The sequence below is a fragment of the Strix uralensis genome, chromosome 24 (assembly GCF_047716275.1).
Source record: "Strix uralensis isolate ZFMK-TIS-50842 chromosome 24, bStrUra1, whole genome shotgun sequence".
In the NCBI taxonomy this organism is placed as follows: Eukaryota; Metazoa; Chordata; class Aves; order Strigiformes; family Strigidae; genus Strix; species Strix uralensis.
Genome location: NC_133995.1, coordinates 9667690 through 9948711, shown reverse-complemented (window position 1 = coordinate 9948711; position 281022 = coordinate 9667690). Strand labels below are relative to the sequence as shown.

The 281022-nt window shown below is 43.9% G+C and overlaps 6 protein-coding genes and 2 long non-coding RNA genes across 21 annotated transcripts; 4 read left to right on the top strand and 4 right to left on the bottom strand.

Annotated features, from left to right (window-relative positions):
- Positions 1–72704: 72704 nt before the first annotated feature.
- On the bottom strand, positions 72705–196429 carry LOC141954386 (uncharacterized). Of its 7 annotated transcripts, XR_012632158.1 has the most exons (8): positions 194574–196429; positions 193121–193195; positions 188455–188596; positions 187829–187927; positions 185454–185672; positions 183941–184047; positions 170832–170941; positions 169520–169721 (listed from the first exon to the last, which is right to left on the bottom strand). XR_012632158.1 is itself a non-coding variant. In XM_074893836.1 (4 exons), the coding sequence occupies exons 1-3, from the start codon at positions 81466–81468 to the stop codon at positions 72992–72994; spliced, it is 516 nt and encodes a 171-aa protein (XP_074749937.1). In that variant the 5' UTR covers positions 81469–82782; the 3' UTR covers positions 72705–72878; positions 72976–72991. The 7 variants fall into 7 exon arrangements, 3 of the variants coding, with proteins under 3 accessions (XP_074749937.1, XP_074749935.1, XP_074749936.1); XR_012632159.1 differs by lacking the exons at positions 169520–169721; positions 170832–170941 and adding an exon at positions 100735–101193; XR_012632160.1 differs by lacking the exons at positions 169520–169721; positions 170832–170941 and adding an exon at positions 115183–118677.
- Positions 81845–100956, top strand: LOC141954388 (uncharacterized). 2 transcript variants are annotated; one of them, XR_012632162.1, is made up of 3 exons: positions 81845–81955; positions 96140–96226; positions 100171–100956. It is a non-coding gene; the product is annotated as an uncharacterized LOC141954388 (long non-coding RNA). The 2 variants fall into 2 exon arrangements; XR_012632161.1 differs by lacking the exon at positions 81845–81955 and adding an exon at positions 83578–83670.
- NGF (nerve growth factor) lies at positions 123899–157856 on the top strand. Of its 4 annotated transcripts, none has more exons than XM_074893830.1 (4): positions 123899–124101; positions 128994–129117; positions 153542–153682; positions 156978–157856. In XM_074893830.1, the coding sequence occupies exon 4, from the start codon at positions 156990–156992 to the stop codon at positions 157707–157709; it is 720 nt and encodes a 239-aa protein (XP_074749931.1). In that variant the 5' UTR covers positions 123899–124101; positions 128994–129117; positions 153542–153682; positions 156978–156989; the 3' UTR covers positions 157710–157856. The 4 variants fall into 4 exon arrangements, with proteins under 4 accessions (XP_074749931.1, XP_074749932.1, XP_074749930.1 ...); XM_074893832.1 differs by lacking the exon at positions 123899–124101 and adding an exon at positions 137092–137133 and having other exon boundaries at positions 129097–129117; XM_074893831.1 differs by lacking the exon at positions 128994–129117.
- TSPAN2 (tetraspanin 2) lies at positions 193709–219325 on the top strand. The gene is made up of 8 exons (XM_074893833.1): positions 193709–193846; positions 196436–196538; positions 209395–209492; positions 209960–210034; positions 210584–210685; positions 211907–211981; positions 212721–212804; positions 214775–219325. Exons 1-8 carry the CDS (start codon positions 193778–193780, stop codon positions 214838–214840), a joined length of 672 nt encoding a protein of 223 aa, XP_074749934.1. The 5' UTR covers positions 193709–193777; the 3' UTR covers positions 214841–219325.
- A 562-nt stretch (positions 219326–219887) lies between these two features.
- On the top strand, positions 219888–237750 carry LOC141954416 (uncharacterized). Of its 3 annotated transcripts, XR_012632180.1 has the most exons (5): positions 219888–220428; positions 226106–231443; positions 231754–232102; positions 233120–234350; positions 234885–237750. It is a non-coding gene; the product is annotated as an uncharacterized LOC141954416 (long non-coding RNA). The 3 variants fall into 3 exon arrangements; XR_012632181.1 differs by lacking the exon at positions 233120–234350; XR_012632179.1 differs by lacking the exon at positions 234885–237750 and having other exon boundaries at positions 233120–234492.
- Positions 224470–225624, bottom strand: TSHB (thyroid stimulating hormone subunit beta). Its single transcript, XM_074893898.1, has 2 exons — positions 225463–225624; positions 224470–224718 (listed from the first exon to the last, which is right to left on the bottom strand). The coding sequence occupies exons 1-2, from the start codon at positions 225622–225624 to the stop codon at positions 224476–224478; spliced, it is 405 nt and encodes a 134-aa protein (XP_074749999.1). The 3' UTR covers positions 224470–224475.
- SYCP1 (synaptonemal complex protein 1) lies at positions 237162–261049 on the bottom strand. Its single transcript, XM_074893897.1, has 29 exons — positions 260942–261049; positions 259814–259898; positions 259602–259648; positions 258141–258305; positions 257236–257303; positions 256977–257050; positions 255975–256033; positions 254767–254836; positions 254058–254131; positions 252962–253070; positions 251660–251754; positions 251339–251523; positions 250360–250427; positions 249169–249230; positions 246855–246958; positions 246252–246369; positions 245946–246016; positions 245189–245270; positions 244653–244715; positions 244262–244324; positions 243531–243593; positions 242164–242280; positions 241430–241540; positions 240663–240755; positions 239486–239560; positions 238920–239099; positions 237846–237989; positions 237395–237481; positions 237162–237305 (listed from the first exon to the last, which is right to left on the bottom strand). Exons 1-29 carry the CDS (start codon positions 261047–261049, stop codon positions 237162–237164), a joined length of 2784 nt encoding a protein of 927 aa, XP_074749998.1.
- Positions 260240–272179, bottom strand: LOC141954412 (bile acid receptor-like). Of its 2 annotated transcripts, XR_012632178.1 has the most exons (12): positions 272072–272179; positions 267399–267525; positions 265835–266200; positions 265109–265249; positions 264385–264524; positions 264191–264295; positions 263994–264093; positions 262762–262890; positions 262130–262246; positions 261602–261715; positions 260907–261444; positions 260240–260829 (listed from the first exon to the last, which is right to left on the bottom strand). XR_012632178.1 is itself a non-coding variant. In XM_074893895.1 (11 exons), the coding sequence occupies exons 2-11, from the start codon at positions 267487–267489 to the stop codon at positions 261206–261208; spliced, it is 1542 nt and encodes a 513-aa protein (XP_074749996.1). In that variant the 5' UTR covers positions 267490–267525; positions 272072–272179; the 3' UTR covers positions 260240–261205. The 2 variants fall into 2 exon arrangements, 1 of the variants encoding a protein (XP_074749996.1); XM_074893895.1 differs by having other exon boundaries at positions 260240–261444.
- Between the last annotated feature and the right edge of the window lie 8843 nt (positions 272180–281022).

Genomic DNA, 281022 nt, shown 5'->3' with positions numbered 1-281022 from the left:
GACACCCTAACCCTAACCCGACACCCTAACCCTAACCCGACACCCTAACCCTAACCCGACACCCTAACCCTAACCCGACACCCTAACCCTAACCCTAACCCGACACCCTAACCCTAACCCGACACCCTAACCCTAACCCTAACCCTAACCCTAACCCTAACCCTAACCCTAACCCGACACCCTAACCCTAACCCGACACCCTAACCCTAACCCTAACCCGACACCCTAACCCGACACCCTAACCCGACACCCTAACCCGACACCCTAACCCGACACCCTAACCCTAACCCTAACCCTAACCCTAACCCTAACCCTAACCCTAACCCTAACCCTAACCCTAACCCTAACCCTAACCCGACACCCTAACCCGACACCCTAACCCGACACCCTAACCCTAACCCGACACCCTAACCCGACACCCTAACCCGACACCCTAACCCTAACCCGACACCCTAACCCTAACCCGACACCCTAACCCTAACCCGACACCCTAACCCTAACCCGACACCCTAACCCTAACCCGACACCCTAACCCTAACCCGACACCCTAACCCGACACCCTAACCCTAACCCGACACCCTAACCCTAACCCGACACCCTAACCCTAACCCGACACCCTAACCCTAACCCTAACCCGACACCCTAACCCTAACCCGACACCCTAACCCGACACCCTAACCCGACACCCTAACCCTAACCCTAACCCGACACCCTAACCCTAACCCGACACCCTAACCCTAACCCTAACCCTAACCCTAACCCTAACCCTAACCCTAACCCTAACCCTAACCCTAACCCTAACCCTAACCCTAACCCTAACCCTAACCCTAACCCTAACCCTAACCCTAACCCTAACCCTAACCCTAACCCTAACCCTAACCCTAACCCTAACCCTAACCCTAACCCTAACCCTAACCCTAACCCTAACCCTAACCCTAACCCTAACCCTAACCCTAACCCTAACCCTAACCCTAACCCTAACCCTAACCCTAACCCTAACCCTAACCCTAACCCTAACCCTAACCCTAACCCTAACCCTAACCCTAACCCTAACCCTAACCCTAACCCTAACCCGACACCCTAACCCTAACCCGACACCCTAACCCTAACCCTAACCCTAACCCTAACCCTAACCCGACACCCTAACCCTAACCCGACACCCTAACCCGACACCCTAACCCGACACCCTAACCCTAACCCTAACCCGACACCCTAACCCTAACCCGACACCCTAACCCGACACCCTAACCCGACACCCTAACCCTAACCCGACACCCTAACCCTAACCCGACACCCTAACCCTAACCCTAACCCTAACCCTAACCCTAACCCGACACCCTAACCCTAACCCGACACCCTAACCCTAACCCGACACCCTAACCCTAACCCGACACCCTAACCCTAACCCGACACCCTAACCCTAACCCGACACCCTAACCCTAACCCTAACCCGACACCCTAACCCTAACCCGACACCCTAACCCTAACCCTAACCCTAACCCTAACCCTAACCCTAACCCTAACCCGACACCCTAACCCTAACCCGACACCCTAACCCTAACCCTAACCCGACACCCTAACCCGACACCCTAACCCGACACCCTAACCCGACACCCTAACCCGACACCCTAACCCTAACCCTAACCCTAACCCTAACCCTAACCCTAACCCTAACCCTAACCCTAACCCTAACCCTAACCCTAACCCGACACCCTAACCCGACACCCTAACCCGACACCCTAACCCTAACCCGACACCCTAACCCGACACCCTAACCCGACACCCTAACCCTAACCCGACACCCTAACCCTAACCCGACACCCTAACCCTAACCCGACACCCTAACCCTAACCCGACACCCTAACCCTAACCCGACACCCTAACCCTAACCCGACACCCTAACCCGACACCCTAACCCTAACCCGACACCCTAACCCTAACCCGACACCCTAACCCTAACCCGACACCCTAACCCTAACCCTAACCCGACACCCTAACCCTAACCCGACACCCTAACCCGACACCCTAACCCGACACCCTAACCCTAACCCTAACCCGACACCCTAACCCTAACCCGACACCCTAACCCGACACCCTAACCCGACACCCTAACCCTAACCCGACACCCTAACCCTAACCCGACACCCTAACCCTAACCCTAACCCGACACCCTAACCCTAACCCGACACCCTAACCCTAACCCGACACCCTAACCCGACACCCTAACCCGACACCCACACCGTAACCCGACACCCTAACCCGACACCCTAACCCTAGGCCCCGCCCATGGCCCCTCCCCTAACCCTAAAGCCCGCCCTGTAACCCTAGGCCCCGCCCATGGCCCCTCCCCTAACCCTAAAGCCCGCCCTGTAACCCTAGGCCCCGCCCATGGCCCCTCCCCTAACCCTAAAGCCCGCCCTGTAACCCTAGGCCCCGCCCATGGCCCCTCCCCTAACCCTAAAGCCCGCCCTGTAACCCTAGGCTCCGCCCATGGCCCCTCCCCCAACCGTAAAGCCCGCCCTGTAACCCTAGGCCCTGCCCATGGACCCTCCCCCAACCCTAAAGCCCGCCCCCTAACCCTAGGCCCCGCCCATGGACCCTCCCCTAACCCTAAAGCCTGCCCCCTAACCCTAGGCCCTGCCCCCAGCCCCTCCCCTAACCCTAAGGCCTGCCCAGTAATCCTAGGACCTGCCCATGGCCCCTCCCCTAGGCCTGTGTTGTTGTGTTTAATTGTGGGCAGGTGGGAGTGGGTAGTGATTTATTGATGGGGATCAGCTGTGATGTGGCAGTAGTAGTAGTAGTATATATGAAAAGACTAAAAATAATAAGTGTGGTGCAGCACTGGAGCATTGCCTCGTTGCCTGGGAGGAATTTTTTTTAATTTGTATTTTAATTTTTTATTTTTTATTACTCCCAGGCAACAGGTGTGTTCTAGTGCTGCTAATTACCTTTCTACCAAAGACACAAAGAGAGGAAGACAAAGTCAGACAGACACACAACACAACAAAGAGACAAAGTCAAAGCCCAACACAGACAGAAAGCCACAAAGTGACAGACACACTCCAACATTCAAAGTCTAAGTCCAAGACACTCATTCAAAGTCCAACACAGTCACTCAGAGTCCAACACAGTCCAAGACAGACACTCAAAGTCCAAGACAGTCACAGTAAGTCCAAGACAGTCACAGTAAGTCCAAGACAGTCACAGTAAGTCCAAGACAGTCACTCAGAGTCCAACACAGTCCAAGACAGACACTCAAAGTCCAAGACAGTCACTCAAAGTCCAACACAGTCACACTAAGTCCAAGACAGTCCAAGACAGACACTCAGAGTCCAACACAGTCACTCAGAGTCCAACACAGTCCAAGACAGACACTCAAAGTCCAAGACAGTCACTCAGAGTCCAACACAGTCCAAGACAGACACTCAAAGTCCAAGACAGTCACACTAAGTCCAAGACAGTCACTCAAAGTCCAAGACAGTCACTCAAAGTCCAAGACAGTCACTCAAAGTCCAAGACAGTCACTCAGAGTCCAACACAGTCACTCAGAGTCCAACACAGTCCAAGACAGACACTCAAAGTCCAACACAGTCAGAGTCCAACACAGTCCAAGACAGTCACTCAAAGTCCAAGACAGTCACTCAAAGTCCAAGACAGTCACTCAAAGTCCAAGACAGTCCAAGACAGACACTCAGAGTCCAACACAGTCACTCAGAGTCCAACACAGTCCAACACAGACACTCAAAGTCCAACACAGCCACTCAGAGTCCAACACAGTCCAAGACAGACACTCAAAGTCCAAGACAGTCACAGTAAGTCCAAGACAGTCACAGTAAGTCCAAGACAGTCACTCAGAGTCCAACACAGTCCAAGACAGTCACTCAAAGTCCAAGACAGTCACTCAAAGTCCAAGACAGTCACACTAAGTCCAAGACAGTCACACTAAGTCCAACACAGTCCAAGACAGACACTCAAAGTCCAAGACAGTCACTCAGAGTCCAACACAGTCCAAGACAGACACTCAAAGTCCAAGACAGTCACTCAAAGTCCAAGACAGTCACTCAAAGTCCAAGACAGTCACACTAAGTCCAAGACAGTCACTCAGAGTCCAACACAGTCCAAGACAGACACTCAAAGTCCAAGACAGTCACAGTAAGTCCAAGACAGTCACAGTAAGTCCAAGACAGTCACAGTAAGTCCAAGACAGTCACAGTAAGTCCAAGACAGTCACTCAAAGTCCAAGACAGTCACTCAAAGTCCAAGACAGTCACTCAAAGTCCAACACAGTCACTCAAAGTCCAACACAGTCACTCAAAGTCCAACACAGTCCAACACAGTCACTCAAAGTCCAAGACAGTCCAAGACAGTCACACTAAGTCCAAGACAGACACTCAGAGTCCAACACAGTCCAACACAGTCACACTAAGTCCAACACAGTCCAAGACAGTCACTCAGAGTCCAACACAGTCACTCAAAGTCCAACACAGTCCAAGACAGTCACTCAGAGTCCAACACAGTCACTCAAAGTCCAACACAGTCCAAGACAGTCACTCAAAGTCCAAGACAGACACTCAAAGTCCAACACAGTCCAAGACAGACACTCAAAGTCCAACACAGTCCAAGACAGACACTCAAAGTCCAACACAGTCCAAGACAGACACTCAAAGTCCAACACAGTCCAAGACAGACACTCAAAGTCCAACACAGTCCAAGACAGACACTCAAAGTCCAACACAGTCCAAGACAGACACTCAAAGTCCAACACAGTCCAAGACAGACACTCAGAGTCCAACACAGTCCAAGACAGTCACTCAGAGTCCAACACAGTCCAAGACAGTCACTCAGAGTCCAAGACAGTCACTCAGAGTCCAAGACAGTCACTCAGAGTCCAAGACAGTCACTCAGAGTCCAAGACAGTCACTCAGAGTCCAACGCACACTCTAAGTCAAAGCCTAAGTCCAGCACACAAACTACAACACAATCAAAGTCCAATGCACACAGTCAAACTCCAACACAAAGTCCAAGTCAAATGCACACAATCAAAGGCAACATCCAACCGCAACTCTCACGGTCAAAGTCCGACACGCACAGGCAAAGGCAAAGAGACAAAGACGGACGCAAAGCCGGAGACGGAGGGGCAAAGTCAGGCAGGGAGAGAGACAAATTCAGACATCCAAAAAAACCACATGGGAGCCAGCCCCGACATACACACCTTTATTACCCCCCCCAAAAAAACCACACAGAGCCAACCCCAACATAAACACCTTTATTAATGCTACATTACAGAATAGCTTTTACTTACTTAATAACACAACAACCAACAGCTAATACCCCTTCGAGGAGCCTACACCACACAAAACCTTTCTTTCCTTAGTAAACCTTACAAGCATGGCAAATATGCCTTTGCTACAGCCACATTACAAACCAGCTTTTACTTACTAATTAAACCTTAAAAAAAAAAAAACAAATACACCTTCATTGAACCTACATTACACAAACACACTTATGGACTTCATAAACCCTAAGGGGTGCTTCACCTGCTGACATTTAGGGTCATTCCACACATCTATATTACCATCAGATCTTTACTAAATATATTCATAACTGTTCAGAGACTACTATGATATACATGATGCCAAGAACACCACTCCCATCAGCCTCCCAAATCACCCCGCCTGTGAAAACCCCATCCCTGGACCACTCCATGCCTGAACCTTGGCAACAAGCATCACTGCAAGGAGCAACGGGGGGGGGGGGGGGAAACCCAGCTGGGATTTTTTTATTCCATATTGTTTTCTTGCCTTACTACTCCAAAAACTCTACCCCACCTGCAACAAAAAACCCCACATTACATTACACAGCCATTCTCACACAGACACATTCTAAGCATCCCACTCATTCAGCTACCATGATGACCACCCCCTACTCTCAGAAAACCCATCCCACTATCGCACCACCACATCCAGCCCTCTCACCATGGCTCCCCAGGAACGCCGTTCCCAGAGGCCTCCTGGATGGCCCTGCCTGCAAAAACCCCATCCCTTCGCCACTCCGCGCCCAAACTTTGGCGACGATCGTCGCCTCGCGGACCGGCCGGGACCGGGGAAAAAAAAACCCAGCCAGGGGAAAAAAAAAAAAATCCCCCGGCTGGGGTTTTTTTATTCTATATTGCTTTTGGCCTAACTATACTCGGCCTGAAAGAAAAAAAAAAATTACATTAAACAGCCATGCACACACACACACACACATTCCAAACACACCGCTCACTCGGCTACTCTGCTAACCACCCCCTGCTCTCAGCAAACCCATCCCGCTACCCCACCGCCACGACTGGCCCTCGCCCCGTGGCTCCTCGGGAACGCCGTTCCCGGGAGCCTCCCGGATGGCCCTGCCTGCGAAAACCCCGTCCCTGCGCCGCTCCGCGCCCAAACTTTGGCGACGATCGTCACCTCGTGGACCAGCCGGGACCGGGGGAAAAAAAACCCAGCCGGGGGGGAAAAAAAAAAAAAAAAAATCCCCCGGCTGGGGTTTTTTTATTCTATATTGGTTTTTTGCCTAACTATACACCACCTGAAAGAAAAAAAAATTACATTAAACAGCCATGCACACACACACACATTCCAAACACACCGCTCATTCAGCTACTCTGCTAACCACCCCCCCGCTCTCAACAAACCCATCCCCCTACCCAACCGCTACTACCGGCCCTCGCCCCGTGGCTCCTCGGGAACGCCGTTCCCGGGAGCCTCCCGGATGGCCCTGCCTGCGAAAACCCCGTCCCTGCGCCGCTCCGCGCCCAAACTTTGGCGACGATCGTCGCCTCGTGGACCGGCCGGGACCGGGGGAAAAAAAACCCAGCCGGGGGAAAAAAAAAAAATCCCCCGGCTGGGGTTTTTTTATTCTACATTGGTTTTTTGCCTAACTATACACCACCTGCAAGAAGAAAAAAATTTCCATTAAACAGCCATGCACACACACACATTCCAAACACACCTCCCATTCAGCTACTCTGCTAACCACCCCCTGCTCTCAGCAAACCCATCCTGCTACCCCACCACCACGACCAGCCCTCACCCCGTGACTCCTTGGGAACGTCGTTCCCAGGAGCCTCCCAGATGGCCCTGCCTGCGAAAACCCCGTCCCTGCGCCGCTCCGCGCCCAAACTTTGGCGACGATCGTCGCCTCGCGGACCGGCCGGGACCGGGGAAAAAAAAACCCAGCCGGGGGAAAAAAAAAAATCCCCCGGCTGGGGTTTTTTTATTCTACATTGTTTTTTTGCCTAACTATACTCCACCTGCAAGAAGAAAAAAAATTACATTAAACAGCCATGCACACACACACACACACATTCCAAACACACCGCTCATTCAGCTACCCCGTTAACTGCCGCCCCGCTCTCAGCAAACCCATCCCCCTACCCAACTGCTACTACCGGGCCTTGCCCCGTGGCTATTTTATTGTTTTTGCCTAACTACTCAAAAAACTCAACTCCACCTGCAACAAAAACAACATTAATTTAAACAGTCACGCACAGGCAGACACATTCTAAGCACCCCGCTCGCTAGGCTACCGTGCTAACCGCCCCCTGCTCCCGGCAAACCCATCCCGCTACCTGATCGCTGCCGCCGGCCCTCACCCCGTGGCTCCTCGGAACGTGGTTCCCGAAGGCCTCGAAATTCACCCCGCCCGCTAACGCCATGGCCCGAGCCCAACCTCCCCCTGAACACCGGCTGTGAACGTCACCAGATGGAGCGGGTGGGACTAAGTGACTTAAACCTGGTCAAAGAGATTAAGAAATCCCCCTGCTCAACAGCTTCTTTACTATTTTTAAAAGACGCTTTAACTCTTTCTACATCAATATACCCTGAAGTGAAAAACATCCTCACATACAATGATAAACACTTTCCAAAACTAACGCTCGTTCCACATCTACTCTATCCAACCGTCACCCGCCAGAGTGGTGGATGGCCCCGATTCTGTAACCGTGCCCAGAATCGGAGATCGTGCGCTTCGAGCCGTCGCCGCCGCTCCGCTCGATCCGTGCCATGGGCCCTCGTCCTCAGAAGAAGAGGAATACATTTCCCTCTGTGCGTCGCTCCCAGTCCTTCTTTTCTTCCTGTCGTACGCTCTGGCAAACTTCACGGAAGGATTCGCTTCTGGAATGCCGGTAGCCCCGTGGTACCTGCAAAAGACAAAAGAAGGAACTCTAGAGCCCGCTCGCCGCACTCACCGGCACTTAGCATCCCCTCCTGGGACCGTTCTGCCCCATACGGAATGGCTACAAACGGGCAAAGCAGCTCCGCCGCTAACGCGGGCATCTACGTGCTCCGCGAACATGACCCGAGGACGCGAGAGCGCCGCACGGGGTAGAGTTAACGCCGCACCGAAAGACACGGCCCGACAGCGCACGCAAAGACACCAAGACGATGTGACGCGTATGCCCCGGCGTGGCCTGCCGTGTGAGACGGCCGGAACTCCAGATGAAAGATGAGCGATAACATCCCGGGGACCGACAGAGACAAAATGCTAGGAAAGACTAAAGACTGTCATGACGCAGGGAAGAATCCCTCAGAAGACCTCACGAGACAGAGCATCACAGAGACTACGCATACCGGTTAAGCCTGAGCGAGAGCTGCGTGAAAGACCTACCGATTCCACCTACAATACTAAACTAGATGGGGAACGTTGACCTTCTACGTCACGCTTCTTAGCGGTACAGAATGAGACGGACGGCTGCTGCACGCGGAGCGGGATACGAGTATGCCCGAGACTCCTCAACGGTGAAGGCCGAGACCAACATCGACACTAAGGAACACCCGCTAGGCGTACCGCACGGCTCTGCCCGCTCGGCCCGGAGCTGCTTTGCCGGGGCACATATCTCACGAGAAGTATCACTCACCATTTCTACAGTCTTGTTGCAAATTGCCTGCAAGAACAATGCAAAAGCTGACTTACAGGCTTCCCTTGTGTTACCTCTCAATTCGCTTGAGATCTGCTCGACTCCCGCTCACGTGAACGCTGGCTTCGCAAGCTCACGAAATACAGATATAGAGCTATGCGCCGCTCTTGCTGCTTTAATGCCAGACAGCGTAACACTCAGATCAGACACAACCAAACACAACGCCCAGAGACGCATTGCCGCCCGATGACGCCCAGAGACGCGCTGCTGCCCGACGCCGCCCAGAGACGCCGAGAGACGCGCTGCTGCCCGACGCCGCCCAGAGACGCCGAGAGACGCGCTGCCGCCCGACGCCGCCCAGAGACGCCGAGAGACGCGCCGCTGCCCGCCGCCGCCCAGAGACGCGCCACCGCCCCGCACAGGCCCGAGGCCCGCTATCTGCCTCCAGAATTCACAAAACCTAAAGAGCCCTCCTGCCGACCCCGATGTCCTACCCCCTCTTCTAGCCCCGCCCCACCTGCTGCTTTGGCCCCTTGACTTATCTTTCAGAGAGCACGGTCCAGAACTCATCCTCATCGGGAGCACGTCATCTAACCAGGGTTTCCCTGCGGTCACCGCATTGCTCTTCATCACCTGTAACGCAGAACATCTCCGGTCACCAACACGCCGACATGTATCGACCTCTACTGCGGCGATGCCCTCCTCGGAATGGCCGCGCAGCTCCCGATAACCGTACGTTGTGCCCCCCCATCTCCCGTGGAAGCCTAAAAACTGGAGAAACGCAGCTGCCGTCCTACTCGTAAGCGATCGCCCGCTCGGCGGCACCTGGCCTCCCGGTCCTCTCTTCCGACGACTCGCCTCGAAGCCTCCGCTGTTCGAGCGGAGACCTCGCGACGCCCGCAAAAGCGAAGGCGAACCGTCGTTCGTATGGCCGCACGATCCTCAGCGATTCGGGTCCCGGCGGACCGCTTAACGACTCTCTCGCCTTTTCTCAAACCGCTCGTGACTCTGCAGCGTCGACGCTCCAGGAAGGAGCGTGGCACCTGCAAAAGAAAGAGGTAAAAGCGCGCGGCGAGATGCTGCCCCGATCCTCGGCTCGCTCGCGGAGCTTCCTCTCCCCTGCTCGTTTACCTTGGCTGCTCGGAGACGGATTCTTCCGTCCGCCGTGCCGAGGCCCGGTCGCCGCCTGTGCGATTCAAACGGGGTATGATTTTAGCTACGATACTATTATGACACCTGAAGAACTGCCGCTCGGGCACGCCGGTCATCGCTCGCCTCGCCGAAGTCCGAGGGCGTGGGTATCCCGCTTCACGCATCGATTCGCGCCTAGAAAATAAAACCGGAATGGCGTGAGCCCCTCGGAGCCGCCGGTCCCGCGGATCCTCTGACCTCTTCCGTCGCCCGTCGTGAAGCGGCTTCTCGCTTTGCGCTTAAACGACCCGAACCCTGTAAGGAAAGGCATCTCGGTGTTAACCTAGACTTTTACGGACCAAAAGTTTGTCTTTCCTTTCCATCTCCCTTCTGACTACTGCTAAAATACCCGAAATCCTAAGTACCGAGCCTCACGTGCAAGCTAAGGCTCGTTTGACCCGCTCGATCGCCCGCTCCCTGCAAGCCAGAGTCCGCCCTCTGATGCCTGCCGAATGCGAGGAAAATAACCGTGAAGGCTCTCTACGGCTACTCGCCCGGAGATGGACCGCATGGTCTTCGCCAAAAGCATCCGGGCGGATGGATGCGTTACTACACGCTCCCCTCATCTTTACTATGGCTAAACCCCTAGGCGGGACGGGTCCGACCCGGACGCAGACAGACGCCAAACGCAGACGCCACGAGTGACGCGAGAAGACGGCGAGCGATGAGAACGACGGCCGTAGGGAAGATGCCGCCGGCGGAGAAGGCCTACGGCGCCGCGATGGCGGCCCCGAAATGAGAGGTGACCGCTGCGGCCCGTGAGACGAAGTTACCGTCAAAACCGGAACAACGGATGCGTGAGAAGCCGGGTTTTAAGTCATAAGATGTGGGGACGAAACCCCAGAAGACTACCGGGTGCCAAAATGACGCTCGAAAGCAGGGCCTGGGGCGCCGCCTAGCTCGCCCCTGCGAGAGACGACCGCTCGAGAACGTCCTCGACGCGACACGCGCGGGACGGATCCGCACTTCCGGTTATAACTGGGAGACGAGAAGGGCTCGATGGGTGCCGTGCCGACGAGGGGACGTACTCGAGACTCTCGGGAGGGCTATCGAGATGCCTGACAATCGCAAAGACCTACAGAGACGTCTAGACCTGAGGACGGCACGGTATAAGATACGGAACGCAGAACACGCAAAGTACACGACGACACGGACGCGGGCTGGAACTGCCCTGACCACGGTACTCTGGTGCTGAAAAGTGACTCGCTCCCTTTACGGGCGCATGGGGCGCCGCTCCCGGACGGTCCTCTCCCCTACGCTACCTCGAAAAGCCCTCCCTGCGATTCCCGACCCTGTCCCTTCCTCCCGGACCCTTCCCACCCTGGACCCTCGACTTAGCTTCGAGAGGGCCGGAGGCCAGACCGTCTTCCGCGACGACCGCATCGGCCGACCGGGACGCTCCCGAGTCGCCGGGTTCCTCCGTGTCGTCCGCCGAACGTCCGCGAAGCGAGCGACCGGTCGGCGTCGTGTCGGCCGACGCGGCCCTCTTCCGCGACGCCCTCCTCCTCGAAAGTGTGGCCCTTTCGGCTCGCCCGCTCCGTGCCGGTTTCGGTGTCAGATGCCGTGGCCGTCGTCGCTCGCGGCGCCTGTGATTTCAAAAGATGGAATATTATATTTGTGCTCGGGGGAAAACGCCGGGCCCGTGCCCCTCCTCTCCGCTGCCCCGGTTCGCCTCAGATGCTCATCCTATTCCAAAGGCTGCCTACGCTGCGCCCGCGAGACGATACGGCGCTCTGCGGGCGATCGGGAAACGCGATGAGCCGTCCCGGATCCCGAAAGACTCCGTGCCTTACGTCCCTGACTCTTTCCTGACGAATGCTAAAACGTCCCCGCCGTTTTTCTGAGAAAGGCTAAAACTCCGTATACGGATGCTTACGAGATGCTCGCTCTGACCCTCGCTCCGTCCTCTCCCCTTTGGTCCCGTTTATGTGGATGATATCGACGCCTTACGATGTATACGCCAACGCTAGGGAAAAAACCGAGGTCCCGTCTTCGATGAAGTCAGGAAAATGCAATGTATCTAGAATGAAAAGAAAAAATGTAAGTGTACGCTATTAAACTGTTTTACCCGCCCCGCCCCACGGATACAAAATTACTTACCTGAAAAAAACCCACTTTGTACCTGTTTACTTCCTACTATACACACTGCTGAACCTTGACTGATGCTGAAACTCTTGTCTCAGGTACCTCTATTTCTGTGATTATTAAAACACACCTGCCCAAAGAGCTTCCTCGGCTCAAAATCTGCCACCAACTCTGAAGAACACCAGAGCTCTGACCTCAGAGAGGCCCAAGAGCACAATGAAGATCTTCCTCGGCTCAAAATCTGCCGCTGACTCTGAAAAACACCAGAGCGCTGACCTCAGATAGGCCCGAGAGCAGAATGAAGAGCTTCCTCGGCTCAAAATCTGCCGCTGACTCTGAAGAACACCAGAGCACTGACCTCAGAGAGGCCTGAGAGCAGAATGAAGAGCTTCCTTGGCTCAAAATCTGCCACTGACTCTGAAGAACACCAGAGCACTGACCTCAGAGAGGCCCGAGAGCAGAATGAGCTCCCTGATGAGAGGCTGTGGCTCATATACCCCAGGCCCCACCCACCACCCTGACCACGATCACCTGGGAAAGGGGAGGGCTGAACCACCGGAAGGCATAAAGGCACCTGTGGGAGCAGCTGGGAGTTTTCTCCTCTGCCTTAAGTTTGTGACCTGCAAAATGCCGTAGGAAGAAAACGACCCTTACCGGATACGACGATATCCGCTCTTTCGCTAAGTCTATTGTGTCGGCGATGTGACCGGGACGGGAATGAAACCTAGTTTTTCTGGGGTATAGATAGAAAAGGACGGATATCGTGCTAAGCTACGTGGGGAAGTAGTCGGCTAAATGCGATAATAATATCGTTATCCGAAACGAGGCGCTGTAGTTTCCTACGTGAAAACCGAAATGCTGCGGGGTGACTCGTCTTTTCCGGCAAGACCGCGCGTGCTGCCTAAGCCCCCCCGGTGGCGCTACGGGCTTGGGGAGGAGTGGCTGGAGAGCTGCCGGCCAGAGAGGGACCTGGGGGTGTCGATTGACAGCCGGCTGAACGTGAACCAGCAGTGTGCCCGGGTGGCCGACAAGGCCCGTGGCGTCCTGGCCCGTATCAGAAATAGCGTGGCCGGCGGGGACAGGGAAGTGATCTTGCCCCTGTACTCGGCACTGCTAAGGCCGTACCTCGATGACTGTGTTCGGTTTTGGGCCCCTCGCTACAAAAAGGACATTGAATTACTCGAGCGTGCCCAGAGAAGGGCGACGAAGCCGGTGAAGGGTCCGGAGCGTGTGTCGTACGGGGAGCGGCTGAGGGAACTGGGGTTGTTTAGTCTGGAGAAGAGGAGGCTGAGGGGAGACCTCATGGCCCTCTATAGCTACCTGAAAGGAGGTTGCAGAGAGCTGGGGATGAGTCTCTTTAATGAAATAACAAGCGATAGGACGAGAGGGAATGGCCTCCAGCTGTGCCACGGAAGGTTTAGACTAGACGTCGGGAAGTATTTCTTTACAGAACGGGTTATTAGGCAGCGGAATGGATTGCCCGGGGAGGCGGTAGAGTCCCCATCCCTGGAGGTGTTTAAGAGTAGGGTCGACATAGCGCCGAGAGATATGGTGTACATGGGAACTGGCAGTGTTAGGTGAATGGTTGGACTGGATGATCTTCAAGGTCCTTTCCAACCTAGTTGATTCTGTGATTCTGTGATTCTGTGATAATGGAACCGTGTCCCGGAGAGCGCTAAAGAACGAAGCGGAACTAGATCCTATAAGAATTCCTTCTCGGAAATATCACCGGTTCCGATATAAATTATTTACTGTGCGTCGCCGACGATTCGGAGTGACCTTGACCGTCTCTCCGACTGACTCCCTTAAGAGTCCCAAAGGATGGAAAACACCAAAAAAACGTGGAATTCCCTGAAATGTATCAGAAAGCGTATGAAGCGGCCTGACGCCTAAATTGCTAGAACGAAAAAAAAAAAAATGCAAACTTAACAGAAAAAAACATAGGAGATGCCTAGACGATAGATGAAGGCGATCCTCTTCTCTGAAAAACTCGAGAAGAGATCTAAGCTGACGACGCACGTCTTTGGGATACCGGATACCGAAAAGAGACGTACGATAAGATGCCAGACGAATAGACGCCGCGGGCGAAAAGACGCCGATGCCGAACGGGACGAAGAACCGGAAAAGGAAAAAACCGGTGCTGGGGTACGGGAGAGAGACGGAGGATGAAAAAACGGAAGGAGAGGAAGCGGGACAAAGGCGTCTAGAGAAAAAGAAAAAGGGAGAGGTAGCAGAAGACAGAATAAGAGGGAGCGGGAGAGAAGAAGGAGAGCGGAGGTAAAGGGAAGCAAAAAAATCACGGCGGTGTGGGAGAGAGAGGGGGCCGGGGGAGAGCCCGAAACGCGTGAGAGCGGCGACGGGGCCCCGAAGGGAAGACGCGGCTTCCCGTACGTGTAGCCGCGCTCCCTCGTGTGCCGCGTGGCCGTGCCGCGCTCTGGGTGACGCGCGCGGACCCTGCGGCGCTCGCTGGCGCTCTGGCCCGCTGCGGACCGTGAAGAGGGCTCCTTCCTCGTCCGCAGAGCGGGGTCTCTCTTCCTGTGGTGGGAGGCGGGTGCTGCCGAGATGGCCGTGATTTTCTTCTTCTTTCCCTTTCTGGGGCCTCTCTGGATTCGGCGTTGGCGGGGCCTCTCCGGATGTTTGAGCCCGGTTACCGTTGAACCCTTGGCCTTTGATGCCAGGAGTCCCGGGGGGACTCGGAGGGCAGAAAAGAGTGGAGACCGAAAATAGGTGACAGGCTGAAGGGCAAGTACAGGGCAGAAAACTGTGAAGTGCCAAAAGGGGTGAGAGAAACAAAAAGGGCTCGGTGGGCGACAAAGTGTCGGAAGTGCAAAGAGCACATAAAAGCCTGAATAAAGGAGGGGGTGGAAAAGCTGCGGGAGGCCAAAATGGAAGGCTGGAAGGGAAATAGAGGCCAGAAAAATGTGGAAGCCAAAATGGAGTGAGAGACCGAAACGGGGTGGGAGGATGGAGGGAAGTAGACGCCGGGAAAGGTGGAGGCCGAAACGGGGTGGGAGGCCGAAATGGGGTGGGTGGCCAGACAGAAGTAGAGGGCAGAAAAAATTAGAGGCAGAACCATGGTGGGAGGCCCAAACAGGGTGGGAGCTAGAACAAAGTGGAGGCCATAAAATAGTGGATGCTGAAACAGGGCGGAAGGCCAAAATATAGTGGGAGGCCAGAAGGAAGTAGAGGCCATGAAAGGTGGATGCAAAATCATGCTGTGAGGCCAAAATGGGGTAGAGGCCAGAGGGAAGTAGAGGCCAGAAAAAGTGGAGGTGGAAATGGGGTGGGAGGGCGAAAAGGGGTGGGAAGCTGGAGAGCAGTAGAGTACAGAAGAAATTTCAAACTGAATCATGGTGGGAGACCGATACGGGGTGGGAGGCCTCTACATCCCTCCATCCTCCCACCCTGTTTTGGCCTCCCACCCCTTTTCAACCTCCACTTTTAATGTTTCGGCCTCCAATTCTTTCTGGCCTCTCCTTCCCTTGGGTCTCCCACACGTTTTTGGCCTCCCACCCCATTTCGGCCTCCAATTTTTTCTGGTCTCCCACCCCTTTTGGGCCTCCCACCCCATTTTGGCCTCCAATTTTATTTTTTTAAACCCTAACCCCTCACCTTCACCCTCACCCTAACCCCTAACCCCTCACCATCACCCTAAACCCTCACCCCCAACCCCTAATCCTAACCCCTGACCCTGACCCTAATCCCTAACCCCAACCCCTAACCCCTAACCCTAGAGTCCACCCCCAATTCTGCCCCTTAATCCTAGATCCCACCCCTGACTCCACCCCCTAACCCTAGAGCCCGCCCCCAACTCCACCCCCTAACTCTGAGTCCACCCCCTAACTCTAGGCCCACCCCTGAGTCCACCCCCTACCTCTAACTCCACCCCCTAACCCTAAGACCACCCCCGAGTCCACCCCCTACCTCTAAACCCACCCCCGAGTCCACCTCCTAACACTAAGCCCATCCCCGAGTCCACCCCCTAACTCTAAGCCCACCCCCGAGTCCACCCCCTAACCCTAAGCCCACCCCCGAGTCCACCTCCTAACCCTAAACCCACCCCTGAGCCCAACCCCTAAGTCTAAGCCCACCCCTGAGTTCACCCCCTAACCATAAGCCTACCCCTGAGTCCACCCCGTACTTCTAAGACCACCCCTAACTCCACCCCCTAACACTAAGCCCACCCCCGAGTCCACCCCCTAACCCTAAACCCACCCCTGAGTCCACCTCTTAACCCTAAACCCACCCCTGAGTCCACCTCTTAACCCTAAGCCCATCCCCGACTCCACCCCCTAACTCTAAGCCCACCCCTGAGTCAACCGCCTAACACTAAGCCCATCCCCGATTCCACCCCCTAACCCTAAGCAAACCCCCAAGTCCACCCCCTAACACTAAGCCCACCCCCGAGTCCACCCCCTAACTCTAAGCCCACCCCTGAGTCCACCCCCTAAATCTAAGCCCACCCCTGAGTCCACCCCCTAACTCTAAGCCCACCCCCAAGTCCACCTCCTAACACTAAGCCCATCCCCGAGTCCACCCCCTAACCCTAGAGCCCACCCCCGAGTCCACTCCCTAACTCTAAGCCCACCCCTGTCTACCCCCTAACACTACACCCACCCCCGAGTCCACCCCCTAACTCTACCCTGTAACCCTAAGGTATAGATTGTAACTGTAAACCCTAATCTGTGAGTGTAAACTGTAACCTACAGTTGTAATTGGAAGGTGTTACTAAGCTGTAACGTGTAATGTGGGTTTTAAACTGCAATAGAATAGCTATGGAAAAAGTGTGCAGGAGCAGGTGCAACCTGGAGTGCGGTCTGTGTGGAAACAGTGACCCGCGGCAGGTGCAACCGCGAATAGGGTCCGGGTGGAAAGAGTGACCCGCGGCAGGTGCAACCGCGAATAGGGTGCGGGTGGGAACAGTGACCAGCGGCAGGTGCAACCGCGAATAGTGTCCGGGTGGAAACTGTGACCCCCGGCAGATGCAACCGCGAATAGGGTCCGGGTGGAAACAGTGAGCCGCGGCAGGTGCAACCGCGAATAGGGTCCGGGTGGAAACAGTGACCCGCGGCAGGTGCAACCGCGAATAGGGTCCGGGTGGAAACAGTAACCCGCGGCACGTGCAACCGCGAATAGGGTCCGGGTGGGAACAGTGACCCGCGCCAGGTGCAACCGCGAATAGTGTCCGGGTGGAAAGAGTGACCCGCGGCAGGTGCAACAGCAACTAGGGTCCGGGTGGAAACAGTGACCCACGGCAGGTGCAACCACGAATATGGTCCGGGTGGAAACAGTGACCCGCGGCAGGTGCAACCGCGAATAGGGTCCGGGTGAAAACAGTCTCTAGTTCTCTCCAGCCTCCCACGTTTTTTCGACCTCCCACTCCCTTTCACCTTCTAATTGTTTCTAGCCTCTAGTGTTCACCGGTCTCTCACTCCTTTTCGGCCTCCCACCCGTTTTTGGCCTCCCACCCCTTTTCGGCCTCCAATTTTTTCTGGCCTCTACTTCTCTCCAGTCTCTCACCCGTTTTTGGCCTCCCACCCCTATTTGGCCTCCCACCCCTTTTCGGGCTCCAATTTTTTCTGGCCGCTATGTCTCTCCAGCCTCTCACCCCTTTTTGGCCTCCCACCCCTTTTCGGCTTCCAATTTTTTCTCGCCTCTGCTATTCACCGCTCTCCCACTCCTTTTTGACCCCCCAATCCTTTTCAGCCTCCAATTTTTTCTGGACTGTATTTCTAAACAGCCTCGCACCCTTTTTGGGCCTACCACCCCTTTTCGGCTTCTAATTTTTTCTGGCCTCTACTTCCCTCCAGCCTCCCACCATTTTTCGGCCTCCCACCCCTTTTCGGCGTCCAATTTTTTCTAGCCTCTACTTCTCCCCAGCCTCCCACCATTTTTCGGCCTCCCACACCTTTTCGACCTCCAATTTTTTCTGGCCTCTACTTCTCTCCAGCCTCCCACCATTTTTTGGCCTCCCACCCCTTTATTGCCTCCCACCCCTTTTTGGCCTCCCACTCATTTTGGCCGCCAATTTTTTCTGGCCTCTACTTCTCTCCAGCCTCCCACCCTTTTATGGCCCCCCACAGCTTTTTGACCTCCCACCCCTTTTCGGCTTCTGATTTTCTCTGGCCTCTACTATTCACCGCTCTCACACTCCCTTTTGGCCTCCCACCCCTTTTCGGCCTCCAATATTTTCTAGCCTCTACTTCTCTCCAGCCTCCCACCATTTTTTGGCCTCCCACCCCTTTTTGGCGTCCCAACCCTTTTTGGCCTCCCACTCATTTTGGCTGCCAATTTTTTCTGGCCTCTACTCCTCTCCAACCTCCCACCCATTTTATCGGCTTCCCACCCCTTTTCGGCTTCTGATTTTCTCTGGCCTCTACTATTCACCGCTCTCACACTCCCTTTTGGCCTCCCACCCCTTTTCGGCCTCCAATATTTTCTAGCCTCTACTTCTCTCCAGCCTCCCACCATTTTTTGGCCTCCCACCCCTTTTTGGCGTCCCAACCCTTTTTGGCCTCCCACTCATTTTGGCTGCCAATTTTTTCTGGCCTCTACTCCTCTCCAACCTCCCACCCATTTTATCGGCTTCCCACCCGTTTTCGGCTTCTAATTTTTTCTGGCCTCTACTATCACCGCTCTCCCACTCCTTGTTGGCCTCCCACTCCTTTTCGGCCTCCAATTTTTTCTGGCCTCTACTTCTCTCCAGCCTCCCACCCTTTTCTGGCCTCCCACCACTTTTCGGCCTCCAATTTTTTCTGGCCTCTACTTCTCTCCAGCCTCCCACCATGTTTCGGCCTCCCACCCCTTTTCGGCTTCTGATTTTTTCTGGCCTCTACTATTCACCGCTCTCACACTCCTTTTTGGCCTCCCACACCTTTTCGACCTCTAATATTTTCTAGCCTCTACTTCTCTCCAGCCTCCCAACCTTTTTTGGCCCCCCACACGTTTTTGACCTCCCACCCCTTTTCGGCTTCTGATTTTTTCTGCCCTCTACTATTCACCGCTCTCCCACCCCTTTTTGGCCTCCCACTCCTTTTCGGACTCCAATTTTTTCAAGCCTCTACTTCTCTCCAGCCTCCCACCCTTTTTTGGCCTCCCACCCCTTTTCGGCCTCCAATATTTTCTGGCCTCTACTTCTCTCCAGCCTCCCACCATTTTTCGGCCTCCCACCCCTTTTTGGCCTCCCACCCCTTTTCGGCCTCCAACTCATTTTGGCCACCAATTTTTTCTGGCCTCTACTTCTCTCCAGCCTCCCACCCTTTTATGGCCCCCCACAGCTTTTTGACCTCCCACCCCTTTTCGGCTTCTGATTTTCTCTGGCCTCTACTATTCACCGCTCTCACACTCCCTTTTGGCCTCCCACCCCTTTTCGGCCTCCAATATTTTCTAGCCTCTACTTCTCTCCAGCCTCCCACCATTTTTTGGCCTCCCACCCCTTTTTGGCGTCCCAACCCTTTTTGGCCTCCCACTCATTTTGGCTGCCAATTTTTTCTGGCCTCTACTCCTCTCCAACCTCCCACCCATTTTATCGGCTTCCCACCCGTTTTCGGCTTCTAATTTTTTCTGGCCTCTACTATCACCGCTCTCCCACTCCTTGTTGGCCTCCCACTCCTTTTCGGCCTCCAATTTTTTCTGGCCTCTACTTCTCTCCACCCTCCCACCCTTTTCTGACCTCCCACCACTTTTCGGCCTCCAATTTTTTATGGCCTCTACTTCTCTCCAGCCTCCCACCATGTTTCGGCCTCCCACCCCTTTTCGGCTTCTGATTTTTTCTGGCCTCTACTATTCACCGCTCTCACACTCCTTTTTGGCCTCCCACACCTTTTCGACCTCTAATATTTTCTAGCCTCTACTTCTCTCCAGCCTCCCAACCTTTTTTGGCCCCCCACACGTTTTTGACCTCCCACCCCTTTTCGGCTTCTGATTTTTTCTGCCCTCTACTATTCACCGCTCTCCCACCCCTTTTTGGCCTCCCACTCCTTTTCGGCCTCCAATTTTTTCTAGCCTCTACTTCTCTCCAGCCTCCCACCCTTTTTTGGCCTCCCACCCCTTTTCGGCCTCCAATATTTTCTGGCCTCTACTTCTCTCCAGCCTCCCACCATTTTTCGGCCTCCCACCCCTTTTTGGCCTCCCACCCCTTTTTGGCCTCCAACTCATTTTGGCCACCAATTTTTTCTGGCCTCTACTTCTCTCCAGCCTCCCACCCTTTTTTGGCCTCCCACCCCTTTTCGGCTGCTAATTTTTTCGGACCTCTACTATTCACAGGTTTCCCACTCCTTTTTGGCCTCCCACCCCTTTTCGGCATCCAATTTTTTCTAGCCTCTACTTCTCTCCAGCCTCCCACCCTTTTATGGCCTCCCACCCCTTTTCGGCCTCCAATTTTTTCTAGCCTCTACTTCCCTCCAGCCTCCCACACCTTTTTGGCCTCCCACCCCTTTTCAGCTTCTGATTTTTTCTGCCCTCTACTATTCACCGGTCTCCCACAACTTTTTAGCCTCCCACTCCTTTTCGGCCACCAATTTTTTCTAGCCTCTACTTCTCTCCAGCCTCCCACCCTTTTATGGCCTCCCACACATTTTTGGTCTCCCACCCCTTTTCGGCTTCTGATGTTTTCTGGCCTCTACTATTCACCGCTCTCCCACCCCTTTTTGGCCTCCCACCCCTTTTCGGCCTCCAATTTTTTCTAGCCTCTACTTCTCTCCAGCCTCCCACCCTTTTATGGCCTCCCACACATTTTTGGTCTCCCACCCCTTTTCGGCTTCTGATTTTTTCTGGCCCCTACTATTCATCGCTCTCCCACCCCTTTTTGGCTTCCCACCCCTTTTCGGCCTCTAATTTTTTCTAGCCTCTACTTCTCTCCAGCCTCCCACCCTTTTTTGGCCTCCCACCCCTTTTTGGCCTCCCACCCCTTTTCAGCTTCTGATTTTTTTCTAGCCTCTACTATTCACCGGTCTCCCACAACTTTTTGGCCTCCCACTCCTTTTCGGCCACCAATTTTTTCTAGCCCCCACTTCTCTCCAGCCTCCCACCATTTTTTGGCCTCCCACCCCTTTTTGTCCTCCCACCCGTGTTTGGCCTCCCACTCATTTTGGCTGCCAATTTTTTCTGGCCTCTACTCCTCTCCAACCTCCCACCCATTTTATCGGCTTCCCACCCGTTTTCGGCTTCTAATTTTTTCTGGCCTCTACTATCACCGCTCTCCCACTCCTTGTTGGCCTCCCACTCCTTTTCGGCCTCCAATTTTTTCTGGCCTCTACTTCTCTCCAGCCTCCCACCCATTTTATCGGCTTCCCACCCGTTTTCGGCTTCTAATTTTTTCTGGCCTCTACTATCACCGCTCTCCCACTCCTTGTTGGCCTCCCACTCCTTTTCGGCCTCCAATTTTTTCTGGCCTCTACTTCTCTCCAGCCTCCCACCCTTTTCTGGCCTCCCACCACTTTTCGGCCTCCAATTTTTTCTAGCCTCTACTTCTCTCCAGCCTCCCACCATGTTTCGGCCTCCCACCCCTTTTCGGCTTCTGATTTTTTCTGGCCTCTACTATTCACTGCTCTCACACTCCTTTTTGGCCTCCCACCCCTTTTCGACCTCTAATATTTTCTGGCCTCTACTTCTCTCCAGCCTCCCAACCTTTTTTGGCCTCCCACCCCTTTTTGGCCTCCCACCCCTTTTCGGGCTCCAATTTTTTCTGGCCACTATGTCTCTCCAGCCTCTCACCCCTTTTTGGCCTCCCACCCCTTTTCGGCTTCCAATTTCCTCTGGCCTCTACTATTCAGCGGTCTCCCACTCCTTTTTGGCCTCCCAATCCTTTTCAGCCTCCAATTTTTTCTGGACTGTATTTCTCAACAGCCTCGCACCCTTTTTGGGCCTCCCACCCCTTTTCAACCTCTAATTTTTTCTGGCCTCTACTTCTCTCCAGCCTCCCACCCTTTTTTGGCCTCCCACCCCTTTTTTGGCCTCCCACCCCTTTTTGGCCTCCCACCCCTTTTCGGGCTCCAATTTTTTCTGGCCACTATGTCTCTCCAGCCTCTCACCCCTTTTTGGCCTCCCACCCCTTTTCGGCTTCTAATTTTTTCTGGCCTCTACTATTCACCGCTCTCCCACCCCTTTTTGGCCTCCCACCCCTTTTCGGCCTCCAATTTTTTCTAGCCTCTACTTCTCTCCAGCCTCCCACCCTTTTTCGGCCTCCCACACCTTTTCGACCTCCAATTTTTTCTGGCCTCTACTTCTCTCCAGCCTCCCACCATTTTTTGGCCTCCCACCCCTTTATTGCCTCCCACCCCTTTTTGGCCTCCCACTCATTTTGGCCGCCAATTTTTTCTGGCCTCTACTTCTCTCCAGCATCCCACCCTTTTATGGCCCCCCACAGCTTTTTGACCTGCCACCCCTTTTCGGCTTCTGATTTTCTCTGGCCTCTACTATTCACCGCTTTCACACTCCTTTTTGGCCTCCCAGTTTTTCTGGCCTCTACTTCTCTCCAGCCTCCCACCCTTTTTTGGCCTCCCACCCCTTTTCGGCCTCCAATATTTTCTAGCCTCTACTTCTCTCCAGCCTCCCACCATTTTTCGGCCTCCCACCCCCCTTTCGGCTACTAATTTGTTCTGACCTTACTATTCACCGGTTTCCCACTCCTTTTTGGCCTCCCACCCCTTTTCGGCATCCAATTTTTTCTAGCCTCTACTTCTCTCCAGCCTCCCACCCTTTTTTGGCCTCCCACCCCTTTTTGGCCTCCCACCACTTTTTGGCCTCCCACCCCTTTTCGGGCTCCAATTTTTTCTGGCCACTATGTCTCTCCAGCCTCTCACCCCTTTTTGGCCTCCCACCCCTTTTCGGCTTCCAATTTCTTCTGGCCTCTACTATTCAGCGGTCTCCCACTCCTTTTTGGCCTCCCAATCCTTTTCAGCCTCCAATTTTTTCTGGACTGTATTTCTCAACAGCCTCGCACCCTTTTTGGGCCTCCCACCCCTTTTCGACCTCCAATTTTTTCTGGCCTCTACTCCTCTCCAGCCTCCCACCCTTTTTTGACCTCCCACCCCTTTTCGGCCTCCAATTTTTTCTAGCCTCTACTTCCCTCCAGCCTCCCACCATTTTTCGGCCTCCCACCCCTTTTCGGCTTCCCACCCGTGTTTGGCCTCCCACTCATTTTGGCCACCAATTTTTTCTGGCATCTACTACTCTCAGCCTCCCACCCCTTTTCGCCTCCCACCCCTTTTCGGCTGCTAATTTTTTCTGGCCTCTACTATTCACCGGTCTCCCACTCCTTTTTGGCCTCCCACTTCTTTTCGGACACCAATTTTTTCTGGCCTCTACTTCTCTCCAGCCTCCCACCCTTTTCTGGCCTCCCACCCCTTTTCTGCCTCCAATATTTTCTAGCCTCTACCTCTCTCCAGCCTCCCACACCTTTTTGGCCTCCCACTTCTTTTCGGACTCCCACCCCTTTTTGACCGCCAATTTTTTCTGGCCTCTACTTCTCTCCAGCCTCCCACCCGTTTTTGGCCTCCCACCCATTTTCGGCTTCTAATTTTTTCTGGCCTCTACTATTCACCGCTCTCCCACCCCTTTTTGGCCTCCCACCCCTTTTCGGCCTCCAATTTTTTCTAGCCTCTACTTCTCTCCAGCCTCCCACCCTTTTTCGGCCTCCCACACCTTTTCGACCTCCAATTTTTTCTGGCCTCTACTTCTCTCCAGCCTCCCACCATTTTTTGGCCTCCCACCCCTTTATTGCCTCCCACCCCTTTTTGGCCTCCCACTCATTTTGGCCGCCAATTTTTTCTGGCCTCTACTTCTCTCCAGCATCCCACCCTTTTATGGCCCCCCACAGCTTTTTGACCTGCCACCCCTTTTCGGCTTCTGATTTTCTCTGGCCTCTACTATTCACCGCTTTCACACTCCTTTTTGGCCTCCCACTTCTTTTTGGCCTCCAAGTTTTTCTGGCCTCTACTTCTCTCCAGCCTCCCACCCTTTTTTGGCCTCCCACCCCTTTTCGGCCTCCAATATTTTCTAGCCTCTACTTCTCTCCAGCCTCCCACCATTTTTCGGCCTCCCACCCCCCTTTCGGCTACTAATTTGTTCTGACCTTACTATTCACCGGTTTCCCACTCCTTTTTGGCCTCCCACCCCTTTTCGGCATCCAATTTTTTCTAGCCTCTACTTCTCTCCAGCCTCCCACCCTTTTTTGGCCTCCCACCCCTTTTTGGCCTCCCACCCCTTTTTGGCCTCCCACCCCTTTTCGGGCTCCAATTTTTTCTGGCCACTATGTCTCTCCAGCCTCTCACCCCTTTTTGGCCTCCCACCCCTTTTCGGCTTCCAATTTCTTCTGGCCTCTACTATTCAGCGGTCTCCCACTCCTTTTTGGCCTCCCAATCCTTTTCAGCCTCCAATTTTTTCTGGACTGTATTTCTCAACAGCCTCGCACCCTTTTTGGGCCTCCCACCCCTTTTCGACCTCTAATTTTTTCTGGCCTCTACTTCTCTCCAGCCTCCCACCCTTTTTTGGCCTCCCACCCCTTTTTGGCCTCCCACCCCTTTTCGGCCTCCAATTTTTTCTGGCCTCTACTCCTCTCCAGCCTCCCACCCTTTTTTGACCTCCCACCCCTTTTCGGCCTCCAATTTTTTCTAGCCTCTACTTCCCTCCAGCCTCCCACCATTTTTCGGCCTCCCACCCCTTTTCGGCTTCCCACCCGTGTTTGGCCTCCCACTCATTTTGGCCACCAATTTTTTCTGGCATCTACTCCTCTCAGCCTCCCACCCCTTTTTCGCCTCCCACCCCTTTTCGGCTGCTAATTTTTTCTGGCCTCTACTATTCACCGGTCTCCCACTCCTTTTTGGCCTCCAATATTTTCTAGCCTCTACCTCTCTCCAGCCTCCCACACCTTTTTGGCCTCCCACTTCTTTTCGGCCTCCCACCCCTTTTTGACCGCCAATTGTTTCTGGCCTCTACTCCTCTCCAGCCTCCCACCCGTTTTTGGCCTCCCACCCCTTTTCGGCTTCTAATTTTTTCTGGCCTCTACTATTCACCGCTCTCCCACCCCTTTTTGGCCTCCCACCCCTTTTCGGCCTCCAATTTTTTCTAGCCTCTACTTCTCTCCAGCCTCCCACCCTTTTTCGGCCTCCCACACCTTTTCGACCTCCAATTTTTTCTGGCCTCTACTTCTCTCCAGCCTCCCACCATTTTTTGGCCTCCCACCCCTTTATTGCCTCCCACCCCTTTTTGGCCTCCCACTCATTTTGGCCGCCAATTTTTTCTGGCCTCTACTCCTCTCCAGCCTCCCACCCGTTTTTGGCCTCCCACCCCTTTTCGGCTGCTAATTTTTTCTGGCCTCTACTATTCACCGGTCTCCCACTCCTTTTTGGCCTCCCCCTTCTTTTCGGCCTCCAATTTTTTCTAGCCTCTACTTCTCTCCAGCCTCCCACCCTTTTTCGGCCTCCCACACCTTTTCGACCTCCAATTTTTTCTGGCCTCTACTTCTCTCCAGCCTCCCACCATTTTTTGGCCTCCCACCCCTTTATTGCCTCCCACCCCTTTTTGGCCTCCCACTCATTTTGGCCGCCAATTTTTTCTGGCCTCTACTTCTCTCCAGCATCCCACCCTTTTATGGCCCCCCACAGCTTTTTGACCTGCCACCCCTTTTCGGCTTCTGATTTTCTCTGGCCTCTACTATTCACCGCTTTCACACTCCTTTTTGGCCTCCCACTTCTTTTCGGCCTCCCACCCCTTTTTGACAGCCAATTTTTTCTGGCCTCTACTCCTCTCCAGCCTCCCACCCGTTTTTGGCCTCCCACCCCTTTTCGGCTTCTAATTTTTTCTGGTCTCTACTATTCACCGCTCTCCCACCCCTTTTTGGCCTCCCACCCCTTTTCAGCCTCCAATTTTTTCTGGCCTCTACTCCTCTCCAGCCTCCCACCCTTTTTTGGCCTCCCACCCTTTTTTGACCTCCCACCCCTTTTCGGCCTCCAATTTTTTCTAGCCTCTACTTCCCTCCAGCCTCCCACCATTTTTCGGCCTCCCACCCCTTTTCGGCTTCCCACCCGTGTTTGGCCTCCCACTCATTTTGGCCGCCAATTTTTTCTGGCCTCTACTTCTCTCCAGCATCCCACCCTTTTATGGCCCCCCACAGCTTTTTGACCTGCCACCCCTTTTCGGCTTCTGATTTTCTCTGGCCTCTACTATTCACCGCTTTCACACTCCTTTTTGGCCTCCCACTTCTTTTCGGCCTCCCACCCCTTTTTGACAGCCAATTTTTTCTGGCCTCTACTCCTCTCCAGCCTCCCACCCGTTTTTGGCCTCCCACCCCTTTTCGGCTTCTAATTTTTTCTGGTCTCTACTATTCACCGCTCTCCCACCCCTTTTTGGCCTCCCACCCCTTTTCAGCCTCCAATTTTTTCTGGCCTCTACTTCTCTCCAGCCTCCCACCCTTTTCTGGCCTCCCACCCCTTTTCTGCCTCCAATATTTTCTAGCCTCTACCTCTCTCCAGCCTCCCACACCTTTTTGGCCTCCCACTTCTTTTCGGACTCCCACCCCTTTTTGACCACCAATTTTTTCTGGCCTCTACTCCTCTCCAGCCTCCCACCCGTTTTTGGCCTCCCACCCCTTTTCGGCTTCTAATTTTTTCTGGCCTCTACTATTCACCGCTCTCCCACCCCTTTTTGGCCTCCCACCCCTTTTCGGCCTCCAATTTTTTCTAGCCTCTACTTCTCTCCAGCCTCCCACCCTTTTTCGGCCTCCCACACCTTTTCGACCTCCAATTTTTTCTGGCCTCTACTTCTCTCCAGCCTCCCACCATTTTTTGGCCTCCCACCCCTTTATTGCCTCCCACCCCTTTTTGGCCTCCCACTCATTTTGGCCGCCAATTTTTTCTGGCCTCTACTTCTCTCCAGCATCCCACCCTTTTATGGCCCCCCACAGCTTTTTGACCTGCCACCCCTTTTCGGCTTCTGATTTTCTCTGGCCTCTACTATTCACCGCTTTCACACTCCTTTTTGGCCTCCCACTTCTTTTTGGCCTCCAAGTTTTTCTGGCCTCTACTTCTCTCCAGCCTCCCACCCTTTTTTGGCCTCCCACCCCTTTCCGGCCTCCAATATTTTCTAGCCTCTACTTCTCTCCAGCCTCCCACCATTTTTCGGCCTCCCACCCCCCTTTCGGCTACTAATTTGTTCTGACCTTACTATTCACCGGTTTCCCACTCCTTTTTGGCCTCCCACCCCTTTTCGGCATCCAATTTTTTCTAGCCTCTACTTCTCTCCAGCCTCCCACCCTTTTTTGGCCTCCCACCCCTTTTTGGCCTCCCACCCCTTTTTGGCCTCCCACCCCTTTTCGGGCTCCAATTTTTTCTGGCCACTATGTCTCTCCAGCCTCTCACCCCTTTTTGGCCTCCCACCCCTTTTTGGCTTCCAATTTCTTCTGGCCTCTACTATTCAGCGGTCTCCCACTCCTTTTTGGCCTCCCAATCCTTTTCAGCCTCCAATTTTTTCTGGACTGTATTTCTCAACAGCCTCGCACCCTTTTTGGGCCTCCCACCCCTTTTCGACCTCTAATTTTTTCTGGCCTCTACTTCTCTCCAGCCTCCCACCCTTTTCTGGCCTCCCACCCCTTTTCTGCCTCCAATATTTTCTAGCCTCTACCTCTCTCCAGCCTCCCACACCTTTTTGGCCTCCCACTTCTTTTCGGCCTCCCACCCCTTTTTGACCGCCAATTGTTTCTGGCCTCTACTCCTCTCCAGCCTCCCACCCGTTTTTGGCCTCCCACCCCTTTTCGGCTTCTAATTTTTTCTGGCCTCTACTATTCACCGCTCTCCCACCCCTTTTTGGCCTCCCACCCCTTTTCGGCCTCCAATTTTTTCTAGCCTCTACTTCTCTCCAGCCTCCCACCCTTTTTCGGCCTCCCACACCTTTTCGACCTCCAATTTTTTCTGGCCTCTACTTCTCTCCAGCCTCCCACCATTTTTTGGCCTCCCACCCCTTTATTGCCTCCCACCCCTTTTTGGCCTCCCACTCATTTTGGCCGCCAATTTTTTCTGGCCTCTACTCCTCTCCAGCCTCCCACCTGTTTTTGGCCTCCCACCCCTTTTCGGCTTCTAATTTTTTCTGGCCTCTACTATTCACCGCTCTCCCACCCCTTTTTGGCCTCCCACCCCTTTTCGGCCTCCAATTTTTTCTAGCCTCTACTTCTCTCCAGCCTCCCACCCTTTTTCGGCCTCCCACACCTTTTCGACCTCCAATTTTTTCTGGCCTCTACTTCTCTCCAGCCTCCCACCATTTTTTGGCCTCCCACCCCTTTATTGCCTCCCACCCCTTTTTGGCCTCCCACTCATTTTGGCCGCCAATTTTTTCTGGCCTCTACTCCTCTCCAGCCTCCCACCCGTTTTTGGCCTCCCACCCCTTTTCGGCTTCTAATTTTTTCTGGCCTCTACTATTCACCGCTCTCCCACCCCTTTTTGGCCTCCCACCCCTTTTCGGCCTCCAATTTTTTCTAGCCTCTACTTCTCTCCAGCCTCCCACCCTTTTTCGGCCTCCCACACCTTTTCGACCTCCAATTTTTTCTGGCCTCTACTTCTCTCCAGCCTCCCACCATTTTTTGGCCTCCCACCCCTTTATTGCCTCCCACCCCTTTTTGGCCTCCCACTCATTTTGGCCGCCAATTTTTTCTGGCCTCTACTTCTCTCCAGCATCCCACCCTTTTATGGCCCCCCACAGCTTTTTGACCTGCCACCCCTTTTCGGCTTCTGATTTTCTCTGGCCTCTACTATTCACCGCTTTCACACTCCTTTTTGGCCTCCCACTTCTTTTTGGCCTCCAAGTTTTTCTGGCCTCTACTTCTCTCCAGCCTCCCACCCTTTTTTGGCCTCCCACCCCTTTTCGGCCTCCAATATTTTCTAGCCTCTACTTCTCTCCAGCCTCCCACCATTTTTCGGCCTCCCACCCCCCTTTCGGCTACTAATTTGTTCTGACCTTACTATTCACCGGTTTCCCACTCCTTTTTGGCCTCCCACCCCTTTTCGGCATCCAATTTTTTCTAGCCTCTACTTCTCTCCAGCCTCCCACCCTTTTTTGGCCTCCCACCCCTTTTTGGCCTCCCACCCCTTTTTGGCCTCCCACCCCTTTTCGGGCTCCAATTTTTTCTGGCCACTATGTCTCTCCAGCCTCTCACCCCTTTTTGGCCTCCCACCCCTTTTCGGCTTCCAATTTCTTCTGGCCTCTACTATTCAGCGGTCTCCCACTCCTTTTTGGCCTCCCAATCCTTTTCAGCCTCCAATTTTTTCTGGACTGTATTTCTCAACAGCCTCGCACCGTTTTTGGGCCTCCCACCCCTTTTCGACCTCTAATTTTTTCTGGCCTCTACTTCTCTCCAGCCTCCCACCCTTTTCTGGCCTCCCACCCCTTTTCTGCCTCCAATATTTTCTAGCCTCTACCTCTCTCCAGCCTCCCACACCTTTTTGGCCTCCCACTTCTTTTCGGCCTCCCACCCCTTTTTGACCGCCAATTGTTTCTGGCCTCTACTCCTCTCCAGCCTCCCACCCGTTTTTGGCCTCCCACCCCTTTTCGGCATCCAATTTTTTCTAGCCTCTACTTCTCTCCAGCCTCCCACCCTTTTTTGGCCTCCCACCCCTTTTTGGCCTCCCACCCCTTTTTGGCCTCCCACCCCTTTTCGGGCTCCAATTTTTTCTGGCCACTATGTCTCTCCAGCCTCTCACCCCTTTTTGGCCTCCCACCCCTTTTCGGCTTCCAATTTCTTCTGGCCTCTACTATTCAGCGGTCTCCCACTCCTTTTTGGCCTCCCAATCCTTTTCAGCCTCCAATTTTTTCTGGACTGTATTTCTCAACAGCCTCGCACCCTTTTTGGGCCTCCCACCCCTTTTCGACCTCTAATTTTTTCTGGCCTCTACTTCTCTCCAGCCTCCCACCCTTTTTTGGCCTCCCACCCCTTTTTGGCCTCCCACCCCTTTTCGGCCTCCAATTTTTTCTGGCCTCTACTCCTCTCCAGCCTCCCACCCTTTTTTGACCTCCCACCCCTTTTCGGCCTCCAATTTTTTCTAGCCTCTACTTCTCTCCAGCCTCCCACCCTTTTCTGGCCTCCCACCCCTTTTCTGCCTCCAATATTTTCTAGCCTCTACCTCTCTCCAGCCTCCCACACCTTTTTGGCCTCCCACTTCTTTTCGGCCTCCCACCCCTTTTTGACCGCCAATTGTTTCTGGCCTCTACTCCTCTCCAGCCTCCCACCCGTTTTTGGCCTCCCACCCCTTTTCGGCTTCTAATTTTTTCTGGCCTCTACTATTCACCGCTCTCCCACCCCTTTTTGGCCTCCCACCCCTTTTCGGCCTCCAATTTTTTCTAGCCTCTACTTCTCTCCAGCCTCCCACCCTTTTTCGGCCTCCCACACCTTTTCGACCTCCAATTTTTTCTGGCCTCTACTTCTCTCCAGCCTCCCACCATTTTTTGGCCTCCCACCCCTTTATTGCCTCCCACCCCTTTTTGGCCTCCCACTCATTTTGGCCGCCAATTTTTTCTGGCCTCTACTCCTCTCCAGCCTCCCACCCGTTTTTGGCCTCCCACCCCTTTTCGGCTTCTAATTTTTTCTGGCCTCTACTATTCACCGCTCTCCCACCCCTTTTTGGCCTCCCACCCCTTTTCGGCCTCCAATTTTTTCTAGCCTCTACTTCTCTCCAGCCTCCCACCCTTTTTCGGCCTCCCACACCTTTTCGACCTCCAATTTTTTCTGGCCTCTACTTCTCTCCAGCCTCCCACCATTTTTTGGCCTCCCACCCCTTTATTGCCTCCCACCCCTTTTTGGCCTCCCACTCATTTTGGCCGCCAATTTTTTCTGGCCTCTACTTCTCTCCAGCATCCCACCCTTTTATGGCCCCCCACAGCTTTTTGACCTCCCACCCCTTTTCGGCTTCTGATTTTCTCTGGCCTCTACTATTCACCGCTTTCACACTCCTTTTTGGCCTCCCACTTCTTTTTGGCCTCCAAGTTTTTCTGGCCTCTACTTCTCTCCAGCCTCCCACCCTTTTTTGGCCTCCCACCCCTTTCCGGCCTCCAATATTTTCTAGCCTCTACTTCTCTCCAGCCTCCCACCATTTTTCGGCCTCCCACCCCCCTTTCGGCTACTAATTTGTTCTGACCTTACTATTCACCGGTTTCCCACTCCTTTTTGGCCTCCCACCCCTTTTCGGCATCCAATTTTTTCTAGCCTCTACTTCTCTCCAGCCTCCCACCCTTTTTTGGCCTCCCACCCCTTTTTGGCCTCCCACCCCTTTTTGGCCTCCCACCCCTTTTCGGGCTCCAATTTTTTCTGGCCACTATGTCTCTCCAGCCTCTCACCCCTTTTTGGCCTCCCACCCCTTTTCGGCTTCCAATTTCTTCTGGCCTCTACTATTCAGCGGTCTCCCACTCCTTTTTGGCCTCCCAATCCTTTTCAGCCTCCAATTTTTTCTGGACTGTATTTCTCAACAGCCTCGCACCCTTTTTGGGCCTCCCACCCCTTTTCGACCTCTAATTTTTTCTGGCCTCTACTTCTCTCCAGCCTCCCACCCTTTTCTGGCCTCCCACCCCTTTTCTGCCTCCAATATTTTCTAGCCTCTACCTCTCTCCAGCCTCCCACACCTTTTTGGCCTCCCACTTCTTTTCGGCCTCCCACCCCTTTTTGACCGCCAATTGTTTCTGGCCTCTACTCCTCTCCAGCCTCCCACCCGTTTTTGGCCTCCCACCCCTTTTCGGCTTCTAATTTTTTCTGGCCTCTACTATTCACCGCTCTCCCACCCCTTTTTGGCCTCCCACCCCTTTTCGGCCTCCAATTTTTTCTAGCCTCTACTTCTCTCCAGCCTCCCACCCTTTTTCGGCCTCCCACACCTTTTCGACCTCCAATTTTTTCTGGCCTCTACTTCTCTCCAGCCTCCCACCATTTTTTGGCCTCCCACCCCTTTATTGCCTCCCACCCCTTTTTGGCCTCCCACTCATTTTGGCCGCCAATTTTTTCTGGCCTCTACTCCTCTCCAGCCTCCCACCCGTTTTTGGCCTCCCACCCCTTTTCGGCTTCTAATTTTTTCTGGCCTCTACTATTCACCGCTCTCCCACCCCTTTTTGGCCTCCCACCCCTTTTCGGCCTCCAATTTTTTCTAGCCTCTACTTCTCTCCAGCCTCCCACCCTTTTTCGGCCTCCCACACCTTTTCGACCTCCAATTTTTTCTGGCCTCTACTTCTCTCCAGCCTCCCACCATTTTTTGGCCTCCCACCCCTTTATTGCCTCCCACCCCTTTTTGGCCTCCCACTCATTTTGGCCGCCAATTTTTTCTGGCCTCTACTCCTCTCCAGCCTCCCACCCGTTTTTGGCCTCCCACCCCTTTTCGGCTTCTAATTTTTTCTGGCCTCTACTATTCACCGCTCTCCCACCCCTTTTTGGCCTCCCACCCCTTTTCGGCCTCCAATTTTTTCTAGCCTCTACTTCTCTCCAGCCTCCCACCCTTTTTCGGCCTCCCACACCTTTTCGACCTCCAATTTTTTCTGGCCTCTACTTCTCTCCAGCCTCCCACCATTTTTTGGCCTCCCACCCCTTTATTGCCTCCCACCCCTTTTTGGCCTCCCACTCATTTTGGCCGCCAATTTTTTCTGGCCTCTACTTCTCTCCAGCATCCCACCCTTTTATGGCCCCCCACAGCTTTTTGACCTGCCACCCCTTTTCGGCTTCTGATTTTCTCTGGCCTCTACTATTCACCGCTTTCACACTCCTTTTTGGCCTCCCACTTCTTTTTGGCCTCCAAGTTTTTCTGGCCTCTACTTCTCTCCAGCCTCCCACCCTTTTTTGGCCTCCCACCCCTTTCCGGCCTCCAATATTTTCTAGCCTCTACTTCTCTCCAGCCTCCCACCATTTTTCGGCCTCCCACCCCCCTTTCGGCTACTAATTTGTTCTGACCTTACTATTCACCGGTTTCCCACTCCTTTTTGGCCTCCCACCCCTTTTCGGCATCCAATTTTTTCTAGCCTCTACTTCTCTCCAGCCTCCCACCCTTTTTTGGCCTCCCACCCCTTTTTGGCCTCCCACCCCTTTTTGGCCTCCCACCCCTTTTCGGGCTCCAATTTTTTCTGGCCACTATGTCTCTCCAGCCTCTCACCCCTTTTTGGCCTCCCACCCCTTTTCGGCTTCCAATTTCTTCTGGCCTCTACTATTCAGCGGTCTCCCACTCCTTTTTGGCCTCCCAATCCTTTTCAGCCTCCAATTTTTTCTGGACTGTATTTCTCAACAGCCTCGCACCCTTTTTGGGCCTCCCACCCCTTTTCGACCTCTAATTTTTTCTGGCCTCTACTTCTCTCCAGCCTCCCACCCTTTTTTGGCCTCCCACCCCTTTTTGGCCTCCCACCCCTTTTCGGCCTCCAATTTTTTCTGGCCTCTACTCCTCTCCAGCCTCCCACCCTTTTTTGACCTCCCACCCCTTTTCGGCCTCCAATTTTTTCTAGCCTCTACTTCCCTCCAGCCTCCCACCATTTTTCGGCCTCCCACCCCTTTTCGGCTTCCCACCCGTGTTTGGCCTCCCACTCATTTTGGCCACCAATTTTTTCTGGCATCTACTCCTCTCAGCCTCCCACCCCTTTTTCGCCTCCCACCCCTTTTCGGCTGCTAATTTTTTCTGGCCTCTACTATTCACCGGTCTCCCACTCCTTTTTGGCCTCCCCCTTCTTTTCGGACACCAATTTTTTCTGGCCTCTACTTCTCTCCAGCCTCCCACCCTTTTCTGGCCTCCCACCCCTTTTCTGCCTCCAATATTTTCTAGCCTCTACCTCTCTCCAGCCTCCCACACCTTTTTGGCCTCCCACTTCTTTTCGGACTCCCACCCCTTTTTGACCGCCAATTTTTTCTGGCCTCTACTTCTCTCCAGCCTCCCACCCGTTTTTGGCCTCCCACCCATTTTCGGCTTCTAATTTTTTCTGGCCTCTACTATTCACCGCTTTCACACTCCTTTTTGGCCTCCCACTTCTTTTTGGCCTCCAAGTTTTTCTGGCCTCTACTTCTCTCCAGCCTCCCACCCTTTTTTGGCCTCCCACCCCTTTTCGGCCTCCAATATTTTCTAGCCTCTACTTCTCTCCAGCCTCCCACCATTTTTCGGCCTCCCACCCCCTTTCGGCTACTAATTTGTTCTGACCTTACTATTCACCGGTTTCCCACTCCTTTTTGGCCTCCCACCCCTTTTCGGCATCCAATTTTTTCTAGCCTCTACTTCTCTCCAGCCTCCCACCCTTTTCTGGCCTCCCACCCCTTTTCGGCATCCAATTTTTTCTAGCCTCTACTTCTCTCCAGCCTCCCACCATTTTTTGTCCTCCCACCCCTTTTTGGCGTCCCAACCCTTTTTGGCCTCCCACTCATTTTGGCCGCCAATTTTTTCTGGCCTCTACTACTCTCCAGTCTCCCACCATTTTTCATCCTCCCACCCTTTTTTGGCCTCCCACTCATTTTTGGTCTCCATTTTTTTCTGGCCTCTACTTCTCACCAGCCTCCCACCCCTTTCTGGCCTCCCACTTTTTTTCAGCCTCCAATTTTTTCTAGCCTCTACTTCCCTCCAGCCTCCCACACCTTTTTGGCCTCCCACCCCTTTTCAGCTTCTGATATTTTCTGCCCTCTACTATTCACCGGTCTCCCACAACTTTTTAGCCTCCCACTGCTTTTCGGCCACCAATTTTTTCTAGCCTCTACTTCTCTCCAGCCTCCCACCCTTTTATGGCCTCCCACACATTTTTGGTCTCCCACCCCTTTTCAGCTTCTGATTTTTTCTGGCCTCTACTATTCACCGCTCTCCCACCCCTTTTTGGCCTCCCACCCCTTTTCGGCCTCTAATTATTTCTAGCCTCTACTTCTCTCCAGCCTCCCACCCTTTTTCGGCCTCCCACACCTTTTCGACCTCCAATTTTTTCTAGCCTCTACTTCTCTCCAGCCTCCCACCATTTTTTGGCCTCCCACCCATTTTTGGCCTCCCACTCATTTTGGCCGCCAGATTTTTCTGGCCTCTACTTCTCTCCAGCATCCCACCCTTTTATCACCCCCCCACACCTTTTTGACCTCCCACCCCTTTTCGGCTTCTGATTTTTTCTGGCCTCTACTATTCTCCGCTCTCACACTCCTTTTTGGCCTCCCACCCCTTTTCGACCTCTAATATTTTCTGGCCTCTACTTCTCTCCAGCCTCCCACCCTTTTTTGGCCTCCCACCCCTTTTTGGCCTCCCACCCCTTTTCAGCTTCTGATTTTTTCTGGCCTCTACTATTCACCGCTCTCCCACAACTTTTTGGCCTCCCACTCATTTTTGGCCTCCAATTTTTTCTGGCCTCTACTTCTCCCCAGGCTCCCACACCTTTTCGGCCTCCCACCCCTTTTCGGCCTCCAATATTTTCTGACCTCTACTTCTCTCCAGCCTCCCACCCTTTTTTGGCCTCCCACCCCTTTTTGGCCTCCCACCCCTTTTCGGGCTCCAATTTTTTCTGGCCACTATGTCTCTCCAGCCTCTCACCCCTTTTTGGCCTCCCACCCCTTTTCGGCTTCCAATTTCTTCTGGCCTCTACTATTCACCGCTCTCCCACTCCTTTTTGGCCTCCCAATCCTTTTCAGCCTCCAATTTTTTCTGGACTGTATTTCTCAACAGCCTCGCACCCTTTTTGGGCCTCCCACCCCTTTTCGATCTCTAATTTTTTCTGGCCTCTACTTCTCTCCAGCCTCCCACCCTTTTTTGGCCTCCCACCCCTTTTTGGCCTCCCACCCCTTTTCGGCCTCCAATTTTTTCTGGCCTCTACTCCTCTCCAGCCTCCCACCCTTTTTTGACCTCCCACCCCTTTTCGGCCTCCAATTTTTTCTAGCCTCTACTTCCCTCCAGCCTCCCACCATTTTTCGACCTCCCACCCCTTTTCGGCTTCCCACCCGTGTTTGGCCTCCCACTCATTTTGGCCACCAATTTTTTCTGGCATCTACTCCTCTCAGCCTCCCACCCCTTTTTCGCCTCCCACCCCTTTTCGGCTGCTAATTTTTTCTGGCCTCTACTATTCACCGGTCTCCCACTCCTTTTTGGCCTCCCCCTTCTTTTCGGACACCAATTTTTTCTGGCCTCTACTTCTCTCCAGCCTCCCACCCTTTTCTGGCCTCCCACCCCTTTTCTGCCTCCAATATTTTCTAGCCTCTACCTCTCTCCAGCCTCCCACACCTTTTTGGCCTCCCACTTCTTTTCGGACTCCCACCCCTTTTTGACCGCCAATTTTTTCTGGCCTCTACTTCTCTCCAGCCTCCCACCCGTTTTTGGCCTCCCACCCATTTTCGGCTTCTAATTTTTTCTGGCCTCTACTATTCACCGCTTTCACACTCCTTTTTGGCCTCCCACTTCTTTTTGGCCTCCAAGTTTTTCTGGCCTCTACTTCTCTCCAGCCTCCCACCCTTTTTTGGCCTCCCACCCCTTTTCGGCCTCCAATATTTTCTAGCCTCTACTTCTCTCCAGCCTCCCACCATTTTGCGGCCTCCCACCCCCTTTCGGCTACTAATTTGTTCTGACCTTACTATTCACCGGTTTCCCACTCCTTTTTGGCCTCCCACCCCTTTTCGGCATCCAATTTTTTCTAGCCTCTACTTCTCTCCAGCCTCCCACCCTTTTCTGGCCTCCCACCCCTTTTCGGCATCCAATTTTTTCTAGCCTCTACTTCTCTCCAGCCTCCCACCATTTTTTGTCCTCCCACCCCTTTTTGGCGTCCCACCCCTTTTTGGCCTCCCACTCATTTTGGCCGCCAATTTTTTCTGGCCTCTACTACTCTCCAGTCTCCCACCATTTTTCATCCTCCCACCCTTTTTTGGCCTCCCACTCATTTTTGGTCTCCATTTTTTTCTGGCCTCTACTTCTCACCAGCCTCCCACCCCTTTCTGGCCTCCCACTTTTTTTCGGCCTCCAATTTTTTCTAGCCTCTACTTCCCTCCAGCCTCCCACACCTTTTTGGCCTCCCACCCCTTTTCAGCTTCTGATTTTTTCTGCCCTCTACTATTCACCGGTCTCCCACAACTTTTTAGCCTCCCACTGCTTTTCGGCCACCAATTTTTTCTAGCCTCTACTTCTCTCCAGCCTCCCACCCTTTTATGGCCTCCCACACATTTTTCGTCTCCCACCCCTTTTCAGCTTCTGATTTTTTCTGGCCTCTACTATTCACCGCTCTCCCACCCCTTTTTGGCCTCCCACCCCTTTTCGGCCTCTAATTATTTCTAGCCTCTACTTCTCTCCAGCCTCCCACCCTTTTTCGGCCTCCCACACCTTTTCGACCTCCAATTTTTTCTGGCCTCTACTTCTCTCCAGCCTCCCACCATTTTTTGGCCTCCCACCCATTTTTGGCCTCCCACTCATTTTGGCCGCCAGATTTTTCTGGCCTCTACTTCTCTCCAGCATCCCACCCTTTTATCACCCCCCCACACCTTTTTGACCTCCCACCCCTTTTCGGCTTCTGATTTTTTCTGGCCTCTACTATTCTCCGCTCTCACACTCCTTTTTGGCCTCCCACCCCTTTTCGACCTCTAATATTTTCTGGCCTCTACTTCTCTCCAGCCTCCCACCCTTTTTTGGCCTCCCACCCCTTTTTGGCCTCCCACCCCTTTTCAGCTTCTGATTTTTTCTGGCCTCTACTATTCACCGCTCTCCCACAACTTTTTGGCCTCCCACTCATTTTTGGCCTCCAATTTTTTCTGGCCTCTACTTCTCCCCAGGCTCCCACACCTTTTCGGCCTCCCACTTCTTTTCGGCCTCCAATTTTTTCTGACCTCTACTTCTCTCCAGCCTCCCACCCTTTTTTGGCCTCCCACCCCTTTTTGGCCTCCCACCCCTTTTCGGGCTCCAATTTTTTCTGGCCACTATGTCTCTCCAGCCTCTCACCCCTTTTTGGCCTCCCACCCCTTTTCGGCTTCCAATTTCTTCTGGCCTCTACTATTCAGCGGTCTCCCACTCCTTTTTGGCCTCCCAATCCTTTTCAGCCTCCAATTTTTTCTGGACTGTATTTCTCAACAGCCTCGCACCCTTTTTGGGCCTCCCACCCCTTTTCGACCTCTAATTTTTTCTGGCCTCTACTTCTCTCCAGCCTCCCACCCTTTTTTGGCCTCCTAGCCCTTTTTGGCCTCCCACTCCTTTTTGGCCTCTCACCCCTTTTCGGGCTCCAATTTTTTCTGGCCACTATGTCTCTCCAGCCTCTCACCCGTTTTTGGCCTCCCACCCCTTTTCGGCTTCTAATTTTTTCTGGCCTCTACTATTCACCGCTCTCCCACCCCTTTTTGGCCTCCCACCCCTTTTCGGCCTCCAATTTTTTCTAGCCTCTACTTCTCTCCAGCCTCCCACCCTTTTTCGGCCTCCCACACCTTTTCGACCTCCAATTTTTTCTGGCCTCTACTTCTCTCCAGCCTCCCACCATTTTTTGGCCTCCCACCCCTTTATTGCCTCCCACCCCTTTTTGGCCTCCCACTCATTTTGGCCGCCAATTTTTTCTGGCCTCTACTTCTCTCCAGCATCCCACCCTTTTATGGCCCCCCACAGCTTTTTGACCTGCCACCCCTTTTCGGCTTCTGATTTTCTCTGGCCTCTACTATTCACCGCTTTCACACTCCTTTTTGGCCTCCCACTTCTTTTTGGCCTCCAAGTTTTTCTGGCCTCTACTTCTCTCCAGCCTCCCACCCTTTTTTGGCCTCCCACCCCTTTTCGGCCTCCAATATTTTCTAGCCTCTACTTCTCTCCAGCCTCCCACCATTTTTCGGCCTCCCACCCCCCTTTCGGCTACTAATTTGTTCTGACCTTACTATTCACCGGTTTCCCACTCCTTTTTGGCCTCCCACCCCTTTTCGGCATCCAATTTTTTCTAGCCTCTACTTCTCTCCAGCCTCCCACCCTTTTTTGGCCTCCCACCCCTTTTTGGCCTCCCACCCCTTTTCGGGCTCCAATTTTTTCTGGCCACTATGTCTCTCCAGCCTCTCACCCCTTTTTGGCCTCCCACCCCTTTTCGGCTTCCAATTTCTTCTGGCCTCTACTATTCAGCGGTCTCCCACTCCTTTTTGGCCTCCCAATCCTTTTCAGCCTCCAATTTTTTCTGGACTGTATTTCTCAACAGCCTCGCACCCTTTTTGGGCCTCCCACCCCTTTTCGACCTCTAATTTTTTCTGGCCTCTACTTCTCTCCAGCCTCCCACCCTTTTTTGGCCTCCCACCCCTTTTTGGCCTCCCACCCCTTTTCGGCCTCCAATTTTTTCTGGCCTCTACTCCTCTCCAGCCTCCCACCCTTTTTTGACCTCCCACCCCTTTTCGGCCTCCAATTTTTTCTAGCCTCTACTTCCCTCCAGCCTCCCACCATTTTTCGGCCTCCCACCCCTTTTCGGCTTCCCACCCGTGTTTGGCCTCCCACTCATTTTGGCCACCAATTTTTTCTGGCATCTACTCCTCTCAGCCTCCCACCCCTTTTTCGCCTCCCACCCCTTTTCGGCTGCTAATTTTTTCTGGCCTCTACTATTCACCGGTCTCCCACTCCTTTTTGGCCTCCCCCTTCTTTTCGGACACCAATTTTTTCTGGCCTCTACTTCTCTCCAGCCTCCCACCCTTTTCTGGCCTCCCACCCCTTTTCTGCCTCCAATATTTTCTAGCCGCTACCTCTCTCCAGCCTCCCACACCTTTTTGGCCTCCCACTTCTTTTCGGCCTCCCACCCCTTTTTGACCGCCAATTGTTTCTGGCCTCTACTCCTCTCCAGCCTCCCACCCGTTTTTGGCCTCCCACCCCTTTTCGGCCTCCAATTTTTTCTAGCCTCTACTTCTCTCCAGCCTCCCACCCTTTTTCGGCCTCCCACACCTTTTCGACCTCCAATTTTTTCTGGCCTCTACTTCTCTCCAGCCTCCCACCATTTTTTGGCCTCCCACCCCTTTATTGCCTCCCACCCCTTTTTGGCCTCCCACTCATTTTGGCCGCCAATTTTTTCTGGCCTCTACTCCTCTCCAGCCTCCCACCCGTTTTTGGCCTCCCACCCCTTTTCGGCTTCTAATTTTTTCTGGCCTCTACTATTCACCGCTCTCCCACCCCTTTTTGGCCTCCCACCCCTTTTCGGCCTCCAATTTTTTCTAGCCTCTACTTCTCTCCAGCCTCCCACCCTTTTTCGGCCTCCCACACCTTTTCGACCTCCAATTTTTTCTGGCCTCTACTTCTCTCCAGCCTCCCACCATTTTTTGGCCTCCCACCCCTTTATTGCCTCCCACCCCTTTTTGGCCTCCCACTCATTTTGGCCGCCAATTTTTTCTGGCCTCTACTTCTCTCCAGCATCCCACCCTTTTATGGCCCCCCACAGCTTTTTGACCTGCCACCCCTTTTCGGCTTCTGATTTTCTCTGGCCTCTACTATTCACTGCTTTCACACTCCTTTTTGGCCTCCCACTTCTTTTCGGCCTCCCACCCCTTTTTGACCGCCAATTTTTTCTGGCCTCTACTCCTCTCCAGCCTCCCACCCGTTTTTGGCCTCCCACCCCTTTTCGGCTTCTAATTTTTTCTGGCCTCTACTATTCACCGCTCTCCCACCCCTTTTTGGCCTCCCACCCCTTTTCGGCCTCCAATTTTTTCTAGCCTCTACTTCTCTCCAGCCTCCCACCCTTTTTCGGCCTCCCACACCTTTTCGACCTCCAATTTTTTCTGGCCTCTACTTCTCTCCAGCCTCCCACCATTTTTTGGCCTCCCACCCCTTTATTGCCTCCCACCCCTTTTTGGCCTCCCACTCATTTTGGCCGCCAATTTTTTCTGGCCTCTACTTCTCTCCAGCATCCCACCCTTTTATGGCCCCCCACAGCTTTTTGACCTGCCACCCCTTTTCGGCTTCTGATTTTCTCTGGCCTCTACTATTCACCGCTTTCACACTCCTTTTTGGCCTCCCACTTCTTTTCGGCCTCCCACCCCTTTTTGACCGCCAATTTTTTCTGGCCTCTACTCCTCTCCAGCCTCCCACCCGTTTTTGGCCTCCCACCCCTTTTCGGCTTCTAATTTTTTCTGGCCTCCACTATTCACCGCTCTCCCACCCCTTTTTGGCCTCCCACCCCTTTTCGGCCTCCAATTTTTTCTAGCCTCTACTTCTCTCCAGCCTCCCACCCTTTTTCGGCCTCCCACACCTTTTCGACCTCCAATTTTTTCTGGCCTCTACTTCTCTCCAGCCTCCCACCATTTTTTGGCCTCCCACCCCTTTATTGCCTCCCACCCCTTTTTGGCCTCCCACTCATTTTGGCCGCCAATTTTTTCTGGCCTCTACTCCTCTCCAGCCTCCCACCCGTTTTTGGCCTCCCACCCCTTTTCGGCTTCTAATTTTTTCTGGCCTCTACTATTCACCGCTCTCCCACCCCTTTTTGGCCTCCCACCCCTTTTCGGCCTCCAATTTTTTCTAGCCTCTACTTCTCTCCAGCCTCCCACCCTTTTTCGGCCTCCCACACCTTTTCGACCTCCAATTTTTTCTGGCCTCTACTTCTCTCCAGCCTCCCACCATTTTTTGGCCTCCCACCCCTTTATTGCCTCCCACCCCTTTTTGGCCTCCCACTCATTTTGGCCGCCAATTTTTTCTGGCCTCTACTTCTCTCCAGCATCCCACCCTTTTATGGCCCCCCACAGCTTTTTGACCTGCCACCCCTTTTCGGCTTCTGATTTTCTCTGGCCTCTACTATTCACCGCTTTCACACTCCTTTTTGGCCTCCCACTTCTTTTTGGCCTCCAAGTTTTTCTGGCCTCTACTTCTCTCCAGCCTCCCACCCTTTTTTGGCCTCCCACCCCTTTCCGGCCTCCAATATTTTCTAGCCTCTACTTCTCTCCAGCCTCCCACCATTTTTCGGCCTCCCACCCCCCTTTCGGCTACTAATTTGTTCTGACCTTACTATTCACCGGTTTCCCACTCCTTTTTGGCCTCCCACCCCTTTTCGGCATCCAATTTTTTCTAGCCTCTACTTCTCTCCAGCCTCCCACCCTTTTTTGGCCTCCCACCCCTTTTTGGCCTCCCACCCCTTTTTGGCCTCCCACCCCTTTTCGGGCTCCAATTTTTTCTGGCCACTATGTCTCTCCAGCCTCTCACCCCTTTTTGGCCTCCCACCCCTTTTCGGCTTCCAATTTCTTCTGGCCTCTACTATTCAGCGGTCTCCCACTCCTTTTTGGCCTCCCAATCCTTTTCAGCCTCCAATTTTTTCTGGACTGTATTTCTCAACAGCCTCGCACCCTTTTTGGGCCTCCCACCCCTTTTCGACCTCTAATTTTTTCTGGCCTCTACTTCTCTCCAGCCTCCCACCCTTTTTTGGCCTCCCACCCCTTTTTGGCCTCCCACCCCTTTTCGGCCTCCAATTTTTTCTGGCCTCTACTCCTCTCCAGCCTCCCACCCTTTTTTGACCTCCCACCCCTTTTCGGCCTCCAATTTTTTCTAGCCTCTACTTCCCTCCAGCCTCCCACCATTTTTCGACCTCCCACCCCTTTTCGGCTTCCCACCCGTGTTTGGCCTCCCACTCATTTTGGCCACCAATTTTTTCTGGCATCTACTCCTCTCAGCCTCCCACCCCTTTTTCGCCTCCCACCCCTTTTCGGCTGCTAATTTTTTCTGGCCTCTACTATTCACCGGTCTCCCACTCCTTTTTGGCCTCCCCCTTCTTTTCGGACACCAATTTTTTCTGGCCTCTACTTCTCTCCAGCCTCCCACCCTTTTCTGGCCTCCCACCCCTTTTCTGCCTCCAATATTTTCTAGCCTCTACCTCTCTCCAGCCTCCCACACCTTTTTGGCCTCCCACTTCTTTTCGGACTCCCACCCCTTTTTGACCGCCAATTTTTTCTGGCCTCTACTTCTCTCCAGCCTCCCACCCGTTTTTGGCCTCCCACCCATTTTCGGCTTCTAATTTTTTCTGGCCTCTACTATTCACCGCTTTCACACTCCTTTTTGGCCTCCCACTTCTTTTTGGCCTCCAAGTTTTTCTGGCCTCTACTTCTCTCCAGCCTCCCACCCTTTTTTGGCCTCCCACCCCTTTTCGGCCTCCAATATTTTCTAGCCTCTACTTCTCTCCAGCCTCCCACCATTTTGCGGCCTCCCACCCCCTTTCGGCTACTAATTTGTTCTGACCTTACTATTCACCGGTTTCCCACTCCTTTTTGGCCTCCCACCCCTTTTCGGCATCCAATTTTTTCTAGCCTCTACTTCTCTCCAGCCTCCCACCCTTTTCTGGCCTCCCACCCCTTTTCGGCATCCAATTTTTTCTAGCCTCTACTTCTCTCCAGCCTCCCACCATTTTTTGTCCTCCCACCCCTTTTTGGCGTCCCACCCCTTTTTGGCCTCCCACTCATTTTGGCCGCCAATTTTTTCTGGCCTCTACTACTCTCCAGTCTCCCACCATTTTTCATCCTCCCACCCTTTTTTGGCCTCCCACTCATTTTTGGTCTCCATTTTTTTCTGGCCTCTACTTCTCACCAGCCTCCCACCCCTTTCTGGCCTCCCACTTTTTTTCAGCCTCCAATTTTTTCTAGCCTCTACTTCCCTCCAGCCTCCCACACCTTTTTGGCCTCCCACCCCTTTTCAGCTTCTGATATTTTCTGCCCTCTACTATTCACCGGTCTCCCACAACTTTTTAGCCTCCCACTGCTTTTCGGCCACCAATTTTTTCTAGCCTCTACTTCTCTCCAGCCTCCCACCCTTTTATGGCCTCCCACACATTTTTGGTCTCCCACCCCTTTTCAGCTTCTGATTTTTTCTGGCCTCTACTATTCACCGCTCTCCCACCCCTTTTTGGCCTCCCACCCCTTTTCGGCCTCTAATTATTTCTAGCCTCTACTTCTCTCCAGCCTCCCACCCTTTTTCGGCCTCCCACACCTTTTCGACCTCCAATTTTTTCTAGCCTCTACTTCTCTCCAGCCTCCCACCATTTTTTGGCCTCCCACCCATTTTTGGCCTCCCACTCATTTTGGCCGCCAGATTTTTCTGGCCTCTACTTCTCTCCAGCATCCCACCCTTTTATCACCCCCCCACACCTTTTTGACCTCCCACCCCTTTTCGGCTTCTGATTTTTTCTGGCCTCTACTATTCTCCGCTCTCACACTCCTTTTTGGCCTCCCACCCCTTTTCGACCTCTAATATTTTCTGGCCTCTACTTCTCTCCAGCCTCCCACCCTTTTATGGCCTCCCACCCCTTTTTGGCCTCCCACCCCTTTTCAGCTTCTGATTTTTTCTGGCCTCTACTATTCACCGCTCTCCCACAACTTTTTGGCCTCCCACTCATTTTTGGCCTCCAATTTTTTCTGGCCTCTACTTCTCCCCAGGCTCCCACACCTTTTCGGCCTCCCACTTCTTTTCGGCCTCCAATTTTTTCTGACCTCTACTTCTCTCCAGCCTCCCACCCTTTTTTGGCCTCCCACCCCTTTTTGGCCTCCCACCCCTTTTCGGGCTCCAATTTTTTCTGGCCACTATGTCTCTCCAGCCTCTCACCCCTTTTTGGCCTCCCACCCCTTTTCGGCTTCCAATTTCTTCTGGCCTCTACTATTCACCGCTCTCCCACTCCTTTTTGGCCTCCCAATCCTTTTCAGCCTCCAATTTTTTCTGGACTGTATTTCTCAACAGCCTCGCACCCTTTTTGGGCCTCCCACCCCTTTTCGATCTCTAATTTTTTCTGGCCTCTACTTCTCTCCAGCCTCCCACCCTTTTTTGGCCTCCCACCCCTTTTTGGCCTCCCACCCCTTTTCGGCCTCCAATTTTTTCTGGCCTCTACTCCTCTCCAGCCTCCCACCCTTTTTTGACCTCCCACCCCTTTTCGGCCTCCAATTTTTTCTAGCCTCTACTTCCCTCCAGCCTCCCACCATTTTTCGACCTCCCACCCCTTTTCGGCTTCCCACCCGTGTTTGGCCTCCCACTCATTTTGGCCACCAATTTTTTCTGGCATCTACTCCTCTCAGCCTCCCACCCCTTTTTCGCCTCCCACCCCTTTTCGGCTGCTAATTTTTTCTGGCCTCTACTATTCACCGGTCTCCCACTCCTTTTTGGCCTCCCCCTTCTTTTCGGACACCAATTTTTTCTGGCCTCTACTTCTCTCCAGCCTCCCACCCTTTTCTGGCCTCCCACCCCTTTTCTGCCTCCAATATTTTCTAGCCTCTACCTCTCTCCAGCCTCCCACACCTTTTTGGCCTCCCACTTCTTTTCGGACTCCCACCCCTTTTTGACCGCCAATTTTTTCTGGCCTCTACTTCTCTCCAGCCTCCCACCCGTTTTTGGCCTCCCACCCATTTTCGGCTTCTAATTTTTTCTGGCCTCTACTATTCACCGCTTTCACACTCCTTTTTGGCCTCCCACTTCTTTTTGGCCTCCAAGTTTTTCTGGCCTCTACTTCTCTCCAGCCTCCCACCCTTTTTTGGCCTCCCACCCCTTTTCGGCCTCCAATATTTTCTAGCCTCTACTTCTCTCCAGCCTCCCACCATTTTGCGGCCTCCCACCCCCTTTCGGCTACTAATTTGTTCTGACCTTACTATTCACCGGTTTCCCACTCCTTTTTGGCCTCCCACCCCTTTTCGGCATCCAATTTTTTCTAGCCTCTACTTCTCTCCAGCCTCCCACCCTTTTCTGGCCTCCCACCCCTTTTCGGCATCCAATTTTTTCTAGCCTCTACTTCTCTCCAGCCTCCCACCATTTTTTGTCCTCCCACCCCTTTTTGGCGTCCCACCCCTTTTTGGCCTCCCACTCATTTTGGCCGCCAATTTTTTCTGGCCTCTACTACTCTCCAGTCTCCCACCATTTTTCATCCTCCCACCCTTTTTTGGCCTCCCACTCATTTTTGGTCTCCATTTTTTTCTGGCCTCTACTTCTCACCAGCCTCCCACCCCTTTCTGGCCTCCCACTTTTTTTCGGCCTCCAATTTTTTCTAGCCTCTACTTCCCTCCAGCCTCCCACACCTTTTTGGCCTCCCACCCCTTTTCAGCTTCTGATTTTTTCTGCCCTCTACTATTCACCGGTCTCCCACAACTTTTTAGCCTCCCACTGCTTTTCGGCCACCAATTTTTTCTAGCCTCTACTTCTCTCCAGCCTCCCACCCTTTTATGGCCTCCCACACATTTTTCGTCTCCCACCCCTTTTCAGCTTCTGATTTTTTCTGGCCTCTACTATTCACCGCTCTCCCACCCCTTTTTGGCCTCCCACCCCTTTTCGGCCTCTAATTATTTCTAGCCTCTACTTCTCTCCAGCCTCCCACCCTTTTTCGGCCTCCCACACCTTTTCGACCTCCAATTTTTTCTGGCCTCTACTTCTCTCCAGCCTCCCACCATTTTTTGGCCTCCCACCCATTTTTGGCCTCCCACTCATTTTGGCCGCCAGATTTTTCTGGCCTCTACTTCTCTCCAGCATCCCACCCTTTTATCACCCCCCCACACCTTTTTGACCTCCCACCCCTTTTCGGCTTCTGATTTTTTCTGGCCTCTACTATTCTCCGCTCTCACACTCCTTTTTGGCCTCCCACCCCTTTTCGACCTCTAATATTTTCTGGCCTCTACTTCTCTCCAGCCTCCCACCCTTTTTTGGCCTCCCACCCCTTTTTGGCCTCCCACCCCTTTTCAGCTTCTGATTTTTTCTGGCCTCTACTATTCACCGCTCTCCCACAACTTTTTGGCCTCCCACTCATTTTTGGCCTCCAATTTTTTCTGGCCTCTACTTCTCCCCAGGCTCCCACACCTTTTCGGCCTCCCACTTCTTTTCGGCATCCAATTTTTTCTGACCTCTACTTCTCTCCAGCCTCCCACCCTTTTTTGGCCTCCCACCCCTTTTTGGCCTCCCACCCCTTTTCGGGCTCCAATTTTTTCTGGCCACTATGTCTCTCCAGCCTCTCACCCCTTTTTGGCCTCCCACCCCTTTTCGGCTTCCAATTTCTTCTGGCCTCTACTATTCAGCGGTCTCCCACTCCTTTTTGGCCTCCCAATCCTTTTCAGCCTCCAATTTTTTCTGGACTGTATTTCTCAACAGCCTCGCACCCTTTTTGGGCCTCCCACCCCTTTTCGACCTCTAATTTTTTCTGGCCTCTACTTCTCTCCAGCCTCCCACCCTTTTTTGGCCTCCTACCCCTTTTTGGCCTCCCACTCCTTTTTGGCCTCTCACCCCTTTTCGGGCTCCAATTTTTTCTGGCCACTATGTCTCTCCAGCCTCTCACCCCTTTTTGGCCTCCCACCCCTTTTCGGCTTCTAATTTTTTCTGGCCTCTACTATTCACCGCTCTCCCACCCCTTTTTGGCCTCCCACCCCTTTTCGGCCTCCAATTTTTTCTAGCCTCTACTTCTCTCCAGCCTCCCACCCTTTTTCGGCCTCCCACACCTTTTCGACCTCCAATTTTTTCTGGCCTCTACTTCTCTCCAGCCTCCCACCATTTTTTGGCCTCCCACCCCTTTATTGCCTCCCACCCCTTTTTGGCCTCCCACTCATTTTGGCCGCCAATTTTTTCTGGCCTCTACTTCTCTCCAGCATCCCACCCTTTTATGGCCCCCCACAGCTTTTTGACCTGCCACCCCTTTTCGGCTTCTGATTTTCTCTGGCCTCTACTATTCACCGCTTTCACACTCCTTTTTGGCCTCCCACTTCTTTTTGGCCTCCAATATTTTCTGGCCTCTACTTCTCTCCAGCCTCCCACCCTTTTTTGGCCTCCCACCCCTTTTCGGCCTCCAATATTTTCTAGCCTCTACTTCTCTCCAGCCTCCCACCATTTTTCGGCCTCCCACCCCCCTTTCGGCTACTAATTTGTTCTGACCTTACTATTCACCGGTTTCCCACTCCTTTTTGGCCTCCCACCCCTTTTCGGCATCCAATTTTTTCTAGCCTCTACTTCTCTCCAGCCTCCCACCCTTTTTTGGCCTCCCACCCCTTTTTGGCCTCCCACCCCTTTTTGGGCTCCAATTTTTTCTGGCCACTATGTCTCTCCAGCCTCTCACCCCTTTTTGGCCTCCCACCCCTTTTCGGCTTCCAATTTCTTCTGGCCTCTACTATTCAGCGGTCTCCCACTCCTTTTTGGCCTCCCAATCCTTTTCAGCCTCCAATTTTTTCTGGACTGTATTTCTCAACAGCCTCGCACCCTTTTTGGGCCTCCCACCCCTTTTCGACCTCTAATTTTTTCTGGCCTCTACTTCTCTCCAGCCTCCCACCCTTTTTTGGCCTCCCACCCCTTTTTGGCCTCCCACCCCTTTTCGGCCTCCAATTTTTTCTGGCCTCTACTCCTCTCCAGCCTCCCACCCTTTTTTGACCTCCCACCCCTTTTCGGCCTCCAATTTTTTCTAGCCTCTACTTCCCTCCAGCCTCCCACCATTTTTCGGCCTCCCACCCCTTTTCGGCTTCCCACCCGTGTTTGGCCTCCCACTCATTTTGGCCACCAATTTTTTCTGGCATCTACTCCTCTCAGCCTCCCACCCCTTTTTCGCCTCCCACCCCTTTTCGGCTGCTAATTTTTTCTGGCCTCTACTATTCACCGGTCTCCCACTCCTTTTTGGCCTCCCCCTTCTTTTCGGACACCAATTTTTTCTGGCCTCTACTTCTCTCCAGCCTCCCACCCTTTTCTGGCCTCCCACCCCTTTTCTGCCTCCAATATTTTCTAGCCGCTACCTCTCTCCAGCCTCCCACACCTTTTTGGCCTCCCACTTCTTTTCGGCCTCCCACCCCTTTTTGACCGCCAATTGTTTCTGGCCTCTACTCCTCTCCAGCCTCCCACCCGTTTTTGGCCTCCCACCCCTTTTCGGCTTCTAATTTTTTCTGGCCTCTACTATTCACCGCTCTCCCACCCCTTTTTGGCCTCCCACCCCTTTTCGGACTCCAATTTTTTCTAGCCTCTACTTCTCTCCAGCCTCCCACCCTTTTTCGGCCTCCCACACCTTTTCGACCTCCAATTTTTTCTGGCCTCTACTTCTCTCCAGCCTCCCACCATTTTTTGGCCTCCCACCCCTTTATTGCCTCCCACCCCTTTTTGGCCTCCCACTCATTTTGGCCGCCAATTTTTTCTGGCCTCTACTCCTCTCCAGCCTCCCACCCGTTTTTGGCCTCCCACCCCTTTTCGGCTTCTAATTTTTTCTGGCCTCTACTATTCACCGCTCTCCCACCCCTTTTTGGCCTCCCACCCCTTTTCGGCCTCCAATTTTTTCTAGCCTCTACTTCTCTCCAGCCTCCCACCCTTTTTCGGCCTCCCACACCTTTTCGACCTCCAATTTTTTCTGGCCTCTACTTCTCTCCAGCCTCCCACCATTTTTTGGCCTCCCACCCCTTTATTGCCTCCCACCCCTTTTTGGCCTCCCACTCATTTTGGCCGCCAATTTTTTCTGGCCTCTACTTCTCTCCAGCATCCCACCCTTTTATGGCCTCCCACAGCTTTTTGACCTGCCACCCCTTTTCGGCTTCTGATTTTCTCTGGCCTCTACTATTCACCGCTTTCACACTCCTTTTTGGCCTCCCACTTCTTTTCGGCCTCCCACCCCTTTTTGACCGCCAATTTTTTCTGGCCTCTACTCCTCTCCAGCCTCCCACCCGTTTTTGGCCTCCCACCCCTTTTCGGCTTCTAATTTTTTCTGGCCTCTACTATTCACCGCTCTCCCACCCCTTTTTGGCCTCCCACCCCTTTTCGGCCTCCAATTTTTTCTAGCCTCTACTTCTCTCCAGCCTCCCACCCTTTTTCGGCCTCCCACACCTTTTCGACCTCCAATTTTTTCTGGCCTCTACTTCTCTCCAGCCTCCCACCATTTTTTGGCCTCCCACCCCTTTATTGCCTCCCACCCCTTTTTGGCCTCCCACTCATTTTGGCCGCCAATTTTTTCTGGCCTCTACTTCTCTCCAGCATCCCACCCTTTTATGGCCCCCCACAGCTTTTTGACCTGCCACCCCTTTTCGGCTTCTGATTTTCTCTGGCCTCTACTATTCACCGCTTTCACACTCCTTTTTGGCCTCCCACTTCTTTTTGGCCTCCAATTTTTTCTGGCCTCTACTTCTCTCCAGCATCCCACCCTTTTATGGCCTCCCACAGCTTTTTGACCTGCCACCCCTTTTCGGCTTCTGATTTTCTCTGGCCTCTACTATTCACCGCTTTCACACTCCTTTTTGGCCTCCCACTTCTTTTCGGCCTCCCACCCCTTTTTGACCGCCAATTTTTTCTGGCCTCTACTCCTCTCCAGCCTCCCACCCGTTTTTGGCCTCCCACCCCTTTTCGGCTTCTAATTTTTTCTGGCCTCTACTATTCACCGCTCTCCCACCCCTTTTTGGCCTCCCACCCCTTTTCGGCCTCCAATTTTTTCTAGCCTCTACTTCTCTCCAGCCTCCCACCCTTTTTCGGCCTCCCACACCTTTTCGACCTCCAATTTTTTCTGGCCTCTACTTCTCTCCAGCCTCCCACCATTTTTTGGCCTCCCACCCCTTTATTGCCTCCCACCCCTTTTTGGCCTCCCACTCATTTTGGCCGCCAATTTTTTCTGGCCTCTACTTCTCTCCAGCATCCCACCCTTTTATGGCCCCCCACAGCTTTTTGACCTGCCACCCCTTTTCGGCTTCTGATTTTCTCTGGCCTCTACTATTCACCGCTTTCACACTCCTTTTTGGCCTCCCACTTCTTTTTGGCCTCCAATATTTTCTGGCCTCTACTTCTCTCCAGCCTCCCACCCTTTTTTGGCCTCCCACCCCTTTTCGGCCTCCAATATTTTCTAGCCTCTACTTCTCTCCAGCCTCCCACCATTTTTCGGCCTCCCACCCCCCTTTCGGCTACTAATTTGTTCTGACCTTACTATTCACCGGTTTCCCACTCCTTTTTGGCCTCCCACCCCTTTTCGGCATCCAATTTTTTCTAGCCTCTACTTCTCTCCAGCCTCCCACCCTTTTTTGGCCTCCCACCCCTTTTTGGCCTCCCACCCCTTTTTGGGCTCCAATTTTTTCTGGCCACTATGTCTCTCCAGCCTCTCACCCCTTTTTGGCCTCCCACCCCTTTTCGGCTTCCAATTTCTTCTGGCCTCTACTATTCAGCGGTCTCCCACTCCTTTTTGGCCTCCCAATCCTTTTCAGCCTCCAATTTTTTCTGGACTGTATTTCTCAACAGCCTCGCACCCTTTTTGGGCCTCCCACCCCTTTTCGACCTCTAATTTTTTCTGGCCTCTACTTCTCTCCAGCCTCCCACCCTTTTTTGGCCTCCCACCCCTTTTTGGCCTCCCACCCCTTTTCGGCCTCCAATTTTTTCTGGCCTCTACTCCTCTCCAGCCTCCCACCCTTTTTTGACCTCCCACCCCTTTTCGGCCTCCAATTTTTTCTAGCCTCTACTTCCCTCCAGCCTCCCACCATTTTTCGGCCTCCCACCCCTTTTCGGCTTCCCACCCGTGTTTGGCCTCCCACTCATTTTGGCCACCAATTTTTTCTGGCATCTACTCCTCTCAGCCTCCCACCCCTTTTTCGCCTCCCACCCCTTTTCGGCTGCTAATTTTTTCTGGCCTCTACTATTCACCGGTCTCCCACTCCTTTTTGGCCTCCCCCTTCTTTTCGGACACCAATTTTTTCTGGCCTCTACTTCTCTCCAGCCTCCCACCCTTTTCTGGCCTCCCACCCCTTTTCTGCCTCCAATATTTTCTAGCCGCTACCTCTCTCCAGCCTCCCACACCTTTTTGGCCTCCCACTTCTTTTCGGCCTCCCACCCCTTTTTGACCGCCAATTGTTTCTGGCCTCTACTCCTCTCCAGCCTCCCACCCGTTTTTGGCCTCCCACCCCTTTTCGGCTTCTAATTTTTTCTGGCCTCTACTATTCACCGCTCTCCCACCCCTTTTTGGCCTCCCACCCCTTTTCGGACTCCAATTTTTTCTAGCCTCTACTTCTCTCCAGCCTCCCACCCTTTTTCGGCCTCCCACACCTTTTCGACCTCCAATTTTTTCTGGCCTCTACTTCTCTCCAGCCTCCCACCATTTTTTGGCCTCCCACCCCTTTATTGCCTCCCACCCCTTTTTGGCCTCCCACTCATTTTGGCCGCCAATTTTTTCTGGCCTCTACTCCTCTCCAGCCTCCCACCCGTTTTTGGCCTCCCACCCCTTTTCGGCTTCTAATTTTTTCTGGCCTCTACTATTCACCGCTCTCCCACCCCTTTTTGGCCTCCCACCCCTTTTCGGCCTCCAATTTTTTCTAGCCTCTACTTCTCTCCAGCCTCCCACCCTTTTTCGGCCTCCCACACCTTTTCGACCTCCAATTTTTTCTGGCCTCTACTTCTCTCCAGCCTCCCACCATTTTTTGGCCTCCCACCCCTTTATTGCCTCCCACCCCTTTTTGGCCTCCCACTCATTTTGGCCGCCAATTTTTTCTGGCCTCTACTTCTCTCCAGCATCCCACCCTTTTATGGCCTCCCACAGCTTTTTGACCTGCCACCCCTTTTCGGCTTCTGATTTTCTCTGGCCTCTACTATTCACCGCTTTCACACTCCTTTTTGGCCTCCCACTTCTTTTCGGCCTCCCACCCCTTTTTGACCGCCAATTTTTTCTGGCCTCTACTCCTCTCCAGCCTCCCACCCGTTTTTGGCCTCCCACCCCTTTTCGGCTTCTAATTTTTTCTGGCCTCTACTATTCACCGCTCTCCCACCCCTTTTTGGCCTCCCACCCCTTTTCGGCCTCCAATTTTTTCTAGCCTCTACTTCTCTCCAGCCTCCCACCCTTTTTCGGCCTCCCACACCTTTTCGACCTCCAATTTTTTCTGGCCTCTACTTCTCTCCAGCCTCCCACCATTTTTTGGCCTCCCACCCCTTTATTGCCTCCCACCCCTTTTTGGCCTCCCACTCATTTTGGCCGCCAATTTTTTCTGGCCTCTACTTCTCTCCAGCATCCCACCCTTTTATGGCCCCCCACAGCTTTTTGACCTGCCACCCCTTTTCGGCTTCTGATTTTCTCTGGCCTCTACTATTCACCGCTTTCACACTCCTTTTTGGCCTCCCACTTCTTTTTGGCCTCCAATATTTTCTGGCCTCTACTTCTCTCCAGCCTCCCACCCTTTTTTGGCCTCCCACCCCTTTTCGGCCTCCAATATTTTCTAGCCTCTACTTCTCTCCAGCCTCCCACCATTTTTCGGCCTCCCACCCCCCTTTCGGCTACTAATTTGTTCTGACCTTACTATTCACCGGTTTCCCACTCCTTTTTGGCCTCCCACCCCTTTTCGGCATCCAATTTTTTCTAGCCTCTACTTCTCTCCAGCCTCCCACCCTTTTTTGGCCTCCCACCCCTTTTTGGCCTCCCACCCCTTTTTGGGCTCCAATTTTTTCTGGCCACTATGTCTCTCCAGCCTCTCACCCCTTTTTGGCCTCCCACCCCTTTTCGGCTTCCAATTTCTTCTGGCCTCTACTATTCAGCGGTCTCCCACTCCTTTTTGGCCTCCCAATCCTTTTCAGCCTCCAATTTTTTCTGGACTGTATTTCTCAACAGCCTCGCACCCTTTTTGGGCCTCCCACCCCTTTTCGACCTCTAATTTTTTCTGGCCTCTACTTCTCTCCAGCCTCCCACCCTTTTTTGGCCTCCCACCCCTTTTTGGCCTCCCACCCCTTTTCGGCCTCCAATTTTTTCTGGCCTCTACTCCTCTCCAGCCTCCCACCCTTTTTTGACCTCCCACCCCTTTTCGGCCTCCAATTTTTTCTAGCCTCTACTTCCCTCCAGCCTCCCACCATTTTTCGGCCTCCCACCCCTTTTCGGCTTCCCACCCGTGTTTGGCCTCCCACTCATTTTGGCCACCAATTTTTTCTGGCATCTACTCCTCTCAGCCTCCCACCCCTTTTTCGCCTCCCACCCCTTTTCGGCTGCTAATTTTTTCTGGCCTCTACTATTCACCGGTCTCCCACTCCTTTTTGGCCTCCCCCTTCTTTTCGGACACCAATTTTTTCTGGCCTCTACTTCTCTCCAGCCTCCCACCCTTTTCTGGCCTCCCACCCCTTTTCTGCCTCCAATATTTTCTAGCCGCTACCTCTCTCCAGCCTCCCACACCTTTTTGGCCTCCCACTTCTTTTCGGCCTCCCACCCCTTTTTGACCGCCAATTGTTTCTGGCCTCTACTCCTCTCCAGCCTCCCACCCGTTTTTGGCCTCCCACCCCTTTTCGGCTTCTAATTTTTTCTGGCCTCTACTATTCACCGCTCTCCCACCCCTTTTTGGCCTCCCACCCCTTTTCGGACTCCAATTTTTTCTAGCCTCTACTTCTCTCCAGCCTCCCACCCTTTTTCGGCCTCCCACACCTTTTCGACCTCCAATTTTTTCTGGCCTCTACTTCTCTCCAGCCTCCCACCATTTTTTGGCCTCCCACCCCTTTATTGCCTCCCACCCCTTTTTGGCCTCCCACTCATTTTGGCCGCCAATTTTTTCTGGCCTCTACTCCTCTCCAGCCTCCCACCCGTTTTTGGCCTCCCACCCCTTTTCGGCTTCTAATTTTTTCTGGCCTCTACTATTCACCGCTCTCCCACCCCTTTTTGGCCTCCCACCCCTTTTCGGCCTCCAATTTTTTCTAGCCTCTACTTCTCTCCAGCCTCCCACCCTTTTTCGGCCTCCCACACCTTTTCGACCTCCAATTTTTTCTGGCCTCTACTTCTCTCCAGCCTCCCACCATTTTTTGGCCTCCCACCCCTTTATTGCCTCCCACCCCTTTTTGGCCTCCCACTCATTTTGGCCGCCAATTTTTTCTGGCCTCTACTTCTCTCCAGCATCCCACCCTTTTATGGCCTCCCACAGCTTTTTGACCTGCCACCCCTTTTCGGCTTCTGATTTTCTCTGGCCTCTACTATTCACCGCTTTCACACTCCTTTTTGGCCTCCCACTTCTTTTCGGCCTCCCACCCCTTTTTGACCGCCAATTTTTTCTGGCCTCTACTCCTCTCCAGCCTCCCACCCGTTTTTGGCCTCCCACCCCTTTTCGGCTTCTAATTTTTTCTGGCCTCTACTATTCACCGCTCTCCCACCCCTTTTTGGCCTCCCACCCCTTTTCGGCCTCCAATTTTTTCTAGCCTCTACTTCTCTCCAGCCTCCCACCCTTTTTCGGCCTCCCACACCTTTTCGACCTCCAATTTTTTCTGGCCTCTACTTCTCTCCAGCCTCCCACCATTTTTTGGCCTCCCACCCCTTTATTGCCTCCCACCCCTTTTTGGCCTCCCACTCATTTTGGCCGCCAATTTTTTCTGGCCTCTACTTCTCTCCAGCATCCCACCCTTTTATGGCCCCCCACAGCTTTTTGACCTGCCACCCCTTTTCGGCTTCTGATTTTCTCTGGCCTCTACTATTCATCGCTTTCACACTCCTTTTTGGCCTCCCACTTCTTTTCGGCCTCCCACCCCTTTTTGACCGCCAATTTTTTCTGGACTCTACTCCTCTCCAGCCTCCCACCCGTTTTTGGCCTCCCACCCCTTTTCGGCTTCTAATTTTTTCTGGCCTCCACTATTCACCGCTCTCCCACCCCTTTTTGGCCTCCCACCCCTTTTCGGCCTCCAATTTTTTCTAGCCTCTACTTCTCTCCAGCCTCCCACCCTTTTTCGGCCTCCCACACCTTTTCGACCTCCAATTTTTTCTGGCCTCTACTTCTCTCCAGCCTCCCACCATTTTTTGGCCTCCCACCCCTTTATTGCCTCCCACCCCTTTTTGGCCTCCCACTCATTTTGGCCGCCAATTTTTTCTGGCCTCTACTCCTCTCCAGCCTCCCACCCGTTTTTGGCCTCCCACCCCTTTTCGGCTTCTAATTTTTTCTGGCCTCTACTATTCACCGCTCTCCCACCCCTTTTTGGCCTCCCACCCCTTTTCGGCCTCCAATTTTTTCTAGCCTCTACTTCTCTCCAGCCTCCCACCCTTTTTCGGCCTCCCACACCTTTTCGACCTCCAATTTTTTCTGGCCTCTACTTCTCTCCAGCCTCCCACCATTTTTTGGCCTCCCACCCCTTTATTGCCTCCCACCCCTTTTTGGCCTCCCACTCATTTTGGCCGCCAATTTTTTCTGGCCTCTACTTCTCTCCAGCATCCCACCCTTTTATGGCCCCCCACAGCTTTTTGACCTGCCACCCCTTTTCGGCTTCTGATTTTCTCTGGCCTCTACTATTCACCGCTTTCACACTCCTTTTTGGCCTCCCACTTCTTTTTGGCCTCCAAGTTTTTCTGGCCTCTACTTCTCTCCAGCCTCCCACCCTTTTTTGGCCTCCCACCCCTTTTCAGCCTCCAATATTTTCTAGCCTCTACTTCTCTCCAGCCTCCCACCATTTTTCGGCCTCCCACCCCCCTTTCGGCTACTAATTTGTTCTGACCTTACTATTCACCGGTTTCCCACTCCTTTTTGGCCTCCCACCCCTTTTCGGCATCCAATTTTTTCTAGCCTCTACTTCTCTCCAGCCTCCCACCCTTTTTTGGCCTCCCACCCCTTTTTGGCCTCCCACCCCTTTTTGGCCTCCCACCCCTTTTCGGGCTCCAATTTTTTCTGGCCACTATGTCTCTCCAGCCTCTCACCCCTTTTTGGCCTCCCACCCCTTTTCGGCTTCCAATTTCTTCTGGCCTCTACTATTCAGCGGTCTCCCACTCCTTTTTGGCCTCCCAATCCTTTTCAGCCTCCAATTTTTTCTGGACTGTATTTCTCAACAGCCTCGCACCCTTTTTGGGCCTCCCACCCCTTTTCGACCTCTAATTTTTTCTGGCCTCTACTTCTCTCCAGCCTCCCACCCTTTTTTGGCCTCCCACCCCTTTTTGGCCTCCCACCCCTTTTCGGCCTCCAATTTTTTCTGGCCTCTACTCCTCTCCAGCCTCCCACCCTTTTTTGACCTCCCACCCCTTTTCGGCCTCCAATTTTTTCTAGCCTCTACTTCCCTCCAGCCTCCCACCATTTTTCGGCCTCCCACCCCTTTTCGGCTTCCCACCCGTGTTTGGCCTCCCACTCATTTTGGCCACCAATTTTTTCTGGCATCTACTCCTCTCAGCCTCCCACCCCTTTTTCGCCTCCCACCCCTTTTCGGCTGCTAATTTTTTCTGGCCTCTACTATTCACCGGTCTCCCACTCCTTTTTGGCCTCCCACTTCTTTTCGGACACCAATTTTTTCTGGCCTCTACTCCTCTCCAGCCTCCCACCATTTTCTGGCCTCCCACCCCTTTTCTGCCTCCAATATTTTCTAGCCTCTACCTCTCTCCAGCCTCCCACACCTTTTTGGCCTCCCACTTCTTTTCGGCCTCCCACCCCTTTTTGACCGCCAATTTTTTCTGGCCTCTACTCCTCTCCAGCCTCCCACCCATTTTTGGCCTCCCACCCCTTTTCGGCCTCCAATTTTTTCTAGCCTCTACTTCTCTCCAGCCTCCCACCATTTTTCGGCCTCCCACACCTTTTCGACCTCCAATTTTTTCTGGCCTCTACTTCTCTCCAGCCTCCCACCCTTTTATGGCCCCCCACAGCTTTTTGACCTGCCACCCCTTTTCGGCTTCTGATTTTCTCTGGCCTCTACTATTCACCGCTTTCACACTCCTTTTTGGCCTCCCACTTCTTTTTGGCCTCCAAGTTTTTCTGGCCTCTACTTCTCTCCAGCCTCCCACCCTTTTTTGGCCTCCCACCCCTTTTCAGCCTCCAATATTTTCTAGCCTCTACTTCTCTCCAGCCTCCCACCATTTTTCGGCCTCCCACCCCCCTTTCGGCTACTAATTTGTTCTGACCTTACTATTCACCGGTTTCTCACTCCTTTTTGGCCTCCCACCCCTTTTCGGCATCCAATTTTTTCTAGCCTCTACTTCTCTCCAGCCTCCCACCCTTTTTTGGCCTCCCACCCCTTTTTGGCCTCCCACCCCTTTTTGGCCTCCCACCCCTTTTCGGGCTCCAATTTTTTCTGGCCACTATGTCTCTCCAGCCTCTCACCCCTTTTTGGCCTCCCACCCCTTTTCGGCTTCCAATTTCTTCTGGCCTCTACTATTCAGCGGTCTCCCACTCCTTTTTGGCCTCCCAATCCTTTTCAGCCTCCAATTTTTTCTGGACTGTATTTCTCAACAGCCTCGCACCCTTTTTGGGCCTCCCACCCCTTTTCGACCTCTAATTTTTTCTGGCCTCTACTTCTCTCCAGCCTCCCACCCTTTTTTGGCCTCCCACCCCTTTTTGGCCTCCCACCCCTTTTCGGCCTCCAATTTTTTCTGGCCTCTACTCCTCTCCAGCCTCCCACCCTTTTTTGACCTCCCACCCCTTTTCGGCCTCCAATTTTTTCTAGCCTCTACTTCCCTCCAGCCTCCCACCATTTTTCGGCCTCCCACCCCTTTTCGGCTTCCCACCCGTGTTTGGCCTCCCACTCATTTTGGCCACCAATTTTTTCTGGCATCTACTCCTCTCAGCCTCCCACCCCTTTTTCGCCTCCCACCCCTTTTCGGCTGCTAATTTTTTCTGGCCTCTACTATTCACCGGTCTCCCACTCCTTTTTGGCCTCCCACTTCTTTTCGGACACCAATTTTTTCTGGCCTCTACTCCTCTCCAGCCTCCCACCATTTTCTGGCCTCCCACCCCTTTTCTGCCTCCAATATTTTCTAGCCTCTACCTCTCTCCAGCCTCCCACACCTTTTTGGCCTCCCACTTCTTTTCGGCCTCCCACCCCTTTTTGACCGCCAATTTTTTCTGGCCTCTACTCCTCTCCAGCCTCCCACCCATTTTTGGCCTCCCACCCCTTTTCGGCCTCCAATTTTTTCTAGCCTCTACTTCTCTCCAGCCTCCCACCATTTTTCGGCCTCCCACACCTTTTCGACCTCCAATTTTTTCTGGCCTCTACTTCTCTCCAGCCTCCCACCATTTTTTGGCCTCCCACCCCTTTATTGCCTCCCACCCCTTTTTGGCCTCCCACTCATTTTGGCCGCCAATTTTTTCTGGCCTCTACTTCTCTCCAGCATCCCACCCTTTTATGGCCCCCCACAGCTTTTTGACCTCCCACCCCTTTTCGGCTTCTGATTTTCTCTGGCCTCTACTATTCACCGCTTTCACACTCCTTTTTGGCCTCCCACTTCTTTTTGGCCTCCAAGTTTTTCTGGCCTCTACTTCTCTCCAGCCTCCCACCCTTTTTTGGCCTCCCACCCCTTTTCGGCCTCCAATATTTTCTAGCCTCTACTTCTCTCCAGCCTCCCACCATTTTTCGGCCTCCCACCCCCTTTCGGCTACTAATTTGTTCTGACCTTACTATTCACCGGTTTCCCACTCCTTTTTGGCCTCCCACCCCTTTTCGGCATCCAATTTTTTCTAGCCTCTACTTCTCTCCAGCCTCCCACCATTTTTTGGCCTCCCACCCCTTTTTGGCGTCCCAACCCTTTTTGGCCTCCCACTCATTTTGGCCGCCAATTTTTTCTGGCCTCTACTACTCTCCAGTCTCCCACCATTTTTCATCCTCCCACCCTTTTTTGGCCTCCCACTCATTTTTGGTCTCCAATTTTTTCTGGCCTCTACTTCTCACCAGCCTCCCACCCCTTTCTGGCCTCCCACTTTTTTTCGGCCTCCAATTTTTTCTAGCCTCTACTTCCCTCCAGCCTCCCACACCTTTTTGGCCTCCCACCCCTTTTCAGCTTCTGATTTTTTCTGCCCTGTACTATTCACCGGTCTCCCACAACTTTTTAGCCTCCCACTGCTTTTCGGCCACCAATTTTTTCTAGCCTCTACTTCTCTCCAGCCTCCCACCCTTTTATGGCCTCCCACACATTTTTCGTCTCCCACCCCTTTTCAGCTTCTGATTTTTTCTGGCCTCTACTATTCACCGCTCTCCCACCCCTTTTTGGCCTCCCACCCCTTTTCGGCCTCTAATTATTTCTAGCCTCTACTTCTCTCCAGCCTCCCACCCTTTTTCGGCCTCCCACACCTTTTCGACCTCCAATTTTTTCTGGCCTCTACTTCTCTCCAGCCTCCCACCATTTTTTGGCCTCCCACCCATTTTTGGCCTCCCACTCATTTTGGCCGCCAGATTTTTCTGGCCTCTACTTCTCTCCAGCATCCCACCCTTTTATCACCCCCCCACACCTTTTTGACCTCCCACCCCTTTTCGGCTTCTGATTTTTTCTGGCCTCTACTATTCTCCGCTCTCACACTCCTTTTTGGCCTCCCACCCCTTTTCGACCTCTAATATTTTCTGGCCTCTACTTCTCTCCAGCCTCCCACCCTTTTTTGGCCTCCCACCCCTTTTTGGCCTCCCACCCCTTTTCAGCTTCTGATTTTTTCTGGCCTCTACTATTCACCGCTCTCCCACAACTTTTTGGCCTCCCACTCATTTTTGGCCTCCAATTTTTTCTGGCCTCTACTTCTCCCCAGGCTCCCACACCTTTTCGGCCTCCCACTTCTTTTCGGCCTCCAATTTTTTCTGACCTCTACTTCTCTCCAGCCTCCCACCCTTTTTTGGCCTCCCACCCCTTTTTGGCCTCCCACCCCTTTTCGGGCTCCAATTTTTTCTGGCCACTATGTCTCTCCAGCCTCTCACCCCTTTTTGGCCTCCCACCCCTTTTCGGCTTCCAATTTCTTCTGGCCTCTACTATTCAGCGGTCTCCCACTCCTTTTTGGCCTCCCAATCCTTTTCAGCCTCCAATTTTTTCTGGACTGTATTTCTCAACAGCCTCGCACCCTTTTTGGGCCTCCCACCCCTTTTCGACCTCTAATTTTTTCTGGCCTCTACTTCTCTCCAGCCTCCCACCCTTTTTTGGCCTCCCACCCCTTTTTGGCCTCCCACTCCTTTTTGGCCTCTCACCCCTTTTCGGGCTCCAATTTTTTCTGGCCACTATGTCTCTCCAGCCTCTCACCCCTTTTTGGCCTCCCACCCCTTTTCGGCTTCTAATTTTTTCTGGCCTCTACTATTCACCGCTCTCCCACCCCTTTTTGGCCTCCCACCCCTTTTCGGCCTCCAATTTTTTCTAGCCTCTACTTCTCTCCAGCCTCCCACCCTTTTTCGGCCTCCCACACCTTTTCGACCTCCAATTTTTTCTGGCCTCTACTTCTCTCCAGCCTCCCACCATTTTTTGGCCTCCCACCCCTTTATTGCCTCCCACCCCTTTTTGGCCTCCCACTCATTTTGGCCGCCAATTTTTTCTGGCCTCTACTTCTCTCCAGCATCCCACCCTTTTATGGCCCCCCACAGCTTTTTGACCTCCCACCCCTTTTCGGCTTCTGATTTTCTCTGGCCTCTACTATTCACCGCTTTCACACTCCTTTTTGGCCTCCCACTTCTTTTTGGCCTCCAAGTTTTTCTGGCCTCTACTTCTCTCCAGCCTCCCACCCTTTTTTGGCCTCCCACCCCTTTTCGGCCTCCAATATTTTCTAGCCTCTACTTCTCTCCAGCCTCCCACCATTTTTCGGCCTCCCACCCCCCTTTCGGCTACTAATTTGTTCTGACCTTACTATTCACCGGTTTCCCACTCCTTTTTGGCCTCCCACCCCTTTTCGGCATCCAATTTTTTCTAGCCTCTACTTCTCTCCAGCCTCCCACCCTTTTTTGGCCTCCCACCCCTTTTTGGCCTCCCACCCCTTTTCGGGCTCCAATTTTTTCTGGCCACTATGTCTCTCCAGCCTCTCACCCCTTTTTGGCCTCCCACCCCTTTTCGGCTTCCAATTTCTTCTGGCCTCTACTATTCAGCGGTCTCCCACTCCTTTTTGGCCTCCCAATCCTTTTCAGCCTCCAATTTTTTCTGGACTGTATTTCTCAACAGCCTCGCACCCTTTTTGGGCCTCCCACCCCTTTTCGACCTCTAATTTTTTCTGGCCTCTACTTCTCTCCAGCCTCCCACCCTTTTTTGGCCTCCCACCCCTTTTTGGCCTCCCACCCCTTTTCGGCCTCCAATTTTTTCTGGCCTCTACTCCTCTCCAGCCTCCCACCCTTTTTTGACCTCCCACCCCTTTTCGGCCTCCAATTTTTTCTAGCCTCTACTTCCCTCCAGCCTCCCACCATTTTTCGGCCTCCCACCCCTTTTCGGCTTCCCACCCGTGTTTGGCCTCCCACTCATTTTGGCCACCAATTTTTTCTGGCATCTACTCCTCTGAGCATCCCACCCCTTTTTCGCCTCCCACCCCTTTTCGGCTGCTAATTTTTTCTGGCCTCTACTATTCAGCGGTCTCCCACTCCTTTTTGGCCTCCCACTTCTTTTCGGACACCAATTTTTTCTGGCCTCTACTTCTCTCCAGCCTCCCACCCTTTTCTGGCCTCCCACCCCTTTTCTGCCTCCAATATTTTCTAGCCTCTACCTCTCTCCAGCCTCCCACACCTTTTTGGCCTCCCACTTCTTTTCGGCCTCCCACCCCTTTTTGACCGCCAATTTTTTCTGGCCTCTACTCCTCTCCAGCCTCCCACCCGTTTTTGGCCTCCCACCCCTTTTCGGCCTCCAATTTTTTCTAGCCTCTACTTCTCTCCAGCCTCCCACCCTTTTTCGGCCTCCCACACCTTTTCGACCTCCAATTTTTTCTGGCCTCTACTTCTCTACAGCCTCCCACCATTTTTTGGCCTCCCACCCCTTTATTGCCTCCCACCCCTTTTTGGCCTCCCACTCATTTTGGCCGCCAATTTTTTCTGGCCTCTACTTCTCTCCAGCATCCCACCCTTTTATGGCCCCCCACAGCTTTTTGACCTCCCACCCCTTTTCGGCTTCTGATTTTCTCTGGCCTCTACTATTCACCGCTTTCACACTCCTTTTTGGCCTCCCACTTCTTTTTGGCCTCCAAGTTTTTCTGGCCTCTACTTCTCTCCAGCCTCCCACCCTTTTTTGGCCTCCCACCCCTTTTCGGCCTCCAATATTTTCTAGCCTCTACTTCTCTCCAGCCTCCCACCATTTTTCGGCCTCCCACCCCCCTTTCGGCTACTAATTTGTTCTGACCTTACTATTCACCGGTTTCCCACTCCTTTTTGGCCTCCCACCCCTTTTCGGCATCCAATTTTTTCTAGCCTCTACTTCTCTCCAGCCTCCCACCCTTTTTTGGCCTCCCACCCCTTTTTGGCCTCCCACCCCTTTTCGGGCTCCAATTTTTTCTGGCCACTATGTCTCTCCAGCCTCTCACCCCTTTTTGGCCTCCCACCCCTTTTCGGCTTCCAATTTCCTCTGGCCTCTACTATTCAGCGGTCTCCCACTCCTTTTTGGCCTCCCAATCCTTTTCAGCCTCCAATTTTTTCTGGACTGTATTTCTCAACAGCCTCGCACCCTTTTTGGGCCTCCCACCCCTTTTCGACCTCTAATTTTTTCTGGCCTCTACTTCTCTCCAGCCTCCCACCCTTTTTTGGCCTCCCACCCCTTTTTGGCCTCCCACCCCTTTTCGGCCTCCAATTTTTTCTGGCCTCTACTCCTCTCCAGCCTCCCACCCTTTTTTGACCTCCCACCCCTTTTCGGCCTCCAATTTTTTCTAGCCTCTACTTCCCTCCAGCCTCCCACCATTTTTCGGCCTCCCACCCCTTTTCGGCTTCCCACCCGTGTTTGGCCTCCCACTCATTTTGGCCACCAATTTTTTCTGGCATCTACTCCTCTCAGCCTCCCACCCCTTTTTCGCCTCCCACCCCTTTTCGGCTGCTAATTTTTTCTGGCCTCTACTATTCACCGGTCTCCCACTCCTTTTTGGCCTCCCACTTCTTTTCGGACACCAATTTTTTCTGGCCTCTACTTCTCTCCAGCCTCCCACCCTTTTCTGGCCTCCCACCCCTTTTCTGCCTCCAATATTTTCTAGCCTCTACCTCTCTCCAGCCTCCCACACCTTTTTGGCCTCCCACTTCTTTTCGGCCTCCCACCCCTTTTTGACCGCCAATTTTTTCTGGCCTCTACTCCTCTCCAGCCTCCCACCCGTTTTTGGCCTCCCACCCATTTTCGGCTGCTAATTTTTTCTGGCCTCTACTATTCTCCGCTCTCCCACCCCTTTTTGGCCTCCCACCCCTTTTCGGCCTCCAATTTTTTCTAGCCTCTACTTCTCCCCAGCCTCCCACCATTTTTCGGCCTCCCACACCTTTTCGACCTCCAATATTTTCTAGCCTCTACTTCTCTCCAGCCTCCCACCATTTTTTGGCCTCCCACCCCTTTATTGCCTCCCACCCCTTTTTGGCCTCCCACTCATTTTGGCCGCCAATTTTTTCTGGCCTCTACTTCTCTCCAGCATCCCACCCTTTTATGGCCCCCCCCCAAGTTTTTGACCTCCCACCCCTTTTCGGCTTCTGATTTTCTCTGGCCTCTACTATTCACCGCTTTCACACTCCTTTTTGGCCTCCCACTTCTTTTTGGCCTCCAAGTTTTTCTGGCCTCTACTTCTCTCCAGCCTCCCACCCTTTTTTGGCCTCCCACCCCTTTTCGGCCTCCAATATTTTCTAGCCTCTACTTCTCTCCAGCCTCCCACCATTTTTTGGCCTCCCACCCCCTTTCGGCTACTAATTTGTTCTGACCTTACTATTCACCGGTTTCCCACTCCTTTTTGGCCTCCCACCCCTTTTCGGCTTCCAATTTTTTCTAGCCTCTACTTCTCTCCAGCCTCCCACCCTTTTCTGGCCTCCCACCCCTTTTCGGCATCCAATTTTTTCTAGCCTCTACTTCTCTCCAGCCTCCCACCATTTTTTGGCCTCCCACCCCTTTTTGGCGTCCCAACCCTTTTTGGCCTCCCACTCATTTTGGCCGCCAATTTTTTCTGGCCTCTACTACTCTCCAGTCTCCCACCATTTTTCGTCCTCCCACCCTTTTTTGGCCTCCCACTCATTTTTGGTCTCCATTTTTTTCTGGCCTCTACTTCTCACCAGCCTCCCACCCCTTTCTGGCCTCCCACTTCTTTTCGGCCTCCAATTTTTTCTAGACTCTACTTCCCTCCAGCCTCCCACACCTTTTTGGCCTCCCACCCCTTTTCAGCTTCTGATTTTTTCTGGCCTCTACTATTCACCGGTCTCCCACAACTTTTTAGCCTCCCACTGCTTTTCGGCCACCAATTTTTTCTAGCCTCTACTTCTCTCCTGCCTCCCAACCTTTTATGGCCTCCCACACATTTTTGGTCTCCCACCCCTTTTCAGCTTCTGATTTTTTTCTGGCCTCTACTATTCACCGCTCTCCCACCCCTTTTTGGCCTCCCACCCCTTTTCGGCCTCTAATTACTTCTAGCCTCTACTTCTCTCCAGCCTCCCACCCTTTTTCGGCCTCCCACACCTTTTTGACCTCCAATTTTTTATGGCCTCTACTTCTCTCCAGCCTCCCACCATTTTTTGGCCTCCCACCCCTTTTTGGCCTCCCACTCATTTTGGCCGCCAGTTTTTTCTGGCCTCTACTTCTCTCCAGCATCCCACCCTTTTATCGCCCCCCCCCCACACCTTTTTGACCTCCCACCCCTTTTCGGCATCTGATTTTTTCTGGCCTCTACTATTCTCCGCTCTCACACTCCTTTTTGGCCTCCCACCCCTTTTCGACCTCTAATATTTTCTGGCCTCTACTTCTCTCCAGCCTTCCACCCTTTTTTGGCCTCCCACCCCTTTTTGGCCTCCCATCCCTTTTCAGCTTCTGATTTTTTCTGGCCTCTACTATTCACCGCTCTCCCACAACTTTTTGGCCTCCCACTCATTTTTGGCCTCCAATTTTTTCTGGCCTCTTCTTCTCCCCAGGCTCCCACACCTTTTCGGCCTCCCACTTCTTTTCGGCCTCCAATATTTTCTAGCCTCTACTTCTCTCCAGCCTCCCACCCTTTTTTGGCCTCCCACCCCTTTTTGGCCTCCCACCCCTTTTCGGGCACCAATTTTTTCTGGCCACTATGTCTCTCCAGCCTCTCACCCCTTTTTGGCCTCCCACCCCTTTTCGGCTTCTAATTTTTTCTGGCCTCTACTATTCACCGCTCTCCCACCCCTTTTTGGCCTCCCACCCCTTTTCGGACTCCAATTTTTTCTAGCCTCTACTTCTCTCCAGCCTCCCACCCTTTTTCGGCCTCCCACACCTTTTCGACCTCCAATTTTTTCTGGCCTCTACTTCTCTACAGCCTCCCACCATTTTTTGGCCTCCCACCCCTTTATTGCCTCCCACCCCTTTTTGGCCTCCCACTCATTTTGGCCGCCAATTTTTTCTGGCCTCTACTTCTCTCCAGCATCCCACCCTTTTATGGCCCCCCACAGCTTTTTGACCTCCCACCCCTTTTCGGCTTCTGATTTTCTCTGGCCTCTACTATTCACCGCTTTCACACTCCTTTTTGGCCTCCCACTTCTTTTTGGCCTCCAAGTTTTTCTGGCCTCTACTTCTCTCCAGCCTCCCACCCTTTTTTGGCCTCCCACCCCTTTTCGGCCTCCAATATTTTCTAGCCTCTACTTCTCTCCAGCCTCCCACCATTTTTCGGCCTCCCACCCCCCTTTCGGCTACTAATTTGTTCTGACCTTACTATTCACCGGTTTCCCACTCCTTTTTGGCCTCCCACCCCTTTTCGGCCTCCAATATTTTCTAGCCTCTACTTCTCTCCAGCCTCCCACCATTTTTCGGCCTCCCACCCCCCTTTCGGCTACTAATTTGTTCTGACCTTACTATTCACCGGTTTCCCACTCCTTTTTGGCCTCCCACCCCTTTTCAGCATCCAATTTTTTCTAGCCTCTACTTCTCTCCAGCCTCCCACCCTTTTTTGGCCTCCCACCCCTTTTTGGCCTCCCACCCCTTTTTGGCCTCCCACCCCTTTTCGGGCTCCAATTTTTTCTGGCCACTATGTCTCTCCAGCCTCTCACCCCTTTTTGGCCTCCCAATCCTTTTCAGCCTCCAATTTTTTCTGGACTGTATTTCTCAACAGCCTCGCACCCTTTTTGGGCCTCCCACCCCTTTTCGACCTCTAATTTTTTCTTCTGGCCTCTACTTCTCTCCAGCCTCCCACCCTTTTTTGGCCTCCCACCCCTTTTTGGCCTCCCACCCCTTTTCGGCCTCCAATTTTTTCTGGCCTCTACTCCTCTCCAGCCTCCCACCCTTTTTTGACCTCCCACCCCTTTTCAGCCTCCAATTTTTTCTAGCCTCTACTTCCCTCCAGCCTCCCACCATTTTTCGGCCTCCCACCCCTTTTCGGCTTCCCACCCGTGTTTGGCCTCCCACTCATTTTGGCCACCAATTTTTTCTGGCATCTACTCCTCTCAGCCTCCCACCCCTTTTTCGCCTCCCACCCCTTTTCGGCTGCTAATTTTTTCTGGCCTCTACTATTCACCGGTCTCCCACTCCTTTTTGGCCTCCCACTTCTTTTCGGACACCAATTTTTTCTGGCCTCTACTTCTCTCCAGCCTCCCACCCTTTTCTGGCCTCCCACCCCTTTTCTGCCTCCAATATTTTCTAGCCTCTACCTCTCTCCAGCCTCCCACACCTTTTTGGCCTCCCACTTCTTTTCGGACTCCCACCCCTTTTTGACCGCCAATTTTTTCTGGCCTCTACTTCTCTCCAGCCTCCCACCCCTTTTTGGCCTCCCACACCTTTTCGGCTTCTAATTTTTTCTAGCCTCTACTTCTCCCCAGCCTCCCACCATTTTTCGGCCTCCCACACCTTTTCGTCCTCCAATTTTTTCTGGCCTCTACTTCTCTCCAGCCTCCCACCATTTTTTGGCCTCCCACCCCTTTATTGCCTCCCACCCCTTTTTGGCCTCCCACTCATTTTGGCCGCCAATTTTTTCTGGCCTCTACTTCTCTCCAGCATCCCACCCTTTTATGGCCCCCCACAGCTTTTTGACCTCCCACCCCTTTTCGGCTTCTGATTTTCTCTGGCCTCTACTATTCACCGCTTTCACACTCCTTTTTGGCCTCCCACTTCTTTTTGGCCTCCAAGTTTTTCTGGCCTCTACTTCTCTCCAGCCTCCCACCCTTTTTTGGCCTCCCACCCCTTTTCGGCCTCCAATATTTTCTAGCCTCTACTTCTCTCCAGCCTCCCACCATTTTTCGGCCTCCCACCCCCCTTTCGGCTACTAATTTGTTCTGACCTTACTATTCACCGGTTTCCCACTCCTTTTTGGCCTCCCACCCCTTTTCGGCATCCAATATTTTCTAGCCTCTACTTCTCTCCAGCCTCCCACCATTTTTCGGCCTCCCACCCCCCTTTCGGCTACTAATTTGTTCTGACCTTACTATTCACCGGTTTCCCACTCCTTTTTGGCCTCCCACCCCTTCTCGGCATCCAATTTTTTCTAGCCTCTACTTCTCTCCAGCCTCCCACCCTTTTTTGGCCTCCCACCGCTTTTTGGCCTCCCACCCCTTTTTGGCCTCCCACCCCTTTTCGGGCTCCAATTTTTTCTGGCCACTATGTCTCTCCAGCCTCTCACCCCTTTTTGGCCTCCCACCCCTTTTCGGCTTCCAATTTCCTCTGGCCTCTACTATTCAGCGGTCTCCCACTCCTTTTTGGCCTCCCAATCCTTTTCAGCCTCCAATTTTTTCTGGACTGTATTTCTCAACAGCCTCGCACCCTTTTTGGGCCTCCCACCCCTTTTCGACCTCTAATTTTTTCTGGCCTCTACTTCTCTCCAGCCTCCCACCCTTTTTTGGCCTCCCACCCCTTTTTGGCCTCCCACCCCTTTTCGGCCTCCAATTTTTTCTGGCCTCTACTCCTCTCCAGCCTCCCACCCTTTTTTGACCTCCCACCCCTTTTCGGCCTCCAATTTTTTCTAGCCTCTACTTCCCTCCAGCCTCCCACCATTTTTCGGCCTCCCACCCCTTTTCGGCTTCCCACCCGTGTTTGGCCTCCAACTCATTTTGGCCACCAATTTTTTCTGGCATCTACTCCTCTCAGCCTCCCACCCCTTTTTCGCCTCCCACCCCTTTTCGGCTGCTAATTTTTTCTGGCCTCTACTATTCACCGGTCTCCCACTCCTTTTTGGCCTCCCACTTCTTTTCGGACACCAATTTTTTCTGGCCTCTACTTCTCTCCAGCCTCCCACCCTTTTCTGGCCTCCCACCCCTTTTCTGCCTCCAATATTTTCTAGCCTCTACCTCTCTCCAGCCTCCCACACCTTTTTGGCCTCCCACTTCTTTTTGGCCTCCCACCCCTTTTCGGCCTCCAATTTTTTCTAGCCTCTACTTCTCCCCAGCCTCCCACCATTTTTCGGCCTCCCACACCTTTTCGACCTCCAATTTTTTCTGGCCTCTACTTCTCTCCAGCCTCCCACCATTTTTTGGCCTCCCACCCCTTTATTGCCTCCCACCCCTTTTTGGCCTCCCACTCATTTTGGCCGCCAATTTTTTCTGGCCTCTACTTCTCTCCAGCATCCCACCCTTTTATGGCCCCCCACAGCTTTTTGACCTGCCACCCCTTTTCGGCTTCTGATTTTCTCTGGCCTCTACTATTCACCGCTTTCACACTCCTTTTTGGCCTCCCACTTCTTTTTGGCCTCCAAGTTTTTCTGGCCTCTACTTCTCTCCAGCCTCCCACCCTTTTTTGGCCTCCCACCCCTTTTCGGCCTCCAATATTTTCTAGCCTCTACTTCTCTCCAGCCTCCCACCATTTTTCGGCCTCCCACCCCCCTTTCGGCTACTAATTTGTTCTGACCTTACTATTCACCGGTTTCCCACTCCTTTTTGGCCTCCCACCCCTTTTCGGCATCCAATTTTTTCTAGCCTCTACTTCTCTCCAGCCTCCCACCCTTTTCTGGCCTCCCACCCCTTTTCGGCATCCAATTTTTTCTAGCCTCTACTTCTCTCCAGCCTCCCACCATTTTTTGGCCTCCCACCCCTTTTTGGCGTCCCAACCCTTTTTGGCCTCCCACTCATTTTGGCCGCCAATTTTTTCTGGCCTCTACTACTCTCCAGTCTCCCACCATTTTTCGTCCTCCCACCCTTTTTTGGCCTCCCACTCATTTTTGGTCTCCATTTTTTTCTGGCCTCTACTTCTCACCAGCCTCCCACCCCTTTCTGGCCTCCCACTTCTTTTCGGCCTCCAATTTTTTCTAGACTCTACTTCCCTCCAGCCTCCCACACCTTTTTGGCCTCCCACCCCTTTTCAGCTTCTGATTTTTTCTGGCCTCTACTATTCACCGGTCTCCCACAACTTTTTAGCCTCCCACTGCTTTTCGGCCACCAATTTTTTCTAGCCTCTACTTCTCTCCAGCCTCCCAACCTTTTATGGCCTCCCACACATTTTTGGTCTCCCACCCCTTTTTCAGCTTCTGATTTTTTTCTGGCCTCTACTATTCACCGCTCTCCCACCCCTTTTTGGCCTCCCACCCCTTTTCGGCCTCTAATTATTTCTAGCCTCTACTTCTCTCCAGCCTCCCACCCTTTTTCGGCCTCCCACACCTTTTCGACCTCCAATTTTTTATGGCCTCTACTTCTCTCCAGCCTCCCACCATTTTTTGGCCTCCCACCCCTTTTTGGCCTCCCACTCATTTTGGCCGCCAGTTTTTTCTGGCCTCTACTTCTCTCCAGCATCCCACCCTTTTATCGCCCCCCCCCCACACCTTTTTGACCTCCCACCCCTTTTCGGCATCTGATTTTTTCTGGCCTCTACTATTCTCCGCTCTCACACTCCTTTTTGGCCTCCCACCCCTTTTCGACCTCTAATATTTTCTGGCCTCTACTTCTCTCCAGCCTCCCACCCTTTTTTGGCCTCCCACCCCTTTTTGACCTCTAATATTTTCTGGCCTCTACTTCTCTCCAGCCTCCCACCCTTTTTTGGCCTCCCACCCCTTTTTGGCCTCCCATCCCTTTTCAGCTTCTGATTTTTTCTGGCCTCTACTATTCACCGCTCTCCCACAACTTTTTGGCCTCCCACTCATTTTTGGCCTCCAATATTTTCTAGCCTCTACTTCTCTCCAGCCTCCCACCCTTTTTTGGCCTCCCACCCCTTTTTGGCCTCCCACCCCTTTTCGGGCTCCAATTTCTTCTGCCCACTATGTCTCTCCAGCCTCTCACCCCTTTTTGGCCTCCCACCCCTTTTCGGCTTCCAATTTCTTCTGGCCTCTACTATTCAGCGGTCTCCCACTCCTTTTTGGCCTCCCAATCCTTTTCAGCCTCCAATTTTTTCTGGACTGTATTTCTCAACAGCCTCGCACCCTTTTTGGGCCTCCCACCCCTTTTCGACCTCTAATTTTTTCTGGCCTCTACTTCTCTCCAGCCTCCCACCCCTTTTTGGCCTCCCACTTCTTTTTGGCCTCCCACCCCTTTTCGGCCTCCAATTTTTTCTGGCCTCTACTCCTCTCCAGCCTCCCACCCTTTTTTGACCTCCCACCCCTTTTCGGCCTCCAATTTTTTCTAGCCTCTACTTCCCTCCAGCCTCCCACCATTTTTCGGCCTCCCACCCCTTTTCGGCTTCCCACCCGTGTTTGGCCTCCCACTCATTTTGGCCACCAATTTTTTCTGGCATCTACTCCTCTCAGCCTCCCACCCCTTTTTCGCCTCCCACCCCTTTTCGGCTGCTAATTTTTTCTGGCCTCTACTATTCACCGGTCTCCCACTCCTTTTTGGCCTCCCACTTCTTTTCGGACACCAATTTTTTCTGGCCTCTACTTCTCTCCAGCCTCCCACCCCTTTTCTGCCTCCAATATTTTCTAGCCTCTACCTCTCTCCAGCCTCCCACACCTTTTTGGCCTCCCACTTCTTTTCGGCCTCCCACCCCTTTTTGACCACCAATTTTTTCTGGCCTCTACTCCTCTCCAGCCTCCCACCCATTTTCGGCTTCTGATTTTTTCTGGCCTCTACTATTCACCGGTCTCCCACTCCTTTTTGGCCTCCCACTTCTTTTCGGCCTCCAATTTTTTCTGGCCTCTACTTCTCGCCAGCCTCCCACCCCTTTTCGGTGTCCAATTTTTTCTAGCCTCTACATCTCTCCAGCCTCCCACCATTTATCAACCTCCCACCCCTTTTCAGCCTCCAATTTTTTCTGGCCTCTACTCCTCTCTAGCCTCCCACCCTTTTTTGCCCTACCACCCCTTTTTGGCCTCCAATTTTTTCTAGCCTCTACTTCTCTCCAGCCTCCCACCCCTTTTCGGCCTCCAATTTTTTCTGGCCTCTACTTCTCGCCAGCCTCCCACCAATTTTCAGCCTCCCACCCCTTTTTGGCCTCCCACCCCTTTTCGGCTTCCAATTTTTTCTGGCCTCTACTATTCACCGGTCTCCCACCCCTTTTTGGCCTCCCACTTCTTTTCAGCCTCCAAGTTTTTCTGGCCTCTACTTCTCTACAGCCTCCCACCCCTTTTTGGCCTCCCACCCCTTTTTGGCCTCCCACCCCTTTTCGGCTTCTAATTTTTTCTGCCCTCTACTATTCACCGGTCTCCCACTCCTTTTTGGCCTCAAATTTTTTCTGGCCTCTACTTCTCTCCAGCCTCCCACCCTTTTGTGGCCTCCCACCCCATTTAGGCCTCCACTTTTTCTGGCCTCTACTTTCCTCTGGCCTCCTACTACATTTTGTCTTGAAACAAGTCTTGCAGGTGCAGCTGCAAAACAAAGAAAGGGGAGATGTGGGAGGCATTGGCCTGCTAGCCTTGCACAGCTTCTGAGAAAGTGCTAGGCTTTGATGCAAAACAGGCCTTGGATGAAAGATAAGAGACTGTTGAGTTATGCGAAGATGGCAGGGAAAAACAACGGACAGCTGCAACTCTAAACTGTGGAAAAGTACTGAACTGTGAGAAGATGCTACCGCGAGAACAGCGCATGAACGAGAGGGTGATTGGTCAGCACAGCGCGTGTTAGAGTGGTCTTATGCTGATAGGAGTAAAGGTTGATAGCTGTCTAATTGCTGATTTGTTAACTATGAAGTAAGAGCTTTACCGACAGCATCCGAGAGCATAAGCATGTATCATTGTAACAATAAACTCTCTCTTTCTCTCTCTTCTCTCTAGATTTCTTCGGGAGTCCGTGCCTCAGTTGCCACAGTTCCTCTTCATCATCTGCACAAAAACAGCACCAGGAGTCAGCACCGTGTTGGCTGACACAGCCCTCTTCTGCAACACGCTCCTCCTCTAAAGCATCAGACTTTCTGCTCACCTGCTCCGTACCAGTTTCAGTGTTGGATACTACAGCGATCATCGCTTGTTGTGCCTATGACATCAAAAGACAAAACATTGTAGTTGTGCTTGTGTGAAAACACTGGGGCCATGCTCCTCCTCTCTACTACCCCAGCTCACTTCAAATGCTCATCCTATTCCAAAGGCTACCTACACAGCACCTGCAAAACAACATGGTTCTCTGCAGAGAATTAGGAAAGGCAATGAGCCATCCCGTACCCTGAAAGACCCTGCACCTTACATCCCTGCCCCTTTTCTGAGAAATGCTAAAATTCCTTATACAAATGCACACAAGATGCTCATTCTAACCATTGCTACATTATCTCATCTTTGGTCCTATTTAGACAGATGATATCAACAACTTACAATGTGTACAGCAATACTAGGGAAAAAAACAAGCTCCCATCTTCAATAAAGTTAGATAAGCCAGGAAACATATGCTATTAAGCTATCTTAAACACACACACCCACCACCACTTGATACAAAATTACTTACCTGAAAATAAACCACTACGTGCCACGGCACCTCCTCTTATATATGCTGCTGAACCTTGACTGATCCTGAAACTCTTACCTCAGGCACCTCTGTTTCTGTGATTATCAAAACACACCTGCCCAAAGAGCTTTGACAGCTCAAAAGCTGCTATTTTCACAAGGACACTAGAGCACTGACCTCAGAGAGGCTCAAGAGCAGAATGACTGCCCTAAGGAGAGGCTGTGGCTTATATATCCCAGGCCCCACCCACCACCTTGATCACAATCACCTGGGAAAGGGGAGGGGTGAACCACCAGAAGGCATAAAAGTAACCAGGGGAGCAGAAGCAAGTTTTCTCACCTGCCTTAAGTTTACTGCACGTTTGAATAAAGTGACCCTTACTGGAAACAACAATATCTGCTCTTTTGCTACATCTATTGCATCAGCGATGTGACCAGGTAGGGAATTAAAATTAGCTTTTCTGAGGTGGTATAGATAGAAAAAGACAGATATGGTACTAAGCTATCAGCTAAATAACCAATACTAACTGTACTAACCTGTACTAACCAATCAGCTAAACGCAATAATAATATCATTATCCAAAAGGATGTGCTTTAGTTTCCCATGAAAAAAATGAAATGCTACGGGGTTATGCTTCTTTTCTAGCAAGACCACACATGCTACCTAACTTCTAACAGAACCGTGTTCTGGATAGGGGTAAAGAACAAAGCACAGTGAGATGGAGAAATCACTATAAAAGGGATGAGGAGTCCTGCTGGGGCATGGTGGAAGAAAAACAGGGTCAGGGAGCAAGAGAGAGGGAAATAGAGAGAAAGTGATGAGAGGGGAGCAAAAAGGACAGAAAGAGAGAGAAATTAAATGAGGGGAATAAGGAAGGTGGGAGGAGAGGAGAAAAATGGATGGAGAAGAAGCCAGAAGGGTTGATAGAGTAAGAGAGAGACAGACCAGGGCAAAGAGAGGGACAACAAGAAAACTGTGGTACGCTGCAAGATGAGGAAAAGGGGGCAGAGAGAAGGACAGAGGGGAATAATGGGACAGGGAGCTTGACAGGGGGATATAGTGAGAGTTAATGGGACAGGGAGCTTGACAGGGGAATATGGTGAGAGTCAACAGGACAAGCTGTGATATGGAGATACACATTCAAATGGTTAGGGAGAGGATGGAGGAACTAAGACAAAGCGGAAAGGGAGTGAGGCAGAAATGGAGAAAGAAACATTAGAAAGAGAAATGGATAAAGTGACTGGACAGAGTCAGAGAGGTAGAAAAACAAAGGACAGTGCAAGATAGGAAACTAGAGAATCAAGAAGAGAGAGAAGGGACAGAGAGATCTAGAAGACAGGTGAGGGACAGGGAGCCAGAGAGCAGGAGACCACTGCGGAAGAGAGAGGAACACAGAGCAGGATGCTGGATTAGAGAGCAAAGAGCAACAGAGAGGTGGAGTACGACAAAGAGACAGAGAACAGGACAGAGAGATGAAGTAATAAATAATTGAGACAGGGAGCAGCACAAAGGGTCAGAGAAAGGATGAGATAAACAGGGAGGAAAAGAGGGACAGCAAGATATAGAATAAGGGGGTGGGCATCAATGACCAAGGTAGAGGGATACAGAATGCCAGGGGAGGAGGGAGAGAGAGCAACTCAGAGACACGGAGTGGCACAGACAGGCACGGAGAGGAAAAGAATGCCAGGGAACAGGCCAGAGAAGTTGTGGGCAAAAACAGACCGATGCTGATCAGGACCAAGAACTGGAAAAGGAAAAAACCAGCACTAGGCTACAGGAGAGAGATGGAGGATGAAAAAAAGGAAGGAGAGGGAGAGGAACAAAGGCATCTAGAGAAAAAGGGAGAGCTAGAAGAAGACACAACAAGAGGGAGTGTGAGCAGGAGAGAAGAAGGAGAGCAGAGATAAAGGGAAGCAAAAAAATCACATCAGCGTGGGATAGAGAGGGGGCAGGGGAGAGCCCAAAACGCACAAGAGGGGCGACAGGGCCCTGAGGGTCTGCGACTCACCGCAGCCATCGCTCTCAGCGCTGCCAGGAAAGTTTGCCAGTTCAGAGCCTTCTTTCCCTTCTGTCCTCCCTTCTTTTGTAGCTCCAGTCGCTTGGCTGTCCTCCCCCTAAAAGAATACATGGGTGTCTCTCAGCTCTTACAAGACACGGCTTCCTGTTCACGTAGCCTCACTTGCTCACGCACTACACAGCCATACCGCACTTGGGGTGACGCACGCAGACCCTGGGTGCACGCTGGCGGTCTGGCCTGCTGCGGACTATGAAGAGGGCTCCTTCCTCATCCAGAGAGGCAGGTTCTCTCTTCCTGCAGTGGGAGGCAGGTGCTGCCAATATGGCCTTGATTTTCTTCTTTGTTCCCTTTCTCAGGCCTCTCCAGCTTCAGCTGTGGCAGTTCCTGTCCATAGCCAGAAAACGTCGCAGGGGCCTGTCCCTTTTCACCTCTATGCTGTGAGGAGCACAAGGCCAGGCAGAGACACCCCACACAGTTCTGAGGTGGGTCCAGTCAGCAGCATCCCCAGGGAAGGAACAGGCAAGCACAGCCTCAGTGCGGCCTCTGGGAGAAGGAAAGATGAAGTGACTGCCATTACTACCATAGATCGTCCTTGGTCGGAGCCCCTCCTTCCACAGGGGCTCCTGCAGATGCACCAAGGGCCAGCTTGCCGCCATCCCCACAGGGCTTGGGGGTGACCTACGGCTATGGGACAGACTTCAGGGGAGGTGCAAGAGCTGGGGCCAGCTGCACCGTGCGGGTGAGGCCAGTACCAGCTCAAGGGGAGCTCTGGCAAGCTGGGGAGGCACCCATACCAACCCCTGGTGGGGACACCCATCTTCTTCCCCTCTTCCTTTCTACCAGCTCTCAGGTAACTCTCTGGGGTTCCGCTGGCCCAGATCACCTTGAGCAGAGTGGAGGCATGACACAGCGGGCAGTGTGAAGCTTCCTGTCCCACCACTGCCATGGGGCCAGCAGGCAGGAGGTGCCCCCACACCTGCCAAAGGGGCTTGCTGGCCTCACCAGTGGCCTCGGCCCTCACCCACCGCCAGGAATCACGCCCAGCAAGCCATCATACTGCGGCAGCAGGAAAGCTGGCTCTGGTAGTGCTGAGTACCTGTGCAGTGCTGGCACTGCAGTCCTGCACTTTGCACACCGAGCGCCCGCCAACAGCGTGCACGTGGGGTGGTGGCAGCATTTCCGTACCAGGAGGCAGCACTGAGCGTGGCCGCATGACCCCACAGGCATTGGAGCATCGCGTTGACATTACTGGTGGGTGGCAGTGTGGGGCATGGGGGCACCTCTGCATCGCCCACCTGCAGTACCATGTTGTGTTTGCCAGACAGCAGCAGTGAGCACGGGTGAGTGCCACACCCCACACGAGCAGCGGCCGAGCGGCAGTACTGCTCTTCGGATGCTGGGCGGTGTGCCACTGCACACGCGCTCTCAAGGTACGTGCACAACGCTTTTTGAGGAGCAGCCGGAAGCCCGCAGGAAGCCACATGAAAGCGGCAACAAAACTCTCCCTCGTGCTGCGTTGCAGGGGCTGTAGTGGTAGCAAGGACTATGCCGTGCTACGCGCGCCCGTGAGCAACGCAGCTGCCTGGCAGCCAAGTCTGCAAAACCTACAGCTCCTGGCACGCGCTGGCAAACACGGCATGGCCGTCTGCAAGCCAAGTGCTGGAAGACCACACATCCCAGCACGCCCCAGGGAACCAATGTGGCTGACCAGAAACCCCCTACACCAGGACTACAGCTCCTGCTGTGTTGTGAGAGGCAGCTTTCCCTACTTTCTGACCCTGCAGGGACACCATTGTTCACCCCTCCCAACCCCCACCAACGCACCCTGCAGCCCCACCAGGTGCAGCCCTGGACAGCCTGCCCCACGGTGTCCCCGCCACCAGCTCTGGGCAGCCCCTGCCACCGGCTCTAACACTGAGCAGTGCCCCCCCGCCACTCTGTGTCACCCCGCTGCCACCCTGCAGACACCACCATCCTCCCCATGAGCTCCTTCCCCAGGAGCTGCCAGTTGACTGCACAGCTCCACTCACCTTCTCCCTCAGTGCAGCCACAGCCCAGCAATGCTCAGTGACTGCTCTGCTCCTCCCTCCACTCACACCGACCCCCTCCGAGGGCTTCCCTGCTTTCAACAGCAGCACCTGCCCCTCCACCTGGAGCAACCCCTTTACAGGGAGGGGCTGCTGCCATCATCCTCATTGCCCACACCTAGGGCCCCTCCAGCTCCAGCCCACAGCTGGAGGCCATCCCCCCGCACTCACAGGGCATCATCACCCCTCCCCTGGGCTCCCTCACAGCTGCTCGCCTGGGCCAAAGGAAGCACAAAAGGCAGCCAGCAGATAGCAAGTGTTTATTCAGTCACACACATACCAAGTCCCAGAAGGGAGTCTGCTCTGGGGCTCGGGGCCCCTAATGCTCCCCCTGACCCTAGCACACCTGGGCGCTTGTTCCCAGAGCCACGCTCCTCAGGCCAGCAGGGAACAGTCAGTCAGTCAGTCGGCTCCTGGAAACAGGCTGCTGGGCAGAGCTGGAGACTGCCAAAAATGAGGAGCAGGGTGCAGGAGACTAGAAGACAGGAGAAAAGGGGCAGCCGGCTGGCCAGTATGGGGGCAGCGAGAAAACAAGAGGCGAGGAACGGGGCGGTGAGAGGATGGGGACAGGGAGCCCGACACGGATATGGAGAAAGAAGCAGCAGGGAGAGAAGCAAGGAGGCAGCAGAAAGAGGAAGAAGGAGCAGGACAGAGACCAACAAAGAAGGATGAGGAGCAGCACAGAGATGCAAAAAAAAACCTGGGATGGGCAGCACAACAGACACGGAGGAAAAAAGAATAGGGTCAGGGAGCTAGACCAAGAGAGATGGCGAAAGACAAAAAAGCGACAAAGAACAGGGCACAGCGGGAGGAAAAAGCAACAGGGATGGGGAGTCAGGACAGCAAACGATGGAGGGAAAGGGCAGGGGATGAACACAAAACAAACCACAGAGCTACATGTTACAGGGCACGGAAGGAAGAATTAGGAAACAGGGACAGAGAGAGACAGTAAAAAAGAGACCTGGAGACAAAAACTAATACCAATGCATACAGAAAGAAGAGGGGGGGAATTCTAAAACAGGGGAAACAGAGACAGTGAGATGGAGAAAGGACAAAAGCAACAGACTACAAGGTGTCAAGAGAGGAATTACTGAACAGTAACAGAGCTCCAGCCAGAAACAGACCACAAAAGAGAAAAGATCACACGGGGTATGGGGCACAGAGGAAGGACTTCAAAAACCAGGGACAAGGAGCCAGACAGAGAGAGAGGCAAAAATTAAATGGTGAAAAGAGACAAACCGCAAGGCAGAGAGGAAGGAATTGATAAATAGGGACAGGGCACCAGACAGAGCATGATGGAGAATGGGAAAAAAAATAGCAGCAAGCTACAGGGAAGAGGGAGGAATTAAAGAACAGTGACTGGAAGACAGACAGAGAGACATGGAGAGAGAAGACAAAAGAGCAATGGGCAACAAGATGGATAGGGAGGAAATAAAAAATAGCAGAAGGGAGCCGGCCAGAGAGAAAGACACCAAGGAAAAAGGCCAGACAGGCTATGAGGGGCAGAGGTAGGAATGAAAAACTGGGGACAGGGAGCCAGACAGAGAGAGATGGAGATCGCAGGGAATAGCAGCGGGTGCAGGAAGAAGAGGGAGGAATTAATCAATAGGGACAGGGAGCTGGACAGGGAAGAAAGGCAACAATAGTGGCGGGGTACAGGGCAGAGAGAGGGAGGACCTACAAGATGGGGACAGGGAGCTGCTCCAACCAAGATGGAGAAGGAAGACACAGGTGAGCAAAAAAACCTGAGCAGCATCAGAAAGAGTCTAGGACACACAAGAGGGATGAGAGGGCCCCGAGCGCTCGGGACTTACCGCAGTTCTCAGTGCTGCCAGGAGAATTTGACAGGTCAGACGCTTCCTCCTCTTTGTCTTCTCCCTTCCTCTTCTGTAGCTCCAGGTGCCGGGCTGTCCTCCACTTAAGAGAATACGCAGGCATCTCACAGCTCTTACGAGATGAGGCCTGCTAGACACGGAACCTCACTCAATCATGCACTATGTGCAGGAGTTAGGACAGAGGAAAGAGAGAGAAACTGATAAACGAGAAGCAGAACAGATGGATCGAGAGAAAAATGGACTGAGAAGAATAAGGAAGGAGTGAGAGCAATACAAAGATGCAGAACAAGCCAGAGTGGTTGAGGAAATAAGAGAGAGAAAAACACGCACAGATCAGAACAACTAGAGGGAGGAGCAGAGTCTGGCCTTAACCCTCCTCAGGTTACTGCTGCTCTGCTGTGGATGCCATTTAGGATAAGATGAAGGTCTCGCTGACCACTGGCTCTCAGAAACAGTTCATGCCCAAAAGGTTTCCAACCACACCTCTCCTGCTGCATAAGGCAGGGCAAGCCTTGTGCCCTCTGAAATGCTGGTTATGACATTCAGTTTTTCTGTAATTTCCCCACTTTGTTTGCTTCAGTCAGCATTCACAAATTGGCAGTGAAGCTCACTGGAACAACCTTTAGCAAAGAGCCCTCCATACTTAACATCTGTTTGCTCAAGAAACCTGTGGGAAGGAACTCAAAGACTCTGAAACAACTCTCCCAAGAGAGACCAGCTCTGGGCATCACCAAGCTGTCCGAAAAACGTGGCAAAGACCACAACACACCCCACTGTGGCCCCAGGGAACCACCAAAAGCTTTAGACACCCAAGATGACAGCTGGAACAGCCCAAATGGGACACTGAAGTGGTACAAACTGCTCAGCAGACCCCCAAATGAGCTCCCCCACACTGAGAACAGAGCTCAAATCTGAGTAAAAGTCTCAGGGGCCCCTGCAAACATCCCAGAGACCCTGACAAAGTCTAAGAGATGTCACAGTACCCCCAGACCCACAAGTGTGCCGCCACAGGCCCCTGGAACAACTCCAGAGAGGTGACTAGAGCACTTCAGGGATCCCAGGTTCCCTGGAAGCAAAAAGAGCCACAGAGAACCCAGAAAAACCTGCTCTGCAGACCCCACAACACCTCCACAGGCACACAGAGTCCGGGGAAGAGCCCCCTGCACCATAAAGCATGCAAGCACATGTGTGATAGCACACACGGATGCATGCAGACACATGTCCTGCACCCCTGGCATAGCCCCATCGAGGGAGCAGCTCTGCCTCATGACCAGCACAAACACAGGCACATACACCCACCCACACACAGCTAACGTCCCCACCAGTCTGACAGATGGATGCCATGACCAGGAAAGAGGGATGGGTAGGGTACCACCAGTGCAACAGTCTTCCCCTTCACATGCTGACATTGGTGCACGCACACTTGTCCATGAACACTGGTACAGCTGACAAAACAGACGCCAGCATGGAAAGAGGCACTGTGCATTAATCCTGCAGGCATGTGCAGACACTCCCTTCGGCACCACAATGCACGCAACAGCCCAGACGCACACACAGAGCATCCCCTCTCCTCCACACACTACCCCCCAGGAACCTCCCACCATATGCACAGGTAACTGCAAACCTGCATGCAAGACCCCGCTACAGACCCCAGCAGCCTGGCCCACATCTCACCCACCAAACAACCTGCTCAGGTAACTCCACTCACCCCTTGGCGCTTCCACTTGCAGCCTCCACCCTTCCTCACACCCTGCCTGCTCCTTCCATATCCAAAGGCCTGATGGTGCCCCACTAGAGCAGATGTGATTCTTGTAGAGAGCTGACTAATGAATCCAGAAGCTGCTGGTGGTTTCAATGCACTTTTTTTCCTCTTTCTTTCCCAGGCCAGGGCAAGTGGAAGTGCTGCTGGGAGACAGACAGCTGGCTCTGACCACAGGCAACCAGAGTAACACTGTAGGGAGCACAGCAGGCTGAGAGAAATCACGCCTTGCAGAGAAGGCACTACACTCCCCTTTGCCTCCGACAGCTCCATGCTCATCCAACAAAACACAGCTGTGTAGGAGTGCTAGGGGACTGCAGAGTTGATGCAGTCATGTTGCAGGCAGCGAGGACCGCAAAACAGTTTGAGCATAGTGGGAAGCGCATCAGCCTCCAGCAGGGCCTATGTTGGAGGTGAACAGGGTGGGAGACACCTTGGCTGAGTTTCACTCTTTCCCCTGAGGTAACTGAACATTGGCATTAACCGACAAAAAAGTCAAGTCAAGGGCTAGCTTGTGCTTGTCTTACTGTAATGGAAAAAGCAAATGCCAGTGAACCCCAGGGAACGACCCATCCTCTGCTGGGTCTCTGAACGGTCTGTACTTCAGTCCCAGCCGTGTCCAGCCATCCATCCCGTTCTCCTGAAGCATGGATCCGAGGGCGCACAGCACCACATGGGTACCAAGAGATCGACTCCAAACAGTGAAGGGAGATAAAAAAGAGACATCTGGAGTTGTGGGCAGGACCGTGGCTGTTTTGCGGTTGCTGTAAGTACTGGAGATTGTTTGGGGGTGGACTTCAGGGGAATGAAGGCAGGATTGGGGATGGGGGGGGGGGCGCTATAGCAGGTTTCAGGGGTGCTGAAGGCATTGGTGGTCTTGGGCAGGCCTTAGGGGGAGTTTTGAGATTGTAGGAGGGAATTGGTTCAAATCTGGGGGTGCTTTGAGGTCCAGGGACTTCAGAGATTGGTGGTGGTCCTGGGGCAGGTTTTAGTGACTAGGGGCTTTGGGGCTGGTTTGAGTGGCCCCTGCAGAGCCCTCAGGCTGACCGAGCCGGCGAGCAGCCGGTCAGGGTAGGTAGGGCTAGCTACCAGAGGGGTTCTAAGTGCATGTGTGTGACAGTGCCTTGGGTTCTACCTGTGGCTACTGACATTGCAGGAGAAGTCCTGGGGGACCCCAGATGAAGCCCTGTCCTCAAGACATTGTGGGGGACCCCAGTGGACACATCAGGGACCTCGTTGGATATGAAAAGCCCCCATACCTTATTCCTTCAGAACCATCTCCCATTACCCTTCACGTGTGTTTGTCACAGAGCAGCCCTCGTCAGGATCCAGCCCTACACAGCCCTCACTTGCCCAGCATGCAGGGCCCCTCCCCTGAGGACTCCATGCCAAAAGCCTGCTTGCAGGCCTGAGGCAGAACCTTGGGTTCAGCCATAGTATTTTTCCATGCCCTCTCAGACCTTCCTATAAACAATGCTTAACCACCATTCCTTCAGCTTTTAACGACTTAAGTGCTGATGGCATTTAGTTAGCTTTTCCTCTCTCAGAACACTCCTTGCTCTTTCCTGTTTGCTACCCCTTCTAGGCCCCTTCCATACTTACATACTTCCTTAGAAAAACATCACTGAAATGAACAAATCAGGGCACATTGCTTCACTTCCAAGTTTTCGGTCCTCAGGGGATTACCCTGCAAAAGAAACAAATCTACCCAGCCTGGCCTCAGAGTTGGTTTGGGAGCACTGAAGCAGGATTTGAGGCCGTCATAGGTGTTCTGGGGCAGGATTTATTTGTCACTCACCTTAGTTGGTGCCTCCAGTCTGTACACGGGTGTGGGGGTGGTCCCTGGCTGTCTATGCCTGGAGGTGTGGAGATCTGAAGGGGGAAAGAGGAGGAAGAAAGAAAACAAAAAAGAAAGTGGGATCAGAGGGACAAGGTGAATTTGTAAGACAGAGAGGAAGGGGGGCAAATGAGAAATGGAGGGCAAGTTCGAGAGGAAAGAAGGGAGAAGGAAAGAAAGAGGAAAGGATGGCAGGAAAAATGGGGGTGAGACAGGGAAAGGGAACAAGCACGGAAGTATGAAACCAAGTGGGAAAGGGTGGGGAGAGGAAAGGAAAGAGGGGAAAGCAGCAGGTGGGAAGCGAAGGAAGGAGGTTGGACAAGGAGGGGAGTGAGGGGATAGACGCCGCCGCCAGGAGAGACCTGGGGCCCGAGGGCAGGGCACGGCCACGCCCGCGCCCCGCAACGGCGGGGGAAGCGCGGGGGGGCGGCGCCGCACGAACCAGAGGCGCCGCCGGGGCCTGGAGGTCTCGCCCGCGCCCCCCCCCGCGCCGCTCCGCCGGGGAGCGGGGACGCCCGGAGGGCGGGAGAGCTGCGGGGGAGGAGCTGCCCTTCGCCTTCGCCCGGTGCGAGGTGGCGCTCGGCGCGGTCCGACGGGCCGCCCCGAGCCGGGCCGCGGCGCCACAGAAAACAAGAACGACCTTGGTGAGAATTTTGAAGACGAGGGGAGGGACCGGGATGGTTTTTAAGCGATTCTAGGGGAAGATTTGTCCAAAGCTCGAAGACAATAATGCCGTTTGATAATGTCTTTGAGAAATCAGGATGGGATGCCGTCAGAAAACACTGGCTGCGTGTCTCAGGGCAGCAATAGATGGCGCTCGGCCTGGAACTTGGGGGGAGATGCTGGGAAGGGCAAGGAGGCAAGTAAGCAGGGGATTCGAAGTCTCCAAGAGCAGCGGTGGAGCCGTCCCCGAGGGATGACAGAGCTTCGAAGGCAGGAAGGGGCTACGCTGCCAGGCTGGTCTCCCGGTGCTCTGAGGTACTAGACAGGTGTCAGGGTGGAAGGTTTTACCCATCTCTTGCTTGAAAAGTTGTTTCTTTTCTGCTTTGCTGCACTTCAGGCTGCAAGCTAGATGCTCACTTCCCAAGTGGTAACCTAAAAACTGTGTCGCTGTGACCGTAACTCTGTTCTAACAGGTGTCCCTAACGAGATCTGCGTACTGTTGTCTAACATGGTATCTCCTATGCAGAGAGATTATTTTCTTTCTTTTTTTAAATGGGTATCAGCATTAATGCTCTGCAGGACAAGTGCTAGATGGACATCGCTGCTAATTAAATTAAATGTATAGACTGAAAAAATGTACGCCAAGTGGAAGCCAAGCATCAAACGTGACTTCAGCCTTTATCTTAAAAAGACAGTAAGGTGACAGTAAATTCTAATGTCCTTTTCGGTATTGTGAGATTCTTGTTTCTCATTAAAAATCAGCTTGTCATTTTGCAATCCTCCTGCTGACACAGTTTGTGGAGGAAGAAATTAAGACCTTAGAACATATGTGTCATGCTATGCTGACTTTTGAGTTGTCCACTCGCACTCTATAAATATTTCTTCTGTCACACTGCCTGTCTCATAGGGTTACTGTGACAGCAGTTATGCCTAGATTTTGTGAAGAACTTGTGCAATAAAAATCTCAAATTAGTGCAGAGAAGAAATACATTAAATAATTTCTAAACTGAGACACAGACTAAACAGAAAATAAAATAGTCTTTTTTATAGAGGTGAGTGGTCTGGTAAACATCCTAGGGCTTTATCAGATGATGCTGTATGCATTTTGAATTTACTGTCAGTTGTTGATGAGGCTCTGCTTAGAGTTTGAGGTTGCTGTTTTTTTAGTATGTTGTTCACTTGTACTATCTTTGGTGCTTAGGAAATTTACCGTAAAAATTTTGGTCCTCATGTAATACAATTTTTTTTTCTTCTCCTTAAGAAATAACGGGGATAAGGAAATCATCACCAGCGAGCTGGGTTGAATAAGCTCAAAACCACTGCCTCCACACCCTCTCCAAAAAGCTACTCCTGCACAGAATTCCACCTCATAATTCATCAGATGTTCTTCCTTTCCCCTCCTTCCATGTTTGTCCCTGAACAGACAGCTCAGACCAGTCCACATCATGCCCCAAGCCCGCTCACCCCTCACCTGCCCAGCAACACAGCGTTGTCCCCTCACTGACGTGCCAAAAGCCTGCTTGTGGGCCCGACTGCCTCCTCACAGATCCAAGGTGTCTGCGTCTGCAGGACCAAGAGCACGTGCACCGGCCCATATTGGGAAGGAACCTCAGACCAGGAGGGGAGAAGAAAAGCCAGGGAGGATCAGATAGGCCATCCAGGTTAACCCCAGGCTGCCTGCAGCCATTGCTGGGCTATGTCATCCTCCCCTTTCCCTAGCACCTTCTGGCAGGGTCATCCTCAGTGGGTGGACAAGAGAAATCCTGATGACAAAGAGGAACGTTACCGTGGCTCTTATCCACCACAAGCGCAGAAAAACTCACCCCAGGCTCTGGCAGGGTTCAGTTTTGAGGGCCTTGTGCTCCCTGGCATAAAGATGACCAAATAAACTATAGTATGTATTGGTTTGAATATGACTACTGAAGGAGGAAGGGGAATCTTAGGAGATATAAGTCTCTTCTTGCCTCTCCTTTCTCTCCCCAGGAACACCTCTTAAGAGAGAAATACCTAGGCTGGGTTTACACAGAGATGTCCCATCTGACCCTTTTCCTCACTCCAGTGTCTGATCTATTCTGTGGGCTTCGTTAGCTAAAATAAGAGGAGCCCCAGTATCAGTTAACACATGGTCCCTGACCCAGCAGGAGAAAACACTGGTGGGAGTTGGGGAGTTGATCTGTGTGTTATCTTGATTCCACCCACCCCACTCCCCCCGACCAAAGATACCAAAGGATCTCCAGGAACCCTACAGTAATCCAACAGATCCTGGGAGCACTTCCTCCTACAATCCTTTGTGGCCTCATAGATGCTGCATAACCTTGTCTGTGGGACTTTTACTGTGTCCAAGCAGCACACAAGGAGCATCTACACAAGCGTATAAAGCAGAATGATTATCGCATACAAACAAGAAGTAGGATTTAATGGGCTAGCAGGATAAGTGTTAATATGCTCAGTGCCTGTTTTCCCTATGACCATGCCCATGAAATCCAAAGAACTGCCACTGCCCAGGCAGCTACCGGTCAGAGGAGGACTGGCTTCTGCTCCCGGTGTTTCTGAGATGCTAGCTGCCAATTCCTCAAGTTTTCCTTCAAAATTATTAAGATTTTTATTATCTCAGTGCTTTCTGGGGGTTCCTGTGGGTGGATAACCACCACGAACGCTCTTTCTCAAATCCCTGAGGTACTACCCAGCCCCATTTCAGGCTCACATGTCTGTACTTCCACCATCTTGCACAGCTATACAGTACGTACTTCCTCACAGCTCCCTCCAACACCTTAGCAATTTCCTGGGAAGTCTGAGTGCATGTAGGGAAGCTATCAAAACCAGGTCTTGAATCAGACCCCACAGATGAACCCTGGGTGGTGAGGGAAGGTTACAAATCTTACTTAAAGGTTAGAGTTCAAGAGTTCTGTCTTTCAGTTTATAATTTACTTTAGCAAACCACACAGTGCAAAACACAGAGCGTGAATCCTAAATGATGAAGCATGAGGGCTGAGAGTACGGTGACTGGTAAACCATAAGCCTTCTATCATACTGATATCCTGTAAGTCGTAAACTCCTGGCAATATATGGCGAACACTGAAGACTAACCCATCAACCCTAAGCAATAACTACTAAAGCTGGGTGAAAACCTGGAAATGCCATTACAGTTGTTTTACTACTTCTTTCTTTTTTTTTTAGGAGGGGTGTGCAGAATAGTAGCTTCTGGCTGCAAAATGGTATTTCTGAGAAGTCTCATACACTATTAACATGTTTAATGTGTTTACAATTCTAAAGACCTTTTCCTATCCTGAATAAAGGCACTGAACAGTGCTTTGTATGATCAGCCTCAGGAAAAAAGGGGTCAAGACATGCTGGATTACACGTGAGATAATATTGACTCAAATCAAAGGTTACTTTTAGCATTCAGAATCAGCAGACTGATTAGTCAAAGGCAAGACAGCTGACTGACTGATAGCTATTGCTGGTGTAAATGGGTTCCAGGGCAGAATTTGGAGTATATCTTACCACATCTAAGGGAGAAAAGATACTACAGAGAACATTCCTAAATACACACGACTCCTTAGCTATAGCTATTGCAAACAACTATACATGGTATGTAAAGAAAGCTAATGAGAACAACCATACTGGCTATGCAGAGAACACTTAACGATACTTGTACATACTAGAAAGCAATTCTCTTTTGGGGAAAAAAACCCCAAACCAACACAACAACTTTTATGGTCTTATGTAAGCTGACACTTTCAATGTGAAGTTGAAACAGAAAATACCTGTGCCTTTATGTGCATCTTTGCAATAGGTAATATCCCAAAGTCAATCCGGTAACAAAATTATGTGAGGGTTTTTTTATGGGTAACTAACTGTATGATACTTTGTAGTGTAGGCATAGGGAAGTCTCACAGTACTCCTGTATCACCAGAGACACAAAAAAAGGCATTGTGATAAACATAAAAATAAAAGCCAAGTTATGACCGAGTAATGCAACTGATGAAAGACAAAGAATTCTGATAGACCCAGTAATTTTCTGATGGGTCTTTCCCTCAAAACAATTACTTCATTTTCCACAAAGCAGCATCATCCAGCCTCAACAGCTAAACTCGACAAGCATTTTTGCCTCCTGGGGTTTTCCAGGGGTTATTTTGACTACTGATAAAGCCTGTAGTGTTATGAAATTAAGTCACATTAAGTGAATTGAACAGAGAGCATTAATCTGGGCAAATTACTTCCAACAATTAGAAAACCACGGCTGTAGCAAAGTCAGACAATAGTGTCCATTAGAGGACAGAAAAATAATGCCATATATAACCTACTTTCCCTTAGACCCTACAGCTCAAGGAAGGTTTTCGTTCTACTGTGACACAATTTAGAAAATATTTCCTGGATCTCTGGTAGAGTAGATGCCTAGGCTTCCCCATTAAGTTATCTGTAAGTGCCTGGGATGACGGGTGAAAACACAACTTTTCTTTTGGAGAAACCTGAATTTCACCTGAGGGGGAATGTAGAAGAAAAGAGAAACATGTAGCATTCTTTTGTTTTGAACAACTTCCATTGGAAGTTAAACATAACTGGTTACATTCCTTGTGCATATTTACAAGTGTTTTTTTGGCAGAGATGGTGCCATCTGCAGTAACATCTGTACAGTGGTAATGCTCGGAATAAATTATTCATTCTAGGTTTAGCCTAGAGATAATACAGAAATAGGAGAAGTTTCCACAGGTCAGAAGCTCCTGTTCTCCCCTGTCCTCTTTTAAAATGTTTCTCCCATATTTCAGCCATCTGATCAACAGCATTGAACATGCGCTTCTAGTCAACCGCTCCTAAAACAGCTGGAACACAGTCTTTCCACCTATTCCCATGTTCTCATTGTTTACTGTTCCTGACACCTGCTTGCTTTGCTGAAGATGTATCTGCTGCCTCTGTTTTCAGCCATGCTGATTCTCCTTCCCCTTTTGCGTGGACATGGAAAATGGATCTCTGTATTCTGCTAAAAATAGTTCCCTCATTTTACAAAAGATGCACCGGATAGACATACAACGCTTGCTTAGATAGCCCTTATTTCTTCCTACAGTGACCGTGCTTTAGTGACTTTATAAGTGAATTTCAGGCAGTATTTCCATTTCAATTAATTTACCATCAAAAGGTCCTTCCCCCTTCCCCCCACCCGAATCTGTACAGTGGCAGAGAGTTAAAAAAAAAAGAAGCCTCTTAATACTGTCTGTCTTTATTATCTATGCAGCCCATATTCACAGAAAATTAAACATCTCAGCACACCAGTATAGACTCCGGGAACACTCACCCATGTTATTTATCTTATTATTAGAAAATCTTTTTGAGACCCTTTTACAGGAAGTCCCCATATGATAAGTCCCTTGAGTAAGTGTGTGTTTCTCCACCAAGTTTCTCTGAATTACCAAGGATAGATCCAACCATCCAGAAGTGAAAAATCCTCAAGTCTTACACACAGTATCAGAATAATCTTTCCAAAAACAGTATTGATGGGACACACGCATCAGGCCCTGTAGAGGAAAAAGCTAGTGGATTTACCCAAATACTTTAAGTAAATGCTCAGCTTCATCTACCAGTAAGCAGTATTTCTAAACTGGCAGTCTGAGAAGAAAAATCTCTGTTATGATAGCGTTTTTCATTCTGATCACCAGAAAGTTTGTGCTGAATGTTGAAGACAAAAACAAAGCCTTCATTGAGGCAAATATGGAGAGTGCCTCATTCATGAGAGAAGGCAAAAAGGAATCAGGAAGATAATGACATTTCGTAGGCATGCAGATCTCACTGAATAGCAGCGCAAGATCACTTTTCTGAAATACTATCTGTAGTCAATTGCCTGCACAGTCTATTCACAGATGTCTTTGCCAATCTAAAGTAGCTATTCTCTCAGTTGTTTAAGAGTAAATACACACTTGTGACGCATCCAGATATCACTGACTGCATTCAAGTGTCTATCGTACAAAACCACTCTTGAGGTCAGCGAGGCACTCCCAGGCACAGAAATTTTTTCGTTCTTAAAGGTCAGTAATGACAACTTCATTTCACTGTTCTGTGCTGAGGATTTTTTCCATGCAAAGCTCTAGTGTCATCTGAGAGAGCGGTACAGAACCATCCCTTCCATCTGTCTGCTCAAAACCAGCTGTGACATGGCCCTCAAATGACAGAATCCGCCTCAAAGAATTCAATAAACCACTGGTTCTGTAAGACCAACTCCCTAGAATGTCGCAGCTTTCAATGGAAAATGGGAGCTGTTTATCAGTAGGTCACTCTTCCAATTCTGAATAATTTTGGAGTTACATCTAGAAATAATCACAAAAGGTGGTTCGAGCATGGCAAACCAAATATACTTCCTAAATTCACTTAGGACTCAGTGAGCCTGAGGCAAAGTGATCAGGATAAGAAGAGTGTGTCTCAGGCAGTGTCTTCAGTTCCCCAGCCTCCAAGCACAAGGGTATCTGGAGGTCTTTGCTTAAGCTGCTATTGCATTTTTAAGCCTTTAAAGGGCCTGTTGCATTCTGTAGCACTACAGCTAAATTTGAGGTTTCTTGACACATTATTGTGAAGTGCACTGAGAAAGATGTTTCTTTGTGTAAAAATGTATTCATATGTCCTCCTGTGTTGTCCTCAGTGGGACATCTCTTCTACATTAAGGGCCTTGTATAAGATACAGTTGACTATCATTGAGTAACTGAAGAAAAATGTAAGCAGTAAACTGTGGAAGCTTGTGGATGTTTCATCATCCAGTTTGTACCTAAAATTACTAAATTACATGCAGCAGCATGAGGAGGAAATGGACAATTTGAACGTCTGGAGAAAAGTGGGCCAACCATCACATGTCACTGGTATGGGTCACTGTCAGTAGAAAATATGATTTGGGGCACAGGCAGTGACTATAGCTAAGTTTCATTTTTAAACATTGGCTCGCTATATACCGAGAACCCTGCACTGTGCTGTATGTAAATTAAAGCGCTACTAAAGCTTGCATGAGCGGAACTAACCTGTCCGATAGGATACTGGGTCATGGTGCAAGAAACTTCAATTCTTATTCCCAACCTGTTTTCAAATACACACGTGTGCATGCATAATGAGTAGATGTAACCTCATTGCTAAGCTTTGCAATAAACACTGCTAAATTTTATGAGATTCAAGAAGAAACCTCCTTTACAAAGTAAGTATAAGTAAACTTCCCTTTAGTTTCATTTTTCAAATCCAATAGGTTTACAGAAGCTATTTGAATTCCCCCATCATCTCCCCAGTAGTAACTCCATGCAGTTTTTCTACGTGTTGTATAAAAACCAAACAAAACCAACAAAACCAAACCACTTGTCTCTTCCTATAGATTATGACATTATGCTAAACTGGCACTGATGAAAAACAGTGGTACCACAGGCGCTTAATACATTTGGTGCATGAGAGTTGGCTCCGATTTCTTTTATGAAGCACTGCAACTAAGGACCGCTTCATACAGTTTTTAGTCCAGTCGGTGTTAGGGTTACAGAACACAATGGGACTTTGGGAATTTGGTGTGTGCTACTGGGAATATGTACTGGTAGACTATTCTGTCTCCTTTGTTAACTGCACCTATAAGCATTAATTTATTCAGAATTTCTTATAGGGGATGATGACAAAGGAGCAATGTCACTGGCAGAATAAAGCTTGAGCACTGTAATGAAAACACTGTTCTTTTCATTGCGAGTTTTGTTGAAAGTCAAAGATACGCATTTAACTTGTACATAGATCAGAATATGAAGATCAGCATGGTGGTTAATCCCAACTTATTGATTAAATTTAAACAAACTGGGAGGTTTTTCAGGAGGTCAGCCTGACTGCTGCATACCAGCTCAGCTTCGTCAGACAGCAAATACATTGCTTTTTCCAATCAACTGATTGGAACACGGGCCACCAATCTAGCAAGTGCAGAGTTTGTTTAGAAGTGTGTGTTTTTAAACTAACAGCCACAAGCAACCAGTCAGCTCAGGTAGGATAGTACTTAAGAACACAGTAAAAAGACACTTAATTTGTCATAAATTGCAATGAGCTTACAGTCTATTAATTCACACAACCAACACAGAATACCACAATAGTATTAGCACTGCCTATGGAAAAACTTGTTTCGTATGCACAATGGTGACCTGCTTTGTTATTTTTGGCAAGTTGTATCTAATCTATAGTCTGACATTAGTAAATGTACTCACAGCTTGTAACCAAAAAATGGGGTTTGCTTACAGTTCTGCATAAGCATGCTTTCGTCTTTAAAGGCTGGCAAAGACTGATTTAATATCAACATATTTTAACTAAGACACAGGCCAGATTCTTCTAGGACCCATATTTGCATTATGGTAAGATGAGTTCCCAGATTTTATTTCTAGCCCTTACACTGCAACTAGCCTGTGGCACAATCTGTCACAGCATAGAAATCAATACAAACTCATGCTCCTGTTTGTCAGTTCCATTTGATGGCCCATGCTGTCCTGCCAGCTCAAGGGACGAAGCAATGGAAATGCACTTGAGCTCTGGAACAGGAGCCCCTGCAGGACTGCTGTCAGAGGTGTGCAACTGATGACAAATTTACAGAGCAGGGGATGCAATCTGCCTGATACACACCTATTGCATGCCCCTTTAATCCAGACAGACCTCATGCATAGTGCAGATAGCTCCTGTCATTAAATAGCCCTCTCATTTGACCACAGTGCCACAAAAGCCTGCTCTTGCCATGTTCCTTATTGCCTAGACTTAAAACTAGTGCTCAACCAGTTTCTCCCAAACCCAGAAGTCTTCTTACCACATCTTTGTCATCTGTCACCTCCTCTAAGTGTCAATAGAGCTCTTACAGCTGTCTTCTACAATTTAACCTTACAGACATACATTCCAGCAGGAAGGCCAACTGTCTCCCACAAAGCTAGTTTTCTAGGCCAAAACCAGCATGGATCTGGGATAATAGCAGCACTGTGTTCCAGAGTCCTTCCTCTCCAGAGGAACATGAGATCTACTGGCTGCAGTTTATACCCAAGTATTCTAGTTGCTAAGAAAGTCAAAAGTAAAATCCAAGAAGCTTTAATACTAAAAAAGCTCACCCTTGCCATCAATATCCTTACAAGGTGCCTACCTGGAACTAATGCCTCTCTGAGGGCTGTCTGGATACAAATCTGCCACCCACAGCTGCCTTCTGTCCTGAACATGCCTTAAACGAGTTTTCCAGCTCCCTTTTCAAGAACAGAGCCAGTCATCTCCAGGTATGCCCACTCCTTCCAGGTGGAGCCTTTAAGGGGCAATTAAGCCATTCAGTACTAACTGGCGAGGTTTTTCAAGCATAGGGTTTAAATATTATCTCATTCATATAAGTAGGTTAAATGAAAATACCAGCATGGTATTCCCTTGGCCTTAGGGCCTTCAAAAACCTGCTAATAGATATAACAGACCTTAGAACATACATATACAGAACAGAGGTGTAAAAATACTCATGAAAGAAACAATGATAAGATCCCTGCTGAAAGCCTGGGCAGGGAAACACAAAGGGAAGGACAGCTACTTCTCTGTTCTAAGGGGCCTCTCTTTAAGTGTTAGTCTACTACCTAGTCTATGTTAGCATGGTAGAATTCTATGCGCCTTATATGGTTTGTCCTGAAATGGATGATTCTTTTAATGACTTCACAGATTTTTTTTCATCCTATAACCACATAAAACCATTTTCACATAATTGTCTTCATTAACAGAAATCATCAGTGCACATGAGAAGTATCTTTGGCCCAACTCTGCTGGAAAATCTTTACGTGGAATTATTACTGACTTTACATTTTATTCTAATTCACAGTATATATCCTAGTCTCTTTTAGAAGACAAAATGCCTTGCTTAGCACCTCACATTGTTCTGTTGCCTTGTACCCTTGAAAATGGGTTCCAATTATGAGACTGGTGGTTTGACGCTGGTTTTACACCCTTTCTGGAGAAACACAAACGGGGTTAAAACAAGCCTGGTAAGGGAACCAGACCCTGACAGGCTAGACAGAATTCCCTCCCTCTCCTCCCTTTTTAGAGATCCGAATGATGAAAAGAAAGTCAGAAAGTCTCCCGCTTGTTTGGCAACTAACAGAAAAATATTTCTGTTTGCACTTAGCAACACTCTGAATCAGAATTTTTAGTACAAAAACAGTTTATGGAGCCTATCCTGTTACTCCAAGCTCTCTGCAACAGTTTTACTCTGGCTTCTTCCCTTTTACAAATCTTCAGGGCTGAAAAATTTTTCAAGAGACTCCGCTCAAGGAAGGATCTCCACAGCTTCCCTTCAGGACACTGCTCTTTCAGAGTATCTTGCTTGTTTTAAAAAAAAAAAAAAAATCAAAGGAAAGACAGATAGCAATAAAAATACCTCCACAATTAATGTGGGAAAATGGAAATACAACACTTATGTAAAATGACTGTAGTATCCTGGGGTTTTTTTAAATTATCAGCTTAATTTGGACACTTATTAAAAAGCATAAAGTTGGTTGTTATTGTAGAAATGGGTAAAGTGTAAAGTTTGTACCTTCTCAGAAGCATGGTTGCCATCTAAACTGCCATCTGAATTCACGGAGTCTCTCATCTAGTGTGGCTTAGAATTAAAGCAAGGAAGTTAAGATCTGACGTTGCTTCAGTCAAATAAAAAAACATTAATAGTGGATCCTGATCCTGAATATATTCTGTAAATATCTGAAAACTTCTTGACTTATTAAAAAACAAAGAATGGTAAAAGGAAATAGCTGTTTAAAACAGTTTCAAGGCAGCTGCCTGGAATTTTTCATGATAATTAGCTCAGTGCATAGACTTCAAAAATATAAACAAGACTCATTAAATACAGAAGAAAGACATTTTCTACATTCATAAAACTGTAGATCAGCATTTGTAAGCCCTCATGAAAGACTCTAGCCCTCATCCTAATTAGATATGGTAGTTTAAAACCTAGAAAGCGGGGAGCAGATATCTATTGTTGATTTATCAATTATGGCATTTTCTATTAGACCAAAATGATGCACATAGGCTTTGAAATACATAATCCCAATGCCAGTTTCTGTAGTTATGAAAAAAGGGCTATGCGAACAACAAAGTCAGTTTCATGTTCTGGTATTACACTTGACTGTCTATCTCCTCAATTTAAGGGATGTGGCCTGAGGCAAGAGTCATGATAGTGATCTATATATAACACTGGCAATAAAACAACTATAGAATTCTCGTAGGAACTGAAAAAAAAATCCTGTATGCACACATGCATTAAATTGGAATAGTAAGTCTACCTCATGAGTCTCATGCTGTACCTTTTGTAATATCTTTAGCAGATAATGGAAATCTTAAGCAGAAATTCACATACATAAAACCAACTGTCTGCTTACCTACAAGAAACATTTGATTGTCCTTCAGTTACCAGAATGATCCTTCATGAGCCATGTGAATCTCAGGATGAGTCTTGGTTGACCACAAGAAGCTGCACCTGTGCATGATGAGATCTGCTGTTAAATGGCAACCTCCCGCTGGAGAACAAAGTGCTGTGCTCACAGACATTTTGTACTTTGGCAAGCTCAGTCATCAGTGAAATGACATTTAATTTTTTTTGTATCTAGAAGAGTAATTGGGTGAGCAGGACCCATGAGACTGCAAGCTTCCCATCTCCATAACACAGAAATATACGCAGCAGCTATCCTGAGAAGGAACTGGAGATAACTTGGCTCTGTGCTGTACTAGCAACACATCACCGCTTTTGAATTGTAGAACTGAGTTCAAAGAGACAAACTGCTTTGCCCTGCTACTGGAGGACAGAGAGCACAAACTTAGAAGACAATTACAGGGTATCTGTCATTTAAAAAAAACCAGAATTCCTGCAGGGGAAGAACTGAGAGCTCCAACACTGTAAAAACATTAGAAGCTAAATACATTTTGAGCAAAAATGGTTATGTCTTGACTATGTCACGTAACACACTACTGCAGAAATCTCCAACATAGCACAGAACAGGAGTGTTTGTATTAGTGTGGTACTGAGCGGGAGTTTGCTACAGCTGAGCTGCTCTTCAATCCTGTGCTCCGATTCAGATGTTGTGTGGGCACATCTTGTCACAGGTGTGGATAGCTCAGGCACCTGTAACTCAAGCCTGCGCTTGTACCAACAATTCTTGTAGTTCGCCTAAACTGGAGCAAAAGGAGTGGAAAGACATAATAATTGTTTACAAATAAAAATTTATAAAATGGGAACTGTAAAAACAAACAACTAAAGAAGCACTGAAGAGAAATCAATGAGTCAACTGAGCATGGACAAACTTTCAAAGGAAGTGATGAACGCATGTAGTTGACAGAACACTCAACACCATTATGTGGAGATTATTTCAATATTGATATTTGATTTGAAAGGATGACCAGGCAGGTCTAATTTCTCTCACTACTAATTTCCATCTAATCTATCTCTCTCCTCTTTTTAATTTGTATTAGGATGACATTTCAAGTATCAGTGCTCTGCATGAATTCCCGAAGCAACTTGTGCCAGCGGGAAGCGAGACATCATCTGAATGAACGCAAGTGAGCTTGATCAAAATTTCAGCCTTGTGTTTTTTTCTGAATGCTTGCTGTTTTCCTTTTAGATCTGAGAAGTTGCAGATTGACATATCTCTGGGTTTTTTATGTTGTGATTCTTTTCTCCTAGGATCTATGCCCTACTGGTTCTGGGAAATTTGTGACCTCTGCATTTTTAATTAGAACTCGTAACTTTTTCCATAGCAACATATTTTGATGTCGCAAATAGAGAATCTGTCAAACCAAACAACTTCTGGTCAGATAAAAGTCCAAATACATATAAATGTTGAGCAGCAATAGGAGGTATGATATGACATAGTTAAGAAAAAAATGAAAATAGACAGCAAAAGAGGAATGAAAGTCTTGGCTTTGGTTAATTTATAAGTTTGATCTTAGTAATTAATGAATCAATACAAATATAAAAGAATTACATTGCATGCTGAACTGGTTTAGACGAAGACTTCTTAAAACTAATTTCCTTGCAGTTGAGAACAGATAAAACCCAGCTGTCTGATTGGTGTGCCAGTATTCACATGGTACAAAGGAAACAAACTATCCTCAGGAAATATTCTAGATATGGATAAAGCCTTACTCACAAGGACAAACTGTATAAGCAGGTGGTGAAAGAAAAAGAAATCCTCTGCAAAAAAATCTGAGCTCAGATATTAACAGAATCAGGAATAATACAATTCAATATGATGAGCTGAGAAAAATAATTTAGTATAATATAGCAGTTATACATGTATTTTTTCAAAAACATGTATTTATGATACTCACGGAAAAATAATAGAATCGTAAAATCACAGACTGGTTTGGGTTGGAAGGGACCTTAAAGATCATCCAGTCCCACCCCCCTGCCCCAGGCAGGGACACCTTCCACTAGCCCAGGTTGCCCAAAGCCCCGTCCAACCTGGCCTTGAACCCTTCCAGGGAGGGGGCAGCCGCAGCTTCTCTGGGCAACCTGTGCCAGGGCCTCACCACCCTCACAGGGAAGAATTTCTGCCTTAGATCTCATCTAAACCTCCCCTCTGTCAGTTTAAAACCATCACCCCTCGTCCTATCCCTCCCCCCTGATGATGAGTCCCTCCCCGCTTTCCTGTAGCCCCTTTCAGTCCTGGGAGGCCGCTCTAAGGTCTCCCCGGAGCCTTCTCTTCTCCAGCTGAACCCCCCAACTCTCTCAGCCTGTCCTCACAGGGGGGTGCTCCAGCCCCCCGAGCATCTTCGTGGCCTCCTCTGGCCCCGCTTGAGCAGGTCCGTGTCCTTCTGCTGTTGGTGCCCCCAGAGCTGGACCCAGCACTGCAGGGGGTCTCACCAGAGCGGAGCGGAGGGGGAGAATCCCCTCCCTCGCCCTGCTGCCCACACTGCTCTGGATGCAGCCCAGCACATGGGTGGCTTTCTGGGCTGCCAGCACACGTTGCTGGGTCATGTTGAGCTTCTCATCAACCAACACCCCCGAGTCCTAGATTTCCTTCAGTAATATTAGAAATATTAACATATATTAATTCAAAAATATATTTGCAATATGAATATATTAATATATCTATGTAATTCCTTCAATATTTAAAAAGGAAATATTAAATATTTCCTTCAATAAGAAAAAATAGGAAATTTTGTCATTCTGATACACTATTTCTGTGTTGTAATTCATTCAGGTGAGCTTTTTAAACATATTTCAGCATCAGTAGAGACTTGCACAGATCAGTGCTTCCTGTCACCTCTTCCTTGTAATTACCAAGAAAGGCACTACTAAATTTCCTCTCTAATATGAAAAAGTCTTAGACAAAAATAATGTTATGTTCTGATTAACAAAGACTTTTGCTCACTCTTACCATAGTCAGTTACTTGTGCTTCCTCTTCCTCCTTTAAGCTAAGATTCGGCTTTCAGACTAAGAAGGCATCTTTCAGAACCGTTACCAGTACAATGCAAGACTATTACCCTTCTGCAAGGCCACCCATATGTAATTCCTTGTCAGGCCAGCAGCCATGAGATACGAATGTGCTCGTTAGGATTTTTAAAACAAATGTTGAACTGCATGAACATCTTCAAGAAGAAAAGGCAAACACCAATGTGGGAATAGCTGCGGTTTTTTTTTTCCCCTCTGGTTAGCGTTAGACACGTGATTACTATCCCTTTGTCTATTCCATCTGTTTCCACTTTCCATAGAAAACATTGAAATATAAAGTGAAACTTGGTGTGTTTTAACCTTGCATTGCAAATAAGGCCTTCCTGGGGTTCCTGGATCCTTCACTACCACAGGCACCCTGCCCAAGTGTGTGTTGGGGGAGAGGGGCACAAGACCAGAAAAAGATCTCCTACCAGATACCTGGTATTTCCCCTTATCTGTCTCCATATAAAAGTATAAAAGAAAACTAAGTTCAACATTCCAGAAAATATACTTTAGTAGCCTGCAAGACTGTCTAAACAGAGTATGAAAACATATGAGATTACTTATATGATTTAGATTTTCTACTTTAAAATGAACTGCTCTATTTGTATAAACTCTCCTACAATTGTCAGAAGAGGTAATTTTTCAAATTAAATGATTCACCTCACTGATATAAGAAAAAAAAAACCACATTCCTGTGAAAGCTTTTATTTCCAAAAACACAACATTTCTTAATTTATTTAAAAAGAAGATGGAACAATTTAATAAATCTACTGCTACATATAACATTCATTTAAGCAGTGTGACAGCTGGTTTGCTGGTATTATATATGAGATACAGGAGCATCACTGTGTTTATGTGTGCCTCAAAAGGGACCATATTATTTTTAAAAAACAAATAGTAAAAATGGAATCTTTTGGAGTTAGAGAAACAAAATTTCTAGGATTTTGCCTTCCGAGTATAGATCATTCAAGCTTATGCCTGCAGCAAACTGGTGTATCTTCTAAGCAGCTTGGTGAGAGAAGTTGAAACCGACTTTGCTTTTACAAAACCCGCAGCATTCATTCCCGTTCTGTGTTTGCAGTTTTCCCAGCTATTTCCATAGATTCTGGCTGCCTCATGGGTCCTAAGGATGCCATAACCTTAAACAGTCTTATAAATCTAGGGGGGGAGATGATCTATCTCTCGTCTTAAGCAGAAAGCCTAGGAGAATGTCTACGGGGCTTTACTAGCAAAGTTGCGGAAAAAAGAGCCAAGATTCAGGAGTCCCTGACCTTTCCCAGCCCTCCTCCACCAGTGTCAGCCTGCAGCCTGCTCTGTAAAAGTTTCTGCTCACCCAGGGAGCAAAATTAGAAATCTTCTCCAGGGACACTCTCTTCTCTTTCTTCCACCAAGCCACTCATCAGTCCAATAGAGCATGGAAACCAGAAAGAAAAAAGTGAGTTAAAAAAATGTATGTCACTCAATAAGGGTTTCCCACAGCAGAGTGTAAATGCCCAGACACGCACAGAGTCTAACACTGCCTCGTCAGCAGAGCCCTGGCCTTCACGCTTTGGCCTTCGGTGTTCGGAGCAAGATGTAATGGTGCAGAACCAGTACCAAGCACTTTCTTGGTGATCCGTGCATCTGTGAAGCATGTATGTGTAAACATGTTTAAACTGAATAACATCAGCGCTTAACAAGTATTCAGATCCTCTCATCCCCACCATTCATACAAATGTGTGTGGCATTTCATTAATGGCATATTTCCTCCAAAAATTTTAGGACTTATGACTGTTATGTAAGGCTTTTTGAAGGCTAATGATAACCGTGTGGTTTCTTGGAAAAAACTCCCCATTAGTATAGTCTCATTTTTATTGTAAGTCACCACAGATCAAGGTAAAATGGATAAATGCAAAGAATTTTCCAATAAACTAAAAATCAGATATTAAGAATAACCAGCTGCAGTACACTGGGTTTTTTTAGTTCAATTCACTAGTTGTCAGGTTATGATTAACCTTTTTTAAGTGAAACCTATGAAACTGTCTATGCAATTTTTGCAACTGCTTCTAATTCCTGTCACAGGTTCTGCACAGGGAGAATGTGAGGTTTAGAGAGATTTTGCACCACCTAGTGAGCCACTGATGCCTGCACCAGCAAGAGGGGAAGCGGCTGCCAGCGCCGAGCTCCAGGTGTGTCTTGGACGGGCAAAATGCACTCTCAGCACAAAATTCATGGAAGGTTTGGAAACTGCTGTTCCAGAAACACAGGTATGCTACTGTTCTTTCAGCAGCACAGTTTCAGCCTCCGCACCATGAGCATCTCCTCTGCTGTAAAACTACTTCCTGCTGGTGCTGCTAGATCCACCTAGTGCGTGGATTGGAAGAGGCCTTAACAAGCCACTATCCCACGGGCTCCTGGGGGCAGCTACATTATGTGCATGGAGGTCTGAAATTAGAACAGACTTTACTGCGTGAATGTGTGAAGACACATGATGAAAGCTGCAGACTGCATGCTCTGCTCGGTGGGCTCTCACTTCCCCAGAAGGGAAAAGCCTGGTGTCAAAAGGTCTGTTGAGAGTACAGCACAAGCCTGCTCTGTGCTGGGACTGCATACAAGTCACAATATTTTCCTTAAATAATCATAGAATATCTCACATTGGAAGGGACCCATAAGGATCATCAAGTCCAACTCCTGCTCCATGCAGAACTACCAAAAACTAAATCATATGACGTCATCGCCCAGAAATATATATAATGATATATAAAATATATTATACATAATGTAATGTGTATAATATTTGATATTGTATGTTGTATATTATATATTACATATATGTAATAACCAGAAATATAACTGGATGTAAAAATTATTCTCTCACTCTTAGAAATCCTTGTACTACAGTAAGTATCCAGTATTTTCCTGCATCCTTTTTTGTGCTTACACTGACAGTCACAGATATCTCAGGTAGCCAACTGCTCTCTACTCACATCTTTAAGTGCCGGTGCACTGTTTGTCCAGAACTGAATAAAAGCTGCATGTAAACAACCAACACAAAAGCAGGGTTTCCCTCCTCCACTCAAACCTCTGTGGGCAAAAGGCAAAAACCTAGAATGGAAAGAAAATGTCCACTTTCAACCGTCTCGTTCAATGTAAAAGCCACAAAATTCGTAACTGGACTTCCTTTTTCAATAAATTCTGTATTACACTGTGGAAAGTAAAACGTTACAAACGTTTAACTTCCCTCCAACACAAAGTGCCTTCACATAAGTAGTGAACCAGACCAAACATCTGTTTAGCTAAATATCTTGCTTCCTACAATAATGTCTAAAGGGTAACCATGCAAGTGTGTAAGATTAGGCTATACATGTATTAAAGGGCTCCAGAATATCCTCTCACCTTCCACAAACTTGCATTTTAGGGGTTTCTTAAATCAGAAGACAGCACTGGTCCTCCCTGGATTTCCTTTCCAGGAATGTGTTAATTTTCCCTTGAACACATACAAATTTCCCATTTTCACAACATTCTACAGCAATGGGAAGAACAGTCATCTTCTCTTTACTCTGAGAGTGGCTTTTGTTGCCCCCTAGTTCTCATGTCGTAGAAAGCACACTAGCATTAGCTTTGCAATGTTTCTCATGACTTAACAGAATTCTCTCAGATCTCTCCCTTTTTCCTCATTATTTTACTCCTTTCCAGCCTATAAGTGTTCAATTTATTAGGCTGCTTCTGCATGAAAAATAATCACATACTCTTCATTGTCCTTCTTAACCTTCTTTAAACCTTTTCCAGTTCTACTATCTTCCTTCTGAAGCAGTGGAATGAAAACTGCACATGTGAGCATGGGGAATTTTTACAGTGACAGAATTTATTCTGCAAGTCTTACTTTTTTTCACCGTTACAGACTAACTTAAAAGCAAAAACCTCCAATGACTATTATAGGAATTTTTCCTGATTTTTAATAGTCAGCTCAGAGCCAATTACTATAAATGTAAAATTAGGTTTTTGAGGGTTTTTTTTATCCTGGGGGATTATTTCACATTACCTACATTGACCTTTATCTTTCATTTCATTTGACACATAGTGTAACAACATCGTAATTCCTCAGGGAGGCTGAAGACTAGAGCCTACCCTTAGGAATGCTGAGGAGCCTGGGTCCAAGACCCCTGCAGGACTTCCTCGAAATTGACTATTTCATCACATCTTGTTGCCTACCTTCTAAACCATTCATTTCAATGCGTAAGGACTCTACTCTCATAGACCATGACAGACTAGTGGTTTCAGTACCGAAATGTGGTTTCTGAAATACATAATTATGATTCTGATACAATTTCAGACTAGAAAATTTTATAATGTTTTTATTTAGTTCTGTTTAAGTGCATTTCCCATTACCAGCCTTTAGCATAAACAGGACTTTGCACATCAGTTGTTCAGCAGTAACTACGTGACTTCTACTCCAAACAAGCAAGGGTAGCTTACTCCCTGCTCTGCAGCTCTGTCTTCAATACCACAGGCTTCTACTGAAGGATAGCCTCAGCATACTGCAAACGTGGAATTCAAGTACGTCGAAGAGAAGTATAACTAGGGAGTGCTCGCTCAGTCAGAATTTGTTGTAGTTTTAATATATACAGTTACATTACTTACAGAACTTAGTTAGTTAAACAAGAAAAGTTAAGCAAGAGAGACATGTACTACTGTATGTAGTTATAGTTTACATAGCAACATTGAATATTTATAGCTATGCATATATGACAGTTTACCTGTCACCAAAACAAGTTCAGTTCATGGAGACATCACACTAAGGACAAGTGAAATTTTACTTGAAAGTGAAGAAACAAACATGCTTTAGCAGTACATTGCTTTTGTCACTAACTAGAACAAATAGTAAATTTCCTGTTCATAGTCAGAGAGACTGAGGAGTAATTTTTACTGAAGATAACTGGTTTTACAGCTGATTCATAAATCTGCAGATTGCACAAAGTCTCTGAATTATGCTTTGTCAGTAAGTGGAAACTAATGGTGTCTCCTCAGAGAAAGACACTTGTATTCCTCCACAGCCTACAGCTGTAGTTCATATACTGTGGCAGAAAGAAAGAGGAAGGGAAAGGGCAAGGGCAAGGGCAAGGGGAAGGGGAAGAGAGGAGAACAACAGGAGAGGCAAGTGAAGGGGAATTCTGGAGTCCTCCGCTTTCTCCGCTCTTACATTTTGTGAGGAAAACAGATTTCATAAAATTACGAACTTCAATTCTACTCTGTAATTTTATACGTATGTTTGTGAGGAAGATAAATCAGTAAACAACTAAATTCACAAAACCCAGCGATATCAAAATTTACCTGTGTTGCCAGTAATTTCCAGGGAAGTTTCTCAGCTGATGTAAATAACCATAGTTCTACCAAATTCTATGTGGCTTCACTTTAAATCTTTCCAGACAATTTTAAACCCATCATTGAAACACCTAAGTTTTGCATGGTTGATCTCAACAGCAGAATTCAGAACCGTGTCTTAAGATTAAATGTACCACAACACGTGGGGAACAAGGCACTCCTGAGCAATGATCATGCCACACGGAGGGAAGTTTAACTGGCTCAGTCTAAACAGCAAAGACTACCCAAAAAGTGACAATGAGGCTAGAGCACATCTGAAATCTTACAGCTTGCTGGGAATTGGGTATTTTACTCAAGCCTGTAAGGAACCATGTAGGATTCACAGCCTGGAATGACTCTCTCAGTAGTAAGCACCTGCAACTTCATTTTCAAAATTCTCTACAGCCCTCATTCACTGGTAATGTGGCAGTGAATGCAACTGCTTGCACTACAGCATACTGCCTCAGTTTTATTGCACTTCCTCAAGAAGCAGGAGGCACAAGGTGAATTTCTTCTTTCTGTAAAAACATAATAACCCACATCTCCCATCTTCTGAGAGAGGGTTTCTACCTGCCAACCTCTTATGTTAGGAGCAGGCACTAGTGCAGACCAGAGCAAAGCAGTGCCCACCCCATTGTTTCTAAGGTCCTCTAACCTACAGGCCAGTGTTAACCATATTCTGAGAACATTTGTTGGATGCAATCCATTTGGGATTCGTGAGGGGTGACTAACACATTTCTAGAATCTGATCCGATTTAGCTACTGAGAAGCCCAGGGAAGGCAACCACTTCATTTCAGAGCCTCCTGGCTCTGTATACTAAACAGCTAAGCCTTTCCAAGATTGCTGCATCTCTAGGGGCTTAATTAACTTTAAAATAAAAGAGTAAGATGACAGCTTATGGTAGTGCAGTAGATATGCAGAGGTTTTTCCACATCGTTATTTTAAAATTAGGTGATGAAACTTAGCCCTCCAATTCTTCTGATCTCTGAATCTGGCTCTTTATGTAAAGTCTTTTGAATATGAAAGACCACATAAAATGTCACCTGTTATCTGGGCTGGATGGGAGGTGGTATTTTTTGCAGCATTGTATTTTTATAGAACTTTTTTATGTCCAAGATTCCTTAGTATTTATTTTGTAGTTATGTGTCTGTGTCCTCTGGGAGTCTTGGTCTGAGAACTTTCTGCCGTGGTTTTGTTTGGTATTTGAATTAACATTCAGTTTCTTTTTTGTGTCATGGAGTCATGCCCCGCCCCGCCAAGAGTGAAGTCTGGGTTTCTTTACCCCTCTCTAGAGAACTTATTATTTGACATTAATTCCCTGAGCCTACTTATTAACCATCCTGGCATATTTAAAGCCTAAAATTTGAAAACAATCAAATGAGCAATAAAGGTGAAACATGACACTATCTGAGAATAAATTGTACACTGATGGATCTGTGGGCAACATTTCAGGCGCTATATGGAATTTGTTCTCATCCCCTAGTGGCAGTCAGTGAATCTTACTTTTCTTTTCAAGGGAATGACTATAGGGAATTACTTGCTAATGCTAGATAGCTAAAATATACCAGTCTATCAAAAGGTGAACCTGGTGATCTGCTACACTGCAGCTTAATTTTGTAGAAGGAAAGTCACTGTTCCTCAGGATATTAAATCCTCAGAAATGCCACTCTGTTCTTTGTTTTTTCTTGTCTGTAAGGATGAGTGCAGACTTTAAACAGAGGCAATCATCCTTTGTTTTTCTAAGTGGAAGACACTGCAGATTTCCCTTCATTAAACAGCATATACAAGTAAGAAGCAGCATAACTTCAGAGTATCCAAAAAAAGGAACAAAAATCCACAGTTGCTGTGTCTGGAGGGCTGCAGACCACAGAACCACTTCACCCACAATAAAACGATGAAAAAGAAATAGACTCCAGCAACCTGTGATACATACCCAGATACTTACATTTCAGTCTAATAATTTCTGAAGAGCCACAGTTATGCTCTGGACAATAGACTTCTCCTTTACCAGAAACAGCATCCAAAGAAAACCAGAGAATGCTGTACATCAGGTTTACTATCCTTAACTTCCTTAATTGCTCTGACTGCATCTGAAATGATTCCATGTTTTACACTGCTTACTGTTCTTACTTTTAAGAATTTCATGGGACAGCTGAATACTGTGAAATGTGATTGCAATTGTAATAAAAATAAAAGCAATATGTTCAAAACATTGTCTTAAACATCTAGGTAACAGATGCTGATGCTTTGCCTTAAGGTTAAAATGGATGCATTGCTGCATCTGGTTCCCGAGTCACCATGACAGAGATTAGAACGTTATGTTTCTGTTTAGATTATCTGCTATAAATACATCCGGGTGACTGTCCTGGGATTAATTTGATGAAGTCTGACATTTGTGTACTATCACCTTATTAATTATCTGGTCCTCACAGAGTTTGTTGGCAATTCCGTAACTACCTCCTCCATTCAACTAAAGGAAGGGAAATAAGAAAACGGAAAAGACTTTTGAAGTAATCTTCACCATGCACTTAACATTTACATCACAAAAATTAATGGAACAACTGTAACCACAGGCACACAAGATAAAGGACAGAAGCTCTTTTTTCTTCTGTGGTGCAAGCACCTTCTCGCACAGAATCTGTCACTGATTCTTTACCCAACTGCATGAGATTTATTTCCCATTCTCTTCCAAGATGCCAGCAGCCCAGCCTCTAGCTAAAGTTTGCTAAAACAATTATTTCTGACTTCTCCTGATGAAACTGTTGCATCACATTACAAACACTTGTTCTTTCCACCGGGATAAATGTTCAGGAAGAGAAAGAGCAGTGTGTTGTAGTAGATTTGAGGTGCTGGAGATGCATGCAAGTTTATGCTATCATGTCTGCTAAATCACTAGGAAACAAAATACTGCCAAATTTTCCATCCAGCATTTACTGGGACACAGTACTAGTCCATATATAATTAAAAGCAAAGCTATTCTGACTCTGAGGTATTCAGAGAACAACATCTTAAAACTACTGGGCCCAAATAGATGGACTGTTACTAGTCTTTCCTTTCTCATTATTACCGGTATATATTACTCAATATATACCGAGTAGATGAGGCCCTCGACAGACTGATAGGTGCAGCCCCACATTCACAAGGCCTGGTCCTCTTGGGGGTCTTCAACCACCCCCATGAAACGGTGGAGTTCAAGATCCTGAGGGCAGCGAGGAGGACACACAGCCAGTTCGCTACCCTGGACTTCAGGAGAGCAGACTTTGGCCTCTTCAGGGATCTGCTTGGCAGAGTACCATGGGATAAAGCCCTGGAGAGAAGAGGGGCCCAAGAAACCCGGTTGATATTCAAGGATCACCTCCTCCAAGCTCAGGAGTGATGCATCCCAACAAAGAGGAGGTCAGGTAAGAATGCCAGGAGGCCTGCATGGATGAACAAAGAGCTCCTGGACAAGCTCAAACATTAGAAAGGAAGTGTACAGAAGGTGGAAGCAAGGACAGACAGCCTGTGAAGAATACACAGAAACTGTCGGAGCAGGCAGGGATCTGGTTAGGAAGGCCAAAGCCCTGACAGAGTTAGATCTGGCCAGGGACGTCAAGGGCAACAAGAAATGTCAGTATGTTGGTGATAAAAGGAAGACTGAGGAAAATGTGGGCCCTCTCTGTAAGGAAATGGGAAACTAGGTTATCTGGGATATGGAGAAGCTGAGGTACTTGATGACTTTTTTGCCTCAGTTTTCATCTGCAAGGGCTTCAGCCACACTACCCAAGATGCAGAAGGCAAAGGCAGGGACTGGGAGAATGAAGAACTGCCGACTGTAGGAGAAGGTGAGGTTTGAGACCATCTAAGGAACCTGAAGGTGCACAAGTCCACGGGACCTGATGAGATGCATCTGCAGGTCCTGCGGATGAAGTGGCTCAGCCACTGTCCATCATATTTGAGAAGTCACGGCAGTCTGGTGAGGTTTCTGCTGACTGGAAATGGGGAAACATACCCCCCCCCCCCCCCCCCCCATTTTTAAAAAGGGAAAAAAAAGATGACCCAGGGAACTACAGGCCAGTCAGTCTCACCTCTGCACCCGGCAAGATCATGGAGCGGATCCTCCTGGGAGCTGTGCTGGGGCACGTGGAAAATAAGGAGGTGACTGGTGACAGCCATCGTGGCTTCACTAAGGGCAAATCCTGCCTGACGAATTTGGTGGCATTCTACAATGGGGTTACTGCGCTGGTGGGTAAGGGAAGAGCAACTGACGTCATCTACCTGGACTTGTGCAAAGCATCTGACACTGCCCCCCATGACATCCTTGTCTCTAAACTGGAGAGACGTGGATTTGATGGATGGAGCACTCGGTGGATCAGGAACCGGCTGGATGGCGGCTCTCAAAGAGTTGCGGTCAACTCAGAGAGCAGTGACGAGCGGCGTCCTCAGGGGTCGGGGTTGGGACACGGACAGTGGGATCGAGGCACCCTCAGCACGTTCCCACCGACACCGAGCTGTGTGGTGCGGGGACACGCTGAGGGAAGGATCCAACCAGAGGGACCTGGACAGGCTGGAGAGGGGGGACGGGCAAACCTCATGGAGTTCAACGAGGCCAAGGGCAAGGTCCTGCCCACGGGTCGGGGCAATCCCCGGCACAAACCCAGCCTGGGCGAGGACTGGATGGAGAGCAGCCCCGAGGAGAAGGACTTGGGGGTGCTGGTGGGTGGAAAACTGACTGTGAGCCAGCAATGGCTGCTGGCAGCCCAGAAAGCCAACCGTGTGCTGGGCTGCATCCAGAGCAGTGTGGCCAGCAGGTCAAGGGGGGCAACTCTCCTCCTCCGCTCTGCTCTCGTGAGACCCCCCTGCAGTGCTGGGTCCAGCTCTGGGGTCACCAACAGCAGAAGGACACGGACCTGCTCGAGTGGGAGATGGCAACTTGAAAAAGAATGGTCTTCTGAAAGTGCCTGCTGCAGACCACAGTCTGAGAAATACAGACTGAGAGCTCTGATTTCTAATATAAACACATTTGAATCTAAAGCTGTTTGAAAAGTTAGACAAATGCTTCAATTTAACACATTTCCACCTCAGTACAAAAGAACTCTAAATGCTAGAAAGCTCTCAGAAGATACTACAGGAGGCTATCATCTATTACTAGATGATCTTTAAGGTCCTTTCCAACCAAAACCATTCTATGACTCTATGAGTACAGGAGTCTCTTCTCAGAGAAACTGGACAAAGTCACACCTGACAACTCTCCCAAAGAAAAGTGTTGGAAGCCCTCTTTGCAGCAGGTGAAGGAAAACACTAGTTTAGGTAAGGAATCTCTCACAGATCCGACACAAGGTCCAGCATGACAAAAGAAGGCGTGAGACAAGTTGTCTATGAAAGCGTTTGTCACGTCAGCCAAATCCATTCTTTGCATTGCATGAGCTACAACAGAAATGGGCAAGGTCAAGTTTTGCAAAGCGATGCATTTCGACTGTGATGGTGCCATACTGACCATTTCACTTCAGTGTCAGCTATGTAAAACTTAAAATCGGAATAATCTGTCTTTGCTGTTTCTTTTCTATAATAGTTTCCAGTGTGGCCTAATGGCTTTAACAATCAACATAACCTGACACTTTCTAGGGGCACTAATTATCACTTCCTTCTGCAGTCTTAGAATGCAAAACAAAAATCTGGGGAAAAAAAAGCAGCTTTTGAAGTCCACAACAAGAATAAGTTTTAATATAATGCATTAGTTTCTTCTCATTCGATTCTAGTGAGGACAATACGACTCCAGGAACATGTTTGGTTCAAAAGTTTCAATGTCACTGAAATCCTAATCTTTAGAAAACACTGGCAGATGAACTTTGACTGTATAGACCTTTAAATAAAAATAGCATTTTTACTAATGTATTCTTCCCAAGTGCCTGCTTCTTCTTAGTATGTTTCCCATCCTAATACTGTATGTTTTTGCAGCTGGCAATTGACACTGCCAATGAGCCTTTATGTTCAATGCTATTTAATATATTCCCATCAGAACGCTATTTTTACTATTGAATTTCAGTATCTTCTTGAAGTGTCTTGCATATAATGTTCATATTTTAATTTGCATTTTTCCCATAGGATAAGTAAATAAAAATTCAAACAACAATTTTGAAAGAATTTAGGCTTGTTTGCTGAGCGAAAGAATCTTACAGACTGGAAAACTGCTTTGTTTTACTGAAAATAAAGCAAAAAATGCAACTTGATGTTTCAGACAGCTATACTGGAGATAACCAATACAGCACCATCATAATGTGACATTTCCATTTAATTTTACAGGTACGGGAAAATAACATGCTCAGTTATCATTACAAATGGTAGGATGAAAAGTTCTCAAAATATTGTCCTATTCTATAGAACAATCTCTTAAACAGATACAACTGGCCCTTCAAGAGACAGTCTGTGTGGGTGTGCACATGCCATTTTTTCCTTAAACCGGCATTTCCCGGACTAGCATTACATGCTGTGGCTAAATCCATGCCACCCACTTTTTCCCTAATGTTTCAGCAGCATGCTTGTGAGGAATCACACACCACACAGCCCTGGGTTCTGCTGTCACAGTCGCAGGGTGATGCAGTGGGAACCTTCAGGCTGGCATGTGGAAGAAACACCAGCCTGTTCTAGGGCTCAGGACCATTCTTTGTGCCAAGGGCATTTGAGTTCACTGCTCTCACGATCCTTTCTGGATTTTCATACTTACAAAACTCAAAACACCTTAGAAAGATGGAATCAGTTCCACCTGACAGTACAGCAGCAGCATAGACTACAGATGGTTCTTTCATTTACACTTCAAATATACTCTGTTCGTGAAACTGTAATTGGCATTTTGTCCATATTGGTCACAAAGCTCACAATAGCATGGGCTGATTTACAGTGTTTGAAGAGTAGATACCTTTTACATATGTTTGCTCGGGACATATCTGCCATTGCTGCATTACAGTAAGATGTAAATTTCTTTTCTGCCATAGTCTACTAAATAAACATACTCTGTCCCCTCCCCTGGACTGAGAACATTTTTATTCACACACACCAGTATAAAAATACTGTGACCTCTTTAACAATCTTCAAGGCAATTACTTTCTGCTGAATTGAAAAAATAATCTTATGTGGCTACAGAAATAATGTTTGTGTTTTATCAGTGTTGTTCCCGCCAAAGGCTGGATTATCTGTTTCACATCCATTTAAACACAGGAAGGTTATAACAGGGCAGACAGCAATCTGGACTTTATTGGCTGGGAAAACTGACCTTATAAATCTGATTTGATACATCTGTCCTTTCGGCTGTCTGCATATATGCCAATGTATCCAGTTGGCCACGTGCCTGCTCAGTGGCAGATCAAGCTTCTGTGGCTACTGCACAGAGGATTTTCCATCTCTCCCTCTCTGCTACAAAAATAAGTATATTGAGAGAACTGCAGAAATGAAGACATGTTCATGGTTGCTTGTAGGTGCTTAAGAGAGAATGAATGATCAGGAAGCCATTCAAACCACCTAGAGCAACCGTTCATTATGTCTATTCATCTATTTCTGTAAGCAGACACTGATATTACTCTCATTGGCATATTTTCTGAGTACACAGGAGAGTCTATGAATGGAGTATATCACTACACAATGTCACAGGCCATCTCGCATCCCAAATACCCCAAATACTTCAAAAGCAGAAGATTGGTATCTTCCACTGGAACTCATTTAAAAATACCAAACTTTCAAAGAGACCAAGATTCAAGTAGAGAATGAAGGATCAGAACTAGAAATGTGTAACTACAAAATAGGTATTATGATGTAGCAATTATTTCAGGTACAGGAATTTCTGAATTGCATTTACCAGAGTGAAATGTTTCAGTCTGTTTATCACCAAAGACACATGAAGTCTGTTGCTCTGCAGCACAGTGCAGATACGTGATACTGAGTTTTTTGAAGAGAGTCACCAGCAATCCTTTTTTCCCCCAGTGTTCTGGCCATTCCATGAATTTAGGACTATCCATACAGGCTTACACCACATGTTTTCCATCAGTAAACCAATTTAATATAATTAGTGAATACAAGGGGAATTAAAAAAAAAAAATTGAAAGCACATATTTCACTTATTGCCTTTTCATAATGAAGACTGTCAATCTATTTAAATAAAACTCCCTATACCAATAGGTGGTTTTTAAGACAGCTCATACTAGCTCAGGAACGTGTTCTCTTCTTTCTGTTAACTTTCACTGGTCTCTAGGACCCTTGATGTGAAACTTCAGAAGTGCTGCTATAATACTCTACCTGGAAAAGTGAGATAGATGTAGCAAGAAATTAAAAATTAAATATTGCGATTTTAGAAAGTTTCCCTCCTGCCTTAGATTTTCTTTTTTGATAGGCACACAGGTAATTTCATGACTGATAAACGTTCCTGTTTCAAATATCTGACTCAGTTACTAGATGCATGTAACAGCAGTAAAATATATACCTAAGAGGCTTGTTTCGGGTACTGTTGTTTAACTTCACAGTGGGAGAGCAGAGGATTTAAAAAACAGATTAGCCTCTATACTATGGATAGATTTGGCAGTCCAGCTGCTTAGAAGGAAAGCAAAGAATAGGCTCGTGCTATTGATCCAATTTTCTGCTATGTGCTGAGAGATGCAGCAGTTTGATCTGATTTTACAATGACTCCACTTCCCAACAGCCCTTCTAGTAGTGCAGGATAAGATAAGAAGATCATGGGAACAGCAGCTGATAGAATAATCCACCCATTGATTTCTTCTCCCTGCTTACTCCCTGTGTTTTAATTGAATTTTGTGGTTCAGCATTGGTTTCAGCCTGTGCTTTCAGAGTCAACCAGAGTACAAACTAAAGCAATGGGAAAAATCAAATTCTTGAATTTTGTCCAAATGGAATTGGACAAAAATAGACTCAAAGATTCTCATTGCAAATTTGACTCTGGAATGAAGGTTGTGTTGGGTTTTTTTTTTTGTTCTGGTTTGGGTTTTTCTCCTTTTCACTCAGCTCTTCCTTGCAATAAGGGCAATGTGAAACGGAGAAAGCTGGGAAAGAGAAATTTTCTTGTTCCCAGCAAGCAGGTTAAAAAATTAAGGGAGCTGGAGGTTTTGAAAAACTCGCTTTTGACACAGAAGTCACAGAAGAAACTTAGCAGAGTGGGACAAGTTGCTGTCAGTCACCTCTTACATACATACTTTCTTTGCCAGTCATGCTAGAACTTGGTTTGCAGTCTCTCATCAATGCACTATGTAAATGCTAATAATTTAAATGCTAGACACCTAAAGACACATATAATTCTAAAAGAAAGGGAGACATTTAAAAATAGAGATGAACAGTTCAATTCCACTCCAGCACTGGTCAGTCTTTACATGCCCTGCCTTCCCCATGCTTAAGTTAAGCTTCAGTCAAGTAACAGTGGTTTCCACCACCTTGTGAACATGGTCCTGCATCACTCTTTCTTTCTGCTTTACCTGGAGAATGCCCTGAATAATCTAGAAGTTAAGATTTACAAACATGGATGATGATTTGTTTGACAATCTACTAACAACCAAGAATATGGATGACAACCTCCAATTCAGTACCTCCCTATTCTCCAGCATCCCATGCAAACGGCAGGTAACTAATGCCCTTTCCTCTTTAGCAGAGCTAAACAGTTTCGTTCCAAAAGGGCAGTGTGTGAATAGTGCTGTATATATTTTCAAGAATTCAAGTGGCTAAGGAACTGATAGGCCATATGTAAACAGAAAATACATGATGAAGAAAGAAAAAGGCCTGCAAACAACTTTTCACACAGACTACAAGGTTGTACAATTACTTAGGGCCCCCTAAAGAGCTGCATGCATAAAATCAAGATTAGAACTGAAGAATAAGGGAAGTACTCTTTGAATATCCTGTACGTTACCCTGGACCTCCAGAACTCCTTAGTGGCTGTTATTTACAGAAAACATTAAGCATATGTGTTATGTGAGATTTATAATTTGAGTTCTGCTCTTAATATAGTAACACTTATAATTCCTAGATAAATTTCCAAGCAGAATTACTTTAGCCATCTGACGGCTTGCATTTGGAATGATACAAATTTTGGAAAGGCTTATGGAATGACAAATACAACGTAAAATTGTATTTGCATGTCCTGAGGAGAATAGTAAGAAGAGGGAAACCCAAAATACCAACTCTCCCTTCTTGCATAATGAAGAATAGTTTTAAGACATAAGCGGTTCAGCATTTCAAAAGAATCACAGCATAGCAAGGAGAATAGTGCCAAGACACATAGCAGAATGGCAAGAACTCATGCAGCACCGAGCCTTTAACACTACAGATCTTGGATAGTCATGTAGAAGCCAGGCATGATGCTACCCGCAAGGCAGCTACATGTCCGTGTCTAGCCACCAACTACACAGCTTGGTCTTTCAGATTACAAGAATGAAGACAAAATGAGGTAAGAGCCTTCAGCAATACTGATTATCTGCACATTTTTCTAAACAGCAATCATAGGACAGACAATCAAAACTCCTTTTTATGGCAATGACTGCTCTAGTCTTATCTTCATATTTGGACAGAGGATATAACATGTGCATTGCATTAAGGAAAGGAGGAATAAATTGATATCCAGGTTAAAACCAGTAACTGTCTCTCATTTGGGGATCATCTGGTCTAAGTGGGGTTCTTCCTGCCATCCAAAGAGGGCCCACATTGAGTTTCATAACCCGGGCTCAAGATGAGCTAGCCAAAACACGTGCCTTCTCCCAGTGCTTCCAGAACAACATTCTTATTGAAACACTCTACTTCACCAGACCCAAGGCAGTGCTGGCAAGGTAATTAACCCATTGATTCCAGGTATAAAATACTGTGCAAATCTCATAGTGGTAATATATCCACTTCACCCATAGCCTCCAGTTCTTCAATAGCACACAGAGTAAGTTTTTGTTTGCTGAGCATTACATGACTGCATTATATAAAGCTGCTGCTAGCAATATCAAAACATATTAAAAGTTTAACTAAGACAATGTGTTTCAGAAGAATTTGCTTTCTTTGGAGCTGGAATGTCCCCATAAAAAGGCATGATCCGTACTAGACTGAGCTGTCCAATGATCTGCAAACACTGCACAGTGTGTCCTGGAGTAAACCCTGCTTTCCTCAAACCCAAATTGGTTTGGATTCCTCCTGTGCATGTAGAGCGCATTTTCAACTAATGCTACAGCCTCATGTCTTAAACCTGCATTTTGATTTGTATGGTTGACTTTCAGAGATGTACTTTCACTCTACAGTATTGCAAGTGTACTGACAATGCCACAAAGCCTCTTCTGGGGGTGGAGGTGCATGAAAGTGCCCCTGAAAAGCATCGCTGTTCTCATTTTCAAGGCTTGATCCACTATAGTGATTTGGCCAAAAAAAGGGGGTTTTTTTCCCCAAGATGCTCCCTCTTCCTGCTAGCCCACTGAAAATACTATTATTTATGTAGATCTGTGCAACATACAAAAATAAAATTCAGCACATGCACATTTTTAATCTCTCCCTGTGCCAACACAGACTCATCATTACTAGCGCCTTCCGCTTCTCCTGAGTCTCTCTCCGCATCTCACCTGGCCTCCCACCACTACTTCACCTCATCCTCTGCAGCGTCCCACATCTCTACTACAGCTGTTTCATTATTTCTCCCTAAAGCTCTGTATTCCCCAGTCTCCCTCACCTCTCTGTTAATACTTGTGGTCCCACATCAGCACACAAGGCAAGAACGTCCAGGACGCATAAAAGTGAGTCAGTTGAGAGCTTTATTTCACTGCTGATAAAGGCTGAGGGATTTTAATTTTGCAGACTCTTGAGAATATTTACCCAGCAATACAGAGGTGAAAATCACTGTGAAGACGAGACAATGTATTATTGAAAGAAAAACCCGGTGCACGAGTGTTACAGACCTACCACAGATTGACTCCATGCCTAGTTTTCCTCATAGCAAAACTGAAAAGCTGTGCCTTCGTTCAGTTTTCAACTTAGAATACTTCTCACACACAGAACTATGCCTTTTATTGCAGAACAACTTAACATACATAAACACTCCCACACTGGCTCAGTCCAAAAGTAGTTCTGGGCTGGAGTTCTGTCTCCAACAGCATTCAGAAGATGTGTAGAAAACAAGTGCAAGAAAGAGGACAAGTGCAGAGCAATTCACACTTTGATATACCCTCCCAGTTTACTGCCTTTTTTAGTAGTAAAGACAAGTTGTAATATTGGCCGGGAGTCCCAGCTTTTTACACTTTCACCAGTTCTTTGGTTGTTACACAATACAGAGCTCAGGTCCTGGAAGACAAGTATGATATGAAATACTTTTAGAGCATTCCCTTAAATGAAATCATTTGTACTTCTTTTCAGCCCTCCCCCAAAGCCTCTTTAAGATTTATTACTAAAGACAAGAAGGTACTGGACACAGAGATGATGAAGAGCAAGTCCATCCTTTGAGTCTTCTGGTGTCAGGGCAGGATCCCTCCAACTGAGCACATTCTTCAAGGTGTTTTTAGATGTACCACCCTCAATAGTCAAATGCATCTCACTCTGAGTTTGATGTTAAGTCTATGTTCCTTATTTCATAGCAGGGCTTCCTACTACATCCTTTGTATCTCCCCTGGATAGTACTGATGGGACTACAGCTGAATGCAGAAGCTAAGGTCAGTCATAGCAAGACTTTGAAATTTTTCCTCTGTGTGTGTACACATACCCATAGCGAGAGAATACTTACAAATGCTGGGGAAAACCCTTATGTTTTAAGATATTATTCATATTCTGATATGTAGTAAGAAAAAGGCAGTTTAAAAAATTATTAGTGACAACTGCCTTAAAAACAAATGGGCTCCCTCCAAAAGAGACAGAACTAGCTTCTCTTAGTCACGTGGTGTTCAGTAGGGTGGACTGGTGTCCAGTCTGAGACGTAATTCACATGCCTGAAGGAAAACCGCAGTCAACGTCTGATCTTACTACTGTGAAAGCAGAAAGGCCTTGCCAGTATCTGCAGAATTTGAACCAACAGAAAAACCAGGAATCAGCCTGACAAAGTGACTGCACTGCCCTTTTCAGTGAATGAAAGCCACTGCAGAAAGGAGACATTTTACACTCCATGGTTGTGAACCTGGTCTCTAGGTCTGGACAGTTTCTCTCCATCAAGTTATATAAGGCTATGTGTCCCCAGAAAGTGGCAGTCTCTTCAAGCACATTTTCCTTTTCAATTAAAACAACGTTTTGAAAATAAAATTGCCCTGTGATAAGAATAAATGACAGAACAGCAGCTGTAGTGATTAGCCTGTAAGGGCTTACATAAAGCAACACTAAAGCAACACTAATGAGCAGAAAGACACTCTTGCAGAGTATCAAAATTATTTCTTCACATGGGCAAAGGTGTTTCTTGCGGTTTTTTATGAACATTTAGTGCAACAGATAGCTTGACTACTGTGGACATAAAAATGGTTTTATCAGATGTCACCACTGCTTGCAAATGTCAGACATCTCAGAAAATACGTATGCCTCAGAAATCACCTACAGAAACTTTGGGGCAGCTCTGCATTCACATGCTGAGTCTATGTGCGGTTCTAGTCTCAGGAAGGGCATAGCGGAGTTAGAAGAGGTTCATAGAAAGGCATGTAAAGAGATTAACATGATGAACCAGCTGCCTTATGAGGAAAGACTAGAAAGACTGCGGTTCCTTGGATGGGGGAGGAAGAAGGTGAGGCAGGACATGATGAAGATTTACAAAATGATGAAACTGGTAGGTAAGGTAAATATGGAACTGCTGTTCAAGAAATGTGACATTACTGAAACTTGGGGACACTCATTGAAACTTAACATGAGATCAGTTCAGAACACGTGCAAGAAAGTACTTGAAACAGATGGCAAAGAACTTCTGGATATTGTTGCTGCAAAAAGTTGTGGAAGCAAACAGTGCCTGTAGGCTGAAAAAAGAACCAGACAAATTCACAGACAACAGATATAAATGGAATTAGGGTAGGGGTGTGCTTTCAATGTCCCTATTTCAATTACTTTGAGTCAATTTTATCTCCTGCTGCCACTTCTGGGGACAAAGTGCATTTTTTATTAATCTAATTCTGCTGTAGTCATTAAAGACTCTTTTCTGTTCCTAAATCTTTAATGGGAAAAAAAACCCACAAAAAACCCAGTACATTTACCACAGAATACAGACTAACAAATCTTAACGCTTTCAGGCGTTGATATACAAAGAGTGAATAACAGTACTGTTTTTAATTACTGCCATGCACAGTGCTAGGAACACAGAACTGTGTTTTACAGCAACTCCTAAGTGTGCTCCACCTTAGAAACACAGAGAAGCACTAGTCAGGGAGAACCCTGTAGATGGGATTCTTTTTCAAAGATTGAATTCAACTTAAGGAAATTAAGTCTTGAATGATTGGGAGGAAATCTGTGGTTCTCCCCAAAGAACGGCCTCTAGCACGGTAAAGCACAGGTAGCTTGAAAACTTTTACACAGCGTTAAGTGTTTGAAGAAATTCGCTGGTATTGTAAAGCCCGTCCAGGTACCAGAGCTTGGAAAAATCCTAGATGAACTTTAAAGCAGCCATGTAATTAATACCTGTTATCATAGAGTAATTGCTAACTTTACCAAATTACTTTTTTTACCTCAACTCCATAGCCTGGCTGAGTTTTGCTAGTTAGTACTTCAGTCTCTGTTGCAGAAAAAATATTCTCTTAAAAACTTTCAGCAAAACCGGTGCACCCAAGAACGAAGTTTTACGCAGCGTGTTTATAGAAAAAGAGGTGCGCCAAGCAAACTGGACCTCTTCTGACAGTGTTCAGACCAATGAGTAAGAAAAGATAATTAATGTAAAGCCTAATTTTACACTTAAAAAAAAAAAAAATACTAGTAACTTAAATGATGAAGTGTTTGTCCCGTCTTCTCCACAAGATTTAAGTAATGAGGCAGCCTTCCCTCATAGCACCAAGTTCTCCTCTTGTGGTCGACTCTATGACAGAAGGTCAAGGGGTACCCTGAAATGTTTTAGGGCACACTGAAAAAAGAAGATACTTCTGTGGGAGAATCTTTGGCACAGCGCTCACAGTTCCTGTGATGTTCCGAAGGCTCTTGCTATTCAGGGCCACTGAAGCTTGTCCCTTAAGAAGCAGCTGCCTTGTGGCGATTGCAGGTCAGACTCCGAAACACATCGTATTCAATTCGCCTGTGCCTCCAGTGAGACCTGCTGCTGTATATGAAGATTCAGTACTGCAAGCCTGAGAGAAGGAAAAATTCTGATATGATCATATGTCATTTGCCCACTAACATGGCAAAAAGGATCAGATTATATTAATCATCCCCTGTGGATATAAAATCTCTTGAGCGGTTGCCAACTCCCAAAGGTCATAAGCAAAGTATAGCCGTACTGGCAAATTATTCTCATTATCTCAGCACGCATTATGCACATGTGATGAGGCCAGACTTTGACAAGGAGACATAGTTTCTATTAGAGCATGGCAGAAGAGCAGTAGAGAGCAAGAAAACGAGGCCCATTTCACAGATCAGAGCAGAGAGGACTCATTCTACTTCAGAATCAATACTCCTCTCTAGTCCCAAATCCTTTGCAGCAAGCAGAGGAGCAATGCTGGAAGCCACGGTTTCTCAGGGAATCTGCAAATGATAGCCTCACTACCCAGCAACAGGTGCAGACTTCCTGAAGAATGGTCTCATTTCAAGCTAACATTGGGTGAGTGAGTCTTTTAACAGCTAGGAGCTTCACTGACAATGCTAATACCCTCCAAAAAAGGATATTGCTGTCAGACTCTGTGGATCTTAGAAAATGCTAGCACACTGTTAGTAGCATATAACCAGTCAAAAAAAGAACCCAACCCCAAAACAGGGGAAGCATGCATTTTACTAGCTCTTGAAATGCTCCTGTCACGGAAATGAATATGAAAGGCACACCAAACCATGTGTGTTCCTTATAAAATTGCATCAAAGCAGCTTTTGTCCATGGAGAGAAACCTCATACAGAAGTCCACAACTAGTGAATTCTGACTGACAAACTCTTTGAGGTTTCCAAGTAGAATTCAGACTCCAACCCAGGTCTGGTTCAGCCAAGTGCAAAAAGCTACATCCTGGGAGAAAAAATTGCAGCTACTGAGTGGAGTATCTTAAAATTTTTTATCCTCTCACAGAAGAGCATGGAATAAACATCTGAGTGATGATTTTCAAAATCCATAGTTACTTTAATATTTTAAATAGCTCTCGTTTGACCCTCACTGCCAACCAATAGCTGAGCATTAATAAAAAAGCTATTCCAACAAAAGTGCAGGCCTTGTGTATTCCAGAAATATTTGTACTCACTACCTATTTTCCAGGCAAAATCTCTGCTGAGTCTGAAGAGTAATGTAAAGTTTTTCTCATAGCTCTGCTCTGTCCGTATGTCACTGCCATTAGAATTATATTCTGTCTGTAACAGCACTTGAACAATTGATAGATGTTCTGCTTTTAGTAAGTTCAGGCTTCTGAGATGCTTTCATTTTTAGTAAAATGGTTTCTTCCCACTGTGCACTACATAACTAGCCAAAAGAAAAAGAAAAGATTAGTGCAAATCACTTCCATAATTCACCATAAATGAACGTTTCTAATCACCGCTTGGTTTGAATCGCAGTGTATTGGAAATGCATCACGTACAGATCAATTTTCGGGTGCACCCAAGCTACATTCTGTATTTGTTATTGACTCAACTGTGAAGCCATGTGGCAGAAACAGTTAAGAAAATATTTACAGGAGACTGAGTTCTACAGTTAATCAGTAATGAACTTGTTTGTCTGACCTATTTATTCATGACCCGCAAGTGAGCGTCTGCTTTTTTCTAGTAACTTCTACCATACACATAATACTATAAAGTAACGCTACACAAACTAACAAAGACAAAATAGACCACTTAGTTTCTATATCAACTTTTAAATTTTTTATAACTAACACAAGAAGAAAATTTGCATTGTGATTCTTCCTTCCAACCTCTCGATTAACATCTACTTAGCCAAACATGGGTAAGCTTCCTCCAGCTGAGTATTAAGGGAAAAGTTTAATATCTCTTTACATTCAATTTAGCCTTAGGAAGAGAGCTCTCAGACAAGTTTACACAAGATAGCTATTTTCTATTTTCTGGAAATCTTTTAAGCTGGAAATGATAAATATTCTTTTAGGTAAAACAGACGCTGTCTTGCACTTTGAATGCCTCATTTGAGATGCTTAAAACTTTTCCTGCATTCACACCAAAGCACCTCCAGCTAGGGGAAGTGGGTTATTTTTGATATATCTTTTTTCGTGTAGAGAGTTAGTATTACAAGGAAGTATTGAATGTAACTGTTCACACACACATGTGAATAAGTGTCTCTGAAGAAAATAAAACTTGTTGACCTCACCCCATCCCCCTACACTTTTACAGTATCTCTGAAAAACATTTGATGCCCTGTGGGCCCCTTTCTCAGCGACCCAACACCTCTCTAAAGTGACAAGATTTTAGGAATGGCAGCTGTACTCACCTATGTTACTTCCAAACCCACAAAGATTTCAGAAATAAATGAGGCCTTTCATCATTTTGGGCAGCTTTTTTCCTCAGAGTGTTGCTTCTAGACAGAAAAGCCCAGCCCCTTCTTCTCAAAAGCCTTCCCTGAGACTTTCAGCAGCACAAAATACACTGACTCCAGGAGGAATCTACCGGCAGTCCTCAAGCCCTTTTACAATCCTAAACGTACCACATAAGCATAAGGCACTTTTTTCATACATTGTGCCTCCTCCACCCTCCAGCTTTCTTGGACACAAGTGCTGATGTGGAAGGAAGAGGCTGTGATGATCCAGTTGCTGTTGTGGGGCTTAGGGCAACACTGAACTCAGCCTAGTGGTCAGAACAGACAGCCCTACACTCAGGAGAGCACAAAACCTTTTACCTGTAGTCATCACTCTCAACAGTGCTGCTCTTCATTTAGGTCTTTTGTTTTCCTGAAACGAAATGTATTACTGCACTACATGGCAGTACTCAAGCACACACTGGATTCATTTACTCTTCGAGGGAACTGTTTAAGGAAGCTCATACAAGAGATCACAGGAGACTTGAAATTACTGTAGTAGAGGCAGAGAAAAAACTGGATGCAAACCTGTAAAGAATCAGGATTCACTAGTTCTGTGCTCACAGAACTTCTCTTTGTGCAGCTGGTTCTCTGCTTCTCTGATTCCAAAGTACATCTTTCCCTTACTCAGCTGAACACTACCAGTCCCTCACCTTGTATGCAGTGACCTGCCAAAGCAAGAAAATTCTCACCTTGTGGAGGATAAAAGTTAAGCAACCATGCATGTAGTAAGACTCTTCTCTTTAAATCTGTGTTTCATACCACTGCTAAAAGAGAAAGATACATGGCCTCTGTGCCATGCTTTCAGCCACTCGGCTCGAAGTATAGTAGCCCATCTGGGATCTTCTGTGCAAAGCTAGTGTGCCCCATAGGGCCGCATGTAGTCCAAAAGCCAGAAACGGTGTTTGTTTGGGTTACATGGGAACATAAGAAAAGAGAATAGAAGCTAGTGCTTTCTCCCAGGGACTGTCGCAGCTGTCTTTCTTGCTGGCTTGTATCAGCCTGCTGATGTAAACTGAAGAGGTACAAGAATAAGGTACAAGAGGAGGATTTCTTCAAGTCAGAAATAAGTGTTTGTGATACAGATTAAGTACAAATGCAATATAGTATTGATCACTGTGTCCAAATGAGCTTTTGTGACCACAGTTTTAAGAAAAAACTGGCAGCTCTTACCAAGGAATCAATTGTAGAGATGCTAAACACAAGTGTGCACTAACTATTAAGCAAAGAAAAAAAAAAAAGCCTACCTTTTCATGTCTCTGTTTTGATGCTATTTACTACAGTCACAGTGGTGATAATGCTCTTTCAAATTTTCCACCACAAAGTCCTAATCTGAGGATATTCTAATGAAGCGAGACAAATGCTCAACACAAGAATAGCCTGGCATTTCTGCAATAAAATATGAAGCAAAGGCCAAATCCTGAGGTCAAGTTTTACAGGCATAACTTTCAGAAACCCTGATGGCTGGCTGTGTAAATGAAGACATCACACTTTGGCCTCTGACTGATATCATGTGTGGACAGCATTTTCCTTTCAGAAAAACAAAGCAATATACATAATCCTGGCAAATTGGGAAGGCAATTTTAGCACTTGCATCAAGCATTTTGTGCTGCAATTTCCTTAAGGATATTTCACACAATTTTAAATGCACACCACCTCCAAGAAACAGTCTAGTACTGAAGCCACTGTTATCTCTGGCACTGTGGGAAAGAAATTTAAGGTTTGTCTACTAGTTTTAATAAAATACGAATATATGCTTACTTCAGGTTCAAGAAGCAGCATATCCATGTGGCAAATAAGAGACGTTATTATCTCAAAGCTACTTTGCTTTCTTGCTCTATGCCTTTAAGTAGTACCTTCCACACACCTTTCCCTTCTCCAAAGGATTTTAAGGACAAGTCTCTCCAGATGGCTGCCCTCTTCTGGATGGAATCAAAAAATGTTTAATTATTTCCACACAGATAAAATGCAATGGTCTGCTTTTCAATGGAGGACGATTTAAATTTTTTCCTTGTGTCTGTGTAATCACAAAGCTTACGCTATGCCAGAATGAGAATTATGACATTCTAAGGGGGTGCTTCATAATTCTCTACATAATTAGACAACTTCTTTTAGAGTAGTTTTTAGCCAACTTGCTTTTTTTTTTTTTTGGTGTCTTATGACATGTTTCACTTTTGCATTTCTTTCCTATATTTATCACTGCTTAAAACACACTGTTGTTTCCTTGTAAAGTACTTAATCCTCCTCCACGAACATAATGGAAAACATTTCCATATCTCTTTGTTGCTTGAGGTAAGCGTGTTAAACACAGAATATTATGGCTGGAAGGTTTCTTATATAATATCTTTTCCTCTGCCCCAAGTCAGGGTCAAATATTTCTTTGCTACTCCAGATCAGTGTTTGGCTGACCCCTGTTAAAGACAACTGATAATGGGGACTGCACAATTTTTGCAGGGAACCCAGTCCACTGCTTCACCAGTTAACTATTAGTGTTCCTATAGGTTTGTTTATAGACTCATGACATCAGTAAAGGGCTCTTGAGATGATTTTCAAAAGGACCCATTCAGCAGGGATCTCAGAGTTTCTTTCTTTAAAGCTCTCATCTTTAAATTGAGTGAAGGATTAAGATGCAAAGCAGAAAGGCTATAGACAAAACATCCTTTAAAGAGGGTTTCAGTTCTTGACAGTGGAACCAGGAAGTTGGAGGCTTTTCTCGGTATTATGTATGCATAGTCATACAACCAGTGCACGCTTTGAAACTTTCACTGCACATCTGTGCATCACTGCATGGACTAGGCACCAAGCCAAAGGCTGAATTCCTACGAGTCCGTGCAGCTCCCACACGTTTACAGCACTAGGACCCAGAGGGAGCTTAATTTCTGTGAGTCAGTGCAGCTAGTTGAGCCCTGAGAGCAGTGAATGAGGCTGGGAAGGCAGAGGGAATGTGAATGGCTCTTCTGGCTTGGGAAAGTGTCCACGGACTGGGGTGCTACAGACTACAAAACAGCTTGGACAACCTTCCAGATTCCCTGTACCCCCGGCGTCCAGTGATACTGCTCTGAGGTGAGTGACCCCACAACAGTCAGTTTTCACAAAGCAAGTTATGCGGCCGCTGCACCAGTTGTGGAAGTTTGGTATCTTCAAAATTAGCCAATGTGTTTTTGCTGTACAGTGATTTTCGCTGTCTTGAGGAGGAACAGATCAGATGTCTTTGAAATACAGAGTGCTTGTTGCTTAAAAATAGCATTTGCAAGAAAAGCGTGGTCTAGTGAAACTGAAAATTGCATCTACTAATGCAGGTTAAACTGCACGTACATCTGGAAGGTGTTCATAAAGCATTTCTGTTTAAGCTTAAAGCTTGAAAAACATCTTTAGTAAGAACAGCTTAATCTTCGAGAAACATAAGAATTCTTCTCATTCTTTTTATCCAGGTATATGTAAACTTAGTTTTAGTTGCATTGTACAGCAGTTACACCTATATGAAAATTCTTTACTGTCTTTGTTCTGAATATTAAGGCTTACTTAACACTTTCCTTTTTTTTTTCCTATGATAATTCTACTCTAGATAAGAACTCCTTTCTTTCTTTCTTTACTAACATAAATAAATAGGAATTCTGGTAAATCAAAGCATGACTAGCCAAGGCAGAAACCTTTTAGCTATAGGCAGAGCAGTAGTTCACTAGAGACTGTGTATCCTCTATGACGTCCACTTGGAAAAGCTTACGAGCTCCCTGCTGCCTGCCTGTTAGTGACAAGATGACACTGACACTGTTTATTGATTTATACCAGGTGATAACACTGTTTTATCTGACACACCAGTCAGAGACAGAAATCGGGACCCCAGACAGGGAAACAGAAGGAATTTGTGTGCTGAGAACAAAAGTGTTTGTGCTTCAGTTGCTTTCTTCACTTTAAATTCTCCTTATATGCTCAAGAAGTTTTAGAAAAACAGCGAAAGTGAGCGTGCTTGTCAGGCTGGTTTTTCCAAGTTGTCACAACTTCAAAGTTGCATCGTAACTGTTAGACAGATAATTTATGGGTGTTCTCATGCATTAGAGTATCACAATAAAGTCTTTTGGGCACTTTTTTGCTAAGCCAAAATAGAAAGAGACCATTATCGCAAAAAGATAGGAAGATAACTTGCCTGTATGTTCATACTCTTTGCACTTCTGAGCTGTTTCAGATATTATGGAAAACAGGCTTTTTAAAATAACCCTGACAACTACCATTTCAGACAGCTGTCTGAAACTCAGAAGTTAACAATATTTTCTGCACCTTCACAAACATTTTACAGTGATGGAATGAAGAACCAAATACACTGGAGCGTTCACATGAGTATGATAAGAAAGATTTGGCCTTTAAATATATTAATAATTATATATATGAATAATTTTCTAATAATTCTCAGCAAGGTCTGGGGAGGAGCCCTCTTGATGAATCTGTGCAGTAAGAGTAATAGTGATTTCACATCTTGATCAACCCCAGCCACACACCCTAAAAGGATCTGTCAGTCTCACAATAAGGTAGTAAAGAAAGTAACTGTGGCTTTCTTTTTCTCATTATCTTAGCTAAGCAGTGTCCATTTTCTCAATCAAAAGCTTAAATTATCTTTTCACAAGTCTTCATTTAAGTTCAGTGGAGAATTACAATGAGCACAAAGGATCATTCTAACCCATATGTTAAGTAAACAATTGTTCCATAAAATAACTAGGTAGTCTATGTAATCACTGTGAGATGTTAATTTTAAAAATCAGATTAGAAAAATACCTAAAATACATATTCAAATTAACATTTTCAAGTGTAAAATGTCTTTCTTTAATGGGATACCTAGAACAAGGGTCAGATAGAACACATTTAAAACCTAGATTGTTTCAACCAATAGAGTAAGTCACATAAATTCCCCTACTGCTCCAAGGCTTTGGCCATATAAAAATGTTCATTTAAATGCAAATTCTATTAATTGGTTTTCTGTTTCTTTACAAAATGCTCTTATGACTAACAGAATATTGAATACATATGAGTTAGCATTAATTGAATTAAAGGCATGTGGAAAAAATATTGGTAATTTTAAAAAGTTAACATAATTCTGCCATTTTTTTAGTCTATAAAGAACAAACTCTACTGATAAAAAATAAAGAGCTGATTAAACTAATGCTTTCATTGCAAAAGATTCAATATTCTAACACCAAAAGTCAATGCTGGATTGGTGGGTTTAGAAATATTTGTCCATCCATCAAATCTCAGTCCAATAAAAGCTAGTGAAACTCAACTCCTTTCAAACTGGCTACAGCTATGGACCTCTGCTGGCAACTGCCCTCTCATGAAAAGAAGTTTTAAGGGCTTATTCAGAAAGTGACCATGAACCAAAACATTTATTAGATCAGCCAATACACTTAGAGAAATGTTAAGATAACACCTCCTCCCACGAAACTTGCCTCATGGTAAAGCAAGTGAAAGGCACATGTAACAATGCTACTACAACTGCATTTGTTTCACAGTAGGAAGGAAATTCTTCCTATGCTGAATTTGACTTGAGCCCCATCACAGAGACCAATGTATTTAAGAGCCTTTCTACGACAGAAGCGTCTCCTGCTCTGGGATAGCTGTCCTATGGGATGCATGTGGCTTGTTCTCCTGACACAATGCCCCTTGCGCAGCTCTGCTGAATTCATTAAATATTCAGTTGTGTGTGTATTTATACCAAAAAATTATGTGGCCAAGCAAAGCAAGATCATTTTTGCTTTTGCTAAGAGATCGCAGTGTCTATCAATGTGAGTTATGTACACTCTTATCTGTTGGGTTCCACTAATACTGAAGCTATGTAACTTAGTTGGTGGAAAGAAAATCTCAGACCCTCGATATAAACCTATACTGTCCCCGCATCCTGAATACTGTTTGTAGTTCTGGTCATCATTTACATCTCAGAAAAAGAACGAAGTAAAACAAGAAAAGGTGCAGGATGATGAAAGGCCTGGATCATTTTCCATATTTAGAAAAACTACATAGATTATGATTTCTAAGTCTGGAAAAGAGATGGCTCAGGAGGGGTATAATGAAGATATTTGTAGCCATAATTGTCCTTAAGATGTTTAAAAGGAAATGGCTGTTGTCTTGTCTCCCAGTTCACAAATCAAGAAGTGGGAAATAAAACTAGCAAGTGGCAAGTTTGAGGCAAACGAAAGAAGGTGGTTCCCCTCCCTACGCATGCATAATTGAGCTATGGAATGCCTTTCCAGAGGATATTGTAGTACACAGGAGTTCAGAAAGTAATCAGGCATACTAAAAGCAAAGACACTACCTGTGGTTCAGGAAATCTGTGACTCCAAAGTAACTGCTGAGTGGGAGAGTACACCAAGGAGATGACACAGTATGGTTGCCCTCCCTACTTGTACACCACTGCCTAAACATTATTAGCTACTGCAGGAGACAGAATACTGGCCTGGATGAAGTAAAAAGTAGCATGGAAATATTACATCATTAATTACATTGACAATATACCTTTCACTTTGAGAACTGCATCACCCTGCAAAATGCAACAGTCCAGAGAAGGGCAATGCAAACAGTAACACCTGAATGCCAAGAACCATCCTCATACTCCGAGGTTGAAAGGCAGAAAAATGAGATGTCAACCCGAATTAGCTAACCTATCTCCAAGTGTAGCTGACCTGCTGTTGATGCATTAAATGTGTTTTTCAGCCTGTGGCATGCATAAAGAAATGCTACAATTATATAAAACTTCCTGTGCGTAAAAGGGGATTTTGTGCCCACAAATTTTGCTTTTCTGAGATTAAGTACTTGCAAACGAGTTACAATGTACTGGAACATTAACACCTGGCACTTGTAAACAATTATGGGGACACAGGAGAAGGGATGAAATGAAATTTAATGGATACACAAATGAAGACGTAAGATGCTGACTGCATTGCCAGGGAGTTGGGAAGCCACCAAGGATACAGAGTCGGCTACAGCAATTCACTAGTCAGCATGTCTCTGAATGCATTAGCTCCAAATGAAGCACACCCCAGTACACCACAGTGCACAGTTGCTTTCATGTGTATAGAAGAGACAGAAAGATAGAGTACTTGACTACCTTCAGGCATAATGTCTGTGTGACTATATTCATGTGGAGGACATTTAGATTACACCATTACTGTACAGCAGGAGAAAGTATGCAAAGCACTGCTCCATAGTTTGAGCCTGCATACAGCTATTAAAATAAAAATTGCTGCACGCATGTAGAAATCAGGCCCTACATACATACATACATAAACAAGACTTCTCTGGCATATTATCTAAATTCAGAATTAAAATGTCTGCACGAGGTAGTCTGAAATAACATGCTTGACGGCTTGACTGCCAGCAAGCCAGGCTTCTGTAGCATCATTTGAATTTCTTGTGCCATTGTTCAATGAATGAAACAACTTTGACTTTTCCTTATCTTAGAGGCAATGTTTATTTCCCTGTAAAGAGCCTTTCTTCTTTTCTTCCTAGGCTCTTGTATTTGTAACAATGCTTTGAGATTTTATGGCATAGTAGTTGACACTATCAGATGACCCAAATCAAGATCAGTATCAGACTCACATTCTCTGTTGCTGGGATCAATTTTATCACATGAACATGGACATTTTCCTAGTGATATTCCCTGGAAAAAACTGTGAGATGGTGGCAACACATAGCAAAAATCCCAAGGAGCTGCCTGGCCTGAACTTTACACCTGATTCTAACACAGTCTCCCCTCAGTCTGACAGTCCCTACAAATATTTTCTGAACACAACTCTGATCGCTCTCAGAAATCACACCTGCAGTAATCAGACCACCTGATGTAGTTCAATACTTCCTTTTGTTCAGGGATTTTCTAAAACTGAACACTGAACACAGACCATTAAACTGATTCCAAAAAAATCTTTCCCTAATTTATGTTCCTGGCTCCAAAATCAAATTTCCTGTTCCCATAGGGTCCGCAACAATGTGCTAATAAAAGATCAGATTCTGCTCCCATTGACCTGTGACATATCAAAACTCCCACTGATTTCAGTAGAAAAAGATTCAAGCACAAAGATGGAAAAAATCAAACAGAAGGTAAGACAATTTCTTTGGCTTTGTTTTGGGCCTTGGTTTACAGATTATTGACAAAATTGTGAGAAATGTTGCTGCGTTAAAGAGGATGCGACAAAAATTGATTAAGCTCAGTTAGTTGTTAACTGCTCAGAAAACTAATAAAAGATTAGACTGTTTCTGACAATTCTGACCTACAATGAGTAAATTAGCCCAGTATAAATACTGCCGGAAAGCAGATTACTTCTTTGACAGCTTTCTATTTGCTAAGTATGGCTTTGCTAGCTTGAACTTACTATTTTGATTTTTTCCCTATTCTTAATCGTTTCATATTTTTCTCTCTGCATTGTATAGGTATAAAGGTGACAGAGATTTTTTTGTGGTCTGGTTCACTGATTTACTTTGATTGTCTTTATTTTGTTCTGCACACAACCATATGTGATCTGGGCTCTTAAAATAAAAAAATCTTAAAAAAAGAGTTCAAAAATTTTTGTGATGAACATTTGCCAAGCACCTCATTGTTATATATTACTTCGATTATGGTATGTTTAACAGCACTGGCTCACAAAATATGTGTTTTTCTATTTTGAAACATATCTTTTATTTTTTTGAAGCCTTTATGTGCTGGATGACTCAGGTATGAGAAAAGACTTGTGCTTGTTCACAAAGAGATTTGCCCCGTGGTGAATGACACAGCCTGCATTTTCCAAAATGCATCATTTCCTGCCCATTATTTCACCATCCTTTTGAGACGTTCTCCGTACCAGCCCCAGATCAGCAAGGTGTTTAAGGCGCACGCATTACCACGGCCATACAAACCGCTCATCTGAACTATTCATTGCTTAACACATTTCAAGAACAACTCACAATTCTGATGAACACAACTATAAACTCAACCCTACTTAGGAACTATACTTTCACTAATCATGAATATGATTACACTGTGGCCTTTAGGGAGAGTCAGCAGGGCATGTCAGCTGCAGTGGGTCAGTAGGCAAGAATTAACTGTCAAGCTGTGCAAGCATGGATGTCTTTTGTCACTGCAGCTGTCCTTAATTTTCTGGTGCTTTCATATTTCAGACTGAAAATTAACACCTCTACACAGCAGCCTTTCAACAATGGCATTTTCTCTCATTAATAATGGGCAAGAGGGCATAAAAAAGCCATCTCTGAAAATGTACAAATTTTTCATCTTATTTAGATGTATGAAGCAAACTTTCTAACTGCAGTCGATCGACTGCTACATTGCACAGACTGCAGGCAGCTGCTGCTTAGAGATCTGTGACTTCACAGGACAATCTGCTTCAGGGCAGGATGGTCTCTAGAAGGCGGCAATTTTTTTTCAAAAGCAGCTACTAATTTCCAGTTGCACTGTATTTGTGTGTCATATTTAAGACCCGCTTAGCAGGTTCTGAAGCATCTGAAAATCAATATGGAGTTTGGGAGCACAACAGCTTTTGAAATTCGATCCCAGGAACTGAAAATTGGGCATTTAAAAACTGAGATACCCTCAAATAATGTGTTCTATAGGGCACTTACTAAGAGAAGTATGCTAACTTACATTGCTTCTGATTGCATTTCTGGAAGTCCCTGGGAAACAAACTGTACATGCTGCTTTTGTGTTTCAATTTGTGTCCATTTGTTCCTAAGGGGTTTTAGTAAGTTAGAAACAAACAGAAGAAATGCTTTCTAATAACTCACATTTAGCTGAGTTTCATACTCCATTCAAATTTTACTGCTGTTTACAGATCTCAAGGAATCAAGTACACTATGAATGTGAAGTGCTCAAAACTTATGAGACAAATACACATGCATGTAATCTTAGGGGGATTTAAATGTTCTGAATTACATTAACACATTAATTATTTTGAACTAAATATGCTTGTGGATATGGGGATAGTTGCTTTTACTTTGTACAGCTACATTTCATTAAATTTGAGTGTCTTTTGGATTCTCTGGAAAGGCAATGGATTCCCAAGTAACCATTGACTTTATTCTGTTTTGTACCAATTTACCAAGCTTCCACAGGTTTGCTTGGTTATAACTTCAGTAACCCAAGTATAGGCTTTTTTCACTTCCATTTTCTATCAGACACCTTACTGGAGAGTGATGTTGCAACACATGCCCCACATGAATAAAGGGAGTGTTCCCTACTGCCTACCTTGCCCACTGACAGTAGTAACGCTTTGCACTGCAAAAGTTACAGCTTTCTGTCTGAATTAAGAAAATCTCTTAAGAGTCTTTTGGGGCCAATGGATATATGCTCCTCATGTACCGGTAGGAGAACAGGAAATTCCACATCCAAAATTAGTAACACAGAAGGTATCTTAAGTTTTCCATGGATTTCTGTCTTTTTTGTGTGTGCTACTGCTTTATGAACACAAGTAGAATTATGAACAACACCTACAGCATCATGTTTGACAAGTTTGTTCAGACTGCTGATCACCAGAGAATTTGTATACTTTTCTGTTTCTGAACTCCTAAGAATTCTTAAGTAGCAGGAAAAATAAATGCAAAGTTACATCTTTTTTTAAGAATTATTGCTACCATCTTCACACATCTAGAAAAGGGCTAAGCTTTGTGTTGGACTTTCAACAAGGAAAATACTTCAAAGTGACAAACACAAATTTTTGTTAAAAAATCAGTATACAAAACAAATTAAGCAAGTCAGTTATACAGGGTTCTCTGAGGGGGAAGATGGCTTTCAAACACTGAGAAGAAATGTATAATGAAAGAATAAATCAAAATGGAAGGGACCTCAAGAGGTCATCTGTCCAGCTTCCTGCTCAAAGAAGGATCTATGTACCATTTACTAGAAGACTGGGATTGGGTAGTCAGTAACAAGCAGCAAACTTTCTGCAATATTATTTTCTTGGATAGATGTGATCAATGCAGAATTCTGGGGATGAGCAGAGTACAGCAGCTCTTTAAGGAACCCAGAACCAAGGAACAGCATTACGGGTGACATTCAGTCTCCTAGGTAAGACTCAAACTGGCTCCACTGATGAAGGATGATGTCCATGTGGTAACAGCCTGTATTTATTACTGGTTTGACACTTACAAGGTTTTCCATACGAGAAGCCACCCATTCTTTCTCTCATTAGTCAGTTTGGTTTTGTTTGGGGCTCTCTTTTTTGCTTTTCCTTTCCAGCTGGCTCCAGTTCAGAGTCATCAGCTTTGGTATTTTGACCAAGAGTTCGGGTTAAGTGCTTCCATCACCTATAAAAAAGATATCCTTTCACAAACTAGATTCTTTCCTCACTATTTGGCTGCTGTATTGGAGACTAGGCCCAACTCTTCAGCTCTCCCCACTACCATATTTTTGGACTTAAGCTGAACAGTGAAAGTCCAAAGGGGCTTAAAATCATGGGCAGATCCTGAAGGCTCAGATGTTAGTGCCTCTTCCACTACAAAAGCTAAGTGCATCAAAGGGAACCGCCTGATGACAGGTTTAACAACAACAGAAGGCAGTTGTTTGCACACCACATAGTTAAGCTGCAGAACTCCTAGTCACAAGGTTGTGGCTAAAAATGTAAATGGATTCAAGGAACAGCTAGACAGGTATATGGAAGGGAAATATACTGAAGCTTTTAAACGTACAGGAAACTCCTCTGGTATAGAAAGCTGCCATCCAAACACTGCAGAAGAATAGGAGAGTGGTTGGAAAAGTACCACTATATGCTTATCTTGCTCTTAGACACTTCCTTAAGGATCTTGTGTTTGCCTCTGTCAGAGACAGGTTTGACAAGATGAGCCTTTCATCTGGTCCAGGATGGTCATTCTTATGTACTGATAGTATGTTAAAGGGGCTCTCTTTAAAGGGGAACAAGTTGATTATTCTTCCTTCTGATCACAGTGTTAGCAATTTTATTCATTCCCACAACTAAACTGATCGTACTAACTGAACTTCTTACCTGGAAGGAAGAAGTACACAAACTGTGTCAAGAGAAATAAGTAAGTACAGAGAGAAAATTGCCTCTTTGTCCTGTTTTAACTCTTTTTACTGTGGGTACGGCATGGAGCCAGTTATTTTTCAATCAATTATCTAACATTCATTCAAGGTTGTTTTATACTCACTATGGAAAGTAGAGACTTGAGTCCTGTAAATAAGGCTGGTACTCTTTGCTCATCTACAGATGGGATTCCCACCACATCCTAGCTGTTTCATAACACGTGTTGTTTGCTTATGCTCAGTTTACCAAGCGATCCATAATGCTTTATGAAGTTTTTTCCTCTTCTTTGTCATACTTTTCATATTTACATTAATCGCAAATATTATTTGTTACTGCAGGTCACAGACACACGTTAAATAGCTCAGGGCCTACCCTTCTCTGTTCCTCTGGGTTCATATTTTTACTTCAGTCTCTTCACTGAATTAAAACAAGCAGTACAGTAAGCAGCTGAAATAATGAAACCTTGTTCTGTGTGGTGGTCAGAGTTTCTGGTGTCTACTAAATTTGCAAGCATCTGTGAGGTTTGACTAACTTTTAGGACATACAGGTACACATGTCTGCCCTAAAATAAATTCTCTAATCAAATGGACCTCTGACACCATAGCTTTTATTTTGGTCAGGACCTCTACCTATCCTGTGTTTCCATCAAACTTGTAGAAACATACTAGCTTTAACATATTATCTTTATGTAGAAACCTATTTAGCTTTAAAACCTCTAACATTCTGTCAGATGTGATTGACACTCAACAATTTCAAGGGTCACTGGGTCAAGGGTTCACAAGACAATGTAATTTCACAAGTGTCATTTCTGTATTAAAACAGACTAAAACCAGGTGATGCTCTCTGTTGAACCCAGTTTGAAGTCCACACAGCAACCAAGAACTGTGTACTCAGTTCTGCACTGCACTTGTGTAGTAGCTCATGTTTTATTTACAGAAATGTCAAGCCACAGAAACTAGGCATGCTTGTATTTTCCATGTCAAGAATCCTCTCCATTCCTCTCCTTGTTATTGGTGTTTCTTATCAACGCTATCAATATTCAACATCTATGTTTTTGTTCTGCCTAGATCCGAATCCTCCCTTCCCCAGTCATTCTTGCCAAACCTTCCTCTCATCATTTTCTCAGGCACACACTGTAAACAGAAGAGTGCAAAGGTTCACTGCTCAGCCTCACATTCCAGGACACTTTATATATGCCAGAAGTGTGAGTTTCTGGCTTTGTCAAAGCATTCAGAATCACATGCAATAGAGGGACTTTGATCCATGAGCTCTCCCTAGATGTGCATTCCTGCACTGTAAACTGCCTCTGTGAAACAGATTGGTGTTGTGAAGGACCGTACTCAAGACCACTTTTTTTTCTGTGTGTTCTGAGAGAGAAAAATATGTCGCCCTTTCCTTCTCATTTCTCCCACTCCTTCTTTTCTATTTCAAAGCAAAGAAATTAGAAAACTATTTAATGAACTGTAGAATTTCTTACCTTTGTTCATTATTTCAATTTTTTAAAAGAATTCAAGTAATCTGAATTCAGTCTTCAGCACTTGACCCACAATCATGCTATCACTTTAAAGTGAAAGGAAATAATTTCTAAGAAAGTAACGTATTTCCAATGCCACAGAAAAACTGATGTAATATTGTCAGCCTGATTTAAAGTTCATGTCTCTACCTTTGAAATAAAACAAATTTGCAAAAGCTCATTTCCAAGTGACATATTTAAATTCTGACATTGTACACAGAAACTGGGTACACACGTAATCATCAAAACTTCCCTGTGGTTTTGATTTTAAGCAGGCAGAAAATGATCTTGTAAGGTGTACAACCTGATTATCTGCTTTGAACCTAATATTCATCCCAAAACCCCCACAGAAAAGTGGAAATATGCTAAATGCAAACACAACAGGCCTCTTTAAAAAGATCTGGAAGTCAGAAACCTTCTAGGAATACTTTATCAAAAAAAAAAAAAGAGCTTATTTTTCTTCTGTTAGACAATCTAGAATTGTCATGTATTCATCATCTGATGAAAACTGGAGTAAAAAGAGGCAAATACCAAAGAGAAATCTATTCCTAATACCATGATTATGACAACAATCTGTGGAGTCCCACTCTCCCACTCTTCAACAGCATTTAGGATTTCCATACTACAGATCACATCTGGCTACAAGTGTCATCTTTTGTCTCTTTCCGGTATATGCTCAGGCATACTACCTTCCTTCCAATTCAGAATAAAATTGCTTTCTTGTAACTATTATGATTCATCCTGACAACTGATTCAACAAATAATACTATAATAAATATGATAAGGTGCACGTCAAATAGCCAGACAAAGGAAATACATGGTTACACAGAGTGTTAAAGTGATATAACGACAGTGAATTTCAAATATGTCAGGTTATTCGATTATTTGAACTAATTAATATTGGCACACAAAACATGGAAACACAGAATTGAAATCAGACTTTTCTTCATGCTTTTTCTGGAGCTAGAGAATATGTAGAGTCCAGACATGGTATGCTGTCCTGCCTGCTGAAGAGTGCCAAAGATTTTGTGAATGTGTCCACTTGGCACTTCACCTACTGTGCAAATGCCTACATTTCATAAAGGATGCAATTTCTATTTTTCACTATGGGAAATATTTTTAGGTATTCTGTTCAGGCAGTTGTTCTCATTCTGTCCTGCACACTGATGAGTGATCTGCACTAAACTGAAATACAAACTAGAGTCATAATTATGTGGGGAAAGGGTTATGCATTTTATTATGCTTCCTCTATTGTGACTAATGACAAGACATCAAAGACCAAAACCGTACCAGATAGCTCATGGGTATTACCAGCACGTTCACAGCTGACCACAAGTCGTAGGTGCAGTATATAAGCTTAGGCGTAAATGTGCCTAGATTCTTTATGAAATCCAAGTACTGTTCTTCGCATGGTTGAACATAAATGTAGAGAAAGAAACAATTTTTGGTTTACATCACTCAGCACAGAAAACCAGAATTGAAAATTAGTATTACAAACTCTGAGTGAGTTAGTAACAAGTTTTACTTGTTAGTAAAAGGTCCAGTGTGAATTTGGAATGAGAATTTATATCCCTTTCCACCTTCCCCACTCATATGGGGGAGCTACAAACTACCTGTTTTAGAAGCAATGCAGCATGGACTCATGGTGAGGCACAAAGCATAGGAAATAGAACTGAACCCCAAAGAAGAGCTCTGACAAAACTTTTTAACCTCTTACTCCTATTTCCTTCAGCTTTTTCTTTTCTCTCAGCAATGCCATCATTCAACAAGTCATTAAAAAAAAAAAAAAAGGAAAAGGAAGAATCTTCCATTTCCAGCATTTGTGTTGAGGGAACCCTTAACGGCATGAGATAAATTTACCATGTTGATCCACTGAAAACAAAAACGAGAAAGTAACTGCTTACTGTTTAATAATGGCTCTTACCTAAGGTTCTACCACCTGCTTTGCACTGTCTGTGCTACAGAGTATAGGACAGACAGATGAGAAAACGTTTAATCCAGGTGTATCATTTGCAGCCAGATGTCTGTGTTGTAACTTTTATCTTTATATGATTGGTAATTATACTACTATATCATACTGTATTGGGTCACAAAATGATTATGAACACATTAACTGTGACGTCCTACTAAGGTGTTAATTAGTGTTTCCGATATTACAAATGTGATGGAACAGCTTCACATGACAAATATCAAATATTCTTCAAAGCAAGCAGTCAGTAAAATTGTGCAACCATGTGGATGCAGGAAAGAAGATGACTCATTTACAGATGTGCTGATGATAAATTTTTCATCATTGCACACAACCTGGGGCACATCAGGAACCAAACAAGTATTAAAAAACTGCTGTTATTTTCAACTGGACAAATTCTTGCCAAAAATTTGACATAACCTGTCTTCAGCTCCTATCTGAAACAATTTTTGCTACACGTAAGAAACAAGACTCATAGAAATATCCTTTTGCGATTAATTCTCTAAAAATAATAACTGAAAGACCTACTGAATTAACTCTAAAATACCCCATTTCCCTTCCAGGTGTGATTTTTGCTGCTAGTAGTAATACCTGCAAGAGGTTGGGTAGGTTGGTATTGTTTATCTTTCTAAAAGCTTCTAAAAACTTGTTTTAATTCCTAGAGGCTCTGCAAATTATCTGTCGCAGAAACATGGCAGCATTGCAGCATCAATGTGAGAGAGGGCAGGTGCCATTCCAGTCTGTTAATCTGTACATTACAGTGTAACCCAATGTAAAGCTATAAAATGGAAATAAAGTTCTTCTACTTGGAGGGAGCCCTAGTGAAAATCTTCAAATTATTACAAAGGACAAGTTTTCATGAAGCAATTAACTGCTTGACTGAGAATATCCCTACTTTCTATTTTATCTAAAAATTCATGGGTGATATTTTGAAACATTTCATTGAACTAGTCACTCAGTCTTGATTATGGTTTGGCATTTTCCTCTATGTAGGCCGATCCATAGGGAATGCCATTCATACCAACAGTGAAGTAAAGCAGGATGACTCAGCTGATTAATCAGCTTTCTTTTTTGTTATTAAGAAGCAAGTATTTGGCTTCCCCAACTGCTAAAGTGATCATTGTCAAGCTCATGTTATAACTCATATAGTTTTGGTCACCCCTGACTCACATTCTAAGAGAAGGAAAGTAACCTGTAACCTACAATCTGTTACACAGCTGTATGGCTGATGAACACAAAGAGCAATACTGCACGCAGTGTTTTCTGTTCACCATAAAGTCCTTGTCATCTGGGGGAGAACTGTTCCCATTCCTGTTGCTTTCTGATCAAGATTTGTTGCTAATTTGGAATCAACCATAAACCCAGGGTTTATGGGTTCTGACAGTGGCATCAACTGCTATCTAGACAAGTAGCTATTGAAACCAGAGCACATGTATTTTGTTAAAGCAATCTAGCCATTTTCTTAGCTAGAACATAGCACAGAATCTGCAGATGAGCCATGTCTCTATTTTCCAATCCAAAAATTTGCTGAATTTATTAACTGAGTTAATGGAAGAAAAAAAAATGCTACTTGTAAAAACCTTAGGTAAACATGGAGCTTCTTTTTTCTTTCATTAATAGGTAAATTGCAACAGGAACGCAGGCAGTGTACAAGTGAAGTGTGTGATCGTTGTCATGAAATGCCTACAACATAAATGGACTTAATGACAAAGTTAAACAAATCTCAATTAAAGGCACAATGATTCTAGACAGACAAAAAACATCGCTCTCCCAGCTTCCCACTAAGTCGCTCTCCAAGCATGGAAAGGTTGCCAGCTATGGGGAACAGTTTAGAAAGTTAATGACTGTAAAAATGGGATTCACTGGAGACTGTAATCCTAACTCCAGTAAGCATTGCCAGGGGCCTGACATGAAGAAACAAGTACTATTTCAAGCAGACTGCAAAGGCAAGGGAAAGATTAACATCTGTCAGAATCAGCTACAGATGAGATTCTTCATTCAAGGATCAATATCCTTGAATGTCACAAGAATTTAAAAGGGCTAAAAGGAAATTTAAAGAAAACAATCACGTATCTGTGGATTTGGTTTGTACATTTAAAGTACCTTTCCCTACATTTCAGCTATATATTTTCAAATAGCTGTATGTGATGTAGCTCAACGTTACAAGGCAGAAGAGGCTTTTTTTTTCCCCAACTTCACTGTCAAGCTTAGTCTTGTAGGAAAAGTAGGGACAGGGAGCAGTTTTGTTGCTGTAGCTAGTATTGCTGTTACTAGCCTCCAAGCCATTGATTTTCATGTTTGCGCTATGTTGCTGTGGATTTTGTTTCTGCCTTATCCATGTCTATCCCTATTAATAAGATTAAGACTTTGCTCTCATTCTTCTAATTAAAATGCTGCAATTCTGAGAAGAGATTCCTAGTCTTCTTTTAGCAGAATAATCAGTATATCTGTGAGTTCCAGTTACCATTTTTTAACATCAAAGTTTGCACAAAGACAGCACTCTTCCACGCAGGCCGTAACACTTTATCCACACTGGCTTGAATAACACACTCCATTTTGTGGTAGTGTAGGCTGCAAGTGCTGCCTCAAGCTCACGAGTTTATAGGTTTTGGAATTGCCATCCTTCTCAGTAGTTTAAGCAACCAAAGGCTCTTCACATCTTGTCATGCTAGGAACGTATGTGCAATTGTCTGTAAACATTTTTCCCTTATTAAACTGGAAGAAGCATGATCTGAACTTCAAGCTGTATTGCACTTACCAGCTGTAGCCTTCAAATATTATTTACAAGTTATTATTTCTGTAGCTTCTCATTACTATAGCAAGTTACCATTCTACAGCTTTCAGAAGTACCTCTTCCCACTCTGACTCCTTCCCCCATATCTTCTATAAGGTATGTGATACAGTACTCAAAGTCTTTGTTTAATCAGCCTCTGAAAGACTGTTTTGATGAAAGTAGGGTGAGAAAACCTGACACAGCAGTTCAGCCATCCCAGTTTCAAGAGTTCACACATTCAATCTATTGATTGTTCCCACTATGGAAATGGAAAAAAGGTTCATACCTATTATAATAAAAGACAGCAAGGAAAACAATATGCTGGTAAACACAGTAACAGTAATCTTCTAATCATGGCCTACTTTTATTAGAATTCACACATTTCAAACTCTGCATACCAGAGAAGTTAGTGAACCCCACAGAAAGTTGAAGTGTGAACAGCATGAAGATGTGCAATGACATCAGCGATTAACACTGCTTTGCAATTTAGGCTTTCAGATTTATTCAGACTTAGAACAACGCCAAAGAGAGTTCTAGAAAAAGTGGTAGAAACATACAAGTGCACAACTAGAAGGAAAGAGACACATCTTCCCCGTTATATTTTTGGACTGTAGCAAAAAATGCATTCAGCAACCAGATGATGCCAGAAAATAGAAAATGAACATGTAAGAACCCTACAAATGTTCCTAACACAAGTATGTTATCAAATGCAGGTTTGTAAGAATTGTTGAGGCTGACAAGTTAGTCCAACTCCCTGTTTCCTGTTCTTAAGCAGAGGTTGTTGAAGCCTGAACTTTATTTAAACTTCTTTGCACTTTGTTCTCTGCCAAAGGATTCCTATGTATAAGAGAGTGAACGGTACAAGAAAGGATCGGATCTTTTCTTTACAAACACTTTTCTGTTTAACTGTCCTTTTGCACAAAGTAACTAACTGTATGGCCAGAACTGTTCAATGACACAGGCATTTATTTCAGAGATAGCTGTGGACTCCCAGCAAGAGAGGGCATCTTGCACTCTCTATCATCATTCACTTCTCTGCATCTTACACCAATCGGTGTTCAAGCTTTGTGTGAGGTGAGGATGTTGCAGAGTGGTCAGGCTCCAGAGGCTGCTGGTTCAAGATAACAGGCAAACCCCTTCCCACATTTAAATTTCACCTTAGATTTCATTTCACCTTAAATGTCTGGGTGGGGAAGAAAAACCTCCTACCTTAAAACATTCACAGCAGCTGCCTGCCCTCAAACTCTGACATAATACAAAGACAGAAAACTGCTACTCGCCCACTGCTCACTGGGTCTGCGCCCAGAAGTCCACACCATACAGCTAAAATATGGACCCAGTTCAAACTGTCTTTGCTCTCTGGGAGCATTAGTCAGATTTTTTGTGCAGCAGCTGCCTGACACATTCAGGATGCTGTGAGCTTTGCACAGTGCAGAAGTTTGGACTGCATTTTTCTGGCCTCATAGTTTTAGTGTCAGGGTCCCAACTAAAGCAGAGCTGAGATTCTCAGAGCATAGGAATGAAGCAACCTCCCAAATCAACTCATTCTACTTACTTATTCAGTATAAGGAAATGCAGTTTGAATTCGTTTTTCTCAATATACATTTTGTATGCTAACTTACAGAATTCACTACATCGTTACTATCGCTGTGGTTGCCAGCAGTTGTCTAGCACTGCAACTGTGCAAGTCACTGTGCAACGGGTTAATATAGTAATGAGTAAATACCTTCCACAGAAGATGAAAGCCAAGATGCTTAAGACGACTACATGTCCAACATGCACTGCAGCGAAGATTGGGCAGGGCAGCAACTCTGAGGCAGCTGGTCTCAATGTGTGAAAGTAGAAAGCAGGGAGAATTGCAAATAAAGAAGACGACACAGTCAGAAAGCATGTAGAGCAGACAGCACTTGGAGCTGGAGAGGAAACAAAAAAGACTATGTCAAGACATGACCAGGGGCGGGACTGAGTTCCAGAGAATATGAGATTTTACCACCAGGAATATATCACTTGGTGCTTGAGTGTGCTGCCTGGCAAATCATTATCAAATCAGCACAGTTGTTGCACAGAACAGCTGTTCTGTTTAGACAGGGAATGCACAGGTCTGTCTGGCCCTGATGGAATGATTAAGTGCTAGTGCGCATCATGCCTGTTTGATGATGTACTACTTAGTCATAGTAGCAGTCACAGGCTAGACTTGGGGATGGTAATTCCACTCTCCTACGGCTTTTTAACCCATTCACTCCATAAAGAAAGGGGCAAAAAATTATTATGGTAAAGAGAGAAGCAACTGGTACTCATATGGATTACAAACACTGACAAACACTTGTTTTTCTACCACTTGAGGCACACACACATGCACACACAAAAATACAATGAACAAAGAAAGACAGTAAGGCAAATAAGAGTGTGAAGAAATAGGATCTGTTCCCAAGCATCCTGAACGCTTACAAAGATCAGCTTTGCAATGGTTTGTTCTGCTGCCAATTAATCAAGACAATCTTCGAGACTGAAAACAGTTCAGAAGAGAAAACATACAGGAAAAAAATGTAGGCATGGAGCATTTTGCATAATGTCAACACATTTACACAGAAACCATACTTTAATCCTAAATACCGAGTAGAAACATACGAAGCATGAAAGCACATGAGTAAAAATTCCAGCAAGCACCACAGTTTACAAAACAGCTCTGTCTCTTCATAGAAAATCATGTAGCACCGTTGCTTCTGAAGTGCTAGAACTCAGAAGATTAAATCCTATTTGCTTGTTTCCTTTTTCTGATCATGTCCAGATGAGTCAAGGTATTAGATCAAATGGCTCAAAGGTCTAAGCAATAGTAAGAACCTCGTGAGTTTTTCTGTAAACTACCCTAGATATCAGGAGACTCTTATTTCTCCTTTAAGAACTACATGTGCTTCCGGAGAACATTACAACAGTTACGCAGATGATACTGCAATTTGATAGCTCCTTCAGTGTTTCTGTGTTTCACTTTGTTTTATTTGGCAGTCTTTCCAGATTTTTTTTGTGGACAGCTCTACTACAGATCCTGTTCTTAAGAGATTTTACCCTCTCATTTCAAAATTGCACCAGATTTAAAAGGGTCTTGCTGTATAGAGAAAGAAAACCCTTTCTCCCACCTCTTTAGAAACTTTCAATTTTTCAGACGCCAGAAACTACTAAAAAGCCTTCAAAGTTGAAAGCTCTTGGACCCAACAAAACTATTTGCTTAGTGTAGATGGCAAAACCCAACATATTTCACATGCCTGTAGTAGAGTGCTTAGGAATTTGAAGAAAATTGTTTTGAATGCAAATTAAATGGGAAAGGCAGGCGGAGTACAGGAGTTTGAGCATCACTAACTACACCTTTACAACCTTCAGAACAAGCTCAGGCTTTGCAATGAGAAGATATACAAATATCTGCCCAAATCTTTGTGAGTCACCTCACGTATAGCAGGACACAGCTCACTGCTCTCCACTGCTTACGTCCAGAAGTCACATAGAAATTATATACTTCTCAAATTTACCGGATCTGTCAAAGAATACAGAAGTCAAACCACTAATGAGCAACAGCCCAATTACTTAGTTTCTTATACATTCAATTCAACTTGGGGCATGTTGATTTAAAAAAAAATATTAACACTTTAAGTTAATTAAAAGTATTATTCCCATACCTTATGTGGACTTCTAACACAATGAGTTAAATGTAGTTACAATAAGGTAGGCACAGAATGAATGTGACTGCCGTGGGGTCAATACCCATTTTCAACTGCAATGAAAATAAGGAAGTCAATTTCTAAAGCTCTCATTTGAGTTCTCTTGTCACAATTTCCATATTGTCATGTAAAGTAAATCACTGGAGAGAGAATTCAATCACTAAGAAGGTAACTGAATTCTGTAGGTCTCATGAAGATAAAATAGATTTAGATAGGGAAGAATATTCTAGCAGTTTAAAAAAAAAGGGGAACTGCAAGGAAGAAAAAGAACATAGATACTGCTTGGCAAGAATCCTGTATTATTCTTTGGGTTCTTCACTTGCTACAGAATTAAATTCTAGTGATAGACCACAAGCTAGTGGCAAGGCCCATTTGATTAAGTACTTGTAAAATGACATTTTTGGATGGAAAATCCTATATATGCAAAGTAATACTCTGTTTCAGTATTGACTGCTTCTCCACTATCTCAGCAATCTCTGAACAAACAGAAGAGCATCTCCATTTCATAAGGTGGGAGTTTTATTTTGCAATCGGTTGTCTATATCCTTAAGGGGTTTTTTAATAGAAAAAAATCCAACACATCATTTTGAACTCCTCCAGCTACAAAATCTTTTATCAAATGCAGCCAAATCCTCAGCTTCAGTAGAGCATACATTTTAAAGTTCTCTCAACTCTAGACTTCTCTGCTGCATCCTTCCTGTATTTTGACTTGCCAAGTACAGACACACTTCAACTTCCCTTTTGTATTTTCAAAATTCCTGCCCGATTAAAATATCGTTGAGGTTTTTTAAGTTGTTAGAAAAGCACTGGAAGATTTGTAGAAGATAAATTTCCCTTTTGATGTAAAGAATGAACAGAAAGCCTGAAGCACACAGGCATCAAGTATTAGAAGTCAGGAGAATCTTGGCCACAATTTCTTTGTACTTGCGTAACTTTCTTTTCCAAATTCAAGATCTAGAGAAACATTGCAGATGATGGAATCCATCTTTGGGAATCTGATCATGAAATACCAGTTCATTTTTATTTTCTACCTCATTTTTGGACTTACCACATTTTATGCATTACACTACAATACACGTCCAATCACAAAAAGTCTCATTTGTTTCAAATTTCTTTGTACAGTGGTAGAAAAGTGAAAAAGGGTAACAAAAATGAAAATTATGAGCTTGAATAAAAATTAAATGCTAGCATTGCTGTTAGGATTCAGCTGGTTCTTATTAATCAGGGTTTGAACAAGAATCAGGATTTATATTCCCTTCTGAATAGCTGGAATAAGATCACTAGTTGGAACAGTTTACTGTCGTGTAAAGATAATGTATTTTTCTGCCTTAACTAATTTTGGCTGTAAGATGGGATAGTAACATTGTAGTCTGATTGCCCTCATACTTTCTTTTCCCAGATGAATTCCAGTTTGATTTTGGTAGTTTCATAAAGTCCAAAACTCCCATTCTTTCTGGTCATTTCGTATTGGAAACCTCAGGACCAAATATAGCAAGCTAGACACTTGGCAGAACCAGCTCAAGATCCATTTGGGAAAGGTGTAGAGGAAGAGAAGGACAGGCCATGCACCCACCCTCATGCAGTTCTTTTTTGACTTGCTGTTTTAAGCAGCAACTAGAAACAACTCCTCCTCTTGGACAGGGAACTGTAGGTGAGCAGCAATCTTTCATGCTGCCTTCTAGTTGGGTAGGATGGAGGCATCTGTTTCCACAGTCCTCAAAGGCATCCAACTTTATATGGGTGGGATGGATTTATCCCAGTTATATTGCAGTAGTTCTCCTGTCAGTTAGTGCCTGAGATCTTTAGTCACTCTTTTGTGCCAACGGATTAGGATTTATGAAACCCTGGAGTCTTACAAAATATATATACAGTTTGATGTCTGTATTGAAAGTTCCAAAGCAATCATCACATGTCATTCATTAATTTTAGGATTTGCTTTAAAGATTATAATACAGGGATGATATACAACTGTAGTATGCTCAGATAACTTATTTCTAGCTCACTTAATATTACCAGCTTCATGCCACTGAGGGCACCAACTTCAGAAGAATCAGATTCACATGCTCCTTCTAAGGCTGTTTTCTATCATTTATTTTCAGAAAGCTTTCTCACTAGTTTTCAAAAGTGACCATTAATTCATTTTTCCTTCACTGTATTTTAAGAGATTTTTATCCTGACAATTTCTGTATCTTTTATTTAATGAGTGTCGGTTTGTTTTTGTTATCTTAAATAGGATAACACTTTCTCTTCTGTCAGAGTGGGTCTGTGCATGTTTAACACTGTACTAACAGCCAATCTGTCACAATAAGAGCTGCATCCAATTGCAAGTTTCTACTGGTATTGTCATCATGACCTGAAGATCATGTATGTTTTCCAAAGGAAGCCACATTTTAGATGACTCCTGATGACTCTATTCCCATGAGTGTATTCTAGATGTGAGAGTATTGTAATGCCGAACATTACATTCTTAGAAACAGAAGTCTTGATTATGTTTTACAACTCAGCAGTTACAAAATTAGCCTTTTAAAGTTAGCTCTGTCTGTCCTGTGTCACAAGGCTCCGTCACCTACTGCAAGAAACCACCACCTGTTGCTGCAGGCTGGATTTCTCCCATCAGGTAGCTTCACTTGTCACCCTGTCCTGAGGGAATGGAGTATCAATGAAGGTGATGGGCAATGAAGGTGATGTTTTCTTCTTTTTGGGCTTCCCTGCAGAGGCACCAGCAATATTTATGTACTAGTTCAGGATAGAAGTGATGAAATTAGACTCCTGCAAATAAACCATTCCCCTTACTTATGCCGCAATAAGCATAAAATAAACCCTAAGAAGATGTGTTTTCCAAAGCCTTACCTGTTTCTGATTTGCTGAATCCCCACCCTGCAGGGACTCATAGCACTCACAGTGCTATTTTCCCTTAAGTACCCAAAATGGACAGATACATCACGGTGCTATCAAGCACTCTTGTTATTACCCTTGCCTAGAGTAAACTTGAGTCAGAAATCTAGAGGTTGTTGCACAACATGTGATGACGATGATCATGGTGACTTGATGCTCATTGCTTCAGGGCAGCATTTTTCTCAGTCTACTACTCTCCCTAGAAATACTCAAAGGAACATTTCAGTACTGGAGGCATTTGGAACAAAAGGAAGTGTATGAGACACAGGTAGGTTTCAGCTGGCTCTTCAGCATACATAAAGCTCTTATTTACAGGATGAGTCACTGTAGATATAACAGAGGAATGAAAACTTGAGTCCATTAGAAATTCCCTTTTTTTGCTCATCAGCTAAGATCAAGGGAAAGCTGAAATACGGTGCCTCTGACACTGCTCTTAGTCATAATGGCTTAAGGATTCCCTTCAAGGCCTCTCAGGTGTCAGAATATTTTTCCCTGAATTGCTACTGCTAAATTTTAATTCATGTACTTGTTCAAATGCTTCAGTGAGGAAGGTGTGCCAGTAGACACCTTCTCTTTAACAGCAACTTCAGCAGCAACTGCCTCCCTCATTTTTTTCTTACTATCAGAAGCAGCCAGATAAAACTAATACACTACTTGTTGCTTATTTTGTGACCTCCATGATCCCATTTGCTGCATAGGCAGCCAAGTATATCATCCATCATTGCAAATAATACCAGAAAACACGTGGCAGTTTACTGGCTGCAAACCATCTGCTACCAGTTGCCCTAGCACAGCACACATGCTCCATACTGTATCACTGGAAAGAACTGCGCAAATTTCACTGCTGGGTCAGACACTATGTAGTACGAACTTCTTTTGTTGTTATTGAATAAAGCAACCACTTCTCATCTCTGAAATGGAGAATTCTAATTAAATACTTTGGGGACTTTATTGACTCATTCAATACTCTGAAAACTATTATTTCCTGCTATTACGATGTTAGTTTTCTTCTATTTCCTGTAATCTGAATTACAAAATTGGTAAATCAGATGTGTGGTCTCACAAACCTAATCCCTGTTCTTCCACACCTTCCGCATGAACTACATGAGACTTGAGAGTAACTAGGTTATTTGCACTAGGGAACTCACTTCTGAAATATGCGTCCTTTCATAAATTCAAGATATATCAGCGTTTCTGTAATCACGAATCAAAAAGATTCAAATACCCTTTACGTTTATTTTTTGCACATCCCTAAAATATGCCAACAACTTCAAGAATGACAGAAAACAGCATTCCAAATTGTATCATGCTTTAGATTACAACATTCTATGCCTATGTTTATTTTTATTTAGAAAACTATTTACTTGCTGTATTTGATTGAGCCAAACTGGGCATTAATTTATCTTTTACTAGCATAGGAGCTACTGCAATGGAATCTGGTGAACGTGCAATTAGAAGGCTGCACTGTATTCTCTATTAAAATATGCCACTAAAAATACTCTGTATTACAGACAAACATGCTTCATTTTTACTAACATTTACAGATAGTAATACCACACTGATGGCCCAATTCAACTCTAGTGCTTCACTTTACCTAGTCAGGCATTACCGGAAGGAGCAGGATACCCAAGAACCTCAAGACCTACAAGACAGACAGGTCTTGTATATTATCATTGGTTTCTGTGCTCCAACAGCCTAATCAGTACTCCGTGGGCAGCAAATAGGAAGTATCTAGGATAAAAACTGAGACATAATTAAAGCTTTACTGGTGCATTATGGATGACAAATAACAAATTTGCATTTTGGAAAATTTTGTTCCTTCAATTCAAGCAGCAGCAAACTTCATGCAAGCTGAGGACGCTCCCAACTGTGTAGTACTATGACAGTAATTACATGAGGTGTCAGAGGTGTTGTGGTATAAAATCAAGGCTTGGTCTTAGTTTTCACTTCATGCTGGAAGAACTGTAACACAGCAGTATGACTTCAAGTACTGACTGCTCCACCAGGTTTTTATTTATTTTCCTGGACTTTTAAGTCTCACATTTAGCAAAAGCACATGGCAATAAACATTCAGATCACGCTGTCAGCAAAAGCTAGCTGGAAAATTAATTGTGCATTAAATGCACATCCTCAGCCCTTAGGAGTTCACTGTAGTGAAACTCTTAGTGTTTCTGAGTGGAAAGTAAGTCATCATTCTGTGAAAAAAAAACAGAGTTTTTTAACCTGTAAGGTTTGCTGGACAGATCTAAGTCATGTGCAACTTAAAAAACATGTAAAAGTTTTACCCGTTTAAGTGAGGTGTGACTGAAAATGATCACTCCCATTTGTCTCAAGAGAATTAAATTCTGCCATAGTGCAGTTTTGACGATTAATGACTGAATCCCTTTTTTTTAAACTTACAGCATTTGGGGGACTCAGCCAATATACCAACACGAGGAATGGATAAATCATCTTTGTAGAACTTTAAGAGATACTGTAAGGTAGGAATTTGCCCTAAAGGAGAAGACTGTGATTCGACAGTAAGAGTCCTTCTTGTATTAGTCCAAGGAGTCCACTTGTATTAGTGTGATATTTGTGAACTAAACCTTAGGGGTTATCGTTATTAAAATGCTGCCTGTCAGCTGGCCTAGCAGGGAAGCTTTATATTCACTTGTGGCCAAAACTTCTTTTGTTCTTGGTCATGACAAAAACATTTTGCTTCACCTCAAAATGATTGTTCTAGAGGTTCTAGATTTTTCACACTGTAGAAAAGAACACCATTATGGTTGATCCTGAAAAAAAACCCTGGATGACCGGTTTCTGAGTACTGTTTCTACTTCAAACAAGGCAGTAGCACAGTGACACTACAATTTCTGCTGGAAACTGAATTACTAGAATTCATGTTCCTTTAAGACTACTACACTGCTGCACTACATTGGCAGCAAAGAAGAAGAAAGCAGCTGTTTCTCTTCGTTCTACAGGTATGAGAAAAAAAGAAAACTGTTCTTAATCTCAAGGACAATTCTTCTCAGAGTGATCTGAATGCCCTGGGTCTGATGGATACTGGGAAGTTCTTATAAGCCACAGAGCAAATCTTGCTACTGGAAAGCTGTCTGTTGTTCATGATATCATGGTCAAATGTAACCAGAAATAAGAAACATTAGAAGACCATGAACTTTCTGAAATGTAATTATTCAAGTAAATTTCAAGTAGCAGGTTTTCATCTGTCTCCCCCAGCCTCTCCTTCTGAGTCAATAAAAGCAGAATCAACCCACTGTGAACACAAATGTAAAAATACCCCTAAAGTGTAGCAAAACATGGTGTTGATTTTTTGCCAGTTAGCATGAAGTGTACATAATATTATTCTGCGAAAACAGCTGATTTCAGAAGAATACATAACTGGAAGGGACCCTCCTGGGCTGGTTAAGTCCAGCCACTTCTGTTTAAAATATACCCCCCCCCCCCCAAAAAAGCTATTTAAAATGTTAGAATTGTGACAGATGTGCAAAAGAAGTATTTCTGCTTTGTTCTGACAGAGCTGAATACCTGAGGGAGTTTATGTTGGTTAAACATCACCATTATTGGTTTGCTGGAGTTGTGCTAAATCAAGCTTTGATTTTCTCTCCAAAACATTAACATTCCTGAAGTGAGAAGCTGCACTGTTCACTGTCCTGGGGAGAAAGAATAGGTGATGTCCTGGAGTCTGATCTTCCATGCTGTATTTTCAATTATACAAGTGGTAGTCATGAAACTGAACTACTTCAACATAGTACACCATTTTTTCTCCCCACTGTAACGATACTTTATCAATGCTTCAAGGTTTAAGAGAGCTATATTTCTGTATTGTAGCAAAACCAGAGCTGCCAAAATTCAATGGCAGTGTTAACAGAGAAGTGTCAAATCTATAAATCGCTCTTGGAATTGCAAAACTCTCACATATATCTTTACATGCTTTATAACCCAGTTGCTAACTGTCCAAGTACTGCAGTCTGAATTGAAATCAATCTGCACTGGATTCAAGAGTTACACGTTTGGGGGTTTTACATGGAACAGAGATTTATACAGAGATTTGGCAACAATTTTAGGCACTGCTATTCTTATTGGAAGCAATTAATTTAGTAAATTTACTGAATTTTCAGCTCTAAATAAGTTTCCAGGCAACATACTCTCTTTGTCTGTTCTTCCTCAGATTCTGTGGGATAACTGTTAAAAAAAAAAAATGGAGTTCCCTATACATATTTGTTTTGTTTGGCACTTGTTTCGCTTACAGGTGCCTGCAAACAAAGAGTTTTTCAAGACACAGAACCACTTGCTTTTTGATGTGATCCATTTCTCCACTCTTACGTTAAGCCCCTTGTAACACCGCTTTTAGGCTGTTCAAGCTTTTACTAGTGACATCTTTACTGAGTGACTGCCAAATAAACAAAGAAATAGGGAGACTGATCATCTATATTTCAATTATTACCTTTTTCAGACAGTCCTTAGATCAGCTGGTAAATACTGTATTTGTTTTACTGTAAACCCCTATGAAGCATTCATGTGCAAAGAGCACTTTTTAATATTTATAACGTGCTGCTACTCCTACTAAATGTACTGAGACTAAGAGATAAGAATGAAGTGGGGTTTTTTACTCCCCAGGTCTGTAATCCTGAATGCATGTAAATTTTGAAGAAATACTCACTTCAGTAGGTTATTTTATTAACCTCTGGGAACGGTAGGTAAAGAGGAATAGTATACAGATGCCATCTTCAGCATCATTTGACTAACACCGCATCATTTACCGGATTCTGCCACAACCGGGAATCCGGGAAGACAGTAAAAGAACTTAAAAAAAAGCCCAGCTGAAAATAAACTTTTTTGTGGTTAAAAAGCAGCCAGTTGGAATTGAAGCAGTGTTTTCTTAGGGTGGCAGAACAGTTGGAAAAGTTGTTGGATTATTTTTGGCAGCAGCCAGCATATTATAGCTCTATCATTACTGTTACTAAACTGTCAAGAGTCCACTGAAAGGGTTATTACTTTACTAGTACATTCTTGCAAAAATATAGCATATCAGTCTGGTAGCATGAAGCTTTGGATTTCAGAACTTTGACCTTTCTGACACATTCGTATCACTGTAACTAGCTTAACACCTAAATATTTCAACCACACAGGTACAGTAAAACATGAGCCATGATTTACAGACAGCAGCAAATCCAAAGAGTGGCCAAATCATTGCGGAAGCGTTGCATAACGTGATACAATGAGCATGAAACAGATTGACTCCTCTGCCCTGCACTGCTTGAAAATGGGCTTGGAAGATTTCAGTTAGATTTTTTTAAATTACGTAGCTTGTATTTGGATCTCGGTAAGAGCCAAACCCAGTGGCTACAGTTAGTGGCAGCCAGCTCTCCTGGGGACAGAAACCGTGCAGATATAAAATGAATTCAGTTCACGCTTTGGCATTAGCAGCGTGTTCTCCTTAACAAACACACTCAAATCTCCACACTGAATCCCACGGTATCTTTTGCAGTACAGAAGTAAAACCCTTCTTTACCTTATTAAATGGAACAGATAAGCTATCTAAATATTTAAGATTAATAAAATACTATTTCTATCACTTTCAATAGCACCCATGAATTTACAATCAGAAATGTACTCTGCTGAGAAGGCATCAGCATACTGGATTTAACTAGTGAATAAAATAATCATTTTCCTTTGATTTGGGGTCTATATGACCATTCACAGTGTAGTAATTAAGACTGGAATTATTTCTGCCTTTACAGTAGCCAGAGAACAAGCATTTAAGTATGTGCCTTCATGCGTCTGCAAGTTTTATATCTTCAGTTCTTCTCAAATATCAGCCACAATCAGATAATTCTCTGCCAACAAATGGCAAACTGATTTTCCTTCTGATTATCTACTGAATTGACCAAGAAATTTCCCTGCTGTTGTAGATGTTGCTTTCAGCCCATTGCTTTCCTGTTCTTCACTAGGCTACCCTTATCTTCTGACCAACTTCTCCTAAATCTGGGAGCAGGTTTACAGTTTATGTTGCCTCAATGAAAAGAGTATCCCAGCCAAATAGGTCATTTGGACCCACTCTGAATCACATACTAAAACATCCCCAGAGTTTAAGGCCTTTGTCCTGTGAAAGGTCTTAATATTCTCTAAACCACGAAGACTCAAGTATGTCTCTGGCCCTCACCTGATTCCTGCCTGAATACTAGTGAAAAAAGGCAGCCCGCCTCGAACAGAAAGAGGGTAACTCAATGTCTTTTCACCTCACCAGTGCTAGTTGTCCAAAGGTCTTACAAGATTCCGTAAGGTAAGGACACACTTGGTTCACCCCCTAAAATGTCATCCCAAGCTTGTCTCCGAGTTTCATTTCATACAGCATACTGATTTTGTTTTTTTCCTAAAATTGCAGACATCCAGGACTGAAGCTGACCAATGTACTAGCTTTTAGCACAGTGTCTTCTTGCTCTGGCAGTATAAGAGCCCCAGAATTTCTTTTTTTCTTTTTCCATGTGAAAGATCTCAGGCATCATCTCTCAACAGACCTTCAGCACTCTGTCATGAAATTGCTGAAGTGGAACTCATGTTCCAAACCATCAGCACCATCACTGGATAACCTATGAGATGTTGTCACTGCGGTCTGTTGAGCTGCACACTTTTTTTTTCCTCCACTCACTTTCACTAAACATGACACTACTACAAAACATCTCAGCCAACTTTGCAACTGTATTTCTTCACCGGTAGCTCAAACAGTGATAGGGGGATGGGGGAGGCTAGAACTATCCTGTAGGTAGCTGGTATTTCACATGAAATATTACAATCACTGACAATGTTACTGTATGTGTTGACAAAAACTCAAAGGAGAAACAAAAGGTACTTCCACTGGCTGTTCAGAATGGACAGTAGTATGCATGCAATCCTCCTTCTGGGTCTCTAAAGAACTTCCAGCATTTGGGGCATCGTTAAGAAGAGAAAGCGTGGGGCATGAACTGTGTAACTAAGATTGGCACACATGGCCAATTTGTGGATAGCACGTAGTTCGTGTCCTACAAATGTCAGGTACTACAAATGTCTCTGGCTTTGAGTGTTTGCGTATTGACAATGGGAGCGCACCATTTTGAAGTACTGTGACAGAAAAAGGACCCAGGGCTGGTGATAGTGCTGTTTAGACGAACCTGGAGAACCATGCAGAGTAGCTGCTGAGTTTTACATCATCCACATTTCCTGGCACACAACCTGCAGTGCCTTTACTTGCAACCGGACTTGCTTCCCAAAGATGATGGGGGGTCTGAGCCCTCGTTTGTCTATCACTACTGTGCAAACTGAGCTCAGACAGTGACATCAGCAGGTATTGCTTCACTATGCTGTATCACTCCTGTTTTTGGTGAGCCTGGAAGATGCCCAAGAGGGACTGGGAGCAGGGGACTGTTAACCACAGTCTGGTAAAGCTGCTGAATAAAGGTAGCTCTGTATTACAAATGTGCTGCTCTTGAAAGTCAAGAACTGCACTTTAGACAAGCTCTACACCGTAACAGTGAAAAAGGCACAGTTCAGAGAGCCAAGCAAGTGGATTTGTCCCTGTACGCCTGCTATCAAGTGGGAAATGGTACTGAAAACACTTACTTGCTGGCTAATTATTGAAACAAATATTTCTGCTTCTAGTGGAAGGCAGAATAAGCACCTCCCAGACTCAGCTACGCAGTCAAACTGGCCCGATGGCATGCTGCAGCCAACCCCAGCTCAGCATCTGGATGAAATAAAGACCTTGCTGGGGGAGAAGTTTTTTGTGCAGTATACTCAGAGGTAAGCACAACACACACACTCTTCTCAAAGCAGACTGAAATTGTCTATTACTGGTATCACACAGTAGCCTGAACAGCTACACCAGAAGAAGTGTTTAAATGACACTTGACCAACACTCAAGTGGGGAAGAGAATCATCATCTTGAACTTAAAAAAATCATTGGTCTGTCTTCTAGAGAATGAAGACAAGGGCAGTTCGCACTTAATACTCCTATTTTTGGAAAAGCTTAGTTCTTTGACTTATTAAATCAGTTGCTTCACTGATACCCAATAGCTAGCTATTGTCTGCCTAAAATGGGAGTTTCTACTTACTCTGTCTTCTTTTATTGTCACCAGACATCGTATCTTTTGTGGGGAATACTTACTTATAATGAGACACGGTCCACTTAGAAGTCACAATTCTCATTAAACACCCCCTGGTTTAGTACAGTTTTTGTATTTTTAGCATTGAAATGCCTGCAATAACCTTTGTGGCCAATGTTACAAACAGATACCCATGTACTACCAGCACTAAAATCAGCAGCTGTGCATCTCCCTGGAAGTTCAGATTGGCTGCACCTGGCATGCACTGCGAACACCTCTATAAAGCACCATGAAAGGGTCTAGTAACTAAGTATGTGACAAAGTTTAGAAATAACCCCCCAAAACAGCCTGTAAAAGATCTGTACGCGTCAGCAAAGTAGTCCACAGTCCTCACAGTCTAAGGCATACCTGTTTGTTCGATGTTAACTTTTTCTGCTTGGGTTGTCATCAAGCCCAGACCACTTTTTTAATCTGTCAGTTTCTATTCTCCACTAATTTAATAATTTATTAAAAGATTCAATTTTGAAACTTCAGGAAAACTACCAGGTATCCCAAATATATTTTGTCTGTGTTTGGGCCACACTCCCCACAGAAAGCTTTACCACAAAGAGAGGAAATACAAGGCCAAGTTTAAAAAAAAAAAAAAAAAAAAAGCAAGAAGGTGACATCTTTCTGACTTTGTGTTAATGGCCTTAAAGCAATAATCTTAGCATATGCAACTTAAGAAACTCGGAAAAGGGAGATAAATGTAGCTGCATTTTAGAGCAGTGAATCTTGTACAGCACAGAACCAGAAACAGCTCTTTGCTGACATTGCAACGTCTCTTTCCTATAGAAGGAAATAATAAAAAAAGGTTTATGTATAAACACAATAGGTTGAGGCTGCTATTGGCATGTCTAAATTGTGCCTGGATTTTGTTCTGCAAACCTCTTCCATTAACATTTCTGTCAGGAAAACTAACTCTTCAGAGATGTAATGAACCATCTGATTTTAATTTGGTTGTAGAACAAGGGGTTACTCTCTGAATCGTGCATAGCGGAGCTATTGAGCTACACCCAGCTCTATTTCCTTATACAGATGATGATGACTGCTCAAGCACAAGCAGCATGTGGGAAAGCAGCAACCCTCAGCCTTGTTTTAAGCAAATTAAAGTGGCTTTGGAACAGTAAGGATTTTCTCTGTGAGAGAGATTTGACTCTCATCATCATCACTGTCCCCAATTCTTCCAGCCCAATTGTTGCACAGACAACTGCTAATGTGGCTTTTGGCCTTTCTTTTCTTTTTTTTCTCCCCTTGATGCAGGGTCTGTAGCATCTTCACCCTCTTCAGCCACTACCTCTACTTGGCATCTCCTGCTGATTTCTTAAATGCTTGTCCAGACCTGAAAAAACACTGCTGTTTATTTAATTTCAGCTCTTGTCCAAGATAAGACTATCCGCACAAGATCCTATGGGACATCTTAGGGTTCTGCATTTTCTACAAGACTGTGCTCTAGCAAAGCTAAAGCCCTGGTTGACTGCTTTCGTGCTGCTTGGGATTCTAGTCTGAAAAAGCTGAACAGAAAGAGAGAGGGGGAACTTCAACAGTAATTGACCCACACCCAGAAAAAACATTAAGACATGCTGGGAAATCAGAGTGGAACTGCAGAGCCTGATTCCTCTTTTACAAAACCCTGTTTGTCCAGTCTATGTGCGGCTGCCTGCCTGCTGGCCGGACACAGTGTAATTCAGGGCCAGCTGAGACATGTCAGGCAAAACAAGGCAAAGAGACAGGGGAGGAGCCTCGCTTGGTAGTTTTTTCTGTTTATACCCTGTCTCTGCTTATTAAGTCTTCACAGAGGAAATACAATGTCTGCCCTTAACTGCAATTTCAGATCATTTTTTTAAATGTCTCTTATTCCCAGGATGCCTGCTGCTGATGTGTTAACCCAACATGCGGCTGAATTAGTCAACACATGGTAGTTACCCAACAAGGTATTACTGCTCCTGGTCTTCTAGCATAAAGTTGTTCTCAACAAAGTTTTAGACATTCGTCTTACACTTTTCCACACCCAAACTGATGCACATATTCTCCAAATTGAAGGAAGGCTAGCACTGGCACTGGATCTGTTATGCAGTGCCATTTGTGGAGCTTCTTGCTCACAGCCCTCTGAAAAAACAAAGGTGTTTCCCGGTACATAACTTCCAGTACTATGGCCGCAACAGTTGTAGATATGCTATACAAACCCAGAAGTAGCCTTGCACCCACGGTGCTTCTACGTGATACCCATATTTGTCCTAATAGGCAGCTTCAACATGGAAAAATCCCATCTGCCCTTGTGACAAATGATGCCAGAGCTCTTCTGGGAAGTAGCCTGGGGTTTATCTGACCAGAATCAGCAATGTGGTGCGTCCCAGAAGGGCAGATGGGATAGATGGAGGCTGCTGGAGGCTGCTGAGCCAGCCAGAGTGGTGGGGCCTGTCCACATGGCAGGTAAGTGTGGCTGTTGAATGGGGCTCCCCTCCTTGCACAAGTACCGGCTTGGTGGTCCCCACCCTAGCCCCAGGGATACCTCTGCAGACAAATTAACTGCACGGACAGCTATTTTAGCCAAGGGACTACTTCTGCTCTCATTACTCTGCAGGGTATTTGCAGCCAAGAGACCAGCCCTGGCCAAAAAGGTTGCTGCAAAAATCACTGGAGATTTTACTCCTGGGAACATGCTGTTGCCATATGGTCTCCACATTAATAACACCAAACAAGTGCTTCATAAACAGTGTTCTAATAACAAATACCAGAGGAATTAATAATAATCTAGCTATTATTTTCTAATGTTCTCGCTTTATTAAGAACACTTATGCCGTCTGAATGAGCTCTTCCGGAAGAACATCTGGCACCCACATGAATACCTGATGAAATCATTATGATCCTAAGTATCTTATAAATTTGTCAGCAACGGCATCCGTTTGTGCCAGCATAGCTTACAGTAACATCACGTTTTTCTTTTGTTCTAGGTGCATAGCGTAATGTCCATGCTGTACTACACTCTGATTATAGCTTTTTTGATCGGCACACAGGCAGCTCCAAAGTCAGAGGACAATGCTCCACTGGAGTATCCTGCAGAACATTCCCTGGTCAATACCCACCGGAGTAACAGACACCACATTCCCACAGCAGCTCCACAGACAGCCCACGGCCATTCTACTTGGACGATAGGTAGAAGAGAAGCTATAAATATCACCATGGACCCCAAATTCTTTAAGAGGAGGCGTTTCCGGTCTCCTCGGGTGCTGTTCAGCACACAGCCCCCCCCAGTGTCAGGGCAAGGACAGAATATGGGATTCCTCAGCAGTGCAGGTTCTCTCAACAGGACTGCCAGGACCAAGAGGACTGCGCATCCCGTATTACACCGGGGAGAGTTCTCAGTGTGTGACAGTGTCAGCATGTGGGTTGGGGACAAAACCACAGCCACTGACATTAAAGGCAAAGAGGTGACAGTGCTGGGAGAGGTCAACATTAACAACAACATTTTTAAGCAGTATTTTTTTGAGACCAAGTGCAGGGACCCTAAGCCAGTCTCCAGTGGGTGCCGAGGGATCGATGCAAAGCACTGGAACTCTTACTGCACCACAACACACACCTTTGTCAAAGCGCTGACAATGGAGGGCAAGCAAGCAGCCTGGCGGTTTATTCGAATTGACACAGCCTGTGTGTGTGTGCTCAGCAGGAAGTCAGGGAGACCCTGAGATGGATCTAAACCCCATGACAGCATCCTCCTACCCCCCTACCTCAGTCTGTAAATTATTTTAAGTTATAAAGACTGCATGGCATATTTATAGTTTATACAGTACAGAAAGAACCTCATTATTTATTAAACTCTTTTGAAAACCTTTTGTGTTTTGCAATTTATTTACTGGCAGAACCCTTCAATAGATGTTCACCTTAGTCTCATTCAGCCCAACTCTGCAATGTTCACAGGACCACTGAACAATCTTTGCTTGCCATTCTACAAAAAGAAAACATTTTTCACACAGTTTTCACACATATTCCTCTCTTCCACAACAAAAGAATTTTCCTCACAAAACCTACCAGTTTACTGTGAAAATCTTGTAGATTTATTAGTAAAATGTTTTATCCACCTACCAAGGGAATGATAAACACCTTTCAAAATGTGCTTCCAGTTTTACTAATTATACATAAAGATCTTAATCTTAGATAATTACTCATCTTAGTGAACTCCTGGTACTAATTCTTCATGTTGCTAGATAAATTTCTAAGGAAGACCTTCAGTGCATCTTTTAAAATTGCCAAATTATCTTCACTGCAAAAATAATTCGTTCTGAATTATTCTGGAACATTTGACTGCACAAAAAGAGAATCTCAATGTATGTATTTTTTCATTAAAATGGTATTTTACAGCTCATTACTTGAGCTGTATTAGAGTGATGTGGTTGCAAATGGCAATATACATATATTAATTTTTAAAAGTTCATGTGGCTTATAATTAAAATTTGAAAATTCTCTCAAGCTAGTAGTCTGGCAGTGGGGAGTTGCCATAGGAGCAAGTCTTTTCGTGCATCATAGAATTAAAAAAAAAAAAAAAAAAAAAAAAAATCACCAAGGGTGTGTTTTAGCAAGGACCCCCGAAATAACCCTATGCTCATAATTTCCGTGCTTTGGGAAACATTGGTTTCTAGAAGTACACAGTAGAGGCTGAGGCCTGTGATGGGCGTTTCAGTCATTACACACTGAATAACGCTACAGTTTCTCTCATTGTTTCCTTTGGAAAAGCAGCTGTTATCCATTGCAGAAACTCTTTCAAAATAAATACCATTAAGGTTTTTCTGCTTGGTTTCTTCAAAATCCTAAAGGGCACACTTTCACCCTTGCCTCCCCTCATGCACAGTTGTTTCTTCAGTGAAAAAAGCAGACCTGACGTTTGCTTCCTCCACGTAAACGGCAAAGAAGGGCAGCAGATCTCTAGAGAAAACGCATTGTGGTAAAATAGTGCCGGTGGAAATAACCAAACCTAGGCAAGATATGCTTTCTGATATGACAGTGCCGCTCTGTGCGAAGTGGAAGGCACTGACACAAAGACCATTCCTGATAATCAGTGGTATACCACTTTTCAGCCCCCTCTAGTAGGTGGTTATGGTGTGGGACAGCAATATTCCAGTGAGAATGTTTTTCTCTCTCCAGAACATATTTGTAATATTTGCATGAATAGTCAGTTATCTGAAAGGTCAAGGGGAGGGCAGGCTCCTGACTGTCCTGTGTCCTCCAAATAATGACAACTTGTTCTGGAGCAGGGGGAGGCAAAGACGACTAAGGAGTGCTTACAGTGCAATCACGTAGGCATCAGATGCTCTGACACAGTAGCAGAACACAACAGCAGCGGCAGCCACCTGGCAGTCATCACAAGAGATGGAGGGAGACCAATGAAACAAACAGTATTGTGAAGCAAAGCAAAACGCAGAATTGTAACAGAGTCCCGTCTATGCTCTTTGGTGGCCTTAAAGCAATGGACAAAACTAACAACTCTGCTTTAGAAGTGCTCTTTACCATACAGGACACAATGCGACTAGGGAAAAATGAAGCTGCTACTCATCCAGGACTTCCAGGTTTATGGAGACTGCCATTATTTCACCACTGACATAACAAAACTGCAATTGAAAGTGTCTCATGAATGCATATGGTAATTCCAAACATGTGTAAGACTTGGCATTTCTTCAAAGAGCCCTGAAACTGATTACTTTCTTCTTAAAGCAATCTTGGGAGCTGACATTCCTTCCACATCCAGTCCACTTAGGAGTTCCCCCAACTACACCTTAAAGCACATTCTTGCCAAGAACGAGGTACTACCACTACCTACAAGACACAGTCTAAGGGACAAACAGCTGTCATTTAAAGCTCTAGGAACTACTGTTCTAAATCTGGATCTTGATTAAAATTTCTATTAATAAACATTTAGCTATTCATTATGGGGGGGAGGGTTTATGTAGTCTTGCAGATATTGATGTGATCTATTCCACATTTATCCCTTCAGCTGATTTTTATTTTGTGCTCCCAAGACTGAAACTAGACTACCGGTTCATGCTTCATGCAATGATCTATTGTGTTACTGACATTTCCTGCCTGATCATAAAAAAAGGTCTCAAAAGGGAGTGTGGAAGACTGAAAAGGACAGGGCAATGTATTCACGCTTGATCTTGATCCCACTGTTAACTGCAGAATCTGGAATACCAGACTTAGGAGCTACAAACTCAAGCCTCTAACTTAAATTTTAAGGGTGTACATGATTTTTCTCCCTGCACATATGCTATTGTTATGCCTATGTGACACAGTGATGTGACCAATGATCTACTGAGAAGTGGTGAAGTATTTCAAGAAATTAGTAAGAATGTGGGGCTTTATGATTATAAAATAAGAAAAACTGGAAAAGGGCATTCTTAGAAAGAGAATTATTGCCATATTTCAATTTTTGTGTTAACTGTGTGCTTAGATGGCAAGATAAGGCTCCATCTCTGACCATAGCTACATAAACCCAGTCTGTAAGATTCCCCCTGCAGCACTCAAACTTCATTCCACTTACAGATGTTTGTGCCACATTTAAAGACTAGTATTTAAAACAACAGTAGTCCTAGCCATTCTTGCAGTAACTGGCATCACACCTCTCTTACCTCCAGCAACAGAGCCGTATTCTTGTCAAAGCCCAAGCAAAGAGTTTCATGCAGTCAAAAGAAGTTAGTATCATACGATAAGGATACCCTGAACAGCCAGAAATGAAGTACAAGTCTGACTGCCTGGAGGTATATGGAATTGTCATCTCTGGACATGCCAGAGAACAGAGACAAATATCTGCCAGAAATGCTTCTGCCTCGAGTGAGATGCAAGGACTACACAATTTTCAGTGACATTTGCCACAATTTGCATGCTTCCAAACAAGAGTTAGATTATAACTCTTTTTGTTGAAGTCGTGCTCACAGTGGTCACCCAACTTTTGAACATTTTCAGTTATGTTAAACATGGCCCCATACTTTTGGAATTTCGGATGGAGGAGTACAAAATTCATGCAATAATTGCTGTGTAGAAACTCACAAATGCTACTGGTCTACAGCACAGCAAGCTGGGTTCATCGGAAACAGAACACAACCTGGAAGAGCATTTTTGATACTGTTGTTAATACCCTGGAGGCTTAGCCTTCCAAACCATAGTGCAGCCAATGACATCTTTCATAAAGAACCTTCTGATCATCCCAATAAAAAGTATCTTTTAGCATCCTACATCAGAAGCAGGTGAACTGTCATGGAAAATTCCTCTATGCAAACACTTTGCGAGGGTATCTTAAAAGCCAGTGTTTCCCACATCATACTTAGCAACTCTGTCTCAGAACACAATGCCTCCAGGAGGTGAATCAGCGTGTGTATGTGTCACTGATTATCCTGACTGCTCTCTGCTTCCTTGGGCAACAACTGGTATCTTAAAAGCAAAGGGCTACATCAAGATTTAATTAGAAAACTAACCCAGTGCTGAGCTGCTGTTAATTTTTTTTCCCCCAGAGATAAAATCCAGCTAGAGATGCCGGAGATATCATCTCAGTTGCCATGACTTGATCTTTTACATGATTAGGTTACAGTAGATTGTTGTACACAATGATTTCTGGCCATTGAGTACAGAAGAGGGAACACACCTGTCTTCAGTTTGCTCTTCTGGGAAGTACACCCATGAGGAGTATCAGACTAACATATAAGAGTGATAGAACTTCTAGAGACAGATTACGCAGATTAAATACAATGCACATTTATGTATTCTAATTTGAAATACCTATTTTCAGCGTTGAAGTAAGTAATTTTTCAAATACATGCGAATTGATTCAGTGCTGTTTGGAAAACTGTGACAACCATTATCAACCATCAACATAGTTGTTGTGTAAGTCTGCAACTTGTAAATAAGTCACTATTACAAGAATCTGAATTCATCGCTTTGGATTCTAAAGAAAGAAAACCAAGATCCTTCTATTTAAAAAGCAAATCAGCCCAGACTTGGTTTCACCTTTAGCCAAATGCCACATGCATGACACCAACGATTTCACTACTGCTCATTTGGGCTAAGGAATGAAGGTTAAATTTTGCCTGGAGAAAAACAGATTGTTCTCTAGAAAGATGGAAAACCATAATCAGTTTCCTTCACCTAGCATGGGACTCATCCTCTCATCACTGCTGATATTACAGTTTTGGTTGGCTGGCTGAAGGGGGGGGGGGGGGTGCGGACACGCTGGGGGGACAACGACAACACATGCCTGAATCCCTACTGGTTATGCAATCATTCCTACTGCTGAGTTGATGCCAAAAGCCTGGAATGCCAGAAAGCCCATTCTAATGCCTAGACTTGCAACCAAGTTATACTTCATTGGGCCTTGTCTCGATTATTTTCACTTCAACTGCAATACAGACAGGAAATTTTGACATTGACATAGAAGGAGACAGGTTAAATAACAGTCGTGCTTTCTCTATATGCTTCCTTTCACCCCTTGCACTACACTGCTGCTTCATTATCTAATCCCTTATTTAAACATGCAATTAAGAAGAAATGCTGTAGAAGCCACACCCTTGTCAGCTTTTCTTTAGTAAGCAACATCTTTCATTGGAGCAATTACAACCACTGTCAGGGAACTTACACGTCGGGCTTGGAATCACTGTGTATTGTATTTTCACTTTTCTCTGGCTGTCTTCTGGAGGAATTCTTTGCTCTAGAAGCCAGCTTCCATATGCCTACAAATAAGCTATTCTGATATGGTATATCTAGCATTATATAACAGTCATTGGACCTGATATGCAGTCTTGAATCCCATCATTTGGTCTGCGTAACTGTTGAAGACTGTACATTGAACTTCAGTAGCACCCTTCAACCAAGCTGCTTTATGAAGTCAAAAGAAACTAGCAAAAACTAAGGAACACCAAGTGTCGCAGCATGAAGTGGAACAAAATACAGAAAACCACTACACAGCAATCTAATATTTAAAGAATACAATTCAGCAGAACACCTGGACACAGGGGGCAGGGTTGAAACTAAGAAAATACAAGACAGAATTATCCAGCTTCCAATCTGGCCAGGAGATGGCATCCATTGGTTTTAGTCAGCATAAGGGAGGGACTCACGACAGGACCAACCTTTCGTTAGAAAAATGGATGTTCCTTTGGTCTGGTTGGTGTTAAAGAGTAAAACAGCTTCATAATAGTTTAAAGAAATGGTGACGTTAGGTACACCACCTTAGTGCTAACATTCAGAGACGTGCTTTCCTCAGCCCAATCAGCTTTTGGTATTTCCTTGATTCAGACAAGAAAAGGTAAGGTTAATACACAGCACAGAACAGAAGACAACATCCCAAGCGTGACAACAGCAGACAAGAAGGGCTTTGCAGGCAGGGGGCCTTGCTTGAGAACTCTTAATTTCTCCAGGACAGAGTTCTCTGACCAGAGGACCACTTCTTTCCTATGCACACAATTCTATAGCAGATCCCAGGCATTAACCTCAAATTATCAGATAAAATATTTTGTCCTTATCCTCCCAGTGATAACTGTTCCTGATAAAGTAAAAATAATCATTGCAATCTAGCAAGCTCTTCCCCAGTGTTCTTTGAGTCTTCCTTAAGAGTCCTTCCAGACTTCAGACAGCACCAAATACTTCAATGGAATCAGAAATTCATAGCTTTTGGAGGGTTTCCCTAAACTCGCCAAGAAATTAAGAGGAACAATGAAGCTGCTAAATTTTGCTGTGCATCTTTGTTCAGGAAGGCCATCATTTTGCTACCTGTTGCCCAAGTGATGGGGACACTACAATCTGACTATAAGTCACCAGGGTGGGGTAGGAGGTTCTTCACTGTGCTTCTGCTAAACTGTTCTGGAGGACAAATTTTTCTTGCTTTACATCAAAAGAAAACAAAAAAACCTCAAAATGCCCATGTCTAAATCAGTTAAATGGATTGCTGTTTTAAATGCATATGGCTTTTTCTTTTGAAGCATTGCTTTTAGCACACATGGCTTTTAAACAGAATATTGCCTGCCAGCGTTAAAGTACAAAATTCACCGTACTTTCTCTGCAAACTGGTGCTTCACTTAAATTCAGTTACTGTGTGATGGCTCCTTCTGCCTGGAAAAAGCAAGCCTGTAGTGAATGCACTGACTCATGGATTGTCTCTTTTCTATCACTTCTGTTTACATAATCCAGCATATCTAGTGGCCCCTCTTCAGGCATTTAGCAAGATCTTGCCCATAAATTTGTGATCCAAAGCATGTTCATTTGAGAAATGAATCATACAGTCATAAAGCTGTGCAATAACATTCAACCTAGGTAGTACCTTTAGCCTCTGATGAACACAGTGCAGATGCTCCCAGCATCTCTGTGAAAAGCACATCTGCTGTTTCTACTGATCATATGCATCCTCTGGGGATTTTGTTCGGTTTTCCTTTTTCCTCTTGAATCATTTGATTTGGTTAGATTCCAGATCTACTGCACAGAATCTAACTCTGAGAACAAGTTAAATTGTGGCAGGAAAGAACATACACAATCTGAATTCCCTTGTGAGAGATCTATTAACCAATAAATAACAAGACATTTATCACAGGTTCTAATTAAAACAGAACTTGTCTGATTTAGGAGCTAAGCTGTGTACTAATTCAAAAATTCAGTTTGATATGTTGCAGTAACATTCGAGCTCTATTCATTTTCACTCCGTATTGACTTGACGCACAGTAAAAAAAGGAAGGGGAAAAAAGTGTTAATGTCACCAACTGCAAATGATTGCTTTGGTTCTAGGTTCTTCCCACAGACTGGAACTCAAATTTCTAAAAATACATGTACTGTGAGTCTTTAAACACCCTGGGATGACATTTTAAGTGGGGTGGAGGATGGTGAACACAGGAAAGAGCCACTGAATAGGTAATAATGAAAGAGTATGTACAATTCACTAGATAATGTCCACTATGTCAAACCTATAATTGTAAGATGCAAGTGTTTATTCTGTTTTCCTACAGAAAGTTAAGAATACTCTTCAGAAAGCAGTGAAAACCAATTTCCTATATTAAGGTAGTAAAAACCTGAGCAGATGGATTTTGTACAAATTTTTCAATAGCTTTTTCATCAACTGACAACGATTACAAGAAATTTTAGCCATAAATATTGTTTAGCAAACAGTAAAACTAGAGGTTCATGTTAAAAATATTCTGAATCAGAACAGTTGCATGTAACTAGCTAAGATGAAAAACTGAAGGTGATCAGAATGTGAAAAGTGTATGAAAAGTCCTTTGTCCTCCATTAGCTTCCTAAGACTATAAAATCAGAATAGACAAGGAGAGCAAAAAGAAGATTTCAGTATCACAGAAATAAATTTAGGTGATTAGTAACATAGGAAAGGCAGTATCTAATGGGAAAGTGCTGTTCTAAACTGGGACTGTTTATTGACTAATGATGGAAGTCCAGTTCTGTCATTCTAAGAAGACAAGAGTTCTTGAAGTTTTCTTTCAGAGTGCACTCCCAAAGCACATCACTGAAGCCAAACACAACAAACTCTGCAAGGGCTATTGTTAGTCTGAAGCAAACAACTTTTCAGATGTTGGACTGAAGCAAGTTATTAGACAAGCTAAATCCTGAACAGTTAGGCACTAACACCATTTTCAACAGCCATCTAACATGTATCTCTCAGAGTTATTCGCCAACTACACTATTAGATTTATGGCACACAACTGCATCACTGAACTGTAAAAACCAGGCAAAAGACAGACAACATGCAGCTGCTTTTTGGCACAAGACTGCTAGCTACCAGCTGATGCTCACCACCGACTGACCGATACCCGATAACCCAGTTCCCAGCTAGCGATCCAAGAGAAGACAAGATTCCAAAACCGCAATCCCGAAAGTGAGAACCCCTGCTTCCTGGACAACCCTCCTCTATATGCTGAGCATGACGTTATACAATATGGAGTATTTCACTGGCCAATTTGGGTCCATTGCTCTGGCCATGCTCCCTCCCATCTTCTTGTACACCTGCACACTAGCAGGACATGGGAAGTTGAAAAGTCGTTGATTTCTTAGCAACAACTGAAAACATCAGTGTATTATCAACATTCTTCTCATACCAAATCCCATACTGAATCCAAAGCACAGCAATTGTTACAATTAATGACTAATTGCTGACATATGGAAGAGGAAAAAATAAAAAATGTTTGGTTTACTTGCACTTGACAACCTTCTGTTGAGGTTTTCACGCTTCCTCCTTGTTGCTACTGTGAGAGAGTCCCCAGAGCAGGGAGAACTGTGTCGATAAAGTTTCTGAAAAAAGTTAAAGCCTCCTTCTGCTGTGTCCTGAGTTGAGTCAGTTACTCTGATTACAATTTCCACAGCCAGCAGGAGGAGGAGAGCTGCACTATGAAAGTTAAAGCCATACATTCCAGGAGCAGCAGACTTCCATATAAGCTCAGCACTACTCACAAATGCACCACTTTACACCCAATTAAGTTACATCAAGAGATTTATCATTCTGAAAATGGAAGAAGATGGTGTCCCACCAACTTAAGTTATAATCAACCTAGAAATTTCCTTCAAATTTGCACCTGAAATGCTGAATTGCCCTCTATTTTTCACCAGTGTCTTAAAGACATTACAGGTCCTAATTTTCTGATTTGTTTAAAAATAACCAAACATTTCTTTGGAGAATTTATCATACAGAGTGTCTTATCTACAATGGATTTGGGACAAATTTAAACAAATAATATTTATCCCATCTACCCTAAACTCAGGTCATGTTCAACTTTATCATACTGCTTAGACATTGTCTAATGCAGGTGAACAGATGACTCATTCAGTGATTAATAACTTCCAATACAGCCGTCATCTGAAGCAAGGCTTAAACACTGACTTCCAAACATCAAAGCTTTGCAAGGGCAAATAGGCATAATCAAATTAATAAATTAGAGTTTGCACACTGGAACTGCTCCTAGCTTCTTCAGGACTAGGCTGAAAAATTATGTTTATTTTAAGAGTTTATTCTTTACATTCATAGCAACCAGTCATTCCTCAGATAAAGCACACACCTGCAGCAGTCTTGCCATTGATCTTACACTACAAGACAAGTCAACAAATTCTGGGGTTTTGTTATCTAGTTCTAACAGGATATTTGAGCATAAAAGGTGAGGTGATTCAACAAACATTTAATATTGTCACTTTCTCAGCATCACCCTGTATTTACTTACAAACTGCTGCCTTTTTTAATAATGCAGACATATTTAGGAAACAGCTGTACTACTAAGCACCCAGCTAAAGCCAACAACTTAAAAACCAAACAGGCTGTCTTGCAGTTTGCATGTTTCCATTTTATTTTAGTGAATTTTCTCCATCCCATTCTTATTTTTATTGTCATGCACTACATTTTTTTTGTGCTCAGGATCTAGCTTATTATGATCATTTAAATGTTCCTCAACAGCAGCAGCTCTCACTTCTATTTTTGCCCATTTTCACAATACTTACCTACTTTGCACCTAAACCCATAAATCTTCAGTTTCTATTTTGCTGCCTGTTTGTTTCTCAAACTGTCACCCTGATTAATAAGGCACAGAAGATGCCATAACTCACTCACCAGGCAGGTGACCATGCACAGCGGGGCCCTGTCAATCTGGGCCTTTAAAACAGGTATTATTCCTTACCTAAAGGATCTTCCCTGTCAATACCCTAAATTGAAACAGCAGTTGGAAGCAGGAGCAACCAGGCCACAGTTTTAGCTGCTTAAGATAGGAACGACGCACATTTTATCCTCCAGAGCTCATGCAGAACAGGCTGCAACAACGCCAGTGCTCCTGCCAACATCCTTCACTCTTTGCCTGACAGAGCCTCTATCATCCAAGTACCTTAGATCTTTCCCTCAGATATGTATTAAATGTTGTATTTTGTAACTTGAGCTTCAGTTACAGTTGGAGACAAATCCAACCCGCTAGAGTGTTCAGAGCAACCCATGGAAATAGTACTTTCTTGGTCATTTGCCCTGTTTGTATGAGAGCTCTGCAATTCACTCCACTGGAAAACTGCTAAATATACCTCTTCGCAAGGCTGATAATTTTCAGTTACCTTGTAGATGTAAGGGTGTTACTATATAGTGATTATATATGATACAGTGATACATATATGACATAGTGAGATATACACATATAGTGAACAGTGATTTATGCTGATCTGAGGCAGGACTGAAAATGTGCAACAACGTGTACACATATGGCATTTATTTTATGTTTGACAGTTTCCTACTGGCAGTCTTCATGTAGGTACTACATCTCAAGCAATCACTATAAAGCCCTAAAATACTCTTTCAAAGAAAATGTACATTTCTGAAAAGGCTTTTTTGTTGGGAGTTTTTTGAGGTTTTTTGTTAGTTTGTCTGAATAAAGTGGCTACGAGAATAAAAAACGTTTCTGAGCTGACTCCAGTTGCTTTCCTGGCTTTTTTCCAATGGTGTTCAAATCAGGGGCTGTTCAAACTAGCAAACAGTAGTTTTGAGGTTTACCCATACAAAAAATTGGGAGCTCTGGTATTTTTTTAGCACATATTACTAACAGGGTTCACGAGTACCCTCTCCTCTGTCATGTGGTTCTGGCTGTGCATAAACATTGCTTTGACCAATAGGGGCAAATTTAGATACTTCCCAGAATGATTTGTTGCATTCTCACGACAGTTGCGATCCCAGACTGGATTACATCCAGTGGGAAAATGTTTAGACAAAGTATTGCACCGAACAACACTCCTGAGAGATGTGCCTGTGGTTTGCCTATAACAGAATGTAAGGGTACAGAAAGACATTAAAAAATGTCATGCTATGATTGTATGTTTCAGAGGGCATGACCTATTCACCGGGAGTAATACTCCAAAGAGATTTCAGGCCAAAAAAACTGAGCATCCAGCAAATGTGCAGTCATGCTCATGATCTCAAACACCAACCACTTGGTTCAGCTCTGTGTAACTCAAATATCATGACAGTCCAGAAATGGAAACCAAAAGGACGAAAGGAGGTGCATGGGGAAACTAGAAAAGGAAGCTATCACTTTAACCTCCTCCTCCGAACACTCTCCCTCCTGACCTGCTAGATTTTAGGTTTCAAGAGTCCTTAGGAAATTTAGCTAAAAAGACTGTACTCTTCATTCAGTGATCAAACATGAGAGGTAAGCATGTGGGGACTGTGAGTTGGAAAACACAAATGCAGCATGAAATTGGAAGCAGGAAAATGGTCTTAGCACCTCTCCTACGATGCACTTGCCAGAGCATAACCAGCAGGCTGAGAGAAGCAACTATTCCCCTATATACAATAGCTTCCACAGCAAAGAAAAAAAGATGACGAATGAGACCCTTGTGATCAAAACCACCACAGAGAAGTACCAAGAGCACACGGTCACTATCACTAGGTAAAAACAGAACTCGGCGTGGCTGCCTTTGGATGCCAGGCACAGACAGTCTCCCACCTAAGTAGTTTTGCCTCCTCAAACATTTCTACCTGCACTCACATTTTACTTACAGATTTTGCAACAGATTTTCTGGAACAGCTGAAGTCCAACCACAGCTCCTTCTGTGGAGTCAGGAGTGACACAGCATATAATGGTTGGGGGCAGAGAGTTTATGTCCATCACAACTTATAATTCTGTAGCAATACTAATGGCTCCTTTAGTGTCTCAAGTGTTTTAGAGACTTAGCTCTGATACCAAGTTAGGCCACAAGTTGTTCCACTGTGGACAGAAAGCAAAATGATAAAACACTTCTACCAAAATATTTCCAGCAATAAAAGCCAATGATACAGCACATGCAGAAGCTCCACTTCCTTAACTACAGCTCAGCTCCTTAAGAACCTCTGCCTTCTCAATTCCCAACACTTAAACCTAACCTATGCCTCTACTCGTTTCTTCTCACCAACTAGTTTGGAACAATATCTCTAAACAGTTGTTTGGGGTTTTGTTCTCCTTCCTATTGGTTTCCCCTTTTCTTGTACTAGAGGTGTTTGGACTCATTCTACTTGTGTAGATTCCACTCAAGGCATTGAAGTTATTTCTATAACACTTCTCGCTCAAAACATTTCTACTCTCAAAGGCATTTTTGCCTTTGCCTTCAATTTGCCTGAAAACTACTATGCAAGCTGCACAGTCTTGCATTTTTAGTCCCTTCAAGTGAGTTCTATCAATTTTTGTTCCTCTTATTGCTCTCAATAGCAGTTACTATTTACACACATTCATACAACACAGAAATAATGAATTATGTCTGTAAGTTTGACACATGTTGTTAGAAGTTCATTAAAACTGCATTCTTACATCTTGTAACAGCATACTTATGAATATATTTTCTGACTCAGGTGACACCATTATTCAGTTTTTCTTATACTCTTTGTTTGCCTAAAGCTGTTAGTTGTTACCTAAAGCTGTTTAGAACCTAGAAGATGTGAGAAACTGAAATCATCTGGAGACAGTTTCTGGTCTGCCACTGATCACAGGTAACATTACAAAAACTAATTCACTATTATTGTTAAATTACTTTTAGACATAGTGCTAGCTACTTTCATTCACATCTTTGCTGTGAATGCACAAAAGATGCTTTGTAAACCAGAGACTAATCAACAGCAAAAGAAACAGTCAGAAAATGTAGGAATGACTTACTCGTTCTTAAACTGTATGTCCTTCATTTTATGTTTATTCTCAATGTTTAAATTCACTTCATTTCTAAGCCAGAGGTCAAAGTGAAATTTCTTGAATTTATTTTCTCAGTGTGATGGAATAAGCAGAATGTCACAGTGTTACTTTATGACAAATCATGTAAACTTACGTTACAAACAATGGCTTAGACTTTACCTGAGGTGTATTTTGAAGCAGTAACAGCACAAAGCTGAGACCACTCTTCTCAACTTGGGAAGCTGGTAATTGTGGTGTCTTTGAGGACGGTCTGGTCCAGGAAGGAGGGGCTAAACTTCAAGGTCCATCAGCAGAATAGTTCATTTTATCAGGGCAGGAAATTAGAAAAAAACAGAGACAAGAAATAGAGGACCTCTGAGCCAACAGCAACAAAACCAAACACCTTCTTAAGCTTGTCAAAAACAGTTTCCGCAGCTTTTAGAACCTAAACAGGATTTTGGTATTACTTTAAAATTATCTAAGCCCCTATTTAGCCTCTTTCTTTTGCATAAATGTAAGACTCTGAGGGAGCTGGGAATTAACAAGGAATCACATAAACATTCAGCCTCCTGTATTGGACCACACCATCCAAACCGCCAGCCCTGCGATAAGCTCTACCCGAAGGGGCGCAGGGGAAGCCTTAGCATACCGTGCCAGCTCTGGAAACCCAGATGGCGTCTCTATGAAGCAGGCAACGTTCTTACATGCAAAGACCTAAGAAGTGCAAGTGAGAAGATTCTTGCAAAGAGGTCGTGAGGCTGGTTAGCATGACTCAGCAATACTGCTATGGCCTATTTTTATACCCCTAGACAAAAAGTAACATGTAAAGACAGTTAAAGCTCAATGGCTACTTAAGAGAATTTAGCGGGACTGTTGGTTCCACTATGGCTCATCCAATGCATCTCACTTCTTCTACATTGATGAAAGGAACACAAATTTCAGAGCAGCAAAGAATTCTTTTCCTTTTTCAGAGAAAGGTATGTTTTAATGTACTTATAACTCTAAAAGACTGTTTCTTACATCTTTGGAAACAAACACCTACTCAAGATACTACCAAGAGTTGATCTTACTCATCCACACAAACACATTCCAAGGCTGCTCAACTGAGGCCCCATTTTATATAAATGGAGCACCATGAGACACAAATGCACCACCTCTTCAACTCAATTACAAGATCTTTTTCTAAGATAAATACAATTGCTTGAAGTTAAATAACATGCATAGCAGAAAGAAAAGGAATAGAAAAAAATCTGATTTAACTGAAAGAGTCCTCCCTGAAAATTCCATGCTGCCTGTAGCTCCACTGCACATTTTAAGAATATGTTTAGACCGTTTAAAAAAAAAAAAAAAAAGTGATGTATTCAAGTCAGAACAAAGGTTTGCTATTTCAGCACCCTGTTTCCAACAATGGCCAAAACCGCATGCGTACAAGAGAAGGCCAGCATGCATACTCACTTAATAGCTGGTAAAGATCTGGGTACAATTTAAGCCACAAACAAAAGAACATATTAAAACCCCTATGGTTCTGAGATGTATGAGTTATGAAGAACCTAATCAATAACATATATCTTGCCACTCAATAATGAAATACTTCTTATGCTTTTACAGGAAGAGGAAAAATACCAGAAAATTTTATCATCAAATCTCAGGATCTATGAGAAAGAGGAGGACTACAGCAGGAGGAAGACTAGCTAGCAGCTGCATTATTAAATTATCCTAATTAACACAACTTCACTAAGAGACAACTGCAAATTTGTATTCATTAAGTTACAGGCTGAAACCCAGAGTAACAGATTTTATTAATCTCCACATGGCCACCACAGATATGGATGTTCAGGCAAATATTTGTCTTGAACAGGCTTAAGAGTGAAAGAAATCTATATACAGTATTATTCATTGCACTATGACCAAAAATGCTATGGTTTCATATTTGAACTGGGCCTTGAGGATACGCTAATGCTACCAGGAGTCTGGGAAAGACAAATGCACTTCAACAGTGGGAAGAGTTCAGTCCCTTCTGAATTACGCAGGACACAGCAACGTACAATTCAGTTGCATGACACAAACCTACTGTAGCAGAAGGCAAAATGCTACAGAAAGTAATCAACTAAGAGACAAGTACATACCACCCCTCACCATCTTTCTTGCCATGGTTGGCATATACAGACTGTATCATTATAAACATCCATTATCATAGACTGCATATATCCTATACCATTACCAACATGCATCATTTACCTCACATTCTGTCATACCTTTGATACCTCTGCTATCAACCACCTTGAGATGTATCACTTGATAGGTTAACAGTGCTAACGTATATTATGTTATAAAAAAATCATGGTGTTTGCTCAATTGACAGGGCACCCTCTTCCTATTTTAAACAACAGTGGGCCCCATTTACATTGCTGGCAGCACAGACCACGTTGCTGTGTGCTGCTACGGTACAAACAGTGGCAAAACACTAGCTTATACAAAACTCAGAATGCTGGGTATGGAGGAAGCAAAGAAACTTGCTACTGCCGACTACTGTGGCAGGCAGTCCAAAAAAATACCAATTATCATTATATTACTCTTACCTTTGAAATTTGGTTCCACTTCTGCTGTGTATTCTTTTCATTCCCCTTTCCCTTCCCTTAACATTTAACCATCTTTTAAATTATATATAACATTTAAGTATTTCAAAATCATAGATGCTCTTGGCCTCTGAAAAATTACAAAAAAATCACCTTTACTTCCCAGTGTAGACCCAAAGCACTCAAAAGTATATTTGCTTGTTATATTAATAGAATTCAGAAAATTGCTCTACAAAATTCCTAAAAGAGAATCAGCCAAAGTTAGACTTGGCATCTGCACAAGTTTCAGTTATTTTTTGGAATACTTTGACAACACTCTTATGTTATTGTCTCTGGGTTCATTTTTCTGCTCATGTATTCCCCAAAGAAGGAAAGAATGGTATTCCTGTTCTCTGAATAAGGACACATCTTGCTTGTTAGAGTGATTTAATTATTTATTTTCCCTTCTCCTTCCTGAATTGCTGGATCTTTGGATCATGAGGGTTCAAATCCTTCTAACTCTTGCTCTTCCACATGAGGGCACAGAAGTCATCCTACTGCCTCAAAGTAAAAGAAATGAGAACAAAATTTTACCAGCAGAGGAGACGCTTTCAATTTTTGCTTTTTCAGCTGGATACTGCTAAAAGAGCCTTGGGAGATCACAGAAAGCCTGTTAGTTTCCTAAATCTGATTTAGTAACACAGGAAACCTGAGCTATTCAATGCTGGCATAAGCAACTTTGCAATGCACACCCCAGCTCCACAAGGCTCTGCCTTTGTTTCACCTGTGTGCACCTAGACACAAAATAAAGTATGAACAGGGTTACTCTCCTATAAAGTTCCTTCTGAAGGAACTCTGCAGCCAGTTGAGAACATTTTCATTTTCTTTCTTTCATTTGATCTTCTCTGCAACATATTTTTCACATTACTCCCATCTGGTTTCAGCTTTTGATTACTAACTTGGAAGTTCAACTTTAACAGCTCAATGCAGAGACCCAAGCTGCTTCCAGCCATTTTCCTCATTGGAGGATGTTAATTCAGTCGTATGGTTCTTTTTACAATACCTCTGCCCACATTGGAGCCTATATGCTTAGTAAATAGTTTGCAACTCTTGCAAAGAGCAAAAAAAACCCTAACCTCTTCAAACACAGGAGGGTTTTGATATCCTGAAAGAAATAAAACCTATGAAACAGATGATACTGCTTCAAAAACATTTGCTATACAAAGTGTCATTATAGGCAAGCTGCAAATTGTCAGGTTTATCAGACAGGCTACAAGACACATTTAAATGTCACCAGTAGTACAGGACCAAGAGTACCTCATCCAGAATTCACTACAGAGTCACCAAAAACCAACGTCAAAATTACTGCTCAGAAAAAAAGAATTTGAAATGATCAGTAATGAGCATTGTTTTGATGGGATATCCATGTCCTTCCTGTGCAGGATCAAGAGAAGTTGGCAGTCATCAATTGTGTAGTCAGGTCAGGAAAGGCTGGTAGATGATCCCACTTTCACCACTTAAAAAAACATCATTACCTTAAAAGCATTAAAACACCATACTGAGTCAGAGCAAAAACTGATCTGTATCTACTCAGCTGTTTGCAGCAGGGCATGCCTGTGAAGCATACAAGAGGCAGGCACATGAACATCCAACATAAATGTGGGTGTAAAGACAAATTGGTGATGTGGGAAGAGTGACTCTCCCTTAACATCTCAATTCCAGCAGAACAGCCAGAAGTGCTTAATTCTCAAGGATCTGCAAAAGTCATGAAAGAGAACCAGATATAAACCAACATCAGAAGCAAGAGAAATCTTGTGATTTAAAACATCTTTTGAACAGCAGTACAGACAATTTTCAAAGGCATTCTGAATCACCACCTTCCATAAGGATCCATGAAAATTTACTTCCCTAGCCTAGAAACACAGAAGAGACTGGTAAAAAAAAAGGCATTCAACTACTTACTGTCAAAAACAGGGAAATGGATTTAGACTTCCTACATTTCTGAGCATCGAAACAAGACAGCTAAATAAAGACTGAAAGCAGTATTCTGATTGCAGTGCTACAAAGAAGCAAGCTTTCACATTCATCCTGCTTTTGTCACTTGTATATTTTTTGTCTACATTCTGATACTACCTCATCTGGGCTGCACTTTAATATTTATTCTTTGCATTATTTGTTTGCAGAGCTCACAGTGTAAAGATTTGAGACATATGTAGGACATATGCAAGAGATATCCTGGAATTATCTCATGTTTACAACTCAGAGGGATAAGAGAGCTGGAAGTTGGTCCGGATTGTCCCCTAGTGGTCCCCACCTTTCTTGGGGAGCAGAACCCAGAATAGGCTGCGTGAATGCGGATTGTCATGTTCATCTCAAATTGCGATCTGTCCATAATAAGCAGTATGTTTGCCTCCTCCCCTACAGCATTTTCTGCTCAGCTTGCAGCATCTCGCAGATTCTTCACTAAAGAGCTTACCTGGCTATTTACTTCCAATGCCGCATGTGTGATGGTGCTTATTCCTACACAAATGCATGATGGTTTATGTTATTATTAAGTTCTAGCTATATTTTTAGAGGTTTTCTCTAATCTGTCAGTCATTTATAATTCTAGTTCTGTCCTCCTCCATTCTGGCAGCTTTTTACAGATCGTTGTCATTCATAAATCGCTTATGGAGTTTCCATTACATTACCCAGGTTAAGTTACAGAAAATATTGGCCAACACAAGATTCATTGTCATTTACCCCAGTAACTTCACTTGATACATCCTTGTATGCACTAAGAAGCACAAGTAACTAATGCAGGTTATTTTACTGAAAACAATCAAGGAGAAAGACTGACTTTCCAGTAACTTGTCACATACCTTTGCTCACATTTGTCTTATTTTCTTCAGCTATGCAGCTTAGAGAAACAACGCCATACATAAAATCTCAAATGCTATTTTTTCAGTTACAGCTTAAAATTTTGAAACCAGGTCTACTACCAACTCTGCCCATGCACGATGTTTTTAACTGCCTCTTGTCCAAATCAAGTCATATGTTGACACACGTTGGCAGTAGGCTTGCTTTCTGCATGTTTTTCCATGGTCAAACATCGAGCACTATTCTGTAATTTAACTGGAGAGTTGACAGTTCCAGACATCCTAAGGCTCCTGCTCTACATAGTCAATCTCCTCCATGTTTGACCTCAGTAACTGGAGGGACTCCTATGTTTTTATTAAAAGCTCAGGAAAGTACTGTTTATGTCTCTTATCTTCCGAATAAGTTTTTGCTCTAGTTCCTTCCTTTCTGTCTAAATCACCTCCCAGCTGCATGTGCAACCCAGCCATTTTGTCCAGGCCAATGCTTACTATCCATTGTTCTGTTACTCGTCCTCACTTCTCTTTTTCTTTCCATATTCTATGCCTTCTCTGATGCCAATTTCAGCTGTTTTTCTAAGAAAGCTCATGTTCCTGACTGCAGACAGCAGCAGGCCACACACGCAGCAGCACACTGTGGTATTAAGTGGCTTAAGTACAATTAACTAAAGGATTGTCTTGGAAACTAATTTAAACTGAGAAACAAAATCATTAGCCCAACTCAGCACCCCAGAATTTCACTAAACTTTCATTTCTGTTCTCTTTTCCACCCAAAAATACCACAGAAGGAGGAAGTTCACCACAAACTCCAAGTCATATTGGTTTTAAAAAGAGACAGAATAGTAACAAGACTAAGTCTTTCCTCTTTGCTTACCCAATTCTCTGTCTAAAAGGTTATTAAGCCTTTGGATCATCCCCATTTACAAGTCCCATTCACGTTAACTTATTTTTTAGCACTGCTTTCAATGAAGTACAGGGATTCTTACACCAGAGACTAACAAAACTATGGCAGTGTGGGTCTACCCATGGCCTTGCGGTATCTCCTAGCACCCAAAAGATTAAGCATGTAGACAGACAAGTTCACCTGTAGACAGCGCCATAATCATTCATGAGAGGTTACTACAATTTGACACCTTATTACCCATGTGCTCTAAATTCTGATTACAACTAAACTGCAAAAAAACCCTGCAAGATATTTCAAAGAGGAGTTTTACAAAAGCTTACAAAAATTGGAGGATTCAGGTGCTCAGGTTGTCCACTTATGACACTGGCTATACAGGATACATATACATGGAAAGCAACAGATTAGATCAACATGCCTGTAGTAAAAAGTAGGTATGTATCCCCATTCACTCTATTCCACTCAGGTTTTTGCACTAATCTCATTAACAGCTTCCAAGCATAACCCAATAGTAGTTTAAAGAGCAAAACCAGCACCTGCCACAAGACATTCTCCCTCTTTCTTCATCCATGGGAAAACAGATGGAGGTACTCTTACTTCACTCTGTGCCTAGCTTGCTACTGGAGTCAGATCAAAGAGCACACCTTACATTTGAATGGAATGCAAAAAGATCCGAGCTGGTTCATAGATCCTGTGAGGGCTTGTCCAACAGCCTTCAGCCAGCTATTAGCAAAGCTTTATCCTCTGCACACAGTTTTTCCTTGCTACAAGAAACGTCATGCGTGCATGTCAGACTGTCAAACAACGTGTCCTACCTCAAGCTACTGTGAACAAGAAAAACTCCCACGGTGACTTGATATTCATGAGGAAACAAGTACAGAAAAACAAAAGTGATTTTTTTTTTAAAGAAGCTTTTCCCAACTTCAAATTATTTAACTTAAAAAGGACAAAATGGCAGCCAACTAACTAAGCGCAGCCAGTGAAGACAATTCTGGCTCCCAGTACGGCTCCTGCACCCCTCTCTGATCTGAAAGCTGCCTCTTCATATGTTTGTATGATGCTGGGCTTATCTGGAAGCCCATGCAGCTGGGAACTGAAAAAGTTAAATTACAATTCGGTTGGCTCCAAGTTCCTCTCCCTAAGGAGGGCATCCTTTAGCCAACTGAACTAAGCTGAGCATGTCTGAGAGAATACATTAGTTTAAGGAACTGGATGCAAGAAAGCAACCAGGGCAGATGCAGCTGGAGACATGAATTAGGACCAGAAGCAGAGGTTTAAATGAGAGGGAAAAAAGAGTAAGGGTAAGAAGAATCAGGAACTAAAGTACTCCACACAAGAAAGATTTGTAGGGACACAATGGGAAGGAGCTAATTAGCAAAATTAAAGAGAGCTAGAACCAGGAACTAGCAATGCTGCAGGAAGGGCCGCAGGCCTAGCAATGAACAGCAGCAGCAGCACTGTCACGCCAAGCTGGTGGTGAGCCCAGAACTTTCTAGGGCGGGCCAGCCGCAGGAGCTCGGCACATGCCGACAGCCCCGCCGCCCCTAACACTGGGCCCACGGGCTGCCCAGCGCCTCAGGCCGCCCCCACCGCCAAGCCCCACCACCGCTTACCTGCTGCCTCAGCGGTCGCGGCTCCCAGGGCGAGGCGGACCGGCCGCGACGGGCCAGGCCGAAGCGCAACGGCCGGGCCGGGCCAAGGCGGACAGGCCAGGCCAAGGCAGACAGACCAGACCGGACCAGACCAGACCGGACCAGACCGGGCCGGGCCGCGCGCCCCCACCCGCTGGTCACGGGCCGAGCCCACCCACGTGAGCGCGCGGGCGCCTCAAGCGAGGGGCGGCCCCAGCGCCGGAGCCTTCGCGCGGACCCTCCGCGGCGGGAAGCGGCCGGGGGCGGGGCCTCGCCGCGCGCCACCGCCCGCCTCCGCCCCCGGCCGCCGTCGCGCCGGGCTGAGCGCCCCGGGCCCGGACCGGCGGCTGCAGCGCCCCGGGCAGGACGAGGCGCTGCAGCAGCAAACCCTCGGAACGGCGCGGGGCCGGGGTCGGCTGGCGACGGGGCTGGGGAAGTGCTGCAGCAGCTCTGCCCTGGGGGGCAGCGGGGGCCGGGAACCTTCTCGTGGGGCCCCTGCGAGATCCGAAATGACCGAGCAGTGTGTGGTGCTTGTGACAGCTGGGGACTGTCACCTGGCTGAGGAGGAGGGTGCGGTAGTTCCAGCTCCGAAGAACAAGGAAATTACCCAGGGAGAAGTGTGAGGGGGAGAGGGGGTACAGGACTTGAAGAGACACAAAAACCGCTTCAGAGGATGCCAGCGTGGTGGTGGGAGAAGCAGAAGAAGCCGAGTATTAAGATGTGAAAGAGGACAGGATGATGGGGCGGGGGAGGATTGTTTGAGACACAACAGACAAAGGTGGAAAGGTCACTAGATTGGCCGGCAGCCCCTGGGACTGGGTGAGTGCGATTAGCAAAAAGTGGATGGTCCACAGTAGATAAAAGGAGCCCATGCCCTTCCTAGGAAATCTGACTCGCCAGAAGACCTGCAAATTGCCCACAAACTCAGCTGCAGCTTGTAGCTTCATTTCATGGACAACTGTGAGTGAAGATGATGTGAATCTGAACTTAGTTCTAGTGTCTGCTGTTAGGGCGTAAGGAGAATGGTTTGAAAGGCCCATTTCGGGGATGGCTGCCAATTCTCAAGGAAAGTCCGTTTTACACGTACAATACGATCATCTGCTGGAAATGAATTTTCAGTTGTGCTGTGCAGCAACCTCTGGAGTCAGCCGCCTGCTAACAATGGGTTCTATGAACAAGAGAGAAGATGCCCAGGGAGTCGCCCTGCTCTGGGGCCAAACTCCAGGACTACAGCCTCAAAATGGTGGGGCTCAGATGCTAACGCTAGGGAGGCCTTGATCACAGAGAGATGTAAATTCACTTTCTGTAGCTGCTAAGTGAATAAAACTGCAGACAGTGACCAGGTTAACCTGGGGGAGAGGTGTAAAACGGGGGGAGCTGATAGATGCTGATGCTGTATCAGCACTTCTACGTGCTCCTGGCAAGTTAGAAGCCATTGCCCACAGTACCACTCAACTGTACAGTGTGTCCATACATCACACTGTGTGCTTTTTATTCATGGGATTTTATGATAGCATCTTTTTCTGTTTTGGTGAACAAGGGAAACATCCCGTTACAGAGAAAACCTAGAAAATTTGATCTGCATATAAAGACTAAATATTCAAAAAATATTTTTAACACGGCCATGCGTATAAATCATGATCTGACTCATTAGTTCAGAACACTTAGGCTTGGGGTTGCTGTCTCTCAATTAGATGGATAGCAGTTAAGCTCAAAGACCTTGTCTTTGTTGCATGTGTCTGAAGAACAATGAATACTTGGGCCATGATACAAACAAAAGCTCAAATCCTTGCTCAAACTTCTATGCATGTTTTCCACATTGGGAACCAGATCAATATTTTTAAATTTTTTAACCAAACCTCTGAAATTCTGAAGTGTGTTACTAAGTATTGGGGGCTACTGGCAGGCCTGTACTACCTTTCTAGTCTTCAGGTTTTATTACAGACACTTTGCAGAAAGGCTGTCAAATGTTGTTTGTTCCATTTCCACAAAAGCAACCTTTTCAGGGCATCACACTATACTTGGGGAAAAGATAAACTAGAGCAAGATCAATACAGTGGAAGCAGAAAAGAGCAGCTCTTTGGATATTAGCTCTATTTGAGACTGGATTTTCTTCTAAACTCCCCAAATACCCCACATTTCTGTGGCTGATCCATGTACAAAGACAAAACACTGTTGCAATCAATCAGCAATCTTTAGATGATTTCCTCCTAATTGCTTACATCACCCATAAGCAAAATTTACACCTGGAAATTTACACCTACTCCCCCACAGTAGGCTGTTGGGGAAAATCACTAATTGTTCTACCAACCTGACACCAATACTAATTGCCATGTTCAATTTCATCGCTGCTGCTCCTGAATAAGCATCCTACTATTCTGACCTTTACCTACTCTAGAAGTGCCCTCTAGTGTGGTTTCAGAATATCTAGTCCATGCTTTTCCCACTTTTGTGGGACTAAATGAGAGGGTTTGTATTTGGTCTGAAATATTTTTACAGGTCCATAGAATGTTATGACATAAGCCACTGCAAAAAATACTTTGACTGAAAAATTGATGGTGATTGTGATTTTTTTTGTAAAATTGCTGAATTACAGTTATGGCTGGTTTCACAGGCATATTATCTGTTTTATCCCCAAAATACAAAATAGCAAAATTTACTAAACATGTCTGAATTTTTTATGACCATTATATCTGCCTGTGAAGTGATGCTATTGTTGGGTTCTTTTTCTTGACATAGATGGGTTTAGAGCATCACTGGGAAAAAAGTATGATCCTTCTACTTACTTTTTCAGTTTCTTATATTTCCAAACTTCTTATATTTATCAAAGTAATTTTTTTCCTTTCTACTACATTTTTAGTAGCTTTTTGGCCACAATAAAAATTTTCTGAAATGCTCAAGTGATTCTTACTTTTCTATTTGAATTACTTTTCTTGCTGATTCAACCCTAAGAAATTTGGCCCTTTTAAGGCTATTCACAGTCTGACTAATGAACGTGCTTAGATCATCTCAGAGCATATGTTTCTGGAAGCTTTCCTGGCTGTGGTGCACAGTCTTTGAAATAAGCTTCCTGTTTAAGCTAATACACTTATTTACCTTCAGTAGTGTGCACACCATGAAAGCTAATAGACTCAGGCACCAAATGGGTTTGTTTTTTCCAAACTGAAGGCAGAAATGGGAAGAGTACAGGCTGTGGACTACTATCATTGTTTCAGACATCTAGCAGAGTCATGAAATTCTCAGAACTGACTTGAAAGAAATACCAAATATACAAATATATGTTCTGGTCATACCACTGGTCCATCTGCTTTTATTGGTAGCTGCAGTAAATGCTTAAGGAAATAGCTTGAGAATGTAAGTGTAAGAATAGGGGGAGTACTTTCCTAGTATTAGCTTTCTGGAATTCAGTAATGTTTGTTTTAAGAAGAACAGGAAAAGAAAATTTAGAGTGAGAACAACGGAAATAAAGGACAGCCCAAACTATCCAGCTGTGGAATGATTTCAAAGGAAGAGTCCTGTCATTTGGCTCATCTTTACACAAACAAATTTAAACACTAGAACTGGGTCTCTCAAATTCTCCTCTACAGTTCACAGATGGTAATGAAACTCCAATACCTTTTTTCCCATTTTTCCTAACCACTTCATCCTATTCCATTCTTAATGGACTTTTCTTTTACTTCTAAGACCTGGGAAAATGTAGAAGTCTATTTAAAACACTGGCAACTTTCCAATCAGCAGTAGCAGCTGTGGCTGGGATCAGCAGCTCTCCCGACAGAAATTTTCTCTTGTGCTACACATACAGTACCACAGCATGATTGCATCAGTGTATTTCCCTCAAACTCTCCATTTCATGTCTTTCTATCCCCAGCCTTATATACCTTCTTTCCCCTGAACTCCTGCACGCGCTCCATTTTCATGTTGTGTATGTGTCTGTGTGCCAGTATGCCCTTTGCAGTAATATTCTCCCCTCGCATCATTGTGTATCTCTTTCTGCACACATTTTTGCCCAACCTGTAGTGTCTCTGAGTTCAGAAATGAGTGAATCCCCACACCATGGGAATTTTAACCATCTTTAAAAGTCAGCTAGTAACTAATTCTGAAGAAAACAATTTGTTTATATGACCATTATGCATAATGGATTTCTTTTCATTCTTCTGGCATGCCTGAAATTGGTGTCAATTGAGAAATTTTCAAGCCAGAAGCAGAAAAGAAGTGCTCAGGGAGGCATGGGAAAGGAAGAGCAAATCAGATTCTATCATGATTGGAATAAGGTTCCATGTGAAATAGGACCATCCTAGTAAAGTATGTCTTAGTACTGCTGTGATTTTCCTTTTCCACACCACAAATATTTTAACTTAACAGTCCCCGATGAGTGCTTCTTACAGGGGTTAGTAGGAATTGGGGAAGGGGAGGAGGGTTATAAAACTAGTGAAGTTTTGTATATTGAAGCATACGATAAGTAGTGACTACAGACACAGGCAGATTTTACTTAGCATGAAAAAGGAAATTTTGGTCTTAGTGGCAGGTTCTTGACAAAAATATCAGTCACTGACTTCAGTCTTAAAATCAAAAGTACTTGACTTTTCTACCCTGATACAGGAACAGTTGAACACCTTTATGAGTTGCCAAATGTATCTGAATTAGTATGAGTAAGTCTGTTCTGGAAGGACATTTTGTACATCTCTAACATGCTAGCAGTTGTTACAGATGCAACAACTTTGTATAAATAGGACAAGAATAGCTTTGGATACATCATTTTTTAAGAGTTCCTCCTCTTCTTCCTAGCAAATTTCCATGGAAGATGCACGCAAAATTCAGCACCATTTCATTTTATTTGAGAAACAAGCATTTACATGATAGAATTAAGCTCATTTTGGACCCTCCCTTCTATTTTGTCCTTGCAAGGGAGTAACTCAGGGTAAAATTCAGAAAACTAACTATTTAGACTCCTCTGTCAGTGACTGAGATTCTGTTCCTCAGCAACAGCTCATCCTGCAGGGACACTTGCATTTAACTGGTGCTTAGACTCTGGACCACAAAGTTCCCACAACATTCATAGTGTGTGTAAAGAAGCTGCCCAGTCAGAGGAGTGGGATCTTATCTCTGCCTATACCCCTAGACCTACCAAGCAGGCATGCTCTGAAGACACCTTATATATGTAAAAACTATTGAAGTCAACATGCAGCCCAGCAGAGAAATTTACTCTGTGAGTGAGGAGAAGAAAGGCAGTCTATCACATGGCTAACTTGAGTCATGCTATTGGATGCGGAGCCATTACCATTATGTAGCCTGTAGAACAGGTTAAATAGCAGAGAAATCTTCCCAAAAAATTAATAAAATCATTTACCGTAAACTCGTTGGATTGAAGATTCCTTGCAACAGAACCCAAAACTTCTCTTAATAACTGAACTCTGTGTCCAAATATTCTTCTGATACAACACAGGCAGAGTTCTTCTGTGCCAAGAGAAAAATCACATTCATAGTAAGGGTATGGCAGGCAGCTTGGTGGTCCCCCAGATATAACACTAACCAAATGCTACTAATAGTGTAGCTTTTTAACTCCAGAATGCTGTTTGTCTGTTTGTTTTAAAAGCTATCTTTCTTGATTGAAAGCCATCAAGCATGCAGTGAAATAGAAAAAAAAAAAAAAAAAAAGGGGCTTACTAGACTTTTTCAGTTCCCTTGTTTTCTTCTATTTAACCAACAAAAGGAACAAATTTACACTCTTTAAGACAATAAACAATACATGTTCAGATATCCATCTGTCTTGGGTTCTAGTGAGCATTTCTCTGTGATACTGAGCACCTGCTACAGTTCATACATTATCTCCTGCTGCTGTCATTATATAGTGAACTCGAAAAAAATGTCTAAACCTCCATCAGTTCCTAGCTTAAAGTAGTTTTGTGGAAGCAGACACTTCCCTTTAAGGACTTGTGATGTCTGCTGGGCTACCCCATCCATCATAATGAGATGCAAGCCCTGGAAGTGCTACTCCCTGCTGCTTATGGTCTTCACCTTCCATTGCTGGAATGATTATGCCAGCTAGAGGTAGATCTGAACTGAAGCCAGAATCTGTTGGTGGGAGCACGCCAGGCAATACATCGCTCATTCATTCCCTAGGAGCTGACCCAACTTACAGAACTCACCAGTGGAACTGTTATTTCTCCATTGTGTTACAAATCATCACTGTCCTTTATGTCAGTAAAGTGAAATGCAGAAATTATGTGGCACGTTTCACCACTCAGATCTCTTATTTCACATTCCAGTCTTGACGCATTTTTGAAGGACCACAGAAATGTGTAGTTTAAAACCTGTCTAGTAAACTTCCTTGATCCTAAGGCATACGCTTTGAATTTAAGTAACTTTCTTTTTTCCGTTGCTCTTTGGAACAGTTTCCTTTTCCTACTTGGCTCAGAAAATTTTCAGATCAAGACAGCAGCAACAGCACATTCCACCCTGGGATGCAGATTGTGAGTCAGGGCCTTTGGGACCCCTGTGCTGACTGGATGAAATTACATGTGCCCCCAGGCAATTGCCCCAGGGGTATTCCTGGAATGGCCGGCAATGCTTGCAGTACCCTCCAGTACCCTGAATTTCTGATGTCGAGACACAGTGCAGGAACCCTGTTACCCTCCAGGCAAAGAGCAGAACTGCACACCCTCGCCTAGATCATAGCATAAAGCACAGAGATTAGCAGAGCTTTTTATAGGCTTTCTCTAATAAACAGTCCCAGACCACTATGAAATAAGTCACTCTTAGACCCTTTTTTATGCGTTAATTTTTAATTCCCTAAAGAGAAGAACAGATTTACATAGGAGTAAACCACAAGGCTAAGCTAGGACAAGTACTCAAGAACTTACAGTTCTGGAATCACTCCAGTAGCCCAGTCTCTGCAGAAAATCTCCACTTTCATGCTGGGCCTCATGTTGGTTGTGATACATGCCTCACAGACCTGTGAAAGCATCCTGAGCCCAGAATAAATGAACATACAAAAGCCAGAAGCTCTGGAAAAACAGCCTTTTCACGTGTCCTTGAGCATGAAGATCAGGGAGCACTGGCAGTACCACACGGCATTTGGTCTGTAAGCATGAGGATTATAATGTCAGTCCTTCACACAGAGAAGTCTGGAAATGTAGGAGAAAAGTACACGTGCCAGTATGCATCCACTTCTTGGTATATGCAGTCCAAGAAGAATTTGCAAAGTCTGTAAAAGAGAGTGTTGAATCCCGTGCCATCCTTCCCTACTATAGTCTTTCATTTGTACTTAGTCACATTCTCCACTATGGCCAGTATAGCATATTTGAAGAATAAAATGGGTTTTTAAGGCCTGATGCTTGGGCCATATTCTTTGCATTGCCTGACTGTTACCTGACTTTGACACTCTAAGTAAGCATTTTAGGATATTATAGTTTTGGAGTATTAAGATCTTACTTTATAATGAGAAGTACAGGTAAGGATCTATCTTTATGTTTTTTTCCAGCAGTGCATACAGCAAGGTTTCTAGTTTCTACCTTGTGGTATTTTTAGTTTCAGAGTGAAAAGCAGCACACTGATTTTGGAGGGATAGGGTTCAGGTTGAACAGGGCATTCTTATTAGTGGTGGAGGAATGCTAAGGCACAATTATTTTTTAACATGCCACGTATAAGTGAACATACCACAGAACTGAACAAAACATGCATTTGGATCCTCTCCTTTTAGGTCAAGGAAAAGTGTTTACTGCTGAGAGAACAACAGCATGTTCTCCATTGCAAAGCAGCATGGCAAAGATGAAGATGGCTCCTCTTGGAATAATTATCATGAAGAAATCTACCTTAGCTCCAGAACAATTTCAGTTATGATGTGAAAGAGCACACAGTAAGTCTCTAAAGACAACATGGAGAGGAAGTCTAAGGATCACATACAAAAAAAGAGGGAGTAAAGGAGCAGGTAGGCAGTGCCAGGATATGTTGTACTTCAGGAAGAGCATCTCAGCTCTTTGAATCAAGGCTCATTAAAGACTCATTCTACAGATGCCCTTTTCAAAACATTTTTTACTTTGTGTTTAAAGCTTGTGTTGTAATATGCCATATATCCTGGAAATTGTCCATTTATAAGGACAGAAAGGCCATGTGAAGAAACAGTATCTCACACTATTATTGCTGGCATGTTTTTTAAGCTATATAAGGGGTTTGTGTTTTAAAGCATGGTAGGAAAGAAATGTATATTCAATAACATAAAATCAGGCTGAAGAACAGGCAAATGCCATTCACTTCTGTGGTCTAAGCATTCATATTCAGTATTTGGTCACAATGTAATCCACAGCGGAGACTCTTAGGCCTAGGCCAAATAAATTAATCCCTGTACAGCTGTTCCGGACCCCCTATGATTCATCATAGAACTAGTTCCATACCTCATTTTCCATGCTGACCCAACCAGATAGATTAGCTCAAAATTATCTTCGCCATCGTACATAGCAGAAGAATTCCTTCTCATTAAACCCTGAGCAACAGTTTTGATAACCTGTTTTTCCTTAGTATTTTCCACAGTTTGACAGATCATGTTATTACCCTCTAGCCCAGGTTTCCTGGGAAACAAAGCATCTCCTTACTCTTCTAATCCTTCAGGGAAATGAAGCCCAATTAACACATTTCATGGGCATTCATTACATTTTATCATACATAGTCCATGGACCTATCCACGTCAACTGCCCAGAATGTGCTACTGCTTAATGGGTAGCAAAACCAACGCAACCTGCTTTTTGTAACAGTCACTTCTTGTCCAGGGGCAACATTAACCACAGACAAAGTTTCCTTTCCGGGCAATGCTTTGTTTCATCCCAAGTAAAGGAAACGCTCCACTTCTGAGAACTGGATGTTGCTATGGCAAAAATGTGTGAAGGGGGCCCTTCACAAACATGCAAACCAATTCCAACTTCTATTATATATATTTGTCTCCTTTGATTTTCTGGAGGGGAGTGCATTCTTTTAAGTTAAAGATGATATTAGATAGTTCACTATGATATGGAACCTTATTTCTGTTCTTCCTTTGGTAGGGAAAATTTAGTGGAAATGTTCCTTCAGAACACATGCAGTCCTGCCTAAGAGGCTGTGCATGCTGTGACTATTTACATGAGCTTGCAAACTATGTCATCATCAGTCTTTCTGCAGACAAGCCCTGTTCACTGAACTCACACACAGGATGGTCGTTTGTGCAAATACTAAGGACCACTCATCTGCACCTTGCAGAGGAACTTACCTTAGCAGGAAGAGTTGCTGAATCAAAGTGGATGTGCAACTCACATAATTGGAAATCTATCTCAGTAGAGAGAATTCAGGCCCAAAGAGCAGCAGGAATCTGCAAAGAGAGTATAGTAACTGGTAATTGGATGAATACCTCTTGTTTGTTTAGCGGAGAGCTGCGAGGGGACTCAAAAAGCCAAACTGGGACTGAGAGCTACTTACTGGGAGAGAACAGAAAATAAAACAAAGTTGTCTTCTATCCTAATTCCCATTTTGGCCATTAAGAGGAGATGCTAGAGATAATACCTGGATCATGCTTGATGTAGAAATTAAGTAGTTTGCAGCATTCTGTGATTTTACAGACTTGGAATGCTTTTTCTGAAAAGCAGGTTTCAGAGATAGGCCAGGATTTGAAGCACAGCAAATTCTGGACACTCCTAAAAAGAGAAAACCAGGCCAGTGCAGTTGTTGGGGGTTCCAACCATAATTGTCAGCAGCCTCGTATAAGCTTTGCAGACTGATCTGTCATGCAAGTTCCTGATGCTAAGCAAGTAAATATATTTTAAAAAATAAAAAAGTGTGAAAGAAACAAAGGAGCAGACTATTTGCTCAGACAATTGGAGAAGCACAGTCCCTTCTCACCTCCTTTGTAGTCCAGGGAGCAATTCCTGAGCTGCATTCTGAGACAGAGGCAGTCTTGCCAGGTCCAACATTCCGACAATTACTCAGTGGAAATGGAAACAGCAATACAGATGCCAGTGGTATGATGCAAGTTGCATTGTCCCTGTCAGAATGGGAGTCCATTATGGTTTCTGGGCTGTTTTCTTGGAATTTGAAGTCAGTTGTAGTTCCATGTAAATTACATTTTTAAGCCAGGAAATAAAATATTTTTTTTTTAAAGGGAGGTCCTCCTCATTCCCTGGCCTACGCTTCTCTGAAGGGCTATTTTGGACCTTGAACAGGGAATTTGAGCTTAGCATGCATAGAATGAGCTGAGAAACAGGAAACAGATAAAACAAGGGGAAATGGTTTTAAACTGACAGAGGGGAGATTTAGATTAGGTATAAGAAGAAATTCTCCCCTGTGAGGGTGGTGAGGCCCTGGCACAGGTTCCCCAGAGGAGCTGTGGCTGCCCCCTCCCTGGAAGGGTTCAAGGCCAGGTTGGACGGGGCTTTGGGCAACCTGGGCTAGTGGAAGGTGTCCCTGCACAGGGCAGGGGGATGGGACTGGATGATCTCTAAGGCCCCTTCCCACCCAAACCACTCCTTGAGTCCATGAAACCTGAACAATCCTCTGCAGAGCTAAGAAGCATGCATATGAAAGTTTTGCTGTTCATAAAGCATAAAACTGGAATAATTGTAGGCGCATGCTTGTAAAACACTTAGGAAACAGTTGAACACCAGAAAGAAATAACAATATTGTGCCCTCCTAATCTCTTAAAGGTCAATGGGTTAGCAGAGAACAACTTGGAAGACAGTGAAAAACAGAGTAAAAGTAGGTCAGACCTGGAAGGAGAATTGTAAAATTCAGGCCTGTAGAGATACATTTTAAATGTTTTAATTCTGAAGTCAGTTTAGGGATGATCTTTATGGGATTAAAAACTCAGGCTTTCTTCTAGTAATTGAAATTAAACAGCATTTGATTGAGCAAAGATAGCTTCTTATCCATCTGTCATTACAAATAAAAGTAATATCGTATGTTTAGCAGCATCTAAGTATCTAGTTCTGCAGTTGGGTAACACTTCTTCCAAAAGTTTCCCAGTATGTTCTGCAATGAGAAAATAACCAAAACCAAATGGTCTTTGCCCCAGAATCTGCATAATTGTAAATCTAACTGCAAAGAAATTTCCAGTTTAGAAAGCTATTACAGATATCCATATGCTGGTTTCATCTAAGATATACTATGTAAGAATCTATGAGGGAAAGTACACTTTGATCACAGAAGGCTCTTTAATATATGAAGCAAAACAATCCATGGGTTTTGAAGCTGGACATGTTCAAGATGGAAATAAAACGTCAGTCTTCACAGCAAATATGACTAATGAGCACAGCTCATGAAATTATGTTATGAATTGTCTACCAGCTGAATGTTTACTTCACAATTTGATAATCCCATTGAAAAAAAACTATTGAGTCCCTTCTTTCCTTAATCATATTGATTGCTCCATAATAGCCTATGAAATTACAATATTAATCACCTTGTAGTTTTCCTCAAAAATCTCTTAGAACCTGGAAATGACCAACATCATTCTAACAGATGCCAGGGTTGCACCGATTACCGGAGAAAAGCAGCGCGCGTGAGGTGGAGCAGGGGGTCGGTACCTGCGGAGCCACCGGGTTTGGGGTGAGCCGGGTCTCCGGGGCGGGGCAGCTGCCCGGGCCCCGCTGCCGTGTCAGCGCCCGCCCCAGGCGCCCCGGGCGGGCGGGGCGGCTCGGACCGGCCCCACCGCCCCTCGCGGCCGCGCGGTGCACGCCGGGACACGGCACCGGGCGTGGCGGCGGCTGACGGCAGAGGGCGCTGCCGCGCGCGGAATGAGGCGCGCCCGTCCCGGCAGCGGCGGGGCCGGGGGCGCCACCGGGCGCCGGGCTCTGCCTTGCTGCGGGCATCCGCTCCGCCGAGGGGCCGCTGGCCCCATTCGCAACCGGGCACCGGCCCTGTGCCGCGGCCGAGGCTCCGATCCCGGGAGCGCCGCGGGGTCTGCGGCCGAGCCGGCAGCGGAGCGCGGAGGAAACCTGTCCCGGTAAGCGGGACCTGCAGGGTCCTCCCGGAGGTCCGCTGGGCTCTGCGCTCCTCAGCGCCGCTGGTACCAGCGCAGCCCCGGGCCGTGGCACCCGCCGTGCGCTCCCCCGGGCCGTGACACCCGCCGTGCGCAGCCCGGGGCGGCCCCGCGGGAGGAGCCCGTCAGCTGCCCGCGGGAAGTGGCGTCCTGGCACTGGGAGGGAAACTGGCCCCGCACCCAGCGCCCACGTGGAGGGCTGGGAAAAGGGCAAGATATGGACCCCCCACACCCCCTGCCACTAACTCACTGAATAATTTGTCTGGTCTTCAGTTGTACTCTGGAGAGTGAGTGTGCAAGCACTTGATTACATCTGCTTTCCTGCCTAAATGGGTTTCCTGTGGTGATTAAGGTAGCACCCGTGGCGTGCAGTCAGGAAACTGCTCCCCCCGCCAAGGTAAGGTCTCCTGTCTCCGCAGCTCCTCCCCTTATACTCACTCAGATTCTCCCTTGGCCCTCCTGAATCTCTTTTACTATCATCAGCTCACAATGAGCTCCATTTCAAAAAAAAAAAAAAAAGTACTTTTCTGAAAGAACACATTTCAAGAACACATTTCATTTTAATCCTGGTTAGCTCTACCCAAAATAAAGGCACCAAGAACCACGATCCTCGGTCACATGCACATGCAGGAACTACCCTGCCACCAAGAGCACGCACCCGAGTAGACAAACCAGGGCTGGCAGGGTAAGGCAGATGCCCTGGATCCTGCAGGGAGACACACGGCAGAGCTCAGGATAGACAGTGTGACCCTCCCACGACCCAGCTCACTGCCCACCCAGTAAAGCTGTGGATACTAGTTTAGACAGAGGTGACTTCTGCCTTCTGCTTTCCGCTATTGCTTACTCATCTGTCTCCTAGATGAAAAGGTTTTATCAACAGCTAAATTAAAACTCAAATGTGAGTTTCATTTGTTGCCCTTGGAACCTGGATTGCAATTTGCAATGATAGAAGTTTGCAAATAGTGTTTATTCAGATCCAGATTTTTGTTTTAAAACCAAAAAAAAAAAAAAGGAGGGGAAATTTTCTTCATAGCTCCCTGTTTTTGAAAACTGCCTGTAACTCCTAGAAACAGGCTTTGCTAGATCCTGATATTGAGGAGTCTAAAAATCCTGCCCAGAGCTCTGTAAGAAACGGTGGAGCTCTAAAGGACTGTTTTTGAAAGACGATCCTTTGATCCGCTTTGAGGAAGAAGAGACATTCTGTGCTACAGAACCTCTACAAGAACCTGGGCTTAAGAAGCTTAGTGAGGGGAGTGGGACCAAGACTGAAGTTCACAGGCTAACGTTTTGTGCAATGGGCTGGTCGCTGGCCCCCTTGCCATAGCCCTGGGAACACATTTTAGAGAAAACAATGCATAAGCAGCTAAATCACCACTTCTGAAATGCTTTTGAGAAAATCACAAAAAGATTGAATCAAGTTCACACTGAGTGATCTCACACTTCCTGACTACAGTCAGAAGAGCTAGACAACAAGAGAACATGCTCTTGTCACCATGACTTTCTTCCAGAAGCAACAGGATATTAACATAAATGTATCTGCAACAACAGACGACCAGAAAAGCCCAGTCACATAGAGCAGAATATCAAACTGATGCCACTATTCATGACACCAGTTGAAACTGCTAGCTGGGAAGAGCAAAACCTTCCTAAAATATTTAGCACCAGTTCAACTGGATTTCATTCACTGCAAGAATTATGTAGCAAGGAGACCTACTACTTATGAAAGCTGAATGCTCCATTCATAAACTTTTAAAGCAAATTAGCATGAAAGTTACTAGAGAAGTAGAGAAGCCTGATAAAAGACTTTTTAAAAAAAATACCTATTTTGCCATCATAAGCCAATGCAAAACTGCTCCCTCTTTTAGATTTTTTATTGCTTCAAATATATAGGGGGATAATGGAGTGCCTTCCTACTGTCTGATAGATCTCAATGCCATTGGGGTATTATGTATGTTCAAATGGATCCATGTTTTTGTCATTTTAGAAGGAATACATTGGACCTGATAGGTCAATACTATTTAGCACAGCATCGTTATGAAACTAAAAAGGGAAACTGCAGGATTTTGCTGTGTGTCATAAGGTAGGTCGAATGTTTCTTTTTAAAAAACTAGTAAAGTATATTTCATTGCAAATGGAACAGGAGATTCTTAATAAAACTCTGCTGTTGGAATTCAAATAAACTATCTGGGATGATTTTCCCAAAATGCTGCCAGGTTTGAAAGCAGCTGAAAATAAATTGCAAAGTGAGTGAAAATAGAAACCACCTCCAACGTTCTTCAGTATTGCTGGATTAATACATGAGTGTAACTGCAGTCAAAATAACAAGACCCAAGGATCTTTTCCCATGCTTGGGGCATGGTTTCCATACACACCTTGGGAAACATTGATTCTGAACATGGAAACAGTGTGGATAGGTGAAACTGTACAGTTACTTTAATACAGCACAAAACAGGAAATAACTGCTTTATTTGTTAAACATTGAGAGGAAATGTTTAACACAGAAAACCTGCTTCTCAAGAGAGTCTACCTTACCTCACACTCCCTTGTCAAAGCCCCTCAGGCAGCTCCAGACTCCGACTTTCTGAAGACTGTGAAAGAAAACAGCAGCTGAAAAAGATTGTAAGAGGAGACAGATTTTGACAACAGAGTTGGCATTTTTGGTCAAACCTTGAGAACAGAAGTGGAAGTATTAGTGGCTGGAAAATGAACTTTAGGGCCCCTTAGTCTGTCAGTGTGATCGAAAACAATTTTAAGGAGAACGGCCCTTTTCCTCCTATCCTCGGGCCTCACACATCAAATTCGCGATCTTGCTTGTTGCTGCGCACCCCAGTATCCGCAAGATTTAAGCGTCTAATTTCAAGTCTTGGCCCGAGACAGGTGCCACGCCGAGGCCGAGGGGGATTTCACTGGGTCCACGCGCAAAAAAGGGTGTCGGGGCCGCACGGCAGCGCCCGGGCGGGACGGGACGGGACGGGCCCCGCCGGAGGGCGCCGGGAGGCGGCGGCGGGCGGAGCGGCGGTCCCGGTCCCGGCTCCCCGGGGCAGGGCCGCCCCCAGCCCCGCCCCGCCCGCCCCTCGCCGCGCCCAGCCCCGCACCTGCCCCCGGCCGGCCCGCTGCCCACCCCGCGCGGCGCCGCCGGCCAGTCGGGCCCAGCCGCCTCGGGAGCTGCTGCCGGAGCCGGCGCCCGCCATGGGCACGGTGCGCGGGGGGATGCGCTGCATCAAGATCCTGCTGTTCATCTTCAACCTGACCTTCTGGGTGAGCGCCGGGCCGGGCCGGGGCGGGCGGAGCCGGGCGGCACCTGCCGCGGGTGCTCCCGGGCCGCGGTGGGTCCCGCGGGGGCGGCGGGGCCGGGCGGCGCGGCCCCGCGCAGGGCCGCGCTTTGCCGGGGAGCGCGGCGGGACCGGCCGGGTTCGCCCTGGCAGCGCTCCCGGCTTTGACTCGCTTCTTCCCGGGAAAATACCCACTTGACAGAGGATGACATTGCTGAGAAAAGACACAGCATCTTTCTTAACTGACGGCCCAAAGCAGTGACCATTTCCCCCACAAGCATGAAAGTTCAGACAGGGGCTGTGCGCAGCTCTCCCAGCGTCCCATCCCGTGCAGTGTACGGCCACGGGACGCTTCTTCACAGCGTCTTGGTGCTTTTTAATAATGTCACTTCACAGCACGAGCCAACAGGTGCTGCTCTGACAAGTTCACCCTAAGCGAAGGCCCTTGCATCCTACTGCACTTACTTTGCTGAAAGCTCCTGATGTGGTCATGAACAGTGTCTACTGCAGAACCCTCAAGAGATCTAGAGAATGCTGCGCCCATTCTCCCCTCACTGCACCTTTTTAATAGTCTCACAGCTCCATAGCACAATTGAATTCAGGATTTCTTTCTTCCTTCACTTTCCCCTCATGCTGTGTTATCCCCACCCCCCCCCCCAACTTTCCAGTTTTTCACACTGGAAAACAATTAGCAGTGTTATCTTCTTAAATACCTTTTTCTTTCTTTTCGATTCACTGGATTTTTTAAAAGAAGTCACAAAATAATCCTGTTCAGTATCTCTGGAGCAACCAGTTTCAGGCTTTTGTCTCCTTTATGCTTGAAACCCAGTTAAACCAAATGCTTTTCCCTCTTGGTGACAGCACTGCGAGCTCCGGGCACACAGTGCTGCTGTGCTCGAGCTGTAGGAGCAGAGTGATGTTGCCCAGCTGCAGCTGCGAGTCAGTAGAAGGACAAAGCCTTGTGTTATGTTGTTTCACAAAAGTGACAATTGCTGTGTTTTGTTATCTGCCTTTTCACTGAGATGGAAGAAACCATCTCCTCAGCTGGATTGGGGACATTCATTTCAGACACATCCAAACTACCAGAGAAGCCTGGACTGGCAGGAGAGGGCTCCTGCTGTGCTCTGGCAGTCGAGAAGCAGAGCCCACGCCTGCAAGCCGGGAGGCTCAGACGACCAGGGGGGCAGGGGACCCTCACACTCTGCTGTGCCACTTCTGTGCCAAAGCTGTGATCCCAAGCTCTTCAGCCACATCCATGCCTGCTTTCTTTGCTTGCTGTAGCTATGCCAGATGAATCAAGTGCCAGGCAATGCAGGACAGATTTAAAAAGCACCACGCCAGGCTGCCAAGGATATGGTAGGCAGCAGGAGTTTTGTGAACCTTGTTCAGGTTGTGCAGTTGCTGCAGACCCAGGCTCAGGGCCTCCGTCAGAGCAGCAGCAGAGCATTGTGCCTGGTCCTGCAGGATGCTGAAGCTGTCTGCCAGGACACACAGCACTGCCTGCTAAGCTTATCAGTATGTCTGGCATGTGGTGGGTCTGAGACCACTGTCTATAGATCTTTCCCCTCAAACAACATGCCTTGACACTTCTTTTCCATCTAGTCTTGTTCACATTAAAGGGAACTTTTCCTTGCATTTGACAGTGTCCATCACTTGTTTGTTAATCATTTCTGTGATTCAAAATATTGTACACTGTAATAATTCTTTTACCTCCTAGTTCTGATAGGGGGGTCCCATGGTGATTTACAGAAAAATGCCCTGTCATAATTGGTCCAAACACACTTAACTTCAGCACGTCCCTAAGAACAATACAAGCCTCTCTGGTAACCCTCGAACAGAACCCTTCTTACAACTGGGCAGCAGCAGCAGCAATACTGAACTGGCAGATAGTCTCCTGTAGTTTGGTACAATGATTTAGAGGTCCAGCTGGTCTCCCTACAGCATCCTATATCCTGTGACACTGGTGATGGACCTGTGATACATACAGGGGAAGGGGGCACCTCTCAGCCCAAAAGGCTGTTATTTAACCCTAAAACAGCTAGGACGGTTGAAAAAAAAGTTTGGTGTGTGTCAAGTCAGCAGGGCTTAACTCCTGGTCACGCAGAACCTCCCCATGAGGTGCCTCACCTACAGTAACAGCATCTCGTGTCCAGACCCAGGCCCTGAGTGGCCTCCTGCGTACTGCCTGACCACAGCGCAGTTCGGAGGAAGGAGGGCAGTGTTCCTCACGGGTTTTGCACCCTGTCCTTCTCATGGGCACTCCCTCTCCACAACCCCCCCGCCCCACTCCACTACTCATTGCATTTCAGGCAAAATTTTGATGACTAAATGAGCTTACTTATGAGGTTTGAAAGTCACTACTAAGTTCAGAAGCACCACTACACTGCAGAGCTGAAAGACATTGCACTATAATAGGAATTCATTGTTACCCAACGCTGACAAGTGCTTCTTGAATTTCCTGACACTGCAATCCTGAGCTGTGGGATTTCAAGAAAGCGTAGGGTGCCAGTGACACCTATTCGATGCTCTCCAGCCAATTGTTACTAAAGTATTGACTGGTCTGTTTATCTTCCAGCTGGCAGGATTGGCTGTCATTGCCTTTGGTCTATGGCTGCGGTTTGGTGGGGTTATGGCAGACTTTGCTTCAGACAAAAAGTCTCCAGAGTACTTCTTCATGGGTAAGTTAAAGTGCCTGTGGTGACAGTAGCCTTTAGCCTTGGTTTCATCCTGGGGCATGTGACACACATTATGCACTGAATTAAATGAAGGCCAACAATTTCTGGGCTGAACTACACAAAACTGGATGTTTTGGTGCTGTGTGTCATGTGCATGATGGCTTTCATCCTTTCTCTGCTTGGTATCGACTTCCTTAGGCCTAACAGAACTCTTCTCTTAGATTTGATCCAATCCTCACATACCCTAAGTGAATTGTGCTAATACTGTCAGAACAGAAGTTGAGACAGGTCAGAGACTCCTGGAACATGGGGGTCACCACCACTATAGCCTTCCAGAGTTTTCTGTGCAGCTGCTAGCCAGCAAAACAACAGTGTCACTTCTGAATGTTTCTAATACCAGTGCAGCAGTAAAACTTTTGCTCTCCAGTTCTCCCTGTGTCTGCACACAGAAGCCCTCAGTGTGACTTTAAATATCAGAGCAAATCCTTCCACAGCTGAAAAGTAAAACTGCAGTGTTTAGTCATCTCAAGAACTCTTTGTCCAACCTAGGCAGGAATCAACTAGTTTCCCAAGCTCACAGAATTGGTATTGGTCACATCTAATTTTAGGCATTTAAGATAAATTTTTTTCTCCCTAGGATTTCCAGTTGGGTTTTCTGGAAAGGCCTATATCTGTAGACATCCTTAAATAGCAGCTGTCTAGGACTGCTAGCAACTGCATCTCTCTATCCATTGGTAATTGTAACGTGCCTTTACACCAGAAGAGTCAGATTTTTTTCTTTTTTAATATATCACCCCTGGGCATGGACTCAATAAAATCCAATTGGTGCAAACATTTTTGGCATCTACAAATGCCAAGTCTGAATGAATACCCAGTCCTGCTTTGTCCATCAAGCCATTCTGGCAGGGTGGCCAGGAATGGAAGTTGACCCAAGATGTCCTGTAGCAGTTACCCATCACAGGAATATTGCCTGGGCTGTGCAGTTACTTTAAATACCCCGATTCTCTTAGTGGAGACCTTGACTCGGATACACCACAGTCCTAACCCCAACCTTCTTCAGTATATGCAACCAGGCTAGAGGCACAGAGCTGACTATATAGTACTGTGGGAATAGATGGGTAAAATGTTATGCCCAGCAAAGTGTCTGTGGCAGTTTTTGAGGCTGAATAAAATCATTCAGATGAATATTTGATTGGGACCTGAGGGTTACTGTAAAATACCCTATAGCACCTCCACTGACACAGAGAGCCAGGAAGTATGATTTACTTTTTCTCTTACACCTGAGCTGCTATGTCAGCAGCATATTAGATCACCAACTTCATTTCCACATCCAGTTTACACCTGCTGAATTTCCTATGCTGTATCTTGGAACTCCTCCCTGCCTCATCCACTTATGTTTGAACCAGGAGATTCAACAAGACAGAAGGATGTTCTGGCCTTCAAAATCAAGTACTGTTGGTTTGTTAGAAGCCAGAAAGTAATACATCCTGTGATGTGAATAAGCACCACAGTCATTTCACAGCTTTGGAGTACAGACTGTAACGCTGTATAAACAAGATGTTCTTTGGTGCATGTGTATTTAAACGTCTAAAAAATTTAATCTGCTTCAGTCCTGCATAGAAATTACAAAAGCTGTTTAGAGTTGTTCATTTTGGGAAATCCTGGGGAATGTTCTTGTAAAAGTTTCATCATGTACCGTGACATTCAACTATTAGGCTGTCACATGTATTTATAGAGCTGTATGCTGTAATATGTAACTGCTAGCAGAGGAAGTGCTAAGGAACAGGACTTAAATATGTTGAGAATTCTTTTAAACTTGTACTTCTGACTGAATTCTAAAGCAAAGTTTTGGCCCTTTTTTGTAATAGGCATTATGCTCTGAATGGAGCACTCCTGCTAAAACCAAAAACTTTTCTGCTGCCCTCCCTCATTACAAATCCTGTTAAAAGCTGTTGTGACTTCTGAGCATCTGATGGGACAGCCATTCAGATATCTGAGGCTGTTAACAATCTGTGACTAAGGCAGTAGTACAAGAATGGTGGTTGCTCAAGAGCTTTACCTCTCTAGATTTCAGCTCTGAGTCCCCCTTGACCGCGGTGTATTGGGCCCTTCTCACAGAGACTAGGAGTGTTGTTTATTTGGCTTTGTGTGTTTGCTCTGTAACATGCATTCTGGGTGACAGCCAGAATTTTGCATAGGAATTCTTAATATGGAACACTGTGCAGCACACAAGGAGCAGCTGCCCAGAGGGATGAAAGAAAAAGCAGATGATCAGTATGACCTGGAGATATAAACATATGGCCATATATTTAAAAATAATTTCTTTAGCTCTGTTCCACTGGCCGCTTTTGTGACTGTCTTGGGATAACCCAAGCCCGTGTGATCAGATCAGCGTTGTGTCAGTGCTTGGAACAACAGTGCAGCTGCATTCAGAGTTTGCTTTGTAGGTTGAAGCACTGTCCAGAATCATAATCTAGTGGAAAACATCTCATTTTCTTGCTTCTAAAGAGCAGCACGTTCTGCTCTTTTTGCACCTGTATTGAGCTGCCAGCTGAATCTAACCATCTTCTCTCTTGTGCTTCCTTGTGATGTGTTTTTTCCTGGATCTGAAATGTTGGTTTAGTTTAAAATAATTGATAATTATATCCTTGCATTTTCCATTAGGCCAGAATGAGTCTCCTTAAATAGCCTTGTTCTTTACCAGCAGTCCAGCTGTCTTTTCTGCCCCCTTGAATAGTTTGGGCCATGACTTGGCAACCAGGCCTGTTCATCCTTTCCAGCCACTGAAATGTTTCTGTTGCTTTGAGAACAACTTACAGGCAGCAGTGCTGAGGTCAAACACATATGTGTTCTTAGTTTTCTGTTGCTTGTGGTTTTGTGCTCAGTGATCTATATTCCCAACTGCAGCTTGCAGGTTTTTAACCTACAACATAAAAGGTTGGAATTGGAACTCTGATCCATACAGTCTCTGTCCACTTTACCAGATATATCTTACACTGGAGCGGCCTCCTAAAATTGGACATTCTCTCCGCAGCTCCCCAACTCTTGGAGTTCCCACTGCAGTGACAGGCATGACTATTTTTATGTTCCTCCATCTCATAGTATGTTTTTTGTGCCTGTGCTTCAAGTTGTGAGGCAGAACTGTAGATTTCCTGTTATATTTCAGTTCAGCTCTGGTAGATTTCATATATTCCTCTCTTAGCTGTACTTGAGAGAAAAAAAAAAAAAAGAAAGAAAAAAAAAAATTAGCAAAGGTCAATAGCTGGGCAGTTACCTCTTTTATCTGAGTTGTCTGTGACACTATACTGACCAAATGGAGAAAAGCTCTGTAGAATAAAGGGAATTCCCTAGGATTGCTCATCCTTCTTGAAACTCCTGTACCAAGACCCTGGTGAGCTTTTTACTGGGCAGGAAAGTCTGCAACAATCAGAAGGAAAAGAGAGATGCTTGTGTGAACCCAAGATGTCAGCATTGCTGTCTCACAATTAATTGGTCCTTAATTAATCCTTTGTAGTAGTGCTGTTCTTAAATTTAAAAATACCTAAAGCACAGAAGTGAAGACACAGTGCCTGCTGAGTGCAAGCTGAGCATTTGTGAAGTGAAAACTAACACGGGGACTTTTTAAAGGTCAGTTCAAGACACCTACTCTCCCCTCTCTGCTTTTGGTGGATGAAGAGGAAAGTCTGTTCTAGTTCCTTGGGCAACATGGAGGGACAAACTCTCTGTATCCCTAATAAATGAAGTGCAGAGGATCACATCACTGCCAGCAGCAATAAAAATGAAGTGTGTGTACTCAACAAGTCCCATCAGGAGTGGTAACAAAAACTGATGAATGTGAATGAATCAATCTGGATGATGCTTTCTCATAACTGGCAGCACTGAAGCATTGCTTCTCCTGCACAGACAGAGCTCACAAACTTTGTGCTATGTTATGTTCTCTTTGCTCCAGCTCTGTGATTCAGTCTGTGGTCCAGGGACTCATCAGGGCCAAACCAGTTGTGGACAGAGGTTTCAGGATGGCTATGGCTTTTTCTTGGGGTCTGTGAGAGCATGAGTGATCATTCTGGCTTTGAAAGGTACAGTTAGATGGCGCATGCTTTAGTATATGAAGTCATGTCTGGAGTTGAAGGACATTAGTAGTTTTTCTCCATAGTAGTGGGTGCCCATACAAACAGGAGTTGGCCAGCAGTTAGATCCATGTAAACTGCAATTCTCTGCTCCTGTGCCTCATTTTGTTATAGTGCTATTCATGTATTTTGGAGCCAAGCGCTATACTTCTAGTCAACAGTATTTTCTCTCCAAAATCCAGAGCCTCTCAAACTCTATCAGCCTTTAAAATGAGAGCTGTTGGCAAAGTAGCCTCTGTGTAGAGATGCAATACCACAAGAGCAACATCAAATGGTCCTGCCATGTGTACTGGAGAGGCTTTTAGTCTGTACTTAAGACTTAAGCAATGAACTTGCCTTTCTTCCTATCATCTTGTGTCCAGGTCTCTTCTTCTGCAGTTGAGGAAGAGTGGTTTAGAAAAGGCTGATAGTGGCCCTAAGTGGAAAATGAAAGCTGCTGCGCTGGAAATCTGCTTAAAAAATATGATGACACCACCACTACCACCCCCTAAAAAAACCCTTACTCAAAATGAAAGTTGTTCAAAAGTCCTCAGTCTCTGTACTGGATCATAAAACTTAGCATCAGTTCCTAAAAGTCAGTATCCTGCCTGGCAGAGTAAAGGCAAGGCCACCACAAAGCTAGAATGCCAACAAAACGAGCTAATTAAGCCTAATGGGAATAATCCGTCCATCTAACCTCAGGTTGACTGTTTTATATTTACAATATGCTGGATCCAGGAGGCTTTCTGGTTTTTTTAATTAATCACTTAAGCATGATAATGCACTTTATGCTTTTTGGCTGTTAAACTGTTCTCCTGGGTAAACCTTTCTCCCACCCTGCTCTCTTTGCCTGTAGCTATCTAGAAGCTAGTTAGCTCCACACAGCAGCAACAGTTGAAAAGACAGTTACGCCATTTCCTTCTTTGACGCACCCTCTTCTCCTTCCTCTAGGCAGCTGCAAGTCACCCTGGTGCCCGCACAGTGGTCGCATTGCTGTGAATGCTGAACTCTGACAGTACCGCTCACTGAGTGCAAGAGGCCTCCCTCAGCCCAGCTCAGAGAGCAATCAAGCAGTTGTAACTGATTCTGGTCAGACTGCCCGTGCACAGACCAGAGCCCAATACCACAAGCTCAACACTTCTACTTTTCCAGAAACAGCCACCTGTAGCAAATGAACCTAGGTGACTGAGGATAAACCTGTCCTGCACGAAGTAAAAAGACATCAAGATGTTTCCTTTTACTGTAGCAGCACACTAAACTCCGGGAATGCTCAGGCTCTTTCAGTTACATGCTTTGTTCTTCATACATACTCTCTTTAAAAGGACTAACTCTGCTCTAGATGCCAGTCTCTAAAGTGGCTTCTAGAAAAAGAACCAAACCAATATAACCCATTGTATCTCAAAGGAAATGGCCTGTGTTGTTTTATTTGGACAGAGCTGGAAATACAGTGGGACTGTCCACTATGAAGCCGAAGAGGAAAGCATTTTGTCTCCTGGAAAAAAATAAAACCACAACAAAAAAGCCCTTAGCGCCTTTTTGGGGTGTGTCACTTCAAAAACATCTTCAGAGAGGATTTTGATTGAGTTGGCTTGTTTTGTGCCAGCACTTACTCTATCTGGACTTGGGTGGGTAAAGACAGCTATTTGCAGAGTCCTAACTTTTGCTGCTGTGGGGCTTGCAGATTTCTGTGAATTCGTTACAGCCATACTCTGTTTTCTGTTTTGGGTGACTTGGAGCCTGTACATTTAAGCATTAGAAGTGTATAATTCTTGTTGACATCTGCATGGAAATGTATGCATACACACAGGATTATTCAGGGTGTCCTAACCTAGAGAGAATTGCAGAGAATTATTAGAGGAGTTCAGAATACCAAATGACTGAGTATTAAAAGGCAGATGAAATACAGTATCAATAAAGGAAAGTGACGCAAGTGGTAACAGATAACCTAAGATGGTAACCTAAGCAGAATAAACACTGACAGATTTTAAATTAGCTATAACCACACAGGAACGTGATCGTAGACTCACTGTCAGTTGCTCTTGACGAAAGTGCCTTGCTCAGCTGCAGTCAGAAAGGCATATCAATACCAGGAATTATTAAGTGCCTTGCTCAGCTGCAGAAAGGCATATCAATATCAGGAATTATTAAGAAAGGAAATTAGAATCCAACTGAAAAATTTTAATATCATTGTGTAAATTTCCAGTGCACTCAGTGTCTTGAATGCTGTATGTGGTTCTGGTCAAAAAGGATGCAATAAAACTAGAAAAAGAACTAAGAAGTTTGACAACATTATTATTATCATACAATGTACTATGAAAACTTCCATATTAGGAAGTTTTTCACACTATTCATATAATTAAATCGTAGAATGCACTGCCACAGGATTCTGTGAAGTTCAACCACGATAGCACAGATCCACCCAATACAGGTATGCTGATGCCATCTGACTTCAGTGAAGTTTGGTACAGGTGAAGTAGATATTGACGGAGCCATTGGAGACTACTGAGGAGGCAGACATAAGCATTTAGGGTTGTGAGATCCATGTGAGCAAGACATGTAACAGGTGCTGGTGTTCTGTGGGAAGGGGAAGGCAGTGGACCAGGATGTTACATTACAGTGAGGTTGCTTTTAAACTGAAATTCAGAGGATCTGTGCGTCAGCAGAAGCCTACAAACTGGCTGGTATCTGTAATGTTTTTGTGGTTCCAGGAAGACTAACCACAAAATCCCTGCTAAATTCATTCAAGACTCATAATTATGTCTGTGCATTATGCTCAAATTAAGGGTATTTTCCAATTCTCCAGAAATTCATCTTCCTTCAGAAGACACTGCCTCTCTTCTCCAGTTTTGTAAATGTATTTTATAGATGCATATACTAAAAATCTAGTAACAAGCCTGTTTCAGAAACTGACTCTGCTCCCATGTGCAACACAGAGCTATCCCTGTCTGGCCTGTTATTTCCAACTCCTATATGTGTTTCTCATCTTTTCCAATAGGGTATTTGCACTACAGGTTCCTTGGTGCTCTACTGTGGGCTTGAGAGCCTCAGTCCTTCTGTGGAGGAGCACCTCTGCCTCCCAGACTGTAATGCACGTACAATCCCAGGGAAATTTCTTCAAGTCATGTCTGGGTTCTAGGACTCCTGTCATCACTGCCTCTAGATCCCTTATACCAAAAACAGAGCTTCTTGTTTTCTCAGTGGAGCATGAACAGTTGGCTGTTTGTTCAGCGTTAGTTACTTGGCCCAAAAAAGAAAAAGTAGAATTATTTAAAATGGAAAGTGACTATAGCAGCCAGGTAAACAAGAAACCCATGTGAAATAAAGCCAGACAGAGAGACAGTGTATGTTTGTCTGCTCCTGCTCTTTGCAGTAGTCTCTATACAGGGATTTGTATCTGAAAGCCCTCAGTAAGATTTTGGAAAAAAAAAACCAAACCCAAAACAACCAAACAAAAACCACCTCTGGGAGTGTGTTCTATTCCAGACTCTGAAATTAGATCTCTACCAGGCTATAGGCAGTCATCAGAGTGTATCTGGTGGTGGTGGTGATGGTTCATGCATTGTCTGAAATAAGAATGGTTTTAACGTTCACATTAGCAGGCTCCTACCTGCCTGGTCTGTGTTGTAATGTTTCCTTTCTGTTCATAAAACATCGGTAGTACGCCCTTCTGCCTATCCCGTGATTCTTTGCAATGGGAGCATAGAGGGATTCTGATTCTAAGGACACAGTTATTGCTCTGTCCAAGTGCCACATGACAGACTAAAGAACTGGTGGCATTTCCTTTCAGATTAGTTATACATAGATTTGCATGTTACCTTGAGAGTGGTCTTTAATTGCTCTGAGGAACAAAGATATCTTGCAGATTTCACTTGTCATTTTTCTAAAAATGAGGCTGATCCCTCCCTCATTCTTGATACACATAAAGTCATATTTCAGTCATCAGCTATAAAATTCCATTCTTCTCTTCTACCTAGTCTAAAATGATGAAATTCTGTATTCACTGCTAATCGCAAAGGTTTTGCTCATCCAGAAATGACGCACAGAATACCCTTTACCCTTCCTGAGGTGCTTCTTCACACTTGCAGATCTGCTGTCTCCAAGCACAGCCCCAGTAGGGTATATGTGCTCGCATCCAGAGGAAACAGCATCTTATGGAAGAACTCTGTGCCGTGAACATAGATGCCAATCCAGAGATCCCTACTGAGTTGTTTTTTTTTTATTTGCCATTCTTCATTAGTGGGAGCCATAGGTTGCTCTGAGACTGCCAGGTAACTTTTAAATTCCCCTTGTAATTGCAAAGCAGAGTCTGCTACAAAATGGGAATCCCTCCTGTTGGAATTTTCACAGGGAATACCCCCATTTGACATTTTCTTTTCAGGAAATAATTATTTTCCCCATGGGATGAATAAAAAAATCAAGTATACAGAAAAGCTACTGCTTTACTGCTTTCCAAATTTGTTCTTTGCAAAATGAAACAAGGGCTGAAGTATGGGCTTCCCACCCTTACACTCTCTATTTTTTAGCCAGAAAGGAAATCAATTTGCTATTAGGTGTTCTCTCACTTGAGTTACTGCTAAAAGTAGAAGTGTTAGTTTCTCTTCACAGCATATAAAAATCTCCATGTTTGTGTGTGTGTGTGTGTGTGTGTGTGTTTTAGCACAGCTAGAGCAAAAAAAAAAAACCACACTAAACCATCACCCCAAAACCTGAATATTTCCCCACAAAAAAAGGTCAAGAGAATAGGCTCTGTCCAAAAAACCCCCCAGTCCTATGACACTTCATTTTTCATCCTCTTGTGTTTACAAAAAAGCCCGTATTTCCTCCAGTACGCCTCATAGTCATTGGTGTCCTGGCTGTGTCTGCTCAGACCAACCAATTTTTCTGTTGTGTTTTGCACATGGCTTTTAATTCTTTGGAATGTGCCTCTTCATCCCTTTGCATTCAGGGACTGACAGTGACTTGCTTTGTGGGTCCTGCATGCAGGTGCAATAAATATTCCTGAATTGTGGGCAGTCACACAGATGGCAGGTTTCTGCCATTAAGTCCAGTGTTTGCCCTCCTTAGTGCCGTAGCAGTGTGCCTGTTCTCAGTATTCTCTCTTCATCCGCTGTCTGCTCCTGTGTGGGCCGTGTGCTGCCAACAAACTCAGAGACTACTTAGCTGTCAAACTTGCTCTCCTCTTCATTAGCAGACACAGAACAAAGCGACAAAATTAGGAATCAGGAAATGAACAGAGGCAAGAAGAGGTACGAGGAAAAATTTCACACAGACCACAAACATTTACTTCCTTTCTACCTTGTACTTTCCTATTTGTGCTGCACAAAAAGCCACAGCTAGACAGTTTTCTCAAAATTTTCCACTTACCAAAACAAGCCCTCTACCTTGACCTGACTTGCATGCTTCTTTTTGCCATGCTGAGGTTTGTGGTGAACTTTTTTGTGTCAGTTTCTAACTATCAAAAGTGTTCCATTTTGTGACTATAAACTGAGCGTCTTTTGTGTTTCTCTGCTGCGCTGTAGATGCCAAATTGGAGGCCTTGCCAAGGCTTTGTACTTTACAATGGAAGCGCTTATGAATAGAAGCTGATTAAGGCTTTGCTTTCCATCCTGCTTTTTTGAAAGGAACAGGCTTTAGTGAAACTTAGTTACTTCTGACACATGATACTATTGCATAGCAATGTATGACATTAACACTACCAAATTTCTGGATTTGTCTGCTTTGCTGATCCTAACTAGGCTAACTTGATGGCTATCAGTGCACCATGTCTCTAGGTAAGGCTGTGATTCTAAGGGGTGCCATACAGTGTCAACCTTTTCCTTTCCTTTCTAGAGAGTCTCGCTTTTCAATTTAGGTCTATTCCTATTAAAAATTTGAGGTGATCATGCCTACATTGCTGCGTATAGCCCACTAGGAAAAGAAATACTAGCACCCCGTCTTACATACTTACACATCTAGGATGTTTCTGAATCTATTGCTTTGAAACCTTTGCTGGAAATCATCTTCCAGTTTGAGCACACCTGGATCTGGGTGGTAGGAAACCTCACAGTGCAAGCTGAGAAGTAACCTGGTCCCTTTGAATTTTTTTCAATGTACTCTTCAAGTGTCTCATTCCTGTGTGAAAGATTACATGTGTGTATACATAGTAGACAAGGTAAAACATCTTTAGTTTTGTACAATTTTTTTTAAGTGTCATCATCATTTTCCATCTAGAAATAGCTGTCTGAGTATCAACAACTACTAGTCCCAAGCTGAGAAAGGACAAAGTCTGGAATGAACTCTCCTGAAGAGAAGATGGAAGAAGGTGGTTTTAAGCCCTTGGCTGGCTCAGCTGTGGGGCCAGACACACAGCAAGCTCAGCTCTGTTTAGTGAGTGGTGTGAGTTCTTCCTGTAACACGCCTTAAAAGGGAAGTTCTGACTGAGGTAGTGGTTTAGCTGTGAGTCATGCAAGCGAAATGTCAAGTCTGTTTCTCAGACAAAAGCAAATCCAAACTCTTGAAAGTGGTCTCACCCCTCAAAGAGCTTCAGAGAGCTTTGTCTTTGCTAGCTGGAAGCAACAAAAAGAAATAGGAAGACTTCTTTCCAGTCGTCTTAATCAAAATCTCTCTGCTAAGTTGCCTGATAATTACAGGGACTGGAGTAGGGAGTGACATGCAGAAAAGGGTCCAGGCAACATCTTTGTAGTTACACTCCATTTGTTACCATGGAGATCTCAGGAAATGGCAGTTTTGGCGTTTGGCAGTTGAACGGCAGGTTCTGCACCTGAGTTTTTTGTCTCTTCCAATTCACCTTCCAGGAGGGGCTGAGCTTTCTCTCCTGAGCCATTATGTATCTTTGTATATCCCTACCTCAGTAAAAGCCACTGTGTTGTGAATATGTGTGTAAGTATCAGCTTGAAGATGCACAGTCCTAGTAAGTCACAAGATGTTGAATATTAAAAATCTAGAAAATACAGAGTATGAAATACCAGCACAATCAGCAGCAAATCCCACATATCTGGCATCACAGACCTGGCAAAGGCATATTAATTATAATTGTTTTATTGCTATTTAGCAGAATGTGTTCCTTAGCAGCAATCCTTGGCACAAGAAAGGTCCCAGGGCAAGAAGAATGGAGGAGAGGAAAAGGATCACAGTAGCTGGTATAGATATCTGGCTGATATACAATGATGTGCCAGATGACTGGACAGCAGGCAGGAGTTTGCCTTCTCCAAGCAGGCTGCATCTGTGTGGCAGGGTAGCTAGATGCTCTGTATACTGATTGTTTTTTCACTTTCCTAGCAATCACTGCAAACTGTCATTTGTAGGGCTTTCTAGTCTAGGTTACACATGGCCTACTAACAGTAAATGCCAGCAGTTCTGTTAATCCTAAAGATTTGGTCAGATTTTAAAATAATATTCAAATCGCTAATTGAGAACACGAGAAGTTCTCGTTAAAAGTTTGCACAAAGCTGGGAGCAAGGCTCACTGTGCCCTCTAGTGCGCACAGTCTGTAGCTCCACTGTCCCCTCACAACGGCATGAGGGAAATGAAGCTGCTTTGTCCAGCAGTGGAATGGCGTGGCAGATTTCTGCGTGTCCCTCACGTTGCCCACACAAGACAAAGACTAGAATGACAAGGCACTGCACTGAGCCTGTTGTACTTTGGCTGACATGGTACCCAGAGACAAGGCACAAAGACAGTTGTTGTCGTCTGATGGGAACTGACACCGCCCATGAAGGGATGTATGGATGGATCTATCCATTTTCAGGCAACTCTTCTCCAAGTCTTCTGATGATAATGTACTGATAATATTAGCCTTTAAAAGCTGCTGATATCTCATATTCTGACACATCAGTATGTTGGAGGAAAAAAGTGTAAAGTAATGACACTGGAATAGGCCTGTCCAGCAGGCAGTAAAGCAGCTACTTATTGTAAAAGGAAGATGCCATGCTCCAAATCACTGAACGGTACAGAAGCTTCCATTCTCTGCAGTGACCAAGCTCAAGACTATTGCTGATCTTAGGACCTCCCCCAAGCTGTTCTTCCCACTCGTTATTTTGCCAGAGGGTGAAAATTCATTGTTTCGTTCACTTCACAGAATCACAGAATCGTCTAAGTGGGAAAAGACCTTAAGATCATCTAGTCCAACCATTAACCTAACATTGACAGTTCCCACCAGCTTCCTCCAACAGCTTTCAAGGAGTTCCCCCAATCCTCCTCTTCCTTCCAATAGCAATCAGCTTTATCCCCAGCCAAAGCACTGATTTCAGAGGAACATGACACTGTAGTGCCTATACCTTTCCTGAAGATGTTCAAATGTCCTTTTTTATGTACTGCCAGGCAACTGATGGAGCATAGCTGCCAGGTAGCTTTTTTAAGTCCCGCCCCTACACAGCAGTACAGCACATTTCCAGCCCCAGGTTTCACAGAAATAAGCCCTCTAGCAATGTTGGAATTTTTTTGCCTTACGTTCCTCACTGAAGAGTTGTAAGGTGGTTCTGGATGGTATGGTGTATTTTCTTCCCGGATTGAGCTACCCTTGGGACAAGAAACTTGGGAGGTGGAAGTCTTCTCATTCGTCTCATGAGATTCTCTAAGAATTCTGAAGAAATCATCACTCTCCTTTTGTGGCAAGTGAAACTTTTCTGTGTAACAGGTGTTCTTTGTGAGAGCCAGAGACCATTGTTACAAATGTGTGGTTTTGACAAAATCGGTAGCAGACTTTGGGAAGAGAAACCTTCTTAAAATTCTTGTCTGATTCTGATTTTTCATAGGACTCTATGTATTGGTGGGAGCAGGGGCTCTCATGACCACAGTTGGATTTTTTGGGTGCTGTGGAGCAGCGCGGGAGTCTCAGTGCTTACTTGGAGCAGTAAGTAAAAGGTTTCAAGGGCCTGGGCTGCACAGGAAAATTGTTCAAAAGCATATGCTTTGTGTCATTAGTGGAAAGATCTTTACTGTCCAAGACCTGAAATGTCTTATGTCCTTTTACTGGCTAATCTAGCATATCTAGCCACCATGCTACTGCAGAGCTTACATACATAGATACATGAAGAAGTTCCATTGCTTGCCTCATGTGATATATTTCCTGGAATTACCTTCTGTCTTTTCTGAACTACCATCTGAGCCACATCTTTGCCATTTCTACCATTGTTTCCATATTACAAGAAATCTGACTTGACACCCTTGTTATGGACCCTCCTTACCAGCTTTCTTTCAGTTACTGTGTGGGCTGTTAAGCCCTGGGCAAGAACAAGGGACTGACTGGCAGTCCGTACAAAGCAGAATTGTGCAAGGTATATTAATATAGTATTCTCTTATTCTCTTCTTCCTCTGCAGTTCTTTGCTTGCTTGTTGGTGATATTTGCAGCTGAGGTCACTGCTGGAGTATTTGCCTTTATAGGCAAGAAAGTGGTAAGTAGCAAGCAACTTCTAATGTAATAATTAATAAGGCAGTTATGGATTTCAATGCTGACTGACCTACAGTCTGGCTCTTGCATAGGAAAACTTTCCAGGAGACTTTTCTCAGGAAGACTCTCTGACATCCTTATCTGGAATCAGTGAGAGCTTGTGTCATCACAAGTCCAGAATGGGATGGAGTTTTTGCCCCCCTCTATTTAAGAAAATCTGTAGGTGTGGTTCAACCTTATGTCCACAAGGAACATCAGGTAGAACTATGTGGTAAGAGGATACTGCTTGGTAAAGGAGCAAACAAATTCAAGCACTGAACTTCTCCAACTAACAGTGTTTACCCAAAACACAGAATACAACATATGTACATTCTGACCCATGCAGAGTCCCTCTGAATGTCATCAGGCCACAAAACCTCCTGTCTTTCCAATCATACCTCGGTTTACCAGGCATAATTTTCTGTTCTGGAGGTTGATGACACAAGCTGCAAGTCTGCACTGGATTGAGGGTAAGACTTATTTGCCACTCATTTGGTAAGTCTGATTTCTGCAGGCAATACAGGAAGCCCAGAAAATCTACGAAGACATTTATGATGACTATACGAAAAACCCAGGGGGGAAGGTCAACAGGACTATCTATCACTACCACTTAGCTGTGAGTAGTCCTCCTGAACTTTAATACCTTGCACTACTACTCTACTGTCACATTACCTTTTAAAATTCAGAATGCCTCCCACTGAGGTATGCAAGAATAGAACTGAGTGTTAAAATAGAGCCAGAGGCTCACAACCCGGTTTCCTGATGGCTCTGTCAGAATTCTAGTTTTCAGACCCCAAGTGATCCGCACCTTTGAAAGTGAAAATGGCCAGGCTTTTAAATTTCAGCTGATGCCTCTGGTCTTTGCTGTGCAGAAGATACGACTATTATGGCCCTTTTGGATATTAAAATCCATGAATAAATACTCACAAATGCAGAGAGAGGTAGAAAGGTCTGAATCTCTCTGCATCTGTCAGAGAAAAAACTGTGATCTGTGTCTCAGGACTGACCATGTGGCAGATCCTGGTCACTGGCTGAACCAAGTAGGTAAAGAACCAAAAGCACATGGGTGACTCAGTTCAGGCCACCCAAAAAGTTAGTGTCTGAATCAGAACTAGAACCTGTGACTTCCTGAAGCCTATTTGTGTCCATCCTGTATCTACACTGCCTCCCACAGAGATCAAGCCCAAGCTCTGTTGCTCCTTACAGCATTCCCACATTCTTTAGAACAAACATTTCACAACCTCAGACCCTTTTGTCCTTCTCCCATAGCTGTTATTTCTGACCCAAAGAGGAATTCCAAGCATTCTGTGGGAGACAAACAGGAAAAACAAACCCTCTTAAACACTCTGATTTATTACTGTCTCCAAAGCCAGCACTATGTTTTGTCAGAAATAAAGATTCTGGCATTCTCTGTTGTAGCTTTTGTGCCTTGCCCATAACTCTATGTGCGCTACTTGAACTTTCTGCTTTCTCCCTTTAACAACTCCTTTTTCCTCATGAGCCAGGGATCTGCTTTTCCAAAATCCACTTGTTCACTTTGTTATGAGATACTGCATAAAAAGCCCTTCTGGAAGTTGTTGTTAATACAGATTTGTCTGTGTGCTATGGCTTCAGACAACTGAAACTGGTTTTTGAGAATTTTGGCCCACACAGATGGAACTCTACAAGAGGTAGCCGTTAATATAGGGAATCAATTTATGACTTGATCTGTACTGTTTCTTTTTTTTTAGTTATTTATTATCTCACTTTCAGTATGAAAGTAGTAACTCACTTTCAATATGAAACAAGTCTGAGGTTTCCCCTTCTCTGATTCTTCATCTCTCTCTCTCTCTCTTAGTTTCAATGCTGTGGTAAAGATAATACAGAACAACAAATGGGATTACCCTGTCCAGAGAATATCCAAATGCCAAAGGCAAGTGTCCTCTGTTCTGGTTGTTCTAATCACTATTTCATGTCAATTGCTTAGTAAAACGGAAGACATTCTGTAAGTAAAAGAAAGGAAGAGCTTCCTTTTTACCTTATAGATTCTAGCACAAAATTCCGTATGAAATGGAGCAGAGTGGAGGCAGAAATAAATTGGAGGTCATATTGAACATGCCTAGCCCTCATTTCTGATGCCTTCTTGTAGTATCCCATGGTAACTGAGACAAGATTACATCATCTGAAAAGTGGGAAGGACGTAGCAAAACAGGAGTCCTAAATGAAAAGCCCCATGAAGGCTGAATTTTGGCAAGTACCTGGCTTAATCATGCATGGAGAGTCCTGACTAGAAGCTTTATTAGTGTTAAGAAAGATACTGTTATTTCTGTCTTTTGTGGAATCTGCTTGTGAGTACAACGTCAATCTGAAGGGCCAAAGTTACTGATTTAGCATGGCCTATGATATAAAGGGTTTTAAATTTAGGGAAAACTGATTCTAAGAAAATAACTTGTATGTGTCAGCCTGTGCAGGTAAGGGATACAGATGTGTCACTAGAAAAAGGAATATGCTGTGAAAATCATCCAACAAAACATATGGCATAGATGCAAGAATCAGGACAGTGACTGCAATAATATTTTTCATGTTTATCTGTTGTTTAGTGAGAACAGCTGACGGAGTTGGTTGAAGTATATTTTTCTAGGAGTAAAATCTTTCAATTTTGTTTTTAATAGAACTGCCTGGTTGAAATCCAGAATGTAATTGATGCTAATCTGCGTTTAGTTGGAATTGTTGGAATTGCAATTGCTGGCATCACAGTGAGTAAATCCATGTTCTCGCTCTCAAATCTATATTTGAGCCCAGTACCCCGTCTCTTACTCAAAGCTTTGTGGAAGGTGTTTTGCAGCAACTGGTGAGGTTTCTCAAAGGTGCAGCTGTTCTTACTGCTTTCAGTGTGTCCTCTCTCTGGGAACTACCCACATCGACACAAGCAGACTTGCATGACTTCATCTTACCAGTTCATTTTGTGTCCTTAGACAGGGTCCAAAGTATCTAATGGTAATCTTACTTTGTTGTAATAGTAGGAAAGCAGAGAGCATGTGAACCAAAGTGAAAAGCAAAAGGCTGTAGTAGCATTTCATCTATTCCAAAACAAGTGCAGACTGATGCTTTAGGCCCTTTGGGGATCCATTCCTTAGATTTCAGAAGGAATAGAATGCCTACCCTTTCTATAGAAATGGCTTTCCAGGAAAATTCTGACTGTAGCATTGGTACAATGTGAAGAATGATTTATAAACAGATTTTCTAGGTCACAGATCCAGTGATTGGTGTCTATTTTGTTAAAGGAACAGGCTTTAAACTGCATAGTTTTCAGAACAGCATTTCCTTCCCAAACAGGTAGCACCTAGTTACAGGTAGCTGTGTCATCGAACTGTATCATCAAAGCATCGATAACTCTCCGTACAGTCCCCCTTCCCCCCAGGTGTGCGCTGTCGCGTTCCCAGGGTCTGCTCCCCGTGAGAGCACTGTCACCCATAGATGTCACCCGGCAGCAGGGATATGGCAGGAGTGGGAGGTCCCTGTCAAACATGGGCTTCAACAGAAAGCATTTTCCGGCAGGCGTGTGCCGCCGCTTCCTTTAGACTCAGAAGCCAGCAGCAGTCCGAACCAGCATGAGGAGCCAGAATATCAGTAAAGAAATACACCTCTAGCTGCTCTGAAGAGCAGGAGATTCATGAACTTATGTGGACACTTAGAAGCAGATGAAGGGTTTACGTAGGTAATAGAAACTGTGGTGTGGGTAAAGGGGATTAAACAATCCTGTGATTTGTGTAAAACGTGAAGGTATACTCAAAAATACAGCAAAGCAACATGGGTGGGACAGAGTTCCAATAACCTCATTGCTCCACAAGGATACACTAGAAATATGAACATCTCCATGGCATCCCACCTCAGACACAGCAGAAGTTATGAAATTATAACCTCTTTAGCAGTAGGAACACTCTGTACATTTCTCTGTGCTTGTTTCTGACACTTCATGGGGTATGACTGGCTAGCTGTCTCCTTCCTTAGGGAGGTATGTGGGGAAGGGATATGAACTTAGTGGTTTAACTGCCTGATAGTACTGCTACCTCTTATCATTGGCAACAAAGCCTCAAGAGGTAGCTGCTAACTGCCTTGGAGAATCAACCTGTGGCAAAAAAAAATTTCTGGAGACTCTGGCAACACCCACTGTTCTCTGCTTTTAACATTCCCTCCAGCTAACTAGTTCCCTAACATGAATAGAGTTTTATATTCAATGTATAGTCTTGGTCTTGAGTAGTAACTGTCAAGAGCTTGGCGTTCTCTGTAAAACCACAGTGCTCGGCACCAGTTCCAGAGACCTGGTTTCTCTGCATTCATCCTCTGCTCTTACTCAAAGGTGTATACAATATTCCACCTAAAAGCATTCTGCAACTCAGAACCTTTTGGTGCAATATTAGGCATAATACCGATAGTCACAGTTATTGATGTCAGTGAATTTTATGCTAATAATATTAACATTTGGGGCTGTTATGCTGGCCTTAACATTTAGAACCAAGAACAGTAAAACTTGTGTGAGCAGAGAAAAATCTTGACTTTGAGTAAGAGTGAAATCTTTTATGTTAATTGTCTGATATCTTGGGGTTTGTAGATGGAAGCAGTCACTTGCTACTCTGCCATAAGAACCTTCAGATTGTTCTGATATGCAGACTATTTTATAACTGTTTTGTAAGTGGATCCCTAAATTGCATCCCTTCTCTTCTAGATCTTTGGCATGATATTCAGCATGGTTCTGTGCTGTGCGATCCGTAACACAAGAGACATGATCTAAAACGTTCACTGCACAACTATGTCCCAGGAGTTCCAGACTAAGCTTTACAAGAAGTGCTCTTCTACCCACTTTAATAATTGTAATGCATTTTAATTAGTGTTTTAACATACTGAGAGGAAAATATCCCATTAGGTGAGCAGGTGAATTGTACTAGTTACAGTAAAACCAAAGTGAACAAAAAGGGTTTTAAAATGTCCTTTTTAATGAAAAAAGCAAAGGTGCATCTAAGACTAATTTGATTTTTAATGTTTGTATATGTGCAACTAAGAGTTTACACACCTATAGACATTGTGTAAGCACATGCATATCTCCCCTTACAAAGATATATGCACATGAGCAGGTACCTGTATATGCAGTACCTTGTTTAGGTAAGTATGTGCAATGGAATATGCTGTGTGTGCATGTTTGCATGCATATTCTTCCACAGTCTCACTATGCAAGAGTGCACACACACCCACAGGTATACAGTGCTTGAAACCCTTTCATACTGAGCCCCTGTTTGCCAAGAATTAGCAGGGAAACAAATGCCATTTTTAAAAGTAAGACCTATGCTCCCTTTTGTAACAGTTCTTTCCAAAGCCCAAACAGGATAGAATTCATAAAATTGGACTTTATGAAAAAAAAAAAAAGAAAGCCTAAGGGCCTACTCCAGCAAACTAATTCATGTGAGTAGACCCACTGACTTCACTGTCATGCAGAGACTGGATTTATTTTTTTTTTTTAGGACTGGACCCTTCATGCAAATGCAGAAAGCTCTGGGGGAGGAAACATGTCCAAGGAGATCCAGGCTAAAGGAAGAGGGGGAAAGAGGTGGGAAGCTGGCAAGATAACGTAGTCATTCGAGAGCAATTGTAGTGCAAAGTGTGCTTGAGCTTCCCAAGCTAGCCTGAGACACACACACACCAAAAAAAAAAAAAAAAAAGAGGGGCCACTAAAATCTGTATTCATAAGTCCCTTTATCCTGCAAGACTCTATATGGTATATATGCTGGTGCAGGAGTGGAGCCTATATCCAGAAAAGCAGCCACTTAGATACTCTGTAGAATCTAACTGGCCTGTGGAAGCCGACTGAAGAGTGAAAATGGTCAGGGAAAGACACACAGCACTTTAATATCTATCCTCTGTTTCTGCTTCTGTGACTATCACAGCTTCCATGGGGCTCTTACCTCACCCTCTCACCCTTTCTTGCGGGTATAAGGCAGGAAAGAAAAATGGGACATTTTTACAGAGCCATAAAGTAAATTTTCTTACTGGCACCTTTAGATTGCATGTCAGGTATAAAAATTACACTGTGTGCTTGAAATACCTCAGGGCTTGCGTTTACATAGTTTGTTTCTATATTTTTATTTTTCTATTTATCATATTTATTCATAAGAGAATGTTCCTTTTACAACAGCCTAGAAGGGAGAAAGGTTGTCCCCAGAAGGGGAAAATAAATTACATCAAAGGCTCAGAATCTCTTAATTTTTAGCTTACTCGAGATAATTCACCATTTCAGAGAACACCTTTCTGCTAACAGTATCCGTGTAGCAGCTTTGTCTCTCTGATGATCACTAGTTCAGATTTCTGATATAGTTGTTCCATACACGATGGGGAAAAGTTCAGCTAAACTACACATCTCATTGAAATGGTCCATGATGTCCAACAGGACTTCAGGCATTTACAAGTCACATGGTCTTTATTCCGCTGAAACGCAATGGAAGGAAATGGGATTTCAGAAAACGTGTGCATTCTAGTGCACATATTTGTGTGGAATAGACATCCCTCATACTTATCTCTCACTTCCCAGAGACACTCACGCTCCCATTACTTTTCTGTTACTTCAGGACTGGAAATAGCGTTGCTGTTCCATGTATGCAATTTAATTGACACACCTTGCTGTCTTTTACATAGATCTCTCTTTTCAAATCATTTAGCTACAAACTGCGACACTGAGACAGCTGTGCACTAAATGCCGGGCATGCAGCAGGCACTGCTGACTGAGCAGCTTCTGGACCTAGCTTAACCTAGCTCCCAGCTGACAGGGAGACTGTATCATACACCAAAGCAGAGTTAGGCTTGTACCACTCTGTTCACAGCTGATTAGCTATGGGTGCCATGTAAAAGGAGGGCCTGGGACCTTATTCTGCAAGCATCAGACCAGGAAATAGGGCCCCAATCTGCTGTCTGCTCCTAAGAAAGGCTCAAATGGGAGAATGACACTTGCAGCAAATCCATTAAGGTCTCAAGCTGAAACTAATTAAGTTTCTCATAGCGGACAACTGACATAGCTGAAGCAATTTCCTGGATCCCAGATACACTTGAGACTGTCTCTACCACTGGTTCTGCTCTAAACAGATAACGGGATAGTATACAACTGGGGTGTTTTGTACCAAGGTAATACTGACAGAAGAAAACCATGTATAGTGCCATTTTTGCCATTCAGAGCAAGACAGCTTTCCAGGAAAACCAGTAAAAATAGCACAATAGGGAAGTCAGTGGTTCAGGTTCCAAGATTACTGCCCTGCAGGGATAGAAATTTATTGCAAATAAAGCTATTTCCTACCGTTACACTCCACCTTGTAATGACAGTATTTTGTTTATTTTAAACTCATCTATATATAATTGGGTTTAATTCCTCAATTTTGTAGCACCAAAACGTAATGATAGGACCAGAAATTACTTCGTTTACTGTTTCTTGAGTAAGTTGGAAGATGCCCATTCCTGCTTTTGAGATGCACTGAATAAAAAGGCAGCTTGCAGAAACTTCTGTTGCTTCCCCAGCCCCACCGCTCCCCCAGAAGTACAAAAACATTTAAGTGCCTTATGAAAACAGGGAAGAGTGGTACAAAGAAACCTTCTTATAAATTCAGTCTTGAATAACCTCACTTTCTGCTGAAGTGCTTTGGGTTTGTGGGGTTTTTTGTCTTCCTCTGAACATTGTGTTTGTTTTTCTGAGCATAATTACTGCTTATACTCTAGGGTTTGCTGCTACTTAGGTATACGGGATACTCGCACTGCATATCAGGAACAGAGTAGTATCAGTTACTGGTTTAGTTGTCTAAATTATTGGTATAACTTAAGCTGGAAATCAACATGTTATGCATCTACCAGTGTTTAACAGAATCCAGAGATACAGCCTCTTTTGTTGTTTCCTGCTGTCATCTGCTGTTGAGGTGCATAATATATTCGCAGTTTTCTCTGCATCTTAGTAACTGAAAGTCTTTTTTAACTCACTAAGGGACAGAAGATACAGCTGTTCTTTCCCTGTCAAGGCTGTAAGAATTCCTTCCTGTTGCTTTTAGATCATAGCTAGTTAACAACTCCCATGTCCAGTGACTAGCTTGAGCAGCCCTTTTTAAACGCTCAGATGTCACAGGCAGGGTTATGGCTATCAAAACTGGATATGTAGCGCCCACAGTTTATTGTGCTGCTGCTCTTTCATTTCAGCTCTTGAAAGTGCAAAATCTTTGATCTTTGTCTGCAGTACAAAATCATTTCCAAGCAACTACACCATATGTCTCCAATAAGAAAGCTTTCCAAAGGTAAATAAATCTAAACCAGTATCTAAACTTCCTCAAATACAGCTCACACTCCAGAGTTGCATGCCCGGATTTCAACAATAAACACCAATGCCTGTATGCACCAGATACAGAGTAACTGCCATGTAAGTCCTCAGAAGTACCCATTTAGTCCTGCCCCTTGTACCTGTCTCAGAAGAAAGTGACAAAAGATCAAATCCCTCCAGGTGATAATTCTGAAAGCACATCACACATGTTTTCTTCTCCTCCTGTCAAACAGTTCGTTCTAAATCCTAAAGATGTAAATTGCTGATGCCCTTATTACATCTCTAAACATCACTGTTCACATTTCCCCTGCCTAATTTTTCTAAGTAACTGACTTCAGTGGGAGCTTCATTTGTCACAGCAGAGCCTCAGTCAGTTTTGATACCTTGCAGAGATTGCACAGGAGCTGATGAAGCACAGCCCTGTAATATCCCTACAATGAAGATTCATATTTCACTTTTCTTCATACTGAAAGTGATAGTTTTATAGCAAAATGTATTTCATATGTATTGGAAAAGAAATGAGAGTTATCTTAAGCCTTCAAATGCTGTATTTTACAGCCTTTGGAGGCTACTGATTAACAGCATCAGGTGCTGTTCATAGAACATGTACATAAATAAAGCTTTTCAATCTTACTTCTTCCTCTCTGTTGGTGCTCCAGCCACCGGGTTCTCCAAAACACAAACCGCTTCAGTAGAACGTATTTGTTTCTGTAGCACAAGTTACGATTTTGGACAGAACTGGCGTGTCGGTTTATGCTGCAAAGGCTGTAGCAGAATTACCTCTATGGCACCTTTCTTTGAGAGAAAAACCCCACTTATTCTGTTGCTGAAATCCACAGAATTCGCTTTAGTCCAGTGCGTTCTGAAGTGGCGTTTTATCAGCTTTTCTGTCTTGAATTTGAAACCACTTTCTAATAAAAATAACCTGACGTAAACGACTACCGGAGAGAACACGTCTCTGTGCCCGCCGGCGCACGCTGTCAGAACCGGCCCCCCACGAACTCCCCGTTTCACGACATGGAGCGCGGCCGACAGCCCCTCCGCAGCCTCACCTGCGGCGCCCCGGCAAGCAGGAAGGGCGGCGGCGGGTCACGCGGCGTACAACCGCCCGCCCGGTGAGGGGCTCCTCGGGCCGGTGTGGCCGGCGGGCGCCCGTCGCCCTCAGTGGCGCGATCGCCGCGGGCGGACCCCGGGGAAGAACGCCGGGGACCGGGACAGGACCGGGGGTGAGGGGGAAGCAGCCGCCGCACCGTCACGACTCGCCTCAGGGACCCGCGCGGCGGAGAGGCCACGCCCATTGGGGCGGGGAGAGGGGCGGTGCTCGCTCCGCATTGGCTTCTCGCGCCAGCGCGCGGGCGGTGCTCGGTGCCGGCGGCGGGTGTGGGAAGGCGAGAGGGCGGGAGGGCGGCCCGGCCCCGCCCCCTCAGGCCGCTCCTCCCGCGCGCTCGGGCCCGCCGGGGGCGGTGCGGGCAGGCGGGGCCCCGCGGGGGGCGCTGCGCGGCGGCGCCCCCTGGCGCCTGGGCGGCGCTGCCCGCTGGCTCGCGGCCCCGGGGCGGTGCGGGCGCGGCCTGTGGCGGGGCAGCGGGGGCTGCGCGGCGCCTTCTCCCTCCCCGGCTCCCGCCGTGCTCATCCGTCTGGGATTCCGCTGCTCAAAATCCACCCCTGCGCGGCCACCGCCGAGCGGCTGCTGCGCCGGGCCGCGGGCCGGCGGGAGCGGCTGCTGCGGGCCCCTGGTTTCCACACTCCCTGTTCCGGGGCGGTGGGTACGTGAGGCCCGGGCGCTCGGCTGTAAGCTGGTTAGCGGCTGGTTAGCGGCACAGAAGCTGGGGTGAGAGGATGACCCAGTTTTCGAGCCTCTCCCAGGTAAGAGAGGCCTAACGTTTAGTGCGACAGTAATACCGGTGTTGAAGAGGAGGCCGATGGCGTTTAAAGGACAAATTTGCCTCTCTGGATTCTGATCGACCCAGCCCTAGCCTCCTTTCTGTTCCGTGCTCCCACGCTTTTCTGTGACTTCCTCACCAGGATTAAGATGTTGAGAAGAGGTAAGGATGTTAGGATTGTCTGCAAATCCATTGTTTAGTTATGTGAAAAGGCATCTTAGGATAAATTAAATGTAAACAAACACCTGACCCTGAGGAATCATCACCTCAATAGATTGCTATCACTGGACCCGAGGGTCTTAAAGTTGAACATAAATACTGCTGAAAGGCCAAAGGGACAAAGTGCTCTGAGGGCATGTAAATGTATATTTAAATAGATGCATTAACACAGCCCAAATGTCTTAATTTGTATTTTTCTTAAGTGTAAAAGAAGTCATGTTAGTTACTTTCCTCTCAGTGATTTTGCACAGGCATTAACCGTAAAGGTAGACTTGCTTTTTGCATCCATATGTTCATACTGAAAACAAATCTGTTGCTCCCAGCCATAAGGGAGCAGTATCATAATTCTGCAGTGCTGCTTATTACTGTAAATAGGCCTAGTTCCCTTTTTTATTTTGCTAAGTGCAAGTGTTGCTTAACAGTAAACTGACTTAAATTTTCCTGTGCTAAATTCCCTTTTTAAAGGCTCAGGCACCTTGAGAAGGCACTGTCTGATCTTAAAGCTGACGATTTTGTTTCTTTGCTGTTTACTAGGGAACATAAGGGCTGCTTTGCTGGGTAAATACCTACTTCCCTTTTTTTCCCTATCATTCTCAATGCTCCTCACAAAGTAGAGGGTAGCAGTTCATGTTGCAGCTATCTGCTGGGAACTTGGGAGTCCACAGCTCTTCTGCATGCTCTCACTACACTGTGTGTACAGCTGCGCTGGGGGCTGGCAAATACCAGACTTTCTCACCCCTAGAAAGTCTTGGAACTAACCTCTCTTGGTCCAACAAGTAGCCTTGTATATATCTAGTCATAACTGGGTTGTTTAAACTGTAGGTGTAAGGAACATACCTTACAGAAGTAGAGCTCCTACTGTTCCTGCAAAATCCTCTGGATTTTCTATTAATTTTAAATGGTGTTTTTGGAGAATTTAGATTTTCAAACCTTGCCTCCAAAAGCATTTCTTTATCACCAAATTATACATATGACAAATACAGTTCATGCCTTGTGTAGAGTCGGTGACAAGCATGCGAATGTTGTCAGTTTACCCTTGCGGTGGCCCCGGACAAAGCTTTTGCTGGTACCAGATTGGTTGAGGTTGAAGGAACCTCCAGAGGTCTTCAGGTCCAACCCCCCCCAGCTCAAGGACAGCCACCAAGCAGATTCCCTTAGTCTTTCAGGGAGGCTTTGCTGCAGTTGAAATAAAATGAAGGCGTTTGGAACAGAGTATCAGATTCCAGGAACACTCATGAAAACTACAAAATTGAAAGCAAGATTTTTCTAAGAAAATTAAATTTCACATTTGTATCTTGTGAATTCCAGTTCCTTTACTTACTATTTCAAGCAAAGTGTGAATGGAATCTCTAATTTATTGGGAGCTATAATCATATTTCTAAACATAAATTTGCATCAACAGAGAAAATATACCTTGCATCTCAGTAGTATTTTTAGGTGTCGCAGTTAATTTGACCCTGGTAACTCATGAGAATGTAGTCAAGCTGACAGGACAGACGCTTCGTTGCCAGGGATGGGAACACTTCTCATATTCTAGATCATTCATGTTTTGTATCTGTCAGAATTTTGATTTTCAGCTTGATTAAATTGTTTTAAGTACTTTGATTCACCTCAATGGCCTTTCTGAATGTAATGTTTAATTTTAAAATTGAAGTTAGAGTTTTATAAAAATGAGTAGTAATTGGTTTACAACAGAGTACGTAGTATTAACTAGGAATATGATAGTTTGCCACATACTGACAATTTCTTGTCTGTCATTATGTGCTTTGCATTTCAATCTGAGTAAACTTTGGTGATCAGGTTAAAAACTCATCTTGTTGGTCAGAAAAGATGTTTCCAGACTGATTTATTTCTTTCTCATGCTTTAAATGGAGTTGGGATTAATTAGCCTGTTTAATAGATGATAGTGGCACAAACAGGTGCTGCCGGGGTCGTAACTGATGCAGCGTGGTGTAGAATTAGAGCCGGGTACTGAATATATCAGTAGGCTGAAATTACCGTTTAGATTTGCTCCTGTACATGGGAATAAGGTTACATCTGACAAGCATGGCAAACAAAATTATTTTGTCTTTATGATTCCTGCTGCAAAAGAATAATAATATTACCACTTCATAATCTTTTCTCCTTCTATCCTAGAAAGGGTTTATTCTATCTAAACAGATGGTGGTAGGACATTGGTACTGAAACATGCCAGGTCATTGTCACCCTTCCCATAGAGATGTTGAAAACTCAGTTACAAGATGCTAGGAGAGTGGGCAATTGACTGTTGATAAATATGGTGATAAATAATCATCCTCATAGAGTACGTGTTTGGTTCCAGTATCTATTTCTAAATATTAATTATTTGATGTTTCTGCTAAAATTTAACTTTTACACTTTTACGCAAAGGCTCTTTTAAGGCTCTAGGTGTTGTGGCAGTTGACACTGTTTCAGGTTGTACCTTTGATTGCTTGAGGTCTACATTCGGTGTAGGTAATTTTTTGTACATAGCACATGGGTTATGGCATGGGGGGGAGGGCAGAGAGAATTCTTGAGATGAGAACGGGTGGAGAGCAGGCCACTGGTGTCTTCAGTGCTAGTACCTAGCGTCTGGGAGGTACAGGTTAGTAACTGCTACTTTTCATAAGAGATTGCATGAGGGATTGGAAATACTGCTATGGAAGGTGGCAAGAACATCAAATATTCCAGCTTCATCCTTAATGAGGGATGAGGAAGAGCAAGAACTGGATTTTCAGGAGAAAATGTAAGGAAATAAGTTACTTTCTGCTTCATTTCAGCATCGCAGTACCTTGTGAGTGACGCATGGAGAATTTTATTTTTTTCAGCCCTGTTCATGCCTCAGGTGCAGTCTTGCTGTCCTGTCTGCAGCACTCCTGGATCAGCAGAGGTCACCTTTACTTGAGCAGGGACCATTTAACAAACTGATTTCATCACTCCTGTTGTAGGTAATAGAGGTGAGGGACAAAGTTGCAACTCTGTCGCTGGATTCTATAAGCTCTTCCATTTTGTTCTGGAGCCACTTAAACCAGGTGGAAACTAGCTCTCATTCTCAGTGACTGGTCTGGGACAATCATAGCTTGTCGTGGAGTCGTCAGGTCTAATGAAACAATAGCACTCGTGGGGAATCTCCATAGAAAGGAAACTTTGGTTTGTTTACATTTGTTTCTTTATTCCTGGGTCTGCGCTTCTCACCTGTGCATGTTCAGCACATAAGGTGGGGCTCAGCTCCCTTTTCCACTCACAAGGGACCAGCTGACCTGTGTGGGGAAAAAGAGTTTTTTTCTGAGTTTCACTTTAAGTCTGATGGTATTATAGTCCCCTTCTGGAGAAGAGGGTAGCAGAATTTGAAGCTTCACTGATTCTTCAGTTCTCACAAAGTTTTTCAAACGATGTACTTCAATAGAAAAGAGAGGCTTACTCCACTAGTGCAGAGACATGAAGAAGTATGCCTGCTGCACACAGGTTGAGACAACAGAGGTGACGGCAGATCTAGAGTGTAGATGAGCAAACTGTATGTGTTTAGTCCCAGTTGACTACACTGAAGCTAGGGTCCTCAAAAAAACCAATATTATATATGGAAAAATTCTGTTGCTAATCTGAAGGCTGTAAGTATATCTCAATCTAATTTAAATGTTCAATATTAAGAGTATGCGTTGCCTTTTTTTAAATTCTGAAATATATCAAATATTTTGTCTCTGAGCATCTCTTCCCAAAATAACTGGGATTTATGAGCAAAGACTTATACATACACATAGTCATTTCTCCTTCTCCCCCAAAGTAAATTACAGGTGGGCTCTAAATACAAACCTGCAGTTCTGTGATTCTGCTTCTCTGCATGTCACAGCATATCCAGTTAATTGAGGTAACTAGTGATACATCTGTAGAATAAAACTTTGTGCACACCAGTTTGCAAACCTGTTATGAAATACACTTTTATTTATGTTTAGTTGTGAGCAGAGAGGTACATTTCGACCACATTCTGATGGCAGCTTACATGTTACAGAGCTTCTGTGGTTTAGTGCAATAGTTTGTCCTAACCTTCTCATGAACGCAGTCACTGTAATCAGTGTTGCATTTACCACACTTGCAGCTCACAGCCACAGGGTAGGAGTAATAAGGGATGGTGTGATGCGGGCAGCCCGGAATCAGTGCTGTTTGATACAACATCTCTTTATATGTGCACACGTTCTGAGACAGAGCACTTTTGAGTAGCAGCTTCTTGCCATTGCTGTCCTACAAAGAGAAAAAACGGCATTGTTTCACTGAAGCATACAAGAGTGCCTGAAGACTTCCTCTGCCATTTTCTGAAATGTGCAGAAAGCAAACCTCTTCACACTTAGACTAGCTCTGTTATTTTCAGTGTACTTCTGTTTGGATCTGTAATTTTGAATCTGCGTGTGACTGGGGCTCTCTACCCCTGCAGATATGTTCACCTTGCTTATATGGTTTTAACTAATCTGCTTGGCTCAGGGTGCCAGCAGTACTTTGCAGTGGGTACTGGCTACCTGCTGACCAAGGTGGAACTTGAAATGCTACGTTGAACAGTGAAGTTCAAGCGCAGTGTTTGGCATATGCCTACCTGCGAGACATTCTCCCCAGCCAGCTGTCATAACAGTAATGGGGGTAGAAGCTACCCAAGTCACTTACATTAAACAAGAGTGATTAAATATAATCTGCTTCTCACCTGTTCCATTCTGACCCCACAAACTGACTACGGAGGCAGCAGTGACAGCAGCAGTCAGCTCTCTGCTATGCCACTGATGTCATAAACTCTAGTTCCAGAGGCTTGGCATTTCTCAGCCATAGCTTTGCCAAAAGCTAACCTGAAAACCTGATGATGGTGTGGTTTTTCTGTCTGTGAGAAACACTATTAGAATCGGATCATTTACACACAGTTTCCCAGGGAGAACAGGCACTTGTTTTGCAGTGATGGTCATTATAGAAACAACTGCCCGAAACAGAGTAAACGCCTTGTACCCGAGTCATGCAAAATCCAGCGCAGATGGTGGTGTTGATGGCCAGGCAGTAGGCACATTCCCTTTTCTCCACATGGATTATGTACTCAGAAGGAGCACAAAGTGAGGCTGCTTGACCGAAAGTCAGGCCAAAGAGGAGAGACATCACAAAGAAGGGACTCATGCTAGATGGGGGAAAAACAAACAAACAAACAAACCCTAAGTAAAATTAGATGTACTTTCCAGCCCTTTTCTCAGAATTTGACAAGAATAGTTAAGATAGTCACAGACTAGAAGTAATCTTAACTTTTCTAGCTACAGCCTAACAACTTCTTTCCAATCTCAGACCTTTAACTGAAATAATACTAACCACTAAACAGGCCATTAACAACATATAACAAGTTCTCTTTTTTCCCACTAAAGCATATTACATGGAACTTTTTACTAATGAGTGATAAAATGCTGACACACACAAATAACAGGAGCTAAAGGATTTGAAAATGTGACATATGTGAGAGAACATGAACTCTAGAATTAACCAGAGCTGCTAAAATTATCTCAGTGGTTTAAAAATATTTTTTTAAAGAAAGCACCTTATAAAATGTTCGAGAGAAAAAGAAACAGCAGTGCATATCAGTCATACCACTGTATTTTTTACTTTCCAGTTGGCTTAGAGCCATGATGAAATGGGAACACTGCCAAGAATTAAATAACAGATTCAAGCAAATTACAATAAAGAATATCAGCAAAGAGTTCAAATCAATGAATCCCCACTTTATCTGTCTGTTGTGCTGATCGCATTTCTCAGACCTGCTGGGGGATCGTGAGAACAAAGCTTTGGTTAGCTCCGAGACAATTCCAGGGTCTGCTCTATAGCCTCTAAACCACAGACTTTAAATGACAGTGTCTACAAACACATGGACATCACCCTCTAGTCTCGTCCAGCTGTCAGTTTCCCACAGCAAAAGCCATTCATTACAGTCTGGTTTACCCTGTAGCTGCAACAGTGCAAGTCTGGAAAGACCAACCTCTCGTCAGCTGAATTCTTCCCTATTACAGGAACCTGATTCTGCCTTGAGCTGGGAGAGGCAGTGACCCAGCACGAGCTCTGTGTGTGCTTTATACTCTCCAGGCTAATTCCAGGCTGATCTTACTGTTTATATAATTGCATCTGAATTGCTGCTTTCTTATCGCAAAGTCATCTATTGAAAATTCATACTGAACCACAAAGCAAATGTGATAGGAACAAATGTGTCCATAATATCCTAACCTGGAAACTGGAGCTGGAAATCTAATTATTTTAACAGTCATTCTCTCCTCAGGCTTTTAAACTAACCACTGCTTTAAAAAGTTATTATTGATTAATTTAATCGCTACATAGGACAGCAACATCATGACAGGAAGGCTAGCATGGAAATTGAGTCATGACTAATTCTACACCCATGTTTTGCGAAAGTTTAATGAAGTCTGGTTCACTCCGTTTGCTCGTTACCAGGCAGTGCTGTACACGTAAAGTCACAAATCTCAAAGCAATTGCTCTGCAGCGTGGTTAGGTACAGCCTGACTTACCTACTCAAACAAAACACACTGAGAAATTATCTGGCCTTGAACCTACTGAGCAAATACTGAGGTAACAAGCAATTCACTCTGAAATACTAATTGACAGGGAAAAACTTTTAAGAATCCACTCATTGTAGCACAATGAGAAGCAAAATATTGCACCAACACCAGTGAAACTGAGATGTCCACAGATGGGGGAAAACCACTTGCGTTTAGGGCTCTCTGGAACACCTGGGAGGAGCAAAACTAAGAAAGGGTCGACAAAGGCACCGTCCTCTACTGCTTCATCAGTGTCTGGCCGTCCTCCTCCCGAGCTCTGTGAACACCCACCCTTCCAGTTAACCACCTACCTGCAACTGGGCTTTGATCTGAGGTATGTCTTATGCAGGTCCACCACATTCTTGATTTACATAGCCATAAGAAATATGATAACAAAACTGAGCCTGAGCTGGTAAACATGGTCACTTTGGGCTGCTGGAGGAGTGATCCAGTCAGCCCCAGTTGGTGCTTAGCTGATTCCTGAATAACGTCTCCTTGTCCTGTGATTTCGGACTGCTGCACACAGCTTTGTGTCCTGGGCTAATTCTCCAAGGGGGTTTTTGGATAACATGATAGGGTTCTTGTTCTATTAAGACTAGCCAAATGCTTTCTGTTTTCCTGGAGTCTTTAATTCTGGGTTAATTTCTCCCATATAACTTCTCAGGAATTAAATATAACTCTTTCTGGCTTAAGGACATGAGCAGAGTATTAATTGTGCTCTCAGTAACATCTGTCCATCTACACTTAGCAACAGAAGTATAACACTGTTATTTTGCTACTACTCCAATATATTTAACTATTTTTTTCTGACATATTATAATTGCAGGTAAGCATACAGGCTATATGAGTATATACATACATACACCCATATGGAGATAATGTGTATATATATACACACTCACAATATATATACACATATACACTATGTTATATATATGGGTATGGTTGTTTAAAACTTTAATCACAGAAAGGAATGTTTGTTCCTGGATACTCTTAAGAGTATTTCAAAGGAGACAACGATCCTGAAAGGAAAAGGATACAATTCGTAAAACTAAATCCTGGAGAGAACAAAAAGGGTGCAAAATAAGAATAAAAAACAGCATTCCTAAAGCAAGAATATCCCACAAGACCCTTGCGTGCACAGCTGAAGCAGGTACAGCTGACTCTTTTCTCTAAAGGTTTCACAGTGATTTACAAGCCCAGCTTTAGGCAATTGGAGATATATTTGTACACACTGATCCTGACAGGAAGACCCCCACTCCAGGTTTAAAGTGTCCTCAACATATCCTGTAAGAATATAGGCAGAGCACAGATCAGAGTATGAAGGCATATATCCTTTGCTGCTTCAAAGTGTTAAATTTCTATGATTTGAGAAAAATGGGTGTAAGGGAGGGGGGGTATGAGAAATTCAGATTAGGGTTAAAAAGGATTAAGAATTTCTTTTAACAAGATTTAGGGAAATGTCTGCAAACCAATAGCGAAGAAAAATAATTATAAAAATGCTTGAAAGTCTGTTATAGTGAAGATGAAAAAGAGAATGCAACAATAAAAACTATAGCAATAAAAAAAGGGAAAACAACAATCACTGTTAGAAGTGAGAAAATGTAGAAAACTCGCACAGGAAGCCAGAGACCAGGAAATAAACTTCTGTCAGGACAGGGGCCGACAGTAATGCCAAGGGATGTTACTAGATGAAGACAAGCTGTTGATGCAGAGTAAGTGCAAAGTCTTCAGTGGATAGATGTGCCTTTGAAAATGTGGTGGCTGAACAACCAAGACACACATTTGCAACAAAAATTATTAAATAAATTATATAAGGAATAAATATTTTAAAATCAACATCATTAGCTAACTAATGGTAATTTCAACAAGTCTTGGAATAGTGAGGATATTTCAAAACATTAAGAAAAGTGCTAACATTATGCCAATATTTAAAGAGAGAATGTTGACCCAGGTAACTCTCAACCAGCCAGCCTGACATCTATCTCTGATAAATCAGGTAAAATAACAGAAAGTTGATACAGGATTTGAGCAATAAAGAATTAACGGATGAGAACATAATTAATGCCTGTCAAGATGGTGTTACATAAAATAGGTCATGCCACACAAACCTGATTTCATCCTTTGAGGTGATTACAAATTTGGTTGTTAAGGCAACTACATGGATGCAATGTCCCTAGTTCCATCTGTCCAGAGCCCTACTGTCAGGAAGATTTAGAGCTGTTAGGCGGAGTCCAATGTGGTGTCTGCTGAATGTCAGGAATTATTAATCACTGGAGCAGGTAGTGTAATTTCAGCAGTGCATTTATTCACTCTAACATTTTTACCCAGCCTCTGAATGCACTGCAGTGTGTTACAGAAATACCTGACCAACTACTGGATTTCTCTGGAAGCACAATAAATTAGTCTTGAGTGGACCTTGAGACTAACGTGACCACTGCTCCTCATACTCAGGTTAGCACCACACAGAACCTCTGGGCTGCTACCTCTTCTCTGCTGGCACCACGTTAGCCTGCCCAGCTCTCAGAGATGCACTAAACATCACCAGAGGGGTACACACCTTGCACCTCTTCAGTAATTTCCACAAACTGTGAAGCGGTAGAAGAACTTCTCCTTGTTTGCCCTTCTGGATAGGACCATTCACTACTGACCTCTCTGGAGACATGGTGGGAGTGAGATCCCACTACCTGCTGGGAGCAGCAGGACAAAAGACTGTGGCAGGACAGCAAAGTCCAGTGTGGCAATCCGTGAGTGCCCGAGGCTTCCTTCCTGAAGTTTCCTAAAATCCATAGTTAAGAGTCTGATGCTTATGGATCCATTTCTTTGGTTGCTCCGCTGCTGACCTGCAGACCATTCTGTGATAGAAATTTTTAATGTGGGTTTACAGCCATCAGCTTTGTAGCCCAGTCCTGGCACAGCCAGTTACACTGTTAATTATTTATCTTTAACCTTTCTGTTAACTAAACCAATCCACTCACTGACATCAGTTATTTTACACTTTCATGAAGTGAAAGACACTATGCTGATGTTCTACAAGAAGTGTTTGAAGTGATCTCTGTGAACAGAATTTAGTAATCATAAAATTCTTGTGTTCATTACCCAGGAATCTCTGTAATGGGCTAGAGAAGTTCAGTGCATACCAGAAGCTTTTATGTAAAAGTAATTTAATAGGATTCTCTGTCACTGACCAATGCCTAAGATAAAAGTAGGAACAAAGAGAAGTTATCACACTTTATTCCTACTCACTCTTCCCTCGTTAGTAGTACAACACAATGACAACGTTGTGATTGTTAACTTCTAGAGCAAAGTAACTCTTGTTTCCACCGCATACAGCAGTGTGGATACTAAAATAAAAACATGTCCATGCTTGCAAACAACAGAGAATTAGAAGTTGTGCTGATGAAAAACAAAGCCAATCAGATTTCTAAAAGATTAGTATTCGGGTAGAGGAATTATTTCCAACCCCATCCTGTTGCAGACCTCTGCTGATAAAATGAAATAAGATCCTAATATGTTGCCATAGAAACAAGTGGGTTTGCCAGGTTTTGCATTTAAACAGACCGTGGCTGCTGAATTTTCAAAGCTAATCTGTCTATTGCAAGTCTTTCTGCAATAGCCTGAAACATAGCTCTCATCTCTTAAATCTGCAGATTCACGGATGACCGCTCTTCTCTCTTTCCTAGGATTAGCTGCAGCATTTCCTATCAACCACGGATTAAAACAGCGGTTCTCTTTGTTGCATATCATATGCCAACGATCTGCATTTCTGGTCTGAAAAGACTTCATAATCCTATTTGCCGTTTGGCTGATATGACAGACCACTTTGTATTTGATTTCATTTCTTTGGAAAATGCTAGATATTTCTTTTATTCTAAGATATACAATCGCTACACTGAGGACAAAATTTTAAAACCCCAAATAACAACAAAGCCAAGCCAGAAGCCTTCTGCAATATTATCAGGGATGAATGACTGTACCCACCCAGTATCGTCACAGCACCAAGGGGCAGAGGTCACAGACACTTTTCCATTTCTAGGGGTTGTAGTGGTCTCCTGATTTGACTGGCAATCTGACAAGCAGTCATTGGTAATCAGACAAGATCTCCACTGGTGGAGATCTGGTGTGGAGACTTGACACTATGTATGTACAATTGACTCTTTTCCAGATCAGGATATCAGCTAATTATCTATGTTCCATACAAACACCAGGGTACGTTTCCACTTCCCCTTTGGGGCGCTGGGCATGCCGTCCGGTCAGATGCTGCATTCCTCCCGCAGGCAATCCCAATCGCCCACCTGGAAAAGAAGGGTCTGCCACAGCTGTGATGGACTGTGGAGCCTGCCAAAGCAAGTGCCTCCCAGCGAGGAAGCCGCTCTCAGATTCCAACTAAAAATTAAAATGGCTGTAAGGAAGGAAAAGGGAAGACTGGTTTTCCTCATGAACCCTTCCCTCCCTGGGTACTCCTGGTACAAGCAAGGCAAACTAGATCAAATACTTTGATATCTAGGGACAGAAAAGGTTGTAGGGATAATATTATTTGTGCTGGTTTTTTTTTTTTCTTATTAGAGACATTTAACTCCTGTAGCAATTTTTTTAAAAAATCCTTTTAGTTTAGAAATTTAAAAGAATATTAATATTACTGTTTTAGAAATAGTTGTCCTTTATAATAACTATCACACATACGTGAGGATTTTTTTTAACATATCTTTTTCAGAGCTTACTGTCATCTTCCTTACATGTGCTTGGGGAAAACTGACATGGTTCTTGCAGTACAGTGTCCGATTCTGAAAAAGCTACTTTTTAAAGCCGCTGTGAAGCGAGATCAGCAGCTGCCGACATGTAACGTTCCCCTTCCTCTCATATTACCGTTAGTTCCAATCGGGTGAGGCCGGCGCTGGAGCGGGGGCACTGGCCACTCTCCAGCCCCTTGCAGCTCCGCGGGTTCCTCTCGCCCAGCCCCTCGGGGTACTGGGGAGCCCGAACCCTCAGGCACGTGCTCAGACACCGGCTCTGTTGCTCGGTACCACCTGAGAGTCCATATGCTCCTGCATTTGTCAGCTTGGGTGAGTCCTAGCACTGCGATTTTCTTCAGATTTGTTCTTATTTTCTGCATTCTATTTTGCACGCTCTGCTCCTGCAGTTTTTAAACCAATTTTTTTAATACTATTTGGAAATAACTATCAGTAGTGTGGAGTGACAATTACAATGTACCTGGAAGTGCCTGTATGCTAACCCTGTGCTGTGGGCAGTGGTTACATTCTTCTTTTTTAAGTTAGATACAAAATGTGGGTTTTCTCAAGTTGTCAAAAGAACCTTGTGGTCTCATTTGAAATTCTTGTAATATTGTATCAAGTTTTGTCACAGTTCTAGCCTATTCCATTTCAGAACAGGGTACATAATAAAAAGCACTGTTGCTACAATATGCTGCGCATTTCACAACAAACAGGCCACAGAGATACATTTTTGGGCCACTTGCTGGGGGAAGGCCTGCCTTTATACAGGCTACCACAAGGTATGAGTACCTTGCTGAATCTCTATTACCCAGTACAGAAGTTAAATATAAGTACTGGGTAATAACAGGGGTTGGAACATTAATTTTAAAAATTCAACTTTTGAGTAAACCCCCAACACTCTGTACTAATGAAATAATAAGCTAATAATTTTGAAATTTCCTGTGCTTAATAAAGCCATGATGGACAAATGATACTGACTTGACATTTGAATATTTTATGAGAGATCCAAGACAAGCATTAGAATAGGTAAATGTTCATTATTTGTCTTCTCAGAACTGAATTTTCAATTCAACTTTTTACGCTTTTCCTCTTCTGCTTTTGTTTTAGGCTGTTGTATCCAACAGGTGTACTAAAAAGTTATTACTTATCATACAGAAAAAATAATTCTTAATTAAAAGCAAGTATCTGGACTAGAAATTTCAGATCAGGCATTAAACATATAGCCAAGATAAGTATTTAAATTGAATCAGGTCTTTTTTTTAATACGTACATTTTACAATCTATAGACCCAGGACTCCTCAGTTATCCAGTAAGTTAACTCAAGAAAAACTATTATTTGTTCCCAAGGCAATTCAGAAAAAGAGGAAAGAGCAGATTAAACAAAGACAAGTAAATAAACCCGCTGCTGAACAAGAAAAGGGAGACAATCTAATGAATGGAATTCAACCTATGCATCTTCCAGTCCTTTTCAGTTGTTGTTACCTTATGGCAAAGTACTTTGTTCAGGCCAAAGATTATATATGTCTTATAAAAGAGACCATACGAACAAAGACGCAGAGTGGATCTGGAAAAACAATAGCAACAAGTTTTATAGCATCCAGTATTTCAGCTGAAGTCAATCAAACCAAGGTGCAAAATGCAGCTATCATCTGGAATAGAAAAGGATGAGAATGGATAAAGCAGTTCCTCTGCTTTAATCACCACATCCCATCTGGCACACGGTGCATGGAACAGCATTCACCACTCTAGGAAGCCTTCAGAAATCACAAGGCTCGAGTTGGTTGTTACTCTGCCACCTACATTTTTATAATTTAAAAGAGTTGTGAGTCAAGCGACATCAGAAACACTGAACCCAGCAATCAGCTGTTCACAGCCGGGCCGGTGAGCCCCCTGGAAGCTCCGACCCCAGCTCATACCACCCGGCTGCAGGTGGGCGCTGCGCATGGCAGCGCCACTTCCCTGACCGGTGGCGGCCAGACCTGTTCATCTTGGCTGAAGCCGTGGGACAGATGAAGAACTCTACCAAGAGCCTGGTGACAATAGAAAAGTCTGAAGGACTAGGACATACTGTTCTGTGAAGGGGGGACTTGAAGAGGTGGGAGCAAGAAGGCGACAGCATCTCCCTTAGAAAAAAAGGAGAAATATTTTAAGTGAAAAATAAAAGTGCAAGCACGGTAAATAAGGATGACAGGAAGAAAGCAGAGGCAGTAGGTCAGAGTATTGCTCACCCTCCTTGAAGAAATATTTGACAGAAAAGGACCTGGAGAACTGTGTTAGCAGTGCTATGAAGGAAAGTAACATCTGTCGGCATTTCCAACGCTTGCTTTAAGCCAAGGTAACCGATACTGACAAACTTCCTCTTGGAAGCTGCAGGTCCTCAGCTGCTCCGTTGAGAGAAGTGAAAGAAGCAGTATCTGCACAGTCATTATCAATTATATTCTTGCTCAGAAGACGTATTATACCTCAGACACTGAAGGCCACATCCCCCTTAAAACTGATTAGTAAAGACCCAGAGTACAAAGAAATGTGACAAATATATCGTGTCTGTGTATTTCACTGGAAATAGCATTGAAAAAAAGTAAATATTCTGTTTAATTGATAACTTGTTAACTACATTTATTGGCACATGTTAATATACATTTTAAAACCTTGTGAAAAAGGCATTTAGAAATAAGCTTATCTTGCTGATACTTTTAAATAAAGCATATATATATATAAAATGTCTGTGTATTTATATATGTATATATGTGTGTATATATAGAACTACTTGTAGCAAATGGGACTAGTCATAGCTAATATAGCCTTTAAAACATTAATAAAATTCCATGGGTAAAAGCATCAATATTCACTACTATGAATAGCTGCTAACTGGTAGCTTTCAATTTTTACTTTTTTTAATTCTGTGCTACCTGAAGGCCAAAGCACATGCATTTATTACTTTTCATTTGCTTTTCCTATGCAAACTGGATTCATGCCTGACAAAGTTGTTTATTTTCAGTTTTATTTACTATATAACAGGCATAGTATGAGGCAAATATGATTTTACATCCTTCCTAGTTATTATCTGTAAGCTTTCTGTAGTAGCACTTACAGTATTTTTGTAATTTTGCAGATGATTTATACACCACATGACGCACTCCTCGTGGTATCAGGAGGACTACGGGATGCACCATGGATTCACAACCCTGCCACGAAGTACTGGAAAATAATGAGGTCCCAGCTGATCACTGACCATTTGAGTCTAGATGTGGACAGTACAGACTTTAATTTTTATCTGTTGAAGTGGAAAGACTTTTCTCCACCTTCAAGACATTTTAGTCCCCACAAGACTCACTGTGACATGTAGAAACTCTTACAATAGTTAGCTAGCATTTCTAATTCTTACTGCTTAAGTTTCTTGTAATTCCTTCTCCTACAATGCCAGATTCTGTACTTATACCGCTACACTGGAAATCATGTTTGGTAGATACTAAGAAAAACATTTATTTTTCATATAAAGTCTCAATGAACAATCATTTAAATCCTATTTTTTATAGTAATGCATTCAAATATCACATATTCTGGAATGAGCAAAGCTATGAACGTGGGTAGGCTAGGCTTGACATGGATTTTGAATCTTAACTCCAAGATTGCAAAATTACAGTTCATGGATCTATATATGAGCCATAGCTGAGAAAACAGAAGTGTCATTATACTCAGAAACAACTGGAATTTTTATTTTTGATTGGTAACTAGCTTAGGAGTCAATTCTGCATATCTGTTGAAGATGTCAACAACAGCAACAGTCAAAATTCGAAATATGCCATCTTGAAATGAAGTAACAAACATTGGCAAGGATTTAGATCTTGTCTAAAACACCACCCCCTGTTAAATTAAATTACAAACTGCACATATATATTGTGTTTCTGGGGACTGCGTTTTCTTTCTCCCGCAAAGTAGCTGAAGATATTAGTAAGTAACATCCCAAAATAAAATGAAGGCTAACTGACTTTGCATGGCATTCTCTATGTCCAGTCAAAAAATAAATAAATAATGTATCTGGGAGAGGTTTAAATGGACTATTTTACACTACTTATGGTAAAATAATCTTTCTTGGAAAGAACAGACATCTGGAGTTTGTGTGTTATAAGCAGCTATTCTGTTCTGCATTTAGTCTAATCTACATTATTTAAGCAGATAGATTATAAAAACTCAATATTCTGCAAGCACATGAAGTATCTTTCCAGCAAGAAAAGTCATTCTAACTTGTCAGAAAATTTGCTTGCATAACAGACTCCATTTCCAAATATGGAGGAAAAAACAGTATATTCTTTCAGATCTTTGGAGAATATTTGTCAGTTACATACAATAAAAAAATTATTATTATTTTCACTGCTCAACAGATAAGGAAGGCATAACGAACCCAAATGACTAGCCTATACATAAAATTTCTGCACAAAAAGAAATACATATGTTTTGCTACCCTCTTCAAATGAATCCAGGATTTTGATCTTTCATAGTATTTTAGATGTACCTGTAGTTTTAGTCTCATCTCTAGGCTCTGAGGCAGGTTTTTGTTGTGAAACAAAGATTAATCAAGGATTAACGCAGAAATATATGTTCTAAACTATTCATACGCTTACGTGGCTGAAGCTGTTAGTCCTTAGGAAGGCTGCCTGGTGGTTTGTATCTGTGTTCTAACACATAAATCAACACTTGGTCCCACACTTTATGCTTCAGATGATAAACAATTTAATGACATCTTAACATTGTTTTTACAACCTTATAACGTGTGCATATTTTATTCCTTATGAAGCTGAAATATTTTTAAACTGAAGTAATTCTATTGAAAATTCAATTCCAAAAGTTTCAAAACTGTTTTAACATACTGAAATAGTGGCTACTGAAAACAAAACAGTCTAAAAAGACAGTTCTAACAACATTTAAAATGAATGAAAAAGCAAGACAACTGCAGGTAAAAGAGTGCATGCATTGTAACAGCTTCAGTATTTCTTTCACTAAACAATATTCTTTTGTGAATTATGTATTAAGAAAACGAGACTAAATTTAAAAGAACACAACTGAATTTCTTTAAAACCAGTATTTCTAATGCCAGACTTTTTTTTTTTTCTCTGTTTGAAACAGCTTTCTACGTAGTTATACTTGTTTCAAAATTTAAAAATGGGCTAATTTGTCTCCTGACTTTTTATAGCATAGGGGATGAAATGTAGATAATGCTCTGCAGGTGGATGTAGTCATGTATCGATAAAGTTTATGTGTATAAAGGAAATTAATGTATTAAACATACTGAGTATGAGAAAAAAATACAACAATGTACTAACTCTGAAAGAATCATAATACTGTGGTTGTACTAATCAAAGAGTGCTAGGGCACTAGTCATTTTTTCATTTTAAGTGAAGAGCTTTTCAGCTTCTTTAATTTTTCTTTTCCTGTCCATTTTAGAAACTGCAGTCCATCCAGCCTCACGCATTTTTCTCATGGTTGTAAGTTTCAGTACAGAGCCTGGAGTTCTCATGTTTGATGTAGTTGGTTTCTAAGAAGAAAAATAAAGCCATCCATTAGTTTGTTTCTATAACCAATCTGATTAACTGTTTGTTTTGATCTGAAGAAAAGCTAAGGTACCTTTTTTGGTGTCATAGCGTATAATTGTGAAGCTTGAGGATAATCTTTGTACAATTTTTTAAACATTTCTTCCTCTGAGACTATACTCTTAAATTAAAAATGAAAAAGTTACTTAATCACACTATATTAAAAAATGTATTTTCTTTCCCCCTAGGAATATTACAGTATGGGGGAAAAAAAAGTTAAGATGTTACTATGAAGCCTCAACAGTTCAATAAAAACAATGTAAAACAATCATTGGTAGAAGTTAATATAATTTTTGTATAGCGGTACTCTGTCATAGAGTTACTGATTATGTACATGTAACTACAATTCCAGAAAGAACCAATGAAATAAAAATATACACATAAATATTGTCTTGGCTACAGAACCCCACATGCTTTATATACATTCTTAGATACAGCAGTGTGCAGAGAGAACCGTTGAGCACACTGTTCTCTCTGCTCTTTACCAGGAGGTCGCTGTGTTCCGAGCTGTCTGACTGGGCATCCAGCTGTAGAAACACTTTTTGCTTTTTCCGCAAGCACTGTTCTGAGTGCAGATTTGTGCTTTCGCTTTGCAGTTTACGTATTGGAGGAGTCTTTATAATATATGTCTGGGAAAAAGATGGCATTGAAAATTATATTTTCAGTGGTAATTGTAGAATCTAAACCCAAACTCATAACCCAGTTTACAGACTGATTATCCAGGAAGACACTAGAGAGATGCTGTGGAACAATTATCTTTTCATCCAAAATGTGAAGCAAAGACCCTAAAACAGAAAAAAAAAAATCCTTTTTTTGTTGCCAAATAAGGAGAACAGGAAACTGTGGAAGAACTGAGTTTTATGGCACACTGTATCTAACTTCTTCATGCTTATCTGCAGAAATTCAGGTTATTCTGAACTGTAGTCACTACATACAGACTATAAGTACCATTTAAGAAACAAACAAAACTTCAGGAAAAAGCTTTCAGAAAGACATTGATAGTGATATCAAGAACGAGATTGTTTTTACTCAAATAGTACTTTCACTACAAGTTAAACTCAGAAACACTGCAATGGAACAATGCAATCCTTTTTTAGAAAGGATGACATAAAAACAGTAGTTGTTCCTATCGTTAAGAGCTTCCGACATGGCAGAAGCATAAGGTTTTACAGTTATGATGAAGCAGTCAGGAATATTTTGATAAATTTTACAGCTACACAAGCTATATTCTGTTCCATAGAGAAGAATGTGCCTTTACAAACAGACAACACTTATTTTAAGACTCAGTAAAAGAATTCTAGAGACATTATTAAATTAACAGTCCCTCTAGGACAGGAATTGTTACTGATCAACAATAACAGACAAATTAAGTAACTGAGCAGTGGGAGCCCTTGTACAAACTTCTGTCTAATATCGCTGTGGAATACATTTTTTTTTGTGGCCATCTACCTTTTAAATCCCTGCTTATCACAACAGAAAATAAATAAGCATCTACAGAGAAGTAAGAAATACAGTCAGAAAAATAAAACAAGAACAATTCACTATTATGAGTTACAAACCTCTAATGATGGACTACCCAAGGGACTCTTTGCAGATACTGAAGGAGGCATTTTTTTCTTTTCCATCATGTTGACTTTTATAGGAATATCATTTGGAGATTTTTTATTTTTTACATTAATAGACTCACCATCCAGATCTAAATGAATTTTAGGAGTCTCACAAAAATGAGTTTGCATTTTCTAAAATTAAAAAAGGTTTAAATTAAAAGCATTTCAATGTCTTTTGTTTATATATAATTTATCATGGAACTTCAATTAGATTACATACCTATAAGTATTACCAAATTCTAAGATTAATTAATAAGGTTAAAGCTACCTTGTGCTCAGACAGTTCTTCAATTTCTCCCTGCTTCCCTCATACTTACCAATTAAGAAGTAATGCAAAACATTCACTACCACCAGAAATGAGACCTAATGACTTCAGAGAGCATCAAGCTTTTGAAGTCAGACAGCAAGGGACAGCAAGATCTAGAATCAAAAGCGCACTTCACAGCTGTCATTATTATAGTGCATAAGACCAGTCCAAGCATGTCACCCATACTGCTACATTCATTAAGAGAAAATACCTTCTCTTCAATTTCTGCTTTAAGTTGTTCCTTAAGGGATAACAGTTCGTTTTTCAAACATGAGAGCTCACTTTCCTAAAAACAATTAGATAAAAACAATTATTAGCTACACTTCACCTGGAAAAAAGAAAACAGTTCAAAATGAGACCATAATAAATAGAAATATTCATTATAAACAAATAAAAGTTCCATTTATTCAATAGAACCAACTTATCCATAAAGTTTGCATGCCAAGAGGTATTTACAACTCATTTTCAGAATCACAGAATCGTTTAGGGTGGAAAAGACCTTTAAGATCATCAAGTCCAACCGTTAACCTCATGCTGCCAAGTCTGTTACTAAACCACATCCCTAAGCAACGCATCTCCATATGTAACACAGCTAGGACTTCCCCTGAAGCAAAACTGGGTCCTAAATGTCAAAATATCAACAAAATCAAGCAACTCAATCACTTGAATAACAGATGATCAAAGAAGCAGTTACCAAATTAAAAAAAAAAACATGTAGACTTGAGTCACACCTCCTTCTATTAAAAAAAAAAAATCTAACTGAAAGCTCTGTGAAGAAATATTCTGTGAAGGGAAATGTCAGCCAAATACTGAATTTTAAGTAGATGCTGCAGAACTACACTGTGAAAGTCTTGCGGGGATGTTGGCTCTCAGAATATTTCTCAAAGCTAAGCTTTCCAGAGAGAAAAAAAAAAAAAGAGCAGCAATGCATCTCTAGACTTGGAAGTTTTGTTTTAGTTTGTTGTAAAAAGAGCTGAAGTACTATTAAGAAACAGATACTGGACCAAAACTGTTCAGGGTAAAAACTTTAAATGCTTGTTAGAACAATGGGGCGGGGTGTGGAATCCAACTATTTAATACAAAAGTTTCTTATTCAGACAGTGAGGTTAGAATGTGATGCACTATCAGGAGAAATAGACAGAAAAGCACAGCTACTTCAATTTATTTTTAGAAACATCTGGAGTTTTGAATGCACATAATAAAATCTGTAAGAAAATAACAGTAAACAGAGATTAGTGGGTTGACCTTTACTGTTCAGTCCCACTAAAGCAGACACTTAACCCCCCAAATGTTAAATAGGAAGAAGTCTAATACGATATTTATAATTATATTACACTTTAGGGACAGCAGCCCCTCCATTTAATTTATTGCTGAAGAATACGCCTTACCAATGATCTTTTTGATGATAACTGCTCTTGCTCTTTTAGTTTATAAAGATTTAACTCTGCATCTTTTTCTTCAACCATTTTATCATATTCATGCTGTATTAAAAAAAAACCCAACCAACAAAATTGAAACATTTGACTAAATGTTACAATTATAGATCTACCTAGTCCTCAAACATTACTCATTTTTTCAAATAAGGCTCTTCTGAAGATTCAGAAAGCACTATAAACAAACATGGATGCTTCAGCAGAAACTGTAAAGCAGAAAATGCACAAGCACTATTATTTTGTGGGCTGACAGAGAATGCTTTATCTCTAGGCAGCAGTACATGTTGCAGCACATAAAAGCTAGCCATGTTATTTTTATTAGTGGTATCTGCTAAATATACCACAAAACAGAGCAATAAGGAATGTAAATTAAAATATGCTAAGTTAAACTGCTGAGGGTGGTAATCTCCTCATAAAGAGGCCCAAACTGATACTGAAGAATACTGCTTTAGGATGGTATCAAACGAAGCCTGAATATTAAAAAAAAATCCTACAAATTTAGATACATGGAATTTATCTTCCAGTAGGCATGTTTTCAAAATCTTTAGATGTATTTATTTTTAGACGATGAAAAATTAAGCATGTATTCAACTTCATTTTCCTAGACTCAGGTCTTTATTGTGAAATGTCACTTTCTAAATCATAATATTCTGGGTTTGAAAAGTTTTTACTTAACATAGTATCACACATTACAAACCACAGAAATCAGTAAAACCTCTTACCTTGTGTTTTTCCATAAGTGCCACCATTTCAGTTATTTTGTGTTGACATCGGATATCAGTTTCTCTCTGTGTTACTGTTGCTTCATCAGCAAGTAACCTCATCTTTTCTACCTGTTAGCAACAGGTTTCATTTAATTCATGAAAAATTAACAGTGTATTTAAAAAAAAAAAAAAACAAAAATCTTAGTTTCATTTCTTCTTACCCCTGTGGGTGCAAGGTATATAGTCTCATTTAATGTAGTCTTCATTTGCTTTTAAGATGTTTTTCAAATCCTACGTCTTTTATACATATTGTTAAAATGGGCAAATAAACCTAGATTAAAAGTACATCCATTCTTCCATGGCAGTGTCATTTCAAACCACAAGGCCCTTTCAAGCACTCTGCCCTAACTTTTTTTGATATTACCATCAAAAAACTGTGGGCAGGAAAGTACTAATATGGGAACAGTTATAATCTAATTTGCTTATGCTGTATTTACACCAAGAATAGGATTTCTGTGAACAATATCTTGACAAAAATTTTTAACTGGGTTCTTATTTTTGAAGACATATACAAATACTTCAACTTAAGGATTTAATGTACTAAAGCTTTGCTCACATGCATACACAGGAAGTTCCATTTATGTCGATAAGACTGCTACATAAGAGCAAGGGCTATGGCCAATATAGCTTCATAAAACCATCATACATCAAAAAAATAATTAAAAGTTACACTAAAAATTAACAACTCTCACCTCTTCAAGAAGTTTGTTTTCATTTACTTTTTTTGTTTCAATGTCTTTTTGATAGATGTCAACTGTTTCCTTATGTTGCTTGTTCATATTTTCCATCTCTAACTGTAATTTATTCACCTTTTGAGAACACAGAATTATTGCTGTTATTTGTTCAGGAATAAATGCCAATAATTTTTTTTTACCTCTTATTTTCGAGCAGAACCCCTCTGCTACTTTTCAGGTATATGACTGAACTGTCCTATTTAATGTTCAGCTTTTTTTAATAAAGAGTTGAACTTTGGCCTGAAGTGAGTTAGAAAACACTCATAAAAACAATGGCAACACCACAATTTTATGCCAGTTTTAATTTAATTTTATTTTAATTTAATACCAGTTTTATGCGCCCCAGTCAATAAAAGAGTCCTAAAGCTAGAGGCTAGTCAATCACAAAGCATCATTCCAATATCCATTAGCAATCTGACACTATTCTGCCTTTTGACTCTCTAGTATTGCTTGCATGGAATGCAAGGTGGCAAAATGAAGCATAACTGAGAGTCTCCTAAAATAGTCTCCTAAGACTCAGCAGTATGACTGTATTATGTTTACAACTAAATTTTTTTTTGACTAATTAAGAAGTGAAGAAACAGTTTATCTAGAAATAGTTTATTTTCAGAATTTTATTTAGTTCTGAAGAAGATTAATTCCTTTGAGCTGCTAATATTAATGAGAATTTGGTATGAAACAAATAGGAATAGTGATTTCCTAAGTGGTCACTCTAAATGCTGTGAATTCTTTGAGAAAAAGATACAGATGGAGACTTTATTCCTTCCCTTGTAAATCTATTTAAGATTTTATCTGTTTTATGATATATTTTTCTCCCAAGTGTGCATTTTGATTATAATTTTTCCTTTTAAGTTTCTCATAAGAATACCCTCAAAACAGTCTACATCTTCCTTGAAGTGTGGTACCCAAAACTGGACACAGTATTCTAATCAGAGACTTATCACTGCAGAACACAGTAAAAGAACTGCCTACAGTGAATAAGATATGCATTTCTTTTAATTGCTTTTCTATTGCAGTGGGGTGGCATTACTGAATAATGTTCAGCACACTATCAAACAAAAAAGAACAGGACTCATTAGGAATGTAATTCCTTGAGATGTGATGTCCATCTCTTACAAATGTCTGATAGGCCAGTCAGTGCCCACTGATTAAAAATGGAAGCATCTTCCAAAAATTATGGACTCATTCCTGTAAAATCCGTATCCCAGATCCATAAACCAGTTAAGAATGTGCTTAACATGTATTATCATTAGTCACTCTGGCACTTAAAACATTCAGGGTTTGTGCTTTACCCTCACCTTGTACATGAAGTTATTTAAACCTACCTTCACTTCATAAGTACTAATTTTCTTGCTTTCTGCAGTAATTTTCTTTTTTAGCACCTTATTCTGTTAAAATAAAGTAAACCAAACACTATACTTTAATAAGTTAATGGAATTATGTAATGATTTAACTGTATCAGGTAGGTTGGAATCTTCAAAATTCCATCTTTCAGCAAGCAAATAACTCTCTTGTGCAGTTCAGGTTCCAGATCGATTCTCCAGACAAAAGATGGCTCAACTATTTCAATAATGCTATTACTTCATGACTTTATGAAAGACTGCTCATGGACAACAACGGAGAATAACGAAAGAGGGTGCAGTATGGGAAGAAAAACTAAGATGCTGCTGACAGAAAATGTGCAGATGTCATGACAAAAAATACAAATTACATATTTTACAGTACAGTTATTAACTATTTGTCCTAATGCACAACTCTTTTCTACTGTTGGTAACTGAGATTGATATACTTGAAATAATAACCTATGATACCATGTACTAAATGAAAATAGTAAAATTTTCTTAAATTGCATTTTTCAAAAGTAAGGATAATTTTACAAATCAAGTAATTCCAAAGGTGACTCCTTAATTTGCTCAGAGTTAGGATAAGAAAGAAAATGTTATAAATTACATAGGTATATCTAAAGATATCACACCAGACAAAAACTGTTGAAAAGTAACAGCTACTACAAAATACCATGTTTTATTTATTTGTGACTTTTAAAAACTGTACATACCTCCTGTTGCAACTCTTCAATGCATTTGGTTTTATTTTCCATCTGTTTCTTTACATTATTGAACTAAAAGAGATATTTCAAGCATTAATTAGTGAACTCCTAAAAAATGACTCACTGTGTTAGGGATTACTGCCAACGTTCTTAAACATGCATTTGCACAAGTCTGATTAATTCCAGTGGGAAACACATGCTAACATGATACAGTGATTAAAGTTTTAACCATAAAGTACTACAAGAATTTTGCTAGCCCAGTATCACCAACATTAATAGCAGAGAACCAGTTCTGCAGTGGTTGTAGAGTTTAGAAAGAAAAAGAAATAGCAACTTCGCAAGTTAAAAAATAATCTTACATGAAGTTCTCTACAGTCCATGAAAAAATGAATATTCATACCTTATTTTCTAGAATCTTCAACTGCTTCTCCTTTCTTGAAATTTCATTTTCAATACTCTTAGCCTGGAATTATAATTGTAAATCTTTGACTTTTACAATAAAATTTTGAAATCCATTATGTTGTTAAAAAAACAGGTGTACTTTGAAACTACAGTAACAAAGTAAAAATATTTGAACATATTTAAACTAAGAGTCATATTACATATTGAAAGCCAATCCATACCCCATCCATCACTAAGTGGGTATACAGAAATTAAAAAAAGGGGTTCTCTGCCTGAAATCTAACAGATCTGGACTTTAAGCCTCCGTGTAAAGAAAGAGTAAACATCCCAGTGAAAGCCCTTGTCTTTTAAAAGAAAAGGGCTCAGCATGTGTACATATGTTGACTCAATTGGTAGCAGCACTGAGAGAGGAAAGCCTCTGTAAGAGATTACATCCCAAGGTAGAGATTTTCAGAAAAAAAAAAAAGGTTTACATTTAGATTTTGTCCTACAGGTTATGTTAAACATTTTCATGATAAAGCACCTATGGCATACATTTTCTTCTCTTTCATCCAGTTTACTTTTAATCTCTTCGCCTTTCTTTGCCATCTTCTCCTTCAAAGACTCCAGTTCATTTCTAAATGCCAAATTAACAAGCATTAGTAAATATTCACTTAATAATTTTAACTTCTTTTCACTACTGCTAAATAAACCCATACTTTATTTTCTAAAAAGAACTACTAATATTGATGAGAACTTCATAAGCTGTTCAATGAAAATGTTCTTAAAAGATGCAAAGTGACTGGTAAGTTAATGTCTGACCTGTACATACTTTTTATAAATATGGAAAGATGTTCCCCTTACAGTGAGTGAAATATATTCTAATCTGTAATACCGTAATGCATCTATGAAACATAGAAGGCTGCCTGTCTACTGGGTTGGTAGTACAGAGACTACTTCAGAGAATAACATTTAACCAGTTTCACCTTTTCACATTTAAACCATAACCTTTAACTTCTGCTTTCATTTCCTTCACACCTAAGATGTTAATGCAGAACAGGATAGCTCTCTGTATGCAATAGGAAGCTACAGCAAAAATTATTCCTTTACCAATAGGTATCATTAATTTGTAGAAGCTTCTACATGGCCAACATCAATACTAAATAGTTTCTGTTTAGCTATGTAGCCTAAAAAAAGCATTAATCTAAAAATCACAGAAAGCCACATATGAACACAACATGTAGACTAACTGTGAAGGAATTGAGTCTACTTCCTTTAATAATATTGTACATTAATATTTGTTTTTACTTGCCTTAGCTGGCCATTTGCTTCTTCCAGGTTTTGAACTAGCTGCTTTGTATTTTCTTCCTTTTTTCTACTATTCTAAATAAAGACCCATGTAAGTAAAATGAATAAAATTCTAAGTGACATCCTAAAAAAACTCAAAGACATCTTAAGCAGTATCTTGACCTGCCTGATTCACAAGGGTAACTGCACTCCCTTTGTATTTTAAACACAAAAAAATAGTTCTACAGAACCATGTCATGTTGCAGTTTACCATATGATTTGTATTTTAAATTGACTGTTCTTTTAAAACAGCTGGAAGTTTACAACTTGCCTCATGATTTTCTTGCAGTTTCTTGAGTTCTGTAGCCATACCACTTTTCTCTTGTGCTATTTGTTCCTTTTCTAATAAAAGCTTATTGATATACACTGTTAGTTCTTCATTCTTTAGCCTAATTTAAAAGAAATGGTCAAGAGAGATAAGAACATGCATTTTGAAATTTCCTTTTAAGTTGAATTTATCTGTTACAAAATATTACTTCATGCTGAAAAAAGTTCAGGCCTGTATCTACAATTTAAGCTTTGCGGCAAAGTTACAGTGATGCAAACAGGTGACAGAAGGAAAGAAAATGAGAGTCAACATTTATATAAATATAATGGTTGTTGAAGATGAGGTAGTTCAATATCCAGCTCAACACAGGGTTAATAAATTCAGAATCTTTCTCTTCATGTTAACCCAACTAAGTCACAGAGATACAGAACAAATACATACATACAAATACAGAAAATGTAGTTTATAAATATAACAGATCTTATAATGTGTGCATAGGTTCAAAGTTTCATTAGAAAACAATCATAGATCATTTCATTGTATATTAAAGTAACTTCTATGTAACACAAAAAAAATTAAATACTGTATTTTCAAAAATGATCATACGCCTCTCGTTCAAGATCTGTATTCAGGGTCGCAAGCTGTTTTAAATAATTTTGTTCCTTTTCAGCTGTACTAGTCAGTTGTAATTTCAAATCATGGATTTCTTCCTGTAGAAGAAAAAGTGTTTTGGGTATTCCTATGTAAACTACAAGTCGTGAAAGCTATCAGAAATGAACTGACAACACAAAGCTTTAAGATGAAACAAAATGACACACATGCCATAAATTAGCCAGACTGTATCTTTACATCTCTCTGGTGTGATGTGGAAGTAGTGTGAGATATTGAACTCTGATACAAGTGCTAAATGTGTTCCCTATTGTAAGTCTAACTAACTACTCTGTAAAATCGCTGACAAAATCAGCTCTCCTTGGACATTATTTTAAAGAAAGACATTTGCTTCAGACATCATAAGCTTTTGCATTCACCTAAATAATAAGAAATTTAAAAACAAACAAACAAAAAAAATCACAGAATTCCAGTACTATGTGATAGAATAAGCACGTATTTTGGATACATCCCAAACCACAAAGCAAAACTCTTCCCTCAGAAATTTGGTGCCATTACAAGATAAGGCAAGCCTTGTAACGTAATGTAGTTTATAATATGTAAATGCTTTGGATACTGTTTCCTCCAAATAACTGGTGACGCAGCGATACCACAGGCGCTGGCAGGCAGTTCATGGGAGCAGGAGGGAGATAGAGAGGCATCAGTTTTTAAGCACAGCACGTAATGAACTTCTGGAATTTCTCATCACAGGAGGCGGCAAATGGTATGAGGAGGTTCAAAATCAGAAGAGACAAGTGCACACCTACAAGTCCATAAACTGACAGCAAAGGCAACTGATAGGGATGTGTCCTCAAACATCCTTAATGCAGCCACTGCAGGAACGTAAGGGGAAGGCACGGTAGGGAACAGCCAGGCCCCTCTGGTGCATCGCACCTCCTGCCGCCACTGTCACAGCAGAGCCGTGCGCTGGGTGGAGCACTGCTCTGACTAGGTGATATTTCTTAGGTTCTTATGTAAGAGTGATAATGTGTAACAACTATTTATAAAAACATGTTACTATCACCCTTTATTCAGACCTCTCTGATTTGGAGAACATTTTTCATTTCTTTTTCTCTCTCCTGCAGATTTTCTACAGTAGTCTCAAGATCTTTCTTCTTCACTAGAAGTCCTTCAACTTTTCCCTGTTTAAGAACATCAGTGAAACTCAATTCAGGAAACTCAATGCACAGTATAGAAGGAACAAACATACATGGTAAAATGCTAACCTGGTTTCACACTATCTTACTTTAGCTGATGCAGTTTCTTGTTAGACTTGTAAATACAAGATCATAACTAAAATAATCCTGTATTAAAAGTGTACTTCATATAGCTTAGACTTCTGTAACAGAAAATGGGCCTGTGTCACAGATCTGTAGGGTTCACAGAGACCTGAGCAAATTAACTCAGGAAACTTCCCTATAAGTAAGAAAGAACAAGCAGTATAATGGGAATACATGGAACAGGGTGTTATAACCCAAAAGACCTTTCTGCACGCTCTGAAAAGGGACATGTATCAGCCCATTACATAACGCTTTCTGGATACTAAACACTGCAGTATGGAGGACACCTCACCATAGCTAACACCCCACAAACAGCATAATAGTCAGAACAGATTTGTGAAGTAATACACCTATGGAACTTATGAAATTACTTATTAGTTTCTTCATTTTGTCACACATAACCTTTCCACAAATTCCACTGCCCGTTCTGGGTGGTGTCAGAAGCTTGGTTATCCTTTAAACACCAAAATGAGGTCAGCCTTTACAAGGCTTAATTTTTAGAAGATTATTATGAAGAACCCTAGCCACTCAAGGAATTATCTTTATTGTCAAAAAGTACTTGATCTCTTAGCCTTAAATGTCACATGCGTGGTGCTCACAAGGTTTGTGCTAAGGTTCATCACCAAAAAAAAAAAAAAGAAGTATTTTTCAGAAAGGTTCAGAATGAGGAAAGAATGGGTACTAGGCATAACTAAAAAAGGGGAATCTTTATGTCTAGAGGGAGTGGTACTTGAATAGGTGTGAATGAAGAAGGAAATGACCAGAAATCTTGACAAGAAAACCAAAACAAAGCAGAACAAAAGAAAAACAGTGGAAAGAATCAAATCCTTCAAAGAAAACACTGAAATAGTCTAAAAGACAGGTAAGGGAGTTTAGTAGCAACATTAAAGCAGCTTAGACAGTGTTTTTATATGGCATTTAAGATACGTAGAAAGCAAGAGAGACTTCATATGAAAAGTAAATGCCATGAGACTAATAAAATGAACATTTACCAGTGTTTCTGACAGTTCTTCAAGTTGCATTTCTTTGTCACATTTTAGTTTAGTCATCTCTTCTACAGCACATGTAAAGTTAATTGATCAGAAATAATTTTATATATTTAGCAGGCAGTATAAAGCATTTATCCCTTTGCAGTACCCAATTTTCAAAACTTCTTGGATTAAGTTCAGAAATTGTAAAGATGAATTATGATTTAATCTAAATGTAGAGTTGAAATTATTCAAAAAGACATTTCAAATACATATCTGAATGGAAACTAATCATTCCTCCTAAGTAAATTTCAGAGCCTATTATGTTTTCCACAATTATGGCTTCAAATAAACTGTGGACTGTAAGAACGGAGTAATCTCCAAGTACTGATGCATCTGCATTTTTCCAGAAAAATATCTGGAAAATATTCACATGGATATGCTGAAAAAGGAAACCACTTATTAGTAACTTCAAAATGTTTTCTATGTTCACATTCACATTACTGGTATTTTTTGCAAGTACTGGACACCAAACTCATTTTTGCTCTGGAATTCTCACAGGTCAAATCTCACCTTGTTCTAGACAAGCATTAGCAGTTAACTTTTCAACACTTTAGATGCCCTCAATACACACAAGGACATCAAATTATATTTCTCATCTATTGTATCAGGACTAGAGACATATGCTGCACACTGGGCTAAAGAAGATCTCTTACTCTTCAGGCTAAGAAGCGCATATTTAGAAATCACAGGATATCAAAGAAATATTTAAAGCTAACCACTGTCAGTGTCATTCTACACCCAACATGGGGAGAGTGGTCTGCAGGAAAGCTTAATGCAAGTATTTTGTCTGTGCTACAAGCTACAGAAGTCATTCCTGGAATCTACTGTTCAGCGGTCTAACACTACCTCTCCAACAGGTCTGCAGTGCTACCAGTCTTAACTGGGAGAGTGCAGAGAAACCAGAATGCCTTCCAGGAGAATCCATGTATATATGGTCTTACTACTGGAGGTCTGCTGTTAGACTGTTGCCAGCTGCAACAACTACCAAAGAAAAGGGAGTCAGATGAGTAAAAATACATGTAAGCATTCCTGACAGGTACAGGGTTCTGTAAAACCATTTTTCCAAGCACTAAGGACAGTCCATTTTCAGAAAACAACAGAAAACATTTTTATTACTACCTAGCTCATTTTCTTTCTTTCTACAAATCTTACCCAGTTCAGCAGACTTATTTCTGAGCTCCAAGGTAAGTTGCTTTGACTCATCTTCATATTTCTCCAATCTAAAAAAATGGTAATAAAAAAACCCCTGTATAGTACAAAGCAGTGCATTTGAAACTTAAAGGGCAATAAGACAAAGTCTTATCACAAGGATTTTAAGAACATTTGCCTTTCAACAGGCAGATGATATATCTGCCTGCAACATGTATCAGATTTCACTTTTACAACTTTGGAACAGCAGACATAAAAGTAAACAAATATATACATATATAAGTCCGTATTTCTTAAAAATAGAATTATGAAAGTTGGGGGGGGGGAATTTGCTTTCTTATAGGCCAGAATCAACCAGCACAACTGAAAAAAATTACATTAAATTCTCTGCATTTAGACCACTGTGTCAAAGAAACAAATTTCAGCTTCATATCCCTTTGTTCTTGGATTTGTCATAAACTGCAACTACTTAGAAAACGTCTTAATGCCACATACCCAAAAATCACTGTTTCTTGAAAAACTCAGTTGTGGTAATGAATTAAAATACATCTTTATTGATCTGTTCTCATTTTTAGGAGGTTGATTTTAGTTGCTATTAGGTTCTTTGACAAATACACAATTTTTAAAACTACAGAAAACCTGAAATACATTAATAATAGGCATCAGGATTAAACAGTACTATTATCACATACAGAAGAATATTTTCCTCACTAAATGTTCCATTAATAAAGAACTGTCTAGATTACCGCTCTGTTAGTTAAGAGCTGCATCCACATAAAACCAAACAGCATAACTGTCTTCAGGTGCTAATAATTAAAATAACCAGACAGGTGAAGGACTTTAGAAAAAAAAGTTATTAGTGATTACAAAAAAATGTAATTACACCAGATCACATACGAAGTTTAGGTTTTATTCCCAGCAGCTCAGTAATCTAATATACTATCTATAAGATCATTCTTTGAATTCAAACTGTTTAATTTACCTATTTTGTTCTTTTTGCAGCATGCTTTTGAAATTGGAAATAGAAGTCTCAAACTCCTCTATCAGGGATGCATGCAAAGCCTTAGTTTTTTTACATTCTTCCACCTGTGCTTCTTTTTCTCCAGTGACCTGAATTAATGCTTTCACTGCAGTCTGCAATTCGTTTTCTAAGCTCTTTTGAGTAACCTTCAAAAAAATTATATATTTCTAAACATGTTTTGCAAGAAACAACCACAATTGTTTCATATCTAAAGTATCGGTAATTATTTATGCAATTACTTGTTTAACGTATTCATACCGGAAAACCATAAGCAAGCTATACCTCTGTTTTTTGCAATGAAGCTTTGGCCTCTTCCAGTTCTGCCCTCAAATGTTCTTGATTGATCTGGGATTCCTTTAACATTTCTCCTTCATGTCCTAAGCAAAAAGATACATGCTTACATTTAAGAAAAGTAGGATATTTACTAAAAAATGTTTGCATTTCTATTTAACGGATAAATACATTCCTACAACTTAATCAAGTTACATAATGTATTTATGTCATTGTTAAGGAAAAAGCCTCCAAGATATTTATACAACTTACTAAGTAACAGCAACCAAAATGTAAAATTACATATATTTATGGAATTTAACAAAATGCAGCCACTTACATGTATATGGCATAAAAACAATACTAAAACCTGCCTCCCCACTCCCCAGGGAAGAGAAGGCTAAAAATTGCCTCAGTTCTAAAGAACAAAGGTACTTGCATCAAATACTATAAATATTTTGTAATATAAATGGCTTAAAAATGCTGAAAATCAAGTTCTGAAACGTAAGTTTCCTCAGTGGCACCTGACTGTAAGTCTGCAAAACTCAAGCGATGTATTTTCCCCTTGTGATCTTCAAAAGCCCTCACTGCTTGACTCGCCCTTGAAAAAGAACCCTTCATAAATAGTTATACTTCCAATCCCAGTCAATCATTTGCCTATTTGCAAATCAGATTCCATTTAAAAGCTGTAACATTTTGGGGGGTTATTTGGCAAAAGTATGAAAATAGGTCTTGTTGAACACAGAACAAGGGCTACTATTTATGGGCTACTATGAACAAATATTATACTTTAAAGACCCTTCACTAACTTGATTTCAAACAGATCAATCCAGTAACCAGGAAAAATACTTCTACCTACTACTGTGCCATGTTTACTGTACAAGGCCAACTGAAAAGGAAAAATCTCCAGAATAGGGGCAGGGTTATACAGTGTCCTGGTAAAAATTACTTCTATTACAGAGAAGGAATGACAGGGTACGTGGCACCTTTACAGTAGTACAGCATGTTCACACTAGTTTATTGAAGAGTAAATTAAAATCCCTCGCAACAAAGCTGTTATGTCAGTACAAAAACAGGGTGTAGCCTAAGCCTAAAGAGAAAACCCTTGTTATGAAATAAGGGCCTAGATTTTAACATAAGCAGATTAGCCTACCAGTCCTGATCCCCCATCAGCAGCTTCTGTTCCAAACAAAAATATGGCCTGCAAGGCCCCAAAATTCTGCTGCTGACAAGTAACTGGGTAAAATTATCATGATCCTGTTTTCTGTATTTCTACAACCAACTACATTTTAACATAGCAGAGAGAACTCTTACTTTTTGCTTCTACTAAGTCAGCAATCTTATTTTTGGATTCCTGCAGCTGAGCCTTGATGTCTCTTATTATATCATCTTTTTCATCACTCTGTATGGTAAGAACTGAAATCTAACAAAATTAAAATAATATCATAATGAAGTCTAGAAAAAAGGACAGATTCTCATTTTCATTTGTGCACTATGTATGATTAGCATACATACTGCTGTCATTCGAGTTAAATGAAGTGGTTGGTCTTAGCCAAATGTTGATCAAGTCATATTACTCTGGATGAAAAATCTCTTCAGTTCAAAATCAAAACATGAATTCCAACAGACTAAAGATACTGGGACATCACTAAAGTTAGCAGAATCTGATTTAAATGCAGCTCTAGCTGGTTTTTTTGTCCTTTTTACTGATACCCAGAAACACTGCTTGCCCCTTTGCAATGTCACACCCATCCTCAGAAAAAACAACTCTTGACCTACCCAGATACAGATGGATGCTCAGCTTCTCATAGTCCTGCTTACAAACTAAAAATTCTCATAATAATTAATTTCTTCAACTTAATCAGTCTTCCATCATGGTTACCTCATCAGCACTACAAAAAAGCTACTCTAATCTTAGGATTCCTAAACTCCTAAACAGCCTGTGGTCTGTTATGCATTCTAATCCTTCTTCCCACCTTCTCTCTCCCCAGATATGAACTATACCTTTCTTAACTATGAGGAGATGACTGCTTTGCTAATTTTATGCTTCTGCACAAGTCACTTTATAAAGGCAAGTATGTATAGAGAACAGAAAGAGTATTCAATGTTTACATGGTGCTTTTAAATCCTGTCACTAAGATGTCCTGTTCTGATACAGCAACCTAGTTCACATTTTATTCCAAATAAGCAACACAGAAGGAACACACCACTGAAAGATCATTTGCAATATTAACTTCCATCCTTCCAAAATACAAATATTTTACAAACAACTGAGCACTTTTTAAAATAAGTATTTTCATTTTATGTATCAGTAAGTCACAAAAGCAAATTAGAGGTCAAATATTAAAGAAACTGCAAGATTTCTTTCAAAAATAAAGCTGTACATATTAGATTGTAAAACGGAGCAAACCTGGTTTTCCTTCATACTGACTTCCAGTTTGCATTCTTTTTCAAACTTGTCCACTTTTTCTGCTTCTTCTTTTACTTTTAAGATATAGTAACATCCGTAGTTAATATACTAGCTAAAATATACACCAAGTAAAATACAATTTCCAGTTTAAGATTGCTTATAACTGTACAGCTGTACAATTTGTTCCCTAAAGAGCAATTGTTGAGGTCATGTTTGAAATTATTTTCTAATGAGACAAAATAACCTTTGCACCAACTTTCCACAGAATTAGTCCATTATTCCATGTATTACTTAATAGTTTGTTATAAGAAACTAACAGAAATGCAAGTGTAAAAATGAAAGTCACATTGTAAATAAAGCAAGTATTTAATTAAAATTTCTGTAGTTACACACTAGTGCATTATCAGTTAAATAAACCAACTACATAAAATAAGTAGTGATCCCTAGACTGTACTTCATAGACAAAACCTAGACTTTGAGTGACTATTTGAAAAATAAAGTTCCAAATCTGACCCAGTGGAAAACCAATAAGAGGACCCATGCATTTAAAAGCAGGCAGCATGAATAAAAGAGGGTCCAGACTGTCACAGTGTTAACTGTTCACCATTCTAGCACTCAGATCTTTCTAGCCTGAAACTGCATGCAATAAAACCCATCAAGTACAAAATTGTTAAGCCTGAAGCATAAACACAATAAACAGTATTCTCACATTTGAAACACATTTCCAATCTGGTGTTCTCTGCTTGCACACGAAGCTCTTCAAATGACATTATCATTCTCTAAAAATAAAATTCAATATATACATTCATACACTTTCAGTAATGAAGAATTGTTTATGGTTTGTAAACAAACAGTGTTACAAGCTCGTTCATATTTGTAGGAGAAATTTTGTTAAAAAAAAAATTCAGAGCACAAACATATGAACGTTATAATTACTCAAAGTTGGAAGTTTAAAAATTTCTGTACTCAAGATCTAAACAATTTCAAGGATGAAATATTTTTACTGGTCCATGTTGGTAGATCCCTAACACAATGGAGGAGTTGTTGTGCTTTCCTTAGTTGCTACAACAACCTGTAATTAATGTTTAACCATGTACTCTCTGACTCCACTTAATATCAAGTTCATCACTGCCAAACAATGATGTCTCACATTTCTCTATTATAAATATACTAGGGTCTTATGTTCCACACTGGAATAATTAACAACAAAAATATGATTAATTAATTTGGCAAGACTGCACATCTTTATCAAATTAAAAAGGCAAAACCCCTCTTTAAGTCAAGAAATATTCACACCTTATACTTCTTATTTCATATAACCCCTCTGCAGTGCTGGGTCCAGCTCTAGGGGCACCAACAGCAGCAGGACACAGACCTGCTCGAGCGGGGCCAGAGGAGGCCACAAAGATGCTCGGGGGGGCTGGAGCACCCCCCTGTGAGGACAGGCTGAGAGAGTTGGGGGGGTTCAGCTGGAGAAGAGAAGGCTCCGGGGAGACCTTAGAGTGGCCTCCCAGGACTGAAAGGGCCTACAGGAAAGGGGGGAGGGACTCTTCATCAGGGGGAGTAGGGATAGGACAAGGAGTAATGGTTTTAAACTGACAGAGGGGAGATTTAGATCAGCTCTAAGGCAGAAATTGTTCCCTGTGAGGGTGGTGAGGCCCTGGCACAGGATGCCCAGAGAAGCTGCGGCTGCCCCCTCCCTGGAAGGGTTCAAGGCCAGGTTGGACGGGGCTTTGGGCAACCTGGGCTAGTGGAAGGTGTCCCTGCCCGGGGCAGGGCGTGGGACTGGATGATCTTTAAGGTCCCTTCCCACCCAAACCATTCTAGAACTCTATGATATGCATGTAACTCAGAAAACTCAACACAGCCATGTAACTTGGATCACATTTGAGCCTTTTAACAAGCTACGTCACTTACTTCAACGTTGTTATTAAGTTCTATGTATAGTTGTCTTGTTTCTTCTTTTTCGTGTTCATCTATCAAAGTAAGAACATACCATAAAGTTTTCCTTCTGAAAAAGAATGCCAGCTGTCCAACCCATTATGTTTAAACAGCATAATGAATTTAAAAAGGAATTATAGTCTCTCTTCTTATTTAAAAAAAAAAAAATCATTACAAAACAGAGTGCCAGAAGTTATATAATCTGGAGAAAATATATATTCCATTGAAAAATTAAGCAAGCAAATTTCCTTCCCTATCTCTCTTTTTCTGTGAATAGTGTAATTCTGGATCAATTTATATAACTATACTAATTTTGACAGTATTAATGTTGTTGAATATTAATGTATCAAAAATGTGTTTGAAAAACTGTAATATAAGGTTTAGCACTGAATTTCTTCCCATCAGCAGATACCCATGATCACAGAACTGTCATTATAAATTGTAATAATACTCCATCTCCATCTTTTTCTTTTTCTTTCATTTTTGTAACTGATAGTATTTTTCCTTAAGGAAACAATTCTAGAAGAGAACAATAAGAAAAACAGCTATTAAAGAAATACAGTATATCTATACACAGATGTTTGTAGAAACAAAGCTAAAAAGAAACAGACACTTCTTAAGTATCCAGGATCAAGCTAGTAAAATTTAAAAGATTATAATAACAATTCTGAATTTCATACAGAATAAAATCCCAAGTCAAGAACATACTTTAAGACCTCAAGAATTTAAACTTTGTTATCTAGGTGTCTTGGTTTGGCCACTTTAGTGAGAAGAATGTTAGCTACTCATAGTGTCTTGGGGTTTGGACCTTTTTCCCCCCCTGTAACTGCTCCAAACAGGCTAACACCAACTCTGGAAATTTGTTAAAGAGAGCTGGGAAAGGTAAGTAGAGTGGGTTCTACTGCCTAAACACAGGCATGAAGTGTCATCTCACATGTCTTATTATACTCAAGGTATCAAAATTTAAATAGTATTTACATTTGGTGGACTTCTCTGTGAAGTGAGTACAGGTTTCCTTGAGCAGATTACATAGATGCCTTGAAGCGCCGTTTCTAAAAGAGGGAAAAAATACCCTAAAATGTTGTCACAGGAATGCATGGTACTTTGCATACCTAAGTAGTAACAATGTAAATACCCTGATGACCTTTACAATTTAACAGCATGTGTAACTTCCCATACCAACACAGTTCTCAGCATAAAAACTATTTTCACAAAAATATATGTCTGTATTACTCACTCTTTTAAGAGATCTTTATTTTCACATATCTCATCTTCCAGTTTTAAACTGAGTTTTTCATTTTCAAACTAATTTCATAGGGAAGAAATACAAAAACAGATTGTTATTAAAAAAGATACTAGAAATACACTTTTACTTCTTAAATCTCACATGAAGAAATAATTTTCTGCATCAGAAGACAGAAATCCATTTTATCCGATATTACATGCTGAGCCACCTGTTGTTGCAGTTTGCATGGAAGACATAATAATAAACAATAATTTACCAGCAACTGAAACACTTACAGGTATGTTACTCATACATACATTCACACACTGCAGGTGCACACCCCTTCTCAGAATAACCATTTTCTCAAGGCAAAAGTCAAACAATCAAAGATGACTCAGATTACCAAAGCCAATGCAAACAAACAACAAAAAAAAGGACCAATAAATTGTTTAAAACCTGTATTTCAGTCATAAAGTTGCCCATCACTAGCAGCAAGGTAAGAAACTGGGATAAAGCAGAGTGCACTACTTCCTGTATGTGTTGAATACAGAAATATGCATGAGCGTGCTTTACACATACCAGGAGGATAAAAACTTACTCAGTCTTGAACAGGTTTCTGCATACCCATGGTAGGATGTACACGTAAATAATACAAAGGTGGAATGCGCATTGTTAAAAAGAGGAAAAACGTTTTTAAACCTCAAAATGTTACTTTTTCCTTTAACAACAATAGAACCATAGGTCAATTGGTATCTAGGCAAACGGCTTCTTTGAAGTCATCACATTAACAGTTCAAAATTTCTTTACTCTCTGCAACATTTTTTAAATATTTAATTGTATGAATAATATTTTCATACTAAATCAGGAAAAAATTTCTCTTTACTTCACATATTGAATGTATATTGCACAATACTGGCCTGCAATTCTTGAATGGCTTTACGCTGTGCTTCAATAATCTTCCTATTTTCTTGCAGTTTTCTTTCTTTCTGCTTTAGTTCTGATTCTACAGTTAGTTTCCACCGCTTGATCTTCTCAGCCTCTTTGTAGAGTTTTGAATACAATTCATTCATTGTTTCTATATTCTATTAAAACAGGTTTCACAATTTAATCTCAAATGCTATTTAATTAATAATGGTTTAGATACATATTTATCTCTTAGAAATATCACAAGAGTAATTTTTTTCCACAGATGGTGACACAAGCTTATCTATGATCAGGAACCAACATTTAAATCTTTGTGCATCCACTCTGCCTGTATCAACAGACATTAGGGAACAAGAGACACAAACACAAGTGAAAAATACCCCACTGCCTTCAGATATAGTGACACTGCTAAAAAGATAAGTCTTAAAGATATAAATAACTGCGCTCCACCAAAAGTCTGTAAAAGTTTTGCTAGATTTATCAGTAGATCCAAGATTCCTTCTATTAGGTTCTTCACACCATTTCCCTCCGTACTCTGACAGATACTGCTGAGTTAAGTAAAAGCAGCTTCAGAGATCTTGTCCAAATCTACCTGAGATATGTTTTTGCAGTTAACTCATACACAAAGCAGGAAGAAAAAACAAACAAGCCTTGTGCTCTTAGAACATCTTTAAAGCGCTGTACAAGCAGCGCTTGCTCAGTGGTTTAGGCAGGTAAGAGTAGTACAGCAGACCACAGGGCAGTTCTGCAGTTCTAGTATGATGTCACCTAATGCTATCCTTGTTTTGGCTGCATCATATTATTACAGTCCTGACTGTACTTTAATAGCTGCTAGGGCTAAAAGAAGTTTAGTCCTCAGGGGTATGAAAACCATTAGGAGGACTGCAAGAAATATGTTCCATGTTGTTGCAGCAAACAGCATGTTGTATCTGGGAAGCTTTACTGAGTTATACTAAAGCAGGAGAGCATTGGTAAAGACGCTATGAGAAGAATCAAACGCTTGAGGAAACCACTCTACTAAATTCATTGTTTATATTATAGATAAAATAAAGCCAGACAAGGCAATTGGGATAATCTGCTTCAATTTTCCAAAGAATACTCTGACTTCAGTCCTTCTGCCTTTCAACAAACTATTCAGAACCAGTTTCACAAAGATATTTAAGTGCCTAAATCTTGTTCTGATTAAAACTCCAAGACTCCCCAGGCACTTTAAAAAAACCCAAAAACTTGGAAACCCCCTTAATATTTAAAGGTTTATCTCCAGGCATGTTCACTGAATCACAAATACATCCTCTATGTGATTCAGCTTTAAACAGGAGAGAGAAAATTATTATTCCCCTTTGACTGCTTCCTTTAGCCCTGAAGCATCTTCTGAATAGTGCTTTAGGCACTGTTTTAGGAACAAATTAAGAGGCCCTAAGAAATTAGATATGCAGAGTTTATACTTAGCTGACCTCTTCATCTACCTCAGAGCAAAGTTTTACTTGCTGTGAAATCGCATCTGAAATATGAAGAGATTTTGATCAATGTATTTCTAAAAAAATAACAACGGAACTGTATTTAACAGTGTGACAGCTATGAAATTATTAAACTACTCGTGAAAAATGTCGACAATATTAAAAAAATTTTAAAGACTGTGCAAGGTAAATGCTCACTTTAGTCTTACCTGAATCAGTGATTTCACCATGTTTCGGTGTACTCATCATTACAAACGGCAAATTAAAATCATCATCTGGGCATTTGTTAAAACCCTGCACAAATTTAAAAATCAGTTTCTTATGGGTAATTTGTAAACAAGGATTATAAAACCCAGAAAAAAAGTACAGCTCATGTGAAAATAGAATTTTCTATTAACAAATCAACTACCTACAGTTTTCAAAGCGCAAGGCACTGGCAATGGTTTTGGAACTCTTGCTTGCTTCTTCCTTCACAGTGGCTTTTCAAGCTGTTGGTCTTTTGCAGTTTGCTTTATAGACTACATTGTGGCCAAAGTGGAAGTTTTTGACAACAAGAACTTATTAGCTATTACATGCCTGTACACAGCTGCATGGTAGAGGACTCATTAAGCAAAATTATTTTTCAAGTCCAGCACTTGATATTTATTTATTGCTTTATTCCCAAGAGTACTTCTAAAACACATCTGCTTGTTTTAGAATGAAAATTTCATTTTACAAGGTGTTTTAAAATAAGTCACAGAAATTTGTCTTGTAAATAGTGTAACTCATCTCCTGTCAGAATATCACATTTGAATCTACACCTATTTCATAAGGAGCCTCAACGTGAAAAAATACCTTGTTGAATTCACATATGTGAGCATAGCGACAGAATATTTCCACTGCACACGTGATCTGGTGCGACCAGTAAATCAAAGCCAGTAAGGCTGTGCGAGTGGTGTACTTCCCACTTACTGTTCTGAATTACCCACAGCAAGCACGTATTGATTATGGGTGGGGTACAGATAAAATACACAGCAGATGCTCGAGAAGATGATTCTCTTCGGTTTTGGTAGAAAAAAGTAAAAGTCTTTGAAATTAAAACTTAGGACGTTGCCCCCCAACACCAATCTTAACCGTTTGCAGAGAAATTAGTTCAGCGCACACACTTTACGCACTGGTCTGCGCGTGCTTCCCAGGACGGCAGCTCAGGGCCTCGCCTGGGGGTACCCGCCGGACCGCTCCCCGCCTCCGCCCGCCTCCACGCTCCTCCGCGCTCCTCTGCCGCTCTCGGCCCGCCGCCCGCTCCTCCGCCGCCGCCCCCACCGCCACACAGCGCGGGCAGGCGGCAGCACCTTTACCTGGCACAGCCCCGTTGCCCGAGCGCTCGCCTGGGGCTTGACTGCAGACACCTGGCCACCGCTCAGGCGCGGCGGCACGAACAACTTAAACGGTTTTTCTTTTTCCATGGCCTCGGAGGAAAGGGGCGGGTCTCAGAGCCGACGCCCGGTAACGGGCGCAGTAACGCCCCGCGCCCGCCGGCTGCTGAGGGAGGACAAAAAGGCGGGAAGCGGGAGCGCGCGGCGGAAGCGGGGCCGCGGGGCGGAGGGCGCGCGGGCCGCGGCCTAGTGCAGGTCCCAGAGGCCGCAGAGCAGCGGGGTCAGCCCCGGGTCCTTGGTGCGCCACGTCACCAGCACCTCGGCGTGGCTGTGGTTGAGGGTGCGCAGCTCCGTCAGGCGGCCGATGAGGCGGGCGAAGTGCTGGGGGTCCTCGGGGTGGTGGATCTTGGAGTACTTGTAGAGGATGCCCAGGAGCGGCTCCTGCAGCTCTTCCACGTGCCGCTTGTTCCTCAGGAGCGGGCGGTCTGCGGGAGCGCGGCGGGAGAGCGGTCAGTGCGCGGGGCCGCAGCTGAGGGCGCGGCGGGCAGCGCCCGGGGCGAGGGAAAAGCGGCGGTAAAGCGTGAGGGCTGGCGCCGCGCCCCCCCCCCCCCCCCCCCCCTCGGGCCCCCCCGCCCCGATTACCTGAAAAAAACACCGTTGTTGCTACCAGCAGCGCGTACTCGGTCTCGGTCACCTTCAGTTCCCCCATGCTTCTGTAGAAGTAAAACAGTGCGGTAATAAACTCCTCGGTTATACCTTGAAAATGAAATAAAACAATCAGAACGTTATTTCAGTGCAGAATCTGGCACTGCTATTACAAATCATCTTTGTCCTGATCTTCTTAGGGCTCCAGGCTGTTCCATTGCACGAAATGGCAAACCCCGTGAAAAGCGTTAATTCCTGACGTTGTGCGGCAGTTGTGCTGTGGAGCTGGGGTTGCCTCTGTGGCTCGAGGCCTTGGCCTAGGATATAAGCAAAGGTGAACACCACCGCTTCCTTCCCTAAGGAGCTGATGCCACCACATGCAGCAAAGCAGCTCGAGGGATGGGAGAGGAAGAGGAGAGGTGAGACCGAGCCATGGCCACACAGACAGTGTTGCTCGGTGTGATGAAGAACAGGGCCAGCAAAGCAAAAGATTCCCAGGTATTTTGATTCTGAGACCTCTATTACCTGTGGTAGTAGTGGAAGTTGGACTCTCTTCATTGTGAGACGTTTCCATGGAATAAATGTTTTTATCAAGGTTTTGAATGTGACAACATGTCTCATGATCAGAAAGTCTTGCGTGACCTGGAACAGAACAGATGACAGTTCCCAGCCAAGCTTACTGTGACTTTAAATATTTGTTTGCATCTGCTTTGTTGATATATACCTGAAAATGTGTGAATTTTCACCAGATCCATGCAGGTAGAAAAAATTGCTCTTTTTGGCATTCAGTACCAAGTTCATTGGTTGCATTATTGTTGGTCAAAGTCTCTTGTGTTAAATTTGACACAATATATCATATGTCATTAATATAGCTAATATTATTCATCCACCCCACAATTTCTGTAAACACTCAAAAATGTTGCTCTTTGTTTGGAGCTAATGGGAGGAAAACAGAGATCAAATTAATTTTATGGGTTTTTAAAATTTTTTTTAAATGCCTGTTGAAGGTACATAGGCATTCCCAGTACTATTCTAAGTACCAGTATGCTTGAACAGGAAATGATTTGAGATTAAAGTGAATTAAAATAAAGAGAAGTTGTTTCAAAATGGCAGAACCTCCTACTGGTGTTAATAGAAAGCTTGTTAGTCAAACTTACTTTCACTTGTTGATGGCTGGCATTCACTAATTCTTTGGTTATATATTTGGGCTGAACGCAAAAACATTGCCTCAACTGTCGACCCTTTTAGCAGCGCAATCTGATCTTCACTAGCTAAGCTTTCAAATCCTGCACAGAAAGATACATGTTAAGAATCAAGAAAGGCTGTGGCTGCCTTTAAGCCCCTAACATGAATTGATAAAATGATTTTTTTAAGAAATACCTTTACTGGAAAGAAGGAGCCATAGTTAAAAGATCAATGTACCAAAGACTACTGGGATCTTTCTCGCAGTTGTGCAGTTGTCAGTGTCCGATGTTAGAAGATTCACGGGAAGATACAAGTAAAAATTTTGGGACGAAGCAAGACTTTATCGAAAATTTCTTCCTAATATCTGATTTATGTCATGTGGCCTAATTCCTTATAAATTTGCTATATTGCTTAGTGACTGGATATTCTCCTTTTTCATTGATATCTGATCTTTTTTAAAATTGTGTTCATCTTTTGTTATCTGCACTTACAATTCAAGAGCAAAGGAGCTTTACTGATTCTTTTCTTAATCCTGATAAAAGCAGGATATGTAACATAGGAAAACAAACAGCTCATCCATTCTTTCAGATCTGTTCCACAGTAGTGCTAAATTACATCAAATATTGCTTTAGACATGTTGGTTGACTTTTGTCAATAAGTTTTACAACTTAAAGAGTAATGAAAAAATTATCACCCTCCCTGTCCAACGTTATTTTGTCAACTTTACATTGAAATGCAGTGAATTTAATTGCATGCTCCCTTGTTCTTTATTAGAGGAAGATATGAATAGGAGCACCTGGTTAGTCCCTTCTGTGCTGCTTTTTCCTTTGAAGGAACATCTGTTTTTTTCTTTGATGATTATGATAAATTGCAGGCTGAACTGGATTTCAGAGAATGTGTTGAAATAGTAATTCACTCAAGATGGTATTCTGAAGTCCATATACTTTCAGAAAATGTCTCTACTCAATGTCAGAAATGGGAAAGAAATCCAATCATAGCAAGCTTTCAAAGTGAATGCTTCTAACTTGTCCTCATGACAAGTAAATGGTAACCCTGATCATTAGAGTTGGAAGAAAAAATAGTCAGTTGAATGAGAGTTTTCTTAAAGCCTCTATTTTTCTTGGGTTCATGCCATCACTATGGTTTCTGCATCTTAAAAAAAAGTCATGCTGTTCTGTCATATTTCCCAAAGGCAGAAACTTACCTGGAAGTCTTTTCGTGAAATCCACCAGCACTTGTACGTGGACAACTGCTGTCTCAGAGAGACGGAGAAAACTTTCCTCAGGACTTGCAGTTTCTTGTAGCTGCATGAAAGAGTGTTTAGACATCTGACATAACCAAGATACAGTGCTTAGGATAATAACTACTTAGCAATGCGAGCCAATTGTTCTGTATACGTACAAACTTCTTTGCTTCCTCAAGGGGAATTGTGTATTTTTGGTGTGCTGCTACAATGTGGTCGAGAAGCTGATGTTCCCCTGGAGTAAGTTCCATTTTCTCTGGGATCTGTTAAAAAAATAAACCAATTAAGTGACAATGACTTGGGGTGAAAATAAATTATAAAAAGAGGTATTTTAAATAGAAAAATAGCCCACTTTTCCAGATCTTGTTGTAGATGATACATGCTTACTATTCAGTCCCTCATCTTCCAGCTTTATGTTGCAAAGAAAGCCGCTCTTCTGTTTGAAATTCTTCCTGAGTCGCTTTGACTTGCACTGTACTTCAGTCAGCAAACCTGTGAGGCATGGATGTGTGTATCAATATGTATCTTTTCAAATAATTACAATTTGAAATAATCACTTTTATTGTTATAGATTGCATGGTCTTGCATCACAGGAGCCATCACCTATAAGGAACTACGTTTCCTAGAGAATATGGCAATGTGTTTCCGTATCCACCAAAGGCCTTCTTATGTTATCTTGCTTGTGGCTCTGTGACGTACAAGCATGAGAATTTTTCATGAAAAACTGTTGTGCAGTTTTTAATATTTTTTTTTCCAAACACAAAAGCACATCTGATATGCTTACTGCTGTCCTGTCATGGTTCAGGATATTTAGCTATCTCTTGTTAGTAGTTTCTTTTTTTCCTTGTAATGTCTCTGAACAGCAGTCCTCTTAACTTCAGGAGATATTCCCAAGCATGCGTGGTTTCTGCAGATGAAGGTGGTACAGGTGCTACAGACTCCAAAGTTAAATTTTCCTACAGCAAAATGAAGTTTAGAGCAACACCATTTATCTCTAATGAGGAGAAGGGATTGACTTTGGAAAAGGTTTTATCTGAGTTGATTAGTGAAGTAGCCCGCATGGAGGGAGCACTTACATTCTGCTAGCATTCCCACAGCTTTACACTTCTTCAAGCGGCATTCCTGACACTTCCTTCGCATGTACATGTCCATTTCACAATGACCACCATTCTTGCATCGATATACTGCATTTTTGGTTATGCTACGTCGAAAGAAGCCTACAGACAAGGACCAGGTTATGACTGAAGGAATCTAAGGAGCTTTATTTCATAATGACTTAAGGAATTAACGTGTCTTTTGGGGGGGTTTGTTTGGTTTTTTTACAATGGAAACACCACCTTGATTTTAAATTTGCTTTTCAATGACATTTATGTCTTGTTCTTTCTGACTAATATTAATCACTGTTTTCCTTACCTGATCAAGACAGCTCCCATATAGGAAGTTAAAATGTCGGTAGCAAGTAATTATTGTTTTTCTTTAATAATAAGTAAAATTAATAACACCGAAGTAAATCTATAATAAAGGGTCATGAGGAAATCAGCACCTGCTTAAACAGACACTATTCTAGTGAATAATCAGCACAAAAATTAGATGCATGAAATGCTCGTATTGAATACACACTGTGAAAGCATTTCTTCAAAAAATGTTATAGAAATGTGAATCTGGAGTAAGCGTTTTAGGTGAAGCGTTTCTTAGATAAATTAAAATCCTCTGTAGAAATGTCAAAAAATAATGAAATCTGCTTGCTTAAATCACAGATGTGGAACACTACGTTGAGCAATGCGGGGCCATTGTTCTCTTACCTTTACAGCCTTCGCAGGTAAGCGCATTGTAGTGATAGCCCGAGGCCTTGTCACCGCACACAACACACAGCTCCTCCTGTCCCTTCAGTCTCAGAGAAGAGTGGTTTAATCTCGGCCGTTTTAATCCTTGGTACCCACTGTCATCAATGTGGGGAGCCATGAAAGGGGGTTTGCTTAACTCACAGCTGCTGATGATATACTGCCCATCACTGTACTGAGAGTCCAGGCCGTATGTGCTGAATTGGGACTGAGAAGGCTGTGACTGTAATGCTGGAGGGGGAATTTGAACTGTTGAGTATTGGCAGTAAGGTGCAGTCTGAAAATCGGTGTCTTGCAGCTGATAGTTGATGTGCTCTGGTAAAACATCTAGATACAGAAAAAATTGAAAATGAAATAAAAACCTGAAGAATATCTCAACGTCAGCTACTTGAAAGTTTTAAAATGGTTTATAGACTAAATATTTAGTCATAAATGTTAGAGGAACATATTTTCAGAAGGGCGGTCTGACACATACTTTTTAAATGTGCTACCTGTAACGTTTTTAAGTAAAATCTCAGCTATAGTAAAAATGTCTTGGTAACAGTTTGGGCAAATGTCATATGGGTGCCACTGGATTCTTGTTACTACGTAATTGAACATTACTTGACAACTGATAATATAGCTACCTTTAGATTTTACACTTAAGGATTGTTTTTATTAGTTTATTAATCCACATTACACAAGAATATTTTCCCATAAGTGAATTCGTTAATGAGTAAAGTGTTATTGATACATATTTCAGGCATAGTTTTGAAAACATTGCACAATCAGAGTCTGAGAAAGATGGTCCAGAAATTATAGAGTGGTAAAAATTACTGTGGCCAGAGTCTTAAAGTTGAAATTCAGTAGAGTAAAAAGCAGAGGCTTGTTTTATTTAGGATTTTTCCACATATAATCCTTTATACTTATGAAATTTTATTTTTGCAAAATAAAGCAAAAAAAGGTACAGAAGAGAGCTTCTTCCTGCCTCTCTGTGGAGTTTTAATTTTATACACCCCCCCTTGAATGTACACAGCTGTACTGAAGAAAGCTTGTGCAACATGCATCATATTTCATTCTTCCTTTGGGATTGTTCAAATCTCTGTAAAAACAAACTGGAAAGTTGGGGGGGGTTTAAGCAGTTTGGAGGTCTTTTTCTTTTTAATGGGCTTTGGGTCCTGCTTTTAGTCATCCAGAATCGAATTAGTTATTGCAATTATATAAGATATAGAATAACCAATGTCTATTTATAATGTATCTGGAATACTGTAATAAAACCTCTATCTTCTTCAGGGAAGTCAAAGGGAGACAGCACCAGTAATGTTTATATGAAATGATCAGTCAGCATAATGACACTGCGTACAAAAATCTGTATCAGCACGTTCTAATATATTTCAATACACTTTCAGTATGGGCTTGATAGTCAAATGTGTCACTTCTAAGAGCTTGTAAAGATAAACTAAAATGAAGAAAATAATGGGAATTCCCACAGATGTTCATTTTACTATAGTGCTTTTTCATAATAAAAAAATTTTGCTTTACTCACCATAATACTGTATGGGCTCAGGAAGACAGTAGCCATCAGGTACAGTGACAAATGTATTTGCCATATTCTGCTCCCAGCTGCACTGTTTCATTCACTTTGCTATGTGATAGACTTTTAAGAAGGCAACCTAGAGAAATGGAAAAATAAGAGAAACATAGGAGAAAGAATTGCTGGGTAGGTTTAGCTACAGAGCTAAAACCAGGAAACTCCAGAATATGGAGCAGGTTGCAGATCATAAAAAGGTGTGTGTGAAGTCACATAATACTTTCAATGAGGTTGCAAAACATTTGATTGTCCTAATAGTATGGATTCAGGATAAAGTTCATTCCTAAATTACCAAGTTATATTTAGAACTGTTTTGCTCCGAATTTTACACAAAACAATGTGGGGGAAATCACACTAATCATTGGTAAATTCTTTAGTTCAGGAAGAGATTAAAAGGAGCTTCACTGGATAGAAAAACCTTGCTTTCAGAATGAGTTAGGGCATCTGCACTAAGGTGGATGTGGTGGATGCTCTGTTTCTGCACAAAAAAGGGCTTTTACTGAATTTGTTTCATTCACTTTTTATGCAAATTTGAAGTAAGTAAATACAGGAAAATAGCCTGGAAAGGCCAGCAGAGAATCTCTCTTCTTCCCCATGTAAATATTCTTTTATGCAGTAGAAGTCATCTTTGCCTCACTGCCTAATTTACATTAGGTTCCAAATTCAAGAGCCTGTATTCCTTTAAGAGTACAAAGCACCCTGTGAAGAGAGAAAAAAATAATTTCGTATAGGATGTATTGCCCTCTAGAGAGCTTTTCCCTGTCCTGTCCCTTGATCATTGAAGGAGCCTGAACTCCTGGTTGGCTGCTTTGACGTTCATCGTGACAAAGTGTGCTGAGAGCTCGCAGTGACACAGTTGGTGAGGAATAGCTATTGTGCTTTGACTTCAAAACTTACCTTATTTTTCAGTAATTTGACTTTATAGAGATGTTCTGAAGAAGTGTGTTCTAAAAATTCTTAAAGGAGTTTTAGAAAAAAAACCCGCCGATCTGGACACTAGCACAGGCTGGGTTTGAGTTTACGTGCATGCGTAGACAATCTCTGGTATTGTTTAGCAATTGGGTGGTAATGGAGTAGCCACTAGAGAAGTATGTAGGAAATATTTTCCTTGTCCCTCTGCATCTGTGGAAAGTGTAAGAGTGGCACTGGTTAAAAGTATGTTGTATCTGATGCTCACCAATTAAGGACTTTACAAGACAATTTGCCAGTGAACTGTTCATAGGCTTTCCCCAGGCAGACAGGTAGGACAGAAAAGATGAAAGAGGCAAGTAAGGATTTGGAAAGCGTAGCAAATCAAACTCCTATGGGTGCAATGGGATTCTCTGTCTATGCCTCTTGCAGAATTTACAGCAAATATGGTTTAAAGATCTTCCTTGAAAGACTTGCATTTTGGGTTTTGTGCAATACCTGTACCTAGCTACAGCTGAGAAAATGAATCTGTCATTTCAGGGAGTCTGTACTGAAGTCACATCTTGAAAGACATGCATCCCTTCCCCCAAAACTGGATGTATCTTTGGAACTGAACACTTTCTCTTATGTTGTCAGCAGAAGGTGAAAAGATGCAGTGATGCTGGAATGCTGATTTTTTTTTTTTGTTATCTCTGCTAGTAAATATTTGTTTGAGAGAGAAATGACTCACTGAATCATGAGGTCCTTATCAGTTAGATCAATTTGGCCTGGGCAAAGTCTACATTTTTCCCCAAAAATGTGTATTTGCTGAAGAAATGTGTTTCTGGATTCCAGTAGTTTCTTTAAATAAAAATAATAAAAGAATAGAAGCTAAAATAAAATTACACTGGTCCAGTCTGACAAAAATATTATAATGGGAGTATGAAGTATCAAATGCAAGGTGGTCAGTTGATTAAACATTCTAAATCTTGGAATCAGACTTTCATTAGGCAAAGTTTCCTCAACTAGGTATTGTATGAGAATGGATTTGAGGATTTAGTCTTTCTTACTGATTTTTATGGCTAATAAAAATTATCAGTTGCAACCACAGAATTCCCAGCTTAGAATGAGACTTTGTAAATTGAAATTCTTAAATTAAGAGAATGTTACAACAGTATTAGTAGTAAAACCAGCAGTTATTTGAGGAATCCTATACTGTCTTGAAATGAGACTTAATGATCATGCCTGTGCATGAATGTTAACTGTTTAATTTTCTGACACTTGAGCATTTAGTGTTAACAAGCTTGTTCTTCAGATATAAAATAGCATTGGGATTTTTAAAGCAGAAAATATAAGGAACCTAATTTCTTTAATTTCTCAACAACTTAATTTTCTAGGACAGGAAATTTTTGATTATTTGTAAGAGTGACTATCACAGTCATGTGTTACAACCTTTGCCTCACCCTTTATATACGAGTCAGTCAGCAGTAGGGAAGCCTCCTCCAAACTTTAGGAGTCACTGAAATTTCCTGATGCATTATATGCTGGTCTCTCAAAAGTTCAGTAGCCATCCCTAATCTCTCACACCTCATGGGAGTGAACCATGACCTAAAGGACACTTCTTCAGACCACACATACATTCATTAACCCTTGGCCACACGGGCAACTAAATTCTGCATGCACACAAAGCTTAGCTACCCACTGTGAAGCTGTGGTATCCTTGACAGGATGTAGCACACATGCCCAATTCTAATTTTCAAAACATAGTAACTTGGACAAGGTTGAAATAAGATTGGAGTTAAGAGCCTTGGGTGTTTGGGGCAGTTGTAGTCATGGTATTCCCAAACCCAACCCAAAAAATATTTTGTGCCCATTTTTCTCTTTTCTCTGTACTCAAAACATAGCCACACAGTTTGTGTATGTGTGCTTTAAAAAGGAAGCAAAAAAAAAATTCCCAGAGATAACGCATAAAGGTCTTTAGCCTAAAAAGTGGAAATAACTGAAAACAAAGGAAGGTAAATTTTTTAATAACTTTTTTCATAGAATCACAAGCAGTAACACAGTTAGGATGAAAGTCTTTAGTCCTTAGTCAGACCTGAAAGAAAATGTCATCTGCATAAAGGCACATGCTGTTCCCTGCTTTTCATTCTTTTCAGTTACTCCTGAGGTGCTATTTCTCCTGGGTATTTTCATGTGTGAAATCCTGATCACTGCAGGTGGTGGCTGTGTTTGTTTTTAATTTCAAAAGCCTCTAAAAGTGGGACATTTTAATATTTTTTTTTTCAGAAGATGATGTGACCTAGACTCTTGGTTGCTTAAGCACATTTAAAAATGTTGCACTTTTACAGGCTTAGTTTTGACAGTAATCAGTCTTCTGAACTAATAACATTCAATATGAACTGAAATGTGTGTTGATTCAAGGGGTCGGTTATCCATCTAATACAGAAATGCAGTAACGTTCAATTATTAGTCCTAACTGAAAGACTTTCCAATTTATCAAAGATGGAAGACATTAAAGGGAAAAAAAAGCCGTTAATTGATAAAAGTTGAATCACAAACTAGTCACTTAACAGAATGTACACATTCAGACTAGAACACATGCTGTACATCTATTTATTGTTATTTATGGTGAAAGATATTGTTATCATTTTTATTGCTATAAAGTACCATATCATAAAGTAATGTATCATCAACTTATATTGTCAAATTTATTAAGATGCAAAACATCCTTCTTGTACAAGAGGCTCCAGGGAGCTCTTTAAGAGGTGTGTATTGACAGCACTTTTAACTGCTATCATAAATATTTTGACAGTTGAGTCACAGGGAAATTTCTTGTTTACAGGGAATTTTAGGAACTCAAGCTAAAGGTCTTCAACATTTATTTAACACACCTTGTGGCATGTTAAAGATCATGTAGTGGAACTAGATAGCACATTTCAATCTCAGTGTTAACCGCTGTACTTTTTTTTCTTCTGGGAAGCATTTTTTAATTTGTGAAATTTAAACTAAAAGCTGAAAAAAAAATTAAGTGAGCACAATCAGTGGCAACTGTGTGCAATACCAGGTGATATATTCAGTTTCACTTAAGCAATTCAGTAATCGCTGATTACTGTAATTAAAGAATGATTTTGCAGGGGAAGTTGTAGGATCACTTGATTGATCCTATATGCAGCTTATATGCATTATTAAGGTTTTATCTGTTTCTCCTGGTTTTAACATGCCAAGAAGCTCCCCAAAGCTGCTGTTTGAAGAAATCCCCCTTCTCATTAAAAGTGTTCCTTCATTGTCATATAATAACCATAACAGGAATTGGCTTATTTCACGAGTGGACTGTATTGCAATTATCTTGAAATCTTCCTTTGGAATTTTTAGCCCATGAATAATTATTTCAAAGGTACCATTTTTATACACTGTAAAATAAGAGGTTAGAGGTTGTTTGAAACTTACAGTTTTCCAGGTACTTTGGGGAAGGGAAACAAATAATTTATTTTAAGTTGTTTTACTTCACTCTCTATGTCAAATGAAATACTGTTGAAACAAATTCTTGGCAGTAGGATACCAAATTGGAAAGTGCATGTTTTCTGTTTTCATTTAGTCAGCCGTTTAAAAAGAAATTAAAAATAAAGGAAGAAGAAGAAAGAAGCCCAATGCCTGAAATATTTTCACATGGCAAGTTGATTTATGGCTAGAGCAACAATTTATAATCCCAGAGCATTCAGAGAAGTAAATGAAATACTTACAGTAGTTCCAGAGAGTTTCTTGCTTCCAGAGTTGAGTCCGCTGGGCTGTAGCGCTGATCCTAGCTCTGAGTCCAGCTGGAGCAAACTGGGCCTTTTCCCTATTTATCAGTTTCTGTGCATACACTAGGCTCCAGACACTCCACAGAGCAATGCTACAGCTCTGAGACACAAACTTCCCACACAGCTTTTTCTGGGGTCGAAGCAAGGGCAGCTGCAAGTCCACATAAATCAAATAATAACTGGGTCATCAGGGACAGAGGCCATGGGGACCCTCACGTCACTGTTTCCCAGAGTTCTCCCTGTCGGATTACTAAATATTCTGCTTTCTTGGTAGAATTTAAAATTCTCCCATTTTGGTTGCTTAACATTGACATGTCTGTGTGTTAATGGATAATGTTAGTTTCCTGGGCAGAGAAAAGATCGCAATACTATTATTTGGAATATCTACATGACATAATAATTGAATTTGGAAATGCTTGGTTAGGCTAGTATCTGCAAACACATACCACTTACCTTGTTCTCCCTATTCGAATTTTGCCATGCATGTGTTGACGTAGCACACAGAGGGCTCATGTGTGCCCCCATAACAGACAATGCTTGTTAGCAATTTTTGTTGCAAAATTTTATTCTTAAAAACCCCAAGTTTTACAATTATTAATAATTTCTAAGAAATTAATCATTACAATTTGAGGTTTTAATCATTTCCTAGATACAGGATATGATTGTTTGGATAGGGCATTTTCTTGTTAGGTATCGTGTCATTACACCTGCTCCCTAACATGATGCACAGCAGGTTGCAAACATATTAACTCCAGAAGGAGGTCACTTTTCTTCAGTGCAAGAGCAATTCTCGATTTACCTCAGGAAAAACTGGTTCTGTTGTATACTTCATGGAATTAGATGGCAAAGGGAAAAACTTATTTCCTGTTGGTTAGCTTACTGCAAAGTCACTTAAAATAGTCTTTAGGGACAATAGGTTTTCACGGATCTGTGGCACAATACACAGCAAACTGACATTGCCCTTCAAAGGAGAGTTGTATTTGTATTCCATAGGCTCCAGAGAAGAGCATGATAGTTATTTCCATGTAGTCTGGCACCGTTTAGGAATCTGTTAGCCTTTGAAGGTGGAATGGTTGAGTCTGGCTTTCAAGAGCAAAAAAGATTGACTCACAGATGTTATCTGAGCATCTTATGGGGCCTTCAAATGCTCCTCATTGATAATGTGTGGTGACAGAGGGCTAGAATGCATAGATTATGCAGAAGAAACAAATATAATGAACTTGTAAGTTTAATTATAATCAGTATTTGTCTTTCTGGTAAAAGCAGCCTTATACAGCAACTTACTAAGATGTCAAAAAAACTTCAGTGGTAAAAATGAAGAATTTACAGTTGTTAGAACTAAGAATTTTTTTGTAGCAGTATCTCTTTCACCTATACCATTGGCTTTTTCATCCAGCTTTTCAGCCTTTCTCATGAAAGTTGGAAAAACAAGCAGAGGTTTGTGAAATACTGCCTTTAGCTTTTAACTACTACTCACTTTTTTTTAGTACTTTTTCTCATAGAAGATACCTTACTGGTAAGCTGTCCATATGTACCTGTGGGACATGGCTATTTAAAGCCTATTGACTTCAGGAGAATTAAGTCTGAAGCCCAGGGTTTTTAGAAGGTACCTAATCCCCATTCATGTTCAGTGTTATAAAACCTAGAGAGTTCAAAGTAAATTCAATTTCTAAAATAAGTATATAAGAAACTAAAACTTAGCTGTAGTAGAAATTAACTGCGGTGCCACATTAAGTATTAGCCCATGGTCATTTACTCCAACCCACTTGCTATCTTCATAGCTGTGGTAATAAAACTATTTTGCATAGTCATGCAGTGATTCAGCCCAGGTGGCTGGTCCATGTTAAATACATATATTTACATTATTTTAACAAATCACTTCTATTCAAAGCTTAATGTGACAATAAAAATGGGAGACCTGAGAGCCCACTTAAGTCACATAAAGAACTGCTGCAAATAAGAGGAAAATAAACTGTTTTCCAAGCTTGTAAAGAATCAAGGAATAAAAATCTTATTTAGGAATAAGGAAGATTTAAATTAGATATAGAGAAAGCAATTACGGTGGTAAATATAGCACTGGAATAAGTTGCCTGTACAGTCTTCATCGCTATATGTTTTGAAGATCAGTTTGAGCAACCTGCTAGAACTTATAAATTGTTCTCTGAGTTATTTTGATCTATAAAGGAGGAGAAAGGACTTTTGAGATCTCTTCCAGGTCTGTTTTCTGTTATTTTTCCTTACATACGTCAATTTTGTAAAACACTGATAAAGCCTCTGACCAGTAACGTGGTTAGTGCCATTCTAATGGGCAAAGGAAATAATCATATATTTCAAGCATGCTTTACTAGAGGTGAGGAAACAAAATGTTACTCATCGATACGGCCTGGAAATATTAGCTGAACAAGTTCATGTCATAAGCCAAACTCTAGAAGTGCCACTGAAGTGGAGAATAAGGGACATGCGTGTTTTCCACAGAAAATAATCAGATCTGATGACATCAGTGTGACCTGAACACCTTGCATTGCACTGCTTTTACAGCCTCATTTCCATCATTAGTGTAAACTGTGAGCTTCTGTGCAATCTAATATACGTAGAATTTCTGCCTTTATGCAGTTAGGTCTAACAACTCGATGAGTGCTGAAGCTGCAGATCAAGAAAGAGCTTCCCTAGATAGATACCTGTTGAGAGAATTAATTTGCAAGCTAAGCAGAATTCTTTGTTTGTCTGAACTAGAGCTTCTAGATCTCTGTAGCTTGTTTGGTATCCGAATAGTTAAAGGAAATCATATCTACTCCAGCTGGATCTTCTCTACATAACTGACCCGTTTGGCTTGATCTGGTATTGGATTGTTTACGTAACTTCAGTAATTAACCACTATCAGCCTCATTAATGAAACATAAACCACCTCTCTTGTTCATTTATAAAGCATTTGTCAAACAAAACTTAAACAAAGGGCAGAATCTCCGCAAAGTAACAGTCCTTCAAAAGCTACTGAGACTCTGACTACAAGTCATTATGGTCGCTTTGTTGTTGTTTTTCAGTAAAAATGAAACAGAAGTGATGGCATTGTCTATTGCTTTTGGCTAGCTTTTCACAAAAACATCTGAGATCTGTCACATGAGGGCAATGATGCCTGGACAACTATTTTGGCCATTTCAGTACAAAATACTGATGTTCCAGCTCATTATTGTAAATCATTAAACGATGAAAGCAAGAGTCAAATACTAAACAATTGGGAGCCTTTGGAAAACTAATTGCTAATTACAGTAATCATTGTTATATGTGAGTTAAAGGTTGCATTTAAATATAGATTATTTCATTACAGGATTAAGTCTTTCCTGTTAGTAAACTGTTCTGAACAATATTAAAGATAGTTGAGTATTAACAACACAGTTTATGTATTAAAATGATATAACTTAATCTTTACCTATTTTTGTTTTAGAGAAATACAGTGTTTTAGAGGCATAAAATACACTAGCAGACAAATACATGCCAAATGTTTTGTGTTCGGAGAGCTACTTGGATTTAAAGTTTGTTAAGGAACTCATGAAAAAACTGCAAGCTTTCTGTTCACCCTCCCTTCTCGATTATTTATTCATCTTCAAAAGATGCAGTGGTTCTGTCACTGTTAGGATTTTCTGCATGGCATGGATGAGCCTAAGCCCTGGGTGAGAAACGGCACAAGACCTCGTGACTAACATTTTTGCACGTTGGTGTTCTTTTGCAATCCTGACTCTCAACAGAGAGAAAGATTTAAGTTGAATAGCATGCATATTTGTTGTATGTGGTGGTTTTGATTGTTGGATCACATGTTCCAAGATAGTACCAGGCCCAGAAGCTACAGTAGTAGGAAACTGTCCCTTGTATTCAGCACATGCACCAAGAATTTGGATGCGAAACTTGAGGGCAGGCCAAGGAAGCTTGTGTGGGAATGGTACAAAACTATGTAGGCATCAGTTATGAGGAGGGTTGCAAAGAACAGAAGAGGCATGGGATTGTCTGTCAAAGATGACTTGGTTTGGTTTATGTTGTTATTCACCTAAAACATACCTAGAATTTTGAGAAACGTGCTTGTTTTGTTGTCATTATTTGCCAATTTTGCCTGCAGCAGAGAGAGAACCTTGGTTGGTTCACTTGAAACTTAAGAATGTGAGTGCAGAAGGTCAGGGACTACCTTTTTCTGCCTACATGTGTGGCCTGTGTCGGATGGGGCCCCAGCCAGACTGAAGTGCTTAAGATCCAATGCAATACTTCTACTGATGAAACAAAATATGAAAAAAGATGGTATTTGTACTACAAGTTCATCCAGTACTTCACCCTTTCTGTAGGTTTTAAACATGTACTCATTTTTGTAGCTTCAGGCACCAAGGTCTGTGTGTCATTTCCTCAGAGCATGGGTTTGCAAAATTTTTATCTTCTCTACGTGTAGCTTTTTTAAGCAGTACAGTTATTTGCAAAAATTAAAGAGAAATAGTCTTTACAGAGCAAAACTATATGTTCCAGCAGAGGAACGAGAGTGAGACTAGCCAGGGAAATTTCATCAGGCAGCACCTTTCAACCTGAGTTTATATAGTGTTCAAATATGAAATGATTCAACTATTTCCCCAAAAGGGGTGACAGGGGGATCCATACAGTGAACAGCTCCCATTTAGCATTGTAGTGGATGTGTTCATCCAGTTAGTTTAGTGTTAGATAATATAAATACTCTTCTGTTCTGCATCAAATGTATCAGACAAATCATCATAGTCAAATTAGAAGAGAAAGAACTCGGGAGAAGATGAGAGTTCTCATTAAGTTCTTAAATGCTTTCATGGGATGAAATAATAGGAGACCATATAAGACCAGAGAGGAAAAAAAATTTTGATCTTTTTAAGACTGATTTTTTTTTCTTAATCATGAAGTTGTTGGTTAGTTTCACTATGCATTTGCTTACAGGCTTTTCACATATCTTGAAGAGCTAAACACTTGACTTATGTTGAATTTTAATGCAAGAGCCAAACTGCTTTAAACTTACTTGAAAATCTCAAGGCAGCCTACAAAATGTTCCTGTTTCTTCTGTGCTTTCTCTTAAGCTTGGTATGCAGGGTAGTCTTGCTACCTTAAGGCAGAATAAGTACTAATAAACCCATCCATTCAACACTAACAAAATGTATGGGTATCCTTTACAGCTCCACCTTTCAATACTCTGTGCCAAATCTATGTGTTTCCCCTTGGCAGGAAGACCAAGGATTTGTCAATAAGATGCTCCAGTGCACCAGTATTCAGCAAAGCACAATGTGGAAGAAAGCACAGATATCAACTGGAGCTTGATTAAAATCTCCTGCAATGATCTCAGAACTGATCCTTCATAGAGAATACCTGTAACTTTAAGCACTGAGATTCTTAAATGACTGTACTTCTTTGTAGGTACACCAAAGAGAAGCCAAGTCCTGGACGTGATTTCCATAAAGCAGAATATCCTGACACTCTGTATTAAACATTACAAAATAATTATTGTGGAATCCCTTGGTCAGCATGTTATCAGCAGTGGAGCCTTCCTGCTGAGAGACTGAAATAGCTGATATATCCATTCATCAGTGATAATGTTTTCCCTTTTTTCAGCCTGGATTCCATCTTAAGGACATTTGTTTTAATACTAAAAAGAATATTAGACTCATAAATGTGAGTGCTGTGGTGCAGTGGGTGACTCTTCAAGATTTATCAAAGCAGGATAATTAAGATGAACAATAAGACTGAGTTTGTTGGTAATAACTTTTGTCACAGAACAACTCTGTTTTGTGCAACAGTCCACCTTGAATTATAGGCTAGGGAGTGCAAGAAGAGGATTTACTTGGCCTCCTGCTCTGTGAGTCTCTGTGCTACAGATTTTGTTGAGGGCAATACCAGTGAAACTCTGACAGTAGCTGATGCTTCTGTTAACGCCATGACTTAATTTTAAAAGTAAGCAGTCAAAAAGTGCTGGGGTGTGTCGTGAGAGAGGTCTGTTTTGCTTTTTAAACAAGCTGTAGCTGCTGAAATATTTGGCTGTTAGACACCACGTTTTTCAAGGAAGGACATGTAGTGGAAATGAGAAATGTCGCATTCAGATTTTGAAAAGCTAGTGTCTGCTGCGTTACTGTGTGAGACTTGTGCTTTCAGAGACTTAGCCAAAATGTTTCAAACGGTGCTGACCGCACTTATGATTACCATGGTTTTACCCAAACCCCAAGAATTACCCTAGAAATTTGCCCTTTTATCTACTTTTATCTACTTCCAGCATTTAGATGCCAGTCTGTCACAGATGCTGCCGTTTTCCACCGGTCAGTTCCTCTGCATTAATATCCATCATTTACTCCTCTGCCAGGTTCTGGTTATGTTAGGGGCATTACCTGGTGCTCAGCGTTTTGACTGAACACACCCCAGCTTTACAGATGCTATGTTGTGCTCAGGGTTCTGTGCTGTGTTTGTTACCAGTCTCTTTAATTATTTTTTCTGTGCTTTTAGTCTGTCTAGATTTCTCTTCTTTTTGATTTTCCTACTGTGAGCAAGAACCTCCTCATCTGTAGTCAGAAATGCTATGTATTTATTTCATCACAGAAATACTATTTATGATTTGTCAAAGATGGCCTAGAAATGGTTTTGGTTCTGTAGCAGTTTTGCTGTTTTGGAGTGCCTCAGTATGCTTCTATCTAGCGTATACTTTTCCTGCTAGAACAAATCCATGTTCTGTTTGACAAAATACAGCCATGTGGTTAAGAGTTATTAAAAGCATTAAAGCATTAACCTCTTGTAACCTCATTTTTCACTTTGTACACATACATAAGTGTTTAATCGAATTGAAGTTAAACACTAAAAAGTTTGAGAGGCCAAATTTATACATTCTCTTTAGTTTATACAGAATTGATGTGATAAGCCAAAGGAATTATAAGACACCACTACTCAGAAAATGCTCATCCGTTGATTTGTTTAAGCTCTCTTGCTACATACTAGAAGTTTTGGTGACAAGCATTCCCAGCATTTAAATCAAGGAGCTTTGTCCTACTGGGATCCAATCTGTGTCCTGGCGCCACACTAGCTTATTCTACTGTCCTTTGGAAGTTGAACAAATGATCCTGTGTCAGAAGATCTGCTGGAGAGGGGGTGAGCCACATCCTTGAGTGAGAACACAAGACTAGGCGCTGTGTGGCAGTAGTACCGTAGACTCCCATCTTCTTCTCATTCTGCAATTTTATTTCAAGCAGGCAGAATGCCACAGAGGGACTGCACCGATCCTGAAATGAAAGTCTGATGTAGCAGTACTGGCCCTCGTCTCCCTTGCTTGTCTCTACTTGGCATGAAAGGCCAGGATGTCATCTCTGAAGCCGGGGAAGAGTGAGTATTAAATCATAAGTGTAAACGCAAGGAACAGAACAGGCCAGAGATTCACATGTACGATCCAGGAGCAGCTTCCGCTGAGGCGTAATGTCCCTGCACAAAGACTGCACAGCTTGTTCCTTTAGCCGGCTTCCTAGTAGATGTGAACTGGAATTCCCAGTGGTGCATTTCTCCTTGAGTGCCTCCCTGCTGTAAAGCTGAATTAAGCGAAACCTTAGAGATTGCATGTTTGATTTGACAGAACTTCCTGATGTTGAATAAGGTGAAAAGCAGAAAGATACAGAACTGGACACATGTATTATTCCATGTAGCTATACCAGGCCTACTCCTGCGTGGCTGCTCAAAGGCTCTGCAGAAATTGATGGACGGGGAGAGGCTTTTGAAGGCAGCCACGGAGCTGGGAGTGTAAGAGAGAGGAGCAGCAGTTGGTGCTGAACTGCACGGGTGGGGTCACCCGAGGGTGGAACAGTGGGGACAGACAGTGGAACGGGGGAAACAAAACCGACTACAACTTGGGGATGTCACGTCTGTCTTGGACACGGCAACCTTTTGCCAACTTGTTCCATAACTAGAACGGTAAACACAGTATTTGTCAGTTTTCCAAATGTTCATGAATCACCCATTATTAAAAAGGAGTTCTGATAATGAGTTTTCTTAACATTTTAGTATTCTCTAATAAGAAAAATAAGGAGGGACCAGGAAGTAAAACATGGAGTAAGGCATGGCCTAGACCTTCACTGCACATTCCTATAAAGCAGCATTACATTTCCCAGATTTGCAAACTGTATCTCAGACTTTACTACTGAACCTGACCCTGATTGAATACTCCAAATGCAGCTGCTTCATTCTCTTCTGGACTGTATGAATGTTTTGAAATTGTTGCACATATAAAATTATCTTATTCAGCACTTCTGTGCTAGGCTTGATTATCTCGGGGATCATAAAGAAACTTTTATCTGATAAAGCATCCTCGATTTTTTTTATGGGTCTGTCTGAATGGGGATTTAAACTTGAAACTTGTCTCAAGTCAAGGGGACTCCTGTGAAAACATTACTGTTGAAAACATTATTAATAAAGTTGGTAATATTAAATAAAAAAGCTTTGGGGCACAAAGTTAAGGAAAGCAACAAGGACATGACGGATCACTAACAGTAGCTTTAGTTAGCAAATAAATATCAAAGAAGCAAGTCAGCATTGCGAAGCTTGTTATTTTAACTTGAGTAGAGGATGTTTACCGTTAACAGGGACAAACAAGAGTATTAGATAAGATGACAGCTCCACAGATCTCAGCCCGGAATTTATCGCGCGCTGTTTAAGGGAGCATTTAACGAGATAACCGGAGCCCCCGGGTCAAGGACCCGCGCCCTTCCGCCATCAGCCGGCGCGGCGCGGAGCAGCGATCGCCCGCTCGCAGCGGGGGCTTCACCCGGCGGCTCCGCCCAGCGCCGCGGTGGCGAGTCACGGCGGGCGACCACGGCCCGGCCCGGGGAGCCGCGGCGCCGGGCTCCGGTAGGTGACAGGACGGGAGAGGGCGAGGC

Excerpts from the sequence above, each read along its gene's own strand:
- LOC141954386 (XM_074893834.1), bottom strand. The coding sequence starts at position 81,468 with ATGAGCATGGAGCTGTCGGAGGCAAAGGGGAGTGTAGTGCCTTCTCTG. Across the intron at positions 79,558-81,138 it reads GCAAGTGGAAGCGCCAAGGG|GCCTCATCTCGTAAGAGCTG; the intron begins GTGAGTGGAGTT and ends CGTGTCTAGCAG. Across the intron at positions 78,071-79,409 it reads TGGCAGCACTGAGAACTGCG|TCTCCTGCACCCTGCTCCTC; the intron begins GTAAGTCCCGAG and ends CCTGTCTTCTAG.
- NGF (XM_074893829.1), top strand. The coding sequence starts at position 129,097 with ATGGAAAAAATCAAACAGAAG. Across the intron at positions 129,118-156,977 it reads TGGAAAAAATCAAACAGAAG|GTGCATAGCGTAATGTCCAT; the intron begins GTAAGACAATTT and ends CTTTTGTTCTAG.
- TSPAN2 (XM_074893833.1), top strand. The coding sequence starts at position 193,778 with ATGGGCACGGTGCGCGGGGGGATGCGCTGCATCAAGATCCTGCTGTTC. Across the intron at positions 210,686-211,906 it reads TCTATCACTACCACTTAGCT|TTTCAATGCTGTGGTAAAGA; the intron begins GTGAGTAGTCCT and ends TCTCTCTCTTAG. Across the intron at positions 211,982-212,720 it reads AGAATATCCAAATGCCAAAG|AACTGCCTGGTTGAAATCCA; the intron begins GCAAGTGTCCTC and ends TGTTTTTAATAG.
- TSHB (XM_074893898.1), bottom strand. The coding sequence starts at position 225,624 with ATGAGTCCCTTCTTTGTGATGTCTCTCCTCTTTGGCCTGACTTTCGGT. Across the intron at positions 224,719-225,462 it reads CTGGATTTTGCATGACTCGG|GACAGCAATGGCAAGAAGCT; the intron begins GTACAAGGCGTT and ends TTCTCTTTGTAG.
- SYCP1 (XM_074893897.1), bottom strand. The coding sequence starts at position 261,049 with ATGGAAAAAGAAAAACCGTTTAAGTTGTTCGTGCCGCCGCGCCTGAGC. Across the intron at positions 254,132-254,766 it reads ATTGGAAATGTGTTTCAAAT|TAAAAGAAGAAGCAGAAAAA; the intron begins GTGAGAATACTG and ends ATATCTTAAAAG. Across the intron at positions 245,271-245,945 it reads GAAGCAAATGGCCAGCTAAG|AAATGAACTGGAGTCTTTGA; the intron begins GCAAGTAAAAAC and ends TTTGGCATTTAG.
- LOC141954412 (XM_074893895.1), bottom strand. The coding sequence starts at position 267,489 with ATGAAACAGTGCAGCTGGGAGCAGAATATGGCAAATACATTTGTCACT. Across the intron at positions 264,525-265,108 it reads TGTGGGAATGCTAGCAGAAT|GTTTGCTGACTGAAGTACAG; the intron begins GTAAGTGCTCCC and ends CATGCCTCACAG. Across the intron at positions 261,716-262,129 it reads AACTTCCACTACTACCACAG|GTATAACCGAGGAGTTTATT; the intron begins GTAATAGAGGTC and ends TTCATTTTCAAG.